At 38.1% G+C, this 240,106-nt stretch overlaps 5 protein-coding genes and 1 long non-coding RNA gene across 12 annotated transcripts; 4 read left to right on the forward strand and 2 right to left on the reverse strand.

The window, feature by feature from the left end:
- Positions 1-3,547: 3,547 nt before the first annotated feature.
- N4BP2 (NEDD4 binding protein 2) lies at positions 3,548-39,121 on the reverse strand. 3 transcript variants are annotated; one of them, XM_030238932.2, is made up of 20 exons: positions 39,025-39,121; positions 35,548-35,669; positions 34,862-34,976; positions 34,384-34,556; positions 31,572-31,903; positions 28,545-29,775; positions 27,571-27,695; positions 26,348-26,436; positions 24,732-24,808; positions 22,859-23,014; positions 19,280-21,579; positions 17,803-17,888; positions 17,071-17,113; positions 15,863-16,098; positions 14,316-14,434; positions 12,861-12,999; positions 12,572-12,757; positions 10,184-10,352; positions 8,403-8,526; positions 3,548-7,639 (listed from the first exon to the last, which is right to left on the reverse strand). In XM_030238932.2, exons 5-20 carry the CDS (start codon positions 31,786-31,788, stop codon positions 7,594-7,596), a joined length of 5,343 nt encoding a protein of 1,780 aa, XP_030094792.2. In that variant the 5' UTR covers positions 31,789-31,903; positions 34,384-34,556; positions 34,862-34,976; positions 35,548-35,669; positions 39,025-39,121; the 3' UTR covers positions 3,548-7,593. The 3 variants fall into 3 exon arrangements, with proteins under 3 accessions (XP_030094792.2, XP_030094793.2, XP_050829880.1); XM_030238933.2 differs by lacking the exon at positions 35,548-35,669 and having other exon boundaries at positions 39,025-39,100; XM_050973923.1 differs by lacking the exons at positions 3,548-7,639; positions 8,403-8,526; positions 10,184-10,352 and adding an exon at positions 11,712-12,107.
- A 109-nt stretch (positions 39,122-39,230) lies between these two features.
- LOC108964019 (uncharacterized) lies at positions 39,231-46,418 on the forward strand. 2 transcript variants are annotated; one of them, XR_001992614.3, is made up of 3 exons: positions 39,231-39,342; positions 41,276-41,382; positions 44,436-46,418. It is a non-coding gene; the product is annotated as an uncharacterized LOC108964019 (long non-coding RNA). The 2 variants fall into 2 exon arrangements; XR_001992610.3 differs by having other exon boundaries at positions 39,231-39,338.
- An 11,278-nt stretch (positions 46,419-57,696) lies between these two features.
- On the forward strand, positions 57,697-133,973 carry PDS5A (PDS5 cohesin associated factor A). Of its 2 annotated transcripts, XM_050973924.1 has the most exons (34): positions 57,697-57,918; positions 58,709-58,879; positions 87,504-87,707; positions 88,121-88,207; positions 88,936-89,033; positions 89,518-89,644; positions 92,918-92,998; positions 94,431-94,571; positions 95,650-95,765; positions 96,560-96,654; positions 97,534-97,679; positions 103,682-103,833; positions 107,002-107,115; positions 107,703-107,784; positions 108,541-108,589; positions 108,719-108,858; positions 109,880-109,995; positions 110,688-110,793; positions 111,619-111,779; positions 114,398-114,521; positions 115,665-115,823; positions 116,077-116,145; positions 116,766-116,902; positions 117,579-117,702; positions 117,936-118,140; positions 118,633-118,747; positions 121,707-121,839; positions 122,444-122,563; positions 123,665-123,727; positions 127,471-127,610; positions 128,620-128,725; positions 130,648-131,000; positions 132,056-132,206; positions 132,769-133,973. In XM_050973924.1, exons 1-34 carry the CDS (start codon positions 57,892-57,894, stop codon positions 132,802-132,804), a joined length of 4,248 nt encoding a protein of 1,415 aa, XP_050829881.1. In that variant the 5' UTR covers positions 57,697-57,891; the 3' UTR covers positions 132,805-133,973. The 2 variants fall into 2 exon arrangements, with proteins under 2 accessions (XP_050829881.1, XP_050829882.1); XM_050973925.1 differs by lacking the exon at positions 132,056-132,206.
- A 6,846-nt stretch (positions 133,974-140,819) lies between these two features.
- On the reverse strand, positions 140,820-185,229 carry UBE2K (ubiquitin conjugating enzyme E2 K). The gene is made up of 7 exons (XM_030238923.2): positions 185,034-185,229; positions 167,759-167,852; positions 162,485-162,543; positions 159,897-159,979; positions 150,959-151,058; positions 147,462-147,590; positions 140,820-147,099 (listed from the first exon to the last, which is right to left on the reverse strand). Exons 1-7 carry the CDS (start codon positions 185,094-185,096, stop codon positions 147,025-147,027), a joined length of 603 nt encoding a protein of 200 aa, XP_030094783.1. The 5' UTR covers positions 185,097-185,229; the 3' UTR covers positions 140,820-147,024.
- On the forward strand, positions 185,184-189,435 carry LOC127059596 (uncharacterized). The gene is made up of 2 exons (XM_050974257.1): positions 185,184-185,720; positions 189,342-189,435. The coding sequence occupies exon 1, from the start codon at positions 185,184-185,186 to the stop codon at positions 185,481-185,483; it is 300 nt and encodes a 99-aa protein (XP_050830214.1). The 3' UTR covers positions 185,484-185,720; positions 189,342-189,435.
- Positions 189,436-189,451: 16 nt separating this feature from the next.
- On the forward strand, positions 189,452-239,026 carry SMIM14 (small integral membrane protein 14). 3 transcript variants are annotated; one of them, XM_050974256.1, is made up of 5 exons: positions 189,452-189,472; positions 216,658-216,768; positions 227,741-227,789; positions 235,171-235,319; positions 235,873-239,026. In XM_050974256.1, exons 2-5 carry the CDS (start codon positions 216,694-216,696, stop codon positions 235,903-235,905), a joined length of 306 nt encoding a protein of 101 aa, XP_050830213.1. In that variant the 5' UTR covers positions 189,452-189,472; positions 216,658-216,693; the 3' UTR covers positions 235,906-239,026. The 3 variants fall into 3 exon arrangements, with proteins under 3 accessions (XP_050830213.1, XP_030095243.1, XP_009098393.1); XM_030239383.2 differs by lacking the exon at positions 189,452-189,472 and adding an exon at positions 201,418-201,533; XM_009100145.4 differs by lacking the exon at positions 189,452-189,472 and adding an exon at positions 201,627-201,746.
- Positions 239,027-240,106: the final 1,080 nt, after the last annotated feature.

The raw sequence follows: 240,106 nt of genomic DNA on the forward strand, positions 1-240,106 counted from the left end.
CACCTCATGGGGCAGACATAGGGCTAAGAGCAGATCTCTCCGACTGTCCCCTGGCCTGATTTCCTTTTTGTTCTCAGATTTGCTCAGCTCTGACTTTGGTCTGCTCCAGAGGGTATGGTGTGTACAGTGCTGTGGAAGTAAATCTTGTTACAGACTTTATTTAACCCTACAAGCCTTTCTCTTGTTCTAGATGATCATTATTAAAAAAAGCTAATTGCTGCTTGTCTAGCACCACAGATATAAACAACACACAAAACGTGGGCTTGTTTTGTTTTAAAAGAGCCTAATTTTAATTTTTTTTCCTTAAATTCTCAAAAGGATAACGTGCAGAATGTGCAAACCCACATCTGTTCCTCTACATTCTCTGACTTCTGCCATTTTTTCTCTCCCGGGGGGGACATTCACACTTCCTTCCGCCACCTGGATCGAATGCAAAACTAACGCCAGTGGCTTTGCTGTAAGCGTGGAGGAGGCCCCAGTTGTTTTCTCTGTGAATCCACCCCTCACCTGGGGCTGCCCCGGCTGCGAGGCGAGCCTGCGGCGCGACCCAGGCCTTAGAGCCCCCGAGGCGCTCCCGGCGCGGCCGGCCGGGCCAGCAGAGGCCGGCGTCGGGAGCCAGCGCCGAGGGAAAGGCTGGCTCCTCCTTCGGCTCTGCCCGGGAGATGCCGGGCTGCGCTGTGTCACAGCAGGGAGGTGGCGGAGGCAGTCTCTCCCCTCAGCAGCCCCGCTGCAGCCGCCCTGGGGCTCCCCCTCCCTTGCTCCCGCAGCCCCGGGCGGCGCCGGCGGCTCCCGGCTCAGGGCCCGGCGGAATCGCCAGGCACACACGGCCTGGCACCCACAGAGGGAGCAGACACCCTGCTCCCTGCTCCCCAGTGCCTGCTCCAGCCCCACACCCGCGGCCTTGCCATGTCCCGTTGGTGCTGCTGACTACATTCGTCTTGTCAGGACAGAAAACAAACCAGACCTCCTGCCCCAGCTATGGAGAGGCCACTGGGGTTCCCCTTGGGAAACTCAGCAATCTGACGGCAGCAGCTGGTTTTGTTGTGAATGTGCTTTTCCCACTTGCTCCTGCTTCCAAGGAGAGAGGGATAGTTACACTGCTCAGTCTCCGGCTCTGCCTCACCAGCTAGTTTCTCCTTTGTAGTCCATAAACATGGATATGTTACCCCAAAAGAAAACTCGGAACAGAAGCCTGACATAGTGCTCTGACCTGCTCCAAAGGGAAGCCCCCCTGCCAGCCAGAGTGCATCATCCCTCCAAGGATGTTCTGCTGTCTACAGCATATCAAAGTAGCTACTTTACATGTTTATCTTGATAAATGCCTAAGCCTGTCTATATAGCACTGCAAGACAGTAAAAGGAGATAATCAGGAAAGGCAAGAAGGGCACACAGGTGCCCTTTTTACTCTGATTTCAAGACAGGAATCCAAGGCAATGCCTTGTGAGTTAGCTGACATGGAGCAAACACTATTATGGAGAGCTCCCACACACCAACTTCAATGGGCTACCATTTCTCCATTTACAGACCAACCTGATTAAATCTGTGGCTCTGGCAGAGGAGTACTGCTTGCTCTCCTGACCAGTGTGTATGACTAGCCACAGATGTCTGTGAAGGAGAGTGCTGTTTCTCAAGATAATACAAAAATAACACTGATCCATGCAGTTGCTTACCAATTAGTGGCAACTAATGAGAAGCCCCTGCTAGCCCAGCCAGGCCCCAAGATGCAAAGTCAAGAAACATCAAGGGGGACCTTCCCTATCATAGTATTCAAGAAGAGTGTGCCACCAGTAATATCCACAGTGGCACACAACTTCACCAAACAGCACAATGCCTTTATGTCGGTTTCCAAACAGACTGATCTGTCCAATCATCCAACCTGCAAAAACTAACCCAGGGTAGCTGATGGATAAACCTTGACACTACCATCTTCAAACCTGTGTGCAAAAATGAACTTGTCTTGCCCACCTCTAGCCCAGAGCAGCAAGTATATTTTGAAAACCAATTCTACCCCACCCATCTGTAAAGAAGAAAAAAATTTGCCAAAATAATACTCCAAATACAGTATCTCCCTCCGAGGAAGAAATGAACAGCACGTGATGTGAAATAACATCCTTTAGCACCTGTCATACAGAGAAACAACTCTGTTCTGGTAGGGGCACAGTAAGAACTGCTGCCACCATCACTGTATGCCATTGGCAAGGGCACCACCTATTGTCAGGCTACCTGACACGTTCCACCAGCAGACACATTCAATTATGCTTTAATAACTTAAGTTGACAAACTGTTTGTCTCAAGCAATATTTTTATTTTACCACAGTACAGTTTTCAGTCCTAAAGTTCAAATAATTTTCCTAAGTAAGGACAGACTACAATACCCTATTATTCTCATTTAAATAGGGAGGCAGACTCTCAGAAGTGTACAGGGTTGCTTTGGAAGAACAAACTCCCATCTGGAAGCAGAGAAGGGCTCAAGACTATCCCAGCAGTCAGGAAGAAAAGAACACGAACTGAAATAGAAACTGGTGAGTCAGGATGGAATGCAAGGGTAGGAGTTAAGCTGTCTCAAGACAGAAGGCAAGTCCAGCAGTGGTACCTCCACCTTAAAACATCAATGTGAGAGACTAATGACAAGAGACTGTAACTAAGGTCCAAGCTAGACCTCAGCCACACTGCCAGAGCAGGGAGTCCTGTAAGGAGCACACAACCAGTGAGACATTTACCAATGTTGTGGCCTAATAACTGTGGCTCAGGATCAGCCACGTCACATTTAAACCAGCACTGCCGAACTTCCACATCTACCCAAAACCTGTTTTCCCTGCTCTCCAGAACAGCTTATGAGTTAGGGCTTTGCTGTGGAAATGCACAAGCCTGACTTGTTTCTGCAGTCAACCCAAGCTGCAGGGCAATGAAACCATAGGAATGATTCTGCCGAAGTCATCTTGGGTCACAGCAAGCTGTCCTCAAACTGAGCTAATAAAATAGGTTAGACTCCAGTCAGCACTTTGGTGTCATTCCACACTTCTAGGACAATACACAGGAAAATACCTGCACCTAACCAGAGCAGGAAAAAGCCAGGCTTACTAGCTCTGTATCGACCACAGCACAGCGTTGGGCTCTCTCAGGATCCAGCTTCTCACTGCCCCTGACCTACAGGCTCCTGCTAAATGAGGTCTCTGCAGAACACTTCCCTCCCCCAAACCCTCACTGTTGCAGTGGTCAGACTGCCTCTCCCCTTGGTGTACACTGCTGCTCTCACTCTCCCATGAGTAAGCCAGCCTAGAATAGCATCTCTTCAGCTACTTCAGGTCAAAAAAAAATCTGAAACCATGACCCTCGTTTTCAGTAATTTGAGCATTCAGCTCGCACTCACAGCACTGAAATTCAGGCCACAAATCTGTTCCTTTTTATGCCTGCAGATGGTTGCTTCATCTCCCTACAGATGGTATCCTGAAGCCAAGCAAGTGGCTTTCATGCAGAACTCCAAGACTACTAGTTGAAAAAATTTGATACAAGCTGCAACATAGTTTTCCAAGGAAAGACAGAAGGCTATACTTGTGACAAAAATCCTTTATTAAACTAGATTCTGTAAATTCCATTTCATATTAGAAATTTTAAATGCAAATTACAAAACTATTTCAGTAAAAAACAAAATTATAGTTAACAGCAAAAGTACAACTTTATACAAATAAAAAAATCATTTTTTGTTTTAATTTAAAAATAGAAATTTGTATTTTCCAATGTACTGGTCCTAAGAGCTTTTACAATTGGTAGCTGCAATACTAGGTGTTTTCACATGCATATTCACATCTGCTCATTTAATCCTCTGCAAAGTTTATTTAGCTGAAATGGCATGAACAGTTGGGCTTTGGTTGGGTTTTGAGGGGGGATGTACCACATGATATTAAAAGCAAAAGCCAAAGTCATTAAGTATTGTCAAGGTATCCAGAAATATTCTTGCCCTACTACTTTCACAATCAACTGAAATGGTTTTCAACAGTCACATTACTTCAGACAACTTTCTTCATTGCACCTCTGGCCTTTTTTTTTTTACTCTAAGATCACTCATCAATGTTAGCATGAGTATTAATTTTGTATATTAAAAAATAGTAATTTTCCTAAATTAAAACTTGGGGTAACTATTACAATGTTTTGTAAAAGAAGACACAAAAAGTCACATATTAAAGGCTACCATTCATCACCATCACATGCTGTTGAAGAAGAGAATAGAAAGTGCTACACAAACAGTTGTACATTATTTCAGAGTGCTGGTGGCAATACTGCTATTTTAATTTTAGATGATACAGAATTTTCACGATACCTCAGGTTTCTCATGGATTCTCACTGCAAGAGACATCAGAATGGCTGGAACTTCTAAAATATAACCTACTTTGAAATACCATTTTGAAGTAATTATATTTCAAAAAATTAATCCCAGAATACATTATAAAATCATTCAGAGAAGTACAAGAACTCTGGTGTTGTTTTTCTGAAATACTAGCAAGTAGCTGAAGGCATGGAGATCCTTACTGATAAAACTACTTATTTTTACTCCGTACACTGATCTTCAGATCTATTCTGTATCCGCAAGTGCTTGAGATCCTTCAGAGGATCATTACATCTTCTCTGAGTCAGAACTTCAATGCCTCATTTTGAGCTGCTAAAGCTGATAGACGCAAGATTGGTTCTGCCAGTGTTATGATTTTAAGCCATCATCTCCATCAAAGTTCAGCTGGTAGTCAAACAACACATGCTAGGTGAATGACCAATCTATCCCAGGCAGGGCATTCAGAGTATATTCATGAACCTCAACCTGCACCCCAAGGAAAGCCAGTGAAGAGAGCGAGAGAGAAAAGTATTCCAAACTACTCTTGAGCTGTGTATTTCTCTGCTGACTTTGACAGACTGAAGAAAAATTCTCCTAGCACTGGGTAGAGCTGATTTTACCCTGAACATTTTTAATGTATTTATCCAAATAGGACTAAAGGAAGAAAAAATAGTATGAAAGGACACTGAAGCTCACCAGGAACAGTTCCTTTCTGAAAAGTCTTAGCCCACTCCCAGAGACTGTATGTACTTTTAATTCTTTAATCTCTTTTGTCCCCTTAAGCTTGCACTTTTAGTGTGCAGCGGTAATTCTGAAAGAGGCTCAGGAAGTGGCAACTTCAAAAATATTCCTCAGCATGTTGGTCAGAGCATGTTCTGGGGAAGTGAGAGTCAAGAGCAATCATTATCATCCACTTGCTAAGCCAGAAGAAGGCAAAAAGCTGTGTTTCTCATCTCCAGGGTAAAGTTGTCAACTAGATTATGATGAACAGATGGGCAAGACAACAACTTTTTCTGCCTGTCTTCTGAACTAAAATCTAAGCTGTCTTTGTCCATGTCAGGAATGGTGTGAATATGCTGAGTGAATCAGGCTGCCTCCCAAAACAACCAGAAGTGTTGGCACTTCCTTGTTTACAGGCACATCTCTGTAGGGCTTGGGCACCCAAGCAGCTCAACACACAACAGCCACCCAGGCCAACCAACAGGGACTACACTGCAAAGAGCTGTCCCAGAGAGCTGCCATGCCATTTGGTATAAACAGCAGCACTAAGGAAAACCTATTCAGGAACAGAAGGAAGTCCCTTGGTCCAAAACAAAGATTTTGGCTCCGCTGAGATAATTCTAGCATTTGCAACCCTGTACAGCTGATAGTCTGAGCTGTTGTCTTGAGGCCAAGTGCCTAAACAGCATCTCAGTCCATTTTAGGCACTTTCACAGAGGATGGAGTGTGGACGTCACACAGGACATCATGCAGTGGCAGAAAAAGCTCTGTTAGTGCTGTATGGGGACCACAGATCTTTTGTATTTCACTCACTGATTCCCAGAGCAGGGTAGAGAGAAGGAAACAGAGAAAGGACACAATTCAGATGAACTAAGTACCCACAAAAAATATAAAACTTATTATGGCAGTCTATTATTATAGAAAGAATCCCTTTGATTAAGTATTACTCAAGCTATTTTTCCACTTGAAATCACCAGGAAAAGATTACTGTATCTGCTGAAGCACGACAAACTCACTATTAAGTCTACCATGCATCATAGTCACTGTGTATGTATTAGAGTAAATACAGATATATTCAGGAAACATCGTTTCTTTCAGCCTGTCAGCAACTTATACAGACACGTTTTCAAGTGAAACCTATTTCTGTAGACAGCTTTTCTCACACAAGTTCTTTGTTCATTAGTACTCATGTATGCAAACTGCAGAACTTGCACACACATATGGATTCATACACAAACTCTATGTGCATGTAGTTCCTCAATAAAATTTACTGCAAAGTGGTTAAAAATTTTAAAATTCCTCACATTAATCCTTAATCCATTAATATTATTCCTAATACACAACTCACACCTGTTTTGAAAAAGCTGTACAACAAAATTCATATGCCTTTCAGGAAGCAAAGATATAAATAAAAATAGTGATGTATTCTAATTCCTATTAAAAAAGTGTTCTGATTGTTTACTGGAAACACTTGCATAAGTAGAGATGTTTATATTTCATTTTTGAACAGTTTTGTTTGGAGTCTTTTTATGTTGTTTTGGTTTTTTACACAGATATTTCTAGATTCTGATGCAACACTACTGAAATCAGAGTAACTTTTGTACTCCCAGATTTTCCAGTTAGGCAATTACTTCTGCAATATTAACATTCACTTTGATGTTAAAAATACTTTTAAAATGTCTCATAATCATATTTTCTACAAGGAAATCACCAAACAATACACAGAGACTGAAGACATCATTATTAGACACTTGTAAAGCAAAACAGTACTGCATCTGCAGAATTTAAAAAGCCACAAAGAAAGAAACAATTTTAATCCAGTAGGTGGATCTCCAAAAGAGATTGTATAACAGCATTGTGGTTTTCCTTTAAGAGATCGCACTGCCAAATTACCACATACACAGCTGGCCTTAATGCACAGGCCTTATATGCAACCTCCTTCAGTATCTGGAGAAGTTTAGAATGAAGTAAGGATAATAGAACTGGTCAAATCCTAACATAACCACTAAAATGACACCAGATTTTTAAAGAAACCTAGAAATAGTCAGCACTCAGATGTAACTGGATTTGAAATACCAGTAGTTGCTCAGTTTCAGCCTCTCCTTTGCTCTTCTGAAGCGTTTATCACAAAGTTTTGAATTACAAAATAACTTTGTACAAGATAATATGTTTTAGAAGTACAGAAGCCACAGCAATCAAGACGTGCAAGGGTCAAGAGGCAGATTAGGTATGCTAAGGAGACAGTTGTATTAAAAATTGTACCTTCTGTTAAAAACATATTTTCTCAGCAAAATTCTTAATCTGCATTTCTGAGATTTCAAATCCTTTTAAGTATCTTCCTTTTGCAGGTTCAAAAATTTAAAACAAAAATTTATTGGAAGCATACTGACAAATCCACTTGCTGTAAACTGAGACCAGTTCTAATAAAATATCATCCTTTAAAACAGACTAAAAAATACCAGTGCAGTTGTTCAAAACATGGGGGTTTTTTTCTGTTACCCGGCAGGCATCTGACACCTCAGTTTCTATATTCCTCTTTCCACAACCCCTCAATTCAGCATGACTTTCAGGCAGCCTGGTTTTATTTCTGTGAACCTATGAAACAAGAAAAAAAAAGCTTCAACATGTAAACTACATGCAATGCCATCATCTTCAATTCTCATCAAACATATGAGAAGTGGTAAGGTCCTCAGTAAAGTACATGTGAGAGTCAGGAAATCAGCATTATGTCCTCAGATATGACACTGAAAGAGGATTTTTCAGAGTTTGGAGATATGAAGACCTGGAAAAAGCAGAAACTAAGATGAAGATTTGAGCAAAGAAAAAGCTGCCCGATATTCCTGGTTATATTAACTCTGTTCCTCTATTCCTATTCCCCTTTCATTCCCTCTTCTTTCAAAATGGACTTTCATCCTTCTATTCTGTAGAAGCCAAGAAGGAAATGGGAAGCCATTGCTGGTTTTGAGTCTCACCTTCCCACACTGCTCTATATAAAAAGCAGCAAACGCACTGGTGGCAGCCCAGACTTCCTAAATTGCTATCCCTCATAAACTGAACAGAAATGCAAGTATTGGGAACAAATAAAAAGCAGGATTAACAACTTTTCACAGTAAAGCTAGCAATCTTGACTGGAAATATGGAATTAAACTATCTCAGAGGAAAGGATCTAACATTTAATAGGTGCTACACAACTGGATTGGATATGTGAAACAAATGAGTTAATTTAATCTGAAACAGCAGACCTGCCCTCATCTGTGTAGTAGTTTAACAGCATTCTAAAACTAAACTTTAATTTTCAGTTATTTAAATGTAGGTTAAGAAAAAAAAAAAATTATCAGTAACAAAAATCTAAACTCACCTGAAGTTGTGGCTTGTGAGGTATCGGATAGCTGCTGGTCTGATGCGAGCAACTCCTCCCTGACTATGGCTTCCTCTTCCCGTGATAACACTGAGATATGGTTTACCACCACTCTGCTGGTACTCTGCAACAGCAGGAATTGCAACGGTTAAAGTTGTCCTCAGCAGAGACTTGGCATGCAGTATAAGCCTTCCATGCATTCTTCTGAAAACTCTCACTACTCATTTGGAACTTTGTTTTCCCATGATGATATGCATATTTTAGATACAAATAGCAATTTTCCCCCATTCTGAAAAAGTCAAACTTTTGAAATCTAGATTGCTTGCAAAATGCATATTGTGATCATCACAAAATCCTTCCAATTTCATAGAAGGTTTACTGTTTTATCTTAAATAATGTGAATAAAGAAATAACATTTTATTGAATAAAGAAATTTAGAATAAATAAAATATAAATCCAGCTTTTGACACTTATGTCACATTATTTGGACTATTTTCTGCTATGTTGGAGCATGGAAATCAACAGATCAACATATTCCATGAGTTTTATTAGGGCACTTAGCCATGATAACAAAAGAAATTGCTCTCTTCCCAGAGATCACAGCAACCTAAACTGATGAAGAGTTTGAAAAAGAGGAAACAAAAATGAAACTGGATTCTCACAACTAGATCTGCCAGTTTGGAATTATCAGTTCACATGACATGTTTTTTCAACTACTCTCCCCCACACCGTAACTTTATTTAGGTTTTATATTTATTTACTGTTAATTCTGCCAGCAAGAGAAAGTTCCCAGTATTGATCCTTTTCCCACGTACTTAACTTTTTTTTTTTCAGATTTAAGTAAATAGACTGAACAGAGAGCCCCTACTATCAATTTCAGCACTGCTGATTTAAGTACAGTTCTGGAAATTTAGTTCTAAAAAGCATTAGGTTACAGTTTAAATTACACAAATGTCATTGCAGGAATTGCACCAGATAATGGAATTTAATTATCTCTGATGCATACTCAAAGACAAAGGTTATCTAAAGCCCCACTGAACACTTTTATTTACACTCTGTGGAGGAACTGCTTCAAAAAATCCGCTTTGTGCGGCAGTACATTGCATAAGAAATATTTGTTATAGAAGCATTCCCAGGGTTAAATTTAGAGTGTAAACTAATAATGCAGAAAATTGATATTTTTACAGCATGGACACTCATGAAGTACTTGAACTCTCCACTACGAGAAAAAAATGCATGAAATTATATTTCTGGAACCATCAATATTCTGATCTCAAGAAATGCTGCCAACAAACTGATACTGAAGTTTCTGAAAGGTAGCTCAAATCTCACACTTTCACATAGAAGTTGAAGACAGTAGCATCACTGTTGTTAGAATTCCAACACAGTAATTTTTCTTTTAAGATTATAAAAGCAACATAGTTGTGGCAAAGCAATGCAATGGGGACACATATATTTGCATCATCACCTCAGTAAAAAATGTCATGAAGAACAGGCCAAGTATTCAATAATAGTAATAAAATGGGATAAAACACAAGGAAGAACATTTACAAAGAAACAGGGGGAGGGAGGCAAAACAGAAAGCAACAAGAATCATTGTCATGTCAAAGAAAAACAATTCCACTGGGGTACTTTGAAAACAAGACAACACAAAGCCTAGTTGTTTTTAACATACATATTATTAAAGCACATTCACTCCCTCTACTATTGCCATGTATCATGATTTCTTAAGAGAAAATGAGAATCATTTTTAGATGTAAGAATTATTACCTACACCCTACCTTCACTTTTTTCCTGCAGTACTCTGGACAACTGATTCACAGCTTCATCCACATGGAGACCATGCAAATCCAACACGTTCATAGGCAGCAAGGAAGTATTTACTCTCTCAAAGATTTGCACAGCAGCAGCATGGTTAGCTTCTTTCATCTTCTGCTCATGAAGGCGACCCTTTATTCATAAGCACAGTGACTATCAGACATCGAGAAATAATTTAAGATCCACACTGCTCAGTGATTTCAAAATGACAGCACTGTCAGGGTGCTTTTAGTTCAAGTTTGAACTAGAAAAATTTATAATTCTAGCAGAACTTCTGCAAGATGCTTAGTGAGACATACTCACAAGAAGATTTCATTAAATCTGTTTGTGAGAAACTACTCAAAGCTGGCACAAAGAAGACATTATAACAAAAGCCTTACAAGGAGGAAAAAACAGGCAGAAAAGGCACAAAATCATAAGGTCTGTACATAAGCTAAAAAGTTACACTCCCTAGTGAGTTGCAGATTTATTTTCCTAACAATAGATTTTTTATTTCCTGCAAGTATTTTGCTAAAATTATAATGAAACAGTGTCAGAGAAACTGCCCAGATTAGGAAAAGCCCGCTGACAGTTGTATTTGAGGTTAATTCTTCCAAATGCATTCCCAAAACTTCAGATAAGCCAAGGGTAAACGACATAATAACAATAATAACAATAACAACAACAACAACAACAACAACAACAACAATAATAATAATAATGGTAATAATGATGTCTATCATCTCTAAGTGTCTTCTGGAATGAGGGCGAGGAGCAGTACAGTTAGTCACCTTACTACAATGTGAACAAGTACCAACTCCTTCCCATGAACCTTGCAATGGTAGTATCTGAGAGATCAAAGCAACAAATTATGTCCTTGAAGATCTGTAGGCACAGTCTAAAAAGGAATGGAAGGAACTCCAGGTACTGGACTGACAAAGGCTCAAGAGAACAAAGGTGAAAATCTGTCTTAAACTTTTGTAAGTGGATCACCTGAAGTGTGTTAGTGTCAGACCCAAGACAGTAGCACTATAACCCACTTGCAAAGGATTCCCAAGACAAAGGCCACCAAGCATAAAGTATTTTTTATTAATAAAGGTAGCTTAGTTTGCCTTTTTATTACCTAAAGGAAAGTATATAATAAATAAATAAATTTCAATAGATTTACAACAGATTGTATTTGTTCTTATGGATAAGAACAGAAGTAAGACAGGACTTGAAATAATATTTCTATTTAAAATCCTGCACATCTTTGTCTCAAAACTTCAAGAATATATGAAATAGAGTAAAACACATAAAAACCATAAAAAGTTCATTATAAAAATTGCTAATCTGTACTTCCTGCATGCACAGTAACAATCTAAACATTTAGTTACACCACTTGCATGAAAACTTTTTGAATAAGCAAATTCAAGTGATTTAGTATTACATTTTTGTTCTGTCATAATCAAAGTTTAGAATTAAATGCTTCTATAATGTGAATTCTTACTGAAATTTTATATACTCTTAGATCAGGGGAAAACTACAGCCTTTGAAGATATTTGGGGCAGGGTCTCCTGTGAAGGCACTAAGAAGCCAATGTAGAGGAACTTTGATTACAAAAAGAGATGAGACTTAAAACCAAGAGTAGGATCAACAGCACTGATCAGCAGTACTCAAACTGGTGCATACTAAGCAATGTGCCTGAATCAAGACCAAAGAACTTGTGCTCCAAGGTCAGAGCATGCAAGACTGATCAGCAGCAGATCTGCAGTCCATAACCAGATGTATTGTGAAAAGCATGACATACACACCTCATTTATCCCAACCCAAGACAGACTGTAGCCATAAAGATAGTCAGAATGACGAAGCGAAGACAGCAGGAAGCAATCTTGCCCAAGATTTATGGAGGATGAAGCAAACAAGATTCTGTGGCAAAAGATGACATCTTAACACCTGTCTGACTCCTATAAAGTATACAAGATGTGTCTAAGAACAGTTCAGCACCAACATATACAGAGGATTCAAAAAAATTATGTTTGTTGCAGTCCATGTCACACTCCAGTGAACCTAGCCAGACCACATGGACACAAATCTTGCTGTTTACAAGGATGTGATGTGATGTGAGTGAGATCTAAAACAAAGGAGCATGTGTGAATAAGCACTAGATATCACCTTTCATGAGGTCTCACACCAGATTTGGTTACATTTGCTTCCTGTTAGCTTCCTTCTCATTACTAGTGGAAGCAAATTTACTTGTGATTGTCAATATAACACACAGGGAACAGTGACCAAATTCATCAACTCTAGCAGGCCTGATGTTTTCCTTATCACTTCCAATTCAGGGTTTAAATACCTCCCTAAGTTCAGACAAAAAGCATATTTTTGTTTACCTGATGTGCATAAAAAGCCGCCACAGGCTTCATACCCATGCGATAGGCCTCTCCAGCCTTTTTCAAACATTCCTGTCTCTTCTGCTGGTGACAAAAAGCTTCTGCTCTTAAATCATCATATTGTGGATACTCAAAGTCTTGAAACATTTCACATAAAGGATCATCCTCTTCCTTACTTTTTTTTGCCTGTAGGAATTCACATTGTTGAAGTTACAGGTGCATTGTAGGGTATTTTCATTAGCACAGTTTTGGCTATGTTTGTAACTATGGCTTAAAAAAATATAAATACCTTCTTCTCACGGTTCTTTGCAGCACTGTAGGAAGAAACAATTTCATTTTGCTGAGCAGTTTCTTGAGCTACAACTGTTTGTACAGGATCTGCCTCCAGAACACAGTTCAAAAACTGTTCAGTTTGTTCTAAAGAGTAGCTGTAAAGGATAAATGAAATCTGTGACTTAACAAATATATATTAATAGCTGTTGTATTTAACTAAATTCATTATAACAAATGTTGATATTGTTACAGAACTAGATTACAATGAAAATAAACACTGGAATGGAATATTCCAGCTTATTAAAGAAAGGCTTGCAGGCTCCTTGTAGGGCATTACTGGCATCAACAAATATGCAGTCTTGGTCGACTGAAACATAACTGAGGAAGGAAAAAAGGAAAAATGACATAACTGAAATAAATTGCATCCTACCTTAATCAAAGAGATATTAATAAATGCTGCTCTTTGGGCTGAGTAAGATAGTTCATCTTAAGTCTTCTCTGGTCAGGGTTAGATAGTTCAAACTAATTTAAAACTAGCTCTGTTTTCTGAAACCCTAATGAGGGAAATTCCTTGTATTTTTAGTCAAAGTTTGTTATCAAATTTAATTAAGTAAGACATCAGTTGCCAACAGCTTTCTAATAAGCCATTTTTCTTCTTTATTCTTGCTCTTTAGTAAGCTAACAAGAGCAGACTGATCAAAAGTAAAGACAGATTTTGGGAAAGGCAACACTATGAGGACAATTTTGAATGTGAAAAATTAGATGGTGAACTGTTTGAATTATAAAAATGGATGAAGGATGTATGTTAAACAGGAAAGATTTTTATAACAACCTGAACAAGCAGCATGACTGACAAGTAGGTATGCAAACCCATACTCAGAGACAGACATTCAAATGGCCAAGGACGAAAAAAGATGTTTCTCTTGAAAAAAAAAGTTCACTTCTCAGAAACTTGGATTTAAGAAGGTAGACATATATCCCAGAAACATAATGCAGAAGAGAGAATGTCAGCAGGAAGGCACAGAGAGATGGCTCATTCCCTCAGAGCAGCAGTAGCCAGAAAAGTACTCACAGGTAACACCAGGTGATGGTCATGTTTTCCTCTTGGGCAGATGCCATTTCCTGCAATCCTACTATTACCACACCCACTCATTTTTCCCACTAGATTTAAACCCCAGCTCACAAGAAAATATGCAATTCCATTGACAGTCAGGCAGTGGTCAATAGCAAGAGACATTCTCCTCCCAGTGAAAGAAACTGTCTATTCTGCCCTAAAAAGAAATGTGTCTTAACTGAGTTTTATACACTTTCTGCCTTTAAACCAGCTAGCGTTTATTTAGCTGCTTTGCAAAACCAGTTAGCGTTTATTTTGCTACTTTGCAAAAAGCCATTCTTTAGTAGTATCTTAACTCTCAATATTTATGACTGTAACTGAGTACCATTTTTACAAAGAAGTAAAAGGATTTCTTACTTGTTGTCCCTGAAGACATCCATTAAGAAATTTTGATTAATAGTTGGAAACATCTCAAAAAGTTGCTTCTCCTTTAGTTTAGCAGCACAGTCTTTCCTGGCTGTAGAAGGAACACGATTCTACCCAGAAGACAAAAGAAGTACATTACAAGTTCTTCATTAGAAAAGAATACAGTAAAGGTGGAGGCAATCCAACTTTGCTGTTATTTGTTACGATTTTAAAGGTATCTACTCAGTTGGTATGCACCCACAGCAATGACAATGTGCCATATCAGCCTGCCACACTGATCAGCATAAAGTAAGGACAGGTGAGTTGTATCATACACCATGCAATACTCTGCAGTCTTGAAGTAATGCAGCTGGAGCTCCCTCATAATTTGGACAAAGTAAAATGAAGATTTTTAGGAAGAATTTAAGTTTTGGAATTTATTCCCTGCCAGTCCATTCAGTCCAGTGCTAAGCCTGTGCAAAGTCCACATATTTTCTCTATACTGAGGGCCTGGGGTTGAAGCAATACTTTATTATTAAGCAGCATAAACAATTTTGGTTTGATATATCTCAAGTTGTGTCTATAATAAATATTCTTACTTGTCATCTGAGAAGGTGACATAATTATAACCTATAATCAATTGGACTGGTCATTCCAATATTCAGATTTTTTTAAGAAAAGAAAAAAAGTGATCAAAATAAAGCCAAGCTCCATGAATTCAAACTGAAAGTAAAGCTGTGGACGTGACATTTATTGTTATCAGTAGGGCACATACATGCAGTTCAAAGAAAGAATCTACAAGCCATTCTCAAAGTATAGTATATAATAGTATAGTATATAATTCATACAACTTTCTGCATCAGTTCAGAGCTCCTCTACTTTAGGACAGCTGCTTATCAGAGACCATTACAAATAAGAACGCCTGTTCTGAACATCAGTGGGGCAGTAGAGGGCAGTATCAGGCACAAGCCAAACAGGCAGGGTACAGGAATTCTATGTGGAAAACAAAGAACTAGTAAAAATCTATTGAAGAATTACTTTAGAAGAGGGTACAGAAACTTATTTGAGATTAACCTCAAGTACTTATTTTAATGTCTCATCTGTTAGGAATGTTGTGGGTTCTCCTAACAAAAAAAAAACCATTTCAACCAATTCAGTACACTTCTAAACAAGGCATGGAGCCAACTAAGGACTTGTTTGGATACTGCTGTCACAATAAAAAGCATGGCAGATCACACTGATCTTTGGTTTTAGCTGAGCAACCAAAAAACAATTAAACCAAACACAAATGCTAACCTAGATAGTAAAATGACCAGCATGACCTCTTTGTGAAACAACCAAAATATTATTTTCTAAATTAGACTGTATTTTTCAAACAGAACCATCTACCTCAAGCACACTTCTGTATCACAGTTATCAACAATACTAATTGGCATGCATTTGTCTCACAAATTCAAGCTGTAATCAGCAGCACAGGGATGAGTCACCAAGTAAGACATATTCTATTTCACTATAAGTAATGAATCTAAACCACATTTAAAAAATGGTGCTATCCATACCAGGTCCTCTCTCTCCTGCATCGCTATTTCCTCAGAAATTATTTGCCTGAGAGAAACTTTCTGAATCTGAGCATTCCAGTGATCCATAAATGGAAAAACGTCTGATGTTGCTGGGGTTTTTGTCTGTATATCATTAGATGGGTCTGCAGCCAAACTCGATTTTTTCTTCTGTATTTTGCTGTCTGCATTCTGAGATAGCAGCACTTCTGAGTCATCTGTATCTATCTGCTGAAACACTGTAGGACATTCAAAACCAGTAAAAGTAAGGTGACAAAACACTTATTAGGTTATATATACATGCAATGCCAAAATAATTAAGACAAATTTTTCAACCTATACACATTGAATTTTGTTAAAACAAGATTATTAATGCTAAAACAGAAACCAACACACTGCTTTCACCTTCTCCACTTCCATTTTCCAAAGACTGTCTGATCATCTTTATCTATTTTGTGAAACAAAAGAAAACCATCAGACTTCCTCACCAACTTTCAAGTGCTAAGACGTATCTTACAGCTGTAAATCACCTTGCACACACATTAAGTGAGGGGTTGTTTGTTTTTATAAAAGAATCACTGACTCATATATTTACCTGCTTTTCTTCTACAACTTAAGGACAGATGTTTAACAATCTGGTTTTCCACTTCTACAAGTTAATGGCAACAGCATTATTCGGTCACTAATTTGCACCCACACTGCAGTCCAAGTCTGCAGTGGGGTTCTGCCACAGAGGGACATTTCTTCTGGGAGCTGAATGAAAACTGGATTGCAAGAGATGTTAACACTTTTTAAACAAGGCATCCATCTTCCTGCTAAAATCACCTCTGACGAACAACATGTCAGTGTTGTATTCCTGACCTCCCTTCCTCACCTGCAGAAATCTTACTCTGCTAGTAATTCTCTGCCTGCTCCTTTTCTTGCCACAGAGAATTCCTACCAAACAACTGTCTGCTTCAACCAGAGCTTCTCCAAGTTTTCTGAATGACACAAAATTATAAACTTTATCTGGAACTAGTGATTTGCTTATAATTAACTCTCCTCTCCCATACATCATAAGAGATAGGTAAATGGATCCAAAGGCAATAAAATTTAGCCTAATAAAGACATCACTTGTCAATGGAGTATTTGCAACTTTAAGTTTTAAATAATTAAATGCTTTTATAATGAACATTAAGTATTTTTACAATTAAAAGAAATACATGACATACCTTCTGCAGACAACTTACATGATTCATCTCTCTTCTGACGCTTCTAAATAAAAATAGAAAAATCATGAATGCTATAAGTTATGAATTCTGCAGGAAAACTTTGCAAGTCTTAGCTTCAAAATAATTGAAATATTTCCCAAAGATTCAGTATTTTAAAAGAAATATATTTAGGAAAAATAATTCTGAAGTGGAATTTGTAAGCTAGAATTATCTTTCTAAAAACACATCAAACCAGAGAAACATGCCCCACTACTAAGACTTCATAGCCTTCATTACATAAACCAAACAAAAATTTTGCCAAAAGGTATTCCAAGTTTCACAGAGCTGTAAAGGAACATAGGTTAGAGAACTCATCTCAATTATTGCACGTGGAGACGTTTTGTATACAGAATAATTCATGAAATAATTGTTTTTACAGGTCAAAAAACCAATAAGGATTTTTTGCCTATGGAATTCTTCATCAATCTTGTAGTGAAATTGTGCACTATGATTGTTCTTTTTTAAGAATCTTGTTTTCATGATGAGGCACTCATAACATCCCTTAAAATATCTTTCAATAGCTCCAATGATTATGACATACTGATACACTCCACACATTTAATTTTACAAACGACTATACATTTTATCATTGTTCTTGCAAAGATAACACCTTTAGACCAAGACTTATGCAGACAAATGGTCTGACAAAATACAGGCATGCCACAACATATCATAAGCAAGAAATCTACTGACCAGAATAGATTCTTTCCATTTTTCATGAATCACTTTTGCCAAATTCAGATCAATATGAACCACACAATCCTCAACAGTTAGTGAACCTTGAGGAACAAAGAGAATATATTCATTGAAAGCAGTCTATAAAAACTTATGTAAGCAATTAAAGTACAGCATCCTAGACTTAGTAATTTTAACTTTAGATATTCTACATAAACTGGTTATGCCTAAAAAAAACTTCTAAACAAAAAAGCACATTCCACAGAAATTGTTTTCAGGTGTTCAAAAACTCTGAAAGGCTAGGAAAGAAACAAGTTAACATTAACTGTATATTTTTGAAATATGACTACCTGGACAATGGTATTTTTCCTCCTGCTTTCAGTTTTTCTAGCAGACCTTTCTTTTACAAAGCTGTTGTTGATTGAAAACAACAGTTTCATCCATGAAACTTTGATTCCCTGTGATCCATTGCAATCCACATGGCAACTGCTTTTCTGTACATCATACCCACCACAGCCCAACATGAGCCACGTCCCTCCATTCCAACACACAAACTCAGAAAGACAAACTCCAAGCATCCCCCCAAACTCTAAAGGAAACAGCAGAAATTATCATGGTATCATAACAAAAGCTCTTTTTCCTAAAATGGGTATTTCTCACCCTTTCAAAAATAAAAAAAGCAAGAAGCGTGTATGTATCAAATAAAAATGCTGGGCATACTTCAGACACAATAAAACACTTTTCTGCTATAAAAAACAAACTTTTTTTTATGGAGCTAGGCATGTAAGGCAAAGAGGCCAGTATTCAAACCCACCAATAAATCAGGTATCCAGGGTTTCACATAAAGCAATCTTCAAGATGAAAGACAGAAATGAGAAAAAAAAGGAAAAAGTGTGGGGGAAAAAAGAGAGAAAAACATCAAGCTGTATATTCCTCCTATTTTTCTTTTTCTATCATTCTTTAGCTTTTGAGAAGCATGTTCAAGCTGTTTATGGCTTCCTTAACCATAATCTGCCAGCAGACAGGTCTGTTGTCATCTTTTAAGTACACAGCCACCTTCATTTCCCTTAACCATCCATCTTCTTGTTCTCAACTTAAGTGATGCCTAAAGGTTTTTCTTCCTTTCTTCTTTCCTAATCAGTCAGAATTTGCATATTCCTTATCATCTAAATATCTCTTCAGAGTTTGAATATAAGCTCAAATGCCTGTTGCTCAGGATGCAAATAAGCCAATATATTTTCTTTATACTTTGAAGTATGTGCATGTACAAAAAGACAAAGGCAGAAGGTAGCACTACTGCACTTATATTTCATGCCATGCTTAGATCAGTTTTATTTCTGCAATAACAACATCAACTGCCAGTATCATTAAGAATTACAGGAACTTATTCCCTAAAACTCAAGCATGAAGGGAAAAAAGCACAGGCAAAGAAAGAAAGGTTTCCTACCCAAATAATTTTTTTTTTCATAAAAACACGTACATAATTACATCATACCTGCATCAATGCCAACAGGTCCAAATATCTCTTTCAGCTGGAGTGCCAATTCAGGAGGCAATGTTAGTTCTAGGCAATCTATACTGAAGGCTGCATGTGATGCTGGTATAGGGCTTTGTCTCTTGGCTTTAGTTGCAGCCCAGCTTGGAGTGTCAACTTCTTCTTTGCCACATATCTCCCTGGAATTCTCCTGACTTTCTTTATCCATCTCCAGTTCTTTATTGCTCCTAGGAACAACCAGAGATGCACGATCCATTTCCAGTAACAAACCAGTCCCTTTGGAATTTTTGGCATTGCTTTCTGAAGGGTTACTGTCACTTTCATTGTTTAATTCAGATTTCAAATTGGTAGAAGTGGTGTTAGGATCATGAAGCAAACCAGCATCAAGTTGTAAAAGTGATGGCTTATTTGCAGTTTCTTCAAGAGGATTCTCACTCCCTCCCTTCTGCTTTCCTGAAACAGACAGCTCAATGACACCTGCTGCTGAGTTGCTTGTGTTGGTTCTAGAATCCACAGAATTTTTCAGTTCCTTTGAATTATCCAATGAGGTAGCAGTGAGTGAGTCAGAAACATCAGCACTTACCACAGCTGTCTTGGCAGCCCTACTTTCTGCAATGCTGAGTGATGAGTCCTTGCTTTCTAATGTCTCAAAGGTATCACCAGCCCCAGGTAGTTGTGGGCCTTGTTTGCAGTCTTTGAGATTCTCATCATAGTTTATACTTGCCTTGAAATCAAGGTCTGTGACCACTGGCTCAGCTTCGCTTACCTGAAAGCTTTCAGTATCAACAGCTTTACGTAACTTTTCATCAGAGTCTAACAGCAGACCTGTGGCCCAGTCTATGTCTTTGTTACATCTTTCATACAGATCTTTCAGAGCTTCAAATGAAACAGACTCAAAGAGCTTACAGAGTATATCTAGTTTTTCAGACTCATCAATATTGATAAGCTCACTTTCCTCCACAAAAGTACTTTTATCATAAGTAACTCGATAGGGTATTTTATCCTGAGAATCTGAGACATTATCTATGTCTTTGGGTTTGAAGCCATCTAACCTGCCATGCAATATTTTTGTTGTCTCAGGAAAAAGCATTTTCTTTTCTAATCTCCACAGAAGAGCAAAGTCCTGTGATTCAGTCTGTGAATGGCTACTTTTTTGCCTACATAAGTCAGTTTCCTTTTTCTCTTCTGCCAGAGTAAGTTTAGACAAGTGGTCCTCTTCTCTGGGGTGTACCAAGCTGCTGTTTGTAAAAGTGAGGGCTAATTTGTGATGTTTCTTTGTTCTCTTACTTTGCTGGGATTTCTCCTCATTTACTGTTTCACTAGCTACTATTTCCTTTTGGTGCACAGGAAAACTCCTTATATCTGGTTGCCCTTCAGTGTTCACAGGTGAACCATGAATCACACGTACAGTTTCAAGAGCATTCATATTAGTGTCGTCTTCAGTGTTTTTGTCTTCATCACACTGATTTAAATTTGTCTTTCTCATTCTCCTTGACCTTTGCTGTCTCTGTTCTAATGAGGATGAGACAGGCCAATATCCTAACATTTCCAATTCTGGTGTAACTTTAGCTGAACTAACAGAGTAACAGCTACAGGCCTCATGTCCTTTCTCAACAGTACATGTCTCAGGCAGGCCCACTTGCTCTTTACCTATCTCAGAATGCTGCTGACTGGGAGTTTCACTTTCCTTATCACTCTTCAGAGGAGATTTTTCTAGTCTTCTAGATCTTTTGACTCTCTGTCCCATTGTTTGTTCCATGGGCCAGTCACCCAGAAAGTTTAGTAGTTCTGGTTTTCCTGATGCATCAAAAGACAAACTGCTTGGTTCCACCATGTTACTCATTTGTGCTGACTTTGGTTCCACACACATTCCGCCCAATTGTTCAACTGCAGTTTGAACTTTGAGACTGCTGTTATCACTGTGCTCCTCAGCTCCACCTGTGTGTAAATTCACAGTCTCTTCAGCTGGAATCACATCAACCTCATCCATTTCTGCTTCAGTATTTTCTTCTTCTGTTTTTAATCCCTTTTCTTCTTTCTTGTCCAAGGGCAGCTCTCTTTTAATGCAATCTGATAAATTAATTTCCACGTCATCTTGAACAGTGCTTTTCTCAGGATTGCGTTCCACTAAAATAGTTTCCATTTCTTTTTCCTCTTTCTGAAAATGCTCGGGGTCACAACTACTTTCTAATTTTGGAGAAATACTGGGAGAAGTTTTATCAACTTCAGCTAATTCAATAGGCTCCACCTTGGAAGCAAAACATTCTTCTTCCTTTACACCAGAATGTGCCTCTCTCTTTCTGAAAGACAAATTGGAATGAAATATAAACCCATTTCAAACCTTAGAGACAGCATAGAGAGTTTAACCTAGTTAGACTTCTAGTAGAAGGAAAACAAATTTATAACTAGCTGTAACTCCAACACTCCTCAACAAAAAAGGAGCTAAGCAAAGATGAACTTTCCTTTAGTAAGTACTTTCTTAAGTAACCTGCTTTTGTGCTCTTCTTACTAGAGCACAGGGCTAAGAATACTTTCTCAGTCTACCCCCCCATCCCATTTCCAGCATTCAGTTTTGTATCAAAGCACTTTGCTGCCAGACACTTCCTCATTCAGACCAGCAAGTCTGGTAAATATACTTTTAACTAATGACTGTTGGTCTCTCCTGTTGGCTTAATGCTAAAGACAATCTAGACATTAACTAGGAGAGAATGTGCCTTTTCTCATCAAACCGTTTTTCACAATCAACTACATTCCATTAATTATCATTTCAAATACATCACACATGCAAAACCCAAGTGAAATAATAAATAAGTGAAATAAAATCTGATTTCCTATGTGTCCCAGTTTTGGCCAGAACACAGAGGTTATTCTATACCACCTCACGTCACTGCTGGAGCAGAAACGGGAAGAGAAGGGGGAGCGAACGAGCAGCGTGTGGTTTGGGAGCCTCAGTGGGGGCACTGAACTGGGGAGTGCCATTCCCGTGAACTACAATACATAGAATGATCCAGCCTGGCAACTACAGAACAGTCCTGGATCCAGCCAACGGAAACCCAGGCAAGTTTAAATCAAGTATACTGAAGAGCAAGTAAAACCTGTTACTACTGCACAGAGAATACACCTTCTACCACAAAGACAGAATCTAATATCAACATACGAACTTGGAAATAGTAATGTACCCTTATTTGGGACAACATTCTTCTAAATAACAATTTATAGACTTTAGGCGCTTTGTATCTATAGCATACACCCAACAACACATTTCTAAGATAACAGCAAGTCAGTCAAGATTGGCTTCTTGAAAAGTAATACTGCCATAATGGGAGGCTTTCAAAAGCATTGGTAAGATGACTAGGTCCCTTGACTACTCATTTCTGAAAATCCTGAAATTCTTAAAAATTTAAAAAATTATGTAGGGATTTTTTGGTGTTATTTAACTGTCATTTTCAATGCATTCACCGTTTGACATTATTACTCAAGTTTTGTTGCTATGAAGCTAAAAGGCTACATTTTTAGCCTTTTACCTTCATAGCAACAAAACTTTTATTTGATGCTACAAAGCTAGTGAAAGAATCTAACCTCTGGCTTTCCTCCTGAGAAGGATCTTCACTCCAACCAGCAGCTTCTGATTTGTCTGGAACTGAAGAATCCAATATTGATCTAACAGTGAGGCAGCGTTCATACCGTTCCAACATTCTTTTGATCTTTTCTTTAGATACACCATGAATGTTTCTCCTATGAATTGAAAACAAACAAAAATAAAGCCATTTCAAATTTCTGTATTACAATGACAAAGGAGAATAATTTAATAAATTTACAGTAAGACTAACCAAAGAATTCAGGGAGCCAGATGAAAAGCTGTGAAACAGCAATTCTTTCTGTATCAGTGCACTAAGGCGTTGCAAAGAGGACATATGAGACAAACTGCTGCTCCACTTCTCCACCCCATCTGGTCTCCCTGTATGGCAGTTGGATGTTTTGCATAACATTAAAATCTAAAACTGTTCTAATAATGCATCTTCCTCATAAAAGTTTCAGAAAATACACTATATCAGATTCTGACAGGGATGCAGGATACCAAACAGGGTACAGAAGACTTCTGAATTCAGTCTTTTTTCCTTGCTTTTGCTAAACTAAGAAATTGTTGAGCCTTGAAGAAAACCTATTCACCTATTATTCCAGACACCCTTTGGCCAGAAACTTTCACTAACTCTGTTAAGCACCAATTAGCACTGTATTCTGCTGCAGTGCCACCTAGAACAAGCGAATCTTGTCAAGGATAGTACAAGAGAAATTGAAAACACAGAAGAAAAAGTTTAACTTTTATTTTAAGAAGGAAAATAATCTTCCTACCCTACTTAAAATGCACCCAACCTTAAGCTAAACACGCAAATTCAGATGACAATAGATACTATAAATCACAAAATAACTTCTGTTGGAAGGGACCTCTGGAAGCTCCATACTTCAGTCTCCTACTCAGAGGAAGCACAGCTAGATCAGGTTGCCCACAGCTTTTTGTATGATTTTGAAAATCCGAAATGACTGAAAGTCTATAAACTCTATGGGCAAACTCTTTCAGTACCTAACCACCTTTAAAGTAAATGTTGGGCTTTTTTCTTTTATGTAATCTAGAGCTCCAACCTGATGATGTTTGGTTTGTCCCACCCCTGCACAATTCTTTTTAGTCTTCTCTATAATGTTTCAAAAGGTAGCTGAAAACAACACAATTATTCTTCAATTATCTCTGTTTAAGACTGAATAAACTACTCTTGCTCAGTTCCATATCAACTGCAAATTTGCTAAGAGTGCACTATGTCCCAGCATCCAAGTCATAAAAAGGAATTTAAGAGCTGCAGTCCCTCCCCAGAGGGACACAGGCCTTCACTTTGGACACACAACATTTGAACCTGGCACCTAGCCAATTTTCTCATTATGTTTTCTTATGTTTTATTATTCACTTACATAGGGTTTATGTCTTGCTGATTTCAGCTCTAAGTAATAAAAAGTCCTGCTAAAGAAGAGGTAAGCAACAATGATGCACAGAGGTTTGTCCCTCTTAGGCCATGAGGTGCTGACTGCCCTAAATTCAATGACAGCAGAAACACTTCAACTATAGCAACAGACCAGAATGCAAAACCAGCTCCAACCCGACATAATTTTTGCAATCACAGTGACCCAAAGGAACAGTCACTGTACCTTACATGCAAAGAACTCTAATAATGAAAACATCACAGTGTCTATTGCTAACAGTACCTTTTGAATGTAACTGAAGTGACTGAAGATCTTATAATACATACATAAAAAAATCCACAAACTATCATTAACAAGTTACTAATTATCACAAAAATTCTGACAGATACCTTGCTACTTCACTAGCCATTGTACTAAACAACACCTTTTTTAAAACCATAGCTTGTATTGTGCAGTGTGTTATTTTCCTTTACATTCTTACCTTTCAAGTTCTTTTGGTTTAAACTTCCACCAAGTGTCTGGTTCTCGGAACATTACTTTGTATTTGAACTGCTGAGCCTGAATAAAAGAGATGTAATATGAAACAGAACATGCCACATCACCCATTTCTTATTTCTATGACAAATCACACTATAGGCATAGCTTGCTTCTTCAAAGCTGATTTTTGTATTTTTGATACCTATGGAATAAAACATTTGGAACAAACATTTTTGTTCAGTGTTGCACTTCAGTTTATATAAACTGAGATTTAAAAAAAAAACATATATGTATCTCTTACCATAAAATTAAATGTATGCCATGATGTGTCTTCTCTGAGACAATACTATAAAACATCACCTCTTTCCAGATACAGCATGCATATGTCTGCACAGCCTCTCCAAGACAGAGGAAAGCACACAGCTTACATTCAGAGCTGACCAGATGTGACCCAGCTCCAAAACAAGCAATTCAGTTACATTAGCACAGCTATTGTGGACAGCCTTCCTGCCACATTGGAAACTTGACCAAGCTGCAGGTAAATGGTTTCTATATAGTTCAGTCTCATCATGACAGAAAAGGAGCCTAAAGTCTAATCAGGAGAAACACTGCAAGTACTGTGCTGTTTCTCCCCATTCCTGTTTTCAGAAAAAAAATCTTATCACTGTACCAAACACTGCACTTCTGCAAGAACTCTTGTTGCATCTCGATTTCAGTATACAGCAAAATGAAAGACATAACTTACAAAAGAACTGCTAATCTGACAGTTGCTAATAAATACAAGGATAATAAAATAAACATTTTATTAACAAAATTATGTGTGCCCAAGTCTCACTGTTCATTAATCCATTTGCACATGCAGCATATATAAGGTATCTGCTCAAAAGCTGTCAATTATATGTACTACACTCTCTGCTCTATTTCTGTAACAGGCAAGGAGAAATCCCAGATCTACATTATAATACTTTTCTGTAATGTATTATTTCAGTTAATCAGAACCAATTTTATAAAATATTGTTCTAACTACCAACCAATATGGTCAATGATCAACAGCAAAATACACTCTAGACTCTACAAGTGTTGATGACCATTTAAAAACTATTATGTGAAAAGGTAGGATCATTTCAACAAAAAGTATTAAGCAAATCTGCATAACTTCAAGCAAGCTAGCAACATTTGGTAACTCTAGCCTCCTACTGGTATCTGCCTCTACGTCATATTTAAGATGGAACTGAGTTTTCAAGTTTTACAGAGCATCACACATCACTCGTTCATTAGTGTTGACTGCACTTCTAAAGCAGCTTCTAATTTTACTGATCATATAAAAGAGGAACAAAATCCAGTTTCTTCAACAACATTTGCTTTTGGCCCCAAGAACAAAGCACTTGGCTTTTGCCTTTGGTAACTGGGCCTGGTTAATGCTCATATACCACATGACGCTGAGTCATGCAACACAACATGACACTGGGCAATATGATTCCATGCAACACTGGCTTTTTTACTCCAGACTTCCTTGTGGAATAGAAGCTAGACTATGAAAGATGCTCTCAATTTAAAACATACGTTGTTGCCACGCTAGACAATAACCTCTTTTCACATTGGTCAAATTGTAATACTAACCAAAGTAACATAAGGCTTCATCTCCCATGCTTGTATGTTTGTGTTGTCAATTATTATAGGAGAGATTTGCATTTCAAATGCTTCTTTGGCTGAAAAATACACATGCACAAAACAATGTAATACAATTAATTTCATTACAATAGGGTGAACATATTAATACTCATTCTCTAATTTTTTCTATTTTTACATAGATAGTCTATAATGATTAACCACTGTGTAAACAACTCTTGCCATAGCTTGATCTGTTCCAAGGCCCTTTATTTCAGAAATCCCCCCTCACATGTAAAGCTACTGAGATATGGCATTAGCTTTTGAATTAATGTATGTATGATAATCAAGGAATGAAAATGTAGATGTAAAATGCATCAAGATGACTAATCAATCAGTAAATTAAACTAAAAAATCTACATGATCACCTTAAAGTGGACTTCTTTGTTGCATACAAAATTCTCGGCTTTATAACAGTCTTAAGATTAGTCCACTCTGTAAACTGTATAAAATATGAAAAACCAAAAGAATTATTGTAATTTAAATACACATTAATGAAATGTATAGAACCACTAACTTTGAGACACAGAACCATGTTTCTGTAGACGTTACAATGTGTCTGAACAATTCCACATTTATTATTTCATTTCTCCACTAGAAATTTGACAGCAAAAAAGGGATCATGGCTCAAACTTAGGAAGTAAAAGATTAAAAACTTGTTCTATGTTGAGTTTAGCACAGGTCACTGTCAAAAAACCCCATCCAATTACGAAATGGGGAAAAAATAATTTATTTTGTCTTGCTCTTATAATTTTGTTTAAATTTGACAACAGTTTTGTGTACAAGAGAAAAAAAAAAGGTAACTAAGAGTAGGAAGATATCTGTGTATTATTTGTGTATTAATTACTTACTGCATATGTATATTATGGATCATCTCAGAAGAAATATTTCTGGGAGATGGTGTAGGTAACCACTCTAGAAATGGGACACTACCCAAAATACATACTATATACTACAGTACAAAACATACTCTTGACAAAGACAGTGGCATTTCTAATTGCAAAACACACAATGAACAGATGACTTCTGAGTTTGTGCTCATACTCTTTTTCTGCACATATTAAAAAATACTTCTATGATGGCGTAAACACTTGTCACGTAACAAGCCAGGCAGATTTTTAAACAGCACACAAGCACTGAATTGTGAGCAAGCTAATCCCTTATTTATATCTCACCTCGTTTCCTGTTCCAGTCATGTGCTTCCCCTAAGCAATCAGGATCATAATGGTATTGTCCATGTTTGTAAAAGTAATCATCAGTACTAAGAATGATTCCACCTGGATTGTCCTCAAGCAAATTCCTGTGAGAGATCAAGAATTAAACAGCTTTTTCCCCTTCTCCTCCCAAGCTGCAATGGTCTACTACCATACATAATTTTTTTAGTCTCTTGCACAAAACTAAAATTATTTGGAATGGAAGCAGCAAATGTAGGTAAGAGGAGGGAAAAAAAATCAACCTCCAAGTAAATATGATCTATAATAATTTCCCTCCCTTGTTTTTTCCAAAGGATGAGGATTATCTAGGGGAGAGAGCTGATGTAGTTTCCCTACATGCCTCTCATTTCAAAACATCAAGGGAGGTATTTTTCCATCTACATGTAGCGACATACCTTCACACTGACAAATATCCTGTCTTAATTGCACCACATGTTTCAGGTGTCAGTCAAAAGGAGTCTTAGTTCAATCTAGGCTTTCAGAGAGTAAGAAAAGGAATCAAAAATTCCCCCCAAGAAGCTTAACATATACATATATAATAAAAGTCACACAATAGAAGGGGAATTTCTGCCTGTAAAGAGCTGGCATATTTCCATCAGTGTTATTCGAAGAAAACATTAGAAATAAACTGGGACTGAAAGAATACAGAAGACCTAACACTACAGCAATGATGATGCTCTGCTGACAAACTCCTTTGTTCAGTGATAGAAGTTGAAGCTCATCATTCCTATTTCAATTTCCACCAGGAAAGGACCTGCAAACAACTCTGCTTTCAGCAGTTATTACCCACCATACTGGATGTACTGCATAGCTTGCAATTAGGGTTCACGCATTACTATTTACAAGTGAACTGTAAAAAAATCTGTCTCTGCCTAGGCCAAATTCTGTACATTAATAAGCAGGTTTTTTAGAAGCTCACAATATAAATGTTCTACCTTGCCAAATATGATTTTCCTGATCCTGGAACACCTCTGAGAAGAACAAGTACTTGACCTATTAGTTGCATCTTTTTTCTCATCATGTGACAAACACGTGGTTGCTGTGCTTGCGGGAGGTTCAATTTTGAGTTTCTATCTTGATTTCCCCATACCTTCAGAGAAGAGCTGCCATCCCAGGCATTTGAAACCACTGGGGAGGAAAGAAAAAGTCCTTTTTCCGAAGTTCTACAGTCAGAAACAGGTCTCCACTGCCCTGGACTGGCAGCCACAGGAATTACAAAGCTGTGACTTCCACTGGATGGGTAAAACACGGGAGCCATGAGATTCCAGTGTTGTTGAGACTGACCTGATGGTGTAGGAAAATTTAAGTTATAACCCTGCTCAATTTGCTGAGTATCTGTGGGTTTTTGTGTTTTGGAACTGGATGTTTCAGGAGAGATACACGCCTCTGGAAGAGAAGCACTCTGGTAACTGCTAAAGGCAGTCACTGCATCTTCATGTTGTTCCAGGCACCTTGAATTAGGATCTCCAGAAACAGCTGCTCCAAGTTCAATAGGTCTTTGGGAGGACCCACAAGAAGGAGCAGTCACACTACTTTGATCCAAAACAGTATCTTGTGTCTGATCAGAATTTTCACACAATATTTCTCCATTTGATAGTTTATACACTTCTGAAGCCACATCATGCTGAACTTGAATTTCCAACATATCAGAATCTTCCAGTATCTCTGCAAAACTGCCTGATGCAGACGGTGAGCTTGTCTGGATGCTCAGCTGACTCACTGGCGGCTGGGAACAGCAGAAGTTTTCTAAAACCTCATTATTTGTCTCTGCTTGCTGTGGAAAACGTAGGACATTGCAAACCGAATCAGGTTTTTCCCACTCAGGAAATTTGGTAAAACCACCCTGTTCCATAGGGTGCTCATGTACTATTTGGTCATTTGCAGAATTAGGCAATTCCTCACTCAAGCTGTAACTCTGAAAGGCATTTTCTAGAAGGGAATCCAGTTCTCCAGTCAGCTGCACACCAGGTGACAGGACCTTTTCTATTGCAGCTCCAGAATAACTATGTGCTGCAGTACCTTCCCCCATTCTTTCATTTTCAACAGATCTTTGCTGATTAACAAGAGGTAATGATGATGCTGCTAAATCAAATCCCAAGGTTTTTGAAGATGCTACTCCTTTGGCATGGGTGGACAGCTCCAGGAGATGATCCATAGCGTTTTCTACTGTTGGGTAAGATAAAGAGAATGAAGCATAGTCAACTAAACGAACCCAAGCTAACGTGCATGCAGTTTTTCACTTGAGGAAGCATTTATTACAACTAAATAAACAACCAAAAGACAGTTCAGCAATTCACCTTTAAACATAACTTCTGAAACTCCCTTGATCCATTTTTCGTTGGAAGTAAAGGCAGAATTCAATATGGACATACTGAAAATAACAACCTAATAAACTTAAAAATTACTATGGAAATACTGTCTAAAAATTACAAATTTTAACTGGAAAAATATCAGAGCTGGATGTTTAAATGGATACTTATTTCTAATCTATCTCACATAGCTGAAATAGTGTAAAATGAACTAAAAACTCTACAAAGGATGAAAGAGATAGAAGTATGCAAAGTATATTCACTAGAGCCCACTTTAAAATGTCCTATCCAATATCCCCTGAAAAATCCAGTATCTGCATTAAATCTTTGTAAAGCCACTGAATTGAGTAGAGGGTACCAGTGATCAGCATGAACAAAATGAAAAGCAGGCACAAACATCTGAGCCCTAAAGCTAAGCTTCTGTTTTCCTGAAAGTGTAGCAAAAACTTTAAGCTCATTTAAGTATGACTCTGTCTGCAATCATTAAACAAAATCTTTGTCATCCTTCTAGCTTCTGTACTGTATGAAAACAACTTATTAGCACTCAAATATGCTAACCTTTCCATTTTTAAACTACTGCTTACAGTACAAGACTATGAATTCTACATGTTTACAGCATTCTCCAATAAGCTTTAGATAAAACTGTTATGGTAAAGATTGAATCTTATTAAGAGTTAGAAGCATGAATCAGTAATTCCATCAAATTCAATTTTAAAATAAACAACAATTATAACAGCACTCTCTCACATTTGTTAAGTTTTAAACTCTGTACAATTTAGGTAATAAAAACAGTCCTTTTAATTGTTACCTAGCTTTCATACATACAAAAAAAAAAAGCCAGAATCTGCTTTCTTTGCACATATTCTTACAATAATCTCAGTTAATAACATCTGATCATATGAATACAAATTGATTTAAATGCTCCATGTGGCTTATTCCCCAGCACCTCATGCAGTACTTTTATCATAAGCAAATGACCTTACATATAGAGGAATTTTAAAACCACAGAAGAATTGGAGGGACTGGGCATAAATATGAAAATAGTCTGCCAGGAGAGTTGGGTATGTAGGTTGGCAGAATGTAGGGAAAGAAACTAGTTCCTTCCTTTAGTTCCAGCAAGGCTGCAGAGAATTAAACATGGCAAACAGAATTTATCCTGCAGAAACTAATGCTCAGTGGACATGACAAGATGACAATGCATAATAAATGTATAACAAAAGCTCAGTATTTAGGAAAAGCAAATGCTGCCAGGACCACATATAGCATACCATCAAAAAATTGTGATCTAGAACATAAAATACCCCTCCCGCAGAAACAGCTTAAGCATCTTGCAGAATATGGCACAGAAACTAATTAGAAAAACCAGATTCCCCTCACAACTCCACCACTGTCTGCTCTGTGTCACAGAACAATCCACTCTAAACAGTAACTCCATTTATGAAGCACACTGCTCCATTTATCAGGCTCACAGAAACATTGTTAAAATTGGAGAATCTTACATGGTTGTAAAATTTCAAAACATACTCACCTACTTATAAGAAGTTAAACTCACAAATATGATTGCAACACCCACACCAACTTTCCCAGTGTTGCACCAGTTAAGAGCTATCTGCACATGAAACAAAATTGTAATGCCAGCTGGATATTATTTACCTTTAAAATCACATTCAGACAGAACCATATAAACCACACTAGGATCTAAGTCAGAAAACATCTCTGACATGCTGTTGAAGAGCTCTTCCTTATTGACATAATGCATTGCTTGTGACACTAAGTGGCTTGGGTTCCCCTGGGATATTGCAACAGCAGTCCTGTCAGAATTGCCATTCCTCTGAGAAGGACTCCCACCAGTTTTCCTCTTTCGTGGCATTTTGGTTTTTGTGTGCTTTTTGTTCTGGTTTGTTCACACGGGGCTGACAGCACCAAGCTTAAAAATCACAAAAAAAGCTCTCCTAACTGGGATAGACTGAATAGAAGTTGCAGACCTGAAAATAAAAAAAAAAAAAAACAAAAAACAGAAAAACTTTAATAAAATACATAATCACATTTCCATGTCTTCTATTTAAGTAGCTAAAAGATTAAAAATATACATAAGCATACAGGAAAGCATTTCCTAGATGTCTGCCTTTTTTCTTTTCAAATGGCTGACAGCTAGAACAGCCTTATTTTCCAGTTAACTAGACATGGAATCTGCATCTGGAAGAAAGAACAAATAGAATGTAGCTTAAAAGAGAAATCCAGAAAAGCAAAGTTTGCAATGTCAGGTGGCCAGTTCACAAATATTCCTCTGCTACTGAAGATCAATTAACATTATGGAACATCTACATTCAGCAAACATTCAGAAACTACTCCTTTTATGAAAGTACTGGAAGACGTTCTTCAGTGTTGAAACACTGGCAGAGAGGCTGTGGAGTCTGCAACCCCACACATTCTCAAAACCTGACCAAACAGCCCTGCTTGAATCAGGCTATTTCAGGGCTTGGTAACGTGCATCAGGCACTCCTGCTTAATGTGATTACTGGGTTGAACTAAGTGACATCCAGAAGTGCCTCAGCCTGTGTGGAGTTTTTTTAATTGTTAAAAACACTTTACAACTGTATAAACCATAAAGCAAAAAGAGGCTTCTGTCCACCCACCCCCTTCTGCCGTGAAGCCTTTGAACACATCTATTTACATTACAGCATCTATAATAACTGCAATTACTGCATAAATCTTGTATAGAAAAGGAAAGTATTTATTAATTGAAATACAAGCATGAAGTGCAGCATGGTCTCCTTTTTTATTTATATCAGTATCAAAGCTCTGTTGAGTTCTTGTTATTATCATCATAAAGTAATTTATATTTTTTACAAATAATTACTGAGAAGCAAACCTTAGTAAGGCTCTGAAATCTGAAATTTCAAAGAGTCACTATTTACCAATAACAATTACTGAGTAAGCCATAAAATACCTTTTTTTATATAAGGTATTTTGCCAGTGATGATCAATTCAACATGTGCAGAAAAATCAAAGGCAGCACTTCCATTTTCACTTAGTCCTTCCCTCCCTGGATCACTGGCACACAAATGACAATGCCAGATTAGTGCCAGATTCAAACACCACTTCTCCATTATTCTCTATCAATCTCTTTTAACAACCAAGGGATTGAACATTTAGCAGAATGTTGACTGTTATGTTCTCAAGTCACAGAAAGTTATGAAAGCAAAACAGACAACTCTAGGATCCCAGGAGTTTCTATTATGTGTATATGGACTTTAGACAGACAAACCAGATGGATGTCTGAAACAATAACAAGGTCAAGGAAGTCTGAAATGAAGGACAAGGAAAACAATACACAGGAAAAGGAAGTAGCAGACTTCCAAAAATAAAGGAGAAACCATAGTGGAAAATACTAATTGGCCAGACTGAGCTGGAACAACTGCAGCGGTTTTTTCATCACACTTTTTTTGGTTCACCTGTCTGATTAGACATCTTTACATCATTCTTCATTGTCATGAAGAAGTATTCAGCAATGACAAAAAAAGTTACAGTAGGTCTTGTTTTCCAAACTTCTGTATCTAATTGATTCATCCTCTAGCCAGTAGAAAAGGTTGTCCTAACTTAAACAATGTTGTCCGTGCTAAAAAATGTGATTGTTCCTCAGTCAAAGAGGTTCACTGACACAAGAAAGATCCTGCAAGGGAGTTCTTCATGCACCTTGACATTAGTATGCAGCAACAGACTTTAAACAGAACACTTCAAGTGTTGCCAGTGTTTGAATCCAGCTCTTTTATAATGATCAATCCTGTAAGGACATGCTGCTGAAAAACATACTCTGACTGCAATTCCTATTACACATCTCAAGAATAGGAAAAGAAGCAAACAAGTATTCACAAAACTCTTTGAATCAAAAATATTGCATTAGGAAATCATCAGCAGTAAAGAAAGTTTTTCAAGGTCATTACAAGGCCTTATTTTTTAAGCAAAGAGATCAGAGCAGTATCCTAACTACTACTGAATGTTTACTAAAAGCACTAAGCAGCATGAGACACTTCTGGTTTAACTGTGACCAAGTTCAAACAGCTAAAAATTATCAGTATTACTTCTCTTCATTTTCTAAGGACAGAGGAAAGTCTCTAGCCTTGACACAACACAAGAGTCAAACAATATGAACAAAGCTGCCCAATTTGTGTATATTTTTAAATTTCTCTGAATACTTTAAGGTAAACTCCATACATATAAAAGAGGTTGGTTTGGTTTTGTTTGGGTGGTGGTGGTGACAGCTTTTTAATCTGGTTTACTTTTGGGGTTTTTGAACAATTTCTTAATTTCAAGCTATATAAAATATTTATCATGTAATGTCCATGCAAACCTTCTAGCTTTTTAAAAAAACAAACACACACATGCAAATATATACTTACAAGCTGGGACTGGAAAAAAATTCCTATTTGTAATACATATAAAATAGCAATGGCACAGGACTTACATCTTTAGCTTCACTGAGTTGCCCCACAGTGGATCCTTTCTCATCTTTCCAAAACCACCATTGATGGCACATTTAATAAAGATTTGCTGTTAAAAACTATAATGCACTCTTCTGTCAGGAAACCATACTTTCTAATACACAAATCAGATGTCAGTACAAGTGGCTGCTTCCTCCTGACAAAGGAATAATCAGAATACGAATTAAAATCTGTATTTTGGTCACTTTAAGCAGTTTTAACACTGAGCAATACATTTAATAGGTTTGACCAGATTAAGCATAGCTAATATCTTAAATAAGTACCCAACATTTCAAGCTGAGCTCAGCTGTAAGTTTTCCTAAGGATAAGAACATCTACCTGAATTTAGTTTTTAGATGACTTCTTATCTAAAAAAGCTGACTTACATCAGGTAAGGAAATAACATAGCAGAAGAATTAGCTAGAAAAATGTAATTCTAGAAATAAATGTAAGTTTCCTCACTTGTCTTTCCACTTGGTTCTTCGCCACAGTTCTTAACCATCTTGAAAAAGTTTACATATCCATGCTGGTGAAGACAAGTTTCATTCCACCATGTGGGAAATTAGGCAAAAAAAATCTGGCACATCAAAATAAGATTATGTTACTCACACAGCTTATTTGTAAAGTCCTACTAATGCTAAAGAACTGCACTTCAGTTCATCAAAGCATCTGCCAACTCCTAATCCATTGTGTACATACCAAAGACGTTAGGTCAGCTCAAAGTCTGACAATTCCACTTTACATATTAGCCTAGAGCTTACTCCTCACAAGTCTTGTGCTTCCAAACAAACTTTAAAAACCCCAAACAGCAATAAAACCACCAAACAAAATAAAATAAAGAATAAACATCAACAACAAAAAAATCCAAACACACAAAAAAACCAAAACCAAACTGAAAGTGTACACCTAAATTAGGTAAAGCATTTGAAACGACTATTCTGTCACACTCCGAACATGACAAGGTGATGGCCTAAATGCTCTTCATGAGAAATGGAGATACCCATTTCCCATTTTACATCTAACTTCATTCCACTGCTCCAAAGAATTAAAAACTGCTATCAAAACACACAAAGCACTTAAGCATGAACTTGATGAGAATCCAAATTTACAAAACAAAGGACATGTTGTAGACATAGAAAGTTATTCACCTCAACAAAGCGGCTTCAGAAAAACCATACCAGGAAAAGCTGAAAAGCCATTCAATTATTTTGCCGAACAACCTTCCAACAAAGGTAATTTCCACATTTGTTCATTTGCACTTTGAGGTTTCCTGAGTGGAGAAAAACTATTAAGTATTTAAATACAAGCACAAGAGGAAAAGCAGCCAATGAAATCAAACTTACAGCAATTCATTTTGCTTTCGAGTATTTATAAAATAAGAAGCTTTTCTTTTTTGGACAATGTTTGAGTCGCCTCTAAAAACTGGAAGGCAAAAAAGGAAAGAAAAAACCAGGATATGCCTTCCAGCAGATTTTTCTCAGTAAGTGTAGGAGTAGCAAAGGAGATGGTTTGGGAGCCTTTTATTGTCTTACATTTCTGCCAGCAGTCAGCAAGGGAATAGGCCACTTCATTATTGAATGTGAAAATTTATACCCAGCTAAAGACAGTGCTTATGGAAACACTTCAAGGATCTTTTCTACTCTTTCCTTCTTCCACTCTGTGGGTTGTTCCAAGGTCTTGTTCAACAGTTTTAACAAAGGTCCTCCTCTGTCATATCAAGTTCTGACAAAGGGCAATACACTGACAAATAGGTCTAATTCCTAACTAACTTACATACACATGCTTTATACAATCTGTTCTGCTAGGATTTTTTTCCACTTATGTGATTTTTAAGTCTGTCCTAAGTCAGACAGATTCTTTTGAAGCTGCTGCAAAAAGTAAGTATTCCTTTGAGAACAAAACAAAAGCTTCATCCAACTACACACAAAGTTCAAGAGTACAAATCCAGCACAAACTCATCTAAAGTAGATGCTTATGAAGCAAACACAGCCTACAGGAAGAACACAGCTGTGTTTCCTAGGAAGGACTCAAAAACTCTTCTGCACACACCATGTCATGAGAAGTCAACCTGCAGTGGAAGTCATCTGGTGACAGGTGACAGTAGCTGTGAAACTCCACATTATGCAGTTTCCTTTCAAGACACAAAGCTGCTCTTGCTAGAGCCTTTCCATAGAGCTCCCAGAAAGGGACAGTCAAATCTGCTGGATGAACATGATTAAAGCAGTGATGTGGGAGGAGGAAACCCACTAGTGTGTTCTCCACCACCAGGTCTGCTTGAAAGGAACTTCCTTTTGCTGTGCACTGAAGGTCAAAGCTTAGATTTTGGCAAAAAAAAAAAATGCAAGTAGCCTTAGTATTATGAGAGTGCAGATATGCAGCATATTGCTTGGGAAGCATCTTTCCACTTCTATGGGCATTTAGAGATACTTGATCCCTTTATAGCTTCCCTTCTATGTCCTTCTCCCATACAGCTCACAGCTCTCTAAAGCATGCTGAAGAAAGGGTTTCCCATGGCAAATTTGGCTTTGAGGGGAGACCTTCCAGGATGCTGAGGTCTTGGGCTACCTGGGCTGTCCCCAGTGCAGATGCCACACAGCCCAGCTGTGTTACTGTGACCTATGCCCAGTCTCTGAAGTGATGCTGCAGGCTGAAAAAAGGTGAATCTTGTGGTAATGTTGGTGCTTCTGCAATTCCACACCTGACATCAGTACTACTGCTTAAGATTTTATTCCAACTCCCCACTAGAAGTCACAGAGAGATATTTGGAAAGAGGAAAAAGAACTCCAGAAGTCCTGGAGCTGAAACTTGCCCACTTCATGCTTTCAGAGACTACTCAAAACTTAGCCTTAATCAGTTCTTACACAGCCAGTATAACTAACAACGAATTAATGCCCTACTGGCATGTTAATAGTAGCAGAGCCTCTGTGAGAAAAACTAAGGCAGCAACCTCTTAAAATGCAAGGATTATTTTTTTTAATGGAGTTCTTCTGCATGTAAATTTAGCTCTATAAACATTCCTGAAATAGTAATTCGACTGTGTCAGCCATTTAGCATAGATTACAAATCAGTACACAGGCAGAAGTGAAAGATAAGAGACTGCACATCACCTCAGACCTAAAATCCCCCAAAGCCCTACAAGTAACATTTTTATATTCCTTCTATATCAGTGGTTTCCCCAAATGAAATAGATTAATGTTAATACAACAAATGAAGAGGATTTAAAAAAAAAAAAGTATAAACAAGGCAACAAGAAATAGAGAGCAACTACGTAGCTAAAACAAAACAAAAACCAAGAGACAGTAAGAAGCCTATATTTATTGAAAAATAAAATACAGGATTTTAACACGTGCTTTGATGCCTTCAAATTTTCCTCACCAGTTCTTCACACAGTCTACAGGAACCCAAACTGCAAACACGTGCTGCAAGCATGTGACACTAGCAAGCCCCGTCCCAGTCAGGGTGACTGTGCCGGGAAGAATGAGGGATAAAACTTTCAACCTTAGAAACGTATGCCATGCTTAACTTTTTCTGCCCTTCTTTCATTTTCTCCGTTTGTATTTTAGCCTTTGGCTCTCCAATCACAACTAGAGACGGGTTATCTAAAACTTTCACTCCTCTTGGAGTTCTTTGGAGTTCTAAAGAAGTTACTTTCAACTTTTCACTGTAAGGTTCTCCTGCAAGATAAGTTGCAGACTAAACTTTGTCAATGCACTGTATAAAACAGCATATAAGTCTCTCTTAACAGCCACCCTGTCCTCAGTCTTCCAGTACGTGAGTTAAGAGAAGTACTGGTAAATACGTATATTTTTTTTCTCGCTTTTGAAGCCAGGGTCCTCCGAAGTCCCAGTGACCTTAAGATACTTGTCCAGCAAAAGTGCAAATCCTGTCCAAAGCTCGGAGGGATACTATGCTACAAAGGTCAGAAACAACCTCACGATAAACACGTTTCAGCGGTTCTCGACTATTAGGAATGAACAAGCCCTCAGAGTACTCAGAATCTTTTGATTTCATTTTGAACGGGGTGAATTTATCTTCGCAACGAGACGAAGTTCACCAGCACTCCGCACTGCTTGCTGCGGGGCGGGCGGCCGAAGCCTTTCCACCGACTCGCCGGCCCCGACCCTTCCTTCGGCGGCCACAGCTGCAGGCAGGGCAGCAGTCGGGATTACTGCAGAAGGCCGGGCAACTCGGTGACGGGCGGAGGGGGGGTAGGCCGCCGGCACCGCGGCGCTCACCACAGCGGCGGGGAGCGCCGAGCCCACACGAAGGCCCCGGGGAGAGCAGGCCCGAGCGGCGGCCCCAGACAGGCGGCGGAAGGGCCCTCCCGCGACCACACTGGAGCGGCCGCTTCTCGCCAGCGACGACCCGCGCCCGGAGCCCGGCCGCGAGCGGGCGGTGAAGCTGCGCCGCCCCCGCCCCACTACCTCCCCTCCCACCCGCAGGCAACTCCTCTGTCGTGACGCCGGGGCCGGGTCCCCCGGGCCCGCCGCCATACGGGACGCGTCGCGGGGGCCGCCCGCTTCCCGCCCCCGGGAGACCGCGGCGAACAGCTCCGCGCCCTATCGGGAGCGGGGTGAGGGCGAAGCTCCTCCCCGGTCCCGCCGCCAGACCCCGCCGGCCGTTACCTCGCTCAGCTTAGCTCAACTCAGCTCAGCTCGCTCGCTGCCGCCGGTGGCGGGCGCGGGGCTGCGGCCGCGGGAAGGGGAGGCTCGGGCGGGGCGTGCGCCGCGGGGACACAGCGCCGCTCCCCGGCCGCCCGGGGAAGCGCAGCCCGGGAGGAGGCGCCGCACCGCCCCCGGCCCTTCCGCGGCCCGCCCGGTGCCCGCGGTGCCGCCCCGGCCGGCTCAGGGCCGCTGAGGGCTGAGGGGTGAGGGCCGCTCAGCCGGCTGGGAAACCTGCGTGGGAGGGACAGCAGAGCTGCGCGCCGGGAGCCGCGCTGGTGGGTACGGTGCTACGGGGGTGAGTTCAGGAACGGCGGGGGATCGCCGGCAGCTAGCGCGATGACATCTCTCAGTCGTCTAGCGACTGGTTTCACACTTGTAACAAAAAGCATGTTTAGTTGCTGCTGCCCAGTTTTACTAAGCAATTTTAAACATTGAGGATAGGTCTTCCAGTCTGGAATGATGCCGTGGGTCTGCAGGCTCATACTGAGGGGGAAATGGCATGTAAAGGACGGAGGAGAATGAGTTTTCAAGGAAGCTGGGGAGTGTCTGGTGAGGTCTGGCACCAGTGATTGCTGTGGAAGTTACAAGCTGCAACAGAGTAGAGAACCAGCTGATTAGGAGGAGAGAGCTTTTTGTCTATAAGCAGTGGACGCTTGATGGAGATGGACAGTGGAAGATGAAAAGAGATGTGCTCTTGATGGACTGAAATGATGATCAGTAGCCCTAAATTAGAACTATTGTGAAGTCACCATGAGATGAACTAAGTGAACATGAGTTTTGAATTTATCAACACGTGTTCATACGTAAGGTGCTAAAGGATTTTATGGGCAGAGCTCCTAAAATAAAATTATTTTTAAAACAACAAAAAAACCCCAACCAAACAACACTCGAGAAGATTTTACTGGGAGAACTTTTCTGTAGTTTTTATAGAAGGTCATTGATTTGAGAAATTTCACTGTCACCAAATGGGCTTTAGAATATAGTTGAAAAATTACATATGAAGTTTACCCATTACTGGTGTCTGAGAATAGGACTTCATTACATTGCCGTAGGCATTCTCGTCGGCTCTGTCTTCTGCCTCTCCCAGCAAGGCAATAGGCAGGGTCTCCACTACTTTATGTTGTACATCCTGTTCTTAGGAAATGGATTCCTGTGCCCCATTGTTTTGAGGTACCTCCCTGCCATCTGCATGCAGCTGCCTCCTATCAGGGCACCATGCCTCTGGAGGACTTTTGCTGGAGATGTCCTACCGTGATCTTCCTAGGGATCAGAAACAGGACACTCATGTGAAAGGAGAGAAACATTTTCCCTCCAACCGGGGTGTCACGACCCACTTGGTAGGGTGCTCAATGTTCTTTATGACTTCTCATCAAGCTAAACAAACACACCAATCCATGTGTTAGGGAACTTTTATGTCATACTGTATCATCATCTTAACTCCATCAAATAGCCAGCTATTTAGTCTCCTAAGTGTTGACTAACAAGCCCTTAACTTTTACAACAAACTTCAACAAGCTCCCAACTCACACAACAAATTTCAGGTCTCAGAAGTATAGGCTAATGAACTCACAATTTAAGATGCTCCCAATCCTAACAAATTTCGGGTTCCCTAGTGGTCTGGATCAGGGGTAAGAGAGGAGGAAGAGACAGACCAATCCACTTTCTTTTACAGTTTATCTATCTGGTGCACATGTGTTATATAAAACAGATTTTTTGTACTCTTTTGTTCATGCATGCAATACTAAGCCCTTTAGAGCCCTCCAGGAAATGAGGTCTGTGGGGATCTTGGAGCCCCTTGTAGTGAGGTGCCTTGTAGTGGGGGACTCAACCTCTGTCTTGATGCAGGCACACTGAGCATGAGTCTCAAGGCAGCAAAGAAAGTTGGCTTCATACAGCACTGCCCCACCTCCACAGGACCCTCTTTTACAGTCTCAATTTTCCTGTCACAACAGTCAGAATGTTTGAGACAAAACATGCTTACATGCTTATGCCTGGTTTTTAGCGAGGGGAGTAAGGTAATCTCCCAAGCTGCAGATCCCTCATGGTGTGATTCATCCCTGAGCCTCATTTGCCTTCATTTCCCTTCAAACAGGGAAACATGGAAGATGTGGCCTTCAGAAGATTACTAAAGGTCTGCTTATTTAGCACCTAATCTTAGATGCTTCACAAGAAAGACCAAGAATTCACTGGCAGCTTTGTGTCTCAATCACAGGTACTCCCACTTCTGGTTCCTTAATGGCCTGCTGGAGAGCCTCCTTCTGCCACCAGGACCCTACTGTTTCCACTATAGATGTAACTTTTAATGCAAATAATGAATAAGTAAGTGCAAAAGATAATATTTGGTTTTAGGGTGAACTATGTACACATGGGTAGCTCCACACAGTTGTCCTGTGAAAACTGCAGAAGGCTGCTTGGGGTAATTTGTCTAGAGCTTGTAGGGATCACAATCCCAAAGTGCTGGCTATTTGGTAGCACAACAACAAAGAGGCAAATTAGTTTTTTTATGTAGGATTTCTCAATGTATATATTTCTCAATAAAAGTAATGTAAGAAAATTTGAAATTCATATTCAAAATATTTAATGTTTTGGGAAATAAATTGATTTAGGCATTGGTAGCTTGCCTGTGACTTTGCCATTTCAGTACTTATCTTGTAGAGACACAGTGTGCAATATTTAAATAAACAAGGACAAACATTTACACTTCTAATACAATACATAAAGCCTATACATAGTCATCCAGAGGATGTGCTCATAAACCTCAAAAAGGCAGTCTCTTGCCATAACTCACAAAAGCAAAATACATAATTATTCAATACACTGCCATTCTATGAGTCAAAAAATCTGGAGGAAAATTTGCCTTGATTGGAACTTATGTATGTGCGTGTGCGTCATGTCAAGTGACAGTTTCATGCATGTCCTGGGAGCTGTTTCCTTACTTCACGTGCTCAGTGTCTGGACGAGTATCAGAAACAAAATCGTTTTTCTTCAAGGGCGTGATGCTGGTAATGTGTTAATCATACGTTTGGAAAAATAGGTCATGTAAATTCCAGTGTAATGACTGTGTCTTTATATTTTTAAGGTTGCCAAAAAAAGAGGGAGAGAGGTTTTCAGTATGCTCTAGTCTGACAGCCCTCATTAAACTACACTGCTAGAGGGGAGTTGCTGCTGGCACTTGATGCATGAAACTATGCTGTTCTTTGCCAGTTGTACATATTACAGTATTTGACACCATGAAAATACCAGACTAATTTGGGCACTGGCAGATTTCTCACTGTCACACTTAACACTGTAAATAGGAGGGATTTGATTTAAATAGGAAGGATTTTTGATTAGAAAATTATGTAATAGAGGCTCTTTCAAGTATCTGTGTCCTTCAAATTTTTCATACAACTTTTTCAAACAACACCATAATCACCTATTATATATGCTGTTGGTTTGGGTTGGGTTTTTTTTTCCATTTCTTTTCCTCTCCTTATGTCTACACTTGGCTTGTTTTTACTTGGAGTGGCTTGAACATACAGCATGTAATCTGTGCTGTTTGGCTAAAGTGATTGGTCTGGTCTTCACTGAATACTTTAGCAACAGATTTCCATTTTCATTTCTTTAGTGCTGCCTTCTTAAAGTAAAAATAATTTAGTATGTTTTTGCTTTTGTTATAAATCACAATAAAGTAGCAATATTACCAGAGTGGAGCCATAAAGAACAAGGAAATGCCAGTCCCTTATAATGTTTCTGATTATATACAGCAGACATCTACTCAGAAAATTGTGATTTCCTTTTTTCTACATTCAAAATGTCTTTCTAGTTTTAAGAAAAGTTAGGTTTTGATTTGCAAGAGCAATTTGCAGCTAAACTTTTGGCTTGAAGAGCGTACTGGTGTGGCAAGAAAGACATGTTTAACTTTGCCAATTTTAAAGACTTGTTATTACTTACAGTAACATGTTGAATATACAATAAAAAATACTGTAGAAAAAGGCCTGAGGAATAAGTGTGCATTAAAAATTAATGCCTGCTGTGGTAAATCTGAAATATGCTACTTTTCTAGGAGCTTAAGGTACAGTTTTTATCATTATTCAGAACTTTACTTTGGACTATTAATATAATAAAGCCCTGAACTATCATAGGTATTTCCCTTCCTTCCTTCAGAAATGAGAGATGAAAAGAGTCCTCATCTAGTTCCTGTAGAAACCATTTTCATAAAAGGTGATCCAGTCCCACAATGCTGTAATCCTCTTCCTTAGGAGCCTTCCACATTTCATTGCCAGCTTTAGGTTTCACTTACCATTGCAGAAACTAAAGAGTGTTAGCTATCCTTCCCTATTTTTTAAAATCTATTTACCTTAATGCTGATTTAAGATGTTTAACTTGGTTTCTTGGAATGTCTCTGTCTCTTGTTAACATTACTTTGTCCATGATCTTAGACTTTGTGTTCCTACAAAAGATAACTCTTCCCCTCTGCCAGAATGTGATGTCTAAAGTAGAAATTTAATTCCTTAAGAAAAAAAAAAAAAAAAAGAGGGAGAAGTTTTATAAAAAGAAATGTGTGCAGAGTATCTCACATATCTGTCTCTTCTCCACCCATCTCCAGATTTAAGTCAAATGCATAGTGAATGTTGCTGTTTCATCTCCATGAAGAAACTCCATATCTGGCTTCTATACTTGCAGGATATTGATCTTCTGTTCCATATAGGGATTGATTGCACAGTTAACTGAAGAAACAGGGAGGTATCACTGCAGTAATGTTAGTTATTTCACACATTCATTTTTTAATTCCAAATAATGCAGATTTATTATATCTATATTAAAATAATGCCTCAGTTCCCTCTATACAGGGTTCTATTTCAGCATTAATTTAAACAGGAAAAAACAGTATTTAGAAGCAGCAGAAATCTAGATCGTTAAGGCAGATTTTGCCTCACTAGACAATAGCAAATATTCTGCTGATATCAATAGAATTGCATTTTTAAGTAAACAGGTCACACCTATTCCAGCATTACCACTAATGAATACTAAAGAAGTCACTTAACATATCAGTACTTTGGTTCACCTATCCATCAGTAAATTATCAAAGGAGTTTATAACATTACCACTGAAGGTTAATAGTTGCAAATTTTCAAATTCTTGTTTCAATGCATGCTAGAGCAGCATATTACTAGGCTTCATTTAAAGTACCTGCACTTTAATGAGGTACTCCAGATATATTGCAGAACAGAAATAAAATTTTCTCATTATACATGTTGTGCTAAACATCTCCAGAATATATGAACTATAAAGATGCTTGGATTTTAGGAAAGGAGGTGTAGAGAGATAATGACAATAAATGCTATTATCCAAGAACTGAAGGATTATACTTAATTGTATCTTCTCTGCAGGCACAGATGATGAGGCCATGCTTATATAGCTGACAGAATCCTCACTGCTACAAGGACCTTCTGAATTTGGAATAAACTCACACTACAGATTTGATTTGTGGTGAATCTGATTCCTGTATTGGATGTTCTCTGCTCTGCTGTTTTTATGATTCTGATATGTCAAATTCAATAGATACCAAAAATCCACCCTAATCTGTTTAAACTGCAGAAAATGAGAACAAACAATCCTTAATATGCCACCTTGGCATATGATAAAAAGTAATAAGCTGACTTTGATTGTAACTGTCATGTTTTTATCTGTTGAATACCACTTTATTTTTAAAAACTGCATTGATCTTATCCTATGGTAAATTTAATATCAAATATCTTAGAGATCTGCATATTTAAATGGCTTAAGAACAAGATTAGCAGTAAAATTGCATTTCTGTGTTATTTTTTTTTAAAACTGATTTCATGTATATCACTGCAGGAATTAGACCTAACAGGAAAAAAAATGAATAATTATTGATACTTCTGCAACTTCTACTATTCCCAAAATGTTTTGTTAAAAAAACCAAAACAACAAAACCATGGGGGATTCACTTGATACATCTACATCAAACAAAATGCAACAGCTGTTTAACTATGCCATGCAATAACACAGAGTAGGTTAATAGGCAGTTACTATCCACCTGAAATTGTAGGAACTTTGTCAGCAGGGTGCTGTTACCTAAACTAGAATTTGACCAGGATGTGAAAGTTTACTTATTGTTTTTTACAAAACAATTATATTCTGCTGATTAAGATAGAGGACACTTCCACGGAACAGTATCATTAATGGCCTCCATTCATTCGTGAAGCCACAGTTGTAAGAACAAAACTGCCCCTGGATGGAAAATCTCCAGGTTTCCAATCCACAAGGTATCTGCCTTCAGGCAGTTGTTAAGAGGACAGGCACAGTTGCAGAAGAAATGTCATTGATTTTGAACTGGGCTAAAATATTCTATATTAAGATGGAATGAATATAATTCAAGAATTTGCAGTGACACATCAGCATTTTATGTTCTTGGGCAGCTGAGCTTCTCCAGGGATATCTTACTAAGAGCCAAATCCACAGCATAAGTGATAGCAACTGAAGCCAAACAATTCCATGTTGGACTTCATCTTCACTAAGGAAAACTTAGGGTAGAGGCAGAAAGGAAAAGAAGCTTGTTTCATTTAGTTAGAACAATACCTCGTTATATGTATTAGATGGTTAAAATAATCTTATGCTCCTACCTGTTTATCTTCATCAAGATAGCATGTAATAACTACAAAATACCTTGTTCATATTAGGATTTTATCACTTTAAGGCACTCTATATCTCCTAAAGTAAATATTTTCCTTAGAGCAAAAGAGATGCATTTCCTCAAATATATTAATTCCCAAGTTTACTTAATGTACACATCATCCTGAGATGCAGAAATAAACACTTGGAAACAAACAATTTAAAATGTCATTTGAAAGAAAAGGCAAAAAAAAACCCCTATCTGTTATTATTTTCTTCTAACTATGTAATACCATAAGTAAAATTTAGTGGATGTATTTTTGTATTTTATGGGTTTTGTAGTATCAAGTTATCAGTCCATTTACTAAATTATCAGTCAATTTTTACTGTACTAAATTCTGGGAAAAAAGTAATTCTTCAGTGATTCTAAATAAAAACTAGTACTTTCATTCTGCTGGAAATTTCGAGATGCCTTGTTTGCTCCGATTCAGAAATTTTAGATGTTAAAATATTGGACCTTGTTGCCGGATTTCTAAGTAGATCTAATATTAAGTACAAGCCTGAATCTTAGGCAAGTTCCAATCGTTTATTAATGTTGCTCTAATGAAAAAATGCTTTTACCTGTCAAGACAGACTGTACTCCATTGCCCATGCAGTTCATTTACCAGAAGTTAATTGCTTGCCAATCACAAGTGATTTAAGGACCTGTTTTCTTCACAGTGACTGACCTTCAATTAATGTAAAATTAAAACAATATAAAAATGTATTTTATTTCTTTCCCAAAATAACTTCATAGAGGCCCTATTCTCAAGTACAGAGATGTACAATACATGTCCTATTGAGACATAAATATTTTACAAAATTTTCTGATACCACAACCCAATGGCTTCAAAATTCTACAATATATAAATATCTTGCAGGTATCCTGCTTAGTGTCAGTTTACCTCACCATTTGTTGCACAAAAGCTGCTAGTTACAGCAATCCTTGTGCTTGACATCTGTTACAAACATCTGTGGATTACTCCAACTGCTTGTAAAAATAAATTAGGGAACTTGTTATGGTCTAAATCCACGAACAGTTATTAATTGGACTTCAATAACTTATTAATTGGACTTCAGTAACTAGTTTCTGAACTTGAACTTGAACAACATGCCAGATGTCTTATGCTGAAACTTGAAGCCAAGGAGAGGGGAAAGGGAGCAGCAAGTCAGTGATGTGCATGCTGTGTAGACTACCATTTTTAAAGAAAATTCTTTGTTTATTATATGCCTCTTTGTAACTGTCACATGATAGAATCTAATTATTTAGCTAGGAAATAAACAGATAGCTGTTTGGTTGTTGCTGAATGGGGAAGGCCTTCTTTTGCTTTCCTGTAAATTCTGACCTCTTTGGGGTTTTTTTAGTCCCTTTAAAATCCACCTATCACTTCTATTTTTTAACATTTCAGACTCTCTCTCACTGAAAACAGAGCCACATTCTTTCCCAGTGAATAACACCAGCAACAAAAGAAACTCAAATTTAGAAAGCCACAGGCCATCTTACAGTTTCAGCGACATAAAAGGACAGTTGCTCCTTCTAACAGGACAGTCTACAGTTTCCAGTTTATTTAAGGACTAGGCAAAAATTAGTTAGCTTGTACCTGTCAAAATCATGACAATTCCAAGTTGAAAGAATGAGGGAATCATATCTTAAGACAAGCTCCACTCCACCCTGTTCTAGCTTATGACATTCAGATTGGTATCTGCAACCTGATACACACAATTCAGGATGGAGCAGAAGTGGTGTCATTTGGATCTGGGCCCATCTGTAATAGACAACTTATTAAAAACCCAAACAAACAAACAAGCCAACCCTAAACAAAAACAGTTGATACAACCAGCATGAAAACATGTTTAAGCTTTTTTCAAATAGGTGATCAAACACTGAACTCTTTAAACTGCTTTATTCCTCTGATTATATTCCCCAAGACCTGGAAGAATGAACAAGCTAACTTAAAGGAACATTGAAAGAGGAGTAGTTCATCTTTTCTGTGTAGTTCTTCAATTTCTGAGTTGGGCGTTTCTTCTTCTGTACAGTGGTGATGGTTAGGACACAAAAATGTGTACCTTAAAACTCAATAAGTTTTGTCTTTGTCTCAGTTTTTAATATGAATGAGCCTATTTTCTATGTACCAAAAAAAAAAAAAATTAAATATACTACATGGTAGAAGAGTAGAAAAGAAAAAGGTATACTGTATATTACACATTCAATAGAACAAATTGCCAATTACCCTCTCAACCATTGTGCTGGGTTTGGGTAGGGTAGAGTTAATTTTCTTTGCAGTGGCTGGTATGGGGCTGTGTTTTGGATTTGTGCTGGAAGCAGGGTTGATAATACAACAGAGCTGGTTTTGTTATTGCTGAGCAGCCCTTACACAATGTCAAGATACCTTCTGTGAGGAGGCTGGAGGTGCACAAGGTGTTGGGAAAGGATACAGCGGGAGCAGCTGACCCCAACTGACCAAAGGGATTTTCTAGATTATACAGTGCCATCCTCAGTATTTAAAGCAGGGGGAAGAACAAGAAAGGGGGGCACATTTTGAGTGATGGCATTTGTATTTCCCAAATACACGTGCTGAAGCTTTGATTTCCTACGGATGGCTGAACATCTGCCTGTCCATGGGAACTGGTAAATGGATTCCTTGGTTTTCTTTGCTTGTGTGTAAGGCTCTTGCTTTACCTAGTAAACTGTCTTTATCTCAACCCATGAGTTTTCTCACTCTTACCAATCCAATTCTCTTTCTCATTCCACTGTGAGAGAAAGATTGAGCAGCTGCGTGGGACTTGTTGTTGGCTGGGGTTAAACCACAACATCCATATACATGTTGGTAATTATTTTCCTCAGCAGCATTATGCAGTTTGTGACTCTGACATCTCTTAAAGACACGTGTGTTTGGACTTTCCTAGTTATTTCTGGTTATATATGTACTTTTCAAATTCAGCAGTTATAAAAGGCACATACAAGTAAATCCATATCTAAACTATGTTTAAACCCATTAATGGAATGAAATAGAAAACAAACATTTCCATAATTTAAGCTTGTTTCATTCATTTTTCAAAACTGTACACTGTCAGGTTCACTGCTTTAGTGACTGCAGCCACTATCACATATATGTTCTTCCCAGGTCTCAGCAAGAAGACTAACCATGCAGCATCAGAACAGTAAGCAGGACACGCATACAGAAATTAAAGCTCCCAATATATTTTGATGTAGCTCTCTAGTTGACCTGAAACTTCCCTTCATATGTAAACAGGGGGCAAAAGAAATCCACAACAATCTTCATTTTAACTTTGAATTTTAATAGTATGCGCTATTTTTAAAAATCTTCTCGCAAGTTTGTTCAGCTAGTTTCCAAAGAGATTATTATAGTGGCTGTTAAATATGGAAAGCCAAAATCAAAATTGAAAAGAGCCTTTATATAAAGTAAATAGAACTGTAGGAGTAACTCACTTTAAGATATATAACAGAACACTTAATTGTATTGTTCTTAGAATTTGGCTTCTCCAGTTCATCTTGAATTTGGCAAAATTGTACTTCCAGATTACAAATAAGATATTTAAAATATACTTACAATTCACTCAGCGCTATTTATTTCACCTTCTATCTCTGCATTTTTATTTGCTCACATGAAACTTCTACTTCCCAGCCAGCTGCAGATTTTCTACTACATGTGTTCATCTTTGCTCATTCCATTTCTTCTGTTCATTCATACCTTTTCCTGAGTTCCCATTTCCCGCACCCAGCAGCAGGTCAATGGACAAATCTCTTAGAAAGGAACAGAGAGACAAAAACCAAAATAAGGCGTTGGTAATACAGAAAAAATATTACTGCAAATTTGCTTAAATTCAGGAAACTATAGAGGCTTTGGGGGTTTTTTTGCTGATACATTTTGTCAGCATTTGTGTACTTCTTTTAGTGTTATTTTGTACCTGCTATATGAAGGAGCTTCCTTTAGGGGATTTAAGGATCTATTGCTTTCCTCCCCTAGAAGTAACATTATTCTGTTCTTGCTATATTCAGAATCTGATAGACTTGTCAACATGTTTTTTCATTTAAATCGAAAAATTCATGCCTAACAGTGCATCCAGGCAGCTGAATGATACTGAAAATGGATGAAAAATATGGTTCACTCCAGTTTTCTTCTGGATTAGAGGTGGCTGCTGAGCAGATCTTGAAGGTTTAAAAATTGATTAAATATAGGTCAATGGCATTTCATAAACAAAACCTAACTACATCTAAAACAGTGACTTAAATGTTCACATGGTGGCTAAAAGTCTTTTTCTGCCTTATTAAAGGACTTAGATAAAGGAAGTTTACAATTTTAGCAAGTGCTTCCCTGAAAATATAAATTATTAGGTATAAGTATGCAGTGTCTGGAAGATAAAAAGCACAGTACAGATATATACTTAAGAAAGCAAGTGTTTATGTGCTTGATACAGTGTAGTTATAGTATATTACACAGAGTACACATGAGCTGCCTTGCCAAATTCAGATAGCCTATAAATAGTGGTATTACATGCTGGTGAAATTCTAAGTGGATACCAGTCTACTTTACAAACAGTAATTCCTCTGCTGGCATTAGTATCACCTTCATTGATCACTCCATCATCATGGAATTTTTTTATATTGCACCATGAAGAATTTTTGGCTAAAAATCTGTATGTTATTAGCACAGTTTTTATATTACTAAGCATTTTTGCCAAGACTATACTTTTCTCATTTCTCTATTTACTCGTGCCTTGTCTAGGTTACTCTGGTTTTGTCTATTTGATATTCTGTGCTCTCTTCAGACACCAATTCAATGTCTGCTTTGTCAAACACCCACACAAGTACAGGCTCAAAAAACCTTATTTAGCATCTCTGTTGCCACATATCCTGAATTTAGGAAAATTTTCTTCCACTGATGCTCAGTATTCCCTGCTGCTGGATCACTATGTTGTCAGTGTGCTGCTACTGTCATGCTGGCTGATGATCTGGATGTGAACATCCAGTGCATTAACTGAAGTAGAATTGTAAGGATGAAGTGACTGGAGCAGCACAAACCAAAGAAGTAATTCTATTTCATAAATTCAAATGCAAATTGTTCTTTATGAGGGTTTGAAATTCCAGGTTTCATATTCAGGTTCCAAAATGGCATAGTTGTGTAATGTTTTAATGATTACCCCTTGAGCCATTCATGGAACACATTGACTGGATCATCATTAGTTGCTCCCCTAGTGCATAAACCTATATGATCAATATATTTCCTGACTTTGTTCAGAGGCAAACTATAATGATTCTGTAGCTTACACAGTCATACATACACACACTTCAATGCTTCCCTGTGTTTGACAAATGCAACCCTTTTTTAAGCCTCTGAATACACCACATAACCTATCCATCAATGTGAAATGACCCCATCATTAGAGCACAGCTCTGAGGCTGCACATCCATTCATCAAATGTCTTTCTTTGACCATAATGGTAAATTCCAAGTTCATATTAATTTGTAAAAATTCATATCATCCTTTTCCTTAGTGCGAACAGCAGACATATCTGTTAGAAGAATTAGCAACAGCAGCATCATAAATACAGTCAATACTTTTCACAAAAGAGCCTCTTAATCAGAACTTGTTAGTACCACACATGTTCTCATTTTTTAATAGATCATAGGATAGTTCTTATTTAAAGGGGCAGAGGGAGAAACTCATTGTTTTACCTCCAGAAAACAGCTGCCATGGGCTAAATATACTGCCAAACTTTCCCAATTTTCCCAGTAGTATTTCCTCTACGCAGTCCCATACACTCAGAATTTCCCCAAATCTGCCTTGTTATTTGAAAAATTATGAAGTGAATATAAAGAACCATGTGCTACTATTAAAATGAAGGTGACTGCAAATTTCCTTGCAGCATGGCTGGGACAAAAAAAAATATCTCAGAAAGACTTCACAGAATGGAAAAACTGAGTTTGAAATGGACTTCTTTTAAATGACCTTCAGCTGATGACATAGCACTGTCACAACCACATCTGCTGTCCACCAAGTATTAGAGACAATAAAAGGATAATGAAAAACACAGGGTATTCTTGAGTATGCCATAAATAAAATAACCTTACTTAATAAAATAGTGTATTACCTAGCTTCATTATTAGTGGTCTAGCTATAGAGACTGTTTATAAATTCAGTTTACCTGGGATCAAATTTACCTAATCAGAACCTGTCCAGTAGAAACTAGAAAATTTTGAAGAATAGTTGATCCATCCATAGCTTTTCTTACAAAAGCCTGGAAAAAAAAAATCACCATGGAAGTAGAAACATTTGACGGGTGAAATGCCTAATTTTTTGCTGTAGAAACTTATCAATGTGACTTTTCAGAAATTATTGACTGTGACAAAGAAAACTGAAGGTTTTGCAATACGGTGAAAGCAAAGACATATCTTCTGGACAGAAAGGATGATAAATGCACATATTAAATATATTATTGGAGAAAAGTAGACTTGGTTGTCAGAAATGAATAGGTGAAAACATGTGCTTTGGACACATCAGGAGCAGAGATGGAAATAACCTTGAGAATGTAATTATGGAGTGAATGGTGACAAGTCATCATAATTGAGAGCAGCTAGAAAGGAGGTGGATAGATGACATGCAGTAGGCTGCTGTAACTTCAGTTTCTGAATGTTCAAAACTAGCAATAGATCATGGAGGCTTCTAAAAATTCTCCTGTGAAATCACCAATCTGTAGGTGCCAATAAATTGATTTTACTTCATTTGCAGGCAAATGAAAGAAGCGCAATCATTCTGTCAATAGAGTGGTTTGTAAATTAAAAGTGTATTCATAAATATATATTTTTTCACAATGGCTTAAATGTTATGTACAGTGACAATCTTCACAATTTATGAATGAATATATAGTCTTGAGATATATATATATAATGTATTATATATATAACATATATATATGTGTGTGTGTGTGTGTGTATGTATATGTGTGTATATATATGCTGGGGAACTAATGATTCAAGAGCAGCCCTGTGCAAAAACCATTTGGGGATGCTGGTGGGTGAGAGGCTGGACATGACCCAGCTGAGCAGATTCTGCACCTCTGCTCTGCTCTGGTGAGAGCCCACCTGCAGTGCTGCAGCCAGCTCTGGGATTCCAGCAGAGGAAGGACACTTCTTGGAACTGCTCCAGAGAAGGGCCATGATGATGAACAGAGGGCTGGAGCATCTTTCCTGTGAGGAAAGGCTGAGAAATCTGAGGTTATTCAGCCTGAAAGAAGACTCCAGGGTGACCTTGTAACAGCTTTCCAGTACTTAAAAGGGACTTACAAGAATGATGGTGACAGACTTTTTAGCAGAACCTGTTGAGATAAGACAAGGGGTGATGGTTTAAAACCAAAAGAGTGTAGACTTAATCTAGATATAAGGAAAATATTTTTTACCAGGAGGGTGCTGAAACACTGAAACAGGTTGCTCAGAAAGATTATGAATGTCTCATCCATGGTAACATTCAAGGTCACGCTGGACAAGGCTTGGAGCAACCTGATCTAGTTGGAGATGTCCCTGCTTACTGCAGGAGGGCTGGACTGACTAGATGACCTTTAAAGTCCCTTTCTACACTGACTATTATATAATCCTATGATAACTGCCCTATTTCCAAGCACGATTCATAATAAAGACATTTTTAGGCAGCACATGGAGAACCCCTCCTTACCAAAACTAGAGCAAAAATAACATTTAGACAAATCATTGCCAGGGAACAGTTTGAAAAGAGTTTATCATCCATACAGGATTTGGTCCTTCCCTTTATTCAGAACTGGTACTACTCAATGAAGACTCAGTGACCTGTGGGACTCTTCCACAGGAACACTTTGTGTCTCCATCTGATTGTCTTTATGACATAATACACATAAGTCCTCCTGCCCCCTTTTTTTTATAGATTTTATCTTGGCAATATAGAAAATGGGAGATACACAAGTCCCTGGTTTTCTGACAAAGCTCACTTCCTAGGCTATTCTAAGAGTAATTTCACTGTAAATATCCCCTGGAATGGTACACCTTTTGGAGCTTTTTCATTATAGCAATGCACATTGTTAAGAAACTCACCTCTGACCCACGTCAATTTACAGCAGATGTAAAATACATCAATAATTAAAACAACAGTTAAAACAATTAGGTGGTGTTATCAAAGATATGTTATACTGCAATGACAGATATTACTTACTGCAGTTCACAACACAGTGTCATGTCTTAATGTCATTGTTTACTTCTTAGTCATTGTTACTATCCATGTTTACTGTATTAATAAAGACCTGAGGAGAACCACTAAGCAGTTCCTGGAAACATGTGAGCATAGCTTAATTTAATCAACATGAATTAAAGGATTTTTCTGTGCTTCAAGTAATCACCTCGTACTCTCTTCTGTTTCACCCAAAAAGTGTTTTGTTCTGAAAAGCCCGTGCTGAATTATTTTCCCTACCAGTAAAAACACATTTTTCCTTTCTTGATCCTTTCCTAGAACCGGTCCTATCACGATACAAAGAAAGAAGCACCTCACAAGGTTGCCCCACAGGTGTTTGGCAGCCTTTATTTCAGTTTTTTTATGAATAACACTTGCAATCGTAGTTTAAAATATAATCAAAACAAACAAGAGCAGATCGGAGCAAATACATTCCAGTAAAAGTAATGTGAGTGAAGGTAATAAAATTCTGATGCAAACAGTAAAATCTGGGTAAAGACTAAAGGACTCAGTCATGTTATTAGACAGAGCCATCCAGTAAAACCCAAGGGATCATGTGAACCTGGCTACAGCTGAACAAGCACAGTCCAAGTCAGATCTCAGCTGCTTGCTGAAATTAGAAGGGTGAAGGTCAAACAAGCAAAAGCAACAAACCAGACACTAGCTGCTGTAATTGTATCTGATAAGAGCAGATTTCAGGACTATTCAGATTAAGGAGTACCACTGGTCAGATTATCTGAACCTTTTATGTTTTTACATTCTGAAAATGCCATGTATATATTCAAGCTAATTGGCAGTTAAGTTTTCATTCATACGTCCCTTAATTGGGTGTGATATCAGAACTACATGCTCCTTTAGAATTTCAAATGGTGGAGAAGTACAAATCCCACTGCTTCTCTTCTGAGAAAAGATAGAACTACTGCCTAATCAGCCCATGATTACAGAATTTGCACCTACTCTCAGCCACTTTGCTGATATGATTTGTCCAAGACACTCACTCAAAACACTACATATCTGGCTAACATACTGCTGACTAATCATAAAAGCAGGAATCTTGTGTGAAGTCCTTGATAGTCAGCCTTCCACTGATGCCTTTCAAGACTTTCTGTGTTATTCTAACTTCATTGTTTATCTGAAATCTGCAAGAAGACAGAGAGGTCTTGGTGCACAACCAAGAGAACTTCAGTGTGGGGATTGACAAAGAACTTGAGTAAGATGAAAAAGAATTTTAATTGAATGAGCAAACCTTGCCTGGCACTCTGAAGTCAGATCTTTGAATTGCCTTGTCTAACTACATGCTACCTTTAATGTACATATTCCTTACAATGCAAGACTTTATCTTATTCTTTGGTGAATAAGAAAAGTGATTAGAATGCATACTAGAGGATTTGCACTGTGTTTGTCCTTAACATAGACTAAAAGCAAGTTGTGGGAGAGTAGCCCTTGACCATTACATTCTTAGTCCTACTTCACAACTCATTGTATAAACAATTCTAAGTAAAGACGGTGTAAGCTTGTGAAAAAAAATCTTGTTACTACAAGATTACAACAAGGACCTATGATATTGTAGATCACACTAATGATATACAGAAAACAGTGCTTTTCAATAACAGCTAAAGAATATTTGAAAACAAATATTAAAATCCATGAAGTTCAGAGACTTAGGTGAAATTGCTGGAATGCAATACCTGTAGTACTTCAATTCTGCCCAAAGAAAAGTCTGCCTAATATCTTTCTAGCTTTATGTTTGGTTCATGAAAAAACCTTAGCAACAGACTCTTTAAATTTATTTCTTGCATTATTTTTACTGAATTAGATTCTATCTTTTTCTATTTAAACTGAAACGAGCTCATATAGGTTTTTGATATATACTTTATTTAGTTACAGAATAATCTTCCAGGATTTGTTTCTAACTTATTATGCTAAAAGAAGTGTATTAAAAATAAGGAACCTACACCAAATGGTTTATATTAGTAATTTGACTGGAGAAGGAAATACCTTACATAACAAATTTAAGGATAGAAGACCCAAATGTGTTCAATGTATATTAGTTCTGACAGTGCATCCTATTTGATTGACAACAAATTAAAGCTGATAGCTAGTCTGAGTACTTCAACGTTAAGGCAAATCTAAATGGCCCCTTTAGTTTAGATTTGGAAAAAAAGATTACATGCTTTGAATTGGCTTTATTTATTTACTAAAATCAGTACAACCTTAGGGTCACCTGTCTATTGTGAATGCCCAAATCCATTGATCCTTAAGACTGGAGAGAATAATTTAATCCAAGTCTGGATTCACAGCCAAATTTAAATGCCTGGTCTGATGACACCCTTCTAAATTTCAAAATCAGTGTCTGAGATCCTCCAGGTGTTCATTGCAACTCTCAGTTACTTTCACTATAATACTTCTAAGCTGGTTTCATAGAGGCTGTGGACATTCAAGGCTTTAACTCCCCTAGGACAACACTGCAGGGAGACAAGGAACACAAGTGTAGGAGAGCAATTTCCTACTCACATGCTATTACACCCAAAGCTCCAAAGAGCTTCTCAGTCTTTGTACAATTTCCACCCACATCTTATAAAGCTGGAATTTAGCATACTTCACCATAATCTTACTTACTTACCCCCTTCCCATCCCCTCACCCTCCTGCATCTTTCCTTCACCACTGCTGGGCCATGCTAGCCACCACCCTGCTGTGCCTAGCTACCTGTGCAACCCCCATGGAGAGAAACATCCCCCCATGGAGACTGGTCCTGACCTCCTACCTTCAATTTGCTCTCAAGAAAATCCATTAGAGATTTCCAAAATAATGAAAAATAATACTTTTAGCTAGTTTGAATAACAAAAATAACAGCTGAAGACGCGAAATTAGTCTTCATCAGCTAGAAATCATCTTTCAGCTGTCACATACCTTCTCTGAGCAGTACGGGCATCTAGAACACATTTCATAGCCACCTACACTTCAGACAGGGTACATACTGCAGATTCAAACCAGACAGATATATCCCACTTTGCTATTGACTTTCCAGACATACCCCATCCCTTGGCAATATGAATATTAAATTACAAAGACATTTTGCACGGAAGGATTTCCTGAGTTGGCTGGCGAGGGCTCCTTTGGTTTGCATATTCAAGTTTCTCCTTAAGATTTATAATCAAAGTGTCGACACTGCCTTTTCCCCTCATCTGCCTGAAGAAGGACTGCTCACTCTCTCCTGCCACCGCACTCTCCGTGCCACCCCACACACCGCTTGTGCACACTGTCTTCTCTATCACGCTGACCAGGCCCCAGATGCCTGAGGGACCGGCCAGAGGAGCCCGCGCAGCCATGAGCGGCCCGGGCTCCGTAAGGAAGCAGCAAAGTAACTCTCGCCTTCCCGCCCTGCAGCCAGGAACCCGCAGGCTCGCTCGCTGACACTGCCGGTAGCCGGGCATCGCCGCTCGGCGCCAGCCGTGCCCTCGCCGCCCCGGAGGAGCCTGCCCGGCCCGGCCGCTCCGGGGCTTTAGGCGCCAAGCTGAGGCAGCACTGAGCTGCCCGCGCCTGGCACTGCCCTGCACCCTCCGCGGGGCTCCACGCGGTGCCAGACTTCCTGAGGGGCCTCGCCCTCTGCCCGGGGCGGGGGCTGGGGGCTCCTGGCGGGGCGTCGCCGCCGGCCGCGGGCGGGCAGGGGAAGGGGAAGGGGCGGGGGCGGCGCAGAGGCTCCTCCCGGGCTGCGCTTCCCTGGGCGGGCGGAGAGCGGCGCTCGGTCCCCGCGGCGCACGCTCCGCCCGAGCCTCCCCCTCTCCCGGCCGCCGCCGCCGCTGCTGCCGCCACCGAGCCGCTCCCCCTCCCCCAGCCAGCGCTCCCGAGCAGGAGCTGCCGCGCCGCGGAGCAGGAGGCGGCGGGAGCGCCTAGGGCAGCGGCCGGCGGGGTGGCGGCGGAGCGGCGAGCACCACCCGGCACGGAGGCTGCTCAATGCTGCACCTTCCGGAGCTGCATGAGGTAAAGGCGGCTCCGGGTCCCGCTTCCCCCCGTGCTCGCTCCCCGCTCCCCACGGCCGCGGGGGTGTGTGCGCGGAGCCGGGGCTGCGGGGGGCTCTTTGTGGGCCCGGCCGAATGCGGGGCGGCGGGGCGGGTGGGGGGGGGTGCGGGGCGAGGACTGAGGGGACATGAAGTTGCGGGAACAAATGGAAAGTGGCGAGTGGCCGGGCCCCCTCCCCGGGGGGGCTCCTGGAGGCGCGGGAGGGTGGGTGGGGGGCTCTGAGGGAATGGTGGGGTCGCGGGGGGGTTTTGTTTGCGCTCGCCGCCGCCTCCCTCCCTTCCTCCCTCCCTCCCCCTCTCCTGTTGGCTTCTCTGCCTCCCGATAGTTTTGAGGCCTAACTGTTTAGGCCTTGTCTCCCGGCTCCGGGGCCGGTGTGCCGGCTCTGAACCACCCCTTGGGGCCGGAACGGCGTCCCCGGCCCACCCCCCGGGCCGTAAGGGGCCCTCGGCCGCGGGGTGTCCCTCGATTGGGCCCCAAATTTCATTGTAAAACCGTCGGCTGCGAACTAACAGTGTTGGGCTGGAGCAGCCCCGCAATGAAAGGAGGCGCCGGAGGGGAGCGGAGAGGCCCGAGTCGCGGGGAGCGGCGGCGAGCCGGGCCTCGCTCCCGCCGGGATGCGGCGGGGGCAGCGCTGGGGGGCGCGGCCGGCGGGGCGAAAGCCGGGGCCTTCAGCGAATTGAGGGTGAGGAATGGAAAAAGAGGGTTAGAAAGTCGTTTCTTTTCTGCTGAACTTTTGTTTTCTGACCGATAGAGGCCGGTAGAGGACTGTGGAGAAGGAAAGTTTATAACCAGCAGCGCCAGGATGGACTTCCCTGCTACCCAACCAAAACCTGCTGCCGACGGTAAAATCATCTACTATCCTCCTGGAGTGAAGGAGATTACGGACAAAATTACCAACGATGAGGTGGTTAAACGGTTAAAGGTGAGCAATTCTGACCACCACCCCCTTCCCTGAAACTTTTACTTGTTAAGGTAAACATTTTATCACTGGAATGGAGAATTGCCAGAGTTTTGTTGTCCTTCCTGCCTGCAGACCTTTAAGGGAATATGACTTCATTGTTTTTCCTCAAAAGTGGAGGACCCATTTTTCCCATTTTTTGTGATTCATTACTATTCTCTTGTGCATTCTCTCAATGCTGGAGTTGATACATTAACTGCTAATTTGTACATGAAACATATCCGCAGTTTAGAGGAGAGGTCTGAAGTAGAATCACAAGTAGTAATAACAGGATATGCTAGCAAAATGTTTTGGCAAGCTAGGTGGTGTTTTGGGTTCCGGTTTCTTATACTTTGAAGAAAGTATAGTTGAGTGGAGGAAACAAGTAGGCCTACATAAGGATATTTTTGATTGAAAAGATCACACTGTTTGTCGAAAACAAAGCTTAATTTCTGGAGTTTATGGATGCAGTTTTGAAATAGTTTCAAATGTAAAACCTGCCTCAGATTTTTTAACTTAGTGTAATGCCTACTTTTTTTTCCTATTTAGTATAATTGACAAAATTGCTACATTTTCTTGAGCGAAAGGGATTGTTAGAGAAGCATTTTCTCTGCTTTTTTGACAGCATCCTGGGGGAGTGTGAATCTTGCCTCTTTTTTACTTTATTAATCCCTTCTTCCGGTGGAAAAAAATTAAATGCTATTGTGCTACAGTAGGATTATTTCTTAAGTCCATGCTGAAAATAGATAATTAAGTTGCGCATTGATCAAATATTGACACAGCTCGTTTGTTAACACCATGGTCTTTGGACCAAAGGTTTTTTAACCTAGGATTTGGTCCTATGCCTAGGGTGGAGTAATATTTTTTAGAGATGGGAAATATTCTATCATCTGATAATCTGTTTCCTATGATAGCCGTGACTCCACAAAGACTGAAAAATAGAAATCATGGTCTCGACTGGTCAGTTAGTACAGGGAAAAGTTTTCTTTGCTATAAATGTGAGGGGAACATAGGCTTTGTGCTTTGTTTTTTAAGCAGCAAGGCACTGATCAGTGGCTTTTTTTCGAAAATGAGCCTTGTTGTCCATTTACAGTTTTGAAAATTATTGAATGGACAAGTTTTGCCTAGTATTTTCAAAACTGCAGTGGAATATTGCCAGTTACAGGAGAGGATACTAGAGTTGTGACTGTTTAGACAGATACCTCAGATTAAAGTCTGTGGAATGTAGAGGAATGCAGTTTTGAGCTGATCCTTGAAACAGGTATTTTATTTTGTCCAGTTAGTGGACTTGGAATGGTGAATTGTGTAATTCCTGTATAATAGGAATAATGGAACTTCAAAGTCATGTATACGTGTTTTACTGAATTCACGTGTTTGTGTGTGTATTAGACATTATTTCCAGGCTAAGAGCGGACTTCTTTTCTGTTGTTTTTTAATGAATTATTGTTACGGAATTCAGACAGCCAAAAAAATTTGAGAGTAACTTCAAATGGAAACAAATACTTTGCTACTGCACCTACTGATATTCTTTTTCTGTCTGAAATGACAGAGAAGGATTTTTTACTTACTGTATTGGTACTGTTTAATGTGAGTTAGAGCAATTTTTTTTGTCAGGTATGGGCTTTACTGAAGCATCAAGAAAATGGGAAGCACTGTACATTCTAGAGCTAAACCAACAAGTATATTTTTCTTTATGCTTTTATATAATGTGTATGTTCTTTATGACGTCTGAGCTTCTTTACATCAACCTAATTTACAAAAGCAAATTAATTTTGGTACATGGACTATTATGATGATGCTGTGCTTGAGATAGAAATGCTTGAAAAAGTTTTGTTAAATTTGTTCAAGTTTTCTTCAAAAGATAACTTTCCAGAACTTTAAATGTGACTTAATGATAAAAGCCAGCTTTAACAGAATGTACCAACTCAGGCATGAATCAGTTATTGAAACTGTCGATTTTTGTCTTCTTGGCCATGTGTCAGCCAAAGATTCTCTTACAGAAGGTGTTTCTTACAGAAAACTTGCAACTTAGAGTTTTGACCACCAGGATGTGGATCAGTTCCTGCAAATTTTTTTTTTTTTAGCTTGTTGAAGTCATGGTCAACTTGACTGGTCACAAATTTGTGTCCTTATTAGCAAGTTTTCTGGTATTGTATCTGTATTTTTGTGTCCAGACCTCTTCTTCTAATGAAAGCTTTTTTTATTATTGGAACTTGAGACGTTCTGGGCACCTGTCCCAGAGTGCCTGAGCAGCAGCTTTTGTGCCAAGGATTTTTAAAAAGAATGTTTTTATATCCATTCCCTCCTTCTGCTTGGGGTTGTGGGTAATAAAATGGAGGCCAGATACTGTCAAAGTGTTTTGATATGTCTGTATGATAACATTATTATTGTCCTGAAAATGAAAATCTTGAGAATTTTAAAATGAGCATGCATCTTTTGAGGGATGTAGAAAGGAAATGTGTCAGGATTGCATATGTATGGCAAATGAAACACAAGTTCATCAGGTGCTTAATGGAGTCAAAGATAGGTTCTGGAGTGTTAGATTACATTGATGGTTTGGTGCCTTCTTAGAGTGGGACGGTATGTGATGTATAGTTTCAGCTGTTGAGGAAGTGATTTTAACTGTTGTGCTGTGGCTGGGGTCACGTGTCCATTCAATAGATGCAAGTAAGTGTAACCAAACTAGGCAGCTAGCATGTAGCAGAGTGTTGAGGTTTACTGTACTTTTGACTACAAGATGATAAATTTTTTTTAGGTTAGTCTTTCTCTTTACAGGGCAGATGTTCAGATTATGTAGGGATTGATTTTAGAGCTGCAAGTCATATGCTTGACAATTTGGGTAAGGTGTTTAAAGGGGGATGGTATCTTTGATATAACCAAGTGATAAAAGGGGAAAACAAACAATTGTAAGGCACCCAAGAAGCCCTCCTTCAGTTCCAGGACCAAACCAGGACCTAAATAAAAATTGAGAGCAATTTTGTTAGCAATATTATATTTTTTTCCATAAGATAGTTGAGGATTGAAAGAAGTTTTAGAATCTTGGCATTTGCTTTGCTGCAAAGCTTCTTAATGACTATTGAATTTTTTTCAAAATTGACTGTATTTTACTGCCGTGTTAAACTGCAGAATTGTATATTGTTGTCAGTAAACTATTAAATCTCAGCTATAACTTTGATCACAAGAGAATGATAAAATATCATTGATATAAAACATTTTTAGTCATTATGAGTAAGATTAATCGTAGTGTATTTAATTGTCCGAAACATTACAAATAGCCCCATCAATTCAAAATGCATAGAGACTGATTTTCTCAGTGACTGACATAAACAGCCCTTGTAGGCAAAGCCAGATCTGCCACCAAAATATGTGGGGCTGTCATGTGCTTGTCCCATCCTCTGTTCTGTTCCTTCTTTACAAGCATTTTGATTTGCTGCGCACCTAAATGAAAGGGTTGACTGTGTTAAAACTTAGCAGGGCAAAAAACTCCAAACAACAACAGAACACCCACCCCTCTCCAACTAAGTTAATTTTAACCTGAACCCTTTTCTCATGTAATTTATCAGGAAAACTCACAAATACTTGGGCTGACACAGGGCAAAACCAACTTCTTTTTGTGGCAGTCCTGCCTTGGAGTGTTGAAGGAGCCTCAGAGTCAATTCGAATGTTAAAGTTAGCAAATGTTTTCTTTTGAGATAAGATGGGGACATTTGCATTGTTTCTGGAAAGCCATCATGCCTGCTAGAGTTTTTAATGTAAAAGACAGAATTCGTGATGGTGAGTTCAGATAAAGCTTTGTACTAAAAACTGTACAGTTTGGTTAAGTGTAAGACTGTAGGCAAAAAGAAAATACTTACAGTGTAGCATTTTCTTTTACCTTGAGATATCAGTGTAAACACAAATACATGGAATTTGTAAAATGCACATTTAAACAGACACTAAATATACACAAGTAAAAAAAAACTTCCTGAAACTTTTCAAAGGAAAAGAAGCAAAAAATTTATTTCAGCATAAAAGTTTTAAACACAAATTTAAGACAGAGTTTAAATAGGTTTCTGTGAAATTAAGTTTTATAGGTTAGGATTTAGTAAGGGAGATAAAGTTCTGTATCATGGCTGGGTTAGGATTCTGGTTTTTGCTTTGTGGGGGTTTGAATTTTGTGGGGGAATGATTGTCCTTTTGTTTTTCAATCAGTCCAGTAGTTTTGTTCTTTTTTCCATGGTGACAGGCAAGGCATTTGCTGTGAAAGTTGCATTTGATTTCAATGCCCCCCACACCCTTTCATCCTCTAATTCTTCCCCTGCCATGCCCACCCCAAGGCCTAGCTTATGATCATCTGGGGAAGTTAGCACTCCAGGTGTGCCTTGATGTCTTCCCTATCTGGTCCCTTGGCATTACTTAGTGATTATATGGATTTGTGCGAGAAGGAAACAAGCACCCTCCCTCTCCTTCTTTCCACTGTCTTTCTGTGTCTTCCTCTGGTTATCGGATACTGGCCCCTTTGTAGTTTTGTGGTTTGGCCTGTTGTGTTTCCATACCACTAGAAATAGGTAATGCTAACAATTTGTCATATGCACAGGTAGTTTTAGGCATCTGTGACATCATGTTTAAATTGAGAAAGGTTGCTTGATGCTATTTAAATGTTTTGGAATAGGCTGTCAGTGGAAAAAAAAGTTTCTTTTAACTAAACCTGATATTTCTGCGTAAGTTATTGGCTGTTCTCTGAGGTTGTGGAGTTAGATGGGCCTTTCATCTGACCTGGATTTTACCTAGGAAGTTACATTAAACAAAACTAAAAAATACAAATTAAAATGTCATCTGATAGAAGAAAATCTGTTGTGTCACCCACAAGAATTTGATATGTTTGAGAGGAGAGGGTATGTACATAGTAAGTGGGTTGGATAGTATATTAACTAATAAATGCTCTTTGCTGGCAAGTCTTGGATGACAGGGGTGACTTGCATGTATTTGCATGCTTATATTTAAGAATTGTAAGTAATTTTGTGGAGGTCATACAGCCAGGTTACAGAAATAATCCACAGTTAATTATTCTAATAATTTTAAACTTTCATTAATTGTATTTAACTGCAAACTGAAGTTGCAGTGTTCTTGAGCTATTGCTGGCCACATAAGCCTAAAGCCAAATTTTTAATTTGATTTTGCTCATAGTTTAATCTTTTTAATTAGTTTGAGTCTTGTAACAATCAAGTTTTTCATTAACTAGGACAGGCCACTAGTCAGAGAAGAAGAAATTGTGTTCTGATTTTTTTTTTCCAAATGGAATATTATCCAATTGCTTTGTAAATGTCCCAGTTTTTTCAGGCCTTAGAGGAACAGACCCTGTGGGCTTACCAAGTTCACCCAGATGTTACTGAATTTCAAACTGATTGATGATGACACCCTTTGTTTTTGTATCTGATAATTTTCTTTTGTTACAAGTGCGTCAGTAATTAATGGCAATTTCACATGTACAATATTATTCTAATGGTATCCCAGCAACACTAAGTTAAATGTATTGTGAAAGGGAAAAAAGCTCCCATTTGAAAGGGGGGAAACCCAAAAGGTTGTTGAATTAGAAATGATAACTTCTGATGTCTGACTGCTGAAATGGACAGACTAGTTCAGAAGTCTTTATGCCCTTATTTATTCTATTATAAGCTTCAAAGATTTTTTAATCTTATGCTAATGCTTGAAGTTTGTGAGGCATGTTAATCACAGTTAAGAGATGGGGAACTGAAGAGTTACTGAAAAGGAAGAAACCAAATCCTAATACCAGAACAACAAGCTGGCTTCATTTGTCTAATTTGGTATTTCTAAATTGTGACTTCTGAAGTGAAGTGTATTCTTTTGCATTTTATATGTTCAGACTGAAAGTTTCTTAGATTTCAGCTACATTTCTGAGCGCCCAGGGCTTCTGTAAACCAAGCATTATCATATCTCCTAAAAACCCCAGAAAATGACTAAATGTTTTCTGTGAAAACTGTTTACAGGTTGTTTTGCAAGCATTTTATAGAAACTTTGTAATAGGTGGGAGGCTGGCATGCAAATCTTCAGACTTTACCATTTCAAAATACAGTACAGAATATTAATTTTCTTCAAGTATTTTCCTTCAGTTACAGTATTCCATCTTTGATAAATAAGAAATGTAGTCTTTGAGCAATACTTCTCTACTGAATGACCTTGATTAACTCCAGAACAAGTTTTTTAATGTGAGTGGAACCACGTAATGGCTTCAGGATTTTGATTGTGGTGTTTCCTTTTGTGTATGTGTGTGATCTTACCAAGTACTGTATTAACACTGGTATTACAAAGACTGACTAGAAGTTTGAGAAGTACAGGATAATTTACCTTGGAAAAGAGATGATTAAGAGTTGTTGTGATAATAATAAATGACAAATTTCTGAGTTTGTCCCCCTCTTCTAAAATTGAAACAAACTATTGAATACTGAATATTACTTAGGGGCATACTGGAAGTCTGTGACAGACCAGAGCTCTACTGATGTTGTCTTCAGTATAAGTGACATGATTTAGTCATATACACTTTAGGTGGATATGCAAGTCAGTATGTATTTTTATGGTACAACATGGAAGACTTTTTTGTGAATTTAAATATTTTAAATAAAGTTTGGATACAAAATTTGTGACATACTGCATTAGTATCAGGACTTTGTTTGCTGTAGTTTGCAAAACAGCAGGAGCTTTAGCTGTGGTCAAGGCCTCATAAAGGAAGTGTTATTCTCTTACTAGTGATATGACGTGAAAGAAAAGCTATCCCTGGGCTTGCAGATGGTAACATGGAGATGACTGCTAGAAAGGGAAATCAGACATATATATGTGGTTACTTTTCTACCTTGTCTACTTGAATCAGTTCATACTTATTTTGTCTGCTTAATGTCAATGTACATCTCCTGCTATGATAAAGAAAAACAACAGACAAAATAATTAGCAGATCTTTGGTTCACAGTATATACTATAGCTGTTTAGCCATTTTGGTAGTTAAAGAAACCAAACTTTTCCGTAGTCCCCAGTCTATGTTAAACATTGTTTGTATCTGGAGGTTTTTTCCCCCAGACTGGAATATCTTGTTAATCACCATTGTTACCTAGAAATCTAAAACACATGCTTATTATTGGTGTTACTCAAAGCAGTGTGTGTTTTGCTGGCTATGCAGCTGCAGTAAACTAATGAACCGTATTCCCGCTGCTGTGCTGACATCAGAATTTGGCTGTTGTAAAGATCTCTTAAGCATGATGAAATACTGCTAAGGAGAAACAAAGATAAAATTGGCACAATGTAGTTGCTGCTCAGGAATGAAGATGGAAAACTTTCTGGTACCTGAATAGTATGGGGATATTCTAAACATATATTTTACTTGTGCGAGACTGAAGGTACATACTTAGCTGATGGAGGTGTCAGAGCTTCAGTGTTAGGATCAGTTTTGCAGCGGGGGAAAAATCCTTTCAAATTTACTGTGAAGGCTGATCAGCTTTTTTAATGTCTTACTCTCGTGTGAGTTCCTGTTTCTTTCTAGTTGTTCAGTTATATTACCTAATCTTAATGGTACTCTATTGTCTTCCATGAGTACAACCTGTCACGTTTTGCTGGAATACAGTTTGGTAGTCATTAGCATTTTAGGCCTCCTGTCTTCAGTTTCTAATGGTAGAAATTGTGACATCTCTCTCCATGAGATTTACCAAAACTTTCCAAACTGTTGAAACAGAGAAAAGGTTTTGTACTGGCAAAATACATTCATAAGCATTAAAGAGACATGTCTATTCTATTTACCAATAATTTTTGAACAGATATTGAAGAGGAAAGAGAAGGAGGAAGAACATTTTTTAAAAGGGATTTTGGAGAAGTCTTATATTTCTGGAGTTTTCCCACACACTATTCTTTGATGTCTACACCACCCGAAAAATGCACATGCTTAAAGATAAAGTAGTTAGATTAGTAGTTAGTAGTATTTAGTAGTAGAATTTGCTTGCAGTCATTAAAGAATTCCCCTTCTTCTGCGATTGTTATCTCTCTCTTTCTTATGGCTCTCTGTGGAAATAGCCTGATTAACCATGAGGAAGTAGCTTAACATCTGCAGTTTCACAATATTTTTAAAACTGTTTTATCTTATTTATTTTACAATATTTTTTAAAACTGTTTTATCTATACATCTAGTGTGAAAGCCCATCAAAAGACCAGCTCTAAACTTGTGCTTACTATGGAAATCTTACTACTGTTGTTTTAAGTACCCAAAAATCAGTCTCTCAAAAACTGGGGGGAAACATTTGTGTGTCTCAATTTATTTTGTATATGTGATAGAACTTTGCCTGGGAAAATGTTTTTATCTTGATTTTCTAATGAAATAAGTCTAATTTTTTTGGTTACTGATCTTCCCTGAAGTTACATCAGTTCAAAACTTGCTGGCAGTTGGACAAAGGTTTCAGAGATGGAACACTTGTCTAATTGCTGCTGAACAGAATAGAGACATCCAAATTCTGTTTACACAAAGGAACATGGACCAGCACTGTTTAACATTTCAAAAGGCAGCAGCTCATGTCCTAGCTGGAATAAATTCAACTAATTATTTCATGGACGTTTCAAACTTTTTAGGGGATCTGCTGCCGCCTCTCCAGCTTTCTGGACAAGGCACCCAAAGGAAATTGGGCAGGTAATGCAGGAGGATGAGATCAAGGCAAGGGATGCAGCAGCTCTCTGAGAGGAGAGTGGTGGGGAAGAGATCTATTGGAAACCAGCCAGTGGCGATTTTGCTGCCTGTGAAAAAATTAGTTTCAAATAGCAGCAGTACAGGACATAAACAGGGAAAATAATGTTTTTTTTGATACTCTCTTAACCCACAAATTGGTAGTGGGTGGTTTGTGGTATTAAAAAGTATTACTAGTTTTTAAACTTAAAAGTGGTTGCTTTTAACAACTGAATATGAAACTTGTATTCCATGATCAGCTTGATGAAAATTGCTTATACGATATGGTATCACTGAAAGTGTAAAGTAATAATAAAAAAAGCTAATCTGAAAACCCAGCAAAACCCAAATCACTCAGAAGTAGTTTAAAATCTCAAAAGACATACAGAAAGTTCTTTAATTGATGTTTTGTATAGTGGTTTTTTATGTAATTACCTTTTGGGTTTTTCTGGCGACTAGAATCAGGGTTGTGGTAAAAGTGCTGAAGAAGAATGTGTGCAATGAAACTGTAGTTACACTTAGGAAGTGCTTCATATAAAGTGTTACAAATTATGCCAATAGTGATGTGGATATGAAAAGAAATTGGTTATAATAAGTTGTTCCTTGAAAAAAATAAGCTAATTGACTTCTGTTACAAATTCAGTGGAAGGAAGGATATGGTTGCATATTTCATCTTAAAATTTTTACTCTGTCTTTTGGTCCATAGGGTAGTCAAAGTATAGTAAATCCTGTTATTTTAGCATAATTTTGTGTTTTAACTGCTTTTTTCCTGGTACCATTTGAAAATACATGCATGTACTTAATTATCCAAATGCAGTAATGATTCTGTGTAATAAACTCATTACTGAAATTTAATCAAACTATTCATAATTTAGTAGGGAATTCTTCGAAAGTAAATTCTGTAGAATATAAAAATTGTTCTTTTCTTGTGATTTAAGAGAGTAAAACCTGATATTCACTGAACTCTGACTGCAGTGCTTTTCTCTGGGCCTTATTCCTGTCAGTCATGAAGGATAAAATTTTTCTTTTAGAAGCTTTGTTTACATGAAGTCATGAAGAGAAATAATTCAGAAATTTTGCTGCTTTGTTTGCACAATGGCAGAACGTATTGTGGAGTATGTGGAAGGAGGTTTTATTCTTAAGCTGTTGCAGTAACAAAAATAAAGCAGGTAAACTCAGTACTTCGTTATGATGGTTGAAAACAACTCAGTGGTCTGTGAGAGGTGGCCCTATATGTGTGGGGTTTAACAGGTGTTTCTTTCTCATCAATGAGGTGCTGCAGAGTTAACATTCATTTATCTAGAAGGCAAATAAAGAATGTAAGGCCACTTAAAGCTTTTTTCCTGGAAAATGAATGTTTATTTAAATGCTTCATTCAGTCATCCTTTATAAATGTAGTTGGCATGTGTCATTATTCTTGAGAAATTCTAATCCATCTCAAAAGCTCCTTCCTCTGCTATTACCAGTAGAATATCAGTGGCAAGAAGTACTATTTTTGCTCATGTGAAGTCACTAAATGAAGGTCTAGTAGTTGCATTTGTGACCTGTTAGTAACATTTTTTTCTTAGAAAATGTATGTAGAATATGAAAATAGGCATAACTGTAGCTGAAGGGAAATTGGGAAATCTGGAAATAAGATTTTAGCTTTGTTCCTTTTGAAACTGGTAGTCTAGACTGCTGTAAAACTATGGGAATTTTGCTTTAGGAAATGGAGGGTTCACCAAGTACAAAAATGATATCTTTGTAGAATATATACACATTAATAGAACTGGAAGTAGGTCAGTAGAAAACTTAATAAGCCATTAAAAAAAAATCACTTTGAAATGGGAGTAAAAACCAAGTTAGTGCCTGTGTTTCCAATTCTCAGCTGGGAAAGTGGGGGTGGTATGTAATGTTTTCCAAAGTTACAGTCTTTCAGTCCTAGCCTTTGTTTCCCTTTAAAGGTTAAATCACCTTCAATCAGATTACAGATTAAAGAGCTGCCATTTAATTTTGTTTCACTTTGACATTTTTAGATACTGTTCTTAGTTTAGATTCTTGTGCAGATTGGAGCATTCTGGTCCGAGTTAGATATACTACGTAGATTAAAGAATAGTCATTCAATAATTGGAGCTCTGTGTCACTCCATGTTTGATGCTAAAACTGGTTTCTGATGCCTGTGTATGTCTGTGAGGATGGAGTTCACCATTAGATTTTTATCTAGCAGTAGAGCTGGTTTGAGAAACGCCTTGAGGGACTCTATCTTACAGGCCTGCCTCCCGAGAATTCATACTGTGGAGCTGTGCCCTAATTCACAGTCTTGAGACTCCTCAGAGTTACTCCGACTTCAGTCTGTATGTGTGAGGGCTGTCATGCGTTAGTTTCTGTGCAGAATCTGAATTGATGTCTCTCAACACTTTGTTAAAAGCCTGGCATGCTGCAGCGTCCCCAGAAAATTCATTTTAAAACTAGCCTCAAAATTTTAGAAATAAGGACAATATTAGTTGTTGGTGTTTTTAGAAGATCATTTGAGAGTTTTCCCACTATTTTTCGTCATCTTTATCAATATTCTGCTCAAAAACAAAGTTGTGGGGAAAAAAATTTCGTCAGGAATGTAACCATGTGGAGAAGTAAGTAATGACATGTTAGTTTTGTAGAGTATTGCAAGTCAGTTTAGTGGTCTGAGCTGACCTGCATAGTGGGTATACTAACATAGTCTAAATCAATTTCGTTTATCTTAAAAATAAATAATTTTAAAAGGCTAGTTCTCTTTATAGTCTGCCAGAATTGTGTTTGAGAAGCTTGTCATCCTGGCACTGTTGTATATAAATACTTTCAGGTACTTTTAGTGTGATGCTGCTACTGAAGAAACAGTTGCTGATTTTCACTGCTGCTGCCACTGCTGTTCAGGAAGAATAATGGTTCAAAGTAATTTTCCTTTATTTGAGTCACCAGCACTCCGAAAGTCATAGAGACAAATGAAGTTTGTGAAGAGTGAGAGGAGAAAAAGTAAAAAAATAGAGGCACATAGTGACTGTAGGGTAAGAGGGGAAAACTGATGTTGGAAATGGTGGAGTTGCTACGCCAGTAGGTGGAGGATTGCCCGCAATCAAACCCTGGTGTATGGAAGCACAAACAACCAAAGCCAGCACTTTGAGCCAGTTAAATACTCTTGCTGCTTGGGGGCCATACTTTACCCCATGCCTATCCATGTATCTGTGGCTTGCAGGGTGCTGGATTGTAGAATTGATCCAATTCAAAAGCCGTTTTTCCAGGTAAATTTTTGTTTGGATCAGCATGACTTGCGCAGTCACTTACTACCCCCCCCTTGCTTTCATAGAAGGTCTGTGATAATACTGGGGTGAACTATTCTTGCAGTGACAGCTGAATTTGGGACACTGTGTTCATTGAGTTTGACCTTACTAAATCAACTTCTGAGTCATTAAACTGCACCCTGAGATTGGGCTGAAGTAATCTCACCCTCTCCTGTCATTTTTACAGCCATGTAATGAGCTGGTTCAAGAAGCAGATGTATCTGAGAAAGTAACCTGGGCAGAAAATGGGATTTTTCAGTAGTGTCACTTATCAACCAGTTACGGGCTGGCATAATGGAGGGACAGATCTGGCAGATTTGGGTTGACACACAGCCATGAAACTACACCCTAAGAAATTCTACAAACACCTCTCCACCCCCTCTATTTGTGAGGCAGTGTCTGTAAACAAAATTAAGTGTGTTGCTTGTTTCAGGGAGCTGCAAATCTCAGTGCAGTGAATGATGTACTGGCCTTCCATGTCTGAAAAAAGAAGCTAAGAAACAGAGGGGAATGTTCTCTGGTTACAAACAATTGAGATCAGTGCTGTGTTTATAGACAATGTGTGGATTTTGCTGGCACCAGTAATTTTGAACAAACATGAATGTTGGGAAATCCACAATGAATTTTCTAATGTTTAGCTGAGTAGCTGCAGTAAGAGATACCATTCATCCTAATACGTAATTGCTTTCAAAATTTATTGGTTTTATATTTGAATTCAGAATTGATGTAGTAATAGTAGAGAGAAATACTTAGATAATACCTCTTCTTTATGTAGGATTGTTTGGTTTTCTCTTTTATTGTCTGTCCTATTTGTACAAAAGAAGAAATTTGAGGTTTCAGAGTCTTTTCATGCCTCCGTAAGCATGATGGCTCTCAGTTCTGTACCAGTATTATGGTTATGAGTTGCAGACTGTGATGTTTAGACCCTTCTCCTGTTCTGTATCGAAACTACTGAGTCTTGTGCTGTGAGTTGAACTAAAGTAGGCGGTACAGGCCAGTGCTTGCAAACAGATTTGTCTTTGTGCTGGCTCTGATTCTTAATGTGTTTTCCCTTCCCTAATGCCTGCTGTAGTCATTCTTTAAACAAAGATGTGTGCTAACTTCCAGGATGTGTTGGTCTGTAGGGGAGTGACTGCATGCATACCTACATGTAGACAGAGATGAATCTTTTATTTCCACATAATCGCGCATGATGCAAAAAAAAAAATTACTATCCAGCAGATAGGCACCATAAATAGCTTTCTCCCTCAAGCATGAACTGATTAAATGCAAGTAGCAGAATCTTCTTTTTGTGTGTGTGTCATATCAAAGCCAGTTATTTATACTCCACAGGGCTTATAGCAGGAATAGAATCCAAGTTTACTCTTGCACGTGAAGCACTTCCCAAATTATTCATAGAAAGTAAGAGCTCTTCTTTAACTCATTTAGGTAATATTTTTTACACTTCACGACCTGAGAGTTGTGCAGAACTACTAAGGACTCCTTGATAGGAGTCCCAAAAATCTAGCTGCTGTTGAAATATGTTTGAACATAATTTTGTTTATGCTTTTTAGAGTCAGTGTGTGCAAGGAGTTTGCAATATTTTAGCGGTTATATGCATCAAAAATCTGTAGTTACCAAACTTGAGCTATTGTTAGAGCTGAATTTTGCCTGCTTTTCTAGTAGAAATTTGTTTGTACATGGAAACTTCTGTGAAAATAGTGTGGGAATGTTGCCAGAAACTTTTGTATGTAGATAATTTTGATTATACAAATCCTTACTTTGAAATAATTTTATTTCATCTTATATCGCTTGGTTTGTGACTTGTTTGGTTTAGTTGTTTCATTTTATATTATTATTGAAGTAAGCTCTTACTGGTACTCTTCAATTCAGAAAACTTCAAAATAATGCTTGAGAAATGAATGCATGGGCATGCTTTACATATATTCACATCTAAGTAGTAAATTGGGATTCCTGGAGTTCAGTCTTTTTGTTTGTATATAAATTCTGGAGACCTTAGGTGACTTTTGATTCTAAAATCTGTAATTTACCTGGCAAGTCTTTGATAGTATATGAAAAAAATCTGTAAGTAACTGATACCACTCATGACCAGTGGATCAAATGTTCAGAGGTTTGACCAGCACAAATAAATTCAGGTACATTTATGGGAAGGTTGATGGAGGCTAATACCTGTTTTACTCTAAACTTACTTTGTGCTCTCCTAATCCTGGCCAGAATGCTTGTGAAGCCATCATACTGAAAACAAGGGGGAAAGTTGTTCTGGGTTCCTGGGCTTCTCTAGGACTGCTGACTAGGAAATATGCTTTCTCACCCAAGAGAAGTGATAAGCACAGAGGATACAAAATGCTTAAGTTTATGCAGTGATGGAAAACCGCTTTTCCTACTGCTTGGGTTCTCAATGTCTGACTCACACAAGAATCAGCTGTCTTCTGACCTCTGAAGGCAGCTCCTAGGCAAATTCAAAACAAATACTGTAGACACACTGTCAACAGTATGCAGGTGGCCACTACCTGATTCGAGTGTTAGCCCATGATTTTACCATTTTTTAACCCTATATGTGAGCAGTCAGAGCTCTGGCAAAAGAAAGATGCCTAAAGTTAAAGTAAAACAAAGCAATGGTTTCAAGCAGGCGTCAGGAAGCATTTCCCTCTCTCCATCAGTTTTCTTTGGTGGGTTGTTTCCCTTTGATATGTCTTTTTGGTCCTTAGTACAGGCAATACTTACCTTCAGTGGGGAAACTGCCAATAGTGGAATCTGAGAGGAACATCTTTTGGTCTCTCTCCTTGGTTAGGAATTTGAGCCCCATCTGGATTAGTGTTAACTCGCTCTGCTCTCTACATCTGTAACAGAGTTCTGTGATTAATTGCATCATGAATGTATCAGTATTTTGGGACTATGGAATAAAAATACTGAAGCATTTTTCTCAAGATCATGTACTTAGCATCTGCTTGTTTCCACCTCCACCATTCTCTCATAAAATTCATAGAAAAATATTAGGTCTCAGCCATTTTCTTTAAGGTGCTAGGTGGCTTCCATTTAATGTTTGAATTTTAGGCGTTAAAGATTGTAGTTGACAGATTTTGTTTCCTGACCGTAAATCTTAGTCAACAGCATTTTAAAAATGTGCAATGAATTCTTGCAGCTGTAGAAGACTATTGCATACCTCTACAATTTGTAGGCCAAAGTGCATTCTGAAGTTTGCTTCCCTTGCTATGAAGATGAATTGTGAAATGTGGGCTACTGTTCTGAGATCACTGCAGCGGAGCAAGTGAAGTGAAATCTCTGTAATTTTTGAGTCCGAGAAACAGATAATTTTTAAATGAGGTGTTATTTTGGTTTCAGGCCACTTCAGTCCAGTACTGTTGATGAAGTGGCTGCTTTCTATGTTTTCTGGGCAATCATAGTTTTTTGTGCTGAAGCTTGGTGCATTCTTTGTAAGCGTCTCAAATTTCTCTTTGACACTGTGTCACAGATGCAGATATTTGTGAAGTGACTGAATCCTGTGCTACTGGGTACCAAATTCATGTTCATGGTTGAGGTCCACGTTGGGTTGGGGTACATTGTTTCAGCTGTCTGATCTCAGGGAGTCAGATGAATTTTCCAGCTCTTTTAAATGAACGCAAAAGTTGCTCACTGTTGCGGAGCATGCGCTGTCTTGAGACACTGCGTGTGTTGTGCTGGAATTTACTGAATGAGTTTAAAAAACTAAGAAACTGTAAAATTTAGTGGGTAACAAACATTTCTAATGAAGTATTGAACTAGATGTTTAAGTAATTTAAGGGGTATAACCTCAAGATCCCCTCTGAAGTCTTGCCTCCAGTGTGGTTTTGTACTTTTGGCATGGAAATTTCTTAAATTTTGTCATGGTGAGGATAAGTGATTTTTCTGCATGGCCATGCCAAAGTGTTTTGCAAACACAGAGCTACTATGCCTTAAGTGTTTTTAAGTATGCTGGACCTTCAGAAATTTTGTGTGATTCCCATTTTAGGCATTGTTGATGAGGATCTTGCTGGCAGCTATTTAAATTATGTTTGGTACTTGCAGGTTGCTGATTCCAGCAATTTAGTTTAATGAAATGTTATTTTCAGCTAAATTCAGCATCATCAATTGTGAGACTGAACTTGAATGATGTATTTAAATACATAAATTAAGCATTAAATACATAAGGTGTATTCTTTAATTAAAAATGTCTTTATCTCTTTCTAGCAGAGCAAGGAAATGACAGTGCTCTCTGATTTTTAGGACCTCAGTGAACTTTCCATTTTTCAGAAATGAAGTTTTAGTACAAGGCACTCCTTATTGGAACTTCTTAAAAAAAGTCAGTCACTTTTTGAAAATGTTCTTTTAAAAAAGCCTTGTATTAACACTTTATATCTGATACACTGCCTGCTTCTTACAGTATAGGCAGTAAGAAACAAACTTCACAAAATCAGTAACCATAAAACTGTGATTACATAGGAGGAATGTTGAGGGACAGGTACAGCAGTTACGGTCATGTTCTACCTATCTACAAGGAAGGAATTTGATGGAACTGATAGGCAAAATAGTTACAGAACTCTTATGATGGAAACAAGGAGTTACTTAAGTTCTCAAAGTACTAGAGAAAAATTCCAAGTCAAGACTTTATTAGCCTGACCTTGAAATAATTGTAGAAAATCAGAGCTAAGCCACCACCGCTCTGAGATATGTGGCATACTATCGTCTAAAACAATATTGCTAATCCAGAAAGGTATATTAGAGCTCTCTGAAAGCAGGAATTTGATTTTTTTTTTTTTTTTTTTTTAATTAGATAAGAAAAAGTCATGGTTTTATAAACAGAGTATATGTTCTGGATCCTTTAGCTGAGCACTGAGGTTTTGCCTTTTCTGTCCTTATATCAGCAATATCAGTGCCTTTTATTCTTCCTTTGGTCTCCAACTCCATTGTATTGACAATTTTTAAATGGAAAATTTCTTTAAAATACTGTTCATTTCACATATATCACAAGTCAGTCTGTTACTTAAAGGTACTTGATATTAGGCACAGTAAAATTATTTAGGCTTGCTAAATGAATTCTACAAATACAATACTTTCCATGCATTTATTTGAAATAATTTTTTTCCTCCTTATTGAAAAATTAAGACTTACAGCCAGGAAGGCCACCCTGGATAAGTTTTTGGTCCAGGTTTTTGCATCAGTGTTTCCCTGTGCTTTAAGAATTTTCACCAACTTTGTTTTTGATGGGGATAGTTAAAAATAAAATGAAACCATCAGACACACAAAGTAAGAAAATTCTTGCATGTTGCATTCATTCCATTTTGTAATGCCTTAGCTTTGAGCTTGGTACCTGCCTAAAGACAAAGCTGTGGGGGATTTTTGTGTTTCTGATACAGGTAATAGTGCTCAACAGATAACAAAATTATCTGGTAAAACAATGCTTCATTGCAGAAAGATAATTTGTCTGATCAGAAATTCTTTGCAGCAGTACATCTTGCTTGGTAGGTGTGGTAGCTGGCATTTTCTGTGGCAGCCAGTGCCTTCTGTGGAGCTGGTTTGATGTGCTGGTTTGTTAGGGGTTTGTTTTTGTTGTTACTGTTTTGTAGTATAAGTTTTGATTGTGAAAGATCAAAGATTTTTACAGTTTATAATTCTGATTTTTGCCCAGCCTTTCACATTGGGGATGGAAACTCTCAGTTTCTGCATTCTATATAATTGTCATTAATGTGACAGTGTTGTACTATGACTCCAGTAGATAACAAGAGATAAAATTCTTCAGTGAAGTTTTATGTCATAACTAAAGAGTATTTTCTTGTTGACCCATGGTACCATCGTTCTGATACTGTGTATGATGGCATTATGTGCAATTGCTGACCATTCAACCAGTTGCATGAAAGAAATTCTAATATATTCCTTCTCTTACTGTCACAGATAAAAGATTTTTTTTTCTTTTAAAATAAATAAACTGTGCCATCAGTTAAAGATCAACATACAAATAATTCTTATAATTTTCTGCTTTGGGAGATACTCAGCTCACCACAGTTTACAAGATTGCTGAAAGAAAAACACTTTTCTTGGAAGAAACTTTTTTTTTTGGTCTCATGTATTGATTGTGTTGAAGCATGTATTGGGTTTGCGTGGCCAACCTTTTGTAGTGGGGACGGGCTACGGGGTGGCTTTGTGAGAAGCTGCCAGAAGCTTCCTGTGTCTGGCAGAGCCAATCCCTGGTGGCTCCAAAGACGGATGTGTTGCTGGCCAAGGCTGGGCCAAATAGAAATGGTGGTAATGCCTCTGTGGTAACAGATGTAAGAAAAAGGTAGTTATTTGCTTTGATGGAAGCCAGAGAAAGAGAGGAGTGAGAATATGTGAGAGGAACAACTACAGACACCCAGGTTAGTGAGGAAGGTAGCCGAGGATGTGCTCCAGGCACTGGAGTTGGGATTCCCCTGCAGCTTATGGTGCAGACCATGGTGAAACAGCTGTGATCCTGCAGCCCATGGAGGATCACAGTGGTGCAGAGATTCTCCTGCAGCCTGTGGAGGGAACCATGGTGAAGCAGCTCTGCCCCTGCAGCCTGCAGAGGACCATGGAGATGCTGAGATCCACCTGCAGCCTGTGGAGGGGACCTGCAGCAGGGGGGATGCCTGAGAGGAGGCTGTGACCCTGTGGGAAGCCTGTCTGGAGCAGGGTCCTGGCAGGTATCTGCCGACCCATAGAGAGAGGAGCCTATGCCAGATCAGGTTTGCTGGTAGGACTTGTGAGCCCTTGGGACCCACGCTGGAAGAACCTGTTCTTGAAGGACTGCACCCTGTGGAAGAGTGACCTGTTTTGGAGCAGTTGGTGGCAAACTGTTGCCTGTGAGATGGACTCCTGCTGGAGGAGTTTTTGGAGAACTGTCTCCTGTGGGAGAGACAGGAGCAGGGGAACTCCTCTCCTGAGCAGTGGGACTAGAAACATGTGAGAAACTGACCATAATCCCCATTCCCTGTCTCTCTCTGCTGCTGTGGGAGGAGGTACAGGTAAGAAGGAGGGAGGGATAGGAAGGAATATGTTTTTAATGTTTTACTTCTCATTATCTTGCTCTGATTTTGTTAGTAGTAAATGCAGTATTTCTAATTTGAGCTTTTTTTGCCTGTGACTGTATTTGGTGAGTGATCTCTGTCTGTGTCTCAACTCATGAGCCCTTTGATATATTTTCTCTCCCCTGTCCAGCTGTGGAGAGGAGTGATAGAGAGGCATTGGTAGGTGTCTGGCACCCAACCAGTAACAACCGACTACAAAACACAAGCAGAAAAAAGCTCTTTATATATGTCCTGCTTTTGGTTGACAGTCAGGAGAGGGTAGGATGTACCATGGGATGCACTGTAGTGTAGAAATAGATGTGGATAGAATCTTTACAACATCAGTATTGTTGGCAGCATAGCTCTTATGTGTGTTTAATGTGAAACCCTAAGCATGATTGGGTTGTAAGAATTGATCTTAAATAACCACTTCAAAGTGAATCCTTACAGTCAATTCACAGTAGACATGCAAATGCCGTTGTTTTGTCTAGCACCACCTTCTCTTTGGAAGAGGAAAGGAATTAGCACACAGCATTGAGCTGGTTATGAAGAATCCTCTCTCTCACATCTGAAGGCCATTGTCAAAGTATTTGCGAAACTTCATATGGAAATAAAAACTCCTTTGCTGTAGGGAATAAGGTTCGAAGAATTTTTTTGGTTTTGCCCCAGTCATGTATAACACTTGCCATTTTAGCTAGGGGAGAAGGACTTCTTAAGGAAATGCTTCTAACTGATGATGTCTTGAATTATCATTAGAATATTTTAAAAATAGGCTCTTTTTAGTCCCTTTGCAAACCCTTTTGTTATTTATCAAGGTATGTGGAAGTAAAGTTTCTGAGAAATTAGGTGAATTTAGGAATCTTCTTAGGGTATTTAAAGAATTATTAGTCTTTGGGAGGAAAATTGCAAAGAATGCCGTTACAAATCTTTGCAGTAATAAAGACTAGGTACTGCTGAGGACTGAATCACTTAAAAAAAATAAAATTGGTGCTGTGACACCACACTTAAGTCATAGGTGTGTAAGAGATGGGGAGTAGTGCGAGTATGAAAACATAATGTGCTGATAAATATGAGCACTCTTTTCACTATTTGGGAAAAATATACATGCATTGTTAAAATGTGTGATTTGATTGTGGCTGTAGTTTGTGTCATAGAAAAATTGTGTGAATCAATTTAGAACTGGAATAACAAAATACATTAGGGGTTGCAGTATGATACAGACAAACTAATAATATTTCTCAATATTTCTTGCATTAAAATAACTCTAAAGGGTCTTGGATTCAGTAGCCAAGTATTGTCATGCATCCAAAGCTGCTTGTAAATAAAAAGTACCAAGAAATATTTTTTGTTGGTGACAAACCATACCATGACCTAATGTCAGGTAGTACTTTGCACACTTGAAAACCTTTTAGCTGTTTGAGAAATGTGAAGAGGTGAGTTGGTTTTGTTTATCACAGCCAAGGAGAATGTGTATTAAGTCAGATAATTTGAATGGAATTGATCCAGTGGGAGCTTTTAGGCTTAATGTTGGTTAAAGCGTGATGAGGAATAATGAGAGAAAAAACCCCTATGATTTCATGAAGTTGTAACGGACTAAATAAGGGAATTCTGATGCGTCAGTTGAGGCTGCTCAATGAAATCTTTGAGTGACCAGCTTCTTTTGAAAAACTTTCTGGATTTTAGTGCTGGGTTAGGAGCCAGACAGTGAATACTGTCTTATGCTTCCCTTTTATGAATCAGATACCTATGCTCGTTTGCATACTGTGGGAATTGTACTCTGTGCAATACTGAAGTTGTAGTGAACCTTTGCCTCCAAAGGTATGAGACGAGGATATGTCGAGAATAGTAAGAACCTGGAAGGCAAAGAAAGTGGTGGCCTGAGAAAGTAAATGGGAAACCTCTGCTGTCTCAGGTCATGATAAAACCACAGGAAACAGATTATTAAATTTAAATGAAAAAGTTCATTGATACATTGGATACAAGTTCTGAAAATTACTGTAGCAACACATTTCTGAGACCTTTACTTTAACATGATCAGTGATCACATTTTATGCCAGTTTTTACTAGATAGAAGTAAAGGTAAATTTTTGGGGGATTTAGTAGAATTTGGCTATCTATAGCTGCCCATTTCAGGCTTCCTGAGCTTGTCAGTGGTAAGGTTAAGAATTTGTGCCTCTGTTAGGTTGCTTGTTAAGAGTTTATGCACTGGAAAGGCTTAAGTTCTTCCCTTCCTGGTCTTGGCCTTTGAAGTCCAACTACCTTCTTGCTACTGGTTCTGGAATGTATCAGATATATCTAGAATCTAACTATGCCTGTCAGAAAACTTTCTGGGCCTTTTTCCAAGAGGCTTTTTGGACACATCAGTAAATTAAATTTAATTATGGAGTTATTCAACAAGTGTGCTGGCACTGCATGGCCAGAGCAGGCCAGGATGAGTAATAGGAAAGGGAGAAGGAGATGGTGGCTGCAAGTGGTTAAACGGCATCTCTGTGTCACATGAAGCCAAAACCAGACGGAAATTCAGACCTGTTTGCCAACCAGTAGTCTTAGCAGTACAAAGTTCAAGCCTGTCTCCAGATAGCTGTGATTTTGGTTGCATGTGATCACTCAAATAGTCATCATTTCAAAAGAAATGACAGAGTATAAAGATTCTATATTCATGGAATACGCAAATGAACTTACAGGTTGTTCTTACACAAAGCATAGTGGTACCTGGTAAAACACAACTTGGGTTTAAAGTGCATTTACTTGGAGGAAAAAGCACATGACTGTTGCACGTAGTGGTGAAGGATCTGAGGGTCTAAAAAAATGGTTTTGAATCTTCCAAATCCTACTTTAGTAAAAATTTAAAATCAGTGATATTTTCTAAAATACTAAGTTCCGAGCAAAATATATTTTGACAAGGTTGTGGTGATAAGAAAAGGCGTGTAGTATTTTTTTGCACATCATGAATCTGATTTTTCCCATGGACTTGTTCATGGCCAAAGATCTATTACGTGCAATGTTAACAGCATTAGTATTATCTTCTGTTGGGAAGGAAGGATAGAGTTTTACTTGTTTTTTATTTGCTTCTGCAATCTCGGGAAGCATACTTTCTTGGAACTTTTCCTTGTAGCAGTCCACATGAGTTGCTGTAACCAAGATATCAATCTGATGGATTATCAATACAAGACTGATTATTGCAGAGCAAAATATTGAAGCACAATTTAAAAAGCATATTCTAATTTGTGCAGTGAAAAGTATTTTGAATCAAGGCATCTGATTTTTTTCATTTTATTTGCCTTGTTTTCCCCCCTTCTATTCCATTCATGTTAGTATGAGGAATCTTACAGCTTTACAACAGAACTGGAATTCTGCTGTGTGTTGATTATTTGGGTAATTATACAATCCCTCTCCTAATTTGGTAACAGTTCTTGTCCTGTTTATGTGATAGTTGAATTAATTTTTTAGTTACTTAAAAATGTGTATCAAGGAAATTACTTCAAGTAATCCATGAACTATCTGCTCCATATCCTGTTTATATTACAGGTAGTAATCAGTCTTTCTGCTTTTTCACGTGTCAGATCAATTTAACAGCTAGGTTCTTGGAAAATAGTCTGTCTTGCTTGATGTATGTAAAATAATACAGAAGATGCTGTTTCAACAAGGAGAAAATTGTGGTAAATTAGCAATTTGTGACTTCTTTGCTCGTGATTGGTCAGTTGGCCAGAACTCCAAAGAAAAGCCTGGTATAGGTCAGGCCCCAGGGGAAGAATAGCCAGTTAAACTGTTTGTCCAGTCAGGGGGTATCGCTGTGGCTACCAGCTGTTGCTGCATCAACTTTGCCTATCATATGATACATTTGTCATCACATTTAGAAACCCTGTTCATTGGCTTCAGGTTGTGAGCAGGATATATAAAGAAGAAAGCAAATAGTCTTTGCCCCTCAGAGTGTATATGCTTTATATCATCTTTTGTCCAACTTTTCATTTTCTTTTTTCCGTTACGCAGGTTGTCCAAAGCCAGTTAAATGTCTTGTCAGAGAGTATAGATTAAAGACTTTGTAGAGAAAATGGGGCATTGCCCTTCTCTGGACTTGGTCCAGTCCTTTAAAAGTCTTGCCTGAACTGAGGCCCGGAATTGGAAACAGGATTCAGGGTGTGGCCTCACCAGTGCCAAATATAGCAGGACAGTCACTGCCCTGGTCCTGCTGGCCACACTGTTGCTGACACAGGCCGGGATGCCATTGGCCTCCTTGGCCACCGTGGCACACACTGGCTCATGTTCAGGTGCCTGTAGACCAGCAGTCCCAGGCCCTTCTCCTTTGGGGAGTTTTCGAGCCGCTCTGCCCCAGCCTGTAGCACTGCATGGGCTTGTTGCGACCCAAGTGCAGGACCTGGCAGGGGCCCTTATTGAACCTCGTAGTGTTGGCCTTGGCCCACCAGTTTGTCCTGTCCAGGCCCTTCTTCAGAGCCTCTGTGTCCTCCAGAAGATCAACACTCCCAACCAACTTGGTGTCATCTGTGAATTTCCTGGGTACCCAATCCCTTTGTCCAGATCATTGATAAAGGTATTAAACAGTACTGGCCCCAAAGAAAGGTTTTCAGCTGCTGTTTTTAATTAGCACAGTCTGGTAAATGTCTCCTTACAAGAAAAGTCATTTGAGACTCCTTTGGCAAATACATTCTGTACCGATGTCATTTTTAATTTTTTTTTTTTTAATTAGTGAGGATGATCAGGACTAAGTAACATGTTTCCAATCAGCATTTAGTATTTTTAGCATTTCATGAGTTGTATTGTTCTTTTTTCTTTTGCTTCTTTTGTTATATCCTGCAATTGCATTTTCATTGTTTTTGTGTACATGGCCTGCTGTTGGCTCATAAATTCTTTATAATTGCTTACTAAGTGTCCATCTTTCTTCTCTTCTATGTTTACAGCAGATAAGGCAGCTTAATAAGGTCTTGGATATAAGCATTAAGCATATGATGATTTACCAGTGATGATATTTTGGTATTTCTATACTTCTCATAGAGTATCCTATCCTTTATTACCGTTCTGTAACTGTGTCATCACCACCAATTCCTACTTCTCATACCACAGTTTTTTATGGTAATAGGGTCAGTTGTAACACCATTTTCCACCAATCATTACATACATAACATTCAGTTCCAAAAGTTTCTTCCCAAAAGTTTATCACTTTAGGAAGGGGCAAAGGAGACAATATGGACCAAATTTTCATCTCTTTCATGCTTCCATATGGCTCAGTGTGATGCTGTTCTTGACACTCAAACTAAGTCTTGTGTAAAGTGTTGATTATCTTTATTAAAGGCATGAGCTGTTTGGAGGTGAGGGTTATCAAAGTAATTTGCTTTTTATGTGTTACCCTGTTTTTCTCAACTTCTGGGTTTATTTACCTGCTCCTGTTTGGTTTGTATTATAAAATTCTGTTGATGTCAGCCTGCTGTATGTATTGGCAAGAAGTAATTTCTAGATTACTACATCAATATTTGGTCCTTTCTGCTTAGTTGGTATCTCCCTTATTCAGGCTTTAGCTTAAGGTGGTGGTGGGGTGTTTGTATATAGTTTGTTGGTTGAGATTATTTTGCTTTTTTGTTGTTTAATGAAAAGCCAGCAAAATGTGTGGTACTACATTTGTGATTTCATTTGTCAGGAATGTAAAGATTTTGAAATAACAATCATCTGGTCATCCCAATTTGAGTATTTTTCTTTTCTTTTTCTTCACACTTTAGCATGTCTTTTTTCCATGTTTGTTTGATGCTTCTGGCTGACAGATAGAACTGTATCTGAGGCTGATGAAAATTTCTCGTCCTAAATCTGCACTAGATAGAAGTTTTTTTTTTCAGAGACACATGTCTGAAACATTTTGCTGTGTTTTACTGTGAGATCTGAGATAAAAATATAATTTATTGTTAATAGTTAATGACAAAAATCACCTATAGTACTGCTTAAATTGTTTGAGGAAAGATGTAAAAACACTCTGATGATAGTTGCATTATTTGGGTCTGTTGCGATTTCAGCCTTTTCTTGGCATCTCTCCTTGAATTGTCTTAGCTCTTGAAGTGTCATCTGGATTTACATCCATTTGGTTAAGTTTTACTTTAAAATATCTTTTGTATTTAATCCTAGTATTAAAGTTAATTTACAGTATCATCCCAGTTACAACAAATGGCATCAAAATTCTCTAAATTGTTGAATTTCTTCTTTCAGTGATTGCAAAGAGATTTTTTAAATACTGAGTATTTTCCCCTGGTCTTTTTACAAGCCAAGGGTTGTTAAATGTTACTGCTTTGGAGCCCTGTGAATAAGTTGGTGTAAGAACAGTAAAACAAATGCAACATGTACACGCCTTCTCCCTGCTGTGACTGGCTGGGAGGTTTATGCTTGTCCTGCCAACTGCAGCAAGGCTTTTCTAGATCTGCCTGCTTCTTCTTCTCTGCAACTGCTGGTTTGTGTCTTTTCAGTGTCTATACCGATTACCCTGTCCTCTCATGGTGTGTATATACCTCTCTTCCCTATATTGCTGGAATCATCAGTATGTTTCAGCAGTAGAAGGGCTTCCTGATCCAGCAAACCGTTTTCCTAAATCCTACAGATCGGAAAAGCAAATGTTAATATTCCTGTCTGAGGCTTAGCTCTTGCACAAGAGCCACAGCTGAGTCACATCAGGGCAAGCTACCATGCTGATTTCATCTTTGGAAGCAGGCCACATGTAAACTGCACGTGAGATGTGGGCAGTGTGTGAACAGCCCTTTGGCAACCTCCGTGTATGTTTCAGTGCAGTTGAAAGGCTGACAGTCTCACAAGAAGCTGCAGGTATTGTTCATCTTGCCTCGTTTCAGGCCTTGAGTCACACAGAGCTGCTTTCATGGCTGCTGCAGAGTTCCTGAGCAAAACTGAGCCAGCATCTGTAGATGTCATCATAGACATCTGTGCTTGAACTCAGGGTCTGTGTATTTCTCTCCAGTGGGTGAAAGGATAACCTAGACTGGCTTGCACGCTGCATGGTTGATACAATCAGATGAACACCTTCCTGAAAGCTTTAAGTTTCCAGTTTTTAGTATGTTCCTAACATGCTGAGAGTGACTTTAGCAGTCTTCATTTAGGTGTTCTTGCTAGTTTGAATGAAGACATTTGCATTGCTTCAGTGTTATTATCCTGTCATTTCACCTACTGGTTTGCAGAGCCTGGGAGAGTAAAATTTTGCTCTGATAATTAGAATTTCAGAGTACTGTGGTAAAAGTGGCAATAATGTCAATTTCTAGAATAGTTGTAATACTTTATTTTTTCAAGCTAACTAAAGAACCAATATATGACAACTTAATGAAAATGCATTCAATCAAAAGAGATGCAGAATGAATTTAATCATAAATGTGCATAGCTGTATTCTGTTTACGTTTGCTAGAATTAGTGTTTAAATTGACTGCCTAATTGTTTGGAAAGGAATGGATGATGTTACATTATTATTATTATTATTATTATTAAAGAATATTTTTCTGTCTCTTGCTTTTTTGCAAAGAGTACAGTAACAGATTTTTTGTTGTGAAAGCTGCTAAGTCTGTATGCTTTTCATATAAATGAGTATTAGTATTCAAGATAGTTTCAACTGTGTAGCCAGACATCAGTTAGACAATGCTACTGTAGTCTGAAAAAGTAGTGAGTTCCTGTTACAGTTTGATCATATTTTTTGTCTTAGCATGATAATGAGTGGTTTCCAGTTTGGACATTCAGAACATTAAATTATTTGGACTTTGGTCTTTTGTATCTATAGAGTTTATTTTAGGTTTTCAGTTTCATTAGCAGATTATTTTAGGAGATCAGTTTCTGGCTATATCCAGGACTCCAGGGAAGGCTACCCCAGTGCAGAGCAGAGCAGGACAATCCCCTCCCTTGACCAGCTGGTGATGCTGTGCCTGATGCACCCCAGGACACAGCAACAAATGGCCTTGTAACAGGCAGACCTGAATTGTCAGTAGAAGAATGGTTTTGTGCTTTCAGCTAGGGCTATAAAACATAGCTTAAGAATATTTTTAAGGAAACAGACCAATAAGGTACATTTTTTCTGGGCTGTAGGTGTAAAGTTCTTTTTTTTTTCTGTTTATTGTTTTGTAGATTTTTTTCTCTTCTCTCATCTCCTCTTTTTATTCTTTGTGGCAAATTATACTTGTATATTTCTGGAAATGGAGCAGGATTTTTAAGTAATGTACTGTAGGAGAGGTTGCTGTCAAAAATTTATTTGAATTTATAAGATCTGAATTTAAAACTGTACTTCAAAATTCAGGAAGGAAAGAAAGCTGAAACACAGTGCTTTCATGTTGGAAGCATGGATGTGCTTAATAACGAAGAAGCAACCCTAGAGTCATTTGAAAGACACCATAACAAAAAAAATTCTGGTTAGAGTAAGAGATGTATTTATTAGCTTCAGTCTTCTTTTGTGTTTTACTGTTATTATTTTAGAGGTGAATTTGACCCATCAAGATTTTTCATTCTTTGTTCTCTCTGGAATCTCTTCATTGTGTGCACTGCGTATACTCTCTCTGTAGTGGGCATACCAAATCCTGTTGGTATACAGTGTGACCGTCCGTCACCAGTTTTAACTCTAAGGATGCTCAAGTGACATGGAAGAATGGAACACCAAGAGTGATTTCACTGAGGTCATTTTAAGAATCTCTAGCACGTCTGCCTGTTCTGTTCTGACATCCTAGAAGTCATTCTCATCTTTTAACAAACACTATTCTAAAATTAAATCTGCAACTTTTTGTTTCTTCAAACTAAATTCTTACTTTCAGTTTTGCCAAATCATTAAGTTGAGAAGTTTCAATTAACTGGGGTTGTATAATAATTAAAAATCAGCTAATTTGGTGGCATTTCATAGGAATTAGTAGTTCTTAGCTGTGCTAGAAGAAACAAGGAAACCATGTGGTTAATTTATTACATTATGTTAATAAGGCTAAAGATGCAGCTCTAAATATGCAGAAAGAGAGATCTGCAGTGTTAAGGCTTATTTTACATGAGGGATTAAATTATCCAGTATCTAGTTTGTTTAAACTAGATAGAAAGATTATGCATATGTAAAGTGCATTGTGAGGTCTGTTCCTCAGTAGAGGCAGAGTGCTAAGAGTGGCCTCTTAGGCTGCTCTAGTCCTGGCACAGCTCTAAAGCAGCTGCAATGAACTGTAGCCATGTGTTAGGCCAGATGGCTTACAGCCCCTCGCACCATTCATACTGAGGTGAGTCCTCACTTGGAATTGCAGTGGGACTGCTTTGAGGAAGAGATGCTGCCATCTCCAACCTCATCTGTGCACAGCAGTTTCTGTGCTGTACCTCAGGTCAAGATTGACAAAGTAAGCAGAACTGCAACATCTAAACATGTCTTAATCTAAAATATTGAGTTCAATAAATCTTTAAGTATCAGGTTAACACTTCCCTTTTTCTGATTTTTGTCCTAACAAAAAAAATTCAAGGACTAATTGTGGTTATGCAGCAGAATATGTATTGATAGCACTGCATCTTTTTAAAAAGTCTTGTTTAGTAATAAGGAATAAAAGCAGAACAAACTTAATTTTTTTTTCTTTTTTGGTGTTTTTCAGATGGTGGTGAAAACCTTCATGGATATGGACCAGGACTCAGAAGATGAGAAGCAGCAGTATCTCCCATTAGCCTTGCACCTTGCATCTGAATTCTTCCTCAGGAATCCCAATAAAGATGTGCGTCTCCTTGTAGCATGTTGCTTGGCTGATATCTTTCGTATCTATGCTCCTGAAGCTCCATATACTTCCCATGACAAACTTAAGGTAAAAATGCTTCATAAAATAAAGGTTTTTCTCCTACCTTATTCTTACTGAAGAAAATATAAACTGCCCCCTTAAAAAATCCAAACAAACCAAACAGTCCCACACACCCCCCCCAACAAAAAACCCCAAAAATTAACAGAAAAATGTTTTTATTCCCATGTGTACTGATTTTTAGTTTTATTAAAGAGAAGTTGCTTTAATCCTGTAAGTCAGTGTAATACTTAAGGGCCAGAGATGTTTAAAGGAATGCTAGATGGCCAGTATCTGTGTTGGTGATAGCTTTCTGTCAGTGCCTAAAAAAGACAATTTGATGTTTTCACATTGAGTTTGAAAATGCGGATAGATGTCACTACTAAAGGATTGTATTTTCACCTTCTGCTGAATCAAGCTTGTAAACTTTGTTTTTTTGACAGGACATATTCTTGTTTATTACAAGACAATTGAAAGGCTTGGAGGACACGAAGAGCCCTCAATTTAACAGATACTTTTACTTGTTAGAGGTAACACAATAGTTGTAATTTCAGTAGGTGGTAGTAGCTCTGTAAACCTAAGAAGTGTAATCAGTTGTTCTCCTGATGTGCCAGTATGCCTGGCAAATTTCTTTTATTCTGTAAATCACACCAGTCTCATTCAAGTTCAGTGAATTGCTTATTTTAGTACTTATAGTGCTGTTTGTGTTTAATATGTTTGTCAATCTTTAGTTGAGGACATGTTAAAACAATTGGTATTTATTAAAATTTAGCCTTTATCTTAAAGTTCCATGCATTGGGGTTTTTTATCAAGAGAGAAAATCTCAAATGCTGATTAAAATGCAGATGTGCCTGTATTGGTGATGGGAGGAGGAATGTAAGATTTTTGCTTTAAAAACATTGCAAAATCATACTCTTGACAAGAACTGAGTGGTGGGGTTCAGTGTGATTTTAGAAATAGTATCTCATTTGTAAACATGATATTTGATGTTTAAAACATGATGTTTAAGATTGTATTGTTTCATAGCATGAAGAAAAAATAATTCTGTTTTTAGTTTTTTCTGGATATATCTTGCAAAGCCCCTCTGTGTTAGGAGCTCTTTATATGCAAAGCAAGTATCCAGTCTCTTTCCCCAACGCCCTTACATGTATTGTATATTGGTTTTCCTTAAATAGAAAAATCCCATAGCTAACATGATTATGTTTATGTTACTTAATGTGAAATTGTACTAGCCTAAATATCCTAATTTTTGTTTTAGAATTTAGCTTGGGTCAAATCTTACAACATCTGCTTTGAGTTGGAAGATTGCAATGACATTTTTATTCAGCTTTTTAGGACTCTTTTTTCAGTTATCAAGTAAGTTGAATAATTTCCATTATATTAACTGTCAAAATATCATCAGGTTTGGGGGTAGGCTGAATCATGGCATAGTCTACAGATAAAGACTTCTGTTCAGACACATTTATTTCCCGAAATGAGGAGCTACCAGGAAAACAAATGAGTGTGAACTGCTGACATTATGGAGGGTGTGTGTCTAAAAGTAGATGTTTTAAAATTTGTTGTCCATGTTACAGCAGTATATTTCATTCCTGTTAGTTTATCTACATTTTCATATTGGTTGTTACTGTCCTTCTTTTATTTTGATTGTCTTAAAGCAGAACTAGATTGTTCTAGATTTTTGAACCTTTCTGTAAGAGAAGAAAGGCACATAAAATAGTTTTGAGATGTGAAGAGTGTCAGGGAGAGCAAACTGGTCAACATTTGATGATGTTTCTTGATTGTACTGTTAGTATTTGTCAGTCTGAGAATTTAATATTGAAAATACTCTTTATGATCTTAGCAATAGCCACAACCAGAAGGTACAAATGCATATGCTGGATTTGATGAGTTCTATCATCATGGAAGGCGACGGAGTAACTCAGGAGCTGCTGGACTCAATTTTGATTAACCTCATTCCTGCACACAAGGTCTGCCAAGTAAAATATTATCATATACTGTTATAATAACAATAATTCTTGCTGCCTTTTGCATCTTGTTTATCTCTTTATGTACTTTAGCTATTGTGACTGTTTTATTTTCTCACATTCATTTGGGGATTATCTGGTGCTGTTGATTAGCTGTGTCTAGATTATTTGTTACAGAGAGATTACTGAAGCATAAATAAAGTGTTTTCAAGCAAATATAATAGGAAAACATAACTTCAGGATTGTAGGTAGCTGGTTGTTTCCCTTTTGGGATATGTTGGCGTTTTTTTTAATAGAGAAGATATTAAATAGTTTTGAATTTCAAAGAAGGGGGGCAGGGAAAAGATATTCCCAAGACTTCTGTGGTGTCTTGCTGTTCTCCCCAGCTTGCCAGTCAGACTTTGCTGCACCTTCCTAGTTGTGCTTCACACCCCTTCCATTGTCTTTCTTCATTTAATTCACTTGTAAGGAACAAAGTGACACAGAAGACGCACACACTGCCCAGAGGAATTGTATGTTCCTTGAAGAGGGAATCACTGGGTTTGCACTTGAGCTTTTAAAGTACCTTCACTGTAATGCCTTAATAAAGTTAAAAAGTGAATAAACACAACTCCTTTAGCTGTAAAATAAAGGAAAATGAGGTGCAGGCTGGCGATGCCTTACACTGACCAAGAAAATTCCCTTGCTAAAACACTTGTACTTATCAAAAATAGTATGGAGTACTGTAAATTTCAGTTATTAGTAATAGGAGATGAACTGCACTCTGATTATCAAGTATGTGTTTCTGTTTGCTCATGTGTTAATTTAAAATAATTACTAAAATTAAGGCATGTCCATCCATGACTACATAATTAAATCAGTATTAGTGTGGCCGTTGTCATTTACCTGTGAAATCTCATGAAGCTTATAAAAGTATCTGTTGCCTGAGATAAGTTTGCTTTCCTTCTGTCATAATCATGAGACAGGAATGCCATTCTATCAAATAATTTTTATTGACAGCAATGAGATAATGTCTTACTGAAACTGCTAACACAGAGAGCCTCTTATAACAAGAGTCTTTGTGAAAATACACTGTTCTTTGTGAGTTGCTTCTAATGAGTTATAGGCAAGTAGATAGAGGGAATGGAAGTAGAGGGTGGTGCTCTGAGGTGATGCTGTTTACAATGATGGGCATTGCTCTGAGGGTACAAAGGCCCAGTAAAACCTTGTACTACTGAACATCATGTTGTGGCTACTTGATTTAGCCAAAGTAAAAGTGAATATGATCCTTTGACATTAACATTGTTATAGTTTTGCCTAATGAAGAAAATTCTAAAGCAAGGCTCTGATAAAGAGGGAGACAAACTTGGTGTAAATATTGGGTTGTAATGCATGTTTAGTATCACTTAGAGGACTGGTGCCACTCTTACCTGCTCTTGGTCATGACTGAGCAAAAAAATGTCCTGTAGGCAGTGCTCAGTATTGTAATTTGGTCAGTATGTCAGTCTGTGTTATGTTCTTTGTTTCCTGTAACAACAGCACTTAAATGACTGCTTTACCATGCTAGTTCAAAAAAAAGAAAAAAAACAACCAGAAAGTTCTTCTGTCTGATCTGCCTATGGGAGTGGGACTGTTGTAACTATGTTCTCCTTTCATGAACAGATCTGCAAGAAAATTCTGTGATTACATTGCTTGTCTTTAGATGTATAAATCAGAAGCACTGTAGCCTTAAGAGCATGGTTGATTTTCTTGTAGAATGCATACAATAGTAATACTTCTAGGTCTGTGCAATGCAGTCAAATTACCAGTCATTCTGTGCTATGACATAAGAAAAATATCAGTCTGGCAAGACTTGATGGAAGTTTGTCCTTGTAAAAAAGCTGAAATTATGTGGTTTGGATAATGCAGTCTGAGGGGTTTTTTTTTAATTAGACATGATATACAGTCTACCTTTGAATCTAGATTATATTAATTTGTGCACCCATTCTTGATGGTGTGGTGTACATTGTTCTCTCTGTGTGGTCATGGGACTCTCATCTAGTACATTCAGGTTTTCAGTAGCAGTAGCATGTCACATTTTGCTCACATTTTGACCTGTGGCCTCAAACTGTAGTTCTTTTTATTAACTTTAAAAGTAGTGCTATTTAGTGAATATTTTTCTTCCCAGTCTTACTTAAGTTATTCCTTAAAAACATTTTCATGTGTTAAAAGTCTATATTTTCTTCTGCATGTTCTACAGCATGGGTTATCCAGACAGGGTTTCTTTTCTCCTAATAGTTGATTATTTATTTTATTAAGTAATGTATTACTTTCTAGGCTGTTTTGGTGTTTGGTTCTTCAGTATTGTGGTGTTCTATGTTTGTGTGTGCATTCAGGTTGTTGGTTTGGTTGTATGGAAGAAGCACATAGAATAAATACATAGAAAATATGGTTTAAAGTTTGAGATTCTCAGTCCTTTAGTTTAATACCTGCATACCAGTCAACAGGGTTTTAATCATGGTTGTGTTTGGGAAGAAAGTATTGGGATATTTTTTGAGAAGAATTGATACAAATACGTCTGTCTTCTATGAGACATCAGTTCAGTGCTTTGGTCACTAAGGAGATAGATATTTGTTTGAGCCTTTGGCCACCTTGTTTCTCTTCACTGTTGATGAACTGTCTTTGTCATCTCATTAGTTAAAAGAACATGAGGGAGTTGTCCTCAGTGTAGATTTGCCAAATACATATTTCTAAGAATCAGTCATCCCTAGGCTTTACCTACATTTTTTCTGCAGTGATTTGTGGTTTTCAAGGCAGTCAGCTCACCCATATCTATTATTTTCCCCGTCCAAGCTGCATTAATCCTTAGATGATATGAGATACTGCATATGGGATTTGTACAGACTTGGACAGTTGAATTTTTCAGATATGCAGTTACATTCTTTTTCTTGTTAAGACCAATATGTCAATGTTCAGTTTTGTCATGCTACAATCAAATGTTAACTGCTAACTGCCCAAGTGTAGGTGCTTTCTGTAGTCTCATTGTGGGCTGTCTCAGAGCATATGATACAGTCTGTGGATAAGTCAGTGCACAGTTTTACTTTCCAGACAAGGCTGAACTTGTGACAGTGTATCTTTAATGAGTATGTGAGGGGCAGGCAAAACCACATTTAAATATTAATTTAAATAAATTCACTTTTCAGTGCCAGATTTAGTGCACATTAATTTTTAGAGTATGGAGGTATGATAATGTTTCTTCAAAATCTGTTATTGTGTGTGAAAACTCTATAAAATTTTATTATCCTTTCTGTATTGCAGAACCTTAACAAACAAGCGTTTGATCTTGCAAAAGTCCTGTTGAAAAGGACCGTCCAGACCATTGAACCATGTATTGCCAATGTATGTAAATTAATCTGCAAGTAATAAGTATTCTCTTTACTGTCTTTGTTTATTGGAGATTTGATGGGCATTTTTATTCTTTTAAATATTGCTTATAGAAGCTACTACAATTTTCCAAGTAGGATATTGTTGGCTTGGTTGTTAAGTGTGTGAGTATTTCAAATAAGCAAAGAGGAAATTAATTTTTATCCAATTCTGTCTAATGTTAAGCCTAAATCTAGGCTGTGAAAATAGGTGACCACCAAAAATCCTGTTACAACAAAAGGAATTATTAATAGTTCATATGTCCAGCAACCAGGCAGCCTTATTTCATACCAAGCTTTAGAATGAAGCATTTCAACCTACCGGCTCTTTGCTAGATTTTCTTTCCCCTCCTAAACTTGCTATGACTTGTAGTCATAAAGAGTAAAAGAACTATGCTTTTTACAAGGCTTCCTTCAAATTACAATTCCTTCTTGTTGAATATAAGTGTTGTATGTTCTGCATATTAATACAGCTGCTGCAATCTTTGATGAATGTGTTCTGATCCATTCTGTTGCCTTTCTTTGGTGCTGAAGCCAATAGAATTAATAAAATTCAGAGTAATTTAAAAGGGAATTAGGCAGATTCATAAAAGATTAATCAATACGTATTTAAAAGCTCATGGAGACTAACAGTTACCTCATTCCCCTGGTTTTTTTAAGCTTTGTAATTAGTCATATGTGAAAACAGGATAGTAATAAAGTAACCTTTGAGTTGAGTTAATACTATTCTCCTTACTTTCTTTTTCAAGTGTGTAATAGCTTTTTTTGCATTTGCATTTGCACTGCTTAAATAATATTAACCCACAATATCTAAAAGGAAGTATTAAATTTTAATATACTTTATATGAATCCAAAAATAAATCATTATTTAGACTACTTTGTTTTTTTCTGTTAGATCACTTATGATCTTGATACATTAGCCATCAAATATTGCAAGATGTAGCATAAAGACATCTGACATTCTTTAAAATGGATTTGAAGCAGAGTACCTGTGTTTTCAGCATTTGATGATCTTCAGTTGGATTGGCTTTCAATTACAAGAAAAATTTTTAAAAGCGCTGATTTTTTTTTGGTCAATGTTATACTGGATGAATATGCATTTTAAGTTAACAATTCTTTTATTACTTGTTAATTTTGCTTGGGAGATAGTTACTGAGATTTGAAATTATCAAATTGTCATGTATTAAACTCGCTTGATAGAGTTAATAAAACTGAACTGGGAAGGATGTTCGTAATTTGCTTGAGCCAAAATTGTAAGGGTGAAATGCTTTGATGTAATGAAGAAATTGTTCTTTGAATGCCTTCCATTTGTATAAAACCATTAATGATACTACATTAAAAGGATTTTTTAAAAATAATGTTTGCATTAATAAAAGAAAATATACTATGTAGCATTGTTTTTGTTTTAGTTTTTTAACCAGGTTCTGGTACTGGGAAAGTCTTCAGTAAGTGACTTATCAGAACATGTGTTTGACTTGATACAAGAGCTTTTTGCCATAGATCCTCATTTACTGCTGTCTGTCATGCCACAGCTGGAGTTCAAGCTGAAGGTGGGTTACAGTGAAGCTTTGGACAATCAGAAAAATTTTTGTTTAATGTTTTGTTAAAGAGTTTTGGTTTATTAAGAGTGCAGAACTGTAGATTTAATAAGTGTTCTACTAGGGGAATAAAAATTCTGTATTTATTGCTTTATTTTGAAGGCAAATATAATATTAAAGAAAGGATATTGGAAATTAGTATGCAATTATGTGCTTATTGCGCTTGCAAACATGTATTATGCACACAAAATATATATAATCATTATAATGATAAATTAATGCAGTCTAATGCAAAAGCTTTATGTACTTAATCTTTGGATTGCACCTAAAATTTATAAAGTAATTAGGCTGTGGTTGGCTTATCTTATGAAATGCAAATGTGTTAGCTTCAGTATTGATTTGTAGCATTTTCTTTTATAAAATAATGCTTTAATAATAGGGGAAGTATTTCCTAATGTTTTGTCAGATTTGTTATTGTCAGCTAATAAGTTAGCTGACTGAATTGAATCTTTGAAGATAGTTAATTTATCCTGATTTGGAAGTCTGTGGGGGTTTTAATTAAAAAGCCGTTTGTGTTTCCTGAGATTGTAAGTGGACAAGAGAAATAATTTTGCGTTTGTGAATGTACATGTAGGCTATGATTTCAACAAACAAAAGTAACCAAAAAATAGGTATTTGGTGAAATTACATGTGGCTTTCATTAGAGCACGTGTGTTTATAACATCTTAATTGGTGTCTTTACCACACACATAAAATAGTCTTTAAATGTTTTAAAACAGATCATTATTTGTTTGTATTGTCCGACGTATATTAGAGTATTGTCTATGGGTTTTTATTGCTGAAAAAGAAGGTTCGTTCAAAGCACAGCCATCTATTCAGTGTCTGTAATACAGTAGCTTCATATTTGTATATTATATTTGTATATTTTGCCTCATATGAGTCCTATAAGATAATTAAAGAGATTGAGGATTATCAGAAATACTTTCAAACTCAGTTTTTAACCTAACTGTTAAAAAAAAGAGAAAGAAAATTATTACTAAGGTATGACAGATAATGATTTACAGTTCCTTATTTATGTTTTGATTTTTAGAGTAATGATGGAGAAGAACGTTTGGCTGTTGTTCGACTTCTGGCTAAACTCTTTGGCTCCAAAGATTCTGATCTGGCCACGCAAAATCGACCTCTTTGGCAGTGCTTTCTTGGACGGTAAGAGGAATGGGATAGAATTCTGAATTTCTGTTATTTTTTAAATGTTCTTTTTTTTTTTTTTCTTACAGTATATTGCATTTTTCATTGCCTTTTTAGGGGATGTAACTGTTTGTTTGTATTTGAACAAGTTCCTTATTAAATCATCAAAGCAGAAAACTGCATGCAGTTACATTTTAGAAGAAAGAAGCCTGAAAGACTGCTGCTATATTGCTATCAGCTATGGCCAGAGAAGTTAGATAGCGCATTATATGTATAGCAGAATTTACACAATAGCTATGCCAGCATTGTCTGAAATTTCATACCGGTCAACTGTATCTGCAGCTCTGTTTTGCTTGGCATTTACCTTTCTGAGACAAGAGATACTTTCTTTTACGTAAATGTAGAAGTTCATAATTTTTTAAAAAGAATCCTTTCAAATGGTTCCTGGTGATGCCAGTTTACGTTTCGGTAATTTTGTGTGTGCATGTGTGTACACGCACACACAATCAACATTGTATGGAGACCTGTGTTTAGAAGTCAGTGGGCAAAATCCGTTGAGGCAACATTTTATCCACATACCATATTCCTTCTTTAATTTTAGTCCTGACTGAACTTCACAAGAAATAACGTAAATATTTGTATGAGGTACATTATGGAGATAAATTCAAAACATTTATACTCACTAATTTTGCCATATAAAAGTATTCTAATAGTTAACAGAACATACTGTCAACACATGTTACTACATAGAGAATAATACTGATTTGCAAAGCTAATTAAAAATTAACATTCATTATCTTCTATCCCTCTAGGTTCAATGATATCCATGTCCCTGTGAGATTAGAGAGTGTGAAATTCGCCAGTCATTGTTTAATGAACCATCCAGATTTAGCAAAAGACCTCACTGGTGAGATGCTCACACAGGAGTTAAGAAAAATCTACAAAATGAGCAAGGAACTGTGTAACTATTTTTGTACATAGCAGTGTAGTTCTGAAATGTACCAAGTCCAATGCTTGATAAGAGATGGAAGAGGTATCTGCTGAGTAATTGATTTCTGTTGAAGATGAGTGCTAGTTATTAGAAAGAGGAGGAGCGTGTGGCTTTCTGTGGACTTTCAGAGTGAGTAGTGAAGAAGCTACCCATTGCAAAATGAATTTTAAAGTAATTTCAAATTCTAAAGAAACTTTGGGTAAGGCAAAGCAAATACTGGTTCAACACCCTGACTTATTTTCAAAACCAGTCACTGAGTTCCATACTACTCTGTTCCACTGAACTCAAAAAATGCCTTTTTGCTGATCTAAACTATGAAGTTTCTTCTTTCTCTACAGTATCATGTTAACTATGAGAAGATTTTCAGGCTTAACTGAAAATACTGGGTTTTTTTTGATGCAAGCTATTCTACAGCAATTGTCAGTATTTCTGATTTATTATTTACATTTCTCACTCTTAGGGAATGAAAGTTTCTTCTTTTTGTTTCTTCTTATTCTCTCACCCACCTTTACTTACAGTATATTCTAGTCAACTTTATTTCACTTTATTACTTCTTGCAAATTATGTTATCCTGAAAGCTATCACTCCTATATTCTTCTGATATTTACAGTTATCTAATTGTTTTATAAAACTTTTAACATAGAAAACATCAGAACAGATGTTTCCTGTCGCTCTATATTTAATAGATTACATGGCTGTGATATATGACAGACATTTAATTGATTAAACATTAGTAATAAATTCATAGCACCTATGTAAAAAAGCCAAGCTTCTCATTGTTTCTGCTCATGACAGAATATTTGAAGGTTAGATCACACGACCCAGAAGAAGCCATTCGGCATGATGTTATTGTTACAATTATCACTGCGGGCAAGAGAGATCTCTCTTTAGTCAATGACCAGCTGCTTGGCTTTGTAAGGGAAAGAACGCTGGACAAACGGGTAAGTGTTAGTATTGTGTTTTCTGCTTCTAATATACTTCACTAAAAGTAAAATAAAAAAAAAGCCACAGAATCAGAGGATCTTCAGAGCTGACTATTAACAAGAATACTCATTGAAAAAAAATTTTCTTATGAGAACATCTTAATGAAAATTACATATTATGGTGGCATCAATCATGTGTTGTCAAGCAAATAGAGTCGTTGACTTGTGATAAACACAGTTACATTGTAAGAACATAAGAATGGTCACACATGTTTAACTCAAAGGTTGCTATAACCCATTATAATTCTCATAGTCATCAGTTTTGGCTTCCAGCAATTTGGGATTTAAGGATGTCTTAAGTCTGTTGGCCCATGCTCATAATAACTTTCAACAGAACTTTATTCCATGTATTTATCAAGTTCTTCTTGAATTTATTTGTACTTTATAAGCCTCCACGGCATATGCATCACTAAATTAAAGTTTAATGCATGTTTGGGAAAAATAACTTCACTTGTTTGCTTTTTGCTTGTCTGATAGTTTGACTGGGTATCTCATCTTGGATTGCATAAAATAATGAATATTCTTTGACTCATTTATATTTAATAGATATGATTACCATATATTCTCCAGTTCTTTGTTTTCTATTCTAAATAATCACCTGATTAACTTCCACACAAACTGATTGTTACATACTGCTGATCATTCTTGGCTGGATGTTCTTTGCCCTGTTGGAACTAAGGTGATCAGACTTAGGAGCAATGTGCCACTCACCAGAACATCTGATTTTGAATGGCATTCAGAGTTTGCACCATGTTACATACTTGATGATAACTTTTTTTCTTATTCTGAAACATTCTGTCTGTCTCTTCTGCTATTTCTGAGCAGTGAGCTGACCATTTGGGAAAACATTCATGTTAACATCAGTGTTTTTCTTGAATGACTTCAGGTGGTATACTGCCAAATGCTGTACATACCGAGTTAATGCTGGTGGGAAAACCTCGCCTTAATCTGAATTTCTTCCATTTCATATCATAACAATTCAGTAGCATGACATTTTTTTGCAGTTCTTAATTATGATGTTACATCTGACTACCTCAGTAAACTTCATACACACTGTTCAGTTAATTCTGTAATAATTTTTCATATGGTAAATGTCAGAGATTCCTTTCTGACTTCATCTACAGGTTTATTTTGTTCCCTTCATTGTGAAAATCAGTCATTTATTTCCAGCCATTTCCCCCCATGTTATAGTTAATAATTAATTCACAACAGAATTTTTTTTTTAGGCCCTCTGGTACAAGACTTTTTTGGAATTTTTTTGGGTTCCTAATGCATTTTACTGATGGACTTCTGGGTCTGCTAAAAGTTAATTTTTCTTCTATAAAACTTCCCATTATGTAAAGTTCATAGACACATTTCTGTAACTTATTTTTCAGTAGTGTCAGCTCTTTGTTGTCATTACTGTTTTATTTCAACCTGTTTGCCCATTCCACATCAGATGTTCTTTTGAGAGGCATATTGTTCCTCTTCAGACCCTTTGGTTTCTTTCACATTTGCTGTCTTCAATCTGCTTATAAACAAATTGCAATAATAGAATAATTAGTATTCGGTATATAATGTCTAAATTCTTGTAAAAGTCATGGATGGGTTACCACCTTTTGTAATTAAGATTACAAAATCTTAATGATTTTCTTCCTGCTTGCTTTATTTTTTTTTTTTTAATGTCTTCTAATGATACTTTAAGAAACCTCTTCAGACCTCTCTCCTGGAATAAATCTGTTTTTCTCTCAGCTATACAGAAAGAGTCTGGAAGGCTTCCTGCTTTGGTGAAGATGTTTAGTTAGTATGCTTTTAATAACTTCATTGTGAAAATATTGCCCATGCTTCATCAAGGATTTACTTTCAATTTGACAGAGTTTATACTGTTTCCTGTTTTCATTTTTTCAGATGTGACTCCATGCTCTTTGGAGAGTGATACCTACTAACAGACTTCTATGTGCAATGTAGCCATGTTGATTTTTTCCCCTTATTATTGTCCTTTTTTAATAGGCCATAAAAGGATACCCCCTATGTCGATCTAGCTGTTTTTTCTAGTTTTACCTCTTTTTGTTCTCCTTTTCAGTGAGAATGATACTATAATTGATTTGCAAAAGGATATCATCTTTTTGCAGAAAATACTGATTTTGAGTATGTTCACTATTTTAAAGCAGCTCTTCAATTAATTGTACTTGCAGCTTGACATTGCATGTTTCTCAGAAGTGATCAAGATCACCTTCTTTTTCAGCCACTAAACATGTCCAAAAGTTCATTTATGAGATCCACAAAATTTTAGTATAGCCACCACTTTGCACTGGGACTTTCCACCTAGTGAGAAGGGGATGATTGTTACTGTGTCTTTACCAGTGTCTCTGTTTTCCTTTAGCAAGCTGCTGTAAGAGGCAGTCAGCTATTACTGCACAGCTGTAATACTGATTTCTACAGAGCTAGGTCTTTTTTTGTGTGGCTTTAAATCAGTGGTGGCATGTAATGTTCCTCATATGTTAGACTAAGTCATTTCACACCAGTTGTAGGTTTGATATGTTGCATTTCAAGGTTAGGTGCTTTTTCAGGTGATCAGTGAAGAATAACTTTGTCTGTACATGATGTTTCTCTTATGAAAATCTCTGGAGAGAGCTTTAATGAAAGTATATCCTGAGGGGAAAATAAAATTGAGCGCTGACTAGAAATTACTACAACAAATACTTAGCATTTGAAGTAGACCATAGGAATATAGGATGTGTTAGTAAATATAGTTACTGCTGTAGAATGAAGATGAAGGACTTGTCAACTTTCATCTGTTTTTTTTAAAATTATTTTTAGGATTTCTCTCCAGTTTGGGAGAGGAGTATTGATAATGTCCATGTAACTATCTTTATGTTTTCTGTGTAGGATTTTCTTAATTCCAGGCTGAGTGCGCTATACCTATTTTAATCACTCCTTTTCTTTAAAAGAGCTCTCTATTTTGCTGGTTGCATTTACCCTTTGTAGCTGGGTTTCTGTTGGGCACATCTGCTGCAAACTCCTAAATAATGGTTCATCAGTCTGACTTCAGCTTTTTAGGTCTGCAGTCATCTGTCAAATGAGTATTGCTATTACTGTGAAAACAATGCTTGTCCAATAGGCTGAAGTAAAGTGCCAACCTGTCATTTCAGTTCTGCCTCTTATCTTTATAAAGCAGGGAAAAAAATTAAATCGTGCTAACTGGAACACCATTTAAGTGATCTGTTGTTTTTAATCCTGACCATATTTTAATTGACGCAGTATTGCTAAAGATAGTCTAAACGCTTTCTAGAGTGAAAGTTTCTGGATAAAAGACACTACTTAATTTTTTAAAGGAATGTACTTAGCTGATTTGATCTATATAGACATTTGCGTGATGATTGTAACAGTTTTAAAAAGAAACTAACAAACCCCACTTCCACTAGTAGTTTTCAAATCCATTTTTATTGCTCCACATGGAAAAGTAACTCTAGTAACGTGCTTCCCAGAAACTGAAATCTAGTCTTTGGTAATAATTGTCCTTAGGAAAGCTCCATTGAAACACTGTTTCAAAGGTCTTTCCAGCATCTTCACTTTTCAGAATGATTAGGAGACATTTTAAAAACAAATAACAAAAATACTCTTGTCCATAATACTGGAACAACCTTAAGAACCTGAAAAGTTGAGAGGGTTTTGACAGCTGACTTCATTGGCATTTCTCCCAACAGTCTTTATGGAGTAGAGACTCAGGCCCTTCATAAGAACTGACTTGCACATCATCAGCTTGAAGTCAAAAGCTGTAGAGGAGCCATAGAACCATACACCCATTTTTGGTTCCTCTTTATGCATTTTTCTGCATGTGTGTTAATTTTAACTGTGCTGAACACCATTGTGGCTTTTTTCCAGATGAAGGAGAAGGGTTGTAAGATGTTTATTAAAGTTATTGTAATGGGTAAGGGATTGTACTGAATTTTCAATAGCAATTTTTTTTCAAAACTCAGCCCAACAGTCATCAGTGGAGGAATTTAATTATGTTGGTCAACCAAGGAAGCTAAGGTTATCAAAATTCTTCTGCTAAATAAATCAGCGTAGTAATTCTGCTAGCTGTGTTTATGTATGCTGTCTTTGAAAATGACTATTACATTCCTCTTTGTGTTTATTTGCTGTTTCAGCTTTAATTCTCAGAAGTGTCCTATTCTTTTTTTTTTCCCTACATGTGTCTCCTATTCAATGACTTGCTTCCATGGTGTTCCAAACATTCTTCAAGTGGTTTGGTCCAGTGTCTCCTATTGTCACTTTGCAACTGGCTTTCTACATGCTCTGAGATCTACTCTACAGTTATTTCACCAATCAGAATTCTATTTGCAATCCGAACTTCCTTTCTTTTGTAATTCCTCGTTACTCCCTCATTTTAGGCTTAAATTTTCTGGAATAATTTCTAGAAATCATTTTTTGTTTTCTTCTGACGAGTTTTGCCATCCATCATTCCTTTCTCATATAGGAGATCAGATGAAGCTATTACCTGCATTGGAAGGGTATATCTGAATGCAGAAAAATATTACTACTTTTCTGAAAATATTTCTCTTTCAGGCTTTTATATTCTTTAAAATGTGCTTTAGACTGTAGCAGGAGTGAACAAATTCGTGCAGAAAAGTTAAATAATAACATCTATTTATAGCTGAAGTTTTTCTCTTTCATGAAAACTAATTACTGTGTTATGTTCTAGCAAAGTCGTTACTATCTTGACTCATCTGTCACTCAAGAAATACAACAAGTAACAAAACACAAGTTTATTCTTTCCATCTTACTGTTATAACCTACTCCAACAGCTAGTAGTGTCTTGTGGTGACATGGGCCATATTATTTAGAAGATTTGTCTTTTCTTTGCCCTTCAAGAAAAGGAAGTATTCAGTAAAACTATTAAGAAATTAAATTTGCAGTACCTCAGTGGTATTGAGTCAAGCCTTCAGTTTTAACAAGATTGAGGAAGTTATAGTGTGAATAATAGTATCTACATTTGTGCTTCCTAGGCTGAAATGATCTGAGCATTGTTAGTCCTTGGGAGTTCAAGGCCAAAAGTGATACCTAGTGTGTCCTGAAAGAAATTATCTCTTTCAGTTCAAATTCAATGCATTTCTTCTAAATGATGGGGGAAAACAAGTGTCTTCTGAGATTTACTGTGTAAATCATTCAGCAGGAGACACTATGCTGCCTAAATTAATCCTGAAGTCAGTTTTTGTATGATTCCTTGCACAAATGAGCAGAGGATGGCTTATGGGTCTTGTCTGTTAAAGTATTTAATAATGGGCTATTTGTTATTTACTTGAGAGGATAAAGTATGACCACCAGAAGCAAGATGGAGAACCCATGAACTCTTCCTGTAGCTGTTGTACTCTGGGGGTTTTTTCCTCAATCCTTTCAGTAGTCTTAGAGCAATTGCTTCAAGGCTTCAGCAGAATGGGCCTCTCCCATTATCCTGGAAGGTGGCCTAAGAGCTCAAGCCTGGCAGGTTTAGCTTGGCCTAGGCTCCAGATCTCCCGTGTCTAGGCAAGGGTGCTATGAGATGGTGCAATGGTAAGAAAGAAGTCTGCCACTTACCTGGTGCCTGTCTCTGAATAGATAAGCCTTCCAAATCCTGACTCAGTAAGACACTTATTCAGGCGTACATGTTAAGCTGTACTTAATTTCTTTTCTGCTGGCTGGTTCCCAGATTTTTTACGCTCGGCACAGAGAAGTACTGAAGTCCTGGGTACTGGCAGTATTTAATCTGCATAGTACTGGCGAAAAAAACATTACACAGGCTTTGCAAATTTTCATCTTGAGGCTTCAAACAGCATTTTTCAGCTTTTGAAGTGTCTAAATATAGGAGATCAGAAAGTGACTATTTTGTCTTCCATGCTTCTACATCTTTACTGTATTTTGTATGGTTTATTTATTTATTTATTTATTTATTTATTTGCAAAACCAATTCCCCAACTTCTTTTAATTTCTTCCCTCTCAAGTGGCGAGTAAGAAAAGAAGCTATGATGGGTCTTGCCCAGCTGTACAAGAAATATTGTCTTCATGCTGAGGCTGGAAAAGATGCTGCAGAGAAAGTGAGCTGGATAAAGGATAAACTTTTGCACATATATTATCAAAATAGCATTGATGACAAGTGAGTCAATCTAAGTCTTCCTAATTTTAATTGTATAGTGATAAGAGTTACTCTGAAAATATGTTCTTCTCTTGTGAAAGCTGTTATATTCTGTATTTTTGGGTTGATGTATGGTGTATTTAATTAATCATTAAGACATGTATACACATATTCAGAATTGTTGTATTATCTGTTCATGGACTCATTTTATATAGTGATGGAACTAGATCTATGATGATAGCAGATTTTCATTAACTAACTACTGTGTAGGAAAAGAATTGTTAAATCTGGCATTTATTATGCCAGCTGTTGTTTGCCTTACTGCTTTCCAGAGGCCAGGCTGTTAAAATCCATCCTCTGTGAGTGCTATGTGTGTCCACACCACAAAGATGTCACCTTTTAGTATATGGACCTTTAGGTAGACCAAAGGCTGAAGAAAAATCAGGGGTGCTTTCACATTTGATTCGTCTGTGTTTTGTCACTCAGTCCCTTTGATTTTTTGAAATACCATTTTGGTGTTGAAAAAAGTATTTTGGCCAAGGTTTTGGAAGATTATTAATAGTCTTTCAGGAAGAGAGAAGCTGTGATATCACACAAAGGTGGAATTTCAGCCTAGATTTTTAGTATGGTGGACTCAGAAAATTCTTTACAGTGTTTCTTAGCGCCTTGCTTATGCAGCCTACTACTTCAGTATGTTTTGTTACCTTGGTGACTAGTCTGAATGGGCCAATAGCCTCCTTCAGTTGCCGGTTAGGATACTAAATTTTTAAGCACTGCAGTGGTGATAGCTCTTGCTCTTTTCATCTGACTGGTTGTAAGTGGGCCATAGTTGCATATTTGATTAGTTGGCACCTTTTTTCAAAATCAGGAAGTTTTCACATAGTTTATACAAAGCTAATTCAGCATATACATAAAAATATACTTGAGTTTGCATTGAGAGGTTTCTGGCTTTTCTACCATTTTTACATCTCATTTTCAGTACACAGGTTTGATAGTGGACAGAGAATGAATCAGTTGTATAGTGAATGGGGCAGATGTTTTCTGTATTTCTGCTCAAGCAAAAGCAGAACACTGATGGAATTAGGCAGGGAATTTTAAGGGAAGAGTGTGTCATCAAAGCTGAGTTTCTTTCTCTGACATGATTTCAGAAAGCCTGATTATGCTATTGAAACTAGCTTTTTCATGAGGTGGCATGGATTGTATCCAGTTTGTTTTCTGTGTGTCCACAGAGAAAGATTGGTAACTTGATTTTTAATGTTCTGAGTCAGTTTGATACTCTAAATTTTAATTCAAATGCCGCTAGTCTTCAAGGCTAACAATTAAGTTCTTGCTCAGTGACACCGTTGGGTTGGTTTCCTCATCTCAGCAGAACGAAAAATGTGTTTGTGCTATTATCAGGATTTTAGAGATTTAGCACCTGAAGAGATGTAGAAATGCTATGATCTTTTAAGACAGAATCTGTTCAATCCTTTTAACACATAAACAAGCACAGGCCAAAATTAGCCAACTCTGGCCTATTTTCCTTCAATAATGGAGCAAGGCAGATAAAAAGTAGCAGTGGACAGCTCTGAGCCTTGGAGTATTTTCCACAGGGTACATGGGATAACACTATTTCTTTCAGGAGATAATATTGCAATATCACACATAAATATTCACACACTTCAGGCAAGTGTGATAGAACAGATTTTTTTCCACACATTGATAATTTGGTCACTTGATAATGTGTTTGTTGTTGCTTGGCTGTTCATGTACACGTCTACTCAAGACTGAAAACTTCTGATCATAAGAGCTGCCTCTCATGTAGTCTCTGAGCTTCCTTGTTTTACAATAAATACACAGGGAATGGAGTGAAACAACCACATCCGAAACAGTGCCCTGTTACCAACTATTGTTATCCTAGCCAGTCACTTTCTTCACAGGAGAGAAGTGTGTCTTGCAGTTGTTCCCACTTTGTAAATGTTGACCCTAACCAGCAGGGACCAGGGAAGGGATGATGCAGTTGTTCCATTTGTATTGACTGCTTTTCTAGAACATGTATCTATAGAGACACGGACTAGAGCAATGTTCATAAATTGGTAAGAGCTCTGATGCCTCCAGTCTTCTAGTGTGTTAAACAGATGGAGTCCCTTGAGCTCTGAAGATCCTGTTCCCCAAACAATTTAGTTCTTGGAGTTATCATTAGGAAAGTGTACATTTAAAGAGACAAAGCCACGTTTTCTTTGATAGTAATGGGCTGTCTTGAGATAGTTGTATCCATACTCATGGTCATCCTCTTATTCCTCTGTCTTGCCATCATGTCTCTTGGAATTTTCTTTCATCAAAAATAAGCTGTGTGAACAGAAATAAGGTGTGTTTGATCTGTGCTCCTGGTCTCTGTACAAGGTACTCACAGAATTCTTGCTAGTACCAGTGCACTGGTATATAGTGAAAAGGTTTTAAAACTCAAAAAGACAGTATTTGTCAATAAATATCAAATTGGATTGCTGAACATTGTGCACAGCTTTCATTAGTATGAATTGAATTAACATTTGAATGTTCTTTCATTGGGGGAGCTATGATTAGATGAACTACTCACTTCTATTTTGTAGTTCAAAGTTGGTATTTAATGTAAAACTTCAAATGTATATTTAAAAAAGGTAATCGGAGATTGTTTTTGCTGGTTTGGTTTGTTCTCAGTTTGCCTTTTGCCCCTTTAGTTGTATATGTTTTGTTGTTCCTTCATCTCCACGTTTTTAGTGCTGACTTTAGTTTCTGTATTAAAATGAGTAGATTCTCAAGTACTACAAGGGTACTTCAGATTTTTATTTTTCCTCCCCTTTGAGTTATATTCTTGTATTCTTTCTCCTTTATTTGATCTCTTTACTGTCAGTCTTCCTTCAATATATTAGAATAAACAAAGGGAGATTCTCAAATCCTAAAGACAAGGAGAATTTGGATGGTGACAGATAATTCCCTCTTAGAGGTGAAAGTGAAAGAACTTGGAAAAGCTCTCAAGGAGCAGTTCTTGCTAATCTTTCTATTGGTAGTGGAAGGAGTCTTTACAGCTGAGAAAAAAGGCCGCTACTTTTTTCTTCTTTCTTTGTTGAAAAATCTGGTTTTAATGACTTCTGCTATTGTTTTTTCAGCTTGTCTGGAAGGTATTGTTTGACATGTACAGTAGTGATTTCTTTTTTTCTTCTTTTCCTGCAGATTACTGGTAGAGAAAATCTTTGCTCAGTATCTTGTCCCACACAATTTGGAAACAGAAGAGCGAATGAAGTGCTTGTACTATTTGTATGCTAGCTTGGATCCAAATGCTGTCAAGTAAATATTGTTTGTATTCAACAAATACTTGTTTTCTTAGGCTTTTCTAACATCTCTGTTTTCTTACTTGTATTATATAATAAAAATACAGCTAATGGATGCTTAGCATTATTTGCAAGTAGCATAGTATTTAAAAACCTTTCCCTTTTATATACAAACCCAATACATCCATTAGAGGATCCCATGGTATTTGAGAAGAGCGGGTTATCCATTCATTTTCATGCAGACTTAAAAGTGTGCAAGTGATGACTTAGGTTTGCTCTGTATTAGGAACCATGATGAAGGTGTTTGTAACTGAATTCTGGTTGATGGTGGACTGTTTTTTATTTGGGTGGTTGTAAGAAATACTACAGGTGTCCTGCATATGTTAAATTGTTCCTAGAAGAATAGAGAGCTGATGTTCTGTAAAAAGAGAAAATCAGTTCCGCCTTGTTTTCAACACTTATTTTTAATATTTGGTCGGTTTTGATTGTACCTAACAGGTGTTGCGCTGTTAAGATAAATAAATTAACAATCTTATTTATTGAAACATCCAGCATGTTTTTGTCATAAAGAAGTTTTTCCTTTCTTGTTTCCCATTTTTGCAGAGCACTGAATGAGATGTGGAAGTGCCAGAACATGCTGAGGAGTCATGTACGAGAATTGCTGGATTTGCATAAGCAGCCCACTGTACGGTTTTGAAAATATTTCTGCTTTATCCAGTGGATCTATGGGACTGATTTACTGGGGGGGTTTTAGTACTGTGTTATTGATTCAATGTAACTTCATTATTTGTTGATTTCTATATGTAGACAACATTCCGTTCTCATGAAGTAAAGTTGCTTTCTGTAATGCTTGAAGGTATATGACCTCCTTCTGTTGATCATTTTTTCATAGTACTGCTCAAGAGCTTTGGAACAAATTTTTTCAAAGGTTTTTGTTTGCTTTTGACAGACCTTTTTTCTTTATCACTTTCTAAGAGATTTTGAAAATGGAATATGTTGTAACATAAAGCAGTGATTTCTTCATTGGTTAGAAAAAACAAGTTTTTAAGTATTTCTTCTGGAGTTTTACTAGTAGAAATTTTAAATAGAAAAGGGCATTGCTTTGAGGTTTTGATGAGAGAGTGGGCTTGCGGGAAGAGTGGGCTTGTGGGAAGTTTCTGTCTTGGGGGTACTGGGGACTTTTTCCTGATTTTGACCTGTTATGTGAATTAATGAATTTTTGCAGTTCTTTGATGTTACAAGAAGATTTTTTTGCCTTTCTGTGTAGTAGCTGCTAGTGATAGTTACTCTATTCCAGTATCTATTCTTAAAACAAAAACATAAAACGTAAGATTCAGAAGTAGAAACTAATGCTGCAGAAGAACTAACAGATCAGCTTAAAGGTGTATTTTGTAAAGGAGATATTGTTGATTTGTTTGTCTGTTTTTGCTCTTGTCCTCAGTCAGAAGCAAACAGTGCTGCCATGTTTGGAAAGCTGATGACCATAGCAAGTAAGTGTTAATAGCTTTCTGTAAACATTCTATAAACTACTACAGCATTCCTGGAAGCTGTATTTCTGTGAGTCTTGGCCTGTTGAAGTTGCACATTTATCTCACCTTAAACTGTTTTTGATCATACAGAAAACCTTCCAGATCCTGGGAAAGCACAGGATTTTGTGAAGAAATTCAATCAGGTTTTGGGTGATGATGAGAAACTTCGGTCCCAGCTTGAACTGTTAATTAGCCCTACATGTTCTTGTAAACAGGCAGATGTCTGTGTGGTAAGGAAATGGAAAAGCAAACTTTCATACCATAAATATTTGCGCTTAAAACTGCTACCTGGAATTAATGGTCATCTTAGTTACCTAAACATGGTTTTTACATGTTTCCAATTTTCAAAAAATGTCTTTTTGATTAACCTGTAGAGATTAGGGAAAAGATAGTTGCAATCATTATCTTAAGAAAACATCAGCTTTATTCCTTCCTGGGCTTATAAGCATCAAGCATAATGTCTAAAAGACCAGTTTATTTCTGATATTTTATTTTGTTTCAAGTGCTTTTTTTGTGGTGGGGTTCCCAAACTGTCTTCTCATACTGGTTCAGCTTTCAAGTACCAGCAAGTCATCTGTTACCATCTACATATTATTAATTTATTTTTCATCCTAGAATAGTGTTTTGAGATCACTCTTTTATTTTTCTCATTTTTTAACCTCTTTGAAAATACACACCTTAATATTAAAATGTACTTTTCCAGATTCTGCCAACCATCACAGATTGCCTTAGACCATTAAAAAACAAAACAAGCAATTTCATTGACAGGAATTACAAAGATCACAAAGAGCATCTATGAACAGACACAGCCTTCTTGGGTTTTGTCTAATGGCTCAGAAATTTTACAGGGAAGGAAGGAGGACTTTTTTTTTCATTCTTATGAAATCTCAGGTAGTGCAGGGTTACCCACAGTTTTCTGCATTACACTTGACAACAGACATAGACATTCTGTTCTCTGCACTTCACTCTAATTTAGATCTGTTTTGAATCTGGACTGCAATATTTAAGAACTTCTGAAGAACTCTTAATTAGAAATCTATTTAAATAGTTTTGTAAAGTATGTCTGCTTTGAATATAACATGATCAGGAGAGGTGTGGAGATACCAACTCCAGTCCCCCTCTTAAAAACATTTCACTGATTATATAGACAATCTGTCTGGTAAAAAAAGGTAACTATATTTAGCTTACTCAACATGTTTAAGAAGTAAGTAATATGAGTGTAATTCTTGTTTGTATCTAACGTTCTTGTAGAGGGAGATAGCCCGGAAACTTGCAAATCCTAAGCAGCCAACAAATCCTTTTCTGGAAATGGTCAAATTTCTTTTGGAAAGAATTGCCCCTGTACATATTGACTCAGAAGCCATTAGGTAAGTTTGAAAGATCATGAACAATTGACTCATGAATGATTAAAATATGCTAGAAATAGCAAAAGAAAAAATAATTTTCTTGGTGTTTAAATTGGTCTCTGCTAGCACTAAATGTGTGGGTGAGTTTTAAATCAAAATTATGTAGATATATTCATTCCCAGGAACCTAGAGGATGCAACTTCTTTTGCTGCTTTGCTATGCTGTCTGTAAAATGATTTTGAAAATGTAGCAGTTCATGGTGAAAATTCTATTTGTGGGGCTTCAGGTGAAAACTGGAACCTAATTTTCACGTAGTTAACTGCAGCACAGTCTTCCATATAGCATCTGAATTAATTAGCTTTTATGGGATTGTGTAAGAGAATGTTTTGATTTCTTTTGGACTTGTCTGGCAACCTAATTACATTCTGAAACTTGTGCAAGTATGTGTTGATCTAATGCCACCAGCATGGTGGGGTTTTTTTTGGATGGATGTTTTTTCCCCCTAAAGAATTTGTTTTGCAGAAAGTGAAATTAGAAGGAAAAGGACTAATGTAATAACTTAAAAATAGCAAAAACCAGACAGCAATGCCAACACCACCCCCAAGGACTGTTGCTTTCCCTGTATATGTTGTGAAAACTAAGTAATCTTGCTTGTATCTCCAGCCTTTAACATTGTTATACTTACTTGTTCTGTTTTTTTATCCTCATTTCAGTGCACTAGTAAAACTAATGAATAAATCCATAGAGGGGACAGCTGATGATGAAGAGGAGGGTGTAAGTCCTGATACTGCTATTCGTGCAGGGCTTGAACTTCTCAAGGTAATCTACATTAATGCAGCTGTAATGGAAGGGGCAAAAAGGGCTTGAGTAACAAATTAATGTTAGCATGGGTTTAGTAGTTATTACTTAGATAATTACTTTTTTAATGTATGAAACTGCATATTCATACTCACTTGAAAGAAGAATAATGGAAGAGATGGTTTGTTGGAAGAAGTATGTTTTGGAAAGGGTGCCAAGCATTGAAATGGTACATGTTAAAGCAGAAATTTAGTTCTGCTTAGGGAAGTAGTAGAGAAAAAGGTGTAGAGGTGTGTATGACACTGGAAGGAGAGCAAGCAGTTAGCTCAAGAGCCACGTTATTTAATAAGACGGGAACTTGTGTTCAGTGGTGCTGAGAAGTGGAAGGGGGAGAAAGAAGGATTTGAAATAGCTGGAAAACGATAGCCCGTGTTTTGTTTGTAGATGTCTTCTTGGTTTCTTTTCTGCTCAGGGACTATAGATTCTGGAGAAATTAAAATTTCAGTTCAGTTAAATTAGGTTGAAAAAAAGTGTTCTTAAATAGATTGCAATATAAACAAATACTCTTGAAAAAGTGTTCATTTGAAGAAATATGTTTTTATATTTTCAAATAATGTAGTATCCTACAGAATATAAGGAGGACCTGAAAAGCAAAACCTAGATGAATTTATTTGAAAATTTATATATAATCTTCTCCACAATACAGTTAATGAATGTAATAGTTTTGTATGGGCATGTAACAGCTATTTATGGTGATAGTAATGCCCATAAACAGCCCTAATTTTGTTTTTCTGATTATTCATTTACTATGAATAAATATACCTTTGTTTTAATGTATGTCTGCAGGTTCTGTCCTTTACACATCCTACCTCGTTCCACTCTGCAGAGACCTATGAGTCTCTACTGCAGTGCCTCAGGATGGAAGATGATAAGGTAGCTGAGGCAGCCATACAGATTTTCAGAAACACGGGTCACAAAATAGAAACAGACTTGCCACAGATAAGATCGTGAGTACTGTTACATTCTGCTTTTCATATCTGCAATTCTGCCTCTTCATAGTTTATTCAGTGTGTTACCCCTATCTAGTCTTGTTAATAAGAAAACCTTCTCTTCCATGATTTCGATTTCCTTCAGTACCTTTCTCTCCCTATCCCTTCATTTTTTAATTTTGTGCTCTCACACTTTTTATATGTTTATTGAATGTGTTAGGTACTTCTTCAAAATCTTCATATAATAGAGACATTAAAACCTGTGCATAGCAAGTCTTTTAGGTTACAAAATAAGCAGCAGCAAAAATACAGCAAAGATATGATTTCTTGGCATAATTTCTACTCATATCTATCCTTCATATTATTTTTTCTATTTTTGTAACAAACGCAGATACTATCTCTGATATAGTTACCAGCTCTGTTATTAAACAAGATGGGAAGCAAAATCTAAAAGCAAGCATAATTGTCTATCTGTAAGTTGTCAAGCAATTCATACTGTACTGCTGATTAAAGCTGCATAATCTACTAGGTATTCACTGACTATTAAATACCTTGTGAGTAACATCCAAAACCTTAAAATCAGCCTGTCAGTAACTAACTTGTCCAAATAATAAATCACACATTTCAAGTTCTCATATATTGAAATAGTATTTTGGATATTGCCATGTTAGAATGCATATCAGTGTACACTTTTAAGTTTGCTGTAAATTAAAGCTGTAACCTCAGTGATTCTTCTGAATGGGGATCAGATTTTGCACAAAAGGAAAATATTACAAATACAAGTATATGCGATACATTTTAAGACATTTGTAGGGATAAAAAGAAAAAAAAGCCCAGCAATCCCCATTGTGAGTACAGTTGCCAGTACCGTCCCAAGTGTCTTTGGTTTCCTACCAGAATTTAATCAATACTCTGTTGCTGGGCTATATAATCTCAAAGGATCTGGTATTGCTGACATTTCTTTGACTTCATGCCTTAGCCAGTTGTTGGTGAACTTTAGTCTGGGAGGTCTCAACTTAAAAATCTAACTGTCAAAGTGGAGGTAGCATCCTTGGCATGGTTTCCAGGCAAGTCAGGTTGGCATTCTGAAAAACCTTGTCAGTGTTTACACTTGACACAAAGAAAAAGATGTCTGAGGACAAGTAGATGTTCTAGATTTCATATATTTAGAAATCTTTATCATAAATGAATGATATGATGCAATCAGCAAGATAGTTTGTTTCAAAGGACCTGTTTGTATTTTCGGGTTTTTTTAATGCTTCTGTGAGCAGACTACTTGCTGTCCTTTAAAGCAGTGTTCACCAGCAGCAGCAGCTCAAATTCTTTTTCCTTGTAAAGGAAATAAATAAGGGGTTTTGTACCAGTTCATGGACAAAGACTACCTTATGACTCGGGATCCTGATGAAAGCACTGGCCATGCTCAAACAGAGCTTGTGGACCATGTGTAAACTTGTAGATGTAAACATGTAAAGGTGCATGTCAACATTTCAGGTTTCACCTTTTGCAGAATTGTGTCAGTTGGGGTGTGCTGAGGTGTGGTTTGTAACTGCTACACCAAGACCTAATGCAAATGTTCATGCACTTAACACCATGAAAACTCTAGGTTAGTCATTGAAGCTTATTTTAACTGTAGGTTTTACTAAATTCTGCCCTGTTTTGGCTCTTAATCCAATTTGTGGAATCTTGGCAGGTTTGAGAAGAGATTTTCTACTTCAGGATGCTGTTAACATGTTTCTCAGGGTCTTTGGTTTTGGATTTTGTGGGGGTTTTGAGGAAACTGAGGTTTGATTCTTTCAACCCAGCAAGTTGCTCTTTAGCCTCGGTTGCTGATTTTGATTATGTAGAATGTGTCAGCAGGGTGCTGAATAATCGATGTACTGAATACTATAAAAGAGCTTTTCAAGGAAGCAGGGAGATTTTTGGGGATGTTTCTGTGTCCGACTCTTTCTAGGTGGTTTTGTTTTTTCTTGTTAGTTGCTGGGTGAGCTGCAGGGGGAACCTCCTGAGTTAGTCGTTCAGCTGCTGAGCTCTGGTGGGACAGGCCTGCCTTCCAGCACTGCCTGGGGAGTGACACTGAACAGTCTGAGCAACTTGGACCTGGTGTCAGGAGTGGCTTCTGCCCGGCACATCAGAAGATAGATTGCAGGGGATTCAAAATCTCACAGCAAAGCAGTTGTTTGCTTGTGTATACATTGTGATTAAAAGTTCTGGTTATAAAAGCCTGTAAACACACTGATGTTCAGTGGTTATTCTTAGCTTTCCCAAATCTTCTTCAGGCCTGTCATTCCCAAGCTTGGATAATAAGTCCAAGAATTCATCCTAGCTGAAACTGTCACGTTGCCCCCACCCTTACATTTGTCTTCCTAAATAGCTTTATTTTGATCATTATGTTCTTTCATGTTTGAATTTTTTTTCCTGTGTGCTGTTTTCTTCTTGTATGTGTACAGTCAGATATTCAAGTATTGCTAAATACAGTTCCATCCTGCTTTTTACTTTATGATTGTGATCATTCCTGAACAGACTTCAAAGGGATACTTGATTTATAAGACAGTGATGATAGATTTGTGTGTGTGAAGATACTTAATTTTTTTTATTGCAAATTGCATTTTGAAGTATTCTATTTAATGTTCACACAGAACACTAATTCCGATTTTGCATCAGAAAGCAAAAAGAGGCACTCCTCATCAGGCAAAACAAGCTGTTCACTGTATACATGCCATATTTTCAAATAAAGAAGTACAACTTGCACAGATCTTTGAGGTATGTGTTGCCTTCAAGTTTTGTTTCTGTTAATAATTGATACTAGTAATTAAAATGAATTCCTACTTTTATTAACAGGTAACAGTTTATGAGGTCAGGAAGCCTACAGTTGTATGGTAGTTAAGTCATTAATTTTACAATAGCAAGCTATTAATATTTGTTTCCCAAAGTCACAATTTGCTAATATTCTTATGTCTGATAGGTGAAGGTTTTTCTTTTTATCTGCATGGAAGAAGTTTGGGGGAAGTAAGCTAAATATGCTGGCCTGATCCACAGCAAATCCCATGGGGACACATTTAGCAGATACTAAATGAGAGATAACATTCCCTGCCTTCAAGCTGTATTGAATTACCCAGCTTTAAGGTCTTTACACATACAGCCTTGCCTCACTAAGGCAGTTAGTGCAGAACAACTAGGCTGTAAGCTCAAACAACTTACTACTCACTTACTGCTTCCTTAGACAAGTTATTAGGCAAGAAGATATTCTATACAGAGCAGTTTATTACTTCTCACTGTAATCTTTTAAATAATAACATTATTAATCTGCACTTGTGAAATATTTTAGGTTCGTAATCTTGGCTGTCTTTGAGCCTGTACATAATCTTTAAGTGTGAAAAGCTTTGAATTAAGCTTGCAGAGTACAATTTCTGCTTAGACTTCTGTGAGAGTGCTTGTTCCCTCCCTAATACCAGAATCTGATGCAGTGGTGTGGGGTGATGCAGGAATTGTCCTGGTGACTGTTACCTGGGAGGTAAATACTGATGGCTAGTAGAAATGACCCTGGTGGTTTCCAAGGTTTTGGCTGTTGTTTTCTACCATTGGCAGTTGGGATTCAGGTTTTCACAACTTCTGAACAAAATTAAGTCAAAGTTTTTTCTTATGTCACTCAGGTTTGAATGTGTTTCACTTTGAAATAAGAAGAGAATATAGAATTTGTTTTGCCCTTACCTTATGTGAGATTTTAATTCACTCATTTACTCTGTTGAAATTGTATTCTTTATACTTCTGATTGCTAATTTTATTAATTCTTTTGGAAAAACAGTGAAATGTATCAGCAATACAGCAGTAAAATAAACTATTTTAAGACATGTTAATTTATTAACTGAAGTTGAATTTTGAATTTTTTTATTTTTCCTTCCCCAGCCTCTTAGTAGAAGTTTGAATGCTGATGTACCAGAACAGCTTATAACTCCCTTGGTCTCTTTGGGTCATATTTCTATGTTGGCTCCAGACCAGTTTGCTTCTCCAATGAAATCTGTTGTTGCAAATTTCATTGTGAAAGATCTCCTAATGAATGACAGGGTAAGAATATCTTTTTTTTTTTGGTAAGTGCTTATTATGCTGTTAGCCTATTATGAGCTCTGATGGGAATGGAGCTTTTTTTTGTCAAACGAGTCTGTAATGTAATGTTCTCTAAGTGGTTAGTACAGTGATAATTGCATTATAAAACGACCTTTTTGTAAAAGAAAGCCTAATCCATTACTTTCTGCTATTTTTACTTCTTCATTTTCTGTATGGATTGAACCACTTTGTATACTTACATGAATTTCTATAGTCAACAGGTGAGAAAAATGGAAAATTGTGGTCTCCAGATGAAGAAGTCTCTCCAGAAGTACTAGCAAAGGTGTGTTATCTGCTGACAGCAATAATGTGTGTATCTGCAATTAAAAATTTACTTTTCTTCAAGCTGTGGGGAATATTAGAAGAAATCCCTTCAAGTGTTTTTGTATTAATTCTATTAGAATATTTTTGGTTTTGTGGATTATACATAAAACTGATAGAAACTATGCATTCTGTTGTCTTTACTTACTGATATTAATTATTCAGAGCATTGAGAAGATCAAGAAATTCAGAAGTTGTAGTTTTCCTTACAAGAAAGGGGACTTTACTGACATGTAAACAGATTTGAAATAAATTGAGGCCCTGATGAATGGGAATCTAATTATGGCCATTTCTAGGAATTTTTATCTAGTATCTTTTACTTTTAATCATATATCAAGCATCCTGCATCCTTTGCAGATGCAAATCTGCAAAGAAAATGCACAATAGTTGTAGTCTCCTGAGGTCAGAAATACTGCTTTTTCTTTTTCACTCTAAATATTTACTGCTTTGTTCTGTTCCTTTAAAAATGTATCTGCTCTAATACACAGAAATCTATGGGAATTTCAATTTGACAACAGTAGGTTTTAGTAATTTACCAGCTCTGGCAAGTAAGTTGATTGTTGATTTGTTTGTGTGTGATAGGTGCAGGCAATTAAACTTTTGGTACGCTGGTTGTTGGGTATGAAAAACAACCAGTCAAAATCCGCAAATTCCACACTCCGGTTGTTGTCAGCTATGCTCGTCAGCGAAGGAGACTTGACAGAACAGAAGCGAATCAGGTCAGAGTTTGTTCTTTGAAGGCTTCCATAAATTTGGTTCTAGAATTTCAGAGAATGTTGGTTCTTTTAGAGTGCTTGTGGAATGTTAATGTCAGCACCATGTTGCCTACAGGTTTGATCAGAGTAGTAATATTAGGAGTGGAGTGGCAGCATGAAATTGTTAGATATTCTCTTTCTTGTAATTCACTTATACCTACAGAGTAGGTGATTAAATGATTTTCCTAGTAAAAGACATTGTAGAGAGTGGAACACCTGCAGAGATATCTTTGAAAACAATTGAGTGATAACCACCTCCCAAGTATGTTAGGTTTTACCTTGGGTGGAGCTTCTTCATTCCAACTGTGAGGTAGCTGCACCTCAATTTCATCTTGAGGATGAAGCAAGGAAAGAGAAACTGTGGTAAAAGTGTTGCTTTAATTTAGACAGTGATAGGAAAGCAAGAAATTTGACTCATCTAATTTCATTGCCTTACTCAAAGTAGAGGGGTTTTTTTTGTGGGGAAAGTAAAGCACTTTATTTTCACAAATTTGGTAGGGTTAATTTAGCTTTATCTAGAGCTGTGTTGCTGGGATGTCATTGATCTTGTAAAAAGAAGAAATTGAGACATGCAGGTAATTTAAGGATAGTTGTGGTGAACTGAGATTAATTATTTGGGGTTTTTCTCTGCCATGTTTAGTAAATCAGATATGTCTCGACTGAGATTAGCTGCTGGTAGTGCAATAATGAAGCTTGCACAGGAACCCTGTTACCATGAAATAATTACCCCAGAACAGTTCCAGCTCTGTGCACTCGTCATTAATGTAAGTAACTGCATTAGAATTGAAGTGACCCTTAATTGAGTTCTGAGTCCTTACATCTGAGCTTTTGTTGCTGCTACAGAGTATATTCTGTTCCTCACTGCAGCTTTCGCAAGATATTGAAGTTTCAATTTCAAATGTTAATAGTGCTGTTTCTGTTCGTATTTTTAGAAAGCATCCTCATAATTCCACCTTGGATTTTGATGGTTGCACTTTTATGATTTGTGTTGCTATAGGATGAGTGCTACCAAGTGAGGCAGATATTTGCGCAGAAGCTGCATAAGGCACTTGTGAAGTTACTGCTCCCTTTGGAATATATGGCAATCTTTGCTTTGTGTGCCAAAGACCCTGTGAAGGAGAGAAGAGCACATGCCAGACAATGCTTGCTCAAAAACATCAGTATACGAAGAGAATATATTAAGCAGAATCCTATGGCTAATGGTTAGTATTTAACTAAAATTGTTAAGAACACAATAATACTAAACTGGAAGAAATAATTATTAAACCTTAAGCAATTGGTTTTTCTAAAGAAACACTAGACAAGTTTAATCTCTTTCCTCATCTTTATATTAGACACATTCAAATATAAATTTACTTAGTTCAGTATTAGCATAAACCATAAAATACTACTCTGTACATTGCTGAGAATTATGGATGTAAAATACAGTGCTCTTATGGTTGTAGTTGTTTTGCTCAAAAACCAAAATTTTGTGTCCTGATATTTTTAGGCTTTATGACCATCTTCCTGAAGCAAGACCACGTAGTTTTGTAGTAGTAAAACATGTTCATTTATTTTTAATGATTTGTTAAAAGCAAAGTCAGTAGGAAGAAAATGCAAGTCAAAATTTTACATTTTGTGTTTGAAAAGGTTTTTCTTATGATGCATGTGTATGTGTGTAATATAGAAGCAATTTTTTGTTGTTATTACTGTAGAAAAGTTGCTGTCCTTGCTGCCTGAATATGTGGTACCATATATGATTCACTTACTGGCACATGATCCAGATTTCACAAAACCTCAGGATGTTGATCAGCTTCGTGATGTCAAAGAGTAAGTGTCAAGTGATTTCTAGAATTCTTATGCTGAGAATTGTTCTGCACGTGGAAAGAAACTGATTGGGAAGAGGAAAATACTAATTAGGAAGAAGAAATATTTGTTTTATCAACAGTATTTTCCAAACCAGTAAATGGAAAATGGAAATATGGAACATTTTAACCATGGGAAGAAGGCATCAAGAACTGCTTGGCAGTATATTCTGAGAGCCCAAATGGTAACCCGTAGGTCATAGTGTATTATACCAAATTAGTGAGTTGTGTATGCTTCTTTTAAAGTAAGTAATGATTTTAGAGTCTTGTCTTTGTGCCTAGGAGTATTTATAGGATGTCAAGTAATGTTAGTTCAAATATTTTGTAACTTTTAAAGTGGGGCTCTTCTCCAATACTTGAAAACAGTGAGGCTGGGTGGGTCCTGCCTCACTGGAACCTTGTTTTCCCCTTCCTATGCAAGCCTACTAAAGTTCATTCTAAGTAATTGCTGCTGACTTACCAATTGCACTATACATCAGCAGTGCAGGCTTAGTACTTCTTAATGTATTCAGCACAGATTACTGTATACAATACCGTCATACTTGGCAAGAGCTTGTTCTGTACTCTTTCCACATTCAGACCTTCTTATGTGCCTCAAATAATATTTGACATCTTAATTATAACTTCTTTTGCTCCTTATGCCTTGCAGTGAATTTTAAAATTTTAGAAAATGGTTAACACTTAAAAGTTGTTTAAGCATGTTCTCTTGCCACACAGCTCTGGTTTTAATGTTTTAGTTTTTGTTGTGTTAATTTTTGATGAAACTGGGCTTTGTTAGTTTTGTATTAGGCATGTATAATCACATATTATGATATACATCATCCAAAAAGCAGTTCTATTTTGGCACCAATAGACTAGTTCAGATCTTAATGCTTTTTGCACCTTCACTTCTCACAGTCCAAGTCTGATTCTTTCTCTAAATGAAAAGCTTGGTGTTCTGATTTTTGAGTTTCTTGGTTCACACCTGGTCAGACCTGAAGTCAGTGAAGATTTTTTTTTTACTTTACCAACAAGTCTACATTTTGTCCCAGCACTGCCTGTTCCTGGCAACATCTGAAAGCATCCTCCAGCATGTACTTTATCCAGAATGCATGGGAACATTTGGTAGTCACTGAGTTAATACTTCTTTGAGAAGCACTTTTGAGTGTGCAGAGCTTTTTTGGATGGTCCTTGTATAGCTTTTCTTTGTTGTCAAATTTCCTCCCTCATGTTTGTCGCAGACTGACTGAACTAGCCAGAAGGGACTGCTCCAAACAAAGAAATACTCTGTAGGGGAGTTTTGGCAGGATTACTTCTCTGAGGAGCCTCCTGAGAGATGAGAAAAATGTTTTCCATTCAATGTGATACAGTGTTTCTTTTAACAGCTCTGAAAGTCTTAGTGTTCACTTTAAAGTGTTAACATAGATGCTTGCAAAGTTGGAAAAAGTGTGTTTTGTAGGTGTCTCCCTAGTTTGTCTTGGTTTACGTGGCCTAGATACAGTGTTGTACAGTAAATGCCTGCTTAGCAGTTCCTGAACTAATATCTGTGATACTGTTACTGATGTAGTTTGTTAAGCTTATCCTACTGGAGTATGTTTGGGGTTTGTTGCCTTTTATCTTTATATTGTCTCAAGCATCTTTCTCTTCCTAATTCATATTCTGAAATTACTGAAAGAGATACAAAGAATTACTTTATGTGACTGTGTTCCTCTAGGTGCATATTTTTTTACATAAAATCCCACTGGTGTTTTGGTTCAAAGTTGATAATTATTTATGTAATTTGCTGACTTAGTAGGAAAGTCAAGCTATTGAATTTGACATGAGTTAACTGAAATTACCAGCATATAATGTGTTCTCAGTAGTAATCTTGGGGTAACACTGGATTTTGCAGAACCTGGGTCAAGGTGGTATGTTACTGGTCCTGTGTTCATCCTATTCAAGTTCTTGAAAACAGTGTATACATGGATGTAAAGCTGTCTAACAGATTGATTTACTATAGCCTTTGTAGCCCTTGGATGCAAGTCAGACTAGAGACATCTTAGTTTCTTGAACATCAGATAGCTCTGTAAGTATTTTGATGGAGCATTAGGTTCTGAGCTTTTGAGAGAGATGTTCCTTCATCTCTTTCCCTACGGTTTGTATCAGGTAAGAAGATGGGGGCTTTTGTGAACAGGGAATTTGTATGTCTTTCCCAACTAAGCACTATTTTACCTTACAGTGACTGTTGACCCTCTAACCAGAATGCAGTGGTGGAGCTTGATAGCAAGTGACAGCCTGAATGGACCAGTTGGGCTTTATACCATAATTCAAAAAATTTTAAAACAAACTTTTAGTCAAAACTTAATGTAGTCTCACTATAAGTAAGCGAGATTTAAAGAAAGAAACTTAGGAAGGCTAATTCCATAAAGTCTTACCTGGGAGACTTTTCCTCCCATATGGAACATTAGCAAGAATCTGACCTGCTTTTTGGATCTCCTCTCCTATCTGAGCTGCAGTATTAATCCACCTCATGTGGATAACTGTCTAGCAGCAGCATGATTTGTTTATCCCTGTCTTGAGTGTGATCATGGTCCACTGTTGATAGGGACATGGTGCTCAAGGTAGTGATTACAGAATTTCATTTGTGTGATGATAGTACCAGAATTCCTGGTTTTGTATTCATATGTGGAAGAGAAAAAAGTTGATTGGCTGGGCAGTATATACAGATGTAATAATAAGCACACTAATTTGGCAGGTTTACTCAAAGGAGTACAATTAAGACTGTGTGTGGTAAAGGTCTAGACTCTGTTTACACTATTATATGAAGTTATCTGTTTATGTTTTCAAATTGATTTTGGGTTCTTAAGAAAAAGCTAGTGCAGCTAACAAAATTTTGAAAAGCTTTGCTGTATATAGGAGCTGTAGTAAGATGGAGTGTAATTGCTTGTGGTTTTATGGCTTTTTAGGTGCCTGTGGTTCATGCTTGAAGTTTTAATGACAAAGAACGAAAACAATAGCCATGCCTTCATGAAAAAGATGTCAGAAAACATCAAGCTTACCCGAGATGCTCAGTCTCCTGATGAGCCAAAGGCCAATGAAGTAAGAAATGCAGTTGAGATTAGTGCTGGGTTTCACAAGCAGGATTTGCAGGAAGTCTGAAAGAACTAGCTCTGACATTTTAATGGGTTTATAAAGACACTGCTAATTGCAAGCACTGTCTGTATGTTTCCAATCTCATTCTTGAAAAACCTTGCTGACTTCAGCCAGTACATAATACCTGCATTTTTTAAGGTATTCCTGCTACTGCCTGCCTTATTTTAACTGCTGCCTAGTTTCCTCACAAAAGTATCTTCTACTGTTGGGGGAGGAAATATTGCATTATACAGTTATTGTTGAACCCATTTGTTTCTAGCAGAGATGAGAAACCATTTAAGGTGATTTGATTGAGCAAGAGCTTCAATTGTACAGCATAGTCATGTAAAGTATTTCTAGGTTTTATAAATAGTATAATCTGAAAAATTAGGACTTCTCCATGTGTTTTTTGAGACCCAGCAGTGTGGTTAATGGTATAATTTTTAAAAATGTTCTTAGTGGTGGTTATTTAAACATATATTTTAAACTTTCTGAACTACCGCATTCTTTCTACACTGTAAAAATGGTGAGGAATTCCTAAAGCATGCTTTTCTTCTTTTTTTCCCTCCAGAAACTTTACACAGTATGTGATGTAGCACTATGTGTAATCAACAGCAAAAGTGCTTTGTGCAATGCAGATTCACCGAAAGACCCTGTATTGCCAACCAAATTTTTTACACAACCTGAAAAGGTAAATTTGTTTATTTTATTTCCAAAGTAATAAGGGGAAATACATTTTTTGGATGCTTGAGAGCTGGTTATCTCTGTAAGATAATGAGTGGGAAAATGCATATTTTATTATCAGCAATTAATTTTTTTAAGTATTATGAACACGTGACAGAAATGTTTGTAACCAGGTGAGAGCTAGCTGGAATTAATACTGGTATGTTTGCATGTATTGCTGAATCATTTCATTAGTATGTTTTATAAGTGTATCTGAATATATGAGAATATATGTATTTTCTTACTGTATATCTGAATTTGAATGCAAATCTAATATTTTCTTTTTTTCTAAAGAAAAAATAGGGAACATTACCATGATATGTTACTATCTCTCAGTAGCTGTTGGGCTCTTCTGCTTGCTGTGCAAGCCAGCAGGACTTACTACTGGCTTTGGCAAGTACAGCTCTGCTGTCAGCAGTGGCACTACTGCTCTCCAAGAGACCTACTTTGAAAAGTGTTAGGGGAGCACAAGTAGTTCTCTGGACCAGAACTGATGTTTTAGTTGCCCTGGAGAATGTACTGGCTGACATTTTTCAGTGCCCTAGGCTGTTAATTAACAGCCTTTCCAGAGGCTGTTTAAGCAAAATTTGTTTCCTATGAAACATTATGAAATGGCAGATGCCATGTAACAGTGTAATGTAGAGCTGGTGCCTTTATTCAGTTACAGGATTTTTGTCTGTGTAAACTCTGATACTCAGCGTGACAAAAGTAACAACTTTCAACTTGTTCAGAGAAAATGGCACCTCTTTTTCTCTGTTAGGACTTCCCATTAAAAACGTGCAAGTGAACAAATAGGGAGAGCAGTTTTGCATAATTTCAAAAATTCATGTCACTTTAGAAAGAAAAATGTTCATTCCAATTTCAGGTATGGCATACTGTCATTCAGTAATGCTCGCTGTAAATCTCCACCAAAGTACAAATTTGACCTATCTTTATTAGATTGATTCATTAGTCAGCAGGTTGCGTGGTGTGTAACTCTTGATAATTACATCTGAGAAGTTAGTTGAGTGTATATAAAAAAAGAGGTGAGATTGAGGCATCAAATACAAACTATTTTTTTTTTATGCAGGATTTCTGCAATGACAGGAATTACATTTCAGAGGAGACAAGAGTTCTTCTTTTGACAGGAAAGGTACTGTATTTTGGCAAGTTGTAAGCCTTTGAATATTACTTGTGGTTTTTTAAATGTTCTGGACTGCTGTTAAAAATTATATTAAGAGTTTGTGTACAGTTATTTGTAACTCTTTTATTAGATGACATATAATTAATTCCTTGAACATACTACCTGATGAGTACACAGCACCAAGATTGTTATCTGTTCACTGGGGTACAGGTTCTGGATTACAGTTTCTTCTATTACTGAAGTAAGCTTGGCGTAAAGTTATGATGCATATAGAGAATTGTGATACCACTAGCATTGGCAATCTTAAATTTTCAGTTGTAATATTTTTAATATAGCTTTTATTGCTAATAAATTCAGGTGCAAATGCACCTTTTGAACACTTATTTCAGGGAGTCCCAGCTGGAGATACTGATTCTAACATTCTCTATTTGCAAAGCAAAGCAGCTTAGGGGAGAGGCTTTCCAAAATGTAATGCAGAGTTAGGTTCAGTACAACAGTAGGAGATACAACAGAGTCGTTAAGGTTGGAAAAGACCTCCAAAATCATTGCTTCCAGCCCCTGACCAAACACCACCATATCTAACCACAGCACTAAATGCCATAATTGAGTATTTTATTTCTTGAGTACTTCCAGTGGTGGTGACTCCACCACATCCTTGGCCTGTCTATTCCAATGCCTCACAGTCCTTCCAGTGAAGAAATTTTTCCTTTTGTTCAGCCTCAGCCTCTCCTGGCACAGCTTTTAGCCATTGCCTCTTTCCTGTCTTCAGCTGCCTGGGAGAAGAGGCCACTCCCCACCTGGCTACAACATCCTTTCAGCCAGTTGTAAAGAGTTCTAAACACTCCCAGCTCTCTCAGCTGTTCTTACTAAGACTTTTGTTCCAAACCCTTCACCAGCTGCATTGCATTTCTCTGGACTCACTCCAGCAATGAGGGACCTTGAATTGGGAACAGGATTCAAGGGGTGTGGCCTTATCAGTGCTGACTAGGGAGGGACAGTCACTGCCCTGGTCCTGCTGGCCACACTATTTCTGACACAGGCCAGGATGCCATTGGCCTCCTTGGTCACCTGGGCACACCCTGGCTCAAGTTCAGCAGCTCTCAGCCAGTGCTCCCAGCTCCTTTTCCACTGGGCAGCTTTCCAGCCACTCTGCCCCAGCCTGTAGCACTGCCTGGGCTTGTTGTGACCCAAGTGCAGGACTTAGCAGGGGGCCTTGTTGAACCTCATAGTGTTGGCCTTGGCCCATGGATCCAGCCTGTCCAGGTCCTTCTGCAGAGCCTTTGGCCCTCTAGCAGACACTACTGCCACTCACTTGGTGTCATCTGTGAACTGACTGAGGGAACACTCAATTGCTTAGTCCAGATCATCAGTACAGGTACTAAACAGGACTGGCCCTAGCACTGCTCCCTTGGGAACACCAGTCAGTGCTGCATGTAGCACCTTCACCACACCACTACTGTCTGGGCCTGACCACCCAGGCAGTTTTTAACCCAGTGAGGAGTGTGACTGTCCAAACTATGCGCTGCCAGCTCAGAGTGGGCTGTGGGAGACAACCTTAAAGGCTTTAACAGATCCCCTGTATGCACCATGTGATCGCACTCAACCAACAGATCATCCATAATTTTACTGGCCACCAATATCAGGCTGAGCCCTGTAGATCTCCCAGATCCTCCTTCTGGCCTTCTTGTAGTTTGGCATCACAGTGGCCAACCTCCAGTCATCTGGGACCTCTCCAGTTAACCAGGACTGATGAAAAATGATGGAGTGGTTTGGTGAACTCTTCCATCAGCTCCCTCAGCACCCTCAGCACCCTCAGGGGGATCCCATCTGGCCTCATAGACTTGTGAGTGTCAGAATGGCTCACTAGGCCACTACTTCCTTCTGGATTGCAGATCTATCCTGCTCCCTGTCCCTGTCTACCAGTTCAGGGGCTGGGTAGCCTGAGTATAACTGACCTTTGTGTTAAAGAGACAAGGAAGGCATTAAATCCCTTAGCTTTTTCCTCATCCTTGGTTACAGTGTTTCCCTCCATGTCCAGTAAAGCATTGAAGTTTTCCTTGGCTCTCCTTTTGTTAATGTATTTGTAAAATTTTTTGTTATCTTCCATTGTGGTGGCCAGCTTGAGTTTTAACTGAGCTGTTATAGTTATACATATGTGTTATATTTTTATGTTACTTTTCTGCATATAATGATATAAATATGATTTAGAAGTAAACATTATCTCTTTGGGGTTCTGTGATACAGTTACAGCTTTTTAGATCTTGCTGTGGCTAATGACTTGACCCATGTGCTCAGGCTGAGTAGGCAACAGGAAGTTTTATATTTTCTCCCTGGAGAGCAGTCAAGGAAGTTTTCGTAAGTGGCATGTAACATTCTTCATGTAATTTTACGTTTCTTTAGAGGCCAAGTTAATAAATTAAGGTATTCCCATGGGTAGGGGTTATGATGAAGCAGGCAGGAGAAATATATTGAAGATGCTGGAAAACATTGGCTAGCAAAAAAAGCAACAGTCTCTGTAGAAAAGGCTTGTTACTGGACACATGTTCAGTGGCTGCATCATCCTAGTGCTAATTCTGCACAGTATTTATTTAAAAATATTATTCTTTTAATATAATAATTTATTTGCTCCATATGCTGCGTAGCTGAGTTTACTACAGGTCCAAAGAAGGAAAATAAAATAAGTGAAGTGTCTGGAGCACAAGTTTTATGAGGAGCAGCTGAGGGAACTGGGGTTGTTTATCATTCCTGCCAGGCATAGTGTTGTAACACAGTGCTCTGGGGGTCCCAGGGCCCATCACTGGTGTTGAAGATAGAGGAAAAGATGGGGTTAAATGTTTCTGCTTTGTCACCTCCTGCTTGTGAGGTGACCAGCTGCATCAAGTAATGGCCCAGTGTTATCTCTGATCCTCCATTTGCTTTTGACATATCTTAAAGAGCCCTTTTTGTGACCTTTATAGTGCTGGCCAGCTTGAACTCTAATCAAGCTTTGGCCACAGGAATTTTCTCCCTACAGTGGTGAACAGCATTTCTGTAATCCTGCCATGTTGTCTGTCATTACTTCCAAATACTGTATACTTCATTTTCTGCCTAAGTTCCAGAAGAAGATCCCTGCTCAGCCAGGCTAAATTTCTGCCTCACTTGCTTGACATTTTACACTTTGCAATTGCCTGCTGCTTTGCTTTAAGAGATGATTCCTAAAAAGAGACCAGTGTTCGTAGATCACAGTACCTTCAAAAGCAGATTCCCAGAGCACCCAAAGTCTTGCAGCACCCAAAGTCTGCTGTCCCCCATATACTGGGCCAAGGTTGTCCATAAGGCCGAGGGCAGCTGATCCAGAAAGATCCTGTAATTCCTTGTAGAATGATGCATTGCTAGTAGTGTCCTGGCTGGGTGGTCAATAGTAGACTCCCCCAACAATATCAGCTTTATTTGCTTTCCCATTCATCCTTACCCAGAGGCTCTCAACTCTAACATTGCCTAACATTTTGGCTTTTGTTGAGACTTCTCCAGCTGCTATGTCTTCAGAGCATGTGTGAGAGAAGAGCAGTTGATGAAGTGCTTTTAAATCACAAGAAATAAAAGGATAAACAATGTTTTTAAAGTAAAGATAAGGTTAGTAGCTCTAAACTGATGGCACTGTGATCAAGACTGTTAGCCCAGGAAAAGTATTTTTAAATACTCAAGCAAATATTTTTAAAATTAAATATGTATCTGAAGTTTGCATTTTTTAAGATTGAAACATTTTTTTCTAGCCAAAACCAACCGGTGTATTAGGCACAGTAAACAAACCATTATCTGCAACTGGAAGGAGACCATATATTAGGACTACAGGATCAGAGACTGGAAGCAGTGTAAACTCTGAGCTGAGCTCTTCTGCAGGAAACAGATCAAGGTATGGGACTCCAACATTTCTTTGATCAGCTCTTTACTTAATGGTCTCCACTGTGCTTGCAAGTTTTAGGTCAGGAGATGATTTGGTGTGTGTGTTGGAAGAGTGTCCTTATTTTTTCCAGTTTTAAAAATGTAGTAGTTCTCAATATGTAAAATCTCCTTACATGTTTTTTGGTTCAGTTTGTGTCATTGGTGTTTGATGTATAAATTTCAATTAATCCTGATTGGAAACAAGAAACTTTTTTTGATATTGATGGAATATTCTGATCTGTGTAAGACAAAGAATGATAAAAAGAGCTTGTTGAAGCAGGCAGTGGTCTCAGTGGAAAAATGCAACATTTGATGGTACTGCTCAGAGTTTCTTCTAGCAAGCATAATTTTTATATGGATGCAGAGTTTTAAAATTTGTTGTAAATCTGAAGAAACAGTTTGCACTGTCAGATTTTAATACTGTTTAATTTGGTTTGGAATTGATTACCTGACCAAAATAAAGGGTTAAAGAAAGCAGAGAAAGTCGACTCTAGTTGCTACATTTCATAAGGCCAAAGGGAAGTATAACTGCATTCAGAATTTGTTCTGTAACGTGTGCATGATATAAGTTGTAATAATCTTACTTTTTTCTTTTTTGTTCTTTTGTTTTCTGTAAAGTTGGGGCATTATTGGTGTTTATTATTCTTCACTACATTTTCCAGTATTGGCTCTTTCTATCTGGGAAAAGAACACAGCCTATTTTAGAGCTCTAGTCTAAAGTTTGCAAAAGTCATTATACAGTGGTGTGTCTGTGGTAAGGGATTTGGCTCAATGACCAGCCAATTCCTTTCAGACCTTTCCCAGTTCTGGGAAAGAAAAGTGTGTGTGGACTCTGGCAAATTCAATTGTTTTTAAACTCATTTAGCCTATTGTGTTGATTTCCCTTCCCCCACCCCCTTTTCTCTACCCCAGATAATTCCAAACATTTTAATTCATTTCTGTGTATTTCTGGTTTATTATGTCTTCCATGATGTTCCCAGGGAACAAAGTTCAGATATATCAGAAACCGGAGTCAGTGAAAATGATGAAAATCCTGTGAGGATTATTTCAGTCACACCAGCAAAGACAGAACCTGTGAAAAACAAGGTATGTCCAGGGATTTTATGGGCTGATGTCTGTAATTAGTTTGACATTGGGGTTTTTTTCAGTACACCAGTTCTCTGAGGAGCTGGTAACATCCTGTTTAATTTCATATAGTTGTTTCAGTTTCCCAGCCTGACAGAGGACCCCATGTCTTCAGAATGGGCATTTATTTTATGCAGAGTAATTTATAGCACTCATTTGAATGGACTTCATTCTTCTTTTCTAAAATTCCAAAATATTCCCACATTTATTCTGCGTTTTCCAGTATAAGTAACAGTGAGCCTGGGATCCAGAGTGAAAGTTCACACCTGTAGTAGCTTCAACTGAAATTGCTGCCAAGAAAATGTCAAGTGATCCTACAGCATGAAAAAGACATCTAACTGAAATTTTGTCACAACTAAAATCTTAATTAAACTACTAAAAATACATTGTATGGTTCACCCCCCTTTGATTAAAGAGAGAACACCATGTGTAAATCAAGAAGACTCTTTTAACTTATAAAACATACAATAGCATGAATTTTAACACAGTTGAGTCCTGCACCTGGGACAGATTAAACTCAAACAGCTGTACAACGTGCTGGAATCTGCCTGGCTGGAGTGCAGGTTGGCTGGGAAGGACCTGGGGGACTATCCCCAGTGAATAACCAACAGAGCATGAGCTGGCTGTGTGCCTTGGCTGCAGTGGACAGCAAGCTGTGTCCTGAGTAGTCAGCAAATAGAGGGTTGTGGTTATTCCACCCCATTTGGCATTCATTAGGCCATACCTGGAATACTGTGTCCCCCCCCAGTTTGATGCAGATACTGAAAAACTGGAGGGAGCCTTGCAGGGGTCACCATGATGATTAAGGCATGGAAAAGTTGTTGTGTGAAGAAAGGTTTGAAGTGTTGAGTTTGTTCAGCTTAGAGAAGAGAAGCCTTGGAGAGGATCAATCAATCTTTCAACATCTACAAAGTATTTATGGAAAAGATGGGTGGAAGGAAGTATTTTCAAGCCTGCTTTCTGGAAGGACAAAAGGCTACTGGAAGAAGTTGCTTCAGGGGAAATTGTCTGGATGCAAGCAGAAAAAAAAAATACAATAAAACCCCAAAACACTGGAGGAATTTGAACGCTGGAACAGACTGTCCAGAAAAGTGGTGGATTATCAGTGTTCATGGCTTGACTGGTCAAAGCCGTGGATAACCACTGAGGCCCCACTCTCGGCAGGTTTGACAAGATGATTTTTGAAGATCACTTCCAACCTAGATGATTCTGTCATTTAAAGTTGATTTTTGTAATAATGTAGGGATACATAGATGATTTCGGCTTTTTAAGAAGTTGTATATCTGCTTAATCTCTTTCTATTAGATGAAATCAGAGTAATAAGGAAGTGTCTTAGATTTGTATCATCACATAGAAAAGTTAGGCAAAGCACATATAAAGTAAATTTCAAAAGTGCTTTCTAGGTTCTTGAAGTTGAAATTTCAGAGAATCTCTAAAGTTCATATAAATAGCAACTGTGTCTACTGTGAAGCTGCTGGAGCAGTAGTGAAGGTTACAGAGATTGCCTGACTCATGTGGAAGTCAGTGTTCAAATGAAGGCTTAGCATCCAGTTGCTTCCTCTTTGATTCCGTATGAGTACTGCTCTCTGTAGAGAAGTACATTGCTAACCCTTTCTGTTCCACATATCCAGACACCTCTTCATGGTATTCAATCACTTCATTACTTTGTTCAGTGTGTTGAGAAGAACATGCATGTAGGCCATACCCATTCAGACATGATGAAGAATGAACAAACACAGCAAGTTGCATTTTTGGTGTGATCTTACTTCTTCCATCAGAAACATGAGATTTTAAAATCTCATGTTTCTGATGGAAGGAGGTAACAGTTTGGGTTTGCCTTTGGGAATCTTTTTTTCTTCACATTCATGATTTTTGTTTTCTAGGAGATGAATTCTGATCAGACAACACAAGGAAATAGCACTGAACGTGGGAAAAAACGAACAGCAGCAGCATCTGGAACTGAGAATATTCATCAAAAAACAGAAGAAAAAAGTGTAGAAGAAACAGGCCCATCGCTTGCAGCAAAAACCAGAAGAGGGCGACCAACCAAACCAGAACCTCAGGGTACCACAGCAAAAAACGAGGAAACAAACAAACCACCTGTCAGGGGAAGGAAGAGGGCAGCAGCCAACCAAGAAGGTCCAGGGAGTTTAGAGGCAGGTAATGCCAAAGCACCAAAACAGCAAGACACAGCAAAAAAGCCAGCAGCAGCACAGAGACAAATTGATCTACAGAGGTAAAAATAAATAATTAAATACATGGGGTGGGGGGTGGTCCTTTTCTCAATCAAGTCAGACCATGAGTTTACAATTACGACAGACCTAGCATAGTTAAGGGCACAACTAAACCACAGCAAATGTTGCACCCATATAGTGCGTTAAGTTCTATTTTTCAAAGTACCTGGGCAGCTGGAATTGGAGAAATTAATTTGTTTGGCCAGAACAGGATAAACTTAACCTGTTTTCGCCAAATGCTATTTTTATGCATCCTGGTTCCCTTTCCTAGAATTGCTGTCTAAAGGAACTAAGAGTTGATGGGGTCTCAGTGCATTCATTAATGCCAGGCACACTGGCATTTGGGTGCTCTGCTGGGCCTCCCTTCAGTGATAGCAAAGGCTTGGAAACTGACTGTCTTCAACACACAGGAAAATTTGTAATGCCAACTGTAGCTATTTTCTGGTATTTTGGGTCTGTGCTTGTTTTAATGTTAGCAGTACTGGAATGTATATTTTAAGTAACTGAAAATTAACATTTGGAACTTTGTAAACTACAAAACAGCTTTTGGATGATAATCTGGGCTACTTTACTGTTTAAGTATGTTACTTGGTTTGCAATAGAAGCAATTCATAATGAGCATTAACACGAGAAGTTTGTTTTGCTGGACCTGGTACATAATTAATGCAAAAGTCTCCAAAGTGGGAGAGCAGTAAGGTCTGCAAACCAGTGTGCTCTAAGAAATCACAAAATAATCTAAAGGAAGAAAGAATCATTGGAATAGTTTCTTTCTAGAGATTTGTAAGTTGAAGATCTTGCAGAGAACCTTGATCAAAAATAGTCTTACCTTTTCTTCTCAGAGTAAGCTTTATACAGCAGTAAAATGGTCTGTCAAGAGTGTAATATTTGTGTACTGCCTTGCAATGCTTGTTTAATATGTCAGATTTCTTCAGGTCTTCAGAACAAATTGCACTATCCATAGCCTTTAATAAGATACTGTATCAGATAACAGCTTTAAAATGTGTAATATCTCAGTGTTTCTTGGACAAAATACCAAAACATTGTTAACGTTTTTCAGAAGCCAGGTGCTTGGAAGTGATGGAGATTCACTGTTGGAGATAGACTCAAGTTCAGAATACTCTCAAAATGCAATGGATCTTTTTAAGGCCTGTGGGAGCAGCCAGGAAGATACTGAGGATACAGAGATAGCAGAGGGAGGCTTCCTTAAGGTGTAGCAGGAATCTTATATAGGACAATTCTGTGTTTTTACTTCTTTATTGTAGTTTATACAGCGAGAATTCAAAGAAATTTGTGTGTAAAAAATGCTCTGTCTAATAGGTTTTTTCTTTTAAATAGACATGTACAAGTTACTGTAAATACTGGGAAAACATTTGAAGTAGGGCCTATTCTGTAGTAAAATGGCCTGTTTTTATAAACCTTGGTAATTATAGTTAATTAGATCAAGTTACTGTTCTTAATCTCTGATTCCAGTGAAAGCAGTGGCTAACTGTTTATATTTATGCTGAAAAAACATTACTTGGTATGGAATTATAAAATGCACAATTCAAGTTGTGTAGTTTCGAGTTTATCAGGAAGTTGTGCTGTACAATGAGGAAGTTCAGTTGTATTCAATTAATTATGTAATTGTTAAGAAGATACAAGATGGAGTTGGAAGAATCACAGTATAAGAAGTGTAAAAGCTAAAATCTGAACAATATTTGGTAGGACTTTGATTCATCATTTCCATGTCCTTACAATTAACTGTTTATTTCCTTTTCTCCCCTCATAAAGGTAAAAAGAAAACTTGCTCGAAAAGGGAGGAAATGAAGGCCAAATAAAGGCATGCTCCAAGCTTCTGCAAAAACTAGGATTCAGAAATTTCCTGTACAGGAACTGAAATTACTTCAAAACACACAGCTTTCAGCTCTGAAACCAGAAGGAAAACTATGCTTCCCTTTCACATAAAATTAATCCTTCTCAATGGAAATGTAAAGCAGAAACTCTTGAGAAAGAGGCTAAAAGCATCTGTACTTATTTCCCCAGAGACTTTTTTTATGAAAAGTCAATAATTAAGCAAATTGCTTAACACTTGGTTCCAGTTCCTGCATTCTGGAGTTTAAAAGTGTATTTACACCATTAACTTTCATGCTGCATTTTTTTTTAAAGGAAGTCAGAGAAGGTCCTTACACTGACATTGAAAATTCATGATCCTAGAGCCAGGTATTCCCATGTTTCACAGAAAAGGTAGAAGTCTACTGAATGGATTTTAAACAAGACTAGAGGAAAAAAAAAATCACAAAAATTTTTTTTTTTGCTTTACTTTTGGAGACTGTTTTATGTATAATTCTTTCTGCCTGCCTACTTTTCTGCAAAAATAAGATGTACAGATTTCAGTTCCCTGCTATGAAAAGTCATGTGGTGGCAATTTTATAAATGTTGCTTTCTGATTTTTATCAGAGTGGGAAAGTAATCACTTAAAATTGTTATTAATTCGCAAGTAGACATTTCATTTTTTAATTTTTCCCTCCATTTTAGTTTAATATAATTTGCAATAAATGTACATATTGATGTTTGTTTTATAAAAACATATATCACTTTTAAGTGTTTTTACTCCTGCGGTTCTCTTGGAATATTCTAAATTTTAAAGGAGTAAAGACAGTCCAGCATTTGATTTTATAATGTTTGTCACCAGATTTTTATTATTGATGTAAAGAAAAAAAAAATCAGTTTTTAAAAATAGTTGGACTTTGGCAGCTTTGTAAGGAAAGTTGGAAATGTTTAGGATTGCTCTCAATTTTAAGCATTGTGCTGATTGGAAGTAAGTCTGTTTTGCATTTTGTCTTCCTGTCCAGGCTCATTTTTTAATGTTTATTTTAGAAGATTGTTGCATCAATATTATGTTTCCTGGCATTGTTCAGCATAGATACGGTGTACACTTTTATGTACACATGATCATATTTAAGTTTGTTGCATAAAATAAACGCTTCTAGGTGTCATGTGGCAGTCTTTTTCTAATTTTTTTTTTCTTTCACAGAAAACTTGATTGCTGTATCTGTACATGGGCTTGGACATTCACAGAAGTACTGTACAGAAAAGGAGCTGTAATGCAGACAGTGGTGTAGTTAAAAAGTTACAGTTTTGAGGTGAAGTTACAATGCTTTATCTTGTGAAGGGGGTTGGTTTGAGGTGCAGAGTGACAGTGAAGGATTTGCTTTGCTCCCCACTGCCTCAGTTCCCCATTTCTCTTCTGCAAATTGTGTTGAAATCCCTTGATTCATATAGAAGAGCTGGATCCTGGTGGCATTAGTTAGGGATTGCTTGTGCTCCTAGAATGGGTAGGGTGCAGTTGTGTGCTCTTCAACATGACTTAAGTCTCTCTTAGCTAAGTGTGTGCAGCTCGTGTTATTTTTCTTCTCTAACAAGAAATCAGGCTTTGTGCATAAAGCAGCATGTGCAACTCCCCTTCTAAAGCAACCTGCAGTGCTTTGACCTGAAGGATTTGGAATGCTTTTGACAGAGAGGAGATTTTAAAGTCACTTAATTACACATCTGTCAGGGGTTTGATTTCTAAAACTGAAATAATTTCACAAGGTGGATTTACTGATTGTAATGCAGTTTCTTTTTAGTGCTCTGGTCAAATACTTCCCTCTCAGAAAAGTTAGAGTGTTTTGGTTTAAACTAATTTTAAGATGTTTTAGTTCAAAGTTTTCTGGTGCTACCTGAAGAAAGAACTTGCTTTTTCTTAGAAATGTGTTCTGGTACTCAGTGGTGTGCTTTTAACAGCAGTCTGAAATCTGGAGTTGACAAATCTTGCAAATAGTTCAGATTTATTTCCAAAAGCTTTGTTTTTTATGAAGTGGTTAATTATTGGATTTTTTCATTTTTATATTCTTTGGTCAGTTTTTAATTAGTTACAATGTCACATTACTCAATGAATCATAATAGAATGATATAGGTTAGAAGAGGTTTCTGGAGGTTCACTCCATGCTCAGAGCATGGTTTTCAGTTGTCTTTCTCCAGATGGAATTATGTCAAGGTTTTTCTCTTTGTTTTTTGTTGTTTTTTTTCTTTTTAATGTGGACATTTGAGTTATTTTCATATGCTGATTATCAGTAGTCAGTTGGTACATTCATGTAGCAAATTATGCTGGGCATAATAGCCTGAGCCAGAATGCAGCTTAAAAGAATACCAGAAAGGTGGCCCCAGGGGCTCTTCTCAGAGCTTGCCCCAGCCAAGGCTGTGGCCCAGAGTGCCCCTGCCTGCCCATTCCCTCGCTGAAGCCCTCGGGGCTGCTGGGAGCTGCCCCAGCCTTGGGTGGGCACCCTGTGCCAGAGCTGCAGCCCAGGCCACTGACAGCACACAGGAGCAGCCTGGAGAGCCAGGGCAGAGAGCACAGCACCACTCTTACACAGATGTAATTGATGCATTGCCAGTGCTGCTGAGCCCTTAAAATGAAGAGCTGTTAAAGAGTAATGAGTATAAGACTCTGGAATTGAAGGCAAGTATTTCAAAGGAAAGGGGTGTGGCATGGGGGGGTGTGTGTGAGTGTGTGTGTGTGGCTTGGCCATCTGTCAGTTTTCAAATATTGTACATAAGAGTAAGAATTCTTCCATTATAAAAAGGAGACTGATGCTCAGAGTTCTTCACTTGTTAATGTGCAATTAATAGGAAGCCTCATAAAACTCAGTCTTTATGGCTTTTTACCAGTGCATGATTTAAAGGTGCTGAGGTTTCACATGCAGTTACATAGTTAGAGCTAAGTTCTTGTCATCTTTTAAATTCCCATCTTCATAAAAGGTTGGCTGTTTTTCTTAGCAGATACACATTTATTTCTGTGGTTTTTTCTGTCTTCTGATGCCTGGACTGCACATCTTTAGTCACAGTAAGACAGGAAAGCTGTTCTGAGAACATGCTTTGTAATGTACTAATTTAAACCTCTACCACTCAACAAAACTGAGTAGTTGTTTTGGATAAAAACATAATGTTGTCTAGAGCAATCTTAAACAGGAGAAAAAGCATTCACTACAAACCTTTCCATGCTGATGAGCCCTGTAAGTTTTAGGACTGATAAATAACAAAATGTTACCTAAAATGTGCTTCCAGCTGGTAGATACTTAGCTCACATTGTTGGACCAAGTTCAGCATCAGACTGGCTCTTGAATGTCAAGTTAACTGATGGGGCTGCCGCAGCTGAACTGTTTCCTCTAAAGATAAAGAAAGATTTGGGATCACCTAACATTTGCAATACACGGGAAACATGCTTCTTGAAGAAATAATCCATGTGGATCCTAGTTCTCTTGTCTATTTCATTATTGTCTTTATCAGCAGTAATAGTTCTGTTTGTGCCTGAAAAATCAAATCTCAAATTGGTGCTCAGGGAAATAGTCCAAAGTAAGGAAGCTGGGCTACGAAGTCTGTTTGCCAGCCTGGCTGCAGGTGCACTGAGCTGATAACCAAGCATTAGTCACAGAGTGTCTGGTCTCAGCCCAGGGCACTGTATCTGGGTGCAGGAACAGATTTGCCCAGGGAGCAGCAGGGTGTTCAAAAGCAGAGAGAGCAAAGTCCAGTACAGCAGCAGTTTGTGTCCCTTGAAGGCTTCCCCTGCTTGAATTTCTGACAGGAGAGAATCGTCATGCTGATGAGTACCCTGGGTATTCAGATGGCCAGAAGGAAGCTCAAACAATACTATAAAATGCTCTTAAACTTCAAAGACCAACAGTAGCTTCCATTCCTGAAGAGTTTTTAATCCACACATACTGTGGATTGATTTGCCTCAGTTCCTCAAAGACAGAAAACAAGACAGAACTTGGAAGTGATTGCTGGCAGCCTGAGTCAGGACAGTGGATCTAGGATGTCCTTTTATTTCTAAATGAGAGACCAAAGCAGGTGAATGTCACAGTACTCCCATCAGAGATTTCTGAGCACCAAGTCAGTGTGGTGACCCAAAGGATGACTACTTCCCCCCCCGGTATACTTTAGATTCAGAATGGGAACATCTCTGACTTGGAGGAGCTTCCCAGCCATATTTTTTGCAGTCTGAAAGGAGATGAGCAAGTTTTTTGGCATGTGCACCTGCTTGTAAAGAGATGAGTGGACCACAGCCAAAGGCTTGTTGCAGTTCAGAGGTCCTGCTCCCTCAGACTGAGAAAGCTGCAGGCACAGCCACACGGACCCTGGTAGGAGCAGCTCTGCAGCCCAGCCCGCTCAGCATCACATGTGCTGGAGGATGTGTGAGCGTGTTCCTCGGAGCCCTGGTGTCATACAAGGCAAAGGGCAGTCCTACCATTGGAACAAATCCTCCTGTTCATCTATTGGAAAGACCTTTCTGACTTGCAGCAGAGCATCTTCTCTCCACCTAGGGAAAGTCCTGACACTTTTACCAGGACTCTCAGCCTGCAGTGGCTGGGCTAACAGGAGGAAGTCAGGCTCATGGTGACCCCTTCAGCTTTGGCAAGAAGTGACTAAGGAGCCATTCAGCTTTGAACCTGGTGGAGTCATCACCAGCTGTGTGGCTCTACCCATGGTCAGCAAAACCAAGACCTTCATCGGCAACACAAGTTAATGGTGCAGTTGAGTCTTGTGTTGCTTGGTGAGGAGGGACAGCCATGAGGAGACATTTCCTTTTCACTGGGAGCACAGAGGTTATCCAAGCCAATTTGTAACTCACTTAGGTCATGCTGGCAGCCATGTAGTCTCAGCAATGTGCCAGCTCAGGCAAAAAGCCTGACCAAATAGCTCTGGAAGACTGAACATCCTCCTATAGCCCTGCCAGCCTCAAGAGTTCAGATGTGCGTTCATAATGCTGCAAGCTGGGCATGGTCCAGAACAGGAAATACATGTTCTGCTTCTTCAGTCAGGCATTTAATTCTCCCATTGCCCTGGAAGCAGAAATTGATGTGTTGACTCTGATGCACCAAAGCTCTTGATGGAAGGTGATTGTGGCTGTTTCTTTGGTGTTGGGTCCAGTGGCTGTAAAGGAAGTGGGGAGTCAGGCGTGCCCTAGTTTCTGTCCCCAAACCAGAAACAAGCTGGGTTTATGCTGATGGCAGAGGTCTGAGGCATCAGTCTCCTCTGGACTATTACAAGACATGACAGGAGATCCAGCATCCCCCCCATGCAGAAATAGGGTGTATTTTTAATCCTTTCTAGTTTCCACGCATGTAGGAAAGACCAAACCCTCACAGACTGCACATTGTGGGGGCATTCACAACAGTCCTGCTGTGTTTGACCATGAGGTACATGTGGTGGTATCTATGGCTCTCCAAGTTACAGATACTTTCCTTGTGAGATATCCTTCAGAGAGTATCAATGTGTGTAAATACCTAAATAAGAAATAGAGCCAGAGGTACCTCCCTGGAGAAATGAATGGAAATTAGAAAATTTTCTATTTCCAGGCCAAACTTTTTCCCCACCAATTAATACCAACCTGAGATCACATCCCTTGTAGGTGACTAGTCACAGCAAAACATCTATCACTGCACCCACTCCCTTGACTCATCACCCCCCCAGGTTGGCCGTAGGCTTCTGCTCTCTGGAGCTTTTCTTGTGCCTGCAGAGAGGGAGATGGGCCCTGCCAGTGCTGTGGCATCACTTCTTCCCCACTGCCTCACTCCATCTCTGAATTACACACTTTCTCCAAGCATGTTGTGTCTGACCAGCACACCATTTTCCCATGGAGCCACAATGTATGTGGGGCTGTTTGGCCATTTTTGAGGGCAGCTCTAACCCCAGAGCTACAATCAGGCATAGGGGCCTTCTGTTACATTTACTATGACTGATTTGCCAACTTCCTTAGAGATCAAGAGTGCAACTCTGTTTTTCATATGGTCACTCTTCAGCCTTGAAATGGTAATGAGTTTCTCCTCCAGAAGGCCACTTACCAGAAGACACTTGTTGTGTCCAAGCCCCTTCCTGCTGCCACATGGGAGCTGCACCATGTGCCAGGAATACTCATTGCCAGGGGAGCAGAGCAGGATTCCTGCTCTAAGCATTTCCCTTGCATGCATTCTTTCATGAGGGTGATTATGGAAGCTGCCCAAAGCAGTTGGCCAAGATGATAGCAGAGTGTCATTTGATTCTGCATCACTGAGCTGCTTTCTTTCCAAAACATACCTTTAAGCCAAAACAGGTTGTTTCTTCTTTTGGGTTGATGGTGGGGTTTTTAACCTTTTTGGTATTAAGAGGGCTTTGTCATTTCACACTTGTAGGATGTGGCTCCTTTGCTTCCCTTTGCTTCTTTTTCAGCCCCATCTACCAGACCCAGGCCCCCTAAGTACACAGTCTCTTGTGTGGACAGCTGGCTCCCTCCAGCCCAGCCCAGCCCATCCCAGTGGAGCAGGGCCTGGCATTGCTGCTGGATGTGGCTGTGCAGAGAGGCAGGATCACCTCCCTGGCCTGCTGCTGACACTGCCTTGTGGAGCCCAGGATACAGTTTGCTGCCTTTGCCATGAGCACAGGTTGGTGGCTCATGTTCAGCTTGGTCCAGATCCCAAACCCCCAGGTTTTTCCTTGCCAAGGTGCTTTACAGTTGTCCCAGCTTGTACTGGTGCCAGGGTTTTTCCTCCCCCGGTTCAGGACTCTGCACCTCCCCTTCCTGAATTCCTCATAGATGAGAACCATCCACAGGTGAAAAGAATGGCACACAACCTTTACAAAGAATTACTTTCCCTCTGTTTTTTAAGAAATGTTTGGGGTTGGTTTGTGCTTTGTTTTTTACCCCTCCACCTCAGCATTGTCTGACCCAGTGAACCCTTGGTAACTACTTTGTTTTCTTCTTTCTCTTCCTACATGTTTTCTTCCACATAGTTCTCTCTCCTGATAAGCATGGCTTGGAAACACTTTATCCCAGTATTTTTGATGTGGTTCAGACCATTAAAGGACTGGAATGTGGAATAAGCTATAATGGGCAACACTATATGCCAAGCAGAGTGAGCAAACCCCCATCCCAGCAGGTTGTTCATACACAGGATTCATTTCTTGCCTCTTCAACAGAAAAAAAAAAAAAAAAAAAAAAAAAAAAAAATCTAGTGTTTTCATTCCATTTGCAGTGACTGCGTTGGATCCTTTAAGCCACTTTCTACACAGATAAACCACTTCACACCCAACAGTTTCTTGCAGCAAGGTGAAGATGTGATGGCCACCACTTCCAGAAACACCTGGGACCCACTTTGTATTTGGTGTTTGTTCTCCAGCCTTGTGTTAATGGAAATTTAAAGGTGTGGCAGTGACAGGATTTCCAGTGCCTGCTCTTTGTTATGACTGACTGCAGTGTGAAATGGGACCTACCAGTTCTGCTTTTGAACCAAAATCTGTCTTGGTGCATAACTGGCTCCTATTTTAGGAGGCTGCAACCAGCAAAATGTTCCTCCAAGAAAGGCACCTTCCTACCCACCTCTGCACCTGGGCAGGAGGTAGAAGCAGCTTTGCCCTCATATAGTGATGTGGCTCAGCTGCAGGGAAACTCCCAAACCTCTCAGGGTCAGCAGGAGCTTTAACTATTCACCATCATGATGTTTTTCAACTGCCAGTTGCGAGAAGAGCTTTTGGGAAAGACAAAGGGAAGAGACCACAGCACTGTCCCTCTTCCCACCCCCTACAGGCACAGGGGGCCACACGCCTGTGCCCTGCACCATTTGCAAGCAAAGGCAGCTGTACATTGAGGACTTGGGGTGCTAAAGGGGTCTGGTGGCTCAGGTATCATCATGACAAAACAGATTCTTTCCCATCTCCCCCTGCCCCCCATATTTTCCTCACCAGCCCAGCTTATTACCCTTTATTTTATACCAGGCTGTCATAAACCCACCTAAAGAATTTATGTATTTCAACACAAAGCAGCCACTAAATGAAGCAATGTAATTTATTTGACATTATATCAGACACGGGTGCTCCAGATCCAGACTTGACCTTAAAAACAATTTAAAATCCTGGATTTGCTGTATTGGAGGTATCAGTTACCCGTCTGAGAGCCAAATGTGTCAGTATTACAGCCACTGAAACAGAAAACTAAGTACAGGACAAGTCAAGCTAGCAAGCACCATCAGTCCATTTCAGCTGTGAACTCGCTTCCAGTTTTGGGGCCCTGGAAGAAATGACAAGGCTGTTGGACAATTTCACAAATATTTCAGTATAAAGCAGCTCTCAGTTACTCATGTCAGTGTCTAACTACACGAACTGGGGAAATTGTACTTTTTTTTTTAACTCTGAATTAATGTCAGGCTAAGACCTGCAAGAGAGGGACTGGGGAGTGCTCCCTCTCCCTCACCCCTCTTAAAGAATGAGGTACCACAATACGACACAGCTCCTGATGACAGTAAAATTAAACAGAAAACCCAAACAACATCTTACACCATAAAACAGTGCAGCACTGTCGCAGGTGGCAGAGCCTGCCCAGAAACCAGCAAAACGTGCCCAGGGACAAACGTACGCCTGAGGCTGGGATGCAGATCTGAAATGCAGTATTACAACCAGCTCCACAGCAAACTCTCTGCTTGTTGCTTCAGCTGTGCAGCCACTGTTTTTAATTGCTTTACTCCATTTAACAAACCTTGACAAATGCCAAAAAAGTGAAGTTTGTACGGGTAGTAAATCCATAGTCATCATCCCTCCCAGATTCTTCTAGAGCTGAGTGGCAGGGCAGTGCCATTAGCCACCAGGCTGTCACCTCCCTGTACATGAACCAACTGCAGTTTGAGGTACACAGTTTAAAATGTACAAAGATGGCATGAACATAAGTGGTGCAGGGAAATCCAGAGAGAACTTTTCCTCTGTGGTACCAGCTTTGTTTCTTCAGATGCAGCCTTTGAAAGGAGGCAAGAGGTGGTGCAGTATGGTCAGGCCATCACGTGAGGCAGTCCTGGTTGAAATAACACACGCTTCCATTACACAACTTCTATTTACACAATTTTCTTCTTCAAAAAATTTTAATGTGCACCATGAAAATGATCATTCCTTTCTCTCTTGTTACTGACATGGAGGCAGTAGACCCTGTAATCTTAGAACAATATGAATTGCCAGAAATAAAATGAAAACTGTTTTCAGGGAAACATGCATTTATTGTTAAGCATTCCCAGTGAAAAATCAACATGTTTTAAAATGTGTGTTTATTTAAAAAATCATTTGTTACAAAAGTGTTTGTGTAGCTTTTATTTTCAAGACAAAAACACTGATGCTGCATTCCAGCCTCCCCACCCCTGTTCCGCCTCCACAGGAAGTCTGGTGCTCAGGAACCAACCTCCTGCAGTAGGTACAGGTAAATATTTATTTACTAGAAAAGTCAGAATATAGGATGGAGAAGGTAAGTGAAAAGCAGGGCTCTTCAGCAGTTGACATCAGCATTCCTATGATGGCAGCCTTCTTCAGACACTGCACACTAGAGCAGCAGCAGCCAGACAAGCACAGCACTGTCACAGTACATTTCCTCGGCCATCGAGCCGTGATCTGAACTTACATTATCGATGAAGGGCTCAGCACCACAAGCGATCCCAGAGCCAGTTTGATGCCTACAAAGCAGCTAACAGCACAGCTCGAACATCACAGCAGAGTACAGGGGAAATGATTCACATGGGTTTGTCCAGTGAGAACAAATCCAAAGTCAGGTTGCTGCCAACAAAGCACTGCAGCTGGAATAACCAAGCCAGAAGCCAAATGCGTTGACGACAGCTGGTCTTGTGAGTCTGATAATGAATCAGCTGACGACACAAACACCACAAGCAGGAAGAGCTACCTACATCATTCACGGATAGGTTTGGAACAGATAAGAAAACTAGCAAGAAAGAAGTGATTGCCCCTTTGCCTAGTCCTAGGAGAAAGCTGTGCCTGGGAAATGAGGATGGTAACACCGAAAACATCTATTTCATCTTCCAGAAGAGGCTTGACTTTCAAGCATCTTGACTTTCATGCTTCAGTTCCACGATGCAACAGATGCTGAGGAAATGCACTTTTGCTGTTTCTTGTTGAGCCAGCTGCTCATCAAAACCATACAAAACTAAGCACCTGGTCACAAATCAGTGTCCCCACTCATCAGCTCCATCAACAAAACAGAGTAGGGGAGGACACCTCATTTTCTCATTGCCTCTGCTCATCAGCATTTAAGTAAAACCAATTTATTTGCTAAATGACGTTTCCCACTTCAGGCAAGCCTCCAAGTCTAAGCCAGCTTTTGGTGATGTTTCAGAAGGGAACAAGGGACATGCACAGTGGACTTCCCCTGCACTAAAAACGGAACTTCCCGACACAGTGCATGACCAATGCAGTAAACAAGCACTCACTTGAATCTATGTTTTGATTTCCCCCCACTCCCCTTCTCCCTTCCCAAATGACATAAGCTCTGAAGTGCCTAGTCTGAGTCACAGCTGTTAGGCTTAAATTTGCATAGTTTAAATGTTTCTGTTACCCACACCATCTAATGCAGATTTGGTGTTACAAGGTAAGATTCTTTCTGGCTATTTAATTCCTCCTTTCAGACAACAACAAAAAAAGTTTTAATATTCCTTATGTCAGTGTTCCAATACTAATTTACATGGAAAACAGTTGAATACAGTGATAATTAGAAAAAAAACTAAGACATATTCATACACCAGTAGTACCTAATTGCTCATAAATACTACCGAACCAATTATAGTCAAGGCCCCATGTACTCTGTTGCAAGCTTTTATCAAAATAGTAAAAAAAAGTTTGGAGTATGCAGAATGCACTAAATGATGCATCTTTCCAGGATATGTTCCTAAGGTTTTTTTTGTCTCCAAAATGCACCAATTTGTCACACTGAGAACAGAGTTTGTTCAGAGACGGAATGGGAGGAAGCTGTGAATTTGGCAAGGGGGTGGAATACAGTCAGGGATTTTGGTACTCATGGGAAAATGAAGGCTTTTGGCAATAGGAAATGGCATTTCTCTACCTCTGAACAAAGCTGTACTTTGCTCTCGGAGGAATTGGGCAAGATAGGATAAACCACTCTGCTGGATGCATGTTAAAATGTTCAGCAGTGAAACCCAATGGATGCTCTGGTAATCTGTGTTATTACCGATACCTTGTTTAGAAAAATGGGGCCATTTAGACTTCCAAATGACTGTTTCAAGCCATCTTCTGGCACAATAGAGGAAGACAATGCATGATTTATTTGTACTTAGCCACTGTACCCATATTTCATGTTCTTGTTGCAAGGAGTGGTCAACGTGCAGCCTGAGTCCACAGCTGGAGCGGGCTGCACGGCAACTCCACATCTGTGAATGCACAGGGCCCTGAATATAGCGATGTTCAGTGATACACAAAACAGAACTACCATTCGTATGTACAATGTCTCACAATGATAAGCTGAACACTAACAGCAAAATTCCTAGGGCTCAGCCCCAGCTGCAGTTAAACTAACCTTGTACAACATTATCCCTATATTCAACTCTGATAATTACCAAGAATACAAAAACATTCCTTATAAAGGAGTAACATGTCAAAATTCAGAGGGACTTCAGACCAAAGGTGTCTCCTAAATGCTGGGTCATGTTTCCTTCCCAGCTCACTTCTTGAGTAGCTTCCTGCCAGCACCTGAGCTAGCATAAAGCTACCGAGCACATGGATGGAGGGCAAAATCCAGAATCCAACACTTATATATAAGGGGGAAGGGGAAGTCAAGTGTTTTGCAGTAGAGAAGAAAATGAGGTAACTTCATAAGAGAAGTAAAACTTAACAGGACATTCTTTCAGAGGTGACTGTGCTCACCTAAGAACCTCCTTTCCCCCCTCTCCCCTTTCCCTGGCTTCCTTTATCACTTTACATACTGTTGGAGAAGCCTTATGTTCTTAGGAGACTTGTCTTATGGAAAAACACGTTCAGAAGCCCGTTACTGAGAAGTTTTATGTCCCCGACAATGATTTCCGAGTTCTTTTGATAAATAGCAGCGAAGAACAAGGGAAAGTAGTCAGCAATTCATATTTACCACCAGGGTAAAAAAAAAAGGTGTTGATGTAATCAAGAAGTTCTTAGCCTGTATAACACAGAAAAGACAGCAACTTGAGATTAACACAAGTAGCATTTGCCAGTTTCCTACCGTCCCTGGTTTTCACTTTGCAAACCAGCTGAACAGTAGCAGCTTCTTGTTTAAAAAAATAAATAAATATAAGGAAAGTCAAAACAACTCATTTCCTTTGGCATCATCGCAAATGATTTACACTAACTCAAGAAAACTGATCACTGACTACACCTTAAAAAGCAGTAAGTATAAAGACTAAGCAAATGCATTTAGTATTGCACTGATATGAGTTCAAAGTATTTACTGTCTGTGCCCTGTTTTAAGTTTGGACACATCAGACAGAGCAGTACACAGAACACCCCAGAACTAGCCAGGTCTTGACAGCTCTGTTGTCTGGTTTTGTTCCCCTACTATTATGTTCCAGGTATTTAACAGATACCATAATGTTCCTGATTTCATCTAGTATGAGTTATAAATAGACCATGAAGTGCAAAACCATTTCAATTTGTACTTCACAGCTCTAGAAAAACCCCAAGCAGGCATCTCCCCACCCCATTAATCCACAGCCTAGGAGAAAAAAAATCAAACCAACAACCTAACCAGAACAAAACAAAAGAGTTATAGAAAAGATGACTGATACAGTACTCCATTATCCACAATCCCCACTTTCTAGTCTCAGGATTTGTCTGAACTTCCTTGTCAGATACACTCTCAAAAGTTAGCATCATATTCACAAAGACATTACAGCTCTCTTTAAATAGATGTACTAGTGTTTGAAGTTGCAAGACTAATAATTTTCAAGCTTTTGCACTCAGGATGAAATGTCATTTTAATACAAATAAAAAGACTGACTGTATGTACAAGCCAAGGTAAGATTTCAGTTCTCATTTATCAGAAACATCAATCAAAAAAAAAGCTAAATTGAGAACACACTTCTACTTCTATGTGCATTTGAAGTATGTACAGTAAGAACACCAACGCAGCCTCCATGTGTTAACCAGAGAAAAATGCAAGCAAGGATGAATTTTAAAGTACCTGGTAAGCAATCCTTAAACTGAAGCCCAAAATAAAGCTAGAAAACTGCTGCAAAAAAACAGCTGATTGCATCATATCAAGTACTCAAAGAAATTTTTTTTTCCATTCTCAGTACACTGGAGAATCAGCTGTGTTCTCCTTCAAACCCTGTGAAATCATATTATCCAGAGTGCACTGAAGAACATTTTACAACTATTTAAGACAAAAAAAAAAAAAAGGAAATGAAACCAGCTCCATCTTTTTGTGCTGTATTGAGGCATACTCCTTACATGATTGTGTAGAAAATATGATGGATGTAAATCACTACTGGTAATTCAAAATATGTATTTTTAAAGGGGAGCCTAGACTACTGCAATGGCACACATAATACCCACAGATGATGAAACATAATCAACAGTATGATGTAAAGGAGAGGAGAATCAGGTTTCCCAATTAATAAGCTAGAAAGAAAATGGTTCTGAATAGGTCACCATTTAGAACTTTGGGTAGGTCTTGAAAGTCTGTCAGGAAAAGTTACAAAAGCAATTGAGTATTTCAATGGTGCTCTCTTCAGCGACCCTACCTAATATGTCTATTAAGTACAAGCATGCAAATATAGGTCAATCCACAGGCACATAGGATCCATGTTAAAAACAGTAAGATAACTGTGATGAGTGGCACCAACAATTTTGATGACTAACACTCAAAATGTTGCTTTCTGAATTACTAAATCAAAATCCTGAAGCAAGTTCCTGCTAGTCTTTGTCACACTGCTAAACACTAAAGTAGGCATTGTTTTCCCCCATTATCTTAGCTGAGCTCAAAGAATTTTTACAATATTTAGTAAGAAAAAAAATTAAAGTATTTCCCCTTTTTAAATTTACACAGACGTTTAATTAGCTTTATTTACAGAGCGCTTTTTTTTCAGTCTCCAATAGTGCCTAGATAGCATCATCAGGCAAGAGTGCCAGTTTTGAAAGAGAATCTATATAGAATCCTAGGAATAACAGATGGTGATGCTCCTCCAGAAGGGGCAAGCTGGACTACAGAAGCAGCTCTCTCTATATGGCTCAGTTACTCAGGAGTAATTCTGTTGCAGTCTCTACATCCCATGATTTTGAAGACAAGGCCACTATTACTGCATTCTGCAAAGAGAAAACAAAAGCAATAATATTTTCAGTGTGTGAACCTGCAGCTCCAGGAAGTGAAATGAAAAGTTCACAGAAAATCAAAACACATTAGTTTACCATTTCTTAAATCCCAACTAATAATTGATAGAAAAATTGTTTCAAAAAGGCAGAGGGAGCTCACAAGGGTTATTCATAATGTAGAATTTTAAAACTCCAATTCTTAAAAGTAATTAGCAAACTAGAATAACTGGACCTACACAACATCATGAAAGTAGAGAATCTATTTAGTAGATTCTGATGATACTGATGACTCCCTGTATTTATAGACATAAATACTTTTAGTAAGGGCAGGGCAAATTTAAGTTATTTGTACTTACCCTATCAAAGCCCATAGCACAGAGGTTTTCTATTTTTTTGGTGTATTCTGGACTAGAAACTGGTGCTCCAGCATACACATGTGCCCAAAGCCGAGCTGTCTGTTTAAACATTTCTGGATTTTGTTTGTACTACACAAAAGAGAGAGGGGGAAAAGCAGAAAGTTAAATCAACTCAGCAATCCAACCAAACAGCAAGACAATATGGCAGATTGCAACTCATCATTCTTCCTATGATATCTTCCACAGTGTTTCATACTGATCATGCTGCTATTCTTGAAGTAAATTTAGAGGTGAGGATTACACAAAGAGCAAACCTATGCAAGCATTTAATATAATGAGTTTGCCTTCAGGTTAAAATATGCACTATTTGATGTGTGCAGCCAGGTACTGCTCTCAATTGCACAGATCAAAGTAAAGTAGCTATATTTAGCACAGCTGCTGAGAATTTATATTCAGTGCAACAGAGTACAAATTATTCCTATGTTAACATCTCCTGAACATGGTACTATGTACGACTCTAATGCACTTCTCTAAACACTTAAAAATTTATATGGTTTTACACACTGCAAGTAGGCCTGCAGATTTTCCAGTCCAGGCCAATACTCTACTCCTAGGCTTCTTCCTGAGAATGAAGATCTTAATCACACACATGACAGAAGGGCTGAAAAATGGGTGAGCAAGTACAAAAAGCTAGGGAGCTGCAACTCTTCATGAATGCTATTACTTACCAGAAAAAAAAAAAAAAAATCATGCCAGTACGTAACTATATTATTTTGTACCAATCTCACCACTAACCAGTTTTCCAATAAACAACAGACTGGACCATATTGCTGAGAATTTTTAGCGTGTGCCAAGAACTCAGCTGCCAAGAAAGCGGGTCATCTGTCATAAACTGTACTCAGAAAAGTTAAATGATTTTCCTATTTTAACAACTTTTGCATGCAATATCAAGTTTGTCTTTAAAAAAACCTCTTCCCTTAGATCATCACTTCAATAAGACAAGATATTAGGAAATATATTTTTAAATATTTAGGTACATTTTAAGGACAGAAACATGTCTGATTATCATTCTTAGGCATTTCATTATTACATGAAAATAATAATTAGATCTATAAAGCACAGTAAAATGCTGTACATTTCATTTTGCCTCTCCTACAACACCCACACCAACTACACTGCTTTAAGCACCTTGCCCACCTCCCTATAAATGTAATCCACATGTCATAATTTGTACATTTACTATCTGGTGACATTAATGGCATTGAAACAAGCATGGGAAGCAATCTATTGTTGGAAATAAACCACTGTTATAAATACAGTGGTCTGTAACAAATGTCTTTTGGTCTAATGATTAAAAGAGAAGAAGTATTAAGTTAAACACCAGTAGCATAATGAAGTACTATTTTCTTTTCCTCTTAAGAGATCTTCCCCAATTAATTTTTTTTAAAAATTTTTGAGAACACTGCCAAGCCTGGAAAGCAGCTAGCTGAAGTGCAAAAAATTAGTCATAATTGAATTTTACTCAGAACTAGCTTTCAGTGTTCTATTCATACCATTACTTTACTTAGGTATCTGTAAATAATCCAGCTTCTCACTGAATTTAGAAAAGCCTAACGGCAACTTTCACTGATGTTTCAGTATCAGGAATCTGAGGCAGTTCATGTTGCTGTACTGAAAAAAACCCAGCAACCAGAACAACTAATACACCAGACAGCTGGTGTCTGAAAATACTGCTCTTACTCAAACAGGAATTCTCCCTGGGATTCTCTCAAGAGCTTTTGCCATTTACCTGGAGAACACACCATTTAATAAAATAGCACAAGTGTGGAGAATAATTAATTACTTGTGAATTTTTGTCTTGGAAAAAGCAATTAACCCGAAACAAAGTAAAAGAGACCCCAACACCAAATAAACACGTGAAAAAAACAGCTGTTTACCAATAAATCTCTTAAAACCATTATAATCACTTGCTACTTACATTCACATGCCAGTAACTCAAGGCCAAACCCCAGCATAGTTTTCATGCAGGTATTTGCAGGAAACAGGATAAACTGAATCCTCCCAATATCAGTCATGCCACAGTCCAACTGGACACACCCACAAAACACCTAAGAGGCAGCCTGGAAAATTGCTCTTTGGAATCTACACAGATTCATGGAGTTCTTTACCTGAGAAAAAAACTCTTACCAGCCCAAGTGCTTTTACTGTTATGAGTCCCACACAGAATTCTACCATCAGAGCTAGAACAGGAAACACTATTTTGTTCTTTGTAAAAAAGGATATGTAGTTGTTTTTTTAATTAAGGAGTGGGGCAGCAAGGGCATACATCTGGAAAAAGACCCAGTGCAGGGACATGCCTGGTGGTCTTTTTGGCTTTTGCAACACTTCTCCCTGGGCAGAGCAATTCAGCCTGACAGAACTGTTCAGGGACATTTATTCAGAGCAGCCTTAGTGCAGAATTCCACAAGCAAACCTTCTGTACTTACTGAGTACAGCGGTAGCAAACAGCTCTCACACAACCAGCAGTGCAATGGGCTACCTCCTATCTCCATGCTTCCCCCTGAATCCTGACAGGTTTGAAAAAAAGGTTTATCTACCATTCTACACTGACTTTTAAAGGGAAGTAGTGCACACCTTGTCACCCTATCCTGGAGGGCTCTGACTTAGAGAAGATACAGGAGAGATAGAAGGTTCTTCCAGCATCAGCTTGCTTTGTTCTTCTGTAACTGAAATACACCCTTACTGACAGTCAGTGGGGAAGCCAGGCTGCCCTTCTCTCTCCCCAGAGTAAAAAGGAAAACACACACATACTTGAGACTTTGTTGAGAATTGCCAGAGGAATGACTGTTTCTATCCTCAGCAACACTTTAAACAAAATCATGCCAGTCCTCATATGGCCCAAGACCCAACTGATATTTTTTTGGTATTGAAAGTTATCATTAATGTCTGAAAGGTAACAAACCTTGTTGGTTATAAAATTTTACTGATAGCAATTCAATCAGTGATGAAAACAGTTATCCCCAAGTCATTATTCATAAAATTCTGACATTAAACAAATAAAATACTCAACATCATTCATATTAATCCAGAAGAGGAGCTACATATCAAGGCAAATCCAATTAATACCACCAAGTTAAAACTCACTTAAAACTGATAGCATATTGCTTTTTTTATACTGGAAGCTATAGATTTTGAAAGGCCAGTTACACTGGAATTCATTTAACTATGTTGTTATCTCCAGACATTTCTCACAAGGTGTTATAAATAAAGGACAAATCCTCCTGACACTGTAGAGTAATACTCACTCTGGAATTTAAAAAGAGCACAAAACACTATAGCACCTCACATTTAGAATATGCCATGTTGCAATAAATTGTTAAAAATCTTTTAACAATTCTTTTAATAATTGTTAAAAATCTCAGTAAGCCTTGGGATCTAACCTGAGTCAGTGAAGATAACAGAAGTGTTACAAAATCACAATCAACTGAGTATCTTACCTGGTTTGCCACTACTGCATCTTGTGGATCATCTGGTTCTGCAGCTGCCAACAATGCTTGCAGTGATAACAACACTGTTCTTAGAGTCATTGCTGCTGCCCTAAAATTGAAAATTCAAAATATCCTTAACCATATCTCATACCTGTATTCACCCTTGTGGCTGTACTATCATAGAAGATATGAGTTCATGTACAGATTTTAAGTCCAAGAAACATAATTTTAAACTGCTGCAGGTTATAGTTATTAAAATACTGTTCTGTATATATATATTTAAATAAGGTTTTAAATGTGGACTTTCCTACAAACAATGCTTTTTGAAGTTTTTGGAAAGTACCTTGACCTACACATTTCACTATGCCCACAATGCAATTCATTTCATCTGGGGAAAAAACCCCAGAGAAACCAAGGCCAGACCAGGTCGTGCCATTCTCCCTTACTGCCGGTACCAGCACCTCTCTCCCGATGCGGGGCGGGGAGGGGCCGGCAGCCCGGGGATGCTCCCTCTGCCGGCACTCTTCCGGCAGGAGCAGTGACCTACATTTTAAACATACCGAACCGGAAAGGAATTCCATACACTAGGTCGCTTTGCACCAGTTTTAACACTACATTTTTCATTAAATTGAACCTTTACATAGTTAATTGCTACCACAATAATAAAATGGTTAGGCTAATTATGGAATGTACGATCAAAATAGTTCACTACAGCCTGACTGTTGGCAGCAGAAAACATTCTGTAGTCACAATGGTCCTGCCAAGTTACTCTTTGCCCCTGTGGAACAACCCTGTTGAAGGCAGCACAGTCCCAGAGTTGGAACTTCTAAGATTTTAGGTTCTTATCATTTATCTTGATCTCAAAGTGTATTTAGAATAAGACACTTCAATAATTTAGTAAGGGAAAACACAGTATGCTCAGAGACATCAATTACTCAAAAATAATCACATTACATTATTACACACTGGAAGTCTGGAAAGTTGTAACATTTACACAGTTCCATTAGATTTTGATCATAAATAACACCTCTGAATTATCATTTCAGTTGGCACACACTAGAAACCAAGTAAGAACCCCACAGACCTTGTGGAAGTTGAGAATTTCTGATTTGAACAGTTAATTAGATTCTTAAAATCATCATGGCAATGGCACAGACAGATGTTCAAACCAATACACAAATCTGTTTCCTCTACTTAAGAACTAGGAGCAAGGTGAGTGGGGAAGATGTGACATTTTAGATTTAAGCAGTGATTATGACACATGAATGCCAGAGAAAAGTTGTGAAACACAGGCATCCAATTTCTTACAAACAAACCTCAATTTTCAGTCAACAGAAAACAGTTTATTGTTTTCAGAAGATTGCAAATAAATGCAAAGGGTTTGTTAGAATAGGTGGGGAACAGTTTGACCTGATAGTCCAGCTACAAAGGAGACAGTGTGCAAGTGCATTTGCAGGCTCAGGTTTCAAAATTTATGTGTTTTCCAGTACTGAGTCACATTTTTAAGGTACTCTAGCAGTGTATACCAATGAACAAAGGATAGGTGCTGGTAAAATGTCAGAGGTACGTTTGTGGCACCCAAATATTATGTTCCTAGATGCTTTCTTGCTGTGCCACTAAACAATCAAACATGCCATTCTTTCCTAATTGTTTGTAATTCTGGAAGAGTTTTCTCAGTAAGTTATTTTTTAGCTTGATCATTATTGCTGAGCTTTCACAGTGCAGTGTTCCACATCAAAATGCAAGTGAGAAACATCCCAAATGACAGAGATTTTAATTAGCACATTGTGTCTCACTCCAACTGCCACACCAGCTTGAAGTCCCTTAAGCTGAACGTAGTCTACTTAAATCTTTAAAAAATCCTTATGCTTTTAAATCTGAATTCTGACAAATCACAACATCACAACATGCAATTCTCCTCTTTCAAACCTATTCCTTAATAATTTTCTTTTCTTTACATGTACCTAATGCTATTCTGCTCTTATAATTTCCTTGGGCTTGTAATCTCTAATGGTTTATACTATCTTGAAATTAACCTATTTAATGTACACACTGATGACATAATTCACAGTCTCATCTCCTAGCATTACAGGAATGTAATGCAACATATTTACTATTCCATCACTCAGGTGTCATGGAATACTAAGTCCTTCAGGCCATACTAGGCTCAAATGGATGCAATAATTTTTATTTTTATGCAGTCAATTTCAGGTACTATCACATCTGCCACACCCACTGTAAAACCCGAAGTCTTTTTCTCAGTTAAGTAATTTTATTATGTTATTTACTGTAGAGTTTTAAGACTGACTCAACATGAAATATCTATCAACCATAACTAATGCTATAGTTACTTTCTCCAAATAAAAGTTGTTCTGCCCTTTCCTTTGCAGAAATCTTTCTACTTTAGAGACATCTGAAAATGTAGAGAAGATGGCATAAAAAGGATCACAGCCTTTTGTACCACTTTTACATGCAATGTACTTCCACTTACTCTGTACCTTCTAGGAGAGGAGTGTTAAGTATACTTTGGGGAGTGGGGGCATCGCTAAGAACCAGGGTGCCATGGACACCAGCTGTCTCTGGCTTTCAAGACTGCCAGGTCCTTTCAATCCCTGTTCAACTGTTATATTTTGAGATTTTTATACAAAGCATACTGACAGTTGAACATCTGACATTCCAATTTCAAAATAACAATAAAAATCAACAACTTGTCCATGTATATAAACAGATGGCTATATGATCAGAGAATTTAAACTCTGAAATACTACGTTTCAGACAAGACTGGTTTAGCCTTAAATAAAAAGGTTTTAAAATGTAGCTTACAACTTAGTTTCAAGTCTCATGTCTCAAAACAGCTTTCCCATCTCATACATAGTAAGACAGTCTTTACTAGACACAAACACTAAAAGTATCCTTAAATCATAAAAGAAAACCCATTACAGCTTCAGTTGTATTAAACAAAAGAAGAAATTAGAGTTTGCGATTAATGGTAAAAAACAACTGACATATTTTGTGTAACTGTTGCATAACCATCTAAAATCTTCTACCCTTAGAACACCAATTAGCTTTCCTGATCAAAGAAAGTAAAAACGGCTTGTTACTTTCTACATAGCTTAGTCTTAATTTTTCAGATAGATATTAAGATTCACAGAGGAAATTGAAGGAACAGCTAAAAAAAGATTCTGATTTCCCATGAACCCTTAAAAGCTCTTCTTTCTTCCTGTTACCTTCTTTTGTGAGAATACAGTGAATGAAGATGACTGCCTAGAATTATATTTACAGATACCAGTAAGGCAGGACCTGTTCATCATGAGCAAACAGCAAAAACAATTTCCATAGATTCATGAGTTCTGAAAGAAAATCTATACTGATAGTGGCACAAAGCTAAAAATCCCAATACACACACCCACCCCCTTCCCCAACATCTTCACAGGCCAAAGAAGAATGTCCAGGGGAAGAACAAAACAAAAAGTTGTATTTTTCTTAAAATGAATTTCCAGTGGAAAGATACAGGTCTTCTGAATTTTCCAATGCACCTCAAAGGTTTATTGATCTAGAATAGAACCCTAAAAAATTACGTATTTCCAACTCTTCTTACATTTGAAGTTTACTTCTAAGTATGGATTTATGTGCAAAAGCTCATGGAGTTCAAGCAATTCTCTTTGGTAACTCAAGCTAGCTGTATAGTTGTGTTCTAGGTTTGTTCTCTCCTCCTTGCCAAAAGCAAGGTTTCTGCATTGCTCCTGACAGACTTCTGTCTGATCTGTTCTTAGCTGAAGCCTCAGAAGGCTCTTGGAAAATCCACTTCAATTTTTCACCATGCTTGATACTCTGCATGGCTTGCTAATCTTTCACTATACATTGTTTTTGCTTCGACCATCATTCTTGTTACCTCACTCTAGATTTTTCCTATGGTTCCCATATTTCTTGTACAACAAGCAGGTACACTACTTCAATGGAAACCTGACCAATAACTAGCAACAAGCAGCCAGCTTGTATAATGAGTTTTGCAGGTAAAACTTCCTATTCGCCTTGCACATGAGCTTATATCACCTTTGTCCCATGACATTACTGGCTCCTGTTTGCTCCTAAAGCTTACAATAACCCTTGACTTCCACTCCCATCCCAAAATGTTGCTTAGCTATCATGCAGGTTTGCAATCTGCAAAATGGGAGGAGGCCCTTATCATGCACCAGTGAGCTGCAGAGAGCTCCCTACAGGGATGCACTGTCCCAGAGAACCTGAAACAAAAAGCCTTCACTCTGGACATCCAAACCAAAAGCTCAGCTCTCTATTGGCATTACATTTGCTAAACCACAAGGAAAATGTGGATTGAATCAGAACAAAGAGAGCTGATACACATTTTGTTCACTTACACTTCCGTCCTCCTTTTTTTTAATATCATCTTAGGGCATTTCCATTAAAAAAGAACACCCCTAGTTTGGGTGACTATAGTGTTAACATGAAAAGGCACAGCAAGCCAGCTGTGCCCAGCATGCCTGAGGAAAGAAATCTCTTTTACCTTTTGATGAGCAGAGAGAGTCCTAAGAGGATTACAAAACATTGCCAGGTTTTATTTTTCTTCTTCATTTTTAAAAGCTAAGTAATTCTCCATTTAGGAAGTATTTACTTATGTTCTTTACATTCCACTCTGGGAAACTATCTCTCTCATTATTCCAAGAGGGTAATGAAGCAGAATTCCAGGAACAGCTGCAGCCAGCAGATTGGTACTCCACTCTGTCATCCATACATGGCTACAGGAACACTTTTTCTAAATAATCTGCAATATTTGCTCCATTTGTGAAATAAATAAGCTTGTTAATCCAAGAGAAAATCTTTGTGACCTCGCAACAGCTTATGGAATCTGGATGGAAATTAATAAGGCCTTTGGGTAGAAGCCCGTTGCATAGTCACTATTTACAGGACACCTACAAGACCAGGCACCCATCAGAGAAAATAAAACCAAAAAGAATAATAGGATGGCTTTGATATAGCACAGAGGGGAAAGACAGCCTACTTGTTGAAGGGTTCCCTAAAACAATGTTAAACCATGCATTCTCTGCATTCTTCTCAAAGCTTTAAGAAACTTCAGTGCTCCTCAAACACCCTGAACAAAACCCAGCTGTACTGAGTACCCAGGAAGATTACAAGCTGGCTGCTGCTTGTTTATCTATTAAAACTGTATTATCTCTTACAATGATTTCCGCATCTCAACTAAAATTGAAGCACAAATCCTCCAGTAGTCACTATGACAAAAATATTCTTATTATTCATTACTGACTGTCAAACCTACTAAAGCCAAGAGTTTTTGTAGCCATATATGCAGCAAGGACACATTCACTTAATAATCTCTGCTCAAGGGATTTATGCAGAACAGCTTTCCAGTAATTTAGTTCTCAGGTTTCAATGAACTGCATTGGATACGCTGTACATTTAAGATTAAAGCTTTGAGACAGTACTAGCCCAGAAGATAAATATATGCCATAGTAAGTGAAACCACATCATGAAAATTATGTCAGATAAGCATAAACAGTATTCCTTTTACGAAATCATACTCCTATTTTAATCCTAGTTGCTGACAGTAGCTGCTTTGCAAACAAACTGGCATAACAGGTACTTAAAAAACTAAACATGATGAAAATCCACAGCTGCAAAGAATTTCAGTATCAAGCCTGTGATGTCGAAAGAGAGTTTCATTTAACTCATTAAAAATAATTTAAAGACATTACTTTGTAAACTGATAAAATCTCCTGCCAATATGCAGAATATCATCTGAACTATGCTCATTAGAACAGCAAACCATTACCACAGGACGGGAGGTTAGGGAAGACACTTTTAAAACTACACAAATACATTTAAATCATTGTCTTTGTATTCACCATCTATAAATGAGTATTTTATCAGCTTATTAACTCTTTCAGAAATCCTGCTAAGGGCCATAGGCCAAACTTCTCCAGTCCTTCAACTCTCAAACCTCACTGAAAAACAGGTATGAAGAGAAATTTGAGACTTATATTTAAACACAGCAACAAAATGAGCATTATTCAGTTAAGAGCATTACAAGTCAATGAAGTGGCACTCCAAAAACAGATCTTGTTGCTAAAAGATTTGACAAGAGAGAGATTGTGGAACTAATATATTTTCTAGAATACTTCCACAGGTATATTTCAGAATTGCATTTGGCCAATTTACTTTCGAATCCCTGGCGAAATAACTTTAATATTAAAATATGAATCTGGGGGGGTCGGGGTTGCTTATTCTTTGTTTGTTTGCTTTCTAATGACGCTATATTTTATTCAAACCACTTTTCAACCTAGATATGCAGAAAACTTAGTTTTGGTGGTGTGTGGTGGTACATCTTCCTCCTGGCTTCCTCCTTAGGCCAGCTATGGTCTCAGGAATGCTTGCTAGACCTCAGGCTGGATTAACGGCAGTTAGGTTTCCTTGAGCTTATCAAAAACACTGTCTGCTCCCAGAACTTTTGTTGTCTAGCAAGCTCCTGTTTTCCAACAAATAGCCTTGAGTTCCTTCTTTCATCTGAACAAGAGATCAAGTGGAATAGTATTTTTATTACCGGTCTTTTCATGGAATATTCCAGTAAATACCAACTCATCCTTATGGCCAGGATGGAAATGTACTGATGAATGAAGTCAATCATCTTGTGACCCTATCTATGAACAATGGTACCGAAACCCTTTGAGCTGTCATGTACCACAGCAGGCTGTGACCAGCATTTCCCAGAGTGGGATGATTCTCAGAGTAACAGCAAACTCTCAAGTTTGTGAGACTCTGAGGATTGCCATGGAAAGCCAATGAAACCTGGGCTAATTCCCTCACCGTTCCTCAAGGTTTAATCCTTTGCCCACTGAGAAAATCTGAAATATTTCACTGAACCCTAGGGTAATTTTTCTCAAGTATGCCTTTATACATACTTATTTTTGTCTGTGTGCACGTATATAATGAATGTTGCCGCTTCAGATATAACCTGGTCTAGTGGAAGGTGTTCCTCTCCATGGCATGGGGGTTGAACTATATGATCTTTAAGGTCGCCTCCAACCCAAGCCATTCTATGGTTCTGTGAGTCTATGCTGTGGGCATTTCTTATTTAACTAAAGCTGCACATATTGAAGAACAATAAACAACTTATTTAAACAATATTAACCATTCATATTGCTTATTGAGTTTTAGGAAAATACTCAGGAGAAAACCAGTCTTATCTACCACAATACAGAAATACTTCAAACAGTAAACAGTAGAGACAGCTACAAGGTTGCTCTTATCATAGGATTAGAGGCTTTGACAAACACTTCAACAATGCTCAAGTGATTTTCACACACCATTCTATGATTTGGAAAGAAACAAAACTTACAAATAGCACCACTAGAAAATGAAGGGATCACACTACCATTAAGAATCATTTGAAGAGGGATTAATAGTATACAGGAAATTTCCCTCCATCACAACCAGGTTCTGTGCAATTCTCTCCTTAGTGCTTCCAAATGACGACAGTGTTTCAGGAAGAGTTTAAAACTATATAACTGGTATTATACTGGTGCTTCTTGTGTCAGCTAGTATAAATATACAGAAGTAGTATATTTACAGTAGTATTGTTCCAATACTCATATTTCGTATATGTCTTGGAGGAGGAAGATATTAATGTCTGGCTTTTTTCATCGAGCAGAAATAACAGAAATAAGACACAGATCAAATTATCTGTGCTAGACATAACTCAAAGATTATAAGTTAGGTCAACTCTCCTGTTTGTCCTTTTCAAATATCAAATGTTTTGACTAACAACCCCAAAAGTACATATATGAAGTTGAAGCTCATGGGTTTTTTACATCTTTGTTGCCTTTTGATACTCACAGACAACCTCATGCCCATTCATTAATCTGCTTCACAGTAAGATCTCTCAGGAGACTGTACTTGGACAGCTGAAGAGTCATTAATCTCCAATAAAATTGTAGGGTGGTATGACAATTAGATGCAGGTACAGAAGTGCACTAGCTTTACTGATAAGAAAAACTCCACCATGTACCACAGCATGTATACTGAAAGATTCTATTGCCTCAAAGAACATCATCAAGTGCTCTGAGATGGTAAGAAAACATACGCCATTCCAAAAGTTAGAAAAACAACCATTTATGACCATTAAAATTTAATTTCAGTAATTTACACTATACTGTGCCAGATGACTTCTATAATCTTGTATGTCTGTAAAAGATTAATACCCTGGATGTGTCACCTGCAAGACCTCAAGACTTCAGCATTCTCCTCTAAAGTTTCTGTTTCAAACCCAACTGATATCTGCTTGGAGAACAGCACTCTTGACAAAGTTGTTGACTTTAGAAGCATTTGAAGTTTGCATGGATGAGACACTGGTATGATCTGCTGGGGAATTACAGTACTATTCTTTTGGGGCAGACATGGAGGAAAACAACCATCTGTATTAGGTATCATGTCTATCATACAACTGTTGTACACAATCTTCAAATCACATGAAATCAATTACTTTGAAAAACAAATGAACAATTAGTGCAGCTGTTAGTTTGGACACAAATCTATTCCATGGATTTTGGCTATTAAAACTTCTGCAGTAAAATTAACTGATCAAAGAAGGCAATAGGTAGTATTTGTTAACAGAAAAGAACTAAAATTAAAAATTAACTCATATAAAATCACCCAAAACGTCAACAATGAAATGTTACTTCTAGTGCAAAATTTTTTGGAAAAATTCTCTGTATAAAATAAATACTTTGTGCTTTCCAAAATTATCACCCAATCATCTCACTTGCATATTTGCACCTCACTATACTATTCTGTAACGTGTGCTTTAAGGACATCACAAATTATAAGCACAAGGTGAAAAGCAAGGTGAGCTGATGCCTCCTTATCCAGGACACCACTACACTTGATTTTGCACATTTAAACCCCCATGTAATCTTACCATTGATCTTTCAGAATATCCAAACAAATGGCCCCAGTGACAGAGCTAATGTTAGGATGCCATATTTTGGTGATAAACCGCACCTAAAAAAACAAGACAATTTTTAAAAACAAAAGCAGTCATTAAATGCAGTATACTAAGTAAACATTTTAAATAACAGTATGAAGAAATACTAATTTAGAAAACGTAGTACTACAAATGGAACTAAGATGTGATACTGCTTATTTCAGGAGGATTCAAGTTTGTAAGGCTGTTTGTTAGAGCCTTGCCTTACTCAAAACAGACTACTGCCCATTCCAGCTCACCAAACTCATTCCTAACTGCTTTCTCACATGTCATGTGTTCACATCCCTGCATCACACAAAGCTAGTTAGAAATATCCTCCAGCATACAAGTGTTTTGACAAAGCAGATGGTACAATACAGACTCAAAGCTTCTAACACTACTAAAAGTGGGCTTTTTCTAGATTTCACAAAGACCTAAACTCTTAACATAGAAACTGGATATCATTCACTGTTGAGCTAAACTGTTGGTTACAGATGTGTTGGAAAGTGGATGCTACTATGTCTATAACCATCCTGTCTCATTACCTCATATGCAGAAAGTTGCTCACCAACCCAAAACTTAATTAGATTACTAATATTTTTCTTTGCTATTGAAAGGATCTAGTCCCAGCAGTCATTCATTAATCATGTCCATATTTTTATACTAAAGTGTACTCATGTTTACAAAGCATTACTAAAATCAGGTTTTGGTGGTTTGGGTTTTCGGGTATTTTAAGACACCAAGAAAGCACTTCCTCTTAAAGGTCTTGGAGACCAAAGCTGTCCTCAGAAAGGACATACGTGCCTTTGGAAATTCTCCCTTCATTTTCTTCAGGTTGCACTGTAATTGCCTTCTAGAGATTTTGACCCATCTGTTTCTCATCTCCTCCTCACCCCAAACTCCTGAAAAAAATTTTATGTATAGCACAGATCTTTTGACTTTTGCCCCTGACCTGCAAGCAAATCAGCGAAGAGATTACCTGTCAGGCAATACAGCAAAAGATCATACATACAGGGGTACAATAAAATCAGTGCTATCCTGGTGTCTAAATAGGCAAGACTGGAACAGTTTTGCTTTCCAGGACAAAAATAAGCTATCATGTCAGCTGAGGCACTTATTAACTACCTCAACTCTAGAAATCACTTGGAAAATGTAAAAAGCGATGTAAATACTGGATAATTTCTCACAGCGAATGACTGCTAACAATGGCTGTCAAAGCACATACTAAACAAGCTAAAGAAATCTTTCAGGTGAAAGGCAGGGCCAGACACAAGCAAAAGTGCTTCCAATTCAAGACTCCAGAATAAGCAGTACTTACTATTATAAGCTACAATGCACTGAGTTTCTAACAGCTGCCTATGAACCCTGGAAATGGAGACCACCAAGCCTTAAAGCAGCAACTAAATCATGGTATACAGACTGATCTTTCAGCATCTGCAACCTGTTTCAGCTCTCCTTATTTTAGCTCCCACCAGAATGTGTGCAGATTAAAGAACTGAAGACCAACAGACATTTCTTTAAGATTTTCTGTGTCTTTTGCTCCAGCCCCAAGGAAGTAATTCAAAGAACCTATGAGCTACTGGCACCTCTCTCCTCCTTCCTCTTCCCCCGTTCCTTCCCAGTATTACATATCAGGGTGAAAATAATAAGAATCTAGGACATGTTCTTGGTTCAAAGACATCCTTCAGACAAACAGAAAACCAATCAAGAAGTGGAGTCAGACAACTCAGGTGTCTACTGATTCAAGCCACTGAAGAGTGGACTAAATCAGGGCACAGGAATGTACAGCTGTACATGGCTGGAGAGAACATTATTCAGAGTGGAATCACAAAACTGAAGTTCTAGAAAGTTGCAGTAAAGTTAAAAGGCCTATAAGTTGGGAAAAATATGAGTGACTTTACCACAGCCACTGCTCATCTCTCATCCACGTGCATGTTATCTATTCCTTCAACAGAGAAGCAGTAAGACTATTATATTTCTCTGTTGGTTCTTCAAGACACACAACACTACAAGTCTCTATTTAATTATTACTAGAAACGTGGTAGGTTAAATTAAAAGAACCAATAACTCCCTATTACAACATTTCTTCAACAATGCTGACGGGGAGGGAAGACAGCTGTACTCTCCACATCATTTAAAACTACCTGAAAACTGTATTTATCTTGTCAGAAAAATATTACATTAGGGTCAATAAAAAGGCCCAAGTGTCTCTCCCAAAATCTCCCAGTTTGTATTTTTAGGAACAATCAGAGTGTACCTCTGACTGGGTACAGTTTTGCATCCTGCTTTGTTTCTACCTAAGTGTAACAGTTCCAATCCTTGTCTAGAAGTGAATTTAAAAAAAAAAAACAAAAAACAACAAAACAAAACAAAAAAAACCACAACAACAAAAACAAAAAAAAAACAACAAAACCAACACCACCACAAAAAGACAAAAAAAAAAAAAAAACCAACAAAAACCAACAAACAAGTATATAAGAATACTCAAACCCAACTTGTGTGTTAGCCAAATTCTATTATCCAAAAATGTGTGTTTGCAGTACCTTAGGAGGATTAAACGGATATGTTTCTGGGATTTTTATCTCTAGCTGATATCTTCCACCTGCAAAAGACAAGAACAAGTTGGAAATTATGCCAAAAGAACATTACTCAAACTTAAAGTCTTTCATGACACTTTAAGCTTACACTTCTATATGAGACGATTTTCAAGTTAATTCAAATTTACCCAGCCGTATTAGTTAGGACATCCATCTAGATTCATCTATTTCATAAATAAATGCAATAAAGTCAGTTAGAAAAGCTGTGTTTTCTTGTGCAAACCAGAACATATATTTCTTAGGAATATTTACTGTGTACATTCTCATTTCCAATCTTGTCATTTCCATGCTTTATTTTAGTAAAATATTCCAAAATATGAACCAAATATCTCCTAAACAGATGAAAAAAGAGGCCACAGGAATATTCAGGATGAACATGGGATATTACATTATTCTGACTCTTTTCTGATATCTAATGACAAATTTTCTTCAAATTACACAATTGAAATTACCTGTATTTTAAACTTTTTGGAATTCAAATACATTCAAGTAACTCTTTCAGAAAAGTTCCCATGCTTTGGAAAAAAATAATAAAGGAGGTACCAGTGTTTAACTTTCATTATGTTCTACATTACCACCTGAAGTAGTTACGTCTGTTTCAACTCTGCAAACACTTTGACACACCAGTATCATTAATATAAAATCAAGGGCCCCGGGCATACAATAATGGATAACAGGAGTTTGAAGACTGAACCCCCTTCTACTGCCCAGTTTTAGAAATTTCTCAGTTCTATTGCTTTGTCACAGTATCATTCCCTATCCTATTTCCATTATAGTTCTGTTAACATTCAAGTTCACTACCAATACTTCTGTCTTCTGGAGCAATCTCAAACTATCTCTGGCTGCTCAGTGAAGGCCATTTGCCAGGCAGCAGTTCAATGACAAAAAGAACAGGGTATAAAAAAACAGACACCAAATTAGACATTTTGGTTTTTATAAAAATTGAAAGCATTTATCCTCATTTGCAATTTTTTTCTTCAATCTGCTGCTCTTCTTTCAGAAACCTTTTCCCTCGGTCAGTGTAACGTGCTACAATTTTTACAATTTCTTGAATTAAAGCTGAAGTATTTGCAATCTATTTTCCTTGAGATTTCCAGAGTGATTTACTGAGTGATTTCCAGAGTGCAAATCAAGCTATACAGAACCAGCTCTCAAGTAGTTACAATACTGGCAGTAAGCTGCACAGGGGGATAAAAGCCTGTAAGTACTACTCTCAGCAGTCACAGTATATGGCATCTTTACATCTGTGCCAAAAACCACATTAGTAGCTCCTACGAGTTCTCACTTTTAAAATATATTTCAGTCTAACACATTCCACCTGAAACTAGTTAGCATCAGTTTGATATTTTACACTATTAACTACATCTGTTCTTTTTCTCACTTAACTCTAAAATAACTTGAGACATTTTAACAGAAAATACTATTTAAGAAACACCAATAAATCCAAAATATTATAATTTATGTATAAGTAATGTATAAGTTGATTGCTTGTCTGCTCACAGGACAGCACAGGAGAAAGAGTTTGGAAGGCAGAGAGCAATTGAGAGCTCAAGGAAGTTTGGTTTTTCTTTTCTTTAAACTGAAGCATAATTCAGCAGCAACTGTTTTTAAGAAAAAAAAAAAAAAACCAGCCACGCTCATCAGTCCTTCTACAATTTTGCTGCCACATCATTTTGTAAGGTAATATGAAATCTATCCTCAGGTACTACCATTTCTCCTGCTTACCAGAAACTATTACAGTCTTCTGCCTAACAGGATATTCAGCCACCAATATTTTTCAACAGAGACTGATGAGCCGGTAGTATTACTTATACAGTATTGTTTTGCACTAAACTTTGAGGTTAAAAATACAGGCTTAAAGACATAACCTAAGCAAATCTGTGATTTTTTAAATACTAAATTTAAAATACAAATTATTAATATAATAATTTCCGCATGCCAATATTTCTGCAATTTTTTTTAAGAGTATGCATATGCATGGCTTTTTTTGTGGCTATTTAATGCCTGAAATTGAATTAAACAGTAATGGCATAATATTCCTTCTGTGGTCCTACTGGAACAGGTCTCACAAGAGTTAGAGCAATTTTTAGCTATTTCCCTTGAAGAAATAACCTATTATAAATTTTGCAGTTGCCGTGGCTCACATGCAAGCTTGGTTTGAAATGAATAACAATATTACACAGAATTTAAAAAAAAAAAAACACAACCCTCAAAAAATCCAAACCCACAAAACCTCAACCTATCTACTGAAAAGCTCTTGATTCAAGTAAAACCCAGCAGCCGCTAATCAAGTCTCTCAAAGATCCTCTCTCCAAACACATTTTAACATTGGATGCAAACTTGTTTCAACTAAGCTGTCTGGCAATATTCTGATAATTGATCAATATAAGTTGACACTACTAACAGAAAAATAAAAGCTGTAAATTTTATCAACAGATGGCATTCTTCCTCTCAGTCATTCTTAACTAATGCTCCAACATTACCTATAAAAAAATTTGCAGCAGCAGTTTGGTTTGATACCTCACCAACTATGGTCAACAACTGTTCTTTCACTTCACAATGGTTCTAGAATTCCCTCCTGTATCACTGGGACTGTCTGACCAGAACTACTGCATAAAACTTCTTCATAAAGCACTTCTTGCTGTGTCACTGTTCAGATTATAGATGACAAAACATCAGTCAGTAATTATGCAGCATGCATTACTGCTATAGTCATAAAATGAAGACGACACACTGGCACGCCCTTCATAAGGGAATAAATGCATATAACTATATTACAGAAATATTAACATTGCAAAGCAAATTATTCTAATGTCAGGAAACACCAGAAGTGGGCTGGCAGTAGCTCTCATTTTGTTCCTCGAACCACATGACTTCTAGATTAAAGTAAGCATACAATCACATTACTCTTCCATGAGATCCCTGCCATAATCAGAATAAAAAATATATTCAACCCCCCCCACCAAGGGGTATTTACTATATCCTCATAATTAAATCTACTCAAAGGTATGTAAGTAGGCATGTATTTCATATCAACAAATTCTGCACAAAATGTATTCCTGTTTTTCACTACTAGGATATGCTGAATATCTGAGCAGACAGTCCCCAGCTTTTGAAATGCTTGCCTACCTGAATCATTCAGCATCACACAGAACCCAGCTGCGCAGACAGGTAGGTCAATTTTCTTTTACCCTCTACATGAACTTCTATACAGTTTTTAACTTATGTAACACACAAGTGTTACACATGTAACACTCATGAGTGGTACACATGAGTGTTACATCTTTAATCTCAAATAACTCTCAATACATTCTCTAAAACAGGCCCATTTTATAAGCCAAGGTAATACTGACCTGGAGGGGGCAGGGAAATGGCAAGCTCTGACAAACCAACTCACCCAAGAAGGTTTAATTCTCTCTGAACGGAAAATAAACACCAAAACCAACACCCTTCTACCACCATTCAGATGTTTCCTAGTATTCAATTGCCTATATACAAATGTTATTACAATACTAAATCTTGGATTTACAAGATGAACTATACTATTACAAAACAACAATTATACTAAATTCTAAACAGAATTATTCACTTCCCAACAGATTACCAGCATGAGTCTGTTTTTCAGGTAAACAGCATAGTACTCCTTTACAAATGAAGGCACATATTACAACCGGAATAAACTGTTTCCAGACATTATCATCTGTCAACTATACATCTGCAGCTGATGAGAAGGAGACACATGGGACAAGGGAGGGAGAGGGGAAAACCACCATTATTTACTAGACTGTTGTGGAACTCTGGAAATAAAGTTCTGCAGGGCACCCCCACCATTACAGCTGCTTCCACTTTTCTACTTTCTTTCTTCCAGACTAATTTCCCCTCTTGTCAGCTTCTGACATCCACCCCTGCCCAATATTCTTACATGTCAACCACTGTTAGGCTAGTTCTTCATTCTTTTCCTGTCCTGGGTCCCAAAGCTAGAGGGGAGACTTCTCCTTGCTCTCAAGTCCAGTGCTACTGCACCAGCTTCTAGTCCAGAAAAGCAAATCACAAGGGATGTCCTCCATTAGGGAAGATGCGATGACAAGATTTTCATTAGCAGTCAGTAATGCTTTTGAGTGCATACACTTCCTATAGCTACAAAACAATTTCCAGGTATTTTCCCCACCTGATGAAAATTTATTTTTTGAGAATTTATTTTATATTGACAAATGGCATGTGTCCAGTCTCAACGGAATACTAAAGTCTCAGCGTTAGCTCAAAGGCACAGAGCAACTAGAGCACCTGAAGAACATGCTAAATTGTTTCATATTCCAAAAAATCAATTTGCCTGAGACACTCTCCTTGATACTTTTTTATTGAAAGTACAAATTCAAATCAAAGTAGATACCTGGCATGGAAAAGTCAAGTAAAACTATGTTTTAAAGCTATCATTTTTTTAAATTTAAAAATCCTTATTTATCATGAAAGAACTTTAAATAGAAGGCACGTCTGCCAGTTCCATTTATACTATACACAAAGATTACAAGAACCAACACTACTGAGCAATTTTGTATCTCTGAAGAAGCATGTTACATTAGCCTCTATTAAAGCTTCTTTATGGAAGTTACCTTGATTTTACCAGACTATAAGAGATGCATAATTAGTGATATCAGCTTTAATAAACTAGAAAGTCAGTAAGGTATAATTTTTGAACAGAGCTAAAGATATGAAGCTCTACTACAGAGTCCCCCACATCAGTATAAATTAAGTACTGGGACACAGAGATGCCCAAAATTAATCTCAAATTCAACTTGCAACAGCATCTCTGCTTGAGATAGGAGAAATGCAATGTTTATGAATGATCATCACTCTAGATCACAGAAATACATGTACAGTCTGAAGCTAAGTTTCTTAATGCTTCATGGTTAAGGAGCTCAAACGGTCAAGACAGTAAACAAACAACGAGAAGTCAGAATTATACCAATTAAACCACACAGCTCATATTTGTAAATTAACCTTGATATGGGATAGTCTATCCTACCGCCAAATAGATCTCTCCTCAAGCAACACAGAAGCTGAACTGAAATAGTTTTTTAAGCTGTATTTAAAAAAAGAAAATCAGACTATTTTAAAACATGTACCTCTACATTTTATGCTGCAATTATTTTTACAAACAAAGCATCTCAAGACACATGACTTGAAATGTACAATGATTGCATACACAAAAACTTTACTTGCCTTCATATGGTGTGTCCGGAGGTCCTGCTATTTCTCCTCTTAATTCTGTAAAATTCTCATCTACAAGATCTACTTTAATTTGATTTTTGCTCGTCTTAAAAATAAACAGAGAAACAAAGAATCATAAGTAAGCATTTCACATACAAATTTTCCCCCAAATATGCTGTTTTAAATTTTTAGAACAGTACTTTAAAGTAAACACTTAAAAATATAGTAACCTAAAGTTAATAGCTATCTTCCAGTTGAAATTTTACTTCATTAAAAAAAGACTATTTGTGAAGCATTAGAAACTTCAATACTATTTATGCCATCACTACAATATGCAAAGCAATCCAGCAATATATCTAAAATTGTACTTCAAAGTTGACTATATTTTAAATTGACCATGATCTTTCAAATCAGCTATTAATTCTACATATCTAAACTATAAAATTTAATTGACCAAATTACACATTTGACCAAATTACACATCAGTTCTTTTCATATTTAGACCAATTTATTTCAAAACAGACATGTTTGTCACTTTCAATGGAACATGAAAAGACTTCCCCAAAAAGAGTAGCATTTTTAACATTACAATGATCTAAACAGAATATTGTAGTCTTAAGATCATGTATATCTTTAATATTTAGATACAATATTTAATATTAAGATACAATTTACTTTATGCATTTGAATTTCATTGTCACCTCCTCAACATTTTCACACCCCATATGAACTTCTCTACAAAATAAAAATACTGTATTTTGGTACTGGAGAAAACATATGTTTTCCAGAAACAGATTGTCCAGAAGCGTTCATCCAGAACTACTCATTCCATTGAACTTGCTTTCCAGGTCCAGAGAGCAGTCTTAGTGAAAGCCATAAATCTCCCAGCCAGTAACTTTTAATGGGGCGGTTGCAAAGCACAATCTCCTTTTAGAAAGATGTACCATCAAATTTTCAAAGGTAAGGAATTACAGGTTTTCCCATTCTGCTACTTCTGCATACTGTGCTCACTGACTGCAATACAGATTTCCTAATTCCTGTGTTAATTTTTGCAAGAACTGTGAGCATCTTTTCAGATCTTTGAAAATTGTTCCAACTAGTTCTAGTTCAATACAGCTGTGCTTCTTTTCACCCTCGGTTGCTGACAGCTACTAGAGAAGGATTAAGTCATATAAAGCTGATGGGTGACACGAGCTGGTTCTTGAATCTATCAGTGATATGAACCATTAAGCACACAGAAGTCTCTGGACAACAGCTGGGAAATTGTTTCTTTCCAGCAAATGTTCTACTGAATCAGTCCCACCAAAACAAAGAGTGCTTCTTCTGACAAGAGATGTTCATAGATATAAAGAAAAATCAAAGATTAAGTAAAAGTTTCACCATGTAAAAAATCCTAATTCACTAAATTAATCCAATAGTGAACTGGGAGCTTTTAACATCTGTAGTTACATACATTTGTATTTAGAACTTGAAATCCTTTCAATTCACACAAATGAGGCAGCAGCTGCAGCTCTCCACAACAGCCAGGCACTGTAAAAAATTCCCTCTCTGAATTCAAACTTGATCTTATGTGACATATCTTCTCGCAAGCTTTCCAACATTGCTTTTAATTTTTTGCTCTCATGCTTCCAACTGGCAGCTTGTTCCAACCCCTCACAATTTTTAAAAGCTTTCTGAAGTACAATTAGAAGCTACAATCTATTTATCTCCACTTGTGACAGCATTGTTTCCCAGCTTCAACAAGTTTTTCATGTATCTAGTATTTATTCCTCTTGTAAAATATATGGCATTTACACTGATTTTCCAGACTTAATTTTGCTTTAAATAAGCTGAAATTCTAATCTCACCAAACTGATTTTTTAAAAAAAGGTTCTCTACTATGTCCCATGATCACCTAACCAGCCCTGCATAAACAATTTTAGACAATGTCTCGGAATCTGTGCCATGAGCACTCTGTTGCACTGACTGAAGACACATCACAACCAGCACAACCTAACAAAGATGAAATCTGTCTTTTTCATTGCAGCATGACACGAGGCTCAGATCAAGTGACAAGACTCCCAGCAAGGATTCCTGCAGAAGTTTTTGTCCTCTCCAGCAACTGCACAGTGCTTTGTCAGAGGTACTGGCCCTGTGCATGGACTCTTCGTTCCCAAGCAGCTACTTTAAATAACCAATACAGGTGAGTCACTGTAACTATCTGTGCAGGTACTGCAGTCACTCAAACCTCAGCTGAGCTTCTCCTGCTCTCCCTATGCCAACAGCAGCTGGCAAGCTCCACCTTGACAGGGGGAGTTCCTGTCCTTTGAAAATAATTTTTCATTTAGAGGACTGTATTAATAGCAAACAGGATGAATTATACAACCTATGGTTAATCCATGCTGCAGCTTGCTTCATTTTCTACTTAGCATTCTGCTTTTCTTCAGTGACCTCTTGCACACTCTTGTAGCAGCCTGGATATTCTCCTTCATATTCAGTTTCAATAAGTACCACACTAGCTGTTTTTCACAACAAATCCTTTCCAACTCCATAAATTTGTTTAAAAGCAATCAAACACGCAGTCTATCACTAAGATCAGCTTCTTTCAAGAGTCAGTGATCCTGGTTCCCCACTTTGAGATGACGGCTTCTATTATTACAGCTGTAGCTGTCTTCATGCCCTTATTTGCTGTGCACAGCACCTTAAGGAAAAACAACAGGCAATACTGCACTGTTTTATTGCAGGATTAATTTAATTTTGTATTTATGCTTAAATTTTACCATGTCCTCCATATACCAAAATAATTTTTTCTTCAAATAGCTGAAGATCCCTTTTTCATGTTATTCTGACACTTTTCAAGATTCAGCTCAGCTTCACCTTGACAAGTACTGCTTTATCCTTCATCCCTAGAGAAACAGCACCAAAGTGATTATTATTCAAATTAAATCTGGAGTGTTTTCCTACAACATTTCTCTTTAATGAGGATCATGTAGGATAAAATCACTTAATTTTAGCAGTTCTAACAGAATAAATCCTCACCTCCACCTCTACCAAAAAAAGTGGTCTTCAAAAATTCTCTAACACCAATAACCTTAGCACAGAATTTATGAATCAGCTTGTGCTGATTTTCCAGAAGCAGTTCTATAAAGACCTGAATACACTTCCATACCAAGTCTAAAACAGCATCACCTCCCGTAGATCCAGTAACAATTTACTGACAAAATCACTGGGCTAGCAATTTCTGAAATATGAGCCATGCCATTACTCAGAGAATTTATTTCCATAATTTCAAAGCTGAAGTCTGTAACAATGCAGTGCCCAGAAATCCATCAGTAAAATCCTTTTCTAGAAATCTACAAGTCCAACACCAGCAGAACTTTCCATTACCACACCTGAAAATTATTTTGATCAAGAGTGATCAAAAAAAAAATCCCAAACAACAAACAGAACACAAGACGGAGAGAAAGGAAAATTGATGCAACAATTTTCCCTTGCATCATGCAAGGGAATCCATTATGCCATTCCCTCTTTTTTTCTTGATAGTCTAGATGGATTATGCATAGCCATTTTTCTTTTTAATTCACACTAGGGTTTAGTCAAAAGATTTGTAGTCTTTTAGACTAACTCAACTGCTAAGATTCTTTCTGCAATGCTACAGTCCTGCTTAACTAATTTTATGCTGCCTTGTGGAAACTAAACCCAAGCGTAAGAAACTAAACTAAAAGTATGATGCAGACAAGTTGGGAAAGAGAATTATTATGCTCTTTTATTCACTACTAAAAGCTTTATCTCTAAAAAGAAACCCAAATGAATCAATCCTTCATGAAGCGTCATTCTGTGAGCATCTTCCAAAGAGAGGACACTTAATCATATTTATCACAGTAACCATTGACTAATAATACTTTGTCTTCACCTGCTTCCTCTTAAAAAAACTTCCAGAATTATACTGTCTAATTTTATGTTTTAGTAACTTCCTTGCAAAGAACACACAATCCACTCCACCAGAAAATTTGAAGTAAGTTCTGCCACTGGTAAGAGATAAACACACATCTTCACTTTGACTAAAATCATTTTAGAGAGCAGCTCTGGACTCTATAGTATTACTCTCAGCAGATAACAAGCTCTTCTGTTCTCCTTACTCACCATAGACAGGCCTTTATAAGGAGGGCCTGCCCATTCTGACGGCCTGTCTGCTTTCTGCAGGAAATCCAACCTTTTTCCTGAGCTTTCAATACCATTTCCTTCTCTCTTCTTCAACCTGCCTTTAGAAACCTCTTTCATTTCTTCATGGCCTATTATCCTCTTCACTAGTCCAGTACCTCTACTCTTAAAAATCCAGTGTTTTCCTTGACATAAAATAAACAGACAAAACCATTACATATCAACACAAAAGACCATATTAAGATAATAAAAACTGCATTGTTCTTCTAAATTTTATTTCTCACAAACAAAATACTATTTACTATATTTACTGAAAGCAGAAGAAAATTATATATTCAAAGTTTGATCCTGGGTAAGTCTACTTCATAAAGACTGAAGTAGAGCAAATCGCTTTTTAGAAATAGGAATTAAAATTACATCAGAACTTTTTATGTCTTCTAAAAAAGCCTCCAAATTCTTCAGTTATTTTGATGAGGAGACTACCAGAGAGTCAATCTCAAGCAATCAGCATAAAAACACCTATTATCAGAGCTGGTGAAATATGGACAGATACTGGTAGGCTGAGCTAAAAATGACAGAATGGTTCAAATTAATTTTTCTTTAATTACATGGCCAGCAGTCTTGACATGTGTTGAACTCTCTTGAGTAGAAGCAAAAAAACCCAAACAAACCCAAACTCCAAACAAATCCCTCACATTTCCATGTCAGTCACAGCTACCAAACATCATAAACGTAATACTGGATGATGGCAACATACAAAAAAAGTTTTGAGTGAAGTTTTCCTAGAACCAACCAGCTCTACTTACTACCCCCAAGATAATATCCTCACATTAGAACCTCAATCCCTGTATAATAGATTACAGAAATACAAATGCATCCATTAGCAAACATAATGCGTTTTTAACTATTGGTGTCCAAACTAAAAATGAAAATCATGTTTATTGACAATATTAATAACTTCAGCATGTTATTTTAAAAACAATAAAGTAGTGTCAAACTGTTATTTGCATGTTCTAGGTCTGTCTGTATCTCCTTATATATTTAGACACCATGTGCAAATTCCACTCAAGTATCTTTGGGTATAAGGGTCAAGGTGGTAAATAGGATTTATAAAAACAGAAAATAACATACACATAATCACCTTAAACAGAATAAGATCTGGTATTTAAAACCTAGTGGCTACTTCTGAATTACGTTATATGTGGGGAAAAAAAACCTCCAACAGTGACAACAAAAAGAACAAACAAAACCAAACAAAATCACAAAACCCTGCTATTCCATACAGGAATAAATTACCTACAGTCTGTGATTTTACTGGTCTTATAAAATTATTTATACATACTCTATATTGGATCAAGTACTACTATTTTTTGTTAATTTACTTTGTTTCACAGAAGATAACTCAGAAAACTCTAGAAATGCATATGTATATATATAAACAAAACTAAACCAGAAAAAACTAACCTGAAAAGACATATATGTGATAAATGATGCATATAAACATTGCATTAAAATCAGCTACGTTTTAAAACTCTGTAATCATTCAAGGCTTTAAGACTATTACACATTAAGAAAGAGTTTTAAGGAAGTCACAAAAATCTTAAAGAATATACATGCAAAAATTTCAGCAAAGATTAAGGAATAAACTTGAAAACTTTCTCTGGAATTTTCTCAACCAAGAACAAAGTTTGTGAAGGAGGTTTTCTATATGCCAAATGTTTTCAATCACTAATTGTTTCCCCAATCACAGACACAAAATAAAATTACTTCTTTATCTTTCCAACAAGATTTTAAAATTATTGATTCATCCATGAGGTAAACTGGCAATAACCACTTTTGAACCTACCTAAAATATAATAAAATTTACCTACTTTATTATAACCATGATTTACAAATGTGAAGTAGGTACTTTTGAACATCCAAACATTTTATACTGACATTACAAAGTTCAATATTTAGCAGGCTAATTAAGTGAGAAATCCTCCACTCTAATCTGAAGCCATGCTACCAAAATTAAATTGTTATACTATGAAGTTACTAGTGCCTTTTAAACTCTTTTTACCCTCCCAACCATTTTATATTCCAACACAACAGTCTTATTCTACATCAAAATCTCTCATGAACATTATCTCACCAGACTTATAAAAAAAGATCACTTGACTATCCCAGTGAAATCCATAACATGATTTTTTAACAAGGCCATAAGTACTCTTGAGTCAACTTGTTTTGAGCAAAATTTTAGCAATATTTCATTGCTGAAAAAAATTCATAGCTGCAAAATTTCCAATATTTCAGCAGCAATTTACTCCATAAAACAATAATTTAAATAAATTAAAAAAACAAAACCAAGTTCATTGTTCTTATCCTATTTACCAACTCTTTGCAAATCTGTGGATAAATATTTAAAGGAATTTTGCTTTGCAATATTTATCTTGTTATTTTCTTAAGCTCTTTTGCTAAGGTACCATTCTGAACTTAGTCCAAATGGTTCAGGTCTCCCTCCTTCACTGACATGCCAGAAAGGAAGATTCCTAATAAAGGCTTGTGTCTTCAGCCGCTAAGAAGTCAATACCAGACTCTCATCTCCCTTCTTTTCAAGCTAACACTCTTTTCTTAACCCCCTTGCTACCCCAGAGTAGGTCAGAGTAAGTACACTGCATCCACTCAGTTCCCTCTTTCACAAGAAATGGGAAAACATAAAAAAGGGAGGAGGTGTCACTCAACTAGGAAGCAAAGTGCAGTGCACTGTCATGCAGCAAAACAGCAAATTCAACTCACCAAAAAAAAAAAAAAGTTTTATAATCCCACCGCCACCCCCTCAAAGAGCTATCAAAGCAAGAGGGAATAGTTCAATACTTCCAAAATATTCCTTCAGACTCACTCTAGTTTAAAAGCCAAAATCAAGTGCATATCCTGAGCCTGTTATTATTAACAGAAGCAGAAACGCCACATAATTACCACAGTGCTATGAAGTACACACGCTGCACTACCAGCTGAGATCAGCAGATCGCATCTGCATTCTAGAGCAAGCGACTGCTGACCTTCAAAGCACAGAGCAATGCCAGAGACAAACAATCCTGGGGCAGGGCAAAGAGAAGAAACACTTCTGTCAAAAGCACATTAAAGAGTAGTTTTCTAGATACGAAAGGGTTAACACCAAGAAATACATTTCCTTGAAATGCTTCCATGTTCTTTAAACCTATCAATAATTTCAGTCATGCATTTTCACATTTCACAAATTGCACATTCTATTTTATCCTTCCATATTAACATATATTAGGGTTACATTTGTGCTAGTAAAAATGGTGACATTGTTTTCACATACTATTTGTTTCATTCGCTGATCAAAATACTATGTTACTAATAAGTAACTCATATTTTAATGTATCTAAGAAGTTACAAGTATGAATACTGTGTGAATTCTGTATTACTGGTGATTAGACAGTATATAATTTTCATATTTATCACAATATACAAGAACAATACTGAGGGATATTCTTTTCCTATCAGAACACAAAACATCTCAAATATTAAAACCATCTTCATTTTTCAGGAGTTAGACCTGGAACACCACAAAGTTTCAGTAGAATTTTTTAAATTTAAGGTAGGTAAATACCCATTCCTGCTAATGTTCAGCTGTTAAAACATCACTCTACCAAAACACTTAATAGACTATACTTCCACAGTGCCTTAAACCAGCCTAACAGTGGGCAAGATCCTATTTCCCTTCTGATCGCAGAATTAATGTCAAGGAGGGGACAAGATTTTGTGTAAGCATTCACACAACTGCGCAGCAAACATCTGAAATAAGCACATATTAGCAAGACAGTTCTTTCATTTTAACCCAACCCCTGATTTGATTCACCACTGAACACTGCAAGTAAGAGAAGGAGCACATAAGCAGGAAGAAGAGACGAGTCTGGAAGAGGAATGTGACACTGCTTCCTGGAACTGCCTTAGGACTAGTTAAAAGAATTCTGAAACTTCAGCTCTAGTGTCTGTCTAAACTATTTCTGACTAAACCATTGCATCAGTCAGGGAGACCAGAGGTGTAACTGACACAGCTCTTCTGGCACAAGCCCTAAGTGCAGTTACACAGTCATTGCTTGTCTCACTAAGGGACAGTGTGGTTAAACTGGAAAAGCTGTGCCATGAAAGGTGTGTACATAACTGCACATGTACTTTCCTGTACTCCTCTAAGGGCCCCCGCAAAAGCTATGTCGAGCTATGCAAGACCTCCGAGCATAAATTGTGGGCAAGAGTTACCCAAACGTGATCTGAGCCTACTAAGATACTCAACATCAGTGTGGGCATAGTGCAAAGGACTCCTGCTCCCTTCAGAAAAGTAAGGTTGCAAAGAAAAGATGCATTTTTCCTATCTTTTTATGCATGGTTCTGTTTTTGAAGTAGAACTGAAATACCCTGCAGATAAAGCATGCTTTAATAATCACTTTGAACCATTCTTTGAATTAGCCATTTTATAAACATACAAAACCATTTGATGCAGACTCTGCAGTAAATTCCATGTATCTACCCCACTTAGGTTAGCAATTCTACATATAAAGGAATCACAAGATTCAGTTCATTTTAAATTGATTATGCTAATTCACTCACAGTCTCAGAGCTTGAAGACTAGTGAAAATAGCTCAAGAACAGTTTTTCTGTACTAGCTTCCCACATGGACATCCTTATTCCTAAGTGGAAGGGCTTACCTAAACACCATGAAGGCTCTGAAGAAAACAACACAGCCGCAATGATTTCCATTCATGTATGCTACCTTATTCCATCACAGCCTCCGGTACTTTAACACATCCTAACATAGCAAAAACTCAAAAATACCTCCTCACAGTTCCTTTTCAGCTAAAAATAAAAAGTAAAATATTTTCAGCTTGAACTAAAATACCTGTTTAAGTAAAATATGGACTAATGTATTTGTGGGTTTGAGTTTCTTCTTCCCTTCCTGAAACACTATAGATGTATTTAGAATCTGAAGGCATGTCACCTTAAACTTGTTTTTTTTTTTAAAGTAACTAGACTTACAGTCTTTCATTAGTCTTTCCAATCTGAACTGTTGATCATACTGGCTAATAATGAATAAAAATTATGAAATAATGAACTTCAACTAGTTTCCTACGTGTTTTGTGACAAGGTAGTAGACAGGACAGCCCTTATTAGCCATCCAACAGAAGAATGGCACTCATGATGAGCCTAGCTCCCTCAGATGCTGGCACAGCCAAAGTGGAGTTTTACTGCAGGCCTGAATTTACAGTGTCCAATAAAGCATAACAATGAATGAAGCTTCTTCTGTAGCCATTGACATTCACAGTATCTCCCTCCTGTGCAGACAGTTTGAAGGACAGACAGGAGCAATCCACTACTTTAGCAGAATTCTGTTGCAATATACTAGATTAACAAACACAGATCTGGTATTCAAAGAAAGTTATTTTTGCTAGTCACAGAGATACTTTATTTATGGTACAGATACTATTTTGTTAAATACTCAGGGCAAGCATATTCAAGTGCTCCCAACTCAAATATTAAAAATATTAACACTGATATAATCTCAAAGGAAAATTTTGGATAAGTCAAGACTGCAGAAGTGGACTACATCCAACTCAGAATATTCAGTGATTCTGTGAAACATCCCTAGAGTGCCATATAGAATATTATATGCCAAAATTCCTACTCTTTGCCATAAAATAACTAAATTGATTCCTTTTCTATATCTAAATAGCAGCAATTTTACTTACCTTGTCAAAGACAAAAAGATAGCCTGCATCTTAATAATAAACTTTAACCTAAAGCATTTTCTCAATTTAATACCAGCAGCAATTATTAGTGTAAAAGTGATGAAGTATAATAATGACAACAGTCCTTATTAGGATTATGGAATCTAGGAATCTAAAAACCATTCAACAGGTAAATAATTTAAGAACCACTCTAAGTACTTGCACTAGCTTAATGCAAAATAAAGACCACTGGACTGTTAACCAGCACTTTCTTGCAGTTTATACTTACACAAATTTACTATGATAAAATGTTAACTTTATTTAAATCTCATACTACATAAAGTGAACTAACCTTAGGACTCGTACACTTCCTTTCTATTAAAAGAACTCCTGGAAACAAGCACAGAAGAATGAATGCAAGACTGGAAATGATAAAGGATTGGCTAATTTTTAGCACTGCTTTAGGTCCTCAGAGGGTTGTTATCAGAGGGTACCATCACCAGCTACAGTCTATCCCCTCATCCTAAACTGACTAACGCACTCCAGTAACCCAGGACTGCTCTCCTTCCTCAGGTTTTTATGACATTACCAAAAACAACCAAATGACTCTGACTCCAATACAGACTTAAGTTTTTCTGTTTTCCACTTACTCCCAAAATCTTTAAGTTTCTGCCAACTGATATGTAGACCACTCACTAGAAATCTGGACCCAACTGGATACACAATAACATAAAAAAAGTCACCAAGTGACACAGAAAAAAGCAATAGATCTAGCCTTCTCTGCACAAATATTCCTACTACCAGTACGTGGCAAACTCATAGGTATGGTCAAATGATCGCTGGCATTGTATATTTTAAATCACAGACTTAGGTAGTATTCCTAATACTGATTAGCATCTACATAACACTGATTCTAAAAGTACACTGGTATTATATTCACAGAACTTGAGAAACAGCTATATGGTTCAAGTAAGGGGTGTTAACTATAAATAAACCAAATAATTCTGAAATATCAGCCCAGATGTGAGAATAACAGTTTTCTCACCACTTATAGACAAACTCATTTGATGACATACAGAACCATTCTCCATTATTTCCCAGTACAAACAAGAAGATATAACCGCAACCCAGATAGGGTTAAGTAAACCAAAGATGCACAGTAATGGTGTTTCACTATTCTTTTTATGCAGTTATAGGAAACAGGTCTAAACCTTGTCTTGCCTAAAACTGTAGGCATGGCTAAAATCAAAGCAGACAAAATTATTTTTGGCAATGTGCCAAAGATCTTACAAACAACTATTTTAAAGTTAACATAATCTTCACATTTCAGAGAAATTAAGCTTAAAGAAGTAGTACAAATCTTGTATTTGTTATGTTTTCAGGGTTCCAAACCAGAACTTGTTCAACATAAAAACCCTGATGGCCTTGCATCTACCAGAAAAACCCAGCCTTCAATTTGTCATAGAATAGTGAAAACTTTTAAACTAAAATGAAATGCTCTACTTTAAAATTTTTCTATTTGTTTACAGGGAAAGGTTTTACCAGATGTGGCGACAGAGTTGGAACCCTTTTATGTTTTCTTTGACAAACAGAAGCAGTAATTTAAAAAAAAAGTTATACTAGAGATTTTGTAATCATGCAGGTAGAGACAGCTGGGTGGCTTCTAGTCCCTACCTCCTGCTCAACGCAAGTCCAATATGAGCAGGTTGCTTAAGAATTTGTTGAGTTTTGAACAACTCCAAGCACAGAGATTCTGCAAGCTTGCTGATCACACTGCTTAAATCTTTGACTACTACCATTGTAATTTTTTTCCCCAGTGTCTGGTCAGAATTTCCCATGTTCCAGCTTGTGTCTGCCACCTCTTACCATATTCCCATGCACTTCTGAGACAAGTCTGGCTCTTCTCAGGAGTCTGTCAGCAGGTATTTATAGATAACAGGAAGATGTCCCTCTCAATAGTTCTCTCAACAATACCAACTCTTTCACTGTCTTCTCACACATCTTGTGCTCCAGTCCCTTAACCAATTTTCTGCTCAGTTCATTCGTGCATGTATCTGAACACAGAACATGGTACATGTTTTCTTGAGCACAGAACAGAGGTGAAGAATCACTTCTCACAACTCACTGACTATATTCTTGCTAATGCAATCCAGTATGTGGTTGGACTTCTTTGCCACCATCACGTTCAACTCGCTTTTCACTAGGTCATGAAGTTCTTTTCCTGCTAGACTGCTTTGTTTCCAGTCAGTCTCCCGACTGTACACATGGATGCATGGAGTTACTTCCTCCCAGGTGTAGCACATGGCACCTACCTTAGCTGAGCTTCAAAAGGTTCCTGCCAGGACATTCATTTCTCCAGCCTACTAATATTCCATTTTGCATAGCAGCCCTAAGCTCCACACAGTTTTTTAATCATATGCAGGCCTTCTGAGAGACTGGTACCAATATAATAATGACATTTTAAATGTTCTTATGGTTAGACCTTTTTTTACCTTTATGCCTTTCAATCAACTAAGCACACTTGAGTTTTTTTCACACATTTGTCCTGGTTTTGGCTGGAACATAGTTAATTTTTTTCTTAGTAGCTGATACAGGGCTGGGTTTTGGATTTAGTCTGAGAATAATGTTGATAACACTGTACCCAGCAACACTGATGTTGCTGGGTACAGCTTACTCTAAGTCAAGGACTTTACAGTTTCCCATGCTCTGCCAGCAAGCACAGGAAAAGGAAGCCAGGAGGGTGCATGGCCAGGACAGCTGAGTCAACTGGCCAAAGGGATGTTCCATCCCATAGAATGTCACACTCAGTATAGAAACTGGGGGATTGGCTGGGAGCTGCTGATTGCTGCTGGGATGGGCTGGGAACAGATCAACAGGTGGTGAGCAATTGCACTGGGCATCCTTTGTCTTCCTCCAGCTTTATTCTTCTCCCTCTTTTTGTAATCGCCCTTTCCATTATTTTTACTATATTTTACTTTATTTAAATTATTAAACTGCTCTTATCTTAACTCATGAGATTTATCTTCTTTCCAATTCTTCCTAGCCCATTGTGGGGAGTGGGGTATCTGATTGAGCAGCTGCACAGTACTTGCTGCCCCCAGAGACTAAACAATGCCAACAATCCCACTGCAATCACTAAACTTCTAGTGACTTCAATGTGACTATTCTTACAATTCAAAGGTTAAGCACATGTATCACTATAAAATGGATACTGTTTAAAATATATATGTTGCTGGCTCAGGAACCATAAAGAAGAAATTTCATTCTTATGAATACCTGCGTTGCTTCTACATGATAAACAGGAAAAGAACAAGAATCTTACCAACGCTAAAGTACAATTACAACCAGGAGTTCCCGCACTAGTGGTTTCAGTATCTAGCATCCAAGACTGCCCAAATATAAACAAACTAAAGTAATGAAGTTTTTAGGAGCCTGAAGATTAAATATCTATGGCTTTTCCAAACAGCAAAAACATTTTCGGAGATGTTATTTGTATCTTGCTATAGACTGAAACAAATCACAAGATCACTAAAGGCCTACTCACAAGGTCTTTACAAGTCTAAGAAAGGTATGGCAGACTACTGCTATTTTTCCCTTCCCTTTTGCCTGTAAATCACTGAAACACATAGCAGACTCTGAAACAAACACTCATTTCCTTCTTGGAAATCAAGTACTTGAAGTTTTTGTTGTTAACCCACTATCTTCACTTGAACGCTGTTTTGGATTCAAGCAAGTTGCAAATTTACACTGCTACTTCAGATATCTGTTCATGAAGATACTCATACTCCATAACTGCAGCTGAGTTTAATTCACTCTCAGCTCTACCTGGACTTATCTGCCATAAATGTCTCTTCATATTTGTAAAAGAAGAACACTTCCTGGTAGATATACCAGCAATTCTCTTCTTGCTAGAAGGAAGCTATGTTTCCCGAAGTGTCACATTCAGTATCAGATTAGAGTTTTCACTGCAAAAGATATCAATTTGTAGAAAACACCTCACATTTCCACATGATAAAAGAAATTGGATGGCCAATTAAACATTGAATCCTTCACTCCTAGCATAGTCTAATTTATTTAAAGTAAACACTGATGCTTTATTAAATTACAAAAAAACGAGTCACACGTAATGTTTAACATACCTGATCAATTACAACACGTCTCAGCATCAGTCTTTAAGTGACCACAAGATCTTTCAATATGTTTCTATTCATTATGAAATGCCAGGCAACTTCTCCCTCTCATAAGATAGCTACTTATAAAGAAAGAGCAGGTAAGGATTTGGCCACCCAATGCAGCACCCAGTAACTTAATCTAAAAATAACACTAGCTAACCTTTACTAAAACTTTCTCCTACTTAGTAAAAGCAGGATACTATTCTCCTTCCACCTCTTCATTGGTTTCTCCATCATGCTGCAGCATCATACTTTTGTTCAACATACATTTTGTAGCTTTAGAATTTCAGCCCATAAAACCAACAAGAAAACAAATTAATGTAAGGACAGAACAAGGAGAGAGACAAAGTGAAACATCTGATCCCTTGTCTACACATATTTAAGCAGTAAAGTTACTACCTAGACTAACTTACACCTTTATCTTTGTTACAGATGCACAATACCTCGCCTACCTTAGAACAGTAAAGCTTTCTCCACACACAAAGTAGGAAGTTTAAAAATCATATTTTGGAGAGCACTTCTGACAAAGAAACTTTAGTTTGTTTTATCTATTTAATTCAAATATTAAGAGATGCAAAGTTACAGGTATCCTTCTTAAATTAACAATACCCTACTTCTTAACATTACTTCTGTAATGTGTGTTTATGACAAAACTACAAATAATAAGGCAAGCAGAGCAGAAACACTTTTCCTCAAGTGTGAAAAGAGTTTAAATACTTTTACAAAACACTCAAGAAGTCCCAAACTCAACTTAGAAATATGGAAGATTTCATTTCTTTTCTTACTTGTAAACCAGACAGCAAGGTAGTATTTCACATTTTAGCTTTTTCCCAGAAATTGCATTCAAGGAAAAAGGAAGTGCTACATAATATGAAAAGTCTATTTAATCCTGAGTAGTAAGGATTCATAGATCCTTATCCAGAGCAAGGATAAACACACTTTACAGTGTGTTTAGCACTTCCAACACATTCTTCAAATGCAGAAGGAATTAACTGTCGTCTAGCTGCTCCCTTTTAAAAACATTTCTGGCTCTACCACTATTTCAGCATAAAGGTGAGTAGTGGAAGAAGACAGAGAACTTCCTATGTACTTTTCTCCCTGTGTGCCTACCCCCATCCCAGGCATTTGTGCTCCCATTACATCTACAAGGAAAAGGGGAAGGGGAGTGCTGCTCTTCAAGTAGTTCGAAGCATTAAATCTGGAATAATTTAAGAACAGATAATGTGAGCCACTTTGCTTTCAGAGAGGGACTTACAAATTTCTAAACAACAAATTTTACATCACCATTCATTAAAAGATTTATTTCTTTTTGAAGAAATCACGTTTAATAATAATTTTTAGTAAATGGTAAGAAAACTCCTTTTTTTGGTTTGTTTTGTTTTGTGATTTGTATTATTTAGTTGGACCTTCATTCATCATCCCATTCCACATGTTTTCACACCCAGCGATAATGACACCATAGTTTGACAGCCCTAAAATGTGCAAGCATTCACAAAAAAACTTTGCTTGTAACTTTGATAACCATTGAGTAATGCTGAAATTTTGCATTCAAGACATAGGAGTCAGTATAGTCTGTAAACAACAATTTTATGCTTACTAATATATCATGACACTTATGTAGCTTGCTAGTGGTAGAAGAAAAAGAAATATCAAGAGTCTGTTGTATTATGATTTTGAAATTCCATTAATTGAATTTCATAAGAATTATGACCTTTTTTCTGGATAGCTTTAGGCAGCTCAAAGGCTATCTTAAAATAATATCCATTTCCAAAATTCTGTAACTGTGTCCTAAAGACTAAACAAACAGAAATAATCAAAAATGAGCACACTAGATCCAGCCTTTACAGTAAGAAAATTTACCATTCACCTCCCTAAAACCTATCTAAGTTAAGGCTTTTTTTTTTCCTCTACATAAAGCAAGGGGAAAGGGTTTTGAAGCCATTAGAAAGCATTCCAAATAGACTTCTTTGTTTCCACAGTATCAGCTGGTTATACAGGGTATGAGATCTACATTCCCTAGCATTGGTGTAAAGGTATCCACCTAGAAATTTCTCCTGGTCTCCATGCAATTCTGTATTTGCTGTGCAATAGCTTGGCAAAATTAGCCTGGGCTCTAAAGGCAGCTGTAAAATAAGGCCCTTAAATTTTTCTAGGAGCTAGTTCAAGATGCATAGCAACGATTTTGTTAGCACACAATTTAAAAGTACATCAACTACTGCTACCCTCCTTAAGCCCTTAGAACCTTTCAAAAATTATCCTCTCATTTTTTTTCTCTGTGAATATGTCCAGATTTCTGTAACATCAGCTTCAAGAGTTACATATTCACATTAATATTTCACAAGGATCTAACCTGCAACATCATCCCAAGTAGGACGACAATGACGACACAACCATTAAAACCTATCTGGCTGACGTCCACCAACTCAGACATAGACACAGCAAAAGCTGTATTGATGCAACCCTGCAAACACTGCTATATATTCCCCCAAACTGATAAGAACTTCTTTACTGCTTTCCTGAAAGTAGTCAGCCTCTCTTACTGACCACCACATACCTCTGAACATACTGATCAGGAAACGAGGTAACATGACTGAAATGAGTGAGGCTTTAAAAGCATCCTTCTGAAGGTGAGTAAGCCTGCAGTGGGATAAAGGAAGTTCTGTACGCAGGGAAGCTAAATGGAGGTTTAATAGCAACCGCTAAAAAACCCCAAACATTAACCCCTACCCTGCAGCCTCTGGCACTGGCGAGCCAACGGGGTCAGCTGAAGGGGATGTGTGGGATCACGTACCCGCAGCTCACCCTCCCCAGTCCGCTTCATCCAACCCTCCCGGCTCTCCCGGTGCCGCGCGGGCGGACGCGGGAGGGCGCGTGCCGGGGGTCCCCGCGGAGGCCGGGCGGCCCCACCCGCCCCGCTCCGTGGCCTCCGGCCTGGCGGCGCTCCCGAGCACCGACCGCCGGGAGCCCTGGCCGGGGGCCGGCCCGCCCAGCCTCTTCGGGCCCTGCCGCCGCGCTTCCTGCGGCCCCCTCCTCCTCCTCCCAACGGCTGGCGGGCCCCGTCTCCCCAGGAATCGCCATTCCCCTCCCAGATGCCGTGGGACGGGCCCACCTCCAGCACGGGGAGGTGGGGCCGAGGGGGGTGCGGGGTCCCCACGAAGGCCGGCGGGGCACCCGCACCGTCCACTACTGCCCACGCTCACACGGGGGAGGGTGGTGGTGGCAGACGCGCAGGGGAGAGGCTCTGACCTCTTCGCTCTTCAGCACCTCCTTGAACTCCCGCTTGATCCTCTGCACCGCGATGTTGGCCATCTCCGCAGCGGGCACCCCTCGCCCCCTCCGCGCCGGGCCCAGCGAGCTCCGCCGCCGCTCCGCTGGAGAACTCCCGGCCCTACCAAAATGGCGCCCGCGCCGAGCATGCGCGAAAGGGCTGCCGCCGCTCCTCAGGAGGGGCCGCGGGAGCGCGGCCGGGGCGGCGGTGGGGCCGAGGGGGCCGTGGCTGGACGCTGCCTGTGGGGCGGCTGCGGCGAGTGGGCTCTGGGCCGCCTCCTCCCCGCCGACCCCGAAAGAAGGGTGCGCTGCCCACCTGTGGAGGCGCAGGGGTTCGCCCCGCCGGCCACCCACCCGCCTGTCCCGGGAGACACCTGCCCGAGCCGCTCGCCGTGTCACGGGCCGGGCGGACCCGTGGCGAGAGCGTGAGGAGGAACCCCCTCAGGCAGAGCCCCGCCGCGGGCGGGCCTCAGGGCACAGCTGAGGCCGTTGTGTCGTCATGGCTCCCGCCCGGCCCTGCACCGCCAGCGGGGTGAGCCCTGAGGCACCGGGCCGGCGAACGGGTGAAGGAGCATTCTTGGGAGGGCTGGGCCGGGTCCACGTCTCTCTCCCCGGGAGAAACGTCTGAGGTGTCGCTGAGGAAACAGCTGGCTCAAGGAGCAGCTGGTATGTCTGCTGGTGAAGCCCCCGAGCAAAGAGAACTAGGGGGCTCTCACGTAACTTGAGAATCTCCTCACCCGGGCCCATAACAGCGGTTCTCGTTTATTTTTTTCCCCATTATGCTCGGCAGAGAAAAATGTTACTCCTTACACGTCTCTCTCCCAGACCTGCTCCTCGTCCTCTTCCCCCCTCCCCCTGGAAACTCTGGTGCCTCCTCACACGGGGACCAGGAGAACTTGCAGGCCCAGAAACAGGTTACTTAATGGGGACAGTGAAAGGGACTGCTTCTTTTCACAGATTCTGCTACAATGTTTTAAAAGTACGGTAAAAGGCAAAGGTCAGCCGTTTCTAATGGACATTTTATTGCAGAAGAAAACGTGGTCACCCACGATGCTGCTTCTGTTCTGAAATCTGAAATAGGGAAACAGCAACCATAACTTCTACCTTGAGGTGTATAAAATAAGGTATCTTATCAAAGAGTGTAGATTTTCAGAGAAGAACATGAGATTGGATTTCAAACTGTTTATTCAGGAACTAGAGGCTTTCAAGACATTAAGGTTTACAGGAACATTTTATAGAGCCCTCTTTTAACGGTGCAGTGCAGGACAACGTACAACACAGACATTTATCTCAACAAATGTCGACTTCTGGTAGGGCTGTTATCTGCAAGTGCTGTTCATTTACCTCCATTAGAATACACAGCATTTTGACTATTATATACACTACAAAGAAAATACAAGCAACAAAAAAATCTTTTTTTTTTTTAATCTGTCAACCGTATACAGATGAATATAGTACTTTTAATGTGTTTATTCTTCCCATGTAGTTTGAGTGGAAAAAGTTCTTTTTTTTTGTAAAAATATTGCAGCATGTGCATCTGTTCATCAATTTTTTTTTTCAGATAAAAACTTTAAAATGTATTATATAATCCAGTTTTTCAGCTGAGGTTTTCAATACGTTTATGAAAAAGACCATTTTGCAGTAGGCCTGGTTTCTTTTAAATAGTGTGATCTTGGACCTTCATTTTCAGAATAGTTTAGACATCTGGGTCCTACTGATATGTCTTAAATTCCTTTTGAGGAGGTAGGCCATGGCTTTTCTGTGCCCTTGATTGTCACCAATAGAGAAAAGATGATAACTCTTTTTTGCCTCTTACATTAAAGTTAGGTTTGTAGTGTGCTGCACAACTATGACTACTATAGACAAAAATAGTAAAGGTAGTACATAAAATCTCCTGGTTAAATTCTTCTTGTCTTTTCAGACAGCTCACAGAAAGAAGCTAAGCTTCCAATATTCAGATTTTGCTCTGAATGGAGTAGAAAACATGACCTTTATTAAGTTTCAAAATCCTTTGTGTTCATGTGAATATGCTTTCATGTTATAGGTAGTGAACATCCAGTAACAGCCACGGTAAAGGGCAATGATTTTGTCTGGTTTGTCCCTAGGTTCATTTTCATATGCTCATTTGGATTACATATGTCAGATCTGTTGCTGCAAGAATGAAATTAATATTAATTACTGTATCTCTTTTCCTTTGTTGCTGCAAGAATGAAATTAATATTAATTACTGTATCTCTTTTCCATTCCTTTCCCTTATCCTTAAGTAGGCATTTTTCACTTACCTCACAACAGTTTCGTATTCACCATAATACTGTGTTAATTTTCTCTTTGCTGAAAGACAGATATAGAAAGGCTTTTTGGCTGGTAGAACAGAGTAGAGGTGAGTTTTGCCAGGATCAAAATCTATGTAAAAATCAGTACCTTACATAAGCAGCATGCTGGAAGTATCATTTTATACCTCCTATACGGTTTTATACATTATTATAGTTTACCATTTTACAGAAGATTCTACAGGGGGTTAGGGTAGAACAGGACCATAGACTTTGAATAGTGCTTTGGGGTTTGGTTTGTTTTTTTGGGGGAAGTTGGGTTTGTTTGTTGTTTTATTTTTGCTTTGTTAAAAACCATAATGCTTAGACAAAAATTGAGAACATAGACTCTTTGTGTGATTTCTGGGACTTCCATGTCTGACTCCCTAATATATTTTATGGTATGTTGATAATAAAGCCCTGAATTAAGTTCTCTTTAGTATTTTGCCCTTAGAAAAATCCATACACAATATGTACAACTGTAGTCCATTGAACATAGCTAATTTTTTGAATTAAAATATTTGTAGTATTTATGATTTCAGGAGATAGTTCTTTCATTGACCCTATCATCATTTTAGTCTCATACTGAACAACTTTTTCAATAGCAGCTTTTACAAACTGGCTGCAGACTGGTTTATGCTTTTGCCTGTTGGTGTTGATCACAACTAACAGAGTGAGAGATACAATTCTGAGTATCTATGCATTGTTTATTATGATTGGCTTGAAAGACTTCTGGAAGTGGGAGAAGGAGTAGTTGAAGTTCAAACTATGTAAGGTTATTGCAGGAGGAAGGTTGATAGGGTCAGTGGTTGTTAGGCCTCACCCCAAGCTGTCAGTATGGAAAGGCTAACAATATTCATTAGCCGATGCTGGGATAACCAAACATCCTAAACACTGTCATTTCCCATGTAATGTGGGAAGTACTGTCTATCAGGCAACCTATATATAGAAAAGAGTCCCCCGCATTTTCATGGAAAAGTGGCTGTGGCTCATGCAAAGTTTGTGCACAATGGACTCGCTGTACATCCAATACATGTGCATGGCTCTTCTCTCTCAGACTATGGATGCCCCCAGCCCAGTGCACTGCCTGGGGACTCCAAGATGCTTATGACAGCACTAAGTGCTTTCTATGCTTCAAGTTAAGATTCGTGATGATCTTTTTCTCATTTCCATATTTTCCTAATTTTATTATTTTCATATCAATAGGACATTTTTGTAGTAGAATTACTCAGACAAAATTTGGAATTATTGAGATAGTCGTCTGTGATTAGAGGAAAATGAGATTTTTGAAACATTAATTTTGCAGTATGCAGCATTCAATGTCTCCTTTACTGTTTTATGTCTTGCATAACAAAACTACCACCTCTTCATCTTAGCTTCTTTAGTTTAGAAAAATCAAAAATGTCAGGCTTGATCTTCTCTCTGTGTTGTTGGAGGATTACTTATTGGAGAGGAAAGCTGTCTCAAGAGATATGTATATTGATTTCAATCCTTTTAGAAACAGGGGTTGAACCTGTAGCATTTTAAATTCTTATTTATTTCAGATATCCATATAAGGATTAACTTTACAGGCTGTGTTAGTACTAGATTATACGCACTTTGCATTTAAATGTTTGTATGCTTATTTATAATAGTGCTTTATTTTTTAAAAAGGCAAAAATTAATATTCATATAACTAGGTTATTTTTAAATTTAACCTTCGTTTTCCACGGAAGGTACACTTACAGCTCTCTTTCTATAATCCCAGCTTTTACCAGAGAAATGCAGAAATTGTCTTTTTTATCTGCGTATCATTGAGCACATTCAGAGACTAAGAATAAATTTAGCCCGCACTTTTATTGTCTGTCATATTGCGTTCCTGTTGTGGCAGCGTCTGGATGATTCAACTTACCTGAGATTAGCGTTATCATAAAAATAACGAACTGGTCGTGCAAGTTGACCGAGTTTCAAGATGTCAACTTTCCTGTTCCTCCTATAGGTGTCCATGTCCGGTTGCGTGGCCAGGTGTAAGAGTGCCCTCTCCTGGGTGGAATAGAGCAGTTTGCCTTGCTCGGCTGAGACGGATCCCTCTGTTGGGAAGCTTTCCTTTGTCCAGCCTTACCTGTAAAGGTATTTATGAAGAACTGGTAGGAGTTCTGTAGGCAAAAATACCAAAACCAGTAGAACAGAAATTGTTCGGTGTTCAGGAAGAGAGAGGAGATATTCACTCGAGATGCCTGCGCTTACCAGGTTATACTTTTCATGTTAGTAGATGAAACGTATATGCATTAAAAGGCAGCAAGGGTTCTAGCTAAATATTAGAGTGATATGAAGTCACTCAGGTTGAATTAATATGATGCAATTCATCTGAATTAGCGGAGTTAGTGGAGCATCAGACATCAATCTAGAGCATAGCAAAATTTTCATTGAATAATGAATGAGCAGAATTTTTTTGTAGCTTAATAACACCCTATTGTCCTTCACTTGTTGAGGGTTGTAATTAGAAATTGACAGGACACCCTGGACTTTTCATTAATTTGATATTGGTCTGTCAATATCTTCTAATTTAATGTTATATCTGAACATGATGCTTCTAGTAGGAATACCTAGATACAAAAGCACCCTTTGCTTTTGAGTCTGTTAGCAAAATTACTGGGGTTTTAAGTTTTCACTTTTTTGTGGAGGAGTGATTTTCAACTGGCAGTACATACACCTTGAGGTCCATGGGCCAATTCTTGTGGCTTTATGAAGAAACAAATTAAAAGAGGGGGCAAAATTAGGTTCAACTGTGAAATAGTTCTTGTAATTTTGCAGGGGCTCCCAAGTTGATTAATATTCTTAATGATCAAGCATCTACCTTGAAAATTTGGCAGTCAAAGACTGACAGGTTGATTACAGGGAAATAGAAGCACTTCTTATAAAGTGTGCTCCTTTCTTCCTATTACAAAAAGAAGATAGCAGTCTTTCTGAGCATCCTTTCAAAATGAAAGTAAGCTGTGAATACAGAAATAGATTTCTCAACCTAACATGGCTTTATTAGTAGTTTTATGAATATTAGGGGGAAGAGAGGATTTTTATAAGGGAAGAGAGGATTTCATCAATGTTCTAAAGAACTTAGTCACCATGCTATGTTGTTGGTATATTGTTGTCCACTCAAAAAACCTTTACTACCTTGAGTGAAGAATTTATACCATTTTAAGTATTTTGTGTTATCATCTATTAATGTAATAACTTATAGTATGTTATCAAATCCGTGTAACTTTATTTAATTAAATATTGTGATCTTTCTTTCACAGAAAGGCATAAAAGGGAGTTAGAACTGCCTTAAAAGGCCAGCTGGACAGCTTTTCCTGGCCAGTTGGACATTATCTTCTCCTCATGGTAGAGTTTGTGACTGAATAACATTTGCTGCTATTTTAATGACTATAGGGGCTAAAATCAGATCCAGACTGATACTCAGTAAAGGTTCCATTTGTAAAAGTCATCAGGACTGAAGTATATCTGACCTTTTAGCTAGAAGCTTAAATTTGTTGTTCAGTGTAGTGGTAGCCAAGGAAGTGCCTAAATGCAGCAAGTAAGTAAGAGAGAAGATAAAATGGTATTGATATTTTGAAGTAATTGTTTTGGGGGTTGAGTTAGAGTCTCTCATTAGGAGATTTGAGTTTGGAATTAGAATTGGAGCAGCAAAAAATTGTGAAGCAGTAATTGAATGAATATGGGAATCCAGAAAAAAATAAAAATAAACCCACTTTCTTTGGTAGTGGTCTTTATTGCTAAAATATTTTCATATTCCTAACAGTGTAGATAAGCTGACTGCTGGGAAGCTCACTGTATGAAGAGGTCCAACTGTCAGTGTGTATATATATATATATATATAAAATATATAACTTTTTTGTCTCTGGGATGGTTCCACCTGGCTTTCTGTATTTTCCTTTGAGCAGATAGGCAACACTTGTTCAGGGAGTTTATGTTGCAAACTGATCTGCCTCACTGCTGTGTCTTCTCAGGAGAAAAGGGTGACAGTGGACACCTTTCCTCTTAATGTACAAAACTTGAGACATAGAGCCATCAACACATCATCAGGCTGCAGAGATGGATTATGCTCCTGCAGGCAATAGTTTTATGAGGTAGTCCCACCTCAAAACAGTTTCCAGCTATAAGAGAATATGCATTAAAGATGTGTGAATAACCACAGTATAATAGAAGAATATGTGCAGTAAAATCAGAAAACTACAAGCCAAGCCACAGAGACAACATACTCCATTATATTTAGCATATAAATTGTTAAGAATTGCTCCAATGGTCTCTCTGTTTTGTAAAGCACAGGGCTTTTTAGGAATCCTGAAAGGTAGGACCAATAATAAAAAAGCAATCTGGAGCTCTTCAATTCAGTTATTATTGCTTGATCCAGCAGTATTTGATTCTGAGGTTTTTCAAAAATTGTATCTGGAATTTGAAGTTATTTCTAATGATGGCAATTTCGCTAAACTACTGTATAATCTGTTATGATGGGCACCAAATCCACAACTGATGGAAGCCTTTTGGAACTATCTACAACAAAAATTTACAAAGTAGTGAAGTTTGTCAGAGATCATCTAGAAAAAGCTCAGCTCTGACAGATGGGTAATTTATCAGGCTCTGTTGTTGTAGATACCATCCTAAAATAGCTGCATTTTGGAGACTAGAACAATTTTGTACTAGGAAAAAAACCCAAGTTTTTCTATTAACCTTACTACAATAAAATAATAATTTAGAATTAAAGCCCTAAGTCTAAATCACTAGTCAGTGTTTGCACCACAGTTCTGTAAAAAAGTTAATTGAATAGGATTGCAAATCATAGAAACCAGTTAGGATCAATTCAAGAATAGAAGCCAGGACAATCTGATTTGTTATTTTCCTAAGCCGATTGCTTTCAGTTTATCCACATGGCTAGCAAGAACACTGCACCTGGCAATTTATTAGAGAACATTGAGGATAAAGTCAGGTTAAAAAAACAAAGCTCAAATAGTGTCCTGTACTGAGTAATGTACAGTTTCCCTGAACACAGCAGATACAAGCCATTTCTCTGGCCTGTGGATTTATGCCAGGCGTGCAATGTTTCACAAAGCAGTATCTAGAAAATCCCTATTATTCTGTGTGTATGTCTTTTCAATAATAGCATATGCCTTTGTTTAGGTGGAAGATCTAGTTTGGATGTAAGGAGTTTCTTGTCTTGAACATTTTTCTCAAACAAAGGGTAGCAATTATAGCAGTTTCACTGAGGAATAATCCATCTCATAAAATTCCCTGTTACAGCTTTTCCATCTTTCTGACAGTGCAAAAAGATCATATGCTGAATTGGAATGAGCTTTTAAAGGCAGTATTCTGGACTGTATCTTTCTTTCCCCAAACAGGGCTTAGTCATACTGGGAAGTATGCAGTTATGCTGTATGATTGCCTCTTGATTTTGCAAATTCCAACCCTTAGTGATGCCTTGAGAAGGCTCATCTACAACAGAGGCTAGACAGAGTTGAAGAATAATGTAGGTATTTATTAAAAGGCCTTAGTGGATACAACTTGGGCAGTTAAAGAGCCTGGCCAGGACTACACCCGAGATGAACCCAAAATGGTCACAAAAATGGAAAACCAGGCATAAGTTCTCACACTTTTATAAGTTCTGGTCCGTTTGCATATTGGAGTTAATTGTTCAATTACAGCTTAAGGTTATGAAGTTCCATCCTCCTTATTTTCTCTCTTCAGTCCACCTTTGTTTATACTTTTTGGGCCTGGAACTGGTAACAGTTGTTCTTGGGCAAGCTGGAAAAGGATTGTTTTGTTTACCTACCCTGTGAAGAGGACTTGCTAACACTTAAGATGAAGCTCAGAGTTATACACTAAAGCAGCACAGAATCTGAAAAATACAGAAGCTAAAACTTGAGGCATCATTAGTCCTAGGAATATTGAAATATCACACTGTTGGTTCCTTCCCCAAACACAGAGCAGACATAAAAGGTATTAACTCTCCCAGCAGACTTATTTATAGGTGCCATATTATCCCTGTATCTTAATATCACTCATTCCAAATAATTTCACTCCCACAAAATTGCAGTGAAAGTGCTTTGCAGGTGTATCTATTCCTGAGTTCCCTCTTGAGTGGCACAGTATCACAGCAGGATCAAGATTGGAAGATGATCTTGAGATCATCTAGACCACCCTTCCTGTCAAAGCGGGATCAGCCAGAGCAAGTTGCCTTGCCAGGACCATGTCCATTGAATATCTGTATGGATATGAGATCCCACAGCCCTTCTGGGAAACCACTACCAATGATCAGTTAGCATCAGAAAAAATAAGCGTTTTCTTATGTTTAGTTCTTGTCCTGTCACTGGGCACCATTGTGAAAGGACTTGCTACCTCAGTATTTTCTCTACAAAGGAGTTGGGCTTCTGCTATAATACAAGCTTCTACTATAAAACAAGCTTCCAATCTTTCCCCATCCTTTTTTTTTTTCAGTAATTACCTTCAGTTTTAGAGACGTCATCTATATCTAATGATTACCTTAGTAGCTTAACAAAAGGTAACCACAAGAACCTGTTTAAACAGCAAAAATGTAAATTCATACTTTTAAACACCCAAAAGGTTTCCTTCAATCTGTGTGGTGTTTTTGCAGAATTTTTGAACTGTGAAGTGTGAGTTGAATAGAATTATATAACAGTTTGAGTTGGAAAGTATCTGAAAGATCACCTACTTCCCCCTGCCATGGGTGACACCTTCCACTAGACCAGGTTACTCAGGGCCCTATTCAACCTGGCCTTGAGCACTTCAGGAATGTGGCAGCCACAGCTTCTCTGGGCAACCTGTTCCAGTGCCTCACCATCCTCACAGTAAAAAATTCAACCTAATAAACCCATTTTTAAAAGTCTTTCCTGCCTTCTTGTACTCTTTTAGGTACTGTAAGGACACAATAAAGTCTCCCAGAGCCTCAGCTCTCAGCTGTTCCTCACAGGAGAGGTGCTCCATCATTCTGATCATCTTTGTGGCTCTCCTGTGGACTCATTCCAAGAGGTCTGTGTCCTTCTTATGTTGCAGGACCCAAAGCTGGTTATAGTACTCCAGGTGGGGTCTCACAGGAGCACAGTAGAGGGGATGACTCGTGTCCCTTGACCTACAGACCATGCTTTTGATGCAGCCCAGGATACAACTGGCTTTCTGGGCTGCAAGTGCACATTGCTGTATCATGTCCAGCCTCTCATCCACCAGCACATCCAAGTCCTTCTCAGCAGGGCTGGTCTCAATCCATTCTCCTCACAACCTGTATTTGTCCTTGGGGTTGCCTTAACCCATGTGCAGGACCTTGCACTTGGCCTTGTTGAACTTCATGAGGTTCACACAGACCACCTCTCAAGTCTCCCAAGGTCACTCAGGATGACATCCTTTCCCCTCCAGTGTGTTGTTCACACCACTCAGCTTGCTGTTGTCAGCAAACTTGCTGAGGGTATACTACAGAAGAATTCTTTTTTCCTGACCAGACAGTGTTGTCAAGTTCTGTAAAGTTGAATTTTCTTTCTAAACCACTAAAGTACTTGTAGGGTTTACAGCTCCTCTTCAAAAGGTGTGACATCCTACAGCAAACATCCAGCTGCATCATACCACATCATCAAAAAAATTTGCTCAAAAGCAAATGTGCACAAGTTAAAACCCTTGCATTATGTCTGTAGAGATCTTGCCCAGCTGAGAGAGCAGTCATTTCTTGTACACTTGTCAATACTCATGTTCTAATATCCAAAGTAAAAAGTATGGTTGAATGTGCAGAAACCAGAGTATCACTTACAGTGACAATAGATCAGATTTTTTTTCCAACAATGTGGCTCAGTTCTCTGTAGTCCATACAGAAATGCTGCCACTTTTTATGTGATAGAATACTGATCTTCAAGTGCTGACTGGCAGAGTTATGCCTTTTGATACACCTTCTCAGTGACACATAAAATGTCATCTCTTCTTGTCATATCTTTTTTACTAGTAAATAATGCCTTGGCTTTTTAATGGATGGTGCTCTTAAATTTCAATCATATACCAAGTGCTTAATACTAACTGCAAACTGCATCTATCCATTTCAGATCAGAGTAATTTTCAGTTCATGACCAGAAAAATTTAATTCATTGCTGCTTCTTAGTTATATGTAGTAAAGTGTTTTTAAAAATCCTTTGGGATCTTGTTTTCATTTTCTCTTCTCACTTCTGCACCTAATATCAAATCTGCTTGCTTGCATTTTAGCTTCTGGTTTGTCTATCAGATACAGCTTCTTATATTAGGCATTCACTTGGAAATGAACAGGGATTCATTTTTATTTCAAGTCTGTGAGAACTGTAACAGTTGAGGGCTCTGACTCATGTTCAGAGGCATTTTGAGACTAAATGCTGAAATGGCTCTGAACATAGAGGGTGACATGAGATGTGTTTTTCCCAAGTGGCAGCAGTTTTCAGATGAATATAGCAACGTTAGCTGCTGGTAAATTTATGGCTGCAGATAGCTTATGTGAACTATAGTTGCTTATGAAGCAGTTCACTCTGTTTCTCATCTTTTCTTTGCAAGAAAGCCACCACAGTTGAGCAGCTGCTATTGTGATTTCTGCTCCAGAGGAAATACAATTTTTTAAGTTTATAGCAGTGTTAGCTCACTTAGACCACATTTTTAGAGGGGATTGCCCAAAGTAATTGCAAAATGATGTTCCAAATACTGATTGGATAATTGTCAATGAAAGTTAGTGGACTATTAACTCATGTGGTTACTGACAACACACTATTCTAATACTACAGAACCATTTCAGCCTAATTCAGATAAGATATCTTTACCTATGAGCGTTATCATTAACAATTTGGTGGCTCAGGACTTAATCCTCTATTTTTAAATTGCTTTTTACAAGCCTGACCTTGTAAGCATCCCAACTGGCCTGCTTGCATTTCATAGTTACTCTAAATTACTAGTCATTATTCTGGTAAAGTGTAAAATAATCCTTGTCATTTCCTTAACTTCAGATTTCCTTCATTCATTTCATAGTTTGGAAAACATCACTGGGCTGGGAAACATGACTGGGAAAACATCACTGATGTGGTCTGGCAGCATTGCAGCAATCTGTTGGGGTCATTTTCCCTAGACTGTGGCTAATTGATCTCAAAAGTCTGTGTTGGTGTGCTTCAGGAGCTCAAACGGTCCTCTATAGATCCTCTGACAATTTTACTGGAGTTTCTTGTTTCCACTGAGCCACCACTCAGTGTGAGTTCTGACAATTGCAGTTGAGTGTTTGTTAAGTTTAGATCTGCACATGGACAGAAAACCTGGCAGTATACATTTGGTTCAGTGGTGATTACATGAGCAAATATTGGTAAAATTAACATAAGTACACAATAAGTCTTTGTGCCAGCCAACTCACAGGCTTGCTGCCTAGTGTCCCAAAAGGCTTTTCAATTCTCCAGAGCTTTGTGAGATGCCAGCCCAGCTGAATTCTAGGAATGCTTGCAGACAACTTTTTTAAGGACTTGGCTTCTTTTTCCAAAATTAGATTTCCAAAAATCCCACTGTTGCTGCCAAAAGGCCTCTCTTACCTTGATACTACACGGGTATTTAATAATATTTTCCTTTCTGCTTCCTAGGTGCCATTTTCAGACCATTTTGCAGGCCTCTTCCAAATGGCTCTTTGGTATCAAAATTTGCAACAGAGTTTCCTGCAGATTCCTTCTTAGAATAGCATTATCTACTTATTATGAACTGCATACAAGAAAATTGGGAGCAGACAGAAAAGGAGTCACATTGGGCAGATTTGTCCCATTTCTAGGTCATTTTTCAGATCTGATGAAACTGCATGAATTGCAGATGAACAATTTCCACTCCACAGAGTACCTGGATGTCAGCAATACAATGCCTAGTGACATGACTTATGCAGCAAAGATGAAAAGAACATCAGCAGAAAAAGAACTTGAGAATGGGAAAAGTAATGTTCTTGGGTGTCTGTAAACAAGCTCATTCATTATTTGGCAAGTTAGATCACCAACACGACTCCTACTTAACCATTGCCTACTGAGGTAGAAAAGTTGAAAGCTAGCACTGTGATGTGGAATGTGACAACTGCTTGTTGCTTTACAAAAATGCCCAACCCACACTACTGTTAGATTATGGATGTAGAGAATGTATAGTAACTTTTGCTCAACTTCCACCCTCCTCCATTATAAAGGGTTTTGGTAGAAGGACTACTACCATCCTCTGCTCTTTAATCAGAGTTGTCTTCACAGTTTTAGCCTGGCAGTGGGCAGCACAATTCTTTTAGTGTGCCAAAATCAGTAGATTCACCATTCTATCCCTGTTACTACCTGATTTTGAATGCATCTCATGGCTTTGTTCCTAAAGTAGTCTACATCACTGTTTTCATCATAGTTTGACTGCCGGAGTGGAGTCTTCATAGAGTGAGTTGAAAATAGCCTCCATATCAGGATCTTGTTTTACTGCTGTATTGTGCACTAAATTTGTGAGTGTAAGGGGGACCAGATGGCTGAAGTCTGGGAGTAGGAAGCTGAGACAGAATCAGTGCCTGCTATGCCTTGTTCATTTGCCCGTGGGAACCAGGAGGGCTAAATTCTGAGGGATGCTCTGGCAGAATGTTTCATGTAAAATACCCAGCTACTTTCTGCTTACCTGTATGTTCTTGCTGATTTGAAAGCAATAAGCTTATACATTGTTTCTCTTGCTCCTGGTCCCTACTTTCTGTGGTTCCTGTTGTCTGCCCCTCTTCCTTGACAGTTCATCCTCTGAAGTTTCATACATGAGGATAACCCTTTGACAAATCCATCCTTCATTAGGCCCATCAGCTTCCCATACTTCCAAATATGGGAATGGAAACATATATGTTGAACAAAGAAAAAGAATCAGGAAAACAATTGCTGTCAAAAGGCAGTGCAAATAATGCAGGACACTGGAAAAAACCCTCAGCTTTTTATTGAGACCAGGTAAGTAAAACTATTTTCAGATATGCAGAGCTTTGCAGCATACAACATGGGATGAAGAAATGAGAGCAGGGAGGGGTAGCTTTTAGTTCACCCAGTGGGGCTGGCTGGCCAGCCGGGTAGTGCTTCTTGCACACCTCTTCAAGACACAATTTCAAGACATTACCAGATATAATGCAAGTAACTGGATGGGCTGATGTGAGAAATGAGCCAGAAAGATTTAATGCACTGAGGTCTGAGGAGGCTGCATTTGATTCAAAGTGAGGAAGACATCTGAGCTCTAGCTCTACCACCATTGCATACTGCTTTCTTGTAGATCACTCAGTTGTCATCACTCTCAACTCATGCCTCTCCTATATAGACTCTTTGCAGGCTCATATTATTTCTGACAAAACATCTGATGCTGCTGGTCCAGCTCACTTAGTCTTGCCCTTCCAGTTCTAGGATTGTTCAAATTCAGTTCTCCAAGAATGAATCACTGCGATTCTCTTACTGGTTTCAATGGTTCCTCCAAATACGCCTGCTATCATTTTAGCAACTGCTGTTTGACATTGTCCAAAAGCTGTTTGGCAAGAAAATTAGAAGTGTTCGGCATTTCTGCCTCAGCTTGGCAGAAGGAACTCTCCTCTCTGCTATTGTGCTGTTGGCATTTCTCTCCTCTCTTGTTTGAATCAGGACTAATGGCAAGCTGTGTCTGGTTTGGGGATTTCAGGATCAAAAAGACCCATTTTCTAGAACAATGGCTAGCCCTGTGTATGAGGTGTGGGAGACAGGCAAGACTGGTTAATGGTATTGAGAAGCTGCCTTTGCTTGTTTCAAGGGTGGCTTGTTCCTGGTGAAGGGTTAGGAGAATGGCTGAGGGAGAGCTGGAAGGAAGGATGCAGCTAACAGTTGACTACCCTCTGACACCATTTTCTAGGTTAGCTTAGTGTTTGGCCAAGGACAGTCAAAGTAAACTTCAAGGCAAGCATACCTTGATATTGCCAATATTTATGGTTCCTGTTGCAGCACAAACTCCTGAACAGGCTGTAAAGAAACCTGTTCTCCTAGGAAACATTGAAGGAATATAGTTTTATACTTCCAAATTAAAGATAAGTTTTAGCATCCCTAGTGCCTTACCAGAGTCTTAGCTTCCTGGACTGAGGTAAACAAGATCTTACAATTTCTGCATAGTTTAGCTTTCTTGTGGCCTGGCTTTGTGTCAGTGCCTTACCTCCCTTTTCAGTATTGCCACTGCTTAGTTGGGTGCTAAGACAAGAGAAAGGACTAAAAGATGTGTCCTAGGGTGACTGTTATCCCCATTCGTGTGTATGTAATTTATGCTGGATATTATGTTCTGTGCCTTTAAGACTGGCAGAGTGAGAGTTTTGTTTTGGGCCTCCTATCAGCTACTCGGCGGGACATACAGATAGCACCAGAGCATGTTGCGGCTTCTCTGCTTTTTGCCCTGCTTTTTGCTCTCGCTCTTGCCTCTGCTTTGCTTCTGCTTTGCTTGCTCTTGCTTCTTTCCCCCCTTCTCATTAGTTACTTTAGCTAAACAGTCCAAATTCCTTTCTGAACTGTTCCCCCCCACCCCGTTTGGACCTGCTGACTGCTCCGGACTGGGATTCAGAACACCGAGAGAGAGGTTACACCTTGTGGCTGCAGCAGCTGCCTCAGCACCGGAGGGACTGACAACAGCAAACCCCCAGGAGAGACTTTTCTGAATTTGTCATCTTTCTCAGAGCAGTGGAAGAGTGGTGTCATCCGGTATTGTTCATTGTGTGTGCTGGGGGGTGCTGTGCTTGTCAAATAAACAGGTTCTTTCCACCTCTCTCCGAGGAATTCTTCCTGAACCAATTGGGGAAGGGGCCTGTGGGTTTGCTTTTGGAGAAGCCCTTTTTGGGGATTCTCTCCAAATTTGCCCTAAACCAGGACAAGATGGGAAAGAAGAAGCAAGATCCATAGCAAGTCAGGACTGTGTGGCATTGCTACACAAAGGCAGCCTACCTCCTGACTCTCAGAAGAGGAATGGATATGTCCAGGGCCAGCCCTAACCAGGAAGAGTTAGTCTACCTGCATCTTTCAGAGAGAGGTGGCTCTGGGTACCTGAGTGATGGTTGGACATGCAAGGCTGCCAACTGGCAGTGCATCCAAGACTTGGCAAAGTAGCATAGGCTAGACACCCAAATTTAGGAAAAAACTTTCAGAAAAAAAGCTGTTGCCATGAAAGGAGGTTTGAAAAACCCCATGACAACTGCAAATAGTAATGAGAACAGCCATATGTGGGTCATATGAGACTATGTGGCACTGGTCAGAGGTACCAACTTGAGAGCACTTGCAACTTCTATCCAACCCTCCTTTCTCACTCTAATTGCAGTACTGTCCTTGTATCCTGGCTTGGAGGAGGTAAGACAGCCTTGGAAATATTGGAGGACAAGATTTTCTTTCCTGTATCCTCACTGCATTATTGCATGGTATCAGTGTCTCCAAGACGGGATGTGGTCCATCTTTCTGTCTTGGGAGTGTCATATGACACTCCCTCTCCGTGGCTGACTGAGAAGCCACAATCTGATTTTCCCTTCTAACTTCATTCACAACATCTAAATACCTATTTTGATGGATGGTTTAATTGCTTAGAAGCCCGTGAGTCACGAGCTCCTGAACAGGCTTTAAATTTCAAGATGAGAACCTTGCCTGTAAACTCCCTCGTACTTCGGTGGGGAAGGCTGGGGCCAAGCGGGCGAAGTGACCCGTGTTTGTGCCGGAGGCGCGGGGCCCTGGCCACGGGGGCTGTGGCGGACCCCCAGGCACACCTGGCCCTACAGCAGTCCTATCCCTGCGTCCTCTCCGCGCTGACCTACCGGAGCTTTATTTTAAGGTCGCCGCATGGTTCGGCACTGCGGCCGCTCGGCACGCCGCGCCACCGCGGCCCTCGAGCCCGGCCCTGCCGGACATCGCGGCCCAGGACGCGGCTGCCCCTGCCCTCAGCAGGACTCAGGCTCCCGTGCCGGGCGGAGGGGTGGGAGTGGGGGGGGCGGGACTGCGCGGCGCCGCCCCGGCCCCGCCGCCGCCGCCGCCGCCGCCGCCGCCGGGAGCCGGCAGATCCGGGTCTCGTGGCGCGGGCTGACGTGTGAGCCGGCCCGAGCCGCGGGGCCGAGCCGCGGGGCCGGCCCTGCTCGCCTGGCCGCCCTGCCCCTGCCCCCGCCCCCGCAGCCCTCCGCGACGGCGGCCGGAGAACGGTGAGCGGGGCCGCCGTGGCGGGGTCGGGGAGGGCGCGGGCTGGCGGCGGCCGAGGGTTTGCGCGGACATCCCCGCTCGACCCTCCGTCCGCCGGGCGCGGCGCGGGCCGGGGAGTGGCGGCGGAGCCGCGGTGGGGACTGCGGGGTAACTTCAAGCTTGTTGAAGTGCAGAAACGTCCCCGCCGCCGGGCGCTTCGTCGGGTGCCGGGGAAGGTAAACACCGGGAGAGCCGGAACCTCTCCACTGGGTGTCAGGCAGCTTTCCTTCTTTTCCAAACCAGAGAAACGTCGGCTTGTCTTCTTATCAGCTGCTCTGATTGTGGTTTTTCTGGTTATTGGGGATTTTATTGCGAAGTGGCACTCTTCTGTCGATTTTCTATTTTTCCTTAAAGGATCTCAGTCTCATACTTCGAGCCAGAGAGGTTTAGGTTTCTCTCTTTAAAGAAGCTGGCAGTGTCGTGCAGACACCAGGATGTGTGCTGCCAGGCTGCTCCCTGCTTTACGAACAGGGTGCAGCTGAATTTGGAGAGATGAAACAATGTCATGGGAAAGATAATCTCGGGAATAGGACGGTATCACAGTACTGTTAATTTATTAAAGATAGGGTTGATGCCAGGAGTTCTTCATGAATGCTCAAATATGTGATTCCTAGGAAATCAGTGAAGAAGGGGTATATTGGCCTTGGAGAGCAAAAGATATGGTTATTTCTCTGCTGCTGCCACTGTACTCGGTTCCCCAGCTGTTCTGCCCTGCAGCTCAACCGCTGCCTTCCACGGCCGTTCAGAGGCCTTTGACTAACCAGTGTGAATGTGGTGCAAGACCTACATCAGAAACTGTGGTTTCCCGACCAAACACCTGTTTGCCTAGTCAAGTGTCTTCAGGTTTGCCTTTTAGATTGTAGACTGTTTGTGTTTTACTACTGTCTGAACATCCAGATCTATGCAGATAGATAAGTCTTGAAAACCAACTTCTGTTTTTAGAGGCAAGGACATCTAACATTTGGGTCTTAATAGCATTTTACGTTAATGTTGTTATTGTGCCTGCTGGGGAAGATGTGTATCTTTAGTGAGTGTTAATGGGTTATGTATTAGAAGTCTTTAAATGTTTATCTATTAGTGTGCTATCCACCTTTACTCATTAATTTTACATTCCAAAAGCAGACATAAGTTCAAAAAAATCAGAAGAGTGGGAGATCGGTTTTACTTTTTAATTTCTTCCTATATTCTTGATAATTTCATCCAATTCCTGTGACTCAGTGAGATGAAAGAAATCAGTCTTTGATTTTTAAAAGTGATGCTGTCACTGGCAGTGAGGCTTGAAATGGTAGAAGCAGTTTGCTAAATGATATTAATTGTAATTTTAGCAGTCATTAGTTAATTCACTTCTAACCACTGTTCTTTCCCCTGCCACTGTGGTGGGTGAGTCCAGCATCTTTGGTTCTTTTTGCCCTTTGTAAAAGACAAGATTTACAATGTTTCCCTAACTCTTGAGTGGCACAGAGTTCTGTATTTTAAGTAATTTCAGATTGTTTTGTATAAGGAGCTAAGTAACGGCAAAGTTATAGTGGATGTGTTACCGGTAGTTCCACCCATGCTTCTCGGACCGGCAGGGATGTCCCTGACCCACTGGGGACCGAAAGCCCTGGGCTGCTGTAGAAACAAGATGATGATGGTAGGAGCAGTTTTGTAGCTCTGGGTGGATCTTTCTTTAGCCTAGTTGGATACTATTTTTCTGACTGTAGAAATAAATATAATAGACAAAGTTCTATGATATTCTTTATATTGTGCACAGTGTGATGGTTTTGCAACACCTTACATATACCACAATCAAGTCCATTAAGTTCCAAACTTCATGGCCCAGTTACATGAGCAATATTCTTTTATTCTAAGCAAAAAATGAGAATAATACAATTGTTATTAAAGAAGTATTTTACATTTAAAACAATTCATTGTGTTTCAATAATTTTTAAACTATTTTACCTGCTTTCAAGAAGTTGGTATTTAGTTTTGGAGAAAGTTAGTTTCTAACTGACTTCTGGTTTTGTTATGAACTTCTCATTTCCTACTTTCATATATTTAAATTTCAGAATAAGTGGTGTGTGAATGTTATTTGCATAAGAGATATGTAATAAAACTCGGTTTGTACATTTAGAATTTTCCCTCCTAGTTATTATGGGTACTTGACATACATTTTTAAAGACCAAGTTTTGTCTCTGCTGAAGTTTGTCATGCCAGAATTTCACCTAACAACATCATGAGACGTCACAGGGCCAGTACAATCAAAAAGTAGCAAGATCTTTTCTTCTTATAAATGCATATGAATGGCAAATATCACAGTGCCCTGACAATACCAAGTATCAAATTCTTACTCTCTATGTTTTGAACATTTATCAGATTCCACATCACAATAAATATGAACGAGTTTTGGTAGATGCATTTATGCATATAAAACTTGTTGTCACCTGGCCATTTTCTGCTTGGGATACATCTCAGAGAGCCTGTGAGCCTACTTTGCGTACATGCTGTTACACACTCTGCATGTTTGCATTTTCATACCTGATATTAACTTGATGTTAAACACACTTTCTGTCTTAACTTTCTAGGTTAGAGATTCAATTTATGAATGCATATAGATCCATCTAGTTGTTAATGAGGCAGCTGATTCTGCAAAATGCTAATACTTCTTGGAAAATCTAGGTACTCCCAAACCCTCTGTAAGTACAGTGGAAGCTAAGAAAACTTTCTAAGGCTCTGTCACAGAGCTGAATCTTGTACAGGTAAAAAGAAAAGGGAATTATTTTACCAGAAGAGCTCATTCAGCTTGTATGCCTTGACACATCAACATCTAGTATCCCTAGTTCCCAATGAGCCTCATTTGAAGTAGGACTCCTTAGCTTCTCATTATGAAGGAATGCAGTCAGGGATAGGAGAAGGATCAGTGTGTGTTAGCTGTGTTAGTCTTACTTTGCTGACAGAACAGTGGTTCTGCTAGCAGTAAGAGAAGAAATATGGTCCTATCCTCTTCACTGTTCCCACCACCTATTCCACACTGCTGGCTGAGGCTGGGGTAAGAAGAAGGTCCCTTAGTGATGATTGATAGGGCTTTTCATGAAAAATTGGAAAATGCTTAGGGGAGCAGCCCTTGGCACAATTGAGTGATTGTGCATTTGCATTGTTGTTTATTGAACAGATATGCTTCAGAAGCTTTTGTTTAAGTGTCTAACTGGTATTTTTATAGATAATTGAACAAATTAGTCCCATTTGGGTGGGAACAGATAGAATTACACTTGATAAAAGTTCTCATTAAGATTTGTTCTGATTCTTCTGCAGCTTTGCATGCATTAAAAAGCATGGCTTTCTGGAGCTAAATATAGTTTCATTCTTACTTTATAAGGCTTCTAGACAAATGTCACATCCAAACCACTGAGCACTCCTCAGAAAGAAAAGATTTTAATCAGGAAAAAAACCAGAAAAGCTGGACAAAAATGTAGCAGCAACCATTTACATTATATGAATAGCTGCAATGCTCATTTACTTTATTTGTTGAATCTTTGTCAAATACAGACCTCTAGTATTTGAGCTTTGGTCTTTGTTGTTTGTATGTTCATATATTTCCCATTAGTTAATCATAAAATCTTTATTTTTAGCAGGGAAATATTTTTAGACAACTTGATAAAATAATTTATGGTTTTTTTTCACACATTAAAAAGTTATTTAGGGAAAATAACAGCTGTCTGAATGAAATTACATGAAGGTGTGAAGAAAAGTTTGGGTTAGCTCTGCAAGCAGTTGAACTAAATCAAGTGTGAAAGAAAGCTTCCTGGTGTGAGCAACCTTACTTTAACAAGGATTCCAATGCAAGTGATTACAGTGTTGTTAGAGGTTCCTCACCCTGGTATCTAGATGAGACTGATCAGATGTGACCCATAATTAAGAATCTGTATTTGAAAATACTAGGTAAACATTTTATCAGAAAGCTCTGTGAAATGTAGAAATATTCTTATTATATTGTTGTATTTCTTATACAAAAGAGACGTTTTTGAGCCATGGAGATTGTCAGATGGTTTAGCTTCAAATTTTTATGTAGAACAAAAGTGTCTAAAGATGAAAAATACATTATTTTCTGTATTAAAATGGTGGAGCAAAAGGTAAGATGTGTGTTGCAAATTAATCCTGATCTTGTGAAACAGAACCGTTTTTTGTTGTGCAAATTAATATAATGGATTTAAAAATCTGTGGCTAGTAGGTGCAGGGGAGTGTTGTGTAATTTGCATAACACTTTTCTTTTGATAATATAAACTAGTCTGTGAGTCTGCTGAATTAGATGGATGATATTCTCTGGTAAAAACTGGGTCATCTGTTAGCTAAACATATGTAAATAACCAAGTCCAGAAATCCTGTTAATTGCTATGGATTCCCTCTGATATAAATACTGATTCAAAAAATTCTAATTTATAAGCTTCAGATTGTTTACTGCAGGTATGTAAAAAAAAAACCCAACTGATTCAACTTCCATTGAAGTTGAAGACAGGCACCAGCTAGCTTCCGATAAAATTTGATCTGGCCTAAAGGGGTTAGGAGTAGGGCTGCCAGGGAATAGAGCTTCTTTCATCTGAAAATTGAAAATCCTGCTATCTTTCTCAGCATGCTGGTACCCTGTTAAATCTGTTTGCTCAGTGGCAAGTTATTAGAAACATATGTCATCCCTGGAGAAAAAAAATAATGAAAGTATTCCAAAGAATTTCAGTATAATTTTGTGTTTGTATGTGATCAGAGTGACATTAAGGAATAGTGTATTTTTATAGTTTTAAGGATTTAGTAAGGTATTTTTTAATGCAAATAGTTGTACTCTTAATATACTAGTATAAAAAAAGCTTCATAGCTCATGGTTTAGGGCTACATTTGCTGCCTCAATATAGTGGAAAAAGTTTCATTTTTATTTATTTTGAAATTATTTTTTGTAAAGGAGTGAATTAGAGACGTTTTTCATGTTGAATTTTACAAAGAGGCAAAATGTCTAAAAATTTCTGAATGATGAACACTTAAAAAAGCATAATTTGAAATACTGAATTACTGCTGGCCACCCGAGCTGCAGTAGCTGCCTGGCTACTCATGGTTAGCTCTGTTGTGTCTCAGCATAACCTTTTTCTTTTACAGACTGAGCAAAGTTGTGTTTCAACTGCCAAAACCAACACAGTAGGTTATATAGTTTCTTATGGAAGCATACTTTTTAATACTTTTAAAAGTAAATTATTATTTTTGTACTATGAAGCCCAAAAGTTAAACCCAAAGCATCTCTCAGGTGGGGTAATAAACAGCAAAATCTGGTTCCCTGTTCTGCTTCCATGGGTGGCTAGTATGAGATCCTCACCTCTGCAGTTTTCCATCTGCAAGGGTACTATTTATTCTTGTTTCCCTGCAAAAGCAGGTCTATCCCCTGGAAGGTGTGCTGCTCTTCCCTGTGCAGCTGCTGCCTATCCTCTGGAAGGTGTGCTCCTCTTGCTTGTGCAGCTGCTGCCTATCCTCTGGAAGGTGTGCTCCTCTTCCCTGTGCAGGTGTGCTCCTCTTCTCTGTGCAGCTGCTGTCTATCCCCTGGAAGGTATGCTCCTCTTCCTGTGCAGCTGCTGTCTATCCCCTGGAAAGTGTGCTCCTCTTCCCTGTGTAGCCATTTGCTCAGAATCTGGCCTGCCAAAGCATCACAAGCCTCTGGCCCTGCTTGGCGTGGCACAGTATGGGTGTCCTCGCAGGGCTGGTGCAGAAGTGCTGCCAGCAGCGTTTCAGGATTAATATGTGTTGCTTCCTGCAGCAGTGCATCACTCATACAGCTGCAGGAGTGCTGAATTTGAGAGATTGGCACTTGTTTGGGAGGAGGAATGTCAGCAAGCAGTGAGGCAGTCTGTAATGCTGGCGGCACTAACCAAAAGCAGGAGAGTGAGCTAATACGCCCAGTATATATACTTAGTATTGAGGTGGAAGGAGCATGAAAGTCAGTGAGAGTTCTTGCCTTACTGAAGATCACAGGAGAGAGCTCCCAGTTTGCTCTGTAAACTGGTTGAAATACATGTTAGTAATTTTACAGAAACATGTGAAATACAATTATTAATAGCCACTTATTAGTTATGCAGTACAATAGGAATAACTTTGTTATCCTAGACCACTGTCTGTCTCCTATACTAGAAGAAGCTGAAGCATTTACTTAGCAGAAAGAGAGTATTATTTTTGGACAATACTCTGTGTCACTGACATCTTCTTTTAATTGGTTTTTATATTCTGAGAGATTTCTTTCAGAAAAATGTCATCATTTTAACAAAAGGATGACCAAAGCTGACAGCAGGAGTTTGGTAATAACATTCTGTATCAAATATCAGTAAATGAATTCTAAAATAGCTGGACTGCTTTTTTGGTCCATGACTGTATGTGCATAATTAGCTCCTTTTCAAGTGTTGCCCAGAGGAAATGTTGAGCCACCTGCATGGGAATAAGTAAATAGCTTTTTTTAATCTTGGTAGATCTTATTTAGCTCCCTTAGGGAGTTCAGTTTTGGTCACTGACATCAGCCTTATTGCCTTTAAAGCCTGAAATCTTTGTCCTGACAGACTGGGGTCTGACCATGAAAGAGAAAGGGGCAAACAGTACAGGAACAGTGAGGAGTTTCAGTGAGTGGATTCTTGTCCTCTGAGAGTTGTACTTGACACTGATGAGACTTAACTATGCTGAAAGAAGCATCTGTATAATCTGTATTTCCCTGATATGCCATTCTGTGTTGAACTGATGCACTTCAGCATAGCTGTAACCTTGGTTAGCCCAGCCCAAAAATAGTAAGCTTCCTGCCAGGTTCTTATTAGAATTTGCCGCTCTTTGAAGGGGTGTGAACTTTTTCACATACTTCAGTTTGAGAAGGGTGGTGATGCTTGGCTATGAAATGGCTTTGACCATAATTTTAAGTAGTTGAAGTTTTTATGCTCTGATTCCTGCTTCACTGCCCTAGGTGCTAGCACTGTTGTTGGCAGATGGGCGCAGAAGAATATTCTGCCCCACACAGAGCAACTCCAAATGTCCACTTCAGGGTGAAAATGTTAGCAACCCAGCAATGCTCAGAATATTGTGGTGGTCACACAGTGAAAACAAGGGATGTATCAGTGCTCTAGTAGTCCTGTAAGACCACCAGGAAAACACCTCAAACTTTTACCAGTTACTTCTCAGCTTCAAGTCTGTCCCTGCTCAAAAGCTCCTTCCCTGATTTCAGATGTCACTGTAGTATCCTTCAGTGACTGGCTCAGCATTTATTAGTTTCTTTGGCTTTGTGCTATTTTTAAGGAGTTGTTCTGTATTATGTTTGCATCTTTAAGAAACACCAGATGAGTGACACTGGAAAACGAATTCATTGTTTACTTAGGAGGTGATCTGTGGGACAGTAGCAAAGTTACCCAACTAGTATGCCTTGAGCAGGTTGTGGCTGGGTGAGCATTTCTCTTCTGGAGCTCCTACTGGGGCCTTGAGCTCCTAATTGACCAGTGTCAGTCAGCTTAGTTGAATCCAACAAGAACTCCACCAGTTGCCTCCATCTGTGTGTATAGGTAAGCACTGACTTTTCCATGAGGAAGGGAACTGGCTTAGCTGAATCTGCATTGAAGAGCTCATCTTACGTCTTGTTAATTATCCTGAGAAAAGTTGTAAAAAAATACTTGCCAATTCATTAGGCTACAGCTGGAAGTCCAGGGAGACATGCTGATGCTTTCAAGTACAAAACCAGCTGCTCTCCTCCCACCCCCTGGAATTATAAGGAGAGTGGAGATGGTTGCTTTCTACCATGAAAGTGTTGCTGTGTCTAGGAACCCACTTTGAAATTAGCCATCAAAAAATCATTGCAGCTCTTTTCCCTAGAAAAGCTAAATGGGTGATCTGAACTGGGACAATTAGTTGAAGAAAGCTGTAATTGGAGCCATGCTTTACTGTGGCAGCTTTCCTTCTGGCAGGACCCACATCCATATCCAGCTGATTTGCTTTTGCTGCCCAGTTAGCCAGTTGTTATGGTTTGTTGGTTTTTTGGTTTTTGGTTTTTTTTTTTTTAATTTTATTTTTGTTTGGGTGTTTTTTGTTTGTTGTTGTTGTTTTGTTTTGGTTTTTGGGTTTTTTTTTTTTGTTTTTTTGGTTTTTTTTTTGTTTGGTTTGGTTGGTTTTTTTTTGGTTTTTTTTTTTTTTTCCCTGAAAATTCAGTTTTATGCCCAGGAGGAGGCCTGGTAGAAAAAGATCAATAGTTCTCTAGAGATCTGCGGTCATGCAGAACTACTAGATCCTGGTGCACTAAATCTGATGAGAGTCATCCTGGTGCACTAAATCTGATGAGAGTCATAGTATTTGTTCCAGTAAAAATAGAATGCAGCTGTAAGTGTGAAAGAGATGAGAGAAAGCTTCTCTTGGGTTTTTAATAAAAGGGATTAAAAATCAGCATTATAAAAAAGCCAAATATAATGTTGCCATGTTTCAGGCTTTAGTTTTATGAGGGAATATTTACTCGAACTATCTAAATTACAGTAATAGAGGAGAAGAGATCCTTGCAATGTTTTAATTAGTATCAATTTGTATACAAGATTCTTCTTTGCAGAAGTTATTTTTAGTCATGTTTGAACAGAGGAAGTTGCTTTGTAAAGGAAGTTTTCCTAGAAAACTTCAAGCTTATTTTTGCTAATTTTATAACTCCAACAATTTAAAACTTTTTTATAAAAAATGAAGACCACCTCCACTGGTTACTTATGCCAGGCCCTTGGCTTCTGGATTGATTTTGATTTAGTGTGGTGTCTTTGTCTTTATTGTGGATTCTGTTGCTTTAGAATCATGCCCCCGTTAACTTCAAACAGAATAACATGTCTTCATTTCAAAGTACTGCTTATTTTTCTCTTTAGTTTTCTCCCTATTCTCATAGTTCCTTTTAGGAAGTTTCTTTCCTATTCAACTATTAATGCTTTTGTTTCCTTACACTGTCCTGTAGTTTTGTTTAGTTTGCCTTCCTTTGCTTTTTTTAATGGCTCTCCTACCACTTTTGCCTTGTTCCTCCTTGATACTGCTCTGGTGATAGGAAATGTGTTGCATTTCTGGTAGTAGCAATTGAACTAGAAATTTTACAAAGCTATCTGCTGGTGAAATCAGCCAGTCCTATGTACACATTAAAGAGAAAACCCCAAAATCCATGCGTATTGTTTTCCCCCTCTGTGCTGCAATCTAGTCTGAAGAAACACATGATGCAAAAATCAGTGGATAAAATTCCCTGCCCTATCTTACTTAGGAAGTTTAGCTGTGCAACTGACATAATGGGAAGTTAAATAATAGGCTAGTGATTTGGATGTAGGTAGTTCATCAGAAGAGTAACAAAACGCTCAGGATTCTGTGGGAGGGTGAGATGGGCATGAAGTACAAATACTACAGAAGATGGTAATCAACAGGAAAATGCATTATATAACAAATACAGAAAATTCCGAGTTTGTCTGGGATTCACTGTTTTGGAATATTTTGGCTTCACTTGGTTGGTCACAAGTAAACAGTGCTGCCCTACTGCATATTCCTTTATCTGTTATTTTACTGTGCAACTAACAGATGTTGAATTGGGCTCTGTATGACTAGGCAGGGTTCAGTGGGTCCACTCCCTAGAAGAGGCAGGATTAGACACGGATTTTGGAGCAACCAGTTGTGCCCAGAGGCATTTTGAAATGCCCAGTAACAAGTCAGCTGGGGTCCCAGTTACCCCTTGAGTGCTCACAGTACCTAGGGGGGGGCAGAATGGCCAAAGAGGAGAAGAAATTCCTATAAAATCAGTGATCAGGAGTTTTAGGAGGAACTTATCACACCAGTCTCTTCCTGCTTGAAGCAAATTTTCACTCCCTGAGTTAATGGATACTATGGTCACACAGTCCCAGTGCCTGGTAGTTTCTCTGGAACAGGATTTGATGTGCAGGAATGCAAGGGTGTTATGTTATGTTATATGAGGCCAATGTACAGGATGTTTTAGATTCTAGAAGACAATATTTGGAGGTGGGAAAGATTATACAAAAGAACCAAAGTTGGAGCATGCTGTGAATAGAAGAATTGCAAAAAGAGTCAGGTATTGTGAGAAGACATGGATACTAGGAGGCTTAGATGCAGGTGAAAAGGCAAGGGAATACATAATTTTTAAGGAAACCTGTATACTTTAGTAGATAATGGATGAGTACAAGAGAGAGGCTTTCTGACTCCAGTAAGATAAAAATGAGCATTTTATCTTTGGGCCAGTGAATCATTCATGCTCTGTGTATGGCTTTTGCTATTTTAGCCATTTATATTTTTTCAGAATGCCTGCAAGAGGCAGAGCAATTAATTTGGGGTTTTTTCTCTAATTTTATTTTAAGTTTGATACATATTTTCATTTGTTCTGCCACACTTCTCCCAAACTGAACTCAGAAGTAAAATGAACTTGATGGCTTCTTAGAGGCATTTGACAGTTGTGTTCCAAGTTATTGCAGTTGGCTGAAAAACAGTAGCAAGAATCTGAATAGGATTTTGTCTCTCTTTAAAGTAAATGTGACAATATTATGTTACTTGCCTGCTGTGCTATGAGGTATTTTTGCTCCCAAGGATTTCTTGCCTTCAGTCTTTAAGAAAGTAGCTACAGAGTGAAAATAGTATTTAGCAGGGGAATCTTCAGCCACTGTATTTATCATATTTGTGATAGTCTACATTTTAAGTGCCTGGATCCAGGAAAGAAAAGAGCTGATGAGCTTAATGTTTTGATGCTGAAGATGCCTGGTTTAGTCCGTGATAAATCTGTAGTTACGCTGTTTTATGTATTATATAAAGTGAGTGTTTCTTCAAATACTGGAGTGATAAATACTTTTACACAGTCTTTTTTACCAAGGAGTAGAGATGACCAGTGTGTACCTTTGACCATCTTGCTAATCAGCATTGTATTAGAATCACATTGGAGGGCATCTGGCACATGGAAAATGCACATTCTTGTTTGCCTTCACAATAGAAAGGAATCCAGTTTTGTAATTATTACAGTGGAGCAAGGCAGAGTATAATTTCTGTCTCCAAGAGCTCACCAGCTGCATGCTATTTACTCAGGAGTGGTGTTGCAGAATTGGGAAATAATGTATAGTCATTGCAATAATTCAAAATACAGAACAGTCTCTAGGGATAACCCCCCCCCCCCAAGCCAGATTGTAGCCATAAAAATTGTGGATTTGATAGTAGGATGTATAAAATATAACACCCTGCTGTAGGGCTGGGAGTGGGGAAGATAATAAAATAAACAATTTACAATAGTTACTATAACTGAGAATGCTGTTTTTTAAATCATGAGAGACTAGAAATATTTTCCATATGGCTTCACTAGCTGCAATTTCAAATAGATACTCAAGTCAAAAAGTAGTGGGGGGCTTTTATTTCTGACTTAAATCATCAAAGACCATCCTCCACTTTACTCCTGAATTGTAGTAATTCAAACTCTGACCACAGTATTTTAATTTCAGCAGTTCTGTTTATGATTACTTCTGTGGGCCTCTTTACACTGGAATGGTCACATTGACTCTCTGATGGTACATCACATTTGTTCGCGCTTACTGATTTTCTCCTTTATTATGCTCTCTATCAGTTTGCTAATCTGGAGGCCCTAATAGATATCTTCTCGGTTGTTATCATAGAAAGCTTTGCCATATTTACTGACCATGTCTTCCAGCTGTTTGTAAATGCTGTCATTTAAATGCTGTGCTAGCAGTAATATGGCCAATCCAAAATACGGTAATTTTGACTTGTGTAAAAAACACTGCCAGTCAGAGGACTTGCAGGTATTTGACATCATAGCCTTACCAATTGCAGTGATCCTACCAGCCGATATAAACCAGCTCTGTCAATTCCAAGGGAAACAAGGTGATGCTAAACAGAAAAACATACTGTAAAAAACAAATGAAGGAAAGCTACAAGCATTTTATTTCTTTCTCTAAGTCAGGAGGAAAAGAATAGAGCACATACTCCCATTTTCTGTGGTAGATTGTGTGTAGAACAACTGTATTTGCGAAAGGTGGAGAGCTTGTGTGACTCACAGCCAAGAGGTCAGAGCTGAGCAGAACAAGTTAGCTGCTGACGTGAGATCGGACAATTGCAAATACCGGGAGGCAGGCAGGAAGCATGCTGCAATTCTGGAACAGGATTTTGATACAAACAGGCTGCCTAAGGAGCCAAGAAATCCTGCTTTGTGGTGTATAAAAATACTAGTCTCTTATTCCAAGACAGGGTCACAAAATGCAAATAAAGCTTAAGATCTGATTGGTACGAGATTAAGATTGAGCTTGGTACTTTATGCATTTGAGGTGTGTTACAAATAACAGTTAATTCAAGAATATTTTAAAGAGAAATAACGACGTAAGAGTGTCATTTTGCAAGTGAAAATCATAGTTATAGAGTGTTTCTCTCTTCTTTGAAATTGTGCAGACATGTATAAAATCTCAGTTTGCTTCAGTTCCATCAAAAAAATAATTGCATAAAGGTGAATTATTTACCTGGATTTTAAGCATATTAAACGAACCCAATTTTAGCATCTTTTTTTTAGGGAAAAACCTAGTGCTGTTCCCAAAATATATGGTCAATCTTTGGTTCTTTGCCAATGAAAGAGTTTGTTATAGGCTTGGAGGGAAGAAAGGATGATTTGTTTCTGCATCATGTGAAGGTGGGAAAGCTTTAAGAGATCTTTTTTTCAAAGCTTGGATAGCATTTTACTTGGTGATGTGTCTTGTGCTTTCTTTAGCTCCTTGAGGTAATTTGTCATGTACAGGTGCCTTGGGGTAAATTTCTTTTAGTTCACCTCCGCTTAAATTGATGATGTTGTATGACAGATTGACTTTTTCCGTTTATTCTCTTTTTTTTTTCTCCTATATGCTTTGTAGAGAATGTTAGCCTGGTTTTATCAGTGGTTACTCTTACTTGGTGTTTGCTTTTTGGGCAGTCCTCTATAAGATAAACACTTGTCTGGTAATTTCTGTGACATTATTATGTGTTACTAACCCCTAAATTATTTCAAATTACAATTAAATACATTTTTGCAACTTCGCTTGTTCAAATACCTTCTTGTGGATGTCAGTATTATATCCAGAGAAGCTATTTTTCTCTGTTTAGTAATCAGTGCTTTTATCTGTTCCTTATCCTAAGATTGTTTTAGAAATGCTCCTCTGCTTGGTGTGGTATATTATTCAGGGAGACTGTGTAGTTAAAGAATGTCTTCTATTGGTATCATGTGCTTCTAGTGGTTCTGGAATAATTTCATGAAAGTTAGTGTGGTAGCCTTACAAAAATTCTTAAAAAGAGTTATTAGATCATCTGATCTATGTATTGGAGGCCATCATATCTGAACTTGGATGCTTCTGTACTTTACTCAGTAACCTGTATTTTACTGAAGCATACCTGAATGCAGTGAGTGGTGGGAAATCCACTGCTTCTTGGGCAGTGTGTTGCACCGATCAGTTACTGTGATGGCAAAAATGTATGCCTTGCTTTTCAATCTGGTTTATTACAGCTTCCAATTACTGGTTCTTGATTACCTCTTCATTGAAAAATTCAGTACTGGGGCCTGGTTTTCTTTTCAAAGGTAATTGTGTGCTACATAATCAAGTCATCTCTCAGTCATCTTCTAACTACATAGCCAGAGTATGCTTTCTTAGAGGCAAAAACAATTTGCACTTCAACTTTTTTTTCCTTTTTCAGTTTTCACTTTTAAAAGTGGAGATCCTAACAGATTAAGGACATTGATGTTCAAACTCCATAATTAAGACAGATATCTCTCCGTTTATTTTACTCTCTGGCTCTCTCCAGCACAGTAAAGATTTATTCAGAAGAATAGTGGCATTAACAAAAGAAGGACTTCTGAAATGCATATTTGCTTTTTCTTCCCCCCAGGAAGGTAGGACTGTAGCAGTATTATATTCTGTTGAATGAAGATGTCTTACAGACATATAGGTTATTCCACTTCCTTCTAGTGACACTGAAACATTAAAATGCTCATGTGTGATTTAGGCTGTAAGTTTTTATAGGCAATGACTGCAGAACACATCTGTTGATTCAGCACACCCTTATCAAATGGCTGGTACCTTAATAAAGTACTTGTTTTAGGAATTGAGAGGTTGCATCTGCTCTGCACTGCTGTGTTTGTCTTTTTTGCAAGCTTGCCGGTTGTGTCACATCAGAGCTTGAGTGCATGCAACATTTAACACATTCTGAATACAGCTTTATGATGGCAAGTGAAAAATATTTCTTAAGTATGGTTTTGCAGAACTACCTAATATATCCTGAGTCCTCATTTGAGAGAAATCAATCCCAGATTTGACCACAAAAGTAGAAATGACTCGCAGTCTGCTGCACAGTTTGACCCTCAATCAAATCACTGAAAAGTTATTGGTAAATAGTAAACATACATTTGAACACAGCTGACATGTCTGCTATAAGTGGTTTTAGCTGATGAATAATCTAGAATTGATTATTCCTACCCTGTCCATCGCAGCTTCTTTGAACATTCTGTATTGCTGTGATTAACCTACTTCTTTGATCTAAAATTAGTGTGCATAACTTCATTTTTAAAGTGTTTCCAAGTACATTCACTTTTGTACCCCTGCTGCTTGCTTTCAATATACAACAAAGATGACTATTTCCTTTAGCAAAAAACTTACTGAGTTTTAGATTATTTTCCTGTACATTGATCTGGAGGGAGAATGCCAGCAGTTTATTAGGGTTTAGGAGTACAAGTTCCCCTGACCTTTCAATTTGTATATGTACACTTAAGAGTCCCACTGTGCAGATGAGAGACAAGAATTTAATCTTTGTGCTTCTTGTTTGTTAGGATGTATTTCATTTTGGTATGTGAGAAAACCCAAGGGAGAAACACAGTCTTGCAAAAAAAATTTTTGTGAGACAGTGTTTTCAGCAACATCAAAATGTAACTGCACATCCCAGACTTCTTCATTCATACTGCCAAAGGAATAATAGGATTACCCTGCTTTGTTTTGCTTTTTCACCCTGGCATTAAATGAACTGAAACTTGATGTGTGAGTCTCTGGAAAATAAGGTCAGTTGAAAAAGAGTTCATTGTCCTTTTATTCTTACTCCTCTTAGGTGTTCACAGACAAGTTCAGGTTTATCCAGAGAGCCATGGCAGAAGGTGGATTTGATCCCTGTGAATGCATTTGCTCACATGAACATGCAATGAGAAGACTGATTAATCTGGTAAGGATAACATGAGGATATTTGGAAGGGTGGTTATCCAGACATTACTCCAGCTCTTGCAGATTTGCAATTACTGGTGCTTTTGACTCTGCTTATTCAGTAGCACATACAGTTAGAATCTGTGTATCCAACTTTCTGATGAGCTTCTGAAGAGTCAATCCAAATTATAGCTTTCTGTTTATTTCCCAGAGCTGCATTTTGACAGCACTGACACTGTTTCTCTTGAAATGTTTCTTTTATTTGCCTTTTTTTCAGTCTGCAGAAAATCAAGGAATTACCCAGCAAAGTTTTTGTGGTTAAGATAGTTCCACACATATGAAGTTGCGCATACTCATATGGCAAGATAATGATGTCTAAATTTTTAAAACTGCTCTCTTAAAACTTCTGAAGTTGAGAACTCAGTGAGTCTGAGTTTTGAGTTCTGTTTCTTGCTATGTCATTGGTAGGTTGAGCAACTTTGAACAAGTTATGTACATTGCTGTAGCTGTAACCTGTAAAATAGCTGTGTTTCTTTGTTTCTGTGTTGAACTTAGTTCAATGTCTATTGAAAAATAAGCTACAAAGTGCTTCTTTTTTTTTTTTTCTAAGTAAAAGTATATATACTTTTTAAATAACATTAACAATTATGAACTGTGAGCGATTAGGTGAATTTGATTACAACTCTATTGGGTAAATTCTTTTTAAGATTACAGTATACATCAACTTCATTTGATGCGCTTCCCCTTATTGATTTTTATATATTTGTTTTTATCACATTGTCTTTCTTAGGGTCTAAATTAATATAATTTTAAGTAACTGAGTACACCAACTGCTCAAGGCAGTTATGTGTGAAGAAGATTCTCTCTAGGATCAGGCCCTTCTTCAAGAGGTTTCTTAACAGTATTTTGGAAAGGTGCTGCTGACACCTTTCTTAAGTATGGTTTTACAGACAACTATTCTCTACAGAAGCCTAGGTGCAGAATAATTTTCTTTTTGTCCTCTACATGATGTTTGTGCCACATCCCACAGTTGATTCTGAACCTTGAGGCTTCTGAGCTCTGGCTGAAGTCGTGAGAAAGGAGCCCCAGAAACAAGTTCAAAAGTTGGGAGGAAGAAAGAAGAGTGCATGTTTGCTGCCCCTTTTCCTCAGCCTTGTCAGATGCAAATCTAAACTAGGACGGTTCAGAACTTTCACCCCCTGAATTAAAAAATTCAGCATTTTTTAATCTTTTTGGTTTTTTGCTAGAAGATACTGATAGGCCATTGCAGTGGTCAGCCAGTTCTGTTTGTTGTGGCTGGAGGATTCTAGTTATGAACAATGTAAGTGAGCTGTGTCCGAAGTTAGAAGAAATGCCAGAAATGTGTGTGAGGTTTTGTTCCTGGGCTGCTCCAGGCAGTGTGAGGTGGGTAAAAATGGATCATTTGGAGGAACACTAGTTCCTGTGTTATAAATGTGAATAAAGCACATAATAGGTGCATGCTCTTGGACAGTCACCAAGAGCAGTCTGACAGTGTTCTGTGTAGTTGCAAGAATGGAGTTTATTGCTCAGTATCCACCTTCCAAAAAGATCATACCAATTAGCACTTGGAACTGTGAGGAGTAAAGGGAAATTCCAGTTTTTATATCTCTAAAAAGCAAAGCAGATGCTCCTAAATATTTATAAGACCAAATCACTAGCTAGGATAATTTAGCAGAATCTAGAAAAGTCTCAGAAGTCTCAGTCAGCAGCCAGACTGTCCTCAAATAACCTGTTGTATGATCTCAGCAGGAGACTTGCTAAGCCTTTTTTGCATCTGTAACTTTTATGCTTCAGTAAGAGTTTGCCTTCTAAGTTGCTGTTTTGTCACTCAGTCTTACATGACATAAGCAAACAGAAGTTTTACTATTTGTGCTAAAAAGAGCATGTGAAAGTTGGTTCTCAAAATTGCTGAACCTCACAATTCTCAATGGAGACTGGGCACACACTTCACCTAAAAGTTGGATCCTCGAAACCCTAACTTCAAAATCATTTTGATAAACAAAGCTAAGTTATCTGTTCAGACTCTGGGTGAGAAAAAGATACCCAAACATGCTGTGTACCCAGAATGGTTCCCTATATATATTTAATTGTTGATTCTTTTTAACCTAGATAGGTATAAAACACACCATAGTACATTTGAATGGTGTTAAAGCTGGCAATACTCGACAGGATTTTGGAGCAAATTGTATAACAAGATGTTTGCAATTGTCTCCAGACTGAGCATTGTAAATGCAGAAGTTCAGAGATGAGATTTAACAGAATCAAATTTAACAGAATTATAATGTAATTATAGGAGATTACCAAGTGTGAAAATGTTACTTTTAGGGTCTTTCAATCCAGTAATGACATTGTGCAAAACCCTCATGACTGATTATAGATGCTTTAAACTTCTGTTTAAGTAAACTAATTTTTACTGACTAATTTGTTTATACCTATCTAAACCAACACTGATAAGAATTAAGGCTCCTGCTAATAAAGAAGTTATAGTATATTCAGTTGTGACTATTATGTGTAGAGATAGCTTATTCAAATACACAGGATTTGTTAGAATTAACTATACAGGAGTGTTGAATGACACTGCTATTCCAAAATCAAAAGGAGGTCAAGAAGTCTGCCTCTAGAACCTGAAGTTCTTGTTTTAATTTCCAATATGATAATTTTAACTTCTAGTTTAATTGGTATATTTCCTTCGACACTCTTATGAAATGTATGTGGCATTCAAATTTTAATTTGTGGTTAAATACATTGCTTTGGAGGTTTTATAGAGCATATAGTTTAAATCTCTATTTGAAATGCAGACTTCAGTTCATCTCATAGTACAATTAATGCTTATACAATGAAAAAAGAAAAGCTGTTGTCATTTAAACTCTTCTTGCTCTCTGTTGTTAGCAACACCACAGAAAATTACAAACAAGAAAGCTGTTAAAAAGTCCACCTCTTACTTGGTTGCGTGGCTTGGTTATTTATCTGCCTTTCATTTTCCTTGACTAAGCATGGCTTCGTTTTGTTGGGTTTTTTCCTTCTTCATTCATAATACCGTGAAGGTTTTACAGTCAGTGAACTGTGTATCTCTAATATGCATAATATTTTAAAAGATATTTTGCTGCTTATTAGATTAACTCAGAGATATTGTTCATACACAAAGTTCTTACAATGTTTATATACATGCTTAAGTGGCATTGAATTATGTTATGCTGAATATTCTATCACTTTCCTGAAGTGAATTTTTCAGGGTTCTCCTTGGTGTCAAAATATGAACATTTCACATGTGTTAGTTTCTGTAGTATGGCCATTGTAATTAATAAGCAGATATTATGATCTCCAAACATTCCTAGGAAACACTAAAAATCTAAAATTTTTGGCTGTGACTTCAAAAATATCATTTCTAGTATGTAATACCCATGGCACCATCTGTTATGATTTGGTGGTGTTGCATAATAACAATTTGGCTATTGTATGTTGGGTTCACTATTTACTCTGTGGATATAGCAGTTAATTGGGAACTTCCATAAGAGGAAGTAAGCATAGAAGAAAAATATCACAAGATTTTCCATCCTCTGCAGATGCACAAGAATTGTCAAAAGACAATGACAGGTTTGTTAGCTTGCATGACTTTATCTCTGGTTCAGTCTCCTCCCCCTGCAAAACTTATTTTGACTGAAGGAGCCCAAGTTCAAGAATGAAGAACAACAAATGACAGCAAGTTGTTTTCTTGGGGGGGAATCTGTCAGACAAGGGGATGGTTGTTTGAAAGAATCACGATGAAGGATATTCTTTGTTCCCAGAGGAAGTGGTTCCTATCTTAGTTTTGGCAAAAGACAGCAGATTGCTAGGTGAGAATGATGTTGTATTTAAACCTTTTTATTTCCCCTTTTTTCACTTACTTTGTATTACAAAAATCTGATTCTCTTATGTTACTCCTCTGGCTATTGATGCTCTCTGAGTAGGCGTGGCTGATCTTGGCCCAAGGGTCAGTTCAAGTTTGAAAACTAGACTGAAAACACAGTTTATGTAGTGGTGAGGAATAATCCTACATAGAGCATCTTCCATAAGACTGAAACCTACTTATGACTGCTTAGAGTGGCCAGAAATGTCCAAGCAAGTAACACGCATGACTTTGTGTCAAGTAAACATCCTTTTTCTGTCTCCTTCTGGTACAGTATTATTTGATTAACAAAAAGTGGCTTCATATTTCTCTCATACTAGTTTTTACAAAAATGAGAGGTATGTTTTTTAACCCAAAATATTCCTAATTCTATAAGGTAAAATGACCCATTTTGATAAACTGCCAACAGTTCTGCTTACAAACCACTGTGAGGATTACAACCTTGTGTTTTGTCCTACAGTAGCTAATTGCAAAGTAATGGTCTTAACGTAACTTAGTTATTTTGCTATATCAAAACTTCAAGGGATACAGAGCAAATCATTATTTTAATCTCTCTTGTATTTTGATTTGTCACTAGATTTTTATAGAAGAAGTTGCAAATTCTCAAACTATTTGAACATAATTGGTTCAAAAACTCTTTCGTCAATTGAGTGTCCACATAATTCTCTTGACCAGGCTGTTTTAGAATCTTACATTTTCAAACTGGCATAGTCTGAGATAGTATCCAGCCACAAATCTTGGCTAAAGGAGACTTCATGTAAACAGCACAAAATAAACACACATGACTAAAATAGATATGTGCTGCAAATGGTTGAAAAGCTCTCAGGATGTTAGCACAGCTAAGCCCAACTTAAATAGTCAGCAAAAGTGGCTTTCCCTACTGATGGAAACTTTTACTGAAAGCACACCAGAGCTATACCAAATATATTTTTATAATTTAAAATGTCCTTTAAATATGAAGGTGTACTGCCAATGCATGTCATAACCTAGAATCTAATTCTACTTCAAACAGTGTAAACTGAGACTATTTTCTAGACATATTAGAAAAGAAAAAAGGTGTGAAAAGTGGTATCCACTTGAGTCTCTAAGGGGTTAGGAATCAGGACTTTCTGAACATGTCTGTCATTCTTTACATTTCCCATTCCTGAGCTTTGTAGTATGCTTGAAGGTGTGCCTTCTTAACCAATATATATTTGGGGAAAAAAAAGGGAAAATCTCAGTCACTCTTCCTGATCATCTCAAGGTATGCATAGTGTATTGCAAGCAATGTAAAAATCATGCACTGTAAATTCTTTCTTCTTGATAGTCCAGAAGTAATTAATAGATCTAACCTGTACTGTGAATGGCTGAACTCTGATGACCAGAGATGTATTATGGCCATCTCTTTCAAGGCGAAAATGATGCTTTTTCTCTCAGGCCTCATGTAATCAACACTTAGCGCAAACTGTAGTTTGTATCTTTTGGAACTCTGAGTTCTGAGCCTTTTCCTCAAGGCTGTCTATGTGGGAGTACACTTTTCTTTTGCTAATATGCAGCATTTTGGAGAAGATACTCAACTGTTTGTTCAAAAAGCCTATACGTACATTTGGTTTTACATTTTAGGTGTAAATTTGCAAATGTCCTCTGGGGAGATATGTATGTTGTTTGTGCACATTTTAAGATGCCTGTTTAATATTCTGGCTCGTGTATTTGTTGTCTAGTATTTCACACAGTCAGAGATGCTGTGAGCTCCTTGTAATGGTCCTGATCATCACTGTTTCATCGTCATTTCACTGCCAATTCATTCTGCTTTGCATTCAGTAAAAGGAGGATGTCCTTGATATCAGAGGTCAGGAAAATTATAAAATTAAGTACCAGTAAGTCAGGCAATTGTGGGAAAGTGAAGGAAGTGTGTAAAAGGAAGATCTATATGACACCAAGGTGAAACAGCAATCCCAGAACAAATTAAAAAATGAAGAGAAGAATGTGTTCGTGTCCAGATCAGGGCTCCAGATTGTAGTGGTCCCTGGGACTTCTGATGTGTCTTCCTCCATAAAATGTCATGTATTTCAATATGAAAGTTAATGTTCTCCTCCTGTCCTTACTGGGTGATGATTCTGGGTCTTAAAAGTTGGTTTGTAATCTAGGAATATTATTTTGAAATACAGCAACCATCCTTCTCTCTCACTTGTAATTGGAGAGAAAATTACTTGCCACCTCACAGGACCAGGCTCTATATTTTTATTTCATACTGTTATTCTGTCCTTGTATGACCGATAATATATTCAAATTCTGCATCTACTCATAGAAAATGAAGAAGTGGGGAAGTGGTGTTCACTTTTTCCTTGTTTGTTCCTCTAAGAGAAGCTAGTATAGTTTGAGACAATTAAATTCCATCCGTATGCGATTCTTTTCCTCTTATTTCTCTTTGCCAGCTTGTAGCAGACTAATGCATGTAGGTGTCGATTTTTGCGTCTTTAAATTTGAACTCTTACAGATAATGCTGCAATTCAATTTGCAGCCTGGCTTGTATTCAGGGCTGGCATATCCTCCCATAGCAATTTATTTATCATGTTGTTTACTAGATCGTTTATGTAGTTTGGAGAGAACAGACGTGGCTGCCAACAAAGCTTAAACAATGATTTCATTACCCAGAAGCATGAGATTGCAATCAGGAGTATGCCATTGTGTTCTCATCTTCTGGCATTGTTGGAGAGCAAAAGCAGAGCTTCCAGCTGGTCTAAATAGCAAAAAAGTATTTTCACAAGGGATCATACTTTGCCCTCATTATCACATAAAATTTTCTATCAACAGTCTTTACAATTCCATTTCAAATTTGCTTGTATTCATGGAATAAGTGACCATATCAATTTAGTTATTTGCTTTCCTACTTAACTATTCTTTTCATTTCCACCATTATCTATTTTTGCTCTCTTATATTTGTACCTGTTCCATCTATTTCTTTCACACATTTCTCTGGGCTTTCGTCCATCAGAATTTCTTGTATGGAGGTCTTTCCCTGACCTGTCTCATGAACTTATTAATTTTTCATTTCTGTCTTTTCTGAGGACTTATTTCTGCTTTGAGTGGACTCAAAAGTTATTCTAAAATGTACTTATTTTATCCCTACGTAAATAGAATACTAATAATATACTTTCCCCTCATCTCCCATTCACACTAGACTGCATTGATGGTTGCACTTTGTTTCTGCCATGAGTCCTTTTGCTCTTGTTTCATTACCTTTTTAGTACACCATTTCTGAAGTTGAAAGTGCTTTTGGACAGGGATTATGCTGCTATTTCTCCTGATAAACTAGTGAGCTGTCTGATCATTGGTATCTTCCTCATATTTGTATGCTCTGCCCTTTTTTTCTTTTCTTTAACTCTTAAATAATACATTGAACTCTCAAGAAAAAGAGTTCACGCTGGGTAGAAACCCTGAATCTCTTTTCAAGTATATGCTATTGACTTTAGTTTTAAAAAAATTGTCTGAGTGGAGATTGTAGGATCAGTCCCAGAGATTGTGAGACTGTTGAACTCTGGCATAGCAAACTCTGAAAATTCACCTGAAGAGTTTCACTTAACTCCTCTGAAGAGGAAGCAGAGGAATTGAAGCAAGAACTATTTACTATATAGGTAGACAAAGTGTGCATTTCATTCTCCGTAGCAGGTATCTGTGATGAGCAATGCAAAGCAGCCTAACTTCTTTCAAGGAAGACTGAAATTGTCCTAGTGGCTGAGGTCCCTGTGGTGGAAAAACAAGTTTTCTGTTTAGCTAGATGAAGCTGTTTTAACTGGGCTTACTATTTCACTTGGACTTCAGGGATTTTGTGGAGCAGCTAAAATGCAGTGAAAGTTCACACCCTGTATTCACCACACAGTGGCATGTTTGTGTGCACTTGAAAAAAAAAAACCAAAACAAACTTCATTTAATATGGTGACTTCCCAAAAGAGTTTTCAGAGGCCAACAGCAGTCCCTTTACTGTGGCTGTTCACATTTTGTTCACAGCTGGAGATTGTAAAAAGTGGAGGCTCTCATTGCTAAATGCTGTGCAGACTCGTGCCATAACATGGCATCTGCTGAAAGAGGAGCAGCAAGACGCGGGTTTCAGGTGTGCTTGATGGGTGGATGCTGTTGATCTACAAGATGGCATGTTAAAACTGTCCTTCTCTCAAAGGAGCAGGATCGAAACACTCTTGTATTAGTGTGAACTGGGGCTAAAAGCTGTATGTTTTGGAAAAGGAAAACAAAGGAAGAACAGTTTCAAAGTGGAGCTAGGAGCTCCACTGGAGTTTGAAATATACTCTTTTTGGTTTTGCAATGCAAAATTTGAGTGTCATGGGGAAGGAGTAAGGAAGAGCCCTTTTCTCTTACCACTGGAAGTAACTTGGTTTCTTCTTTTTTCTTGGTATTGTGTTGAGTTTAGATTCACAATATGTCACTAAGTGGGCACTGATTTGCTGTGATTCTGCCGCTGCTGCCTCTTCCAGGAACTTATCAGGGGTTTCATAGAAACCAAATATTCCTATTGACAAGAGCTCTTGTGGTTTTGGGATTTTTAGTTTAAATTACTTTAACTTAGGCAATTCAAGACTTTAAATATATTTGGAGGAAATGAAAGTTCAATTTTTTCTCGTCAGCTCTGTAGTGTTCCCAGTCTGAAAAATATTGAGTGTATTTGAAGTTTTCTTGAGGGCTTTGTTGAGAACAGGTGAAGTCTGGTTCAGCTTTTTACCATAATTCCACAAACTTTCATCCAAAGTTCCCCTCCACATCGGATTAGAAAAATCTTAATACAAAGGACTGTTTATTTCCAGTGCCTGATAATTGCTCTGTTTTCAATTGCCTTGCTACTGAAATGTTGCACATTGAGTTTTTCCCAACAGTTGCTGTGTTCCTTAAAGGGTGTCCTTGTCAAAAGAGAGCTAATTGGGAGAAGGAACATCCTTCTTTCAGCGAAAGGCATTACCTTTCCCAGCCATTCAATTTACGTAAGCATTTTATACGTGTGCCAGAAGAGTTTCTTGTCTTTTGACTAAATGAGTGACCACAAGGAATCAGATTCATATTGGGTTACACAGTAAGGGGCTTGTTGACCTGAGTGAATTAAGAAAAACCTTTTTACTGCTGTCCATTTTTCATGATCTGCTGTTTCATCCCACAGTGACAATATGCAGCCTCTCGCTGAGCTGTTAAAAACAGATTTGTTACAGATGGCTCAGAGAGCCATCCTAGAGCTTTAAAAAAGTTGTACTTGGACAGAGTGTCCAAGAATGGGAGATATGTCTTAGAATGGGAGATAACTGATGCTGTGGCTAGAACACCCTCAGGCAGTGTTCTATATCTAGGAAAACTAGAGATAAACTGTATGAGGACTTGCCATAGTGGGGACAGAGGGGGATAACGAGATGCTTGTACCATGTTTCTGATCATGTATCTGTTGTCCATTTTAATTCTGGTCATCCTTCTTTGTTGAATATCTGTAAAACAGTGTTTTAAGTAGGGATTATAAATTAAACTCCTCTCAGAATTAAACTCTTATACAAACAGAAGATAATTATGTTGCTGAGCTTTTTAAAATATGGGTATAGAAATATCCAATTTTCCCAGTTCGGTAATCTTTCAAATATTTCAAATGGGTACTACTGCTAATTGTAAATTACTTGCAAAGCTTTAAAATAAAATGAGCTTTTATATTAGAATGGCAGGAAATATGCATAGTTTGATAGATCTTTTCCTTTAGTAAGAAAGAGAAGTATTCTGCCTGAATTTCTCTCAATGCTGTTTTTAACTATAGAAATAGCTGAAAGGCTAAATCCAGCCTTCCAAATTCCTTCCTAAGAGACTTCTTTGTAGTCTCAGTAAATTTGCTAGTCGATATTAATATATTAATGAAAGAATTAATATGATCAATCTCCAGTTACTTTCTTTCCTTTTTCAAATTGTCAGTCATTGACAATCTTTATGATAAAAGCAGGAGCTTATGCTTTCCCAGATGTCTTCCTTTTTCAGTTCTTCATCTGTTTCCTTGATGTGTTTTGCATAATATTACTACATACATTTAATCAGTTATGCCAATACAAGAGGAAATGGGTTTTGTGGAAATGATTCATGTATTTCTTACATAAAGAGCCCCATCTTTTTGTCTTTTTAACATTTATATATTTACACTGGTAATAAACAGATTAGCCTGTTGTGACAAAAAGTGTTGGGATTTGTGGCACAGCTGTATCATAAAACCTGTGAAAAATCAAATGTCATTTCTAACCAAGGCAGTGTAACAATTCTGTACTTTTAAAAACTTTTACTAATAATCCATGTAGTTTACCTAAGCAAAGTATAGAATCTGTTTCCATAATGCTACATATTAAATCCCACCCATTTAACATCTCTGATCCGAATAAAGAGTGTGATATTTGTCTTCCTTTTTTGGCTCTGTCATCTGTAAAATAGCTGTACTGATTTGCAGGTTAGCCAGTGTTGACTTTTCTTGCAGTAGGCAAGCTTACCTAGTCTGTAAATCAAATAGTCATTACAGTCACTAAAAATGTTTTAAATTTTGCCTGTCAGTAAAGAGAAAAAACAGTAAAATACATATTAAAACCTGCTTTAAAAAAAAGGTCGGGGGGGGTGAGAATAGTAAGTACTAAGTTTAAATGTGAAATATTAATTCAGCTTCTTTGTGCATAACCATTATCACAGTCTGATCATTTATTGTGATGTAATCACAGATTATTCAAATGTTATTTGATCTAGATAATAGTAAGAACAGATATTTTTGGGATTTATAATGGGCAGGTGTAGAGAGTACGTCTGTATATAATAGCTCATATATCACTACAGATTTCTTTCCCTTGAATTTTGAAAGGTAGTCAGTGGCTGAATTGGAAGCAATCACACTGTAGTCAGGTGATTTAAATGTGTTATGTAAATAGTGTTCAGAAACTATCTCCATACCTGGGATTCTTCACAAACCATAAGCCAAATGTGATCCAGTAAAGGATTAGTTATTATTGATCTTTACTCTGAATATTTTAAATCCTGATTTCAGTAAAAGCTGACCATGACTCATTGTTAAGTGTCATGCTTTTCTTTTTCTCTGTTTCAGCTGAGACAATCCCAGTCGTACTGCACAGACACAGAATGCCTTCAGGAATGTGAGTAACTGTTCATAGCAGGTTCATGGAATTAAAATGAACAGCAGTAATTAAAACACAGTCTGACTGTACTTTAAAATGCAGTGGTTGATTTAATGTTATAGGAACGTATTGCAATAAATCAAATACTACAGTAATAAAATTGATATGCTGGGGAGGTAATTTCTGAGAACCTGTGATGAACATTTGTACATTAGAAGTAGCGTTGATGAGAATCCTGGAGGTATCAATAAACCAGCATAACCATCAATCAGGCCCCAAGCATTACTGAATCTTATTGTTAGCCTCCAAATAGGATGGGGAGGCTCTCATTTGGGGAATGAGAGGGGAAAATTGGCAAAGTGCTTTATTTGTCCTCCTTGGATTCAGAGCAGCCTAACCAATGAAGACTAGATACTGAGCACAGACACACACACACGTGTTCACAGCTGCGGCTGGGTGATGAACTGTCAGTACTGTGACCCCTCGACTTCACTGTGAGGAAGAGGAGGCTCTGACTCATAAGCTGACATCCACCATGACTGCATCTCTGTTGATTTGGCGCCTGTGTAGTTAATGGAGCAGAGGACTGATGTGAACACTTCCTTGGAGTTTGCTGTGAAATGCATCAAAAAACCTCTCCCTAACAGTGAACAGTATTAGGTCAGCCAAACATTACCAGAATTGACAATGAAGCATAGCTGTGTGGTGGTTTTGCAGTAATGTAAGCATGCCCTAAGGCACTGAGACATTCCCTGACACACTTTCCGTGAGCTAAAGGGAATGCTGTCAAATGTTTGTAAATAAAAGTGAAGTGGGTCTCTTTTTCCTATATCACTTTTCCAATTGAGTGTGTGAACTCACTCAGCTTGCATCAGGACTGCTGTAATGCCTTGAGGAAGCAGCAAGCACCTGAGCAGTGCTCTTGTAAGCAAGAGCTGCTGGTGCCTGTATCTTTTATAGGTCTAGGGAGCAGTGTAGGCAAGGTTTCCAGCATCTTGGAGGGAGTGCATGGCTTCATTGACCTTCATGTTCCTCCTTCTTCACTCCCCTGTAAAGACTGTTTAGAGATGGGCATGCAGCTCAGACTTGCACTGGACTCTGCCAGTGTGAAACAATCCCAGATTCAGTGCCAAGCTGGGCTGAAGGGGGAAAACTGAGCTGTCCCACATAACCCCTGAGGAAAAGATGGTGTGGTGCACATGTGCTGTACAGTGCTCCTGGCTTGCTCTTTCTCTCTGGACTTTGTACGTTTCACTGTCTACGTCTGCCATCCACTGTCTGTGTCTTCCAAATGCACCTGTCCAAGGGCAGACTTTTTAGTCTCCCACACCTTAGACTTCTATGTAGTTTTTTTAATCACAGACATGTAGGAGAGGGAAAGAGGCAGATGATGGGAGACGGAGTATTTTCCGTATTAGAAGGAGGCACAGACAAGATGTGGAGCTTTCTGAGCTTTCATCCACGGTCAAAACCAAGCAATGGTAGGTCATTCTTGCTCATGACGTGGGAGTCTTGGATCATTAGTATTTATGAAGCTTTTAAGGACTGTATAAATGAGTAAGTTCTGGTATGTGTGGCCACAAAGCCTGTGGGATAGCTTTAATGTTACCAAGCTATAGTACAGTGGGGATTTGAATGGTTTGCAACAAATTGCTTTCCATTCTGAGATTCTTGCAATAACTGTGCAGATGCAAGCAATTTGGCAGCAATTGTTCCAAACCAGTGGTTTGTTTCAAAAACCAAAGCAAAAATTATAGAGTAAATCTTTTCCTATGTTATTATATTGCTTAAATTTAGTTCTAGCAAAGGTATTTTTCTGCTGATGCGATGACACAGCCTGCATATTTGTCATATTGTTCTGTGATGCTTTTGTGATGCTGTGCTTGTGGCAATCTGTAAGATCCTGAGAGTCAAAGGCAAAAATAAACAGATTGAGCCTGGAGGAGCTTCTACAGAGGTTTTCAGAAACATTAAAATAACTCTGGGCCAGTCTTCTGTCCATTGCTTCATCCTGTTTTTATGAGCTGTAAAGGGATGAGCTTATTTCTGAGGTGGGTCTCCTCTTCCCTAGGCCCCACTGCTCCACTTCCTGGTACTTGTTGCCTTTGATTCCTCATTTCAGAATCTTGCTATGAACAAGTTTGTTTCACCAATTCCCTCATTCCCGGAATTTGGTCTTCCTTCTGGAAGCACAGCTGGGAGTGTTGTCATACACAGATTCTTAAGTTACAAGGTTGTGGAATAACTGATGAGTTGTATGTGGTTTTGTTTGGGAGACGTCAGGGCTGGGGTTCAGCAATGTCACAGCAGCATCATGTCTTGTGCTGCTGCTACCAGCTGGAAATTTTCAGAAACACCCTCTGTTGATTCTTCTGAGCATGCTTTGTTTTTCCAACCCTTGATTTAGGTTCTTTTTTTTTTGTTGTTGTTTTGTTTTTTTTAGAGCCATATCAAGGCAGTAGTACCAGGTTTCCCCTCATTCACTTTTTTGTGTTATTATCTAGAAATTCTTACTTGCATTTGTTGGCACCATTATGTCACAGTTACTCCCCTGCAGAGTTTCCTGCCAGGGTCAGGACCAGTGCTTTTGGATTTAGGTATAGGAAGATATGAGCACCACTTCAACAAGCATTTGGGCCCTCTGCTTGATGGCTGTTCATCTGCTGGTACTCCATCAGAGTGTCGGCTGTGCATTAAAGCATGTGTCAGAGTCTGATAACTGTTCCCTCAATTTCAGTGGGTGCCTTGCAGAAAAGAAAAGGCTGTAAGTTTCGAAGAGGCAGCACATTTAATATTCTGTTGGGATTGTGAATGCTCAGCAAATCAGAAGATCTTAGAGTTTCCCTTGAAATGAGGAATAAGAGCGGTAATTCCTTTCTGAATTCTGTCTAAAGCAAGTGGAGCATGGCACTTCTCTGACGTGCGCCAGTTGCAACATCAGCGATTCATCCAGCCTAGGGAGGATCCCAGCTGGGACTGATCTGCTCGGATGGCTCATGGCCCTTCACAGTCAGCCTTCCCTGTCAAAGGAAATGAGGGGCTACTGCCGGAGTTTTTCCTGTTCTAGCAATTCCCAGACGTTGACACCTCAATTTACCACATTTGTATTTCCAGCACTATTCTCAGTGCTCTGCTACGTTGTAATGTGGTCAGAGATGACTGTCTCAAATGTTGTCTACTCTACTTCCAAATTTTTATGCAATTTCAAATGAATACGTATATGTGATTCATCTTGATTTGTATTCATCTAGGGCAGTCACAGCAGCCTAACCTAACAGCTTGAAATGTCTGCCAACTCTTCCCTCCCTTTTCTGGGAATTCCCTTCTCTCTTCCTCTGCTGCTCAAGTCCATCTTGCCTTTCTTTGGGTTCCTTATCCCTGCCTTTGAAAGTGTCGGCTTGCAGGCATTATCTCCTGAAGGTCCCATGGCTTTGTCTTCCCTGATGATTAATTTCTAAAATACCTCTCTTCATACAGTTTTATGCCTTTCCTTCACACAAGAAGCAAGGCTTAAGCCACCATGAAAAGAAGACATAAGTCAGAGACCATGCTTTTGCCTTCCTGCATGCAGATGTTTAACAGCTTTTACCAGGGTCAATCTGTTTGTACTCCAAAAGAAGATATTTCTACCATGAGAGGGCAGACAAAAAGCACCACATGGAATACACTTTTACAGTAAAACAAATGAAATTTCTCCTTTCTTTAGAGTGCAGCCTTACTCTGAAGGAAAAACTGCATTTTAAGAGCACTAAGGTCATGTAAGGGTATTTTACATGGGCACTTAGTAGTTTTAATATTGTATTCTTGAGATTTCGGTTGCATAATCAGGAATTGGTTGACCTTTAATCTTTAAAAACTCTTTTTACTGGACTCATAATTTTAATAGCTTTTACTGCCTTCTAGAACCTCAAATGAATCTGCAAATATTTGTCACAAAGGATTTTTTTTTCTTCTTCCCATTTCTTTCTGGGAGAAGACTAGTTTGTGTGGCCTACTTCTGTAGGAAAAAGCAAGTCCAAAAACTGTATCTTGTACATGGAGCCACAGATAGGGTTCACCATAGTCACTAACTCCCATGGGAGTTAATCCAACAATCTCAGACCAGCTCCTCATAAAGCTTTCTCCTGCAGAGAGAAAATTCAGCCATGCTGTAAAAAAGAAAAAGGAAAAAAAAAAAAAAATCCACAGGACCAGAACTGCTCACAGGCATCATTCAGAAGTGTGAGGATATATACGTATGCCAAACCTAGGGGACCAAATACACTGAAAATAAAGACCTTGGGCTGGGTTCAGTGTTGCATGGAAAGGTAGGTTAGAGACTGTGTCATGTCTCTCAGTGACTTGGGAATATGTATGTGCTGTTAAATTCTGTACTAGTTGGTGTGTGTGGAGCAATGGAGATTAATAACCAGATCCATCCATCAAAATGGGTGGTGAAAGGAACATTCATCTCAGACCAGGACAATCTTCTATCCATCTGAAAATATTAGAAAATACTATTCACAGGTGCTCTTAGAGGATAACCTTTTATTCTTCAAGGAATCAAAACATTACTTCTAAATTACTTGCAAAAAATACCAGTTACAGATAAAGGAACTGTGACTGTGAAATCTTAAAAAGAAGATTTTTTTTTCCTGCCCATCACCATAAATTCCATCCTGCTTGGTTTCACCTTCACTCAACTGTTCTTTTATCCATAAGCTGATTTTCTCTGATTATTTTGTGATCTCAGGGATGGAGGTCTTTGCAGCAAGATTGTTGTCTCCTACATCTAACTGCTTCCAGTAGCTGAAATAGCTTCCTGTCTGTTCTCTTGATTTGTGATGCAAAGCTTTGAAAGCTGGATTCAACCCCAACTATGTGAAATTTTGCTTATCCTCTTCCCTGTAAGAGATTAAAGTAACAGATTCTGAAATATCTCACATCCTTATTAAAGCACACGGTCATTTGTGAGAGATGTGGGTTTAACAGTTCCTTGGAAAGTGTAAACCTTGTTGTGTCTGTTTTAGTGTCTGGCATGCCTTGAGTAGGTAGTACAAGGCCAGTTAGATCAGCTATTGTCTTGCTTAACTTAGTTCAGAACATGTTTCAGCACGTTTGGTTCCATCTGAACTGTATTGCAGCACAGGCTGGAAAAAACTGTGTCTTGCAATCAACGCCTGTGGTTTCCCTCTGTGGTCCCCACTGCTCCCTTCCCTGACCTGTAGCAGGGCCTGATCTGGCATCATTTGCTTACCCCAACTTTTGGTTAACCACCACAGACCCTAAGTGCACCAATGTTCAGCCAAAATTCAAGAAGGCAGTTGGACTAGTCCGTTTCTCTGCATTGTATGGGGAATCCTAACAAGTCATCTGAATTTTCAGTCTTCTACCAGAAATACTTGCCAAAGCAGGTACCTAAGGCCTTCTTACTTGTTGCTGCAGGTAGTCTCAGAGTGGCTATTAATGTTGTCTGGAAGCCCCAAAATAAAGCATTTTTTCTTTTCAAGCCAAATTATATGCTAGTCTCCTGGACTGCATATATAAAGATTTTCCAAAATTTAAAATATTGATATATGCTGCTGATAATAATAATAATATTTTGGTCAACAAAACTGAAGGTCTAAACTCTTACCTTCACAATTCCATATGCTTTCAAAATCAATTGTGTAAGAGATTGGTAAATTAAAGGCTGTAGCTTTCTTATTTATATTCTGTGCACTATGCCATCTCCTCCATATACAAAGCCCTTTATTCACTCAGATTTTCAAAAGAATTCTCACTTGTAATTGCATATAATTCTAATAATAAAATTCCTCTACATTAGCAACATCTTGAGTTTTGAAATGTGTATATTTTGGACATTTAAAAGGCAAAAGCAGTTTCATTTGCTCATATTTGCTCATAAAGGTGGTGTTTGTGCTGTGAGAAGGATGAACTTCTATAATGCATGGGTTTTTTTCTTCTTTGACATTTTTGAGTGCATGTGATGTGAGTAAAGGACATCAGTCTAACAGCCCCAACTCATGAAGCCTTATTCCCAGAGCAGCAGTGTGGAGAACGGCATATCTGTAAGCTTCCCTGCAGGGCCCCTCTGCTGTGTTATGAACAAATCCTTTCCATGGAAGACCCTCTGTTAGCAATGCTACCCAGGATGACAGTTATGAGGGTGGTTCTGTGGTATCACCATTAACCTTCAAGGAAATTATACCAGCAGGGTATAAGTTATCAAGTAAATGTTAAATAAGAGCAATCCAACCAATACTGAATCCAGACTTGACTCCATAATCAGGTGATCCACATAAGACAACTTGAAAATATGACAGATACAAGTATCTCTGTGGAGTGTTCTGGATGTTAAAATGTTCATCTAGAGTAATCAAATAGAATAGCTCTTCTCTTTCTGAAGGTTATTCATTATAGCTTTGAATTAATTGCTCTGTATCAGTTGATCATCAAGATAATTAATGAAGATGTTAGGCCTTCAGATACTATAATAAATGGATTAATGTGAGTACCATAGGTAATTATCTATCCATGGGTTTACACTTCAGCTGACAAGATGAGTTACTATTTGATTACCTGAAGATATGTTTTAGAGGAGAAAAGTTGTTTTAAAATGTGCAGGTATTTCCAAGAGGTTCTTGATCTAAACAGATCAACCAGCCATTTCCAGCCTGAAGGTATTTACTTAAATTTATTTCCATGTGTTGATATTTCAGGTATTCTGAATAGAAATTTGGTGTAAAATTTTTGTATTGTGTTCCTGGGCTTCGCTTTGGAATGTATCTCGGCAGCATTTTTTCACCTCCTGCCAGATACATTATTAGCAGAAATACCACATGACCTGGATGATCAGTCATGGAGATCTGGCATATTGACACTGAAACATCTTCACACAAAATCTCAATAAATAACTTAAGAGTAGATTCAAGAAATTGATTACCATTAATTTGCTCCTTTCTTGCTAAAAATTAGCATGTTCTCTGTGTGGGGCCTAACAATGGAGCCTAACCTTTCATCAGTTTAGTCTTACTGTTTTATTTGTTTGAGGCAAAAAACCAAAGACCAACATACATATGGGGCTTTTCCTACATGAATATATTCTGTTTAATTTCTTAAATGTGAAGAGTGTGTATATCATCTCCAGTTACTAGGAGCTAATATGAATTTAAAAATATTCATGATAATTCTAAGAATATCAGTGAAATATTATGAAATAGATTATTCTCTTTTCAGATGGGTAAGAAATGTGATAAAATACAGTATTACTGTCTCAAAGCCAAAATGAGGGACTAATCAGAACACTCTATTAAAAAATATTTAAGGGATTTTTTACCTGAGATTGCATTTTTGGTTTCACCTGGGGAAAAGAACTCTGCTGTTACTCTGTTATAACTTGACTTTTCTTTGTCTGTAGTGCCAGGACCAAACTCCTCCAGTGACAATGGCATCAGCTTTGCCATGATAATGATGGCCTGGGTGGTGATTGCACTTGTCTTGTTCTTACTGAGACCTAGTAATCTAAGAGGATCAAACACAGTCGGAAAGCCAACCAGCCAACACAATGTAAGTGCATCTTCAAGTGCCCTATAGGGGGATTCTATGATAGCTTAAATCTATTTTGGTTTAATACACGCTGTCTCAAAGTAATTTTTTCCTCATTTTTTTCACTGTATTTTCTTGGAACTCCATTAAAACTTAAAATGAGTTAGACCAAAGTGAAAGGAATCGTGAAGGCTGAGTGTGGGATGGAGCAGGTGCAGTGTCCTCTGGACACTGTCTGTGCCTGGATGAAACTGCCTCCTGCCTTCTTAGGTGAAAGGGGTCAAGCACAGCTTTAAGAGAAGTCAGTGAACAAAATTACAGCATGATACATGGACAAGGATGATCTTTGTCCTAGATGTGGGATCATGGAAAAATCTCAGTTAATACAGGAAAAAGTATAGTTTTTTGATGCTTATTTTCTCTAATTATATTAAGAGATATTGTAAAACCATGAAAGAAAACACAGTGTAACACTTCTGAGTTCTTCTATTGCTATATCCTCCTATGTGAAACACTGTGTCTAATTCTGTACCTGCCTTTTTTTTTTTTCCCTTTCCTCCTTTCTTCTCCCAAGGGACAAGAACCACCAGCACCACCAGTGGACTAGAGCATTCAGTATTGGAAAAGTTCAGCAGCTAAAACCTTGTATGACCAAATGAACGAAGTGACCAGATTACTCCTAACCCCCACTCAATATGGTTTTCTTTTCTCATTTATATAGAGCAGAGTTATCACTCAGCAGTAATCTTCATGAACTGCTTCTAGCGACTTCAATTTAAAGTTAATTTTTGCTTTGTATATTATTACAATTCCTATAAGATTGTAATTTGAATAATGGCAAGGCATTGCAGGGGTTTTTTGGTTGTAACTGTGGACATTCCACTTAATCTCTTTCTGTTACAGTGATCCTAATTTCTTTGATGTGATTTCTGATATGCATTGAAAGAAAAAAAAAATCCCAGTCCACCTATGAGAATGGAAGGTTACTGACCTTTCACCAGATTAATTAATATTTCTTCTCCAGTATGCTTTTGAGAGTTATATTATGGTTGGAAGTACTTAGTTATGTGCTGAAAAATAGAAATTGTTTTATATTTGCCCTGGTTTCAGAGCAGCTTTTATTCTGGTCTGTGGACCACTAACACAGTTTTCAGGGTTGCTGGCAAAAGCATGGATTGTCCACTAGAATTATACTGTGTGTGGGCACATGTAAGTGAACATGACGATTGCCACTGTCAAAGTTTTGATCTGTGTATTGGGAACTTTACACAAAAGATTATACCCCCCCAAAAAAGTTAATTCAGCCATTTTCATTAATAAATTTTATGTTTTATTCAATATGTTGTGAAAAAAACATACTCTAAGCCCAGGCGTGTTTACTTACAGACTTTATCAAAAGAGAAATTTAGTAAGAAGAACTTGGTAGAATTTTCTGTCCTGGCATAGTCTTTTCATAATTGGTACCTTAACAAGTTTTTTGCCATGATGTAATAGATATTGGACAGGATGCAATCATACCAAGAAGTTACCATAATTACCAACTTTTGGTATACAACATGTACTAGATTATTCAGGTTTTTTCACCTGTGTTTTATCAGCAATTCTTAACATTTCATCTTTATCTACTAGTTGTAATTGTAGAATAACAAACTTGCAGGTGACTACATATGGCATGTCTCTTCCCTCTAATAAATGTGTGTATGTGTGGTATGTTTAAGTGTGTGTATGTGTGGCTGTGCACACTCCTGTGCACATCTCCCATTATGGCAAATGGGAATGACTTTTTTTATGTGCATTAATTTAAGAACATTTTAATGATGTACAGAAAAGCAACACTGTATATTTTTCTTGTTCAGTTTGAAAAAGTGATCAGAATAATGTACAGAACATTTTTATGTTACCAACATGAAACTTCTTTCCTTAAAGGTCAGTAGAACAGACATATGGGAATTCTAAGCCTTACTCTACAAACCTTTATTTCATGAAGACTTTAGTTATGGAGCTGAAGGAACTAACTGTTAAATTTCAAAAAGGTTTGTATTAACGGGCTCTAACAAAAATCTCACATCAGATCCCATGGTTGACAGATGCAGGGTTTTGCTCTTCAGGGTAAAGGATGAGCCAGCTAAGCCTCCTTGTAAAGGGACAGTGTAGACCTGAAGAAGGGCTTCTGTAATTTGATGTAATTGACCTTTGAATTTCTATGGAATACTGTGCTCCCAAGCACAGGAGCATGTTTAAAAAAAAAAAAAAAAAAAAAAAGAAGATTGGGCCAGGTGATCTCAGTGACATCAGTGCAGTGCCATGTAAAGCAATGAAACTGCAGGAAAGAAGCTGAGAGAATTTGTCCCATTGTGTCTAATAATGTACAGGCCACAAACACTGTGTAAAGATGTCACTGGGACAGGCACTCTGCCAGTGCTTACTTTTTACCTTCCGTGTACATTTATGTTTGGGATGCTGTTCAGAACAAGTAATACAGCATCATTTTGTTGAACCCACAAGGAAACCTATATAATCTCCCACACTGACCTTTTTTCTCCAAGGATTTTTGGCCTGAATTCTTCACTGTTGGAGGCATAAAACAAGCTTCCAATTGATTAAAAAGCCAGCTGAAACAGGCTTCTATTCAGAGCACTACTGCTTATCCTGTTGGGAGTTGGTGAGATTTACAGGAGATGCTCCTCGCTTGTGTGGATCAGTCTCCCTTAAATGTCTGTTTATGTATTTATAAAACTTACCACATGCACCCAGCTCTAAGAGTCTTGGCAAATGAAATTTTTGTTCAGAGGAATATTGTGGTTTACCTTTAAATGAAATGTCTTTCCTTGGAATTCCTCTAATTGTCCCAGTGATTTTATACATGTATGCTTCCCTCATATAAATTGCTATTTTAAATTTTCTATGTAAAAGAAAAAGAACATTGGAAATATTTTATTGTAAAATGTTTTACTAAAGAGCTAGGCCACTATCCCACATCAAAATATATGCCTTTTAAAGTCAGATACTCTCTCCAAGATATAAAATTCAGATCAGCACTCTTAATTAAAATCAAAGTAAGTAACCATAGGACTGTGTTTTTGCCACTCTTATTTGTGTTAAATAGTGCCTTACTCATCAAGTAGTTGCACTGAAGTTTGTGAAACTACTCTGAGATAATGTACTAGCAGCTTTAGTAAGGGTGGCAGAAATCTGGCCTTTAGTGATTAATTAATTAGTGATTAATTAATTTGTGATTAAATAATTGTCTCATGGTTACAGATGTTTATGGTAAATTTTGGGAAGAGATAAGTGGTATGCAAAGCTGCAGGGTATGATCAGTTCTGTAATGATGGTTTTAAGCTTGGCTAGTCAGAGATGCAAGTTGTAGCAACTTGGAAAATATGGAGGGAAATTTACAATTATACCTTAACTTTGTTAAAACAATAGTATTTTTAGAGTCTGCTTAACACAATTACTATACTCTGAAATGAGAAATCATATGTATTCATGCACTGTCTGCAGATCACTTAGCCTTGTAATATTAATGATTGAAAAAGGAAGAGTGAAGATGTCATATACTTAATGTAAATCGGTGGTTTAAAATATCTGAATTATGCCAAACAAAAAATCGTCTGTGCCATTTGCAGTTTCCTAGTAATCTTTTACTGAGTACTTGGATTGGGATAAAGGGCTTGTACTATGCACTTTTTATTGACTTAACAAAATAAATAGCAATCATTAGTAAACTTTTGTCTTTGTCTTTTAGTTTTTATATAAGATATAGGGCTGCACCAACCTATCAATTTCTAAGGTAATTTGAAATCATCTAAAAATAAGAGTCAGTAAAAATAGTGTGTCACCTGTGTAACTTCTAAAACGTAAATTCTAACTTTTCTAATGGACACTTGTCTACTGTATGTATCTCAAGCAAGTCAGAACAAATAAAAAGCAGTTTCCAAGGTTTAGGATACTTTGATGACTAACATGGATATCTCTGCCTTTTGCTCTTTGAAGTAGTTATGCAACCTAGGAAGTTAGAAATAATACAGGAAGAAAAGTAATGACAAATATGCTGATTGCATTACTTTGTTTTAGATCAAATCCTACTACTTTGGGATTGCAATCTGTTTTCCAGCTCTAGATCTTGGCAGTGTTGGACCCAGAGCTGCTTTGAGGAAGGAAGGTGCTGCAATGGCTCCAAGGCAATGCGTAGGAGCAGTAGAGACCTGCTGCTTCCTCACTGTTCCCATGAAGTGCAGCACTCTTCTCTGGAAGCACAGCACAAAATTCTGAGAACTGCCTCAACAGCAACTCAGATCCCTCGTTAAAGATTACTGTGCTAATCTGAGGAAGAAAAGGAGAACCAGGGGAGCATTAGGGTTTAAAATAATGTATAGCTATCCAGAGATAGCGGCAATAAATACCAGAGAATCAGAAACAAAATCAGAATAATATAATAACAACAACAAGAAGAAGTAACAAATGTTTTAGGCATTTGAGTCAATCTCAACAGTACAAGATCTTACTCAAATATCAATAATGTCTGCTCATCAAAATTTGCCCTTTTACTCAAATATGATACTATAAATAACTCCTGAAACTAAAGCTAAACTTCTAAGTACACTTGTTAAAATGTTTGCTTAAAGGATGCAGGTGCCTATTGAGAAAAGTGATGCCAAAAGAAAATTGCCACAAATCTAAATTCACATTGTTGAATAGGTCTGTACAAGGCCTAGCTGTTCAAGATCACCAGTAATTTGAAATTACTCTGCCCCAAAGCCTGAAAAAAAATTTACCGTATTTAGGATGTTTGGGGAAAATACACC

Source organism: Serinus canaria, chromosome 4 (genome assembly GCF_022539315.1).
Source record: "Serinus canaria isolate serCan28SL12 chromosome 4, serCan2020, whole genome shotgun sequence".
Classification (NCBI taxonomy): Eukaryota; Metazoa; Chordata; class Aves; order Passeriformes; family Fringillidae; genus Serinus; species Serinus canaria.

Bases quoted from the DNA above. Each gene is read 5' to 3' on its own strand.
- N4BP2 (XM_030238932.2), bottom strand. From the start codon at position 31,788: ATGCCACGAAAGAGGAAAACTGGTGGGAGTCCTTCTCAGAGGAATGGC. The intron at 24,809-26,347 runs GTTAGTATTACA...TCTTTTATTCAG, and splicing joins TGAAGCCTTATGTTACTTTG to GCTCAGCAGTTCAAATACAA. The intron at 23,015-24,731 runs GTAAGAATGTAA...TTCAATTCATAG, and splicing joins AAACCAAAAGAACTTGAAAG to GAGAAACATTCATGGTGTAT.
- PDS5A (XM_050973924.1), top strand. From the start codon at position 57,892: ATGCTGCACCTTCCGGAGCTGCATGAG. The intron at 95,766-96,559 runs GTAAGAGGAATG...CTATCCCTCTAG, and splicing joins TGGCAGTGCTTTCTTGGACG to GTTCAATGATATCCATGTCC. The intron at 115,824-116,076 runs GTAAGAATATCT...GAATTTCTATAG, and splicing joins ATCTCCTAATGAATGACAGG to TCAACAGGTGAGAAAAATGG.
- UBE2K (XM_030238923.2), bottom strand. From the start codon at position 185,096: ATGGCCAACATCGCGGTGCAGAGGATCAAGCGGGAGTTCAAGGAGGTG. The intron at 159,980-162,484 runs GTACTGCAAACA...TTGTTTTTTTAG, and splicing joins ATCCGTTTAATCCTCCTAAG to GTGCGGTTTATCACCAAAAT. The intron at 151,059-159,896 runs GTAAGATTACAT...TTTCAATTTTAG, and splicing joins GATATTCTGAAAGATCAATG to GGCAGCAGCAATGACTCTAA.
- LOC127059596 (XM_050974257.1), top strand. From the start codon at position 185,184: ATGGCGCCCGCGCCGAGCATGCGCGAAAGGGCTGCCGCCGCTCCTCAG.
- SMIM14 (XM_050974256.1), top strand. From the start codon at position 216,694: ATGGCAGAAGGTGGATTTGATCCCTGTGAATGCATTTGCTCACATGAA. The intron at 227,790-235,170 runs GTGAGTAACTGT...CTTTGTCTGTAG, and splicing joins CACAGAATGCCTTCAGGAAT to TGCCAGGACCAAACTCCTCC. The intron at 235,320-235,872 runs GTAAGTGCATCT...TCTTCTCCCAAG, and splicing joins AGCCAACCAGCCAACACAAT to GGACAAGAACCACCAGCACC.